Raw genomic sequence first — 288,358 nt, 5'->3', positions numbered from 1 at the left:
AGACGGAACAGAAAATAAGAAAAATATTTATAGACTCAAAATCACCAACATTGGCAATCTCAAAATACAAAATACGATGGACATTACGTTACATCAGACAATAAACAAGGTCAGGATGAATTCCACTAAAACCGATGTGGTTGTGCGTGAAAGGGTTTCCGGTTCTTGTATTCCTAACAGGTGTGCTACTTGCACGGGTATAGACATTAAGAATATTACTGGAGATTTTTCCCAACACCAAATCGTTATATTTAACTTAAGTGCTTTTTCGAATATTTTTGCAAGAGAGATAATCACCGATATGAGTATGTAATTCGATAATAATGTTTCATCTCCTTTTTTGTAGATTGGTGTGATTACGGCTTTCTTGAAACCACTCGGACTTTTGCTGGTAGCAAATATGTTATTGATAAGGTGGGTAAGAAGTGACAGAATTTCATTTGAGAGTTCTTGGATCACATTTGTGCTTATTTCATCTACTCCTGGAGTTTTTTTGGAATCTAGTTCTTGAATTATGGTTAATATTTCCTTCTTGTCTACAGGGTTACGAAAAAAAGTTTGGTGAAGCATTTTTCTATTTTGTCTTTGTGGCGTTTTTGGTATTTTATTGACGAGCGATTCTCCAACTCCACAAAAATATTTGTTGAAAGCATTTGCTTTTGATTCGACATAAATCAATAGTTCGTTGTTTTCACCAATTGTTGATGTCATCAATTTCATTTTCGGTTTTTTTTTCGTTAACTATTTGCCACAAATTTTTTGGTAAGTTCCTATTGTTACCTATTTGTGTTTTAAAATGATTATATTTTGCTAGTTTCACCAATTTAACCAATGTTGTTTCATATTCGTAATAAGTTGGCCTTCTGTCTGTATTAGTGGGATCTTTTCTGTATTCATCATATAGTTTGTTTTTTTTTTGTTCACTGATTCAATAAGACCTGGAGCGATCCAATCATTACGTTTTATTTTATTCCTATCAATTTTCTTCGCTATAGTATTTTTAGCAATGAGATGTTTGAGTATCTCCGTTAACTTAGTTGGGAGTATTTCTACAGTCTCACGCAAGTAATTGTTCCAATCGTGGAACTTCAAATCTTTTCTTAAGTTGTTGAAGTTCGTAATATATTTCATTTTCAGTTCGTTATAACATTTTTTTGTTTCCGAATATAAAGTTGGTATTCCTAGAATTGTCGCTCTGTGGTCTGAAATGTAATTTTAGTACTGTACAATTTTGGTTTGATTCAGAAAATTTCGATTTCAGAAATAAGTGGTCAATGCAACTTTCAGATGTACCTTATATTCGAGTGTTGCAGTTAATCATCGATTCAAAACCTCTCTCACTGAGTATATTCATGAAGTGATGAGCGAATATCATCACTTCATTGTTGATATTGTTGTTCATATTCATATCTCCTACTATTACTTTACTATTTACTAATGTATTTTAGTTTGTTTCCGGTAATTTCCGAAAGGTTTAACAACAAAAGTTTCTACGTTTGTTTGTAGATGGTGATCTATATATAGCTGTCAGAAGTGCGTTTTGTTGTTCATTGATTTTTATTTTCAATTGTAGAGCCAGCCCTATTCATGTCAATTAGAAATATTTTTTCTGTACAACTAAATGCTTTTTCAATACCGTCATTTTTGTTTAGGTTTCCTTTGGAATAAAACATATTATAGTTTTGGGAGTTCCGTGGTGGTCGTGGTAGTGGACGGACGTGCTGATAACGTCCGTCCACAAAGAAGGTACGCGTTGTGTTGTATTAAAATTGGAATGTATAGAGTGTCTAAAAAAGTGATGAATAAGTGGCCCCCTTTATTTACGCCGGTATCCAGGCCGGGGTGGTTTGGATAACCACGTAAAGGGGGATATATATGTGAAAAATTATCAAAAGTTCTCCCAAGCAGGAGGCGACTTCCAAAAATCAAACTGTTTTTATGTTGAAAAAAAACTAGTGTTTTTTATTATAAAAAGTTAGAAAAAAAAATGGGTGGCAGCATTGCTTTGTGCAAGACCGCTGCGCCCCCCGACGAAGCTCCTGTTAACCAACAGGAGGAGCATTGGTCGTATGCGCCTGAAGATACGAAGCAACGACCATCTAAAATAGAGAGAGAGAGAGAGAGATATCATAGTTTGGGAGTTGAAAAATACTACAGTCGTCAATAATGAATGTTTCAGTTAACACTATGCAGTCGTAATCAAAGTCCAGTTATTCGAAATAGATTATTAAATCATCTCTATTCTTGGAAAGACTACGGATATTCTGGTGAAATAATTTAAAATACTGTTTATGATTTTTTTGTGACCAGTATGCGTTATGGTCTTTTATTGCACAAAAATACTTAGTTTCTATGGGTAAGTAAGTTATGTTACGAATATACGCATCCATAACTTCGATTTGTTATCTAGAATGTTCCCAGTGTAGTAGAATATGTTGGATGTGTAAAACTTCTTACAACAAGAAAATTCGAGTTACAAGTTCAAAAGAGATATAATTGTAGACGAATGACATGCAGTGGACCGTATAAAATCCTTAAAATAAATTTGTGATTATGAGGTTGATAATTACATAACAAGCAAACAATCAAAATACACTTCAAAGTTTCGTTGCATCCTCAAAATTGATGATAAATTAAAGAGGAAAAAATTTAATTTCAAAGTAAAAAATTATGTTTTTTTAATAAGTAATGTTAAATTTCGGTAGTTGAATCTATTTCAATAAAAAATGAAAGTAACAAGATGTTATATTCTTTTTTTGTGGTGTGTTGATGGTATGACTATTGTTATATGTAGGAGTTTGTATTGTGTTTTTCGATAGGGGACTATTTTGTGTTGTTTTTGGTATTTCTAAGATATTTTTCGTATATCTCTCTAATTGTTCTACTGTGTACTTTTCTTCACTAATGTATAGATGTCCTTTATGTATTTTGCTTCGTAGTTTAAGATGCTTTGTCAGAATCTTTTGGGTTTTTCTGCCTTCGGGAGTTAGGTCCTTAACGATTCGGATGTATGTTCCTTTCAACATGCTCACTAATAATTTCCAAAAACGACATTATGATAAAAATCATCACTTGAAGAAAATTATCATAAACAGATCTTAGTTGCACCAATGAATGCAACAATTCCACCAATACTAGCACAATACGTTATGAATGATCTCTTTGATGAAATACTTTCCCAACTCAGTTCCAAAGTTTCGTTTCTCTAAAAATGTGTTGATGATGTTATTTGTGTTGTCCCGAAAGATAAATCATAAATATTATTTGAACTCCAAATTACAATTCCCTATAGAACTGAAAGATAACAATACCTTTCCTTCGAATACAGAAATAAGTCGCAGAGATTACAATTCATTAATAACAGATTGGTATATTGAACCAACAATTTCAGGGAGATATATTATTTATAAATCGTTTCATCAAAAATCAATGAAAATGAATTCAGAGAAACACCAACACAAAGGATATTGCCTGATGTAACCCAAGTAGATACAAGCAAATTCAAAAAGACATCCGGATGACAGGAGAGGGCAAATACCTGCACTAAGGCGTTGTTCTAATCGTATAAAAGAGCAATCAAGAAGATAAAACGTTCAGTTTGAGTATAACCATAAAGATGATAGTACAGCCTGCTATCGGAAGCGCTCGTATACAATAATTAGAAATTATTAAAGCTTCAAACCCTTTAAATGGTAACAAATGGTAATACAATCAAAATCAAAATAATTTATTCGCACTCGCTACATAGCAGCCAGCCTTAGAATAGATGTACACGTCAAATACTGTTACATTAAACAAAATATAATAAAACAAAATATAACAAAATATAAAATGAAATTTCACAAACACTAATAGTTCTAAAGAACAGACAAACATGTGTATCTCTCAGACAACAAGTACATCAATAATCGTCATTCAGGAATTCACTGATGGGGTAATAGGCTTTTGCACACAAAAATGTTTTCAATTCTTCTTAAAATTTTTTATGGTCCAGTTTTTTGAGATGTTGTGCAAGTTTATTAAATATCCTTATGCCTGCGTAGTGTGGAGATTTTTCAAATGTCTTCAAATTATGCTTTGTAACTGAAAGTGCATCCGCATTTCTTGTAGGATATGAATGGTAATCCGAGTTTTTTGTGAATGTATTAATATGTTGCTTCACATATACTGATAATTCATATAGATAAATACAGGGAAATGTTAAAATATTATACTTTGAAAAAGCGGCTTTATTATGTTGGATATTATTTAATATTAATGAAACATTGAAAATAAAAGAAAACTAGTTACATTTTGACGAAATTTCATTATATAGATTCAAGATCGAAGAATTCATTTCGGAAGTTGTCAAACGCAGTTTGGGTATTTTCAATAAATCACCAGATCTGGTGTTACATTCATGGTTGCGAAAGAGTGTTTCAAAATGTGGGTTATCTTACTTGTACTTTTTTCGGTGAAAGTTGCATGTAAAATTTAGCGATGCTTTTGCAATTTCAGAAATAGTGGTAGGTCAGGTTTCATTGAATGTTATTGGTGGCCCTGAGTTTCTTGCTGAGGGAATTTCCATTTCTTATAGTCTACTGAATCTTCATATATTTACTCGTGTAAACACTTCGAAACAACGGAATGTAAATTTCACCACATTACTGGTCAGAAAATCCACTTATGATCTACTTCGCAGTTTCATCAGTAGTCACCACGAACGCTAGTCTTCACAACCCTCACAACTCAAGGAAAATAGGAAGCACTTCACGTTGTGTAATTGTTGCCAAACAAGAGCTATTATTCATTGTTAATTCAGACGGAGAGTCTTGTTATACACCCGGTTGAAACACAGGCTGGAATTGTATTATATTCATTAAAGTACTTTGGTAGATGATTTCGAAATCTAGGCGACACACCTTTCACTTTGTTGATCTTTATGGAAATATATGGGCTTTGAATATGCATGCTCTCTCAGTTTGTTTCAGCCGATAAGAACGTGGTAAATTGTAAATTGCTTACTACAATAATGTTGTATATCTGAAAAAAATTATTGAATTTTCACATAGTTTTCGAGGTATATTAAGTTCTTTCAGTGTCAAAATTTCTAATTATTCCAATTTAATTTGAAAGCCACGATGGCATCTTCAAACTTTTTTTATTCTAGTAGACCTCCTCGGATCGTAAACACTAGACGTGTTGCTATAGTTGTGTTGTCAACTAGGTCGCAACATTCAACAGTGATACAGAAACTCGACGTTCTAACTATTACCTAGTTTCAACCCGTAACAATTTTTCAAATGTTCATCACTGCCAAACAATTATATAATTCAAGCAATAAGGTATGTTATACTTTCTCCCCTGACAAAACTTATAAACCGATGCATCCGTGAGAGCGTGTTTCCTGACATTCTCAAAACAGGTAAAGTCATCTCCATACATAAAAAAAAAACTATAGACAACCCATCCCATTTCCGTCCAATTACAATCTCACCTTTCCTTGGAAAAATTTTTGAAATTCTGCTGAAAGATCAATTAACCAAATATATGGAAGACAATGAATACTTTACTCAGGCACAGTTTGGTTTCCGATCCAGACTTTCCACAACACACGCCATCAATAAACTGATAGAATTTGTAACTGGAGCCTTTGAAAACAACGAGTACACTCATATCGGTCTCATAGACCTTACTAAAGCATTCAATTGCATCTCTCCTAATATTCTTTTGAAGAAATTAAACTCATATGACTTTCACCAGAATAGTATTGAAATGATTCGATCATATTTAACAAACCGAACTCAATATGTCAAGATTGAAAACACCACATCAAACTCTAGACCTACTACGTATGGTGTTCCTCAAGGCTCCATATTGGGACCTATTCTCTTTCTTATCTTTATTAATGACCTGCCACTCGCTTCACCACAATCCAAATGTGTACTCTACGCAGATGACACGACTGTGATCCATTCTGACAGAAATCCAAACAGACTTAAGCAAACAGTTGATGACTCTAATTCTATCATACATGAGTGGTTTCTAGCAAACAAACTAAAGGTAAACGACAGCAAAACTGAAAATATCATACTCTCTTTACGAAACACCGAAAATTTCTCTTGCTCAGAGTCGGTGAAATTCCTAGGAGTCTACCGGGTGTCAACGAATCTATTAGACAAGTCATAATTTCTAGACTATTAGGAGAATTGAAATGAGATTTGGTATAGTTGAATGGTATGTGGAGAGGAATGTTTTCACATATTTTTCACTTTCCGGTCACTTCCGGTTTCAGCGGAAATGGCTCCGGTTCTGAATTTTTAAATGAAACACCCTGTATATTGTAACATTTTTGGATTTCTGGGACAATTCTGGATCAGAAACTGACATTTCCGGAAGTTTTTCAGCCTACTTGATTTTTTCAGAGTCACTTTTAAAATTGCATCTAGGTGGCCATGATCGGACGTAAACTAATCTATGGACCTCAGGTGATATCAGAAAATTGCAATAGCGGAGTTTTAGTGACTAGTGTGTTGAATATGAATGAGACAAGTTTACAAAATAACATTTTCGTGTCTAACTATTATTTTTAAAATGGCGACCATTTTTTGACAAGCAATTTCCGAAAAAAGGATTTTTGACGAATCTAACGTTACTAATTTATTTGCGATTGGATCAACAAATTTAACAAATTTAACTAATAATTTCAGCGATGCACTTAGATTTTTTGCAATATCCTAAGTTCTTGAAAATTCCACTATAGTAAATTTTCAAAGTGCATCCCTCCTTGTTCAAGACACATTTCAGCTCGTTCAATTGTTTCTCTCAACACGTTTTGTAACATTTGAGGCGATATACTTCTAAATGCCTGTTGAATCCTTTCTTCTAAGATTTCGAGAGTGGCTGGGGCTGTTGCATAGTAGACCCTTTCTTTTACATATCCCCAAATGAAGAAATCTAACACAGTCAGATCCGGTGAGCGGGCAGGCCACCGTACTGGACCGTTGGTTGCAATAACTCTAGGTATTATTAAAATGCTCTATTAAAAAATCAAGTACGTCTCTGCTATTATGGGGTGGTGCTCCATCTTGCTGGAAGTAAATTTGCCGTAAAACTTCTGAAGGCATATCATTAAGATGATCCTCGATTTCATTTTGAAGAAAACCCAAGTATCTAACGCCTGTTAACTGACCTTGAAACAATATTGGACCAATTATTCTGTTTCCAACGATACCAGCCCAGACATTGACGCCAAACCTTTCTTGAAAATTGCCCTCTCTCATTGCATGTTGATTTTGTTGGGCCCAGTACCGACAATTCTGCTTATTAAACATGCCATTATTTGTAAACCGTGATTCGTCGGAAAATAGAATGAAGTTGATAAAATTTGGGTTAACTCTATGATTTTGAAGCAACCAATCACAAAATACTACTCTTCTATTGCCGTCGTCAGCATACAAATGTTGATGTAACTGATATTTAAATGCTCGATATCCGTGCTTTTTCAGTATTTTTCTTGCTGATTCGTGACTTATCTGCATTTCTCTACTAATTTCTCTTAAAGAAACCGTTTTGTCAACTTCTACCATAGTAAGAACGTTAATCTCAGTCTCCTCATTTATGACAAACCTCTGTTCTGCGTCTCGATTTCCCTCTTGCCTAAAACGACTCTCAACATAGGGAAAATACTGATGAGATGGGTGTTGCCGATTGGGATATCTCTGAGCATACAACTCAGCAGCTTTCCTTGAATTTCTGTGGCATTCTCCAAACAATAACAACATATCCACTTTTTCACTTTGAGTATACATTATTTCGACGAAAAATTAAACTGAAATTAACGAAAATCAAGAGAAACTTCTACTTTCTGCTCATAAAGCTTATGTCACTGTCATAACCTAGGTGAGCGTTTTGTTCTCCAAAGTGGACTTAATGGAAATAACCGCAAAATATTATGCATCATTCCTATCCATGGCACCCTTGACAAAAGTAAATGAATTTGTATCGAGTATTTTCCTCAGTAATATTTAATTTATGTTCTTATTTGTAATCCAATCGCAAATAAATTAGTTTCGTTAGATTTGTCAAAAAATCCTTTTTTCGGAAAGTACTTGTCAAAAAATGGTCGCCATTTGAAAAATAATAGTTAGACACGAAAATGTTATTTTGTAAACTTGTCTCATTCATATTCAACACACTAGTCACTAAAACTCCGCTATTGCAATTTTCTGATATCACCTGAGGTCCATAGATTAGTTTACGTCCGATCATGGCCACCTAGATGCAATTTTAAAAGTGACTCTGAAAAAATCAAGTACGCTGAAAAACTTCCGGAAATGTCAGTTTCTGATCCAGAATTGTCTCAGAAATCCAAAAATGTTACAATATACAGGGTGTTCCATTCAAAAATTCAGAACCGGAGCCATTTCCGCTGAAACCGGAAGTGACCGGAAAGTGAAAAATATGTGAAAACTCTCCTCTCCACATACCATTTATCTGTACCAAATCTCGTTTTGATACACCTAATAGTCTAGAAGTTATGACTTGTCTAATAGATTCGTTGACACCCGGTATATAGACACAAAATTGTCATGGCAGCATCACACAGAAAACATCTGCAAAAAACTTCTCACATCCATCTGATACGCACCCTATCTCAAACAGTGAACAACGCCACACTTCTCTCCGCTTTTCATGCATTTATCCATTCCTCTTTATCATACGCAATAATTTCTTGGGGATACTCTCCACACGCTGCAGAAGTCTTCGGCATGCGAAGAAAAGCTATAAGGGTACTGTCAGGCTTGAAGTACAGAGATGACTGTAAGGACTCCTTCAAAGTTCTTCAAATACTTACAGTTCCCAGCTCGTACATTTTCCAGTGCCTTATATATATTAAAACCAACATAAATACACAAGTCACTCTAACATACATAATCACCACACCAGAAGTTCCAAAAACATATACCTAGATTACCAGAGAGTTTCAAAAAGTCGCAATGGAATCAACTACTATGCTCCAAAATTTTTCAATGCTTTACCCGAATCGATTAAGAATGCACTTTTGAACACATTTAAGGTCCAAATTAAGCAACTGTTACTCAGGGGTGCCTTTTACGATTTTAACGAATTTTTAAATGCTGATTTTACAAAGATTTGTGAACTGTAGTATTTATAATAAGTTTTTTTTTGTACTTTGTATTACTATATATATATATATATATATATATATATATATATATATATATATATATATATATATATATATATATATGTGTGTATATAACCATTTTTATGTCTTTATCCTTTCCTGACTTGTGTAAACATTTTTAATGTCATCACACCAATAAAGAATTATTATTATTATATATATATATATATATATATATATATATATATATATATATATATATATATATATATATATATATATATATATATATAACTTTTGATTTAACGTTATCATTATTATTTCTGCTTTGATAATTATTCATTTCAAATAATGGTGGACGAGCGGGTTTGATGTCGTCGAGTAGAACTACATTTTTATCAAGACTCTTTGCTCCGATCGACTTTCCACACGAGTACTTTTATTCATAAAATTGTTCAAGTAACCTTATTTTGTTGAAAAATATCTGTCATTTCAAAGTTTTGGGGTGTGGACCATCGGGGGTAGTCCGTTCCTGACTTTGTAGCAAAACAACTGACTCCTGCATGAAAGCTCATCGACGGAATTCATTTGTTTAGTCAATTACCAAAATATGGATGATTTTGAATATTCACTTGAAAAGTTATCAAAGAAAAACATTTTTCATTTTGTAACTTCGAGGGCCCGTAACTTGGTTACGAAGACTTTTAGGAAAAAAAGTTATATGAAGTACTGGTGATATTTTGACCCCATCTATACATTCCCGAGAGAAAAAGAGGAAGTCCATGGACACCCTGTATATATATTTCGATATTAAATTCTACAAAAAGGATTTGAAGCTTTATATCTTTTATGAATTATCTGCGAGCGCTTTCGACAGTTGGTAGTACTGTCATCTTTTAGGCACCCTTCAAACTGTTTGAAGGGTGCCTAGAAGATGACAGTAGCAAACCGCGGACACGTGTTTCTGCCTACTGGCCCCATCAGCGCGGTGCAGCCAAGGGTAAAGATGGGCAACACTTGTTTGCCGAAAGCAGGAAACAACACAAACGCACGGAGTCAACAACAGGAGCCAACCGCACATTTGTGGTTCCAGTTAGAAGACCTAGAATTCCCAGGCTACATCTAACACGACCACATAGGCAGCTATAGCTACCTGCGTGACATCCGGGTCCAGGATATAAATACAAATAGAGATTTTATCGAGTGTTCATGATATAAATCAAAAATGAAAAATTCGTGGATACAACACTCCAAACAGGGGGGCAAACCGCGGACACGTGTTTCTGGCTATTGGCCTCATCAGCGCGGTGCAGCCAAGTGTAAAGATGGGCAACACTTGTTTGCCGAAAGCAGGAAACAACACAAACGCACGGAGTCAACAACAGGAGCCAACCGCACATTTGTGGTTCCAGTTAGAAGACCTAGAATTCCCAGGCTACATCTAACACGACCACGATAAAATCTCTATTTGTATTTATATCCTGGACCCGGATGTCACGCAGGTAGCTATAGCTGCCTACGTGGTCGTGTTAGATGTAGCCGGGGAATTCTAGGTCTTCTAACTGGAACTACAAATGTACGGTTGGCTCCTGTTGTTGACTCCGTGCGTTTGTGTTGTTTCCTGCTTTCGGCAAACAAGTGTAGCCCATCTTTACACCGCGCTGATGAAGCCAATAGCCAGAAACACGTGTCCGCGGTTTGCCCCTTTGTTTGGAGTGTTGTATCCACGAATTTTTCATTTTTGATTCATATATATATATATATATATATATATATATATATATATATATATATATATATATATATATATATATATATATATATATATATACATATATATATATATATATATATATATATATATATATATATATATATATATATATATATATCATTTCCATATTGATTTCAATTCAAGAGCCACCGGTAGACAGCTGTTTCAGCCTATTGGGCATCGTCAGGAGGCAGGCGGTCTTCGATTGAAGACAAAATGAGAAAAACCAAGAAAGTACTTGATAAAAATAGCTGCATAAACGCAAGCGAAACATAATTGGAACCACCTATTGGTGTGACACCCAAGTCAACTTGCCTTAAATTGCTCATTGCAAGAGAAAACCAGATTAAAACACTACCCAGCCAGAATTTGGAAATCAAACTATACGGAAACCCAATCGAACAAGTGAAAAAAATCAAATACTTGGGTAATATAGTTGACTATGGACTAACGTTTAAAGATGATGCAAACTATATATTAAAAACTATTTCTTTTGAAGTAAACTTTTTATTCAGATGTTCAAGATACCTCAATGCATGAACAAAAACGGTGATATACAATAGTATTATACCTCCCCATTTGAATTATTGCTCCACTATTTTATACCTACTGAACCAAAACCAAACCAACAGGTTCCAAAAACTACAAAACCGATCGATGCGTATCATTTTGTCATGTAGCAGATGCACTCCCTTAAAAACCATGTTAGACAGTTAAGGATGGTTAGCAATTAAAGATTATCTGTCATACCAGATACTTATTTTCATTTTTAAAATCAAAACAGGACGGGCACCTAAATACTTAATTGATAAAATAAGTTACAATTTTGAACTGCACTAGTACCCAACCAGATCAAGAAATTGCTTTCACTTACCATTAGTAAGGACAAAGACTTCTCAAAATTCTGTCTTTGTTAATGGACGCAAAGCTTTCAATGATTTAACCCCAGAATTGAAAGATATAGATTATTGAAAAAATATATAATGGAAAAACGTAATGAGACTTGACGTTTATTTTATAAACACACAGTATCTATACTTGTTGTGAGACGTAAACTTCTAGTTTAGAAACTTTTTATATATATTTCACTTTTTCTATATGATGACATTAATTTCATTTTATTTTTTATATTTTTTATGTATTCCCAAGATTTTATGCTAATATATTTGAGACGAGATGTAAATTAGTAGGTAATTAACAATTTTCTATGTATAAGTGTCAATATATTTGTGTTTATGTATGTATATATACTTTATTGCTTTATGACAATCTACAAGTGACAAAAAATCAATTTTATTTTTAGATTTTATTGATTTTTTTTTAAATTGTTACTATATACTATACTATATATATATATATATATATATATATATATATATATATATATATATATATATATATATATATATATATATATCAATATGGGAATGATCAAAAAGTACAAAAGCACCAAATTCAATAAGGGGAACAATTTCTTGAATTATTATTTTAATTACTATACTTTAGGAAGAAAACTGGGGCAGATTAAAAGACAAGCTTTTTTGTTATTCTCATATTTTTTTGACAGCACACACTTTAGTAAAAAGAAACATTGTTGCCAATTCTTTGGCACAGAACACATAAAACAAAATAACAGATTATATTAAGTTCAACACCCCCCTTCAATTCAAATACCCAAAAAAAAATTTATTGCAATGGTTTTTTTTTCGATCATCATTTCAAGTATTGTCTATGTTTGACATTTTTCTAAAATAAATGAACTCTTCTTCAGCAACAGATTTTGTAGAAATATCTGCAACATTATCATTTGTCCTGATATATGACTTAATTATCAATCCTTTTGCCACAATATCTTTCATGAAGTGAGCTTTAATATCGATATGTTTTGATCTTTTACTATTCTCAAAACTTTGGATTGAATGTAAAGCACTCTGATTAAAACAGTTTTTATGGTTTTCATCCCGAAGTCTGCACAAATACCTTGCAAAACAGTAGTTCTGAAGTAGCTGCTGCACTGGCCAAGTATTCAGCCTCATAACTTGACTGTGCCACAACATTTTGTTGTTTTGAGAACCACGATACTGAATTTTTATTATAAAGTAAAGCACAGCCGCTGATGCTTTTTCTGTCCAGTTGGTCACTTCCCCAATCTGCATCGGTATATGCCAGAATCTCCAAATATTCAGCATTGTATCTTTCATATTATGTTGAATTTATGTCGATAGTATTCTTGAGGTATCTAACTATCCTTTTCGCAGCTGTCCACTGTTGATTGGTTGGCTTGTCTAAAAATCTGCTCAGAAATATAACTGAATAGGATATGTCCGGTCTACTGATGGTTGCAATATATAGTAAAGATTCGATTAATTCTCTATATGGAACATTTATGATTTTCTGATCCTCAACTTGAAAGTCTTACATCCCTCCAAATTGAACTTTTCAATTACTTTCTGAATCAATGTGGACTGACTTATTATTTTCTTATCATTTTGTTCTGAGATTTCTATTCCCAAAAAATTCTTTAGTTCTCCAAGATTCTTCGCACTGAATTCAATCTCTAACTGTTGTTGGATGTAGGCACAGTTTTTGCCTGTCAAAATTATATCATCCACCCATAGAAGCCAAATCTCTTCTCCTACATGGGCCAACTGGCCAACTCCCGCCAAACGGTCATCTCCCACGGAACCAGTGGAGCGGAAAATGGAAAGTGGGGATAAGTGAAAGTACTCGAACGACCAATAAATAGTCATCTCTCGGAGGAATCAGTCCAGTCATCACCCGAAGACGATTGTAGATATTAACAATCGAAACGTCGTGATCTAACGTGACTTGGAATCTCTCAACTTTTTATTTCTATTTTCTTTTTTCATTTCTTCATTTTTATTTATTTTTGTTCAATTGTTCTATTTTTACTTGTATTTTATTCCACTATTATTTCATTTCAGGTTTTTTTGCTTAATATAATTGTTATTTTCAGCTATTCATTTTTAATTCTTCTTTTTTAGTTGTTTCAGGGATTTCAAATCATTTTATATAGTAGACAATGAAAGTCCGAACTAGTCAAATTCTTTCTCTTTTCATGTCATCTTTCTTGGGACAGTCTCTCAGGAAATGAGAGCCTCCACATCCATAACATCTCACACTGTCTTGGAACTTCTTACTATAGAATACCGCCTCTTGGTTGTTAGTATTCTTGCAATCTGGTTGTGGTTTTTATACTTCAATTCTGCATCTAAAAGTCTACCTTTTACAAATTTCAATGTGATATTTGCTGTAACTGTCTCAATGGCTGTGATGACAGTATCATATTTTCAGGCATGGTTAGCAGTATATAGCATACTTTGTCACTTTCATCCAATTTTGCCCCTGCCGCTTCGAATTTTCCCAATAAACTTTCTCCCTGCATAAAGTTTTCTTGTAGTTAATTGCTGGTACACTTCAGTTTTAACAACTTTTTCATAATATGAAGCTTTGACTTTTGCGTTCAAACACATTCTTCAGAGATTGTAACATTTCTCGAGATGTCTGTGCATCCTTGACATATTCTAAATGCTTATCAGTCATACATTTGTCGTGATCCGCCTTTTTAGTTGCATCTACACGAAATTTCCAATTGGAATAATTTGTACTACACAATTGGGGAAATGGTGAAATCGACGACATATTCTGTAAGAAGACTCCAACACTTTACTAATCTTTCTTGACCTCAAAGTCTGTTTATCTTTTCTTCCTTCTGGTTCAATAATTCTTCTATATTTCGGCGTGAATATATGTCTAACAGCTTAAATCAGGATCTGGAAGTCCTAGGCCCATAACCTCTTATTTGAATTATTGAATTAGTTTTCAATTACTATACTTTAGGAAGAAAACTGGGACAGATTAAAAGACATGCTTTTTTATTATTCTCATATTTTTTGACAGCACACACTTTAGTAAAAAGAAACATCTTTGGCACAGAACACAAAAAACAAAATAACAGATTATATTAAGTTCAACACAATTCAAATCCAGTTGATCATTAAACAATAATTTCGAATTTTCACATCTATTGATTTTGAAACATTCCAAAAGGTTGAGTATTAAACCTTTATCTTTCAAATACAATACGTTATAATCATAATTGAACTCATACCCCTATGTCAAAGGATGATTCGCAAATGTTGAATTGGTCTATTCATTCAAAAAACTACTTTCATGAACTTTTATACTTCTGAAATAACTCTTCCGGTTTATCCAATAAATAATTTTTGCAAGAATCACAAGTCAACTTTTATACTTCCGATCTATCCGGCACTGGACCATTATCTTCATTGTTTTATCGAATTAACTGAAATTACTATTTGTTCTGTAGGCTTCGTCCAATTCTTTGTTTTTTTTTTGAAAAAGAGCAATATCAGTAGGATGACCAAATTAAGTTAGTTACATAATGTTCAGTAGAATTCTTTGAAACTGAAAAGAATTGTGTCAATAATATCCACTTTGTAACCGTTGTTGACAGCGATACGTTTTATAAAAATCAGTTCTCTTTGACAATTGCTTCCTGAAAAATCTAATGCACAGTAGTCTGTAATTGAAATTATTGAATACTGCTACTTCATGTTGATATGGATGTGTAGATGTTTATGATTAATTTTAGTGATAGTCAGGTCTATCAAATTCATACACTTCAATCTCAGTCCTGTATTTAATCGAAGGGTGGATGGAATTAATAAATTCGATAATCTTACCCAGCTGCCAGCCTGTACCAGTAAAATATACTAAGATATCATCTACATATCTGTACGAGTACGAAAAATTGTTAATTAGCCGATTCGTATGGGTTTTATTCTCTAGGATGCCCATTAAAATTCCAGATAACAAGGAACTGAAGGAGTTTTCCAATACAATACCCTCATTACAAGAGTTAATATTGTCATTGAATTGAACATAATTTTGAGCTAGGTAAATCGTTAGCAAATCTAAAAGTTTGTGTTTAAATATTGGATCAACGTGATTTCTGTATGAAAGGCTCTGAACTAACTCAATTGTTTCTATTGGCGAAATAATAGAAAATGGATTTCGGACATCAAATAGTCAACTAATTGTTACGTATTATTCATACTGAATGATGGTTTGAAATTAGTGTAGGATTGAATTAGTTTTATGAGCATTTCTGGAATTTCCATGGATGGAAGAGAACGACGGCATAAACAATTGCCTTGCGTTTATAAAATTCACTCATTGCTACATCCATTGACTTGAGTGTTTCTTCAGTGTTCTATTGTGAAAATCCTTCATTCAAAAAATCAAGGGTTTTCCTTATGTATTCGCTGCTATATATGGCAATTACTGATCGACCTTTGTCCGCTTTTGTAAACTCTGTATATTATCATTTGCTCTTTGTTTTATTGATTTTGCAGTTGAACTGAATTCCTTAAATGGGTTCAGACTAAAAAATATTTGCGTCAATATGTTTATTCGAATTGGAAATACCTTGCAGAGCCAACTCTGTTTCAATTCTTAAAACTTAAACTTACCGAATTAATATTGAGCTTGACATTATGATCAAAGCTTTTTTTGAGTAAAGTTTCCTCCTGTCGGTGAAATTTGCAAATCTGTCAAAAAACTTATAGCTAAAATAGTTTTCCAAACTTTGGGCTATTCCGTTTATTGGAAGATATAAAATGATTTAGCTGTTCAAGCTATTTATTTTGTGTCTGGAATTTTTATGAATGATAATATTAATTTTTCTCGAATATATGTGCCCGAAATTTGGAAATATGAAGGTATTTCTTCTCTACCTTCATCCGTTTTGCTCTCCCATAGTTGATTGCTTCCTGTGCTGCTATACTTTTATTATGAGTACATCGTTTTTGATGCACTCATTAAAAATCCGTATATTTTTTAATCAATGAAGCAAAACGTAGAATTACTATATAGTACCAAAGGGCAAAAAACCCGTAAGGGATTCCTTCAAAAAGATGATACTTGATCTGACTGATACTTGATGTCAATCCATTATTACTTCAACTGAATTTACAAATTTTTCAAATGTTGGACAATGTCTGTATATCATATTGCCCAAGTTTATGAAAGAAGTATCATAAGAAAAAACATCCGAGATGTAATAAAAAGTATTCGCAAATTATTTGGATACCAAGAGAAAGTCGCAAAAGAGTTACTTTTGATTAGTAGTATTCTTCTACGTGCCTTGTGATTTTATATTACACCGAACTATTCTGTTGAGTCAGTTGAAAGAGAACTATTATTAGCAAAAACTAGGAGAATGCCAATTTGTAAAAAAATATTGTGAACTGGAATGAAAATCAATTGATATCAGTTTAAAAAATAATTAGAACATGAGGAAATGAAAATTTAAAAAAAAGTTCAAAACATTCATCTTCCTCAACATAACTACACAGTAGGTTCTACCGAAAAACAACTACTTCTCCGGCCAATACCACGCTGTGTAGATACCTTGGAAGAGACGGATGTTTAGAGATTTCATTCAATAATTTTTATTTTCTAATATGTTTGTTACTCGCCTCGATACAGTCTTCGAACGTATTTTGATTTCTGTCAGAGTAAAGAAACATGTGAAATGGAGCTGTTACTAGTTAACAGTCTTTCTTTCAGACAAATGTTTCCATCATGCATTCGAGCCGCATTGAAATTAGCCGAGTCCCAAGCACAGAGCTGTTTGGGTCAGACTTTCCTGCACTGATGAAAGGTAATACCTCGAAACCGGCCTATAGGTGATCTACTCGAGACCAACATGGTCGTACTGCTGGATGAACGAGAAACATCTACAAAACTAATTCCTGTGAGGTATCTTGCATAATTTTCTGTCGAGTATAATACAATGTTCAGCTTGGTTATAACCGGGGAAATCGTTGTTTCTTGAAAATCATTTACCAGAACCTACTATGTAGGTACGTTGGGAGAAATGAATGTTTCAAGATTTTATTATGGAATATTTATTTTCTTATATGTGTGTATCTCTCCTCGATACAGTCTTCAAAAATATTTTGGTTTCTGTCAGAGTACAGATACATGAATAGTTTCTATTCCGCTTGGAGCTTTGTTCAGGAGATAGAGCTGTTACAAAAATATAATCTTTTCCGTAGACGAATGTTTCTTACATACAGTCGAGCCGAATTGGAATTTATCGAGTCCCAAGCACACTGCTGTTTGGGTCGGATCTTTCCTGCAGTGATGAGAGATACTGGTCTGTGAGTGACCAACTCGACTGATTTCAACATGATCCTGCTGCTGGATGAACAAGAAGCCTCTGTGAGGTATCTTGCATAAATTACTTCCTGATATAATTCAATGTCTAGCATAGTATTAGCCGGTGAAGTAGTTGCTTCAAGATTATTTTCCGAAATATTTATTTCGCTATTTGTGTGTATCTCTTCTCGATTCAGACTATGAAGGTGTCTTCCAAGTATCTCAACCAGACTCGGGCCTCTTGTAGTTTTCTTTAATAGCCAGCGTTTCATTTCTGTCGCGTCATAAGTACAAACGCACTAGGACCATTTTTAGTTTGCACATCACAGCAAAATGTCTGCCGAAGTAACAGACGAAACGTCAGGAGTGAAAACCTGCAGATCTGCTAATGAATATGGAAACATCGAACAATGTATTTGACATAAGCCGTGAAATCCTACACACCATGATCAAGGCACATTTTTATCAAACTATTTGTAACCTGAGAGGCGATCGGTCTGCGACTACCATAGCTACAGAGTACTTACTGCACCAACAGCTGGAGGCTTTCTTCTGATCTTCTCAGGTATTCTCTGATTCGTTTCCAGTCTAGATACTGCTTCTTCTGTTCAAAAATTTAGTGCGAGTAAGATTGATAAAATATGCTGCTTTTTGAAAGATACAAGGCGCTCCCTGGCAGAGAAGCCCTTGCTCTTGATCCGAAGTTACAGAAAAGTCATTTGGAGTCATTCAGTAAACGACCGTCTGCTCTTGTGTAGATAGGGAAAGAAACCCCATATCACGTTCACGAAACTTTATGAGTCGAGAAGCACACGGTATTTCGGAGGTTCTGTAGTCATTAGTAGAATAACTCATTAATCCTTCCGTTAATATATAATATATACAAATCAGAATTATTCTGTCCTGGATGGAGTCCTGGAAGGATTCCTAATTCTGAGTGTGCCACCTTACCGGAGTAGAATGCTAATGCCGGTTCTGATATTCCGTTCATCACTCGACCTTGACCTTGAACACCTCAAAATACCTCGACCTGTGAGCACTTCATATGAGCTTGAAGTGCTAATAACGGTTCTGAACCTCCCCTACCACTTGATCTGGACCTTGAATGACGTCACACGACATTGAGATATGTGCACGTCATAAAAACCATAAGAAATGAGCGTTATGACCCTAAATATGAAGTTTGACCTTAATATTGGAATTCGTTTTCAATATCGAGTCGGAGTAGGGGGGAAATGCTATTCATAAAAAATTTGTTGCCAATGTTTCAGAGTGTTCTGACCGCAATAGTAGCCAGCGGTGGGGGATGCACGATGAACCCCTGAAGAACGTTTCGAAATAGAGACATTACGTCATTCACCTAGCGGTTGGAATTTTACACTTGCTCGCTGTTGTGGAGGTTGTCTGGAGCGTATATACTTGTTTATATAGATGTTCTATACTCATGGTCAATGGAACGTGAATATCTATGTACCCAAGTTCAAGTGGATTTTTTCTTACAGGTTATTCCGTATGTGTTCAATTCTTTCTTAGTGTCGCTTCTTCACTTACATACCCTTCAATATTGTCGAAAATCATAATAATAACAAGGTCTTTTTCAGGTATAGAATGTGTGCACTGAAAGTACACTGAAAATGATTTAATTACCACTGTGTTGTTATAATGGTGAAATGCAGTTGTTCTGAAGTGGATAACCTTGAATGCAAGGCGTTGAAAGTATGTTTATATGATGCTACGAGTTGAGAACTTGGATATTTCAAGCTGCAACAATATTGAGGGGGAAATAGTGAGACGGTAGGAAACATAATTGGTATGTGATGTCACATGATCCTAGGTGACACGTAGCACGGCCTTGAGTTTCATGAGTCATGAACGTGCGGTGTGGAGTTCGAAATCCCAACCACTTGACCTTAACCTTGAATGACGTCACATAGTCTTGGGCTATGTGCACGTCATATGACCTTGGAGAACCTGGACGACCTTGAGTTAAGATCACGTCATATTTTGTGCACGTAGTTTGGCACATAATTGTGCACGTAGTTTGGCACATAATTGTGCACGTAGTTTGGCCTTGACGATCGACTTTGTCCTTGAAGTTTGTACTTCCATTGTCTGAAATCATATAAATTGATTTGAAATCCCTGAAAGAATCTGAAGAAAAATTTAAAAGATCAGCTGATAAATAACAATTATGTTAGGTAAAAAAACTGAAATTACAATGAAATAAAGTACAAGCAACAACCAAGAATTTAAAAAACTGTAATATTAAAACGAGATCAACATTTAAAAAAAATATAAACAAGAAATAAAAATGAAAATTAGAAGTCATTTGTAATGATGCCTAGTTCCTTTTCGAGTTCCTTTATACTACAGAGCCCGAAAGCTCTACTAGAGTCTTGATAATTTCTCTCTTAGTCGATTGATGGTGGTTGGATTCCTGTGGGTGGGTTGTCGGTATACAGATATTTCCAGAAAAATGAAAATAACAAACTTTAAACTCGAACGTATATTAAACATGTGAACTATTTTCAAAATCAATAAGATAATCGATGAGCGGGCGATCTACATCAGGCATCAGGAATGACTGGCCGTCCGAAGGTTGCCAGAGAGTCCCTTGACTGACAGCGACTATCAGTTCCTGCGCGGAGTTGCCAACACTTCCCATTTAGTATCGGTCCTCTTCACCAATATGTCTAAGAATGGCAATTCGTTGTGGACTTCTTTCTCCATTGTGGAAGTGATGGAAGGACTTAAGTTGTTGATGTGCTTCAGGAAGTTGTCTAGTTCTGCATTTCCATGGTTTCATATTATGAAGGTGTCGTCCACGTATCTCAACCAGACTCGGGGCTTCTTGTGGGCTTCAATGGCCAGAGTTTCAAACCACTTCATATATATGCTGGCTATAACAGGTGAAAGTGGCGATCCCATTGGCAGACCCTCATCTTGTGTAAAGAATTCATCCTTCAGTTGAAAGTAACAGTTTCGTACACAGCATCCTAGTATTTCCATGATTACTTGAATCTATAAAATTGTTCTTTCTTCCAGGTCCCCATCTTCGGATAGCTTTCTCTGTTTGATTTGACAGGAACGTTGCCATTAGTGTAGAGGCTTTCTATGTTGAAACTGATCAATTGATCCTGCTCTTTGACTCTGATTGCCCGTAGTAGATCGACAAAATGCCTTGAATTTTTCACAAAAGATGATGTGATGATGTTACAGTGGTTTAATTATTGGTAGTTAAAATCTGGACAAGTTTTAAGTAGCTGAATCTCTGAAGCTATTGTTCGGTCTGAGCTGAACATCTTTCTTGTGTATTTAGTAGTCCATACAAATGAGGGGGCTTACTGTGGTGCGGTATTACCGATGATCTCTCTTTTTCTGAAAAATAGACGTAAAGATACGCAACATATAGAAACCTCTAATCAAGCGAAACACGACCTACTCAGGCCAAACTATCAGCTTCCGCTAAAACCGATAAAGCGGAAAGAGACAATAGGTGAAAGCACTCGAATGATCTATACATAGACAGATCCTGGAGGAATGAGTTCAGTTATCATTTTTTATTTTCATCTCGTGTTAATATTCCAATATTTTGATTTTTTGGTTATTGTTTGTATTTCATTTCATTTTAAATTCAGTTTTTCTGCTTAATATAATTGTTATTCTTCAGATAATCTTTTACATTTTTTTACAGATAAACAAGTCCGAACTAATGAAATGCAGGAATTGAAATGTTTTCAACCAATTCACGTACATTCAATCTTCTTTTTGGAAAATACCCATTAGCTTCACTTCATCTGATTCGGAAATCTCAATAGAAAGTAGTACTTCTATAAACTTTGCCACTGATGTGTACCTTTTTATAGTATAAAAAGTGTCAAAGTTACTATGGTACACAGTCACTGTGTCAATAAAAAATATTCATCTTCGTTACTGTGAGTTGATAAAGTTGATAACTACATACACACTTCCTTTCTGACACAGAAAAATAAACCACATTGTTTCTTTAAAATTTTTCGTAGTGGAATAAGGACACCCTTTTCTTGGAGATATGAAAATGATACATGATCATATCTTGCTACACATAATTGATGAAGTACTTCTCAATTATATCTAGTTTTCTCAATTCGAAATAAATTTCGGAATATTATTATTTCTCACACCCCACTGTGTATGTAGTTGGAAGGAATTGATATATCGAAATTCTTTTCGGAATATCAATTTCCGTTCACGTATGTATCTCCCTTCGATAGTTTTCACTTTCGATTTCTGTTAAAATATTTTATATTGTACAAGATTTCAAACCATCAATTAATTCGAATGCGTTTCGATCAAACTTCAAAACATTTCCTTCAATCGGAACAGACCTTTTACCTAAAGTATATTCACTATTTTTTATAATCAAACCATAAAACTTCGCTTCAGGTGAAATATTCATGTCAACTTCAAGAAAAACTGATTGACTCCTGACGAATTTTTTTGATATAACCACTAACTTCAACCATCCCAACCAATTAATTTTCCATCATGAATCATCATAACCACCAAGACGGACCATGTTAACCAATTAATTTTCCAACACGGATCATTGAAACTACCAACATGGACCCTATCAATGAATATGATTCAAAAAAAATTCCCCACACATCTCACAACGATAATCTAACAGCTAATCAAACAAATATTATCTTATCAGTCAGTGGGCTATGCTTGAAGCCTGGCAGTAAACAAATCTGAAGAAATGTACTTCAAATGTTTGAGCCCGTCTCGAATATACCTACACAGTAGGTTGAATGAACTGACGCCTATCAGAAAACAACTACTCCCCTGACTAATTCCACGAAGGGCGTTGGATTATATACGACAGGCGTCAATGCAGGAATCTTCACAGAAAATGTCCTGCATATGCAATTGGCAAAACAACTGAAAGAGTCGACCTTCAATTTTGCTACGGGCTTACTTGCAGACCGGATTCGGGCTCATTAGTCACTCATCAGTGCAAGATAGTGGTCATCATCGACCTAAAGTCAATGATATTCCATAATTTAAAATCGGAATTGTTTCAGAGTATTTCATTTCTCTTTCTAAGTTGGAGCGAACAACAAACTGTCATTTCATCCAGTGGACGAGGTACTAACCAAATGCATATCCGTAACTTGCCCGATTCCTCTGAATAAGAAAGAAAAACTTCTTTATTAGTCGGTGGGCTATACTTGAAGACTGGCAGTAAATAAATATAGAGATATAAACTTCAAACGTTCAAACGTTCAGTCTCGAATATACCTACACAGTAGGTTGAATGGACTGACGCCTACCAGAAAACAACTAATTCCCTGGTTAATACCACGAAGGGCGTTGGATTATATCCGACAGGCGTCAGTGCAGGAATCTTCACAGAAAATTTTCTGCATATGCAATTGGCAGGGGTGCCAGGGGAAACTTAAGCAACAGATGGTCATGAGAGATACAGTAGAACGCCTTGGACAAATCGTAAATGGTAATAATTGCATGCTACTGGATCGCAAGACCCTTGACAATGTATTCAACGATCAGTAGAGAGCCCTCATCGTTGACATGAAAATAGACCTAAAATTGTTCTCAGAATAATGCCAATTTTGAATTTCATTAGTTCGGACTCCCATTGTCTAATATTATATAAAATGATTTGAAATCCCTGAAAGAACTGATAAAATAATAAAAAAGAAGAATTGAAACAGAATCACTGGAAATGATACATACAGTGTGACCCATTTAAAATGGAACCACCCCTGTAGAATGTGCATTTTTCAATCAATCTCAATTTTTTTTTATTGAAATATTGAGCACGAAAAACTGTATCTTGACACTAACTTTCACAATTTTAGTTTCATTTCCAAGGCACTCTATGGTTTTTTTGTTTGTCAAAAACGGCAAAAGTTTATTAGGCAATTTTTGTTTTCAAATTTGACTACACCACTGGATTCGTAGTCGTTATAAATCAAAACTGTCAAATTTTCATTGAAAAATATTTGTTAACAACAAAGTTACAACAACCTCAATTTTGGAAACAAAGTATTTGTTTGTAATTTTTATTCAGATTATAGACATATTTGAGATCTGACAACACTGTCATCACCAAGTAGAACACCAGTGAATTTGTACAGTGAAAATCCGAAGTCAACAGCTCAATGCGTACTACAGTTATAACTCCTGAAAATATGGTAATGTGAGAGATTTGTGGTGCAAGCGTTTTGTAATAAAAATCTGACTTCGCCACTGGATTTGTGGATAATATTCCCTTAAAATCATTCATTTGAGTGTAGGTTACGAGAAGTGAAAATTAAAATAAAAATTGAATAATTGAATAACAGAAAATTAAAAGTTCATTTTCAAGTTACGCAGTAGTAGACCAAGTTCAGAATCTCATGTCATGGGATCTCCCAATTGCGCTTTTACCAAATCTTGATAGAATCTTGAAGTATTAATGGTCATACTTGTAAACTTTTTGGAAGTTTCCCAATAATAAATAATAGTACTTTTGTAACAGCGCACCTGGAAAATCACATTTTATGAGATTCTGAACTTACTCTACCTTCTTCTATAGCTGATGAAAACAAAATGTATACAAACAAGTTTCAAAGTATTTATTCAACAATTAATTGCCATTAAGAAAAAACTGATACTAAAATAAACATTGATTTAAAACTAAACATTCGAATTTTTGTGGCTTCTACCAAACCTCCATTAAGTTCAATACATTTATCGTATCTCTTCCGAATATTGTTTACACTATTTCTTATTTGTTGAACTGTAATTTCGGCACAAGCTTGTCGTATCCTTTGCATGAGTTCAGCTCGATTCGTTGGTCTTGTTCTGTATACTTTTTGTGTCAGAATACCCCACAGAAAAAAGTCTAATATTGTTAGATCAGGCGATCTAGGTGGCCATTCAATTAAGTCACTACCTCGTCCTATCCAATGATTTGGAAACTGGTTATTTAGCCACTCTTTAACAATCCTCGAATTGTGCACGGAACAGCCGTCGAGCTGAAAATATAAATTTACTTGTTCCGCAAGAGGCATTTCATCTATTTCGTCCGATAATTGGTTATTTAGAAATTCCAAAAAATTTTGCCCGTTTATGTTTCCATCAAAAAATATGGACCTATTATTCTATTTTGTACTATACCACACCAAACGTTAACTTTTTCGGAATATTGACTTTTACAATTTATGATCCAGTGCGGATTTTCCGTAGCCCAATACCGAGCATTTTGCGATGAAACTACCCCATTGGTGCTGAAAGAAGCTTCATCACTAAACATTATGCAGTTTAAAAAATTTCTTGTATTCAGGTACTCGCCTTGTGCCCACAAACAAAATTCCATACGTTTCACTTCATCACCTGCCTTTAAAGAGTGAAGAAATTTAGGTTTTAATGCTCTCATTTTGTTTTGTTTAAGACATCGTCGAATAGTCTCTCTCGGTAAGTTTAAATCCAAACTGGCGACTCGTAAACTTCTGTTTGGGTGGTTTCTAAAATAATCTAAAACAGCACCTTCGTTTAAATTTCTTCTTCGGTGATTATTTTTTAAAATATGTTTGCTGACTGCACCGGTTTCTTTAAATGTTTTGTTAATTTTACTGACGGTGCTTCTGTCAATGGGAAGTCGATTTGGATGTCTGTGATTAAATATCCTAGCTGCTTCTCTTTCACTATGATAATTGTCCCCAGAAATTCTCACAATTTCAATTCTTTCTTCTAATGATAATTGCAAAGCCATTATTAAATGCACGTAACTAACAACTATTATTTTATTTATGATTAACTGTCAAAATCACAGCCTACTGTTGATTTATTATAAAACCTTTGCATAATGAGTTCAGCTTCCTCAAATTATTGATATCTCCTCTAAAAGATTGTTTTAGCTGAGTTATGAAGAATTTACAGGGAACAATTTTTGTCCTGCTCTCTGTTTTATTATTGAATAAATGATTTCCATGCTTTAAATCAATTTGATTTTAGCGGCTATGCGGAAGAATGTACTAAGTACTGCATAACTTGAAAATGAATTTTTAATTTTCTGTTAATCTGGAATACACTTCTCGTAACCTACACTCAAATGAATGATTTTAAGGGAATATTATCCACAAATCCAGTGGCGTAGTCAGATTTTTATTACAAAACGCTTGCACCACAAATATTACCATATTTTCAGGAGTTATAACTGTAGAACGCATTGAGCTGTTGACTTCGGATTTTCACTGTACAAATTCACTGGTGTTCTACTTGGTGATGACAGTGTTGTCAGATCTCAAATATGTCTATAATCTGAATAAAAATTACAAACAAATACTTTGTTTCCAAAATTGAAGTTGTTGTAACTTCGTTGTTAACAAATATTTTTTAATGAAAATTTGACAGTTTTGATTTATAACGACTACGAATCCAGTGGTGTAGTCAAATTTGAAAACAAAAATTGCCTAATAAACTTTTGCCGTTTTTGACAAACAAAAAAAACCATAGAGTGCCTTGGAAATGAAACTAAAATTGTGAAAGTTAGTGTCAAGATACAGTTTTTCATGCTTAATATTTCAATAAAAAAAATTGAGATTGATTGAAAAATGCACATTCTACAGGGGTGGTTCCATTTTAAATGGGTCACACTGTATATTAAGCAAAAAAAACTGAAATGAAATACAAGTAACAATAGAATAATTGAACTAAAAATAAAAATGGAAATTACACGAAGACAATTGTGGATACTAACAATCGAAATGTCGTAAAGTAACTTGGCTTGGAATCTCTTGAATTTTTATTTTTATTTTTGTTCAATTGTTCTATTTTAACTTGTATTTCATTTCACTATTATTTCATTTCAGGTTTTTTGCTTGGTATTATTGTTATTTTCAGCTATTATTTTTAAATTTTCATTTTTTATTTGTTTTTTCAGAGATTTCAAATCATTTTATACAATATCAAACAATGGAATCCGAACTAATGAAATTCATAATAAAATATTGTCAATCAAATGCCAATTTTTTCAAACACAAACTCCATTATTGTTGTACAATACTAGTCGAGCATCCGTCAATAGATCATACCGATTCACGGTCATGTTAAACAACAAAGTTTTTGTTGAAACATCAAAATTTATCGAAAACATTGAGAACATGAGAACATTGGAATCATAGCCACCGAAACAGCGATATAACTGTCAGCCCTGAAATTAACATCCAGATGTCATTATTACTGAATCATACATTACTCTGGGACTAGTTGAGCATTATCATTCACACAATTCCAATTCATGGTTATAATCGAATTGAACAAATGAAATCAAATATTCAATCATGATTGTGACCAAGTACTATAACTTTGCGTGAAAGCCGCTACAGAAATTCGCAGGTTTCATTCGATACTATAATTATGATAGTGACTCGACTCAACCCTTTCTCTACTGAGACAACTACAACTCGATTGAATATGTAAATCAATTGAAACTATTGAACAAAAGACTCGTGATTTCATCATGATGTTTGTTCTCTTGCTAGATAACAAAGTTCTAGTTGAAGATGAAAATTCATCGGTGAAATTTTGAAATCTTGTGGTTTTACTATTCATTATCAGTCTTAGACATGTGCGAGTGCTGATCATGAGCAACGATTTATTACAATCTAGACAATCAGTAATTTCGTTTCGAAATGAGCACTGAATGGAAATACTTTTGAGTTCTCAAATCCATTTCGAAATAGGTGAACAACCGTCAATACAGTTTTTTTTCAAATGAGATCCAAATGAAACACTTGAATTAAACTTATTTCATTTCTCCCGAAACAGTAAAACTTTACATCGTCATAAAACTAATTTCAGCCATTTCCAGCTTCTTCGGAGTAATTCAAAGTTACTGCCAGAGATTTGTCTGGAGCGACAAAAAAGACCATTCTTTCCCAGACTCCAGTGTTTCAAGAAATTAAAGAAAGCACGCAGATCGCAGCAAAAAACAAACCTGGACTCAGAGGTGTTAATTTCACGTACGATTTAATTTAACAGGCGTGAAAGTCTTTCGATCCCGGTTCTTTCTCGTTGGAGATATTTCGTTTGCGTTTGCAACTACGTGTTGAAGAATAAGAGCTATTCTGAATAGTCAGACAGAAACTTCAATTCTGCGAATACTTCATGTAGAACAATTGTACTAGACATGGAAATTTAAACACGTTAACTATCAAATAACAAATCATTACATAATTAACAAATAGTACTGAATAATAATTTTTTCTACATATCCCCTCCTGAAGCTCATTTGAATATAGCCTTCAATTACAATATTTAGGAAAAAATTTGTTTGAAGGTGATTGACAATGTTTCAAGATGAATTTCACTAGTTCGGACTTCCATTGTCTACTATATAAAATGATTTGAAATCCCTGAAACAACTAAAAAAGAAGAATTGAAAATGAATAGCTGGAAATAACAATTATATTAAGCAAAAACAAAAACCTGAAATGAAATAATAGTAAGATGAAATACAAGTAAAATTTTTATCTTCCTTTATAGTTGTTTCAGGGATTTCAAATCATTTTATATAGTAGACAATGGAAGTCCGAAGTAGGAAAAAATTATTAAATGACAATATTTAATGAACTCGATTTCATATTATACCGATATTGTGGATGAATACTCTCCAATAAGCATTTTATTATATTTGAATACAGATTTTCAATTCCATGATAATTTGATAAAAATAACTTGAAATATCAAAAATTTAAAAAATAATAGAAAAGTATAACGGGTGTGAGATCTTAAAAAATATACAGTCATACAAATTTTTTCGGAAGTCCCCATTATTACGTGTTCCGGTTAGAACAGTTAAAGGTACCCTACCCTTTACAAAAAAAATCCAGAGAACATGATACGAGAAAATTCAATTACAAAAAAAATATTTCGTATAAAATCTTGTGTAGAATCAATAACTTTGAATAAAACAATACCACCTTGAAAAATTTTACCATTCATATGTCATATTGTGACTGAATTTACGGTCCTACAACCTCACACATCGGTTCAGTTTGACTCCAGAGAATTCAAAATATTAGTTCAATATTTGAGAATAGAGATGGCTCAGATCAGAAATACAACTTAAAACTCATTTGCTGACAATCACTCATAAAATATTGAAACTCAAAATGTCAAATAATAATGCCAATCCTCTCAAGAAGCATTCACTTCTCATTCCCAAACATTTTCAGTCGTAGCTTTCCATTTGATGCTGCCAAAATCTTTAATGACCTTCCAGTGAGGAAAAACACTATTCAATTTACAATTATTCAAAAAATTAAACTGCAATTCATCACCCACTGATTTTCTTATGTCGTTGTGCAATAGTTATAAATATTAATTACTACTCTTTATTATTATTATGTATTTTGTCGATAGGATTTATTATTTGCATTTTTTTCTAGTAATTCAAATCATTTTCAAATTATTTAATTTCTTATGGTACTTTGTGAGTGATACCATCATGAGGATCGTGTGGCGGTTGAGTTGAAAAACAACTTTGCTGACACTACACCTTTTTTCGGAATAAAGTCAAGTTTTCACTATAACTATAATTATTTTTGACCAAAGGTTATATTAGTCGAGCCTTATACCCCGAAGTCCCGATAATCTAATTTATGTGTGCTTACCAAGAATGACAGTCTTCTGCATTTGTCCGGTTGGAATGTCTGCATTAGTGCAGTAAGCCAGCATGATATTGAGATTCAAATAATCAGATCAACGATCTTAGCAGAGTGGTCTGGGTAGAGTCTGTGGAGCCTCTATTATATTTTTTTCACCTAAGGTTGTGCTAGTCGGCCCTATTCCCTGAAACCCCGAGACATTCAGGAGGGGTGCCATCATTATCAAGCAAAGATCACTTCCCACACTGTGGGATAAGTGATCAGTGTGATCAATGTTGTTGAAGGATACTACATGCATTGGCTCATCCGTGTGCTGCCATAGGAGTGAGGTGAGGTGAGGAGTGCGGTATTTTGCTGGATTTCAACTCGGCAACAAAGTTGTGATCACTATGTTCAGTATCGAAAACTAAACCGAGTTCATCAGCTGCCCTGAAGAGAAATGCTACAATTCCTGCTTTCTTATGATCAGGGACCATGCAGAGGAGGGGGTTTCAAACTCCTAATGACTTTACAGGCTCCATCCAGTATCATCCTGTCAAGTGGACACACTTAACTTCACGGCCCCTCTGTTGTCGAGGTAAGTATAATCGAATATAGAATAAAGGAAATACTTTCTTCAAGTAACTTTTTACTTGAAAATGGTTTAATAAACCGAAACCGGTCGTAACAAATAATAAGCTCAGTAGAAATCGGACTAATGTTATTTCCCTTATTCTATAATTAATATGAATTTTTACAAAATAACTAGGTCATCAATCGAACAAGAAAGTATAATCGTGGAACTGACGATTTGGGATGCAAACTCTTATGGAGGTGCATAATTCTTCGTGTCTTTACGTAGACTCAAAACAGCTCCTCCCGAGTCCACTTCACAACTCCCATCAAGTAGAGTAAGATGGAAATGGCAAGCATATTCGTAGCAGCAACTTTGTTGATGGCGTTGCTCGTCCTCGAGTCCTCTTAGGCATACAGATGCTGCATGATGCTTCCATCTTTGACCTGAACATCCTCTCCATAGTCCCTGCAACGTCCTCTTTGGAGATTGACTGTAACACATTTGTCTATCCCAAATTTCATACCGATAGCATGTTGTACTCTTCCATCACCCCCAAGAACTGATGGACTCTCGAGTATTTCTAAGCGCAACGGATGATGACAACAGTGAAATACGGAAGAGAAGGACTGAGGGAATCACCCTGAAATAAACACCTTCTGAAAGTGACCCACCCTGTTTGGACTCTAGCCCGGCCAGATGTTATGGTGAAGTAAGCCCTCCAGATTGGCATCAGTAGTTAAAATCATCTAATTATCTTGTTGAGTAACTCAAGGCATCTGAGCAAATGCAAAAAGAGCTCATGCGATGTTGTATCAAATGCCTTGCTGTAATTGATACAGGCCATAGACAGGTTATGCTTATACTGTATCGAATCCTGCGTTAAATATTTATTAGTGGACAGGTTCTCTTTACATCCAGCTCATATATACATTCGGCAACTCGTTAACTGTGGTGAGTACTCGTAAGTATAAGATGCTACTAAATAACGTGTTACACGAATTCATTTATTTATTTATCAATTGATGCGGGTTATCCCCGTTGCATAATATACATAGAGTGAATTAATAATACAAATACAGTTGACCGACATATAAAGCGATATAGTTAAGTACAAGAACAATAATTTGGTCCTACAATTCTGACTACAGACTATTTTTCAATTACCAGTAGGTGCTCTAATAAGCATATGTAGATGGATTTCATCTAAGTTCAATGCTATAACAAGACTATTAATTGATTTGTATATACATATAATATCACGATTTTCTCTCCTCTCACTAAGTGAACTGAGGTTGAGAACATTCGCAACAAAATTATAATAATAGTTCTCTATATAGATGTTCATTTCATATGCATGAAATCTCAAGAATTTATTCAGAACCCCTTATACGAGGATCGTATTTTTCTCAGGTCCCAAATATAAGTATAAGTACAATGACTTCATGGACAAACAAAAAAAACGTGTGAAATATAATGAAAAAAAAGTTTAATTCTATAAAATAAAAAAAAATTGAACAAAGGAAATGCCGCCAATTTGACTGTACTATTCACTATTAATTTAACCTCTTAAACAACTACAAATGCACCAACTCAGTATGAAATACTTTCAGTTTCACTGTTATTTCAAGTAGAGCGGCGTATATCATTGAATTTGCTTTCTTTTCTGATTGTAATCTGAACTCTAGCTGAAAAACCCACACTAGGAACACAGGAAGTGAACTCAGACAAAATAATATGTGAACTCTCTTTGTCAATATCAACTGGTTGGTATATGAAAAAATACTTACATAACGCCTCTTCGGCGGTTCATGGTCTATCACAGATTTCGTTGACCCGGTGTGTCTTCAACACTTATACTTTTATTTTCAACTTCCCTGTAATCCCTTAAATTTCGCACCACGCGCTTGAAAACAAAGTAACTTCGTTATTTAGGCCACTCTCCTCAGCCTGGAAGGCTGAAAGATGACACCCCCGAATTCGCCTCCACGGGATCTCGTGTCCGACCGCTTCGTGGGTCTCGCAAGACTCCCTCGAACTTTCTGTCCTTTCTGCCTGTAAAAAAACAGAAAGAATTCACGGGTGCTCCGTCCCCTTCATTTCTCAAACCGTTTCTCGTAACCGTTGTCCACGTGCTACGGAGGTCACCAGAAAATCTATTTCGCTGAATTGAAAAAACTCACGATTTCAAGGCTGGGATATTGATATGCCCAAATCTACAACCAATTTTCAGCTACATGATAAATATATTTGACTGCATCTTTCCAAAACACGCTGATGAATTTTGTTTATATAAACACTCTCTCGGTCTTGGCTTGATGTTACATTGTATGAGACCTGTGTATGAGAACCGGCGTTTAAAAAAATTCTGAATTGAAGAAATCTGTCTCTTTCCGAACTTAGAATGTTTATTAACATACATAGCTTTTACTAGGTATTACATCACTCTCCCCTACGAAAAAGTTCTGTGCATACACAATGCCATAACTTTTCCAATGAGCTTATTCAAGATAATAATAAATAAAAGGGGAAACCAACATTAAATTAGCATACATGATAAAATAGTGATGAACTGGCCAGCGTTAATCTGACTCAGTAATACAACAAAAAAATATTTGTCTGAAAAGTGTCCCATTACTTATGTACCAGGGAAGTACCAGGACTCTTCACAACTCTGCTACTCTGGAACACTGCTACTACTAGACTAGAGGGTTGACGATCATTAGCTTCGCAACCCCCAGTAAATGTTTCAAAAATTAATTTGCATCTGATTATCGGTAGAATTTCTCTAGCACACTGGCAACAAAATTCAGTCCGTCATACTGTGCCCTACTGTGACTCGCGATAGCTGGTGGAATTATACCAGCACCTCCATAGGGGGATATTTTTTCACTATGGAGGCATTACTACTACGCATCAATCAAATTAGATTGTACATCACTCCTGCTTTCTACTACAGTGTCAGCGACGCTGTTGGTTCATTACGATATGAAGGTCCCTGACCTTTCCGCTTTGGTCAGAAGGCCATATCACCAATTCCTGTATGGGTTACGTCCAATGGTAACCATTTCTCCATCCTTCAGAATGGTACATTTTGAGCTGGGTATATTACTGTGCAAATACCCTTGGTACTTATACTGCAATTTATCTGCCGCTCGCGATTCATACTACAATTCATTATAAGTCTACAGTTCATTCGCCGCGAACTATTATTTACGAAACATCAGTTCCTTTATCGCACTCCGATACTATCATGATCTTCACTTGGGTGATGAAGCCAGACATCATGGGCAAGGTTACTTCCACAATCTGCAAGGTTGGCAGCTTCCTGTTCCCTTCTCCCATGAGTAACGCGATTGCCTCAGACTGTTCGTTAATTAGTCACTACAATTGTCCATATTATCAACAAAAGTCCAAATAATATCTTCACCATCATTCAAAACAACATAGAAGAAAATAATATATGACAACCAATTAGTCAATTCTATCAAATCAATTGTCCAATGAAATATAAAAAATTAAATCGAAGTACACATGATTTTAATACACAATTCGAGTCGCTGTCTAATCCTACTCTTATACAATATTGTCTAAGCAGCTCAGGCAGACTTTGTGACCATCAAAAATATCTTTATACAAATATGATCCTACCTACCCATATCTCCGGTAGATCCTTTTCTCGCGATCTACTCTGGCGTCCTCCATTTTCGGCATTCCCTACTTCTAAATTCATGCCCTATTGACATGATATATTGATATTATGTGTCAGTTTCTAGCTGAACGTCTCCTAGCCACAATTTCATTCTATTTGGCTCTGAGGCCTATACCTCGCTGAAGCAATGGGCTATCAATCATCTGCTTCTGTGGCTCCTAGTCACAATATCATTCCATTTGGCCCTCATCCCTATACCTCGCTGTAGCAATGGGCTAGCAATCACCTGCTTCTGTGACTCTTGGCCACAATCTCTATCTATTTGGCTCTGAGGCCTATACCTCGCGGTATAGGCGATATAATATCCCCCAGAATATTCCTCTGAGATAGAAGTTATTCCCCTTGAAAAACCTTGAAGCGTTCTCAAAATTCTGCCATATGGGCAAACCCTGTCTGCCTCAGTAGATGCATACAGCCGAATTCCGGCCTCCCCCCACCACTATGACGTATTAATTGCTTTTTTTATTGTTGTTTAGTAACATCAAGGCGATGTGACCTTGAAGGGTTTGATGCATGGATCGTTTATAATTTTTTTCATATGAGATTTTGTGTGTGTGTGTGTGACGTAATGATGTAATTACATTTGATTGGTGTGTGTGTGTGTGTGTGTGTGTGTGTGTGTGAGAATGCACGATACAGGGTTTCATCATGTGCTTGTCTATGTACAAACATACGTCTGCATATTTCGAAGTTCCTCCAAGTAATGAATGTTCCATCGATGCGACCCCACCAAGTTAGTCGTGTTGTGACGTCACAGCAATAACTGTTCAACGGCTAGAGAGCGACATGTTCACTCCACGACGTGTGGCAGAGTAATGCGTATTCATCGGTCTGTCCTCACCTCTCCCGAAGCGATGAAGGTTGTGACGTAACGCATCGCTCTAGCCCCGCTATCGATGGTGACACCACGGCAGCCGAGGACCGTCTGCCTAACGTCTACCCTCTCCGAGAGTGCAACGACCACTGCTTGCTCGTACCGGCAACTGTTATCGCATCAAGTTGGGAGATGGGCTTGGCTGTGACGTCAGGCATCTCTAGTGGATAGCAACTAGCAATGTGAACCTTTCACGGTTTCATGGTGGGGGTGACTCGCACTGTTTAATATAAAAGAAATGCCTGGCACACTATGAAATCAGTAGACGAATATATCTGCAACAGTTAGCAATTGGTAGAGTGTTATTCAGTTCGTAATAGAAGGAAGACGGTGAGTGTATTTGTCTGTTGGAAATTGTTTATATTTTCATATATATTTTCATCATGTCCGTTTCAAAAGTAGACTTGAATAAAATTAATAATTTGATTGTACAGGAGGTTGAAATACTAGAGCAAAAGGCCTTATCATCATTGCCAATTGATGAAGTGTACATAATTAAAAATATGTCAACTTATTCTACACGATTTGGTAAATCAATTTTATTAACTTTGCAAGATGTGAGCAATGATAAATTATTTAAAACATGGCTACCAAAACGTATTTCGTTGCAATTCAGTGATGACGATATATCTTGTATCAACTCATCAGGTGGTAAATATACGATGATGTATTTAGGACAGAGCCAACAAAGTTTTGCTGGCATGAAAACGCGATCTCTAGTTAAATTCAATATGATTGAATAATAATAGTAATAATTTATAGTGAATTTCTTTAGGTCATAGCTTACAAAGTTTTTTTGGTGTGAAAACGCTAACTCTAGTCAAATTCAATATGATTGAATAATAATAGTAATTATAATGAATTTCTTATTGTTTTATTAATATTCATTTATTAGATGATAATTATATGGAAATATAAACATTACTAACTCAGTTGAATACACTCATTTTGTAACTACAAGTAAAATGTGTTACGTTTCAATTTAGCACTAGATCAAACTGCTCTTATGTGACCTTTCAAAACACTATGTTACCTTTTAAGATCTTTATTCAAAGGATATTAACAATGTACTTCAGTTACAAGTTGATTTTATTCATTTAACATCATAGTAATAGGAATCTTCCGTTCCATAGAAAACCATACCTGAAATGTACAAGAATAAATGTATGCTCCCTGACTAACTGCTTTGACCAGTACTTACGCATTCTCCTATTGCCAATCGACGTTGGAGATCCGAAATTCTTCGCTAGGTTGAAATAGTTGTTATTGTTTGTTTCTCAGTTTACTTCGATTATCATTTTTCAGCCGTTGTCTGCCTTATTCTCTATACCTTTCCAAGAATATTTCTTGCAGAGATTGTTATTCATCACTTCCAGAAGGATTACTTACATATTAGAGCCATATCGCCTGAAAAACAATACTAGTTAGCTCTGGTTTCTGAATACTGTTTGATATTTTGGTAAATATTCTGCATAAGATGAATGTTCAAATATTCGTACTGAAAGGGAAGGATGTGGCGACTTACCTTATATGTTTCTATTCCATCGCATGAATAAGGATTGGTAAATAGTTGAAAATAGGTTGGAGTGCATATTTTTGTAAACATTCTATTTATTACAAGGTTAAGAGACAGCTGTTGGTTGACATCCGCCGAACTTTCGTAGTGTCGTTCCGACGAACTACACCGAACTAGTTCTACAGTTGTTCACGGGTGGAGGATTTATCGGCTACTCAAGTTGTCAAGGGTTGTTTTAGGGTTGCATTGCTTTGAGAAGGAGTTTTGATGGGTCATGGACTTGTTGATATTGACTCAAGTGGCTGTGGAGGAATTGATAGATTTATGATGTTGTGCACAGCGCCCCCTTGGTGCTTGTAGTGTAGATTGGACGCACTGTGGCAACAACTGGTTAGCTTTCAGATGTGGTAGTCTCTTAGTATTCGGAAGTTGGCCTTCGATGAGCTTGGTTCGGAGTTCAAAGCGTACCATCAGACTGATTGTAGGATATATTTGGTTGTATTTGTGCCATCCTTCACGGGGATTATTTCTACAAGTCAGGATTGTATAGTGGAAGACTGATTGGTCATTTTGGTGTGAATATTTGCAGTCTGAAACTTAAGCTCTTTTGAGGATTTGTGGTGGTTACCGAACTCGTGCCAGGTGGAAGGATTTCCGAAATTAGGTATGTCTGAATCACTGTCGCATCTCTCATGTGGTCTTAGCTATGATATCACCTCGTCAATTCTACAACCTTCGTTTCTCGTCTCTAGATTCATAAGAAACAGAAGGCCCTTAGTCACTCATCAAGTCCCATTAGGACTTCCGTGCAGAGCACCGCACACGAAGAAACGTATAGAAAACCCCTTGGCCAGGGTAAGAATTTTACCATTAAATGTGTTTTGATGAGTTTAGTAATTTCTGATTCCATCGTTATATCTCAAATGAATATTAGTATTGAAGAGAGGTTTCAACACTCATTCAATTTTCTTGATTTTTACGGGTCATATGGTTATACAGGGCACCCAATATACCAGGGGTATTGATTAGTCAAATAGTCCTATTGAATGGGGGTTGAATCTCACCTTGTTTTTATCTGATTCTGATTGAGAATTTTCTTCCGTAGGGTTTTTCTTCTCCTTTCCTTTTTTTCTTCTTCTTTCCTTTTTTTTCCTGTTCTCCTGTTTTCCTGTCTTCCTGTTTTCCTTTTTTTTTCTTCTTCAAGGGTTTTTTTCCCTATTTTCTTTTTGGGTCTTATTTGGTGATCCATTACTGGTCCAGCTTGTCGTGCCCTACAGGGTGATCTATCTTGGTGGTGCTACAGGGTGATCAATCTCCGCCGTACTACAGGGTGATCCATCTCAGCAGTACTACAGGGTGATCCGCTTCCGTCGAACCACGGGGTAGCCTAACACCATATACCTGGTGGCCCAAAAGGAGCACGCAAGTTATAATTGATTTATTTGAATATATGTGCTATACTGAGTTATTTTAATGATTGTTTGCCCTTATGTTTATTGATACCTGTTGATATAATATTTGTTATCGTTTATTGATAAAGAGTTTGTTTATTGATACCAGATTGATATAGATATTTGTGAAACGGAAATTGAGGTATATTCTTCCTTTCACGATTGCTGATTGACACCGATGCGCCTACGCCTGAGCTCACGCGACGCAAACGAGTTTGTCTTACCTACCGATACTAGTATTTACGATTTCACCTACTCAATTTTCGTGGTAGTTTTACTCGACGTATTGTAGTTTTTTTTGAGCGTCGTTACTACCGTAATTTATGGCTGATTGAATCCGTGGTTATATACACCGCGCTCGTGTATTGACATTTGAACATCGCGTAGTAGTGTGAATATTGCATTGTTGTCTTAGAAGCGTTTTTGGTTAATCCATGTGAGTTAGGATTACTGAATAAATCATATTGGGGATCTTTATCTTTTATTTCCAATATTAATTGGTAAGTTATTGATATTGTGAGTTACTTAGGGTATCTGGAGGATTAAATTTACCTGGCGCCCATTAAGATATATTTGAAATTTGCTAAGTTATTTAACCCACTCCCGTCTCCACTGTTTAGCTCAGCCGCGGATACCCATCTGTCTTATTTGTTACCGACAGATGATTTAGTCTCCTCTTGTGGTTTGTGAGGTGGCAAATGGGAATGTGAGTATTATATCACTGAAAAATTGGAGGTTGCTTATTGTTTTTTTTTATTCGATTTCAGTTCCACCATTTAAAGATGTGGATGCAGTACGCAAGTCAAGATTGGGTCTATATTCTCTAAATCTCAAATCATCGGTTCAACATTTGTCGTCTAAATTGAAGGTGTTGGGTGATGGAGCCGAACATCCAAGCGTTTATGATATGAGTGTATGCTATGATGAAAAACAAATCGAATTATGCCTTCGTGATGCTGAGAACTATTGGAGTGGTGCAGAAGTTTGTAACAAATTTTTGGATAATAAATTGGAATTGTGGCAACTTTGTGAGGTTATGATTGAATTGAACCTGAGAAGATTCCTGTATAGCCTCCAACCATACTTGCCAGAATGGATTATTCATCACTTTGAATTGAATGATGAAAATCGAGAGGAAATTGAAGATGGTCGCGAAAATGATGATTATGAGGAAGAAGTTATTTTAGATAGTCTGTATGTTCCTGTAAATCATAAATAATGTCAAATAAAAATCTTTGTATTATTTTCATGTTTTATTTATTTAAACCCCATTAAATACAATAGAAACTGATTACAAAACAATGAATATGATATATATATATATATATATATATATATATATATATATATATATATAAAACTGATTACAAAACAATAAATATGATATATATATATATATATATATATATATATATATATATATATATATATATATATTCCTTTTTGGCAGTATATAGGGACCGATTTATTGGTAGCTGGGCGTTTTTCAAATCGCATGAATAACGGACCTTTTTCTCAAAGAGTGGGGAGAATGAGGGGAGGCTCGTGTAAATTTCCAAAACTGCATGAAAAGTGGCCCACAACCATTCATTAATATAGTTGTGTGAGTTAAGGCTTAGATCTTGTTGCCAACTCCCTGTGCCTACTAAAGGTTGCGTTGACTTTTTCAGTTTTATATAATTGTGGTTAGCAATTTTATGAATATAAATGTTGGCTACGAACTTATAACATTTAGTTATACTATAAAATGCATTGGAAAATATCATATAGCATCATATAGCACATATTGGTACCAGGCGTTAGACTTCGTAATATGCTAGAAGAAGAAAAACCATAGTCAGTACATCCATCTTTGTTGTGAAAGTTAAGCACACAAAATGTCACAGAATACAGAATGACTCGGAACAGAAATAAACAGAATAGCACGATTCTGAGATATGTCATCACACATCGCCACTAACTTTTCAAAAGTTTCTCCGCCTTAGAACAAAACGACTTCGAGCTTTGCATTATTGAACCGGTCTAGTACCACTGATGAGACCTCTGGCGGGTCGAAACTGCGCTGTCTGGAATTGGAGTGACAAGTTGGAGATTTTTTATTCATAACCGAAAATATACCATATTCGATTCTTAGAATGTAATTCTGTTTTTTTTTGCCGGAAATATCGAGTTAGAAACGAAAAAATCTATTTCTAGTGACAAAGAAATGTTTAATTCATAACCAAAGAAATAATGAACTAGATTGCTACTTGAAGTGACAACTAGGAAATTTTTGAAGCATAAGCGAAAAAATACTGAATTCGATGGCTAGTATGTAATTCTGGGTTTTTTGCCGGAAAATCAGAGTTAGATACGTCACAATTTCTTGTGACAAATTGTAATTCTTTCATTCATATACGAAAAACTTCTAAATTCGATTGTGAGAATGCATTTTGGGTGTTTTGCCGAAAAAATTGAGTTAGAAACGGCAAAATTCAATTTCTAGTGACAAGTTGGGAATTTTTGAAGCATAACTGAAAAAACACTGAATTCGATTGCTAGGATATATTTCTGGGTTTTTTGCTGGAGAAATCGAGTTAGAAACAACAACATTCAATTTCTAGTGACGAATTGAAAATTTTTGAAGCATAACAGAAAAAATACCGAATTAGATTGCTAAAATCGAGTTAGAAATGACAAAAATCAACTTCTAGTGACAAATTGAAAACTTTTGAAGCATAATCGAAAAAATTCCGAGTTCGATTCCTAGAATGTAATTCTGTCTTTTTTGCCGGAAAATTCGAGTTAGAAACGACTTAAATCAATTTCTTGTGACAAATTGAAATTTTTTTATTCATATCCGAAAAACTACTAAATTCGATTGCCAGAATATATTCTGGGTGTTTTGCCGAAAAAATTGAGTTAGAAACGACAAAATTTAATTTCTAGTGACAAGTTGGAAGATTTCGAAGCATAACCAAAAAACACTGAATTCGATTGCTATAATGTAATTCTGGGTTTTTTGCCGGGAAATTCGGCTTAGAAACGACTTAAATCAATTTCTTGTGACAAATTGGAAATTTTTTATTCACATCCGAAAAACTACTAAATTTGATTGCCAGAATATATTCTAGGTGAAAAAATTGAGTTAGACGACAAAATTCAATTTCTAGTGACGAGTAGGGAGATTTCGAAGCATAACCAAAAAATACTGAATTCGATTCCTAGAATGTAATTATGGGTTTTTTGCCGGAAAAATCGAGTAAGAAACGACAAAAATTAATTTCTAGTGACAAGTTGGAAGATTTTGGAGCATTACCGAAAAAATACTGAATTCGATTGCTAGAATGTAATTCTGGGTTTTTTTGCCGGAAAAATTGAATCAAAAACGACAAAAATTAACTTCCAGTGGCAAGTTGGAAATTTTTTATTCACAACCTAAAAATACTAGAAATATTTGATTCATAACCGAAAAAAACTTAATTCGATTGCCAGAATGTAATTCTGGGTTTTTTGCCGAAAAAATCAAGTTAGAAACGACAAAATTCAATTTCTTGTGACAAGTTGGAAGATTTTGAAGCATAACCAGAAAAATACTGAATTCGATTGCTAGAATGTAATTCTGGGTTTTTTGCCGATAAAATTGAGTTAGAAACGACAAAAATCAACTTCTAGTGACATATTGGAAATATTTGATTCATAACCGAAAAAAACTTAATTCGTTTGCCAGAATGTATTTCTGGGTTTTTTGCCGAAAAAATTGAGTAAGAAACGACAAAATTCAATTTCTAGTGATGAATTGGAAATTTTTGAAGCACAACCAAAAAAAGACCGAATTTGATTGCTAAAATCGAGTTAGAAACGACAAAAATCAACTTCTAGTGACAAATTGAAAATATTTGATTCATAACCGAAATAAACTCAATTCGATTGCCAGAATGTAATTCTGGGTTTTTTGCCGATAAAATTGAGTTAGACGACAAAATTCAATTTCTAGTGACGAGTAGGGAGATTTCGAAGCATAACCAAAAAATACTGAATTCGATTCCTAGAATGTAATTATGGGTTTTTTGCCGGAAAAATCGAGTAAGAAACGACAAAAATTAATTTCTAGTGACAAGTTGGAAGATTTTGGAGCATTACCGAAAAAATACTGAATTCGATTGCTAGAATGTAATTCTGGGTTTTTTTGCCGGAAAAATTGAATCAAAAACGACAAAAATTAACTTCCAGTGGCAAGTTGGAAATTTTTTATTCACAACCTAAAAATACTAGAAATATTTGATTCATAACCGAAAAAAACTTAATTCGATTGCCAGAATGTAATTCTGGGTTTTTTGCCGAAAAAATCAAGTTAGAAACGACAAAATTCAATTTCTTGTGACAAGTTGGAAGATTTTGAAGCATAACCAGAAAAATACTGAATTCGATTGCTAGAATGTAATTCTGGGTTTTTTGCCGATAAAATTGAGTTAGAAACGACAAAAATCAACTTCTAGTGACATATTGGAAATATTTGATTCATAACCGAAAAAAACTTAATTCGTTTGCCAGAATGTATTTCTGGGTTTTTTGCCGAAAAAATTGAGTAAGAAACGACAAAATTCAATTTCTAGTGATGAATTGGAAATTTTTGAAGCACAACCAAAAAAAGACCGAATTTGATTGCTAAAATCGAGTTAGAAACGACAAAAATCAACTTCTAGTGACAAATTGAAAATATTTGATTCATAACCGAAATAAACTTAATTCGATTGCCAGAATGTAATTCTGGGTTTTTTGCCGATAAAATTGAGTTAGAAACGACAAAAATCAACTTCTAGTGACAAATTGAAAATATTTGATTCATAACCGAAATAAACTTAATTCGATTGCCAAAATGTGATTCTGGGTTTTTGGCCGAAAAAATCGAGTAAGAAACGACAAAATTCAATTTCTAGTGATGAATTGGAAATTTTTGAAGCACAACCGAAAAAAGACCGAATTTGATTGCAAAAATCGAGTTAGAAACGACAAAAATCAACTTCTAGTGACAAATTGAAAATATTTGATTCATAACCGAAATAAACTAAATTCGATTGCCAGAATGTGATTCTGGGTTTTTGACCGAAAAATCGAGTTAGAAACGACAAAAATTAATTTCTTGTGATAAGTTCGAAGATTTTGAAGCATAACCAGAAAAATACTGAATTCGATTGCTAGAATGAAATTCTGGGTTTTTTGTCGGTAAAATTGAGTTAGAAACGACAAAAATCAACTTCTAGTGACATATTGGAAATATTTGATTCATAACCGAAAAAAACTTAATTCGTTTGCCAGAATGTATTTCTGAGTTTTTTGCCGAAAAAATCGAGTGAGAAACGACAAAATTCAATTTCTAGTGATGAATTGGAAATTTTTGAAGCACAACCGAAAAAAGACCGAATTTGATTGCTAAAATCAAGTTAGAAACGACAAAATTCAATTTCTTGTGACAAGTTGGAAGATTTTGAAGCATAACCAGAAAAATACTGAATTCGATTGCCAGTATGTGATTCTGGGTTTTTGACCGAAAAAATCGAGTAAGAAACGACAAAATTCAATTTCTAGTGATGAATTGGAAATTTTTGAAGCACAACCGAAAAAAGACCGAATTTGATTGCTAAAATCAAGTTAGAAACGACAAAATTTAGTTTCTTGTGACAAGTTGGAAGATTTTGAAGCATAACAAGAAAAATACTGAATTCGATTGCTAGAATGTAATTCTGAGTTTTTTGCCGATAAAATTGAGTTAGAAACGACAAAAATCAACTTATAGTGACATATTGGAAATATTTGATTCATAACCGAAAAAAACTTAATTCGTTTGCCAGAATGTATTTCTGGGTTTTTTGCCGAAAAAATCGAGTAAGAAACGACAAAATTCAATTTCTAGTGATGAATTGGAAATTTTTGAAGCACAACCGAAAAAAGACCGAATTTGATTGCTAAAATCGAGTTAGAAACGACAAAAATCAACCTCTAGTGACAAATTGAAAATATTTGATTCATAACCGAAATAAACTAAATTCGATTGCCAGAATGTGATTCTGGGTTTTTGGCCGGAAAAATCGAGTAAGAAACGACAAAATCAATTTCTAGTGATGAATTGGAAATTTTTGAAGCACAACCGAAAAAAGACCGAATTTGATTGCAAAAATCAAGTTAGAAACGACAAAATTCAATTTCTTGTGACAAGTTGGAAGATTTTGAAGCATAACCAGAAAAATACTGAATTCGATTGCCAGAATGTGATTCTGGGTTTTTGGCCGAAAAAAATCGAGTAAGAAACGACAAAATTCAATTTCTAGTGATGAATTGGAAATTTTTGAAGCACAACCGAAAAAAGACCGGATTTGATTGCTAAAATCGAGTTAGAAACGACAAAAATTAATTTCTTGTGATAAGTTCGAAGATTTTGAAGCATAACCAGAAAAATACTGAATTCGATTGCTAGAATGTAATTCTGGGTTTTTTGTCGGTAAAATTGAGTTAGAAACGACAAAAATCAACTTCTAGTGACATATTGGAAATATTTGATTCATAACCGAAAAAAACTTAATTCGTTTGCCAGAATGTATTTCTGGGTTTTTTGTCGAAAAATCGAGTTAGAAACGACAAAATTCAATTTCTTGTGACAAGTTGGAAGATTTTGAAGCATATTCAGAAAAATACTGAATTCGATTGCCAGAATGTGATTCTGGGTTTTTGACCGAAAAAATCGAGTAAGAAACGACAAAATTCAATTTCTAGTGATGAATTGGAAATTTTTGAAGCACAACCAAAAAAAGACCGAATTTGATTGCTGAAATCGAGTTAGAAACGACAAAAATCAACTTCTAGTGACAAATTGAAAATATTTGATTCATAACCGAAATAAACTAAATTCGATTGCCAGAATGTGATTCTGGGTTTTTGGCCGAAAAAATCGAGTAAGAAACGACAAAATTCAATTTCAGTGATGAATTGGAAATTTTTGAAGCACAACCGAAAAAAGACCGGATTTGATTGCTAAAATCGAGTTAGAAACGACAAAAATCAACCTCTAGTGACAAATTGAAAATATTTGATTCATAACCGAAATAAACTAAATTCGATTGCCAGAATGTGATTCTGGGTTTTTGACCGAAAAAATCGAGTAAGAAACGACAAAATTCAATTTCTAGTGATGAATTGGAATATTTTGAAGCACAACCGAAAAAAGACCGAATTTGATTGCTAAAATCGAGTTAGAAACGACAAAAATCAACTTCTAGTGACAAATTGAGAATATTTGATTCATAACCGAAATAAACTAAATTCGATTGCCAGAATGTGATTCTGTGTTTTCGGCCGAAAAAATCGAGTAAGAAACGACAAAATTCAATTTCTAGTGATGAATTGGAAATTTTTGAAGCACAACCGAAAAAAGACCGAATTTGATTGCTAAAATCGAGTTAGAAACGACAAAAATCAACTTCTAGTGACACATTGAAAATATTTGATTCATAACCGAAATAAACTAAATTCGATTGCCAGAATGTAATTCTGGGTTTTTTGCCGAAAAAATCAAATTAGAAACGACAAAATTCAATTTCTTGTGACAAGTTGGAAGATTTTGAAGCATAACCAGAAAAATACTGAATTCGATTGCTGGAATGTAATTCTGGGTTTTTTGCCGGTAAAATTGAGTCAGAAACGACAAAAATCAACTTCTAGTGACATATTGGAAATATTTGATTCATAACCGAAAAAAACTCAATTCGTTTGCCAGAATGTATTTCTGGGTTTTTTGCCGAAAAAATCGAGTAAGAAACGACAAAATTCAATTTCTAGTGATGAATTGGAAATTTTTGAAGCACAACCGAAAAAAGACCGAATTTGATTGCTAAAATCGAGTTAGAAACGACAAAAATCAACTTCTAGTGACAAATTGAGACTAGGTTGCAGCCCCTGGAGAAAACCCTGTTATTCCGGTTGTCCAGGGAGAACTTTGACCTATCTTTGAACCAGAATCAAATCAACAAACTTTGTAATTTTTTTCTGTTATTCAATTTTTATTTTCGTTTTTGTGAATGCTGAATATTAGAGGCCGGAATCAATGATTAGAAATATAGCCTGAAAATTGTTCAATTACCAGTAAACATTTGTAGAAATTTTACTGGATTTCCTAAGAAACGGTGAAACGTTGACTCGCTAACATTGATATTCGAATACTAGACCTTATAACATTTAGAAAATGAGACTTTTAATGACATTTCGATCATGGTCCTTATTTCCAGCAATTTGGAATAATCAACTCCCCCTCAAATTAAGCTTCACCCCTTTTCCACCTCTCCAAATGCAAGAAATGAGTACCGGTCTACATAACCTTCATTCATATTTTCAGCCTGGTCTTTATTTCATGCTCAGTGGTCTGCTTTTCATGCAGTGGTCTGCACTTCATGCTTTTCGCATATATTTTGGTCTTTATTTCCTGCCAATCAGGAATATATATATATATATATATATATAATATATATATATATATATATATATATATATATATATGAATTATGAAGAAAAAATACAATACATGATATAAGTCAGTTACAAATAAAAAAAAGTGTCAATATCTGCTATGAACTGAACCATCCAATGCATTGTATGTTAAAACTGTATCATGCAAAATTAACACAAATTAACACAACACTTTAGTGTTGTTTGGAAACTTGGTCTTCCTCCTCTCAAACTCAATCTGTATATCAATGGTTGATGATTTTGTTGCATTCGGTTGATGGGAACAATCGATGACGAATAGTGGATTCTCTCTAAATTGTCCAATATCCATCAGAGGTTCACTCATATCTTTATCATAATAACTTCGCTGGAAACTCTCAAAAGCATAATAAGCAGGAGCATCAAGTTTTTTATCGAAATTCAAATTCCAACGCTCATATGGATAAACTTCAGAATTCAAGTATACTCGAATACTATTGATATCAGCAGTTGTGAATTTTGTAATATCCTGTGTTCTATCTTCAGATGTGGTAGTACTTTGGAATGCGATGATGACAAAACGAGGAGTTTCCAATGCATTAGTTGTTTTGATGGCCCATATGTCTGAAGAAGTCCCACGTAATGATGGTAGTTCATAGAGGTCCCACATACGATACGCCAACTTGATTTTGGCATTCAGACCGCTTTTGTTTATTCTACTCAAAAGTTTGAGCTTGTGTTTATCATCTGGTACAATATGTCTTATTTTCCATTCGATTTTATTTATTTCCAAATCAGCATCAACCTCACCTATATACAAGTTTTTGAATGATCGAGCGATAATCAAAATCAATTCCTGTTTGGCATTCAAGATACTTTTGTTGTAATCTTCAGCAAAACCCATCAAATATTTCAGTGGTAGTTTTCCACTAAAAACATGACTGTTTGTATCCAAGATATCTTGCTTCAATTGTGAAAGTCCCCAACCAGATGTCAATAATGTGTTAGCATGAGATTGTCCAAATGATATCATGGTTTTCATTGTAGATGTTATCCCAGGTTTTCCAACAACAGCCACTTGTTCACCACCCATTTCATAACGAATTTCGTCAAAGAGAAATGCAATTGCATTATTCGAGAGATAGCATGTTTTCGCTACATCTTTGGGGGTGAATTTACCTTCTATGTAAATGAAGCTGTCGGCAATATCTAGTATAACATCTTGATTATTGATTGCAATTCTGATTTCATCCGAATTCCTGAATAGCGGTGATCCATAGGGCTTATATGTGTGCTCATGTAAACTTATGAGAGAATGATCGAGCACTGGTTCATTGAATATATTCAACTTTTCACTGTTTGTTTCGAGCACCATTGTTATTTTCTCACTTTCAATCCAATCGATTTCAAAAATTTAAGATCACTCACAGACAGAGCGTTATGTGTTAACTGTTGAGCATACACTTGTGGAATGAGCTTCTTTTTATGCACACTTTTCTTTTTATGAACACCTTTCTTTTTGATAGTGCAACTCGTTTGGGATTGTTCAATGCGATTTTGTCTATTATAGATGAAACCCATAACAACAGTTAATCGATTTTCTTCAATTCCAAAATAATGAAAATCTCTTCTTCACTTCCAAAATCGATAAGGTTATTTTTTTCATCCAAAATACGCACTGTAATGTTGTGAATCAATTGACGACCATCTGGACTGACAGGCATATATATAATACTGTGTGGTTCTTTAGTAAGATTGTAGCCAGGTTCAACATCAATATCGAAAGAGAAAAGAATGTGAGATTCTTCACCATTTATATATGAACCAGATATTATATTGCAATCTAAGCGGATAAGTCTCACAGTTGTAATGTTTATTGGTAATGATGATTCATGTATCTGATTTGGTGGAAATATACCATGAGCGAATCCCATCATTTCTGTTATAGAATTTGGATGTGTCAGATCAATTTCATATTTGGATATCATATTACATTTGAATGTATTATTATTGGCGTGTAGATAGAAAATATAATCTGCAACGACATTATTTGGTTTTTTATCATGAATCAATCTAAACATGATACGTTTCTGTATGACGGCATTGATCTCTTCTATTTCGTAAGCACCACATGGAATTTCAATTGTCAACTTTTGGGGTATCGATGAGTTGTCATTACTGATTCTAAAACTAACTAAATTATTAGCTTCAGTTATATTATTGATTGTATTGCATCCATAGAATCCCAAAAGTCCTAATCCATAACGACTGTTCCTATCCAATTCAATTGGTGGAAAAAAATCTGCACTCAAGACACTTGTCCCGACAGCTTGTAGCTCGAACTTTCGTGACATGACTGATGAATATTTTGAAACACATTTCAATTTATTATTGTACACAGCAACAGCACATTTGAGACAATTTACACTTTTTGGAAGGTGTTGTATTGCAATAAGTATCATTTTTATTGATACCAATATTCACATCCTCTATATTACAATAACATCACATAGATTTTTGAGGTATGGGACCATCATTAACATCCGAATCTGAATTTTGATCGGGGTGGTGCTCATAACAATATCTATGTTTCATTATATCGATGTCATCTTGTAGATGCTTAGGTAACTTTTCCCAAACATATGCAATCTCATGTGCAACACATGCAAGTATCACTTCCTTGGGCATATTTGCAAGCATCACTTCATCCATTTTTTTTCAAGGTACCATATTTTGAAAACATTCTAAGTGAAAACCCCATTCCCTTGATAGCCTCCCGATCCAGTTTTGGTGTTGAATCCATTTTTATTTGGAAAATTATTCAGAGAGAAACTGTAAGCACAAGTGACCACAGAGAACTGTATTAAATTTCTGTTGACGATCATAGTTATATTTGATTTTTACATTCGAACATTTTCGAAAGAATCGAGTCAATTCCAATGGTGGGGGTAGATCTCCAAAACTATCGAAATATGTGACTTCTTTTCCACATTTTTTATATGCCACCCAATGTGTTCCTGGTCCATTTATTCCATCTAAATTAACAATAGCTGTCTCGTTTTGTTTTGGACCTGAAGATGGTAATCTGTCACGCATAAAAACACCACGAAAATGTGGAATTTTCATTTTTTGTGCATAATAACTGAGATCGAGATCAGTAAGAGGCCTCTGAGGTAGGGGTTCAATTAGTTTTTTGTTTTGTTTGTGGCTTTGTATGGTTTTAAATATAGTCCTAAACCTTTACGGTATGGTTTGAGATATATTCCACTTCCGCGTTTGCCTAATGCTACAGCCTCCATGGTTTTATTGTGATGATTGGCTTTTTATTGTGATGATTGGCTTCCATTAAAACCGCTCTGCTGGCTTTTGCCGAATTTACGGCCTTGGAAATACCAGCAGCGGCTCCTGCCAAACTTCCTAGTGCGGATAATAAAGCAAAAATTGGTATCAATGGTAAAAGTCCACCGATCTTGGGAACAGGAATTATGCGTGGTGTGCGGATTTTCTTCTTTCCACCGGCAGCTTTGAGGTATTTACGTGCTGCCTGCAATGCCACAGTGATCGCTTTTTTGCTATGATTCGTCACAAATTGATTCCCACCAGCTTTCTTCAATACATTTCGCACTTTATGGACTATCCCAGCACCAAATGCAACTTTTCTTATTTTATTTTTCTTCGTTTGTTTCCTCTTACATTTTTTCTTATTGGTACTACAACTCATGCCCATATGTCTTTTCGCTTTCATAATGTTGGTGACAAGTAATGCAGCTGCTCTTTCCCCAATACTCGCGTTCTTCGATTTAACCCTATCCCAAGCGCTGTATTCAAGTTCTTTGTCGGCTAAATGTCTTGCTGCAAGATCGGATGGATGCTTAGAATATTGAATATCGTGTTTTTTGCATTCAATATCTAATTTATTGATACCAGGATCGTTGCGAGCTAAACGTTGTTTCAATTTTGTACCGGGTCCACAGTATTGATAACCTCCGGGTAGATGTAATTCGAAAGGAAGTTTGTTTATTAAATCATTAACAAAACCACAACCTCTTTTAATTTTACGATCACTTTCAATACGTCCGTATCGTTTGATGGTACACATTGAAATGAATAAGCTAATAACATTTATATAGTCTCCAACCACGGCACGATGCGCATTGTAGAACAGAAAGAAAAGTTTGCTGTAGATAATCTAGATGAGAAATTTGGGTGTGGATTGAATGGACAAAGAGTATTCAGACATGGTCCACTACTTCCATCATCAGTTCGAGGACTCATTATAGGACCTTCAAATTGTGGAAAGACGAATGCAATGATATCACTATTAACACATCCACAAGGATTGAGATTTAGAAATGTGTATCTCTATTCGAAATCACTCAATCAACCTAAATATCAGTACTTGCGAAGTGTTTTGGAACCTATAAAAGGATTAGGTTTTTATACATTCAGCAATAATGCAGAAATAGTGGAACCCTCCGACGCTAAGCCTAATTCTGTTTTCATTTTCGATGATGTAATATGTGAAAAGCAAGATATTATTAGATCATATTTCTGTACGGGACGTCATACAGCACAGACATATTCACGGGTACCCAAACAGTTAGTGCGTGACAATACCAATTTCATTATAATGTTCAAACAAGATGAGACGAATTTACATCACATTTATTCAGATCATGTTTCACCCGATGTAACATTCAAACAATTCCAATTGATGTGTGTTAAATGCTGGGAGAATTAATATGGATTTCTAGTAATTGATAAGGATAGAAAAATAGATGAAGGTAGATATCGCAAAGGATTCGATAGTTTTATATACCCATGATCTTGTTTTTGAAACTTATTCGATCACTGAATATTGTAGAGGTCACTTCATCAACGAATTGAGCTATAATTTAAAAAGGGCATTATGAATACAAAAAACGATTCTGAACATAAAAACAATGAAATGAATTTGAAACGTCAACTAGTAGAGACAACAGAAGCTGTCAGACAGAAATTCAACTCTATCAAGAATGATAATATTGAAAATCATACGACACGTGAAAGATTGTATGAGCCCATAATGAAACCATTGAATGTTTTATCATCAAACGCTACTTCTAAATCAGCAGTGTTATCACCAAATCGTGGAACTGTTCAATCTACTTCAAATTATCCCATGAGTACTTCAATAGGAAGAAAACAATCTTTTGATGGTGTATCATCTGTGAATAGTGACACGAGCACACTTCAAGACGATATGAGAACAACTCTATTCGAAACACCATCATCGTCCCACATCGATTCCTCGGATCCTGACATCTCACCTGTTATGAGTGAAAGTGGTGAAGATGTTTTGATGAAACATTTGAATAATGTAAAATCTAGAAATCCAGCATATGATGGAACATTTGGCGTACGTATGGATCCAATTACACAAAAGCTGAAAATGGGAAGTCTAGTGGTACATTTCAAAGATGGAAACATTTCATTTTGGGATTCTAATAAAGTGAAAAAATATGAATGCGCAGGTAGTCCAGAATTGTATGATATGATCTTTTTGAAGAATCCACAAGATGTTGATAATGAAGAAACTCGTCAAGTATATTCCAAAATAATGAAAATAACGAATGCTCCATATAAACAATATCATCTGAAGAATGGTTTTAAAAATACAAATTCTAAAAAATTTCGTGAAGTTATCAAACCACTATTAGACTCACGACAATATCCAATAAGGAGTAGAAGTAAAATTGGTGAAGCACTCAAACGAGTGAAAATGGAGAAAACATATAATTCTAAACCTGCAAATTATGTGTACTGGAATTCACCGAAAGAGTTAGTTGCTCGCCTACGACTATTGGTAGCTTCAAAGTCAGCTGGACATACCGGACATGATAATGAAATAATTTCAATAATTGAAGAATTACGTTAAGAAGGTATAATATATTAATATATATCCACAAGTAATGATCACTGTCACATCATCATTCAATGCAGTAACATTATCACTTTTTTCTCTTTAATCATATTGAAATAAAATGATTAATGAAGTAAGTGATATCAAACGACAAGTTGTTAATGAATTACATAGACCTGCAAGACGTAATTTTCGTAGAAGAATAACTACCATCAAAGGTTTTGCAGATCTATGGCAAATAGATCTAGCTAAACTACAACCTTATGCAAAAAGTAATAAAGGATACCGATATATACTTGTAGTAATTGATTGTTACTCAAAATATCTATGGACTGTGCCAGTTAAAGATAAAACAGGTAGTACAATAACTAATGCAATGAAATATGTACTGAAGGAAGCCAAATTTTCCCCTAAACATATACAAAGCGATCAAGGGAAAGAATTTTTTAATAGAAACTTCTCATCTCTCATGCGAGAATATAATATCAATCATTATTCAACATTCAGCACAAAGAAGGCAGCTATAGCAGAAAGAGTAATTAGTACAATAAAGGCATTAATGAATCGAAGAGGTTTTGTAAGGGATGGCTCTACAAGGAATTTTCGATGAGAGGTCACCACAAATGGCTTGATATTCTTCCAATTATAACTAGTAGATATAATAATAAAGTTCATCGTACAATAGGTATGGCACCCATCAATGTTGATTCAACAACAAAATTGAAATTCAAGGGTATCAATGGAATTGGAGGAAGACAAAGTAAACCCAAATTCCAATTGAATGATATTGTACGTATAAGTAAATACAAAAATATTTTTGAAAAGTCTTGCACTGCGAATTTTACCACGGAGCTATTCAAGATTGTAAACATTAATAAAACCATCCCAACGACTTATAATCTTGAAGATATGAATGAACAGCCGATTAGAGGATGTTTTTACGAAGAAGAGTTATTACGAACCGAGAATCCTGACGTATATCTGATTGAGAAGGTGTTGAAGAGAAGAAAAAATAAAGTATATGTAAAGTGGATAGGCCTTCCTAGCGAACAAAATTCTTGGATTGATGAATCAAATATGGTTTAAATGTATCTAATAGTGACTTTTATGAATAAAGTAATATTGAAGTTCATTATTGTTTTCATTTCAATTATAAGTATGTGAATTGAAAAATATTGCAGCGGTAAACATTGCCCCAGCCATCCGCAATGTTCTGTGTATACCAAACCAAATTAATTGTATACTCCATTCTCGCTTATATACTTCAACTCACGATATTGAAAACACATTATCATTCCCAAAACTAATCGCCATCACTTTGAAATGCAGTATCCAACTCTTTTTGCCAATTATCTCTCACTGATAATGCCGTCTCATAAAGCTTAGTCGACTCCTCAAGCTCAGCCTGAGCTTGCATTCTCGAACGTTGATGGAATTGCTTATCTTTACCAATTTTTGAACGGAGTTCATCAGCATCTTTAGACATTCTAGCCAATTCAACCTTCGCTAATGCAATCTTGGCATCTAATGCTTCAAGAGTTTCATTATTAGTATTAATAGCTCGCTCACTCTTTTCAAGTTCAGCAATAGTCATCTGTGCCTTTACAAGACGGCATTTTGCTTTCCTTTTCATTTCCCCAAACCGATGGAGGGGACTGAAAGAAGATAGCGGTTCAGCTTTCAAATCACTCTTCATTTCTTTAGGAGTACCTTTTGGCTTCCTCTTCGATCTGTCACTTTTCGTAAACGGGTTTTTTCTGTCGCACAACACTTTTGGATTCTTTCTTTTCTTTAAAGTCAGTGACAATCGATGAAGATGCCTTAGTAACCTTCCTCTTGATTGTTCTAGATTTCTTAGCAACACCAAGAGGAAGGGTAGATGAAGAGTGTTTGAGTGATGATTATTGCGAAACGATCGGATTTTCAATAATAATTTGCTCATTTGGTTCTGGCACATCTGCATAGTTAACGAAGTCGTTAATATCAAAATCATTTATCAAATCTTGACTCGATAAATGTAATACTGGAATATTTTCAAAATCAGTCTGATCGATATCAACAAGTGGTGAACCATCTTCAGCAATCAATAGCGGCATAGAACTCATGATTATTAAGGTCTGAGGAATGATATGTGATAGCAATAGAATGTGGATAGGAAAGGTGATGATGTTACTGAGACCTCACCATTTATAGAAGAAAATAAACTAGCGCATGCGCTCTTTCATCAATTGGCACATGCGCTCTCTCACTAAACTATTCACGCATGTAACAATCTTTGTCATTTAAGAGGAAAACTTTGTGTTGCATGCATGTATTTTTAAATGTTAGAAAATAATACAAATAAATTCAAAATATATATATTTATTAATAATAGAGGACAATAACGATAATAAAAAATATAAAATGAAAAATGTTAATATGTCTCTGTGGATGTGGAACGTTCTTTGACTCTATTCCTCAATAGTTGTTGCTCGTGCGTCAAACACCAACATTAAAAAAAATGGATTCTCCTATTGGGGTAGAGTTGACCAACCTTCTCACACAGATCCCAAGTACTTCTACATGCATTGCATACATGATTCCAACAATTCATGGAATATGTATCATAACGCAAACAACGTTGCAGTGGAGCTGGAACGGCAGCACAGGTACCACAAATATTTCTACAGATACCTATATTGTTAAATATTATAGGTTCGGAACACTTCAGACACTGTAACTGTTGTTGACGATAATTCGATTTTGTTCGCTTCGGTGGATGAGAAGGAGGCGATAGTTGAATCCGCAACACACAATCACTACACATACCAGTACATGGATTGATTGAATCCTTAGGTCTACTTATTTGACAAAAGTAGCACACAATAGCCCCTGCAATCATCATTGGGTAGACACACACTTTTGGTTTTTCATTCCAGTATTTTGGAAACGGCATTTTACTAATTCGATTAGAAATATTAAGAAATGACTTACAGAAACTATGAATGCTCTCTCCTATACCTACGATCTCTATTTATACAAATCAACATCATGTGAAAGTATAGTGGGATAACTTCTCCTACTCTTCCACTCTAAACGAGTCAAGTGGGAGTCGCATCACTACCTATATAAGTCGACTTGCAAACCTAGAGTTCATTCATTCACTCTTCAACTGTGAGAAAACGTTAAGATGAGTGTACGAATCCTTCCTGAATAGATGCATAGTAAGGCATCTGAGGCTGCGGGACACTATAGGGCTCAGTAGTTGAATCAGGTTCCATCTCGATGCTAGCTGATCAACTGGATGTTTCATCAGATGATTCCTACTTTTATACTTTTGAGAGGGAGTGGGAGAGGAGTGGGACATTGAGTAGGGGTAAATTGCAAAGTGACATAAGACATATTCAATGAGTAGAGGTAAATTGCAAAGTGACATAAGACATATTCAATGAAAGAGATACTTGAATGGATAAAATACAAATGAAATATACTTGTCGATTTCATTATGAAACATGTCTATTTTTTTATTTTTTGAATTTTCTTCACATGAAATTATTTACAAGTGATTAGAGAACACAAAAATTGATGTGAGGTATTTGTCTAGAAGAACTTGGAATTGAAATAAAAAAAAATTAATAATAATAAGAGGAAGTGAAGAAAAATGCTCCAACCATCGCATTGTTCAATGTGTACCAAACCAAAAAAAAACAATGTACACACTTTATTTCACTTCCTTTTCCTTTATTCAATATAAACTTAACAAATATAAACTTAAAACTACCATAATTAAATTTTCCTAACTAACCTAAAACTAATCTTATATTTACACTCAATCTATGGATAAGTGTCCATAAAAGTCACTAATCTTTCATAAGTCTCTATCGAAGAGGTCTCCGCTTCACACCTTTCCTCCAGAGATGCAATATCACGATCAAGTTCAGCCATTTCTTTTTCCAATTCACTACGTCGCTTAACCTTGTCACCCTTTATGCGGTTCATGTTAGCCAACGCGGCCTTACTTAATCGGGCAGCGTGTTCTGCTTCCTTACATCTCTGCAGAAAACCACTCAACTTTTCACTAACCTCTCCGATAGGCTGTCGCACTACTTGTGGCACCAACACCTCAGGATCCGATGGTGTCGCTGGCAGCGGTGGTAGTCGCGTCACCAACGGAGACAATATCACTAACTCCGGAGAAGGAATCCTCGGAGTTTCCACTGCTGCTGCTGGTGGTGGTGTGGAGGCCCTCTTACTAGAGGTCGACCAACTACCTGGATAAGTCCTATTGCAAGTAGCTCGGTACTTAGAAATAGGACCAACCCTCGCTGCAGGTCGTTGGCAAACCTTCTTCACAGGCCTGACTTCCTCCTCCTCCTCGAATAAGTCAGGGCTAGTAGATCTGCACCTAACTCGCGAACGCGAAGTGGTTGCCTGGTCACCCGGCACCGCTCCCGAAGATGCTGCCTCCTCCTGGTCAGCGGACACCGGCAGAATAGACGCCACAGCATTATTCACCTCCTGTGTATTGGTTGCCATTCTGAAAAAGAAAAAATATTACAAAGTTAGTTGATATTAAAAAAGTAACATTCTTAATTTACTTACTCAAATGTCAAGGTGGTCGTTGGAAGCTACTGCGTTGTAGTGGAGTGGACTGCTCTCGATGAGATGACTTGTCGAACTAAATGCTGTGGAGTGCTCTCCGGAGGGTATCGACTTCGATGCGTGAGTAGTGGGAAAATGGTGGGAGCGCGCATGCGCGTTGAGAGTAGGGGTGTACATGCGCAAATGTTGGGAGTTGGGGGGGGCGGGGCTTCGGGGAGGGGAGGGGCGGAGCTTCGGGAAGGGGCGGGGTCTCTGAAAAGAGGGTGACGACGGGGGGGGGGGGGAGGGGGCGTGGCCCTTACGGGCCACGCCCACCGCCTGGGCTCAGCCCAGGTGGGCTGAACCTAACCTAACGAGGGAATACATTCACCATGTTGGTTCCATTAATACATCATCAGTTGGTTTTGATTTTGGCTGTTTTATTCTAACATTTGGATTCATGTTCAGTCCTGGATATCCCAGTCCACCTGATGATGATGGCCTGACTTTATAGTTTCTCTCCAAAACTTCTTTATGGTTTTTCTCCAATACTTCAACTCTCTGTTCCAGTACATCATACTTTTTCATTGTAGTCCCTGTTATGTTTGACATAGCATCAAATTTTTTATTTGTAGACGCTGTTATGTCAGACATTTTTATGTCTACATCACTTGTAAGTTTGTCAAATTTCAAGTGAAAGTTATCCGATCCTCTGCAATTTTATCGTCAAATGCTTGCCGGGCGTCCCGAGCAATATTGCCTAGTGTGGATTGTATTGCAGCTTGTAGGGCTAGAAGTATAACTTCCTTTGCTCCATTAATTTCCCCCTCAAGATATGATACAGTTACACAATCACTCTTGTCAATTGGTTCACTTGTATTTTTCAATATTTTCCTTTGCATGTCATAATGACCATCTTTTGTTGATTTAAAACCATTCCCGGTAGGACCTCGAATGACATTACCACCCCATTTTCTTTTTCTACCAAACTTATCGATTGTTTTAGACATTGTGCACTCTACGATGATTCTCTTCAAACTGATATTTCTTTCATTTACATTATGCTATATACTTTGCAGTAATTGGTTAGGAAAATTGAAATAAAACAAATAAAATTTCTATCATTTTTATATTTATTAAAGTAATACATATACATTAATATCACATTACAGTTTTATTTATGAATACCTACATAAACATCAATATTGGATTTTCCGGTTTTGAAGACATTAAATGATATTTCAGTCATTGATCTCGGCAGACAATAAATTAATCAATTGATCCAATGGACTCTCCTGAGATTGTGATTGTTGAATAATATTTGTTAGCCAACGAATGTTATCATTCGGATCGTTTTGATAAAATTCAATATCATTATGACCCCAAGGAAGCGTGTGGGTAGTATTAGGAATGATAAATCGTTTATCATCGTGGTATGATAATGCAACTTTATTCTTCAATTCAGTATACATATCATGCAACACGTTTCTAAATGAATTCATCTTTCTGAATATCATGCCACCTTGTTCGACGATTTGTTGGTAATCTTCACATGTCAATTCATTCTTTATAACCGATCGTTTCACCCCTTTAGCTTTTTTAAATTCACCATCAACAGATTTCACATAATACGCTTTTGCACCTGTACCATAAAAGCTCATGCTTGGATCATTCGGAAATTCGTCTTTGAAGTTACCCAAGATTGATCTCGTTACTGGAATATTGAATTGGTTAACTATACTGTAATTGGATGTATCAAACCTAATTATGTTAGTTTTCATGAATTCATAAAAATTTTCTGTATTTACTTTCAGAATGAGCGAGTCGGTATCTGTGTAAAGTAAAGAGACATTTTCACCAAAGCATTGTTTGATGCATCCATAGAAAAAGTCATACATGACTGTTTTAGATAATTCTAATATAGAAAATCCCAAATATAACGGTTTATCATAGTATACTTTAACTTTACCCATTTGAATGGCAACGAAATTATCTGTGAAAATTGAACATTTTTTGAAATTTGGTCTGGCTATAAGAGTGCTGGCACCTATATTTTTCTTTATATTTTCCCAATGTGTAACGAGTCTAACATCAATTCGATTATCGACATTTTCCATTGTCTTTCCATATACCGCATTATTCATTAGTTTATAGAAATCTTTAACAGATTTGTTGTTAGACATATTACGCATTTCAGTATTAAGATCTATATAGGGTTTCATCCAACGTGATTGTTTGAATTTCAATACTCTATGTGTATTCATTACAATTAACCCATTTTTGATGGCTTGCTGTAAATTTCTATAATGAACAATATATTTTCTTTTATCATTCAAATTTGGAATTAATTTAGGAATTTTCGATTGTGTACGAGGTGGTATCATTTTTTCAACTAAAAATGGAAGATCAGAATGTTTATCGTGCAACTCTTGTGGATAATGAATGTCCACTTCAAACACATACCCATACGGACTATCAACACTCACATTCATCACATCAAGATTAAGAATTTCATTAGGTGTCAACCATGTAAATTCACTTGTTGGTAGAGGCTGTGACATACTATGACCGTATAGATTTGTTGCATCTAAATATGTAATGAATGTGGAAGGTTCATTGGGATTATAATTTGGTAAAAATTTATTATTTGCTACATGTTTTCTCTCGCTACACTGACTAATTCCACCTCGTATACCTTTTTGAAAAAAGTGAATCATATCAATGTCAGTTAGTAATTCCAATTCAATATTCGTATACTTCAACATGGCATCCCAAGATAATCCAGGTGCAGTGTAATATTGTGCTGGATCTAAGTTATATATCTCTAAGCTAGTGGTGCGAAAGTTTCCAAAAATATCACATAATAGCAATACATCCGACTTCAAATACAAATCAGAGTATTTACCTAAATTCTGGCACTCGAATGAATTCCACACATTTCTAGCCCTATCATAATCAGTTTCAGATATATGTTCACAATTGAGTGTGTCGTAAAACTGATTTTTTGTTGGAAGTGATGGATAATTCAATTTCTCGATGTCATCAACGAAACTATATGGAAATACACCTTTCTGTCTCATCAAATTGAATTTCTCAATTTGTGGGAAATGTTTATGCATCTCCAAACATTGATCAGAGGTCAAGTTAGCACCCAACTTCTCCAACAAATTAGTCATAAATTTATAACTATCAATAAATCTCATTTTGAGATAATTCTTCTTAACCTTACCATCTTAATCGGTAAAGGTGTGTGTAAAGAGATGCTTCGTGAAAGATATGTATTTCTCTTTAGTTTGCGGGATAACATCAACTTTCTCTTTATTCCTATACAATTCTTTTATGAATAAATAACAATCATAACCACTTAAATTATGAAAAATAATAGGTATAAAATTAGGTATTTTGAAATTCAAATTACATTTTGAATGAGCGGCATGTGATCTTTTCTTCCCTGTGACATGACAATGATCTCTAACTTTGACTTCACCATCAATAAATGGTTTATTACACATACCACAAGTTATGGCTGCAACAAACTGTTCTTCTTCTTCGACAGTTTGTGCATCCATTGGTTTAGGGTATCTCAGATGATTTTCATGTATCTCTTTCAAATAATCTTCAATGCTACTCACAAATTTCTGAGCAGCATCTACACCCCTATATGTAACAAATTTTGACAAATCATCATTATATGAACATTTTATCAAATGAGCAAATGAATATGGGCTATGTTTGAATGTTTTAATCGTGTATGAACTTCCGGGATTCGGCTCATTCATGTGAATCGGTTCAAGCACTGATTCAAAATCAGCATACACCACAAATGGCACCCTCATTTGTCTCTCAAAGTTTTCAATTATTAATTTATTTTCCGCAACCATCCTACCATATTTATTGACCTTAAAATTGGTAGTTGGTGTTGTGGTACTAATGTGATTACAATCATTCATCTTATGACGTAAAAGCAATCTCTCGTTAGAAAAATATATCAAACATTCATCACAAAAATATTTTTTGTGTTCATGTGCTGATAGTTGACTAGAAACTAATCTTGAAAGATCTTTGACCCAACAATAGTGACCATTACCGGTGTCATCAGTTATAAGTAACAAATTGACATGTCTCCGGAGTCTTCTCTGTGAGTATCGCAATGGACCAATCACTTCATACTTTATTTTCCCCTTCTCAAATTTACTCTCTAAACCGTAAACATTAATTGAAATATCATTCCTATCTTCGAATCTTTCAATATTCTTGCTATTAACTTTAACCGGAAAATCCATACCTGTGACATCTAAAACATTGGAAAAATGTGGATATGATGTAAGTTCGGACACTCTACCATCTGCAGGATATAATGCTGATGTTATAGCCCAAGCAAAACAGTGTTGATCTTCGTTACGGACATTCACAACAGCTTTCTTCCATTGAATGCATTCAGGCAGCTTCACAAATGAACGTCCTTCCAGAGGACTGTATTTATTAATGTTAACCTCGAGAAACATTATTTTTTCACAAGTCCATCCTAAATTATAAAAAAAAACATTACTATTCAATCTCGTTGAAATTTATAAAAATAAATGCCTGAGTCACGTTCCTGGAATTCTATCGTTTGAGCCACAATTACATCACGGAATCCATCAAAAACAGCATTCAAATCTGAAGATTGGTCCACTATTTTATTTTGGGAATTGAACGACTTCATGTCGTTCGAATCTTGAGTCTGAAGAATATAATTCCCAAAAACTTCCATATTCACCTTGATGCTTTTATGGATCCTAATGGCCGATTCCAGTAATTCGATGACCTTCTGCCTAATCTCATTGAAAAATGACATGTAGTCAGTGGATACAACCGAACTCTCCACCCAATATGTTGCAATGCGGCAATTGAATGCATTCGTTATAATTTGAACACCATCAGACACTTGAACACATGCATTATTTTTATGACTTATGCTTCTTCGGTGAGAATTCACTTGCGTCATAGGAATTGTCACATTACAGCAATTGCAGGTATACATAGGTGCTGCATTGTCCACTCTCATCCGTTTCACTGCAGGTCCTCCTTGGCAACTCTGGAGCTGATGCCGACGAAGATTATCACTACGTGTGAAAGATTTACCACAGTCACAGAAATACATTTTGTATGATACGTTCTCACTAACTCACTTGATGTAAACTGTCATAACCAACACTCGTCCGCTTCTTAAATACAGTCTGATAGGACTCGTCAAGACGTCATAGCCAATCCCACCTCTCAACTCCATGCGCTAAGCTCACCTCCCAACTAGATACGATAACATTTGTCGGTACGAGCAAGCAGTGGACGTTGCGTTCTCGCAGAGGGCAGACGTTAGCACAGTCCTCGACTGCCTGCGTGTCACCATCGATGGCAAGCCTAGGGCGGTGTGTTACGTCACAGCCTTCACTACATCGAGAGGAAGGTGAGGGCGCACCGATTAATACCCATTACTCTGCCACACGTCGTGAAGTGAACATGTCGCTCTCTAGCCGTTGAACAGTTATTGCTGTGACGTCACAACACGACTAACTTGGTGGGGTCGCATCGATGGAACATTCATTACTTGGAGGAACTTCAAAATATGCAGACGTATCTTTGTACATAGACAAGCACATGATGAAACCCTGTACCGTGCATTCTCACACACACACACACACACACACACACACACACACACACACACACACCAATCAAATGTAAGTACATCATTACGTCACATACACACACACACAAAATCTCATATGAAAAAAAATCTAAACGATCCATGCATCAAACCCTTCAAGGTTACATCGCCTTGATGTTACTAAACAACAATAAAAAAAGCAATTGATACGTCATAGTGGTGGGGGGAGGCCGGAATTCGGCTGTATGCATCTACTTGCCTCCATATTTTCCTCTAGAGTTGCCCCTCTCTGCAGAGCGTCAATCTTACAGAGCTCCAACAACCTTTACTACCGTATCGTGGGAGGGATAGTATCAGCTTAGTACTCCTTCTCCCACCGTCGATACTCACCGCCTTTAGTATTCGAGCGCCCCTATCTGCAGAGCGTTTAAGCGCCACCTCAAAATTCCTTTCTATATACCAAAAGAATATACTTTCCTCCGGTATATAAGTTACCCTAATATACTATTAGGCTTCCAACCAAAACAAACTCGAAGTAGGTATTCAATACCGATACGCGTAGCAAAAAGAAATAATCCACTTTTCTCGTTACTTCAAATTTAAAATATTTCAAACTTTTGGTCAACGCACCTTCCGTCTAATTACGTGTCTATCCACCTTTTCTTTCTCACCTTTTTTCTTGAAAGCCCTCTTATATAGCACTAGTATCCCTAGTGGATACGTCACTGGTGCCGACACATTACGGTGGCATTTCTAGTGTCACATTCGTGCCACCTTTTAGTCACTCGTCCTTTTCATCACTTGTAGCGTTAGTAAGTATATTGGAGAGAGTTCAACATTTTGCAAAGCATTACGAAAAAATGCCATGAAAAACAAACAAAAATAATAAATTCTACCTTTATTGGCTCGAGAGGATCCGTCGAGAGCCGAATACCTAGTTTTGAGTAATCAAATGAATATCTCGAGAACAATTCATTTTTGGTGTAGGGTGCTTTACATAAACTCACATTAGAATTATGCCAGGTATTCAAAAATATGGAAATATTCATTGTTATATTTGAATTAAGCAAGTTGGTATAACTGGAAGTATTTGTAAAACGCCATTTTCTTTCGATAATGCAAAATAAAAAACCTATGTTTGCCAATTTTCCAGAAGTAATGGAGGGAACACCAAATAGTCGTTTTACCTCACAAACTGAACAGTTATATTTCGTTCCACTCTATGGATAATCAGCTAATAATCGCATCTAGTAGAACACTCACAAAATGAAGCATTGACTGTATCAGCTGTGATTTTCATCAACTAAAATCACTGCAATATGTTTGGAGGTTGAATGATGACTGTCAACGACAGGCGAAGGTGATAGACGACATATGTATAACGATTTCTGTGTTAACTTTGAATACACAGACGGAACAATTTTTTATATATATATTATCATCATAACACAAATTTTGTGACAACGTTGATCATAGAAAATACTTTGTAATATAACTGTTATGTTTCGTGCTCTATGGAAATATATTATATGTATGTATGTAATAGAAATAGAAAATTAATCTCTTCTAAAAATATATTCCTTTCAATTTGAACCAAATTCCTATTCAACTTATTCGTGACATCAAGTCGTAATTTTATGAATGAATTGAGTGGTCTATTTTATGATGTTATCCAAATTGGTGCTGACAAGTTTTTCATTACGAAACATTGATGTCCATGTGAGTGTAGCCATCCTGTGAATGATATCTAATTCATTTCCATAAAAATGTTTGAAGTACATACTGAATAGGAAAAAGTGTTATGTTTATATGAAAGTAGTTGTTTTGAGAGGACTTTTTCTTCAAAGTTTGTCTCTGAAAATTACTTCTTTGTATGATCTACAAGCCTATGTTAAGAGTTTATTTTGAAATTATTTGCTTTCTTTCCCAAAAAAATTTTAATCTCTCCTAAAAATATATCGCTTTCAATTTACATTTTAAAAAACATAAAGGCTCCTTCTATAAGAGAATCAATAATATAATGAGTCAATTTTCATTCCCAGTGATGTGATACAAAATACTCAGCACTTCTGAAAATGTATTCACTGAAATGTAAAGGTGAAGGTACAGATAATTAGAAGCAAGATAGGAATATCAATGACATTAAAAAAATGAGTAGCCAATTATAAAGATAAGGTGGTAAAATGCAAATATTCTGGAGTAAACAAGACATGAAAAATTTCAATAAATGAAATTAGTTCAACCAATAGAAAAGTAACCAAATTTTCTCTTTGTGTTCCAATATAAACATTTATAAATTTTTTAGTATGTTTTTAGTTCATGTTATGGGAATATGAATGAATAAACAGTTTTACCGTACCCTGCTACACATATTCTATCGACAGTTCACTCCTAACAGGTTTCCATCTGTTGAAATAAACTATCGGAACATTGAGCTTGATGAATCTATTTCCTTTTTGACTAATTTCCTTTCTGATGATCCTCTCAAAAATAATTGACATGCTAATAAGTAAATGTAGATTTTTGGAAGTTTCATAAAATTTTATCAGGGTGATATTTTAGGTTCTAAAACCACAGGGACACTGATGCATATTGAACAACACTTCACTATGAAATTTTCACAAAACAGTTTACAAAATCACAAGACATTTTACTGTAAACAAGCTTCTTCAGATGTGTCTAGTTTAGAGAAAATTCTACAATTTGGTTTTCAATATGCTCATCAAAGATTCTCATCAGATATCAGTCGATTCTATCAGCATTCTATCAGCATTCTATAGAGTTCCATAAGGTTCCATTTTTCGACTTGTTTATATGGTTTGTTTATTATAAAACCATCATGGAGCAATCTGACGACTGATACCTTGACAATTTGTTTTATTAATGAGTTGGTAATAGAAAGTTCAACTTATTCTTACCTGCACTTGAATTGTGGGCCAAAGCCTGTCTCTGGGCACTAAGCAGTCCCTGAACGGCAGTAGCGAAAGCACTTGGTTCTTGCAACATTAGATTACAGTCCAAATGGAAGGCCGTTGGCAAATGTCCTGCATTATAATGCTCTATAGGCCGAAAATCGACCGAAAAAAACCTTACAGCATCAATATTTGTTGTCTCATGTGCAATGTTCTCTACCAACTCATGCACAGATACTGGAAAACACAAAGCTTGCGAAACCGATATCGAACTGTCTCATTTCATGCTGTACGCAGCTATACGAAAGTAATGCTCCATAAACAAGCAACTCGTTATTGTTACATACAGTGGTAGGTAACCAAGCACAAATTAGAACTCAATTTGAAAGATAATCTGTACTGTTTCTCGAAATAAACATCACAACATGTTTCGCGAAACTTTTTATTTGTTATTTTTCCCCTATAAACAATATATTTCTTGGTATCAACAAACGTTATTGTTATTATTATACTGTTATTATTATAATTTTAGATGCATCCATACTTATTCAATTTATCTTTTGAGTTTTGTTAAATCACTAATAGTTATCTGAATTTCTAAATTCAAAATTTTCATCCTCATATCAAAGTTGAAATTATTTACTCGTTGTCCTATTCTTCCTTGTTGATGATCCATCAGATAAATGATGTTATGTATTCCACTTGTCATATGTTTAGGAAATAAGTTCATTTTCCTGCATTATAATAAAAATATGTTTCCGGACAAAGGACTTTGTTTTCAATAATGAATTCTATGAACTGATATTTGGAACACCAATGGGTTCGAATACTCTATCGATTTATGCAATTTATATTTTGGATGAGTTATTGAATGAATGTGTTTGACGAATAAATTTTAATATACCAGTTATCAAACGACTTGTAGATGATTTGATTTTGCTAGTACCGTCTCATAATATTGATATACTTTTGGTCAGTTTTCAATTCATATGATGAGAATGTTCAGTTGAAGAGAAAACTAATAACAGAATCCTGTTTATCGATACTAGAGTCATAAGAACTGTACAGAATACGTTAATAACCAAATGGTACAAAATCCATATGCAGTAATGAAATCATCTATTTCCATCCTTATCACCCCACTGAAATGAAGATCCACTCAATGGAGTCAATGAAGAGCAGGATAGAATAAATCACTCATGAATGTTTTCTCCAAGAATGTTTATTCGATTTCACATATTCAACGAACTTGCCCAATTGCCTATCTGTACCAGTAAAACACACTAAGATATTATCTATGTATCTCTACCAGTACAAGAAACTGTTAGTTAACTGATCATTATGGATATCATTTTCTATGTTATCCATGAAACTTTCAGCCAACAAAGGACTCAAAAGGTTCCCCATTATTAGTCCTTCACTGCACGAATAAAATTTTTCTTCAAACTGAAAATAGTTTTGGATAAGCAAATAGTAAGTGAATCTAAAATTTTCTGTTTTATTAGTGGATTCACGTGGTTTTTGTCTAAGAGACACTCAACCAGTTCCATTGTTTCTACTGGAAAGTACATTTTAGACATCAAAAGATATTATATTTGCGTTATCAGGAAGAATTACTTTTTTACTACAGTAATTAATAGGTATCATTTATACTAAGTCTCGGCTTGAAATTAGTATAGGTTTGGTTTATGTGATTTTTACGGTAGGCACCGTTACAAACGACACCCCTTGTCTCATCGAGAAATTGGTTTTGTGTAATTTAATAAAAGAATAAAAGAGATTCTGAGGAATGACCCTACAAGTATGTACCAAAAAGGTTAAGATAACCTTTAAAACAGTAGAGTTGGTTATGAATGGAAAGAATAAATGTAGAGCATTGATCATGAATTCACAACCACCAAATTAATAAATTACACAAAATCAATTTCCCGAATAGGCCTGTGATGTCGTTTGTAACGGCACCTACCATAAATATCTCAGAAATCCTTATGAAATTGATTCAAACCTACATCAATTTCAAGCCGAGATTTAGTATAAATAATTTTCATCAATTAGTGATTGATATCAAAAACGTAATTTTTTTTGATAACGCAAAATTGATATAGTTTGATGTCCAAAATGTATTTTCCAGTATTCTACCAATTAAAACAATTGGACTGGTTAAGCGTCTTTTGGACAAAAATCACGTGAATCCACAGGAAATTTAAGATTCACTTAGTATTTGTCTATCTCAAAATTATTTCCATTTTGACGGAAATTTGTATTCATGCAGTGAAGGATTAATAGTGGGGAACCCTTTGATCCTTTCCCTGGCTAAAATTTTCTTGGATAACATAGAGTATGAAATCCATTATAACCAGTTAACTAACAGTTTTTTGTACTGGTATAGACATGTAGATGATATCTCAGTTTGTTTTACTGGTACAAAAGCCAATTAGGCAAGTTTGTTGAATATGTCAGTTCCATCCACCCCTCTATAAAATTCACCACTGAAAAGAAGGTGAATAATTTAATAAATTACCTTGACTATTACGAGAATAACAATAAACACAAACCATCTCACACACGGACATTATCATAAGTAATTCCTCCACACACCCCCATCAGCATTAAGTTACTGCATTTAATAGTATGTTTCACAGACCATTGAATATTCCACTGTCTGAGAGTAATTTTCAATGAGAGCTGAGTTTGATAAAACAAATTGCGGTAAACAACGGTTTTAACGTAGATATTATAGAGTCCATTCTTTCCAAAATCTACAAAAGCAAAGCAAAGCCAAACTTCAGTTATAGAACATTGTCGTATTTGGGTCAACTCACCAATAATATTGCCAATTTTTTGAAGAAAGGGTGCGTAAACGTGGCTTACAGAATGAATTTTATTTAAAACAATAAAGAGAAAACTTTGGTGTCGGATAGATCAGGAGTATATAAGCTGATAGCTTTGTATATAAGTATGATTAGTTTGATCTTCCTCTTGAAAATGATCACTTGGTGATCGAAACACGTGTCGAGGTGTTAAAATAACGGTTTGGTGTTGGTAAAAAACTCTAGAAACATGAAAGGTTATTTGAGAAATTCTTCAATAACAAGAAATGCCTATGCCAACTGAAGAAAATTGGATGGTGATATTCAATGTGTTTTATGAAGAATGTTACTTCCTATACTAATTTTACAAAAAAGCTTTGGAAGCAACGCATTCTTAACGCTTTAACGCATAACATTTTTTTAATAATAGAATCAACTTTCGTAAATTTACTATACGACTCATTTCAACTCTATTCAGGTGTAGGTAAACTTACACCTGACGTTTGTATGGTTATATTGCAATACAAGCTATGTATTTTTGTGAAGCAAATTTGGTAGAAAATGATTTTCAATTTTAAGATGCTGCATTGTAAATTTACTACCGAAGTCAGTTCAACTTTCTTTTAGAAAATTGTTTTTGTTTTTGTAAACATTTGGTGGACTTTTGTATTAATATAACACAATCTTTGTAAATTTGTTAAACAAATTTGGAAAAAGTTGATTTGTAATTTCTAGAAACTGCATTGCAAATTTACTACGCATTTAGTCCAACATAGTTTTAGAAAATTACAAATAATTTTTTGCTTTTTTTTGTAAACATCTGATGTGCGTTTGTTTTCTATTATTACAACATAATATTTCTGAATTTGTTGAGCAAATTCAGTGAAAATTTATTTGTAAGTTTGAAATACTGCATCCCAAATTTACTACGCATTCAATTCAACATAGTGTTGAAAAATTATAAAACATTGGTTGCATTTTTAGTAAATATCTATTGAACGTTTGTTTTGTAATATCAAAATACAAACTTTGTAATTTTGTTAAACAAATTCATTGGAAAATTTGTAATTTTAAAATGTTGAATTGCGAATTCACTAAATATGAACACTGTAATTTTCTAAAACAAGTTTTTTAAAATTCTTTATTGATTTACAAATAAAGCATGTCAGTGTACTGCAGGACATTTAATTGGAGATGTTTATTAATGATGGATACATCCAAAGTTATAAAATACCAATATAATATTGCAAATAATTTAGTTGTTGAATGAAAGTGAGGAGGCTTCTTATCAAGATACCAAACAAAATTTATCATTTTCTTGATTAACAGAATAGTTTAATTAATAAAATCATTTCAAAATCAACAAACGGAATTTTATTCAATGTAGAATAATTAGTCTGCATTATATAAATATAACTTATACTTGATTATATTGTATTATAATTCAAACTTAACGTAATATACATCAGGTACAAAGTAGAAATTAAGGTTAACAAGTAATGCAGTCGAATAGTAATGATAAATTTAGTAAAAAATAAAAGATTATAACAAGTATTATACAAAATACATCGTAGTAATGTATGATAATTATGTAGTATGTATGTATAATATAAAATGTACATCATATTGAAATGATTTATTGCGATTCATCAGCAATATATGGATCGATTGCTTTTATCAGCTTGCTGACTTCAAGATGGATATTGGTGGCTTTTTGGTTTTTCCGTCTCGCTTTGTACCTTTGAGATAACAAATTTCCAGAAACAATCTTGAATTCGAAGTCAATTACAAATTACAAAGAGAAAAAAAATGAATAATATAAATTGTCCTGAGACAAAATTAACATGATTCAATTGAAGTTTTTTAATCAGTGCAGATTGAAAACTTCATTTATTCAGATAGTGAAAATGAATTATCTTCAAAATCAATTGTCAACAGTAAGAACATTCAAACTGTGGAGTTGAATTAATCGAATAATGAAAAATAAAACTGATTTCAAACTTTTGAAGGTGTTTACAAACGAGAGTATTGAAATTATCAAAAATCTAGAGAATAGCACAGTTTCTAACACTCACCGTCGAATTGCTTCAAGTGTTCCCTCAATTTCTGGGGGATATGCTAAGCCAAAGACGTAATAGCACAGGAATGTAGCCAATATTTCATCAAGAAATTACGAGGCATGTATCTTTATTTATTTATCAATTATCACGTGATATATATTTCTAATGTCATATAAATATTTTTCTGAATAAAAAAAAAAGATATATATATATATATATATATATAAATATATATATATATATATATATATATATATATATATATATATTATATATTATATTGCTACATCATCATTGTTATTTATTATTTTCAATGAAATGAGTTCAACTTTTTCATTTACAAAGTATTTCTGGAAATAGCTAAAATATCAAGTACATTAATTTTGAATTTCATTAGTTCATACTTCATTGTCTAATATAATATAAAATGATTTGAAATTCTTGAAAGAACACATAAAAATGAAAAGTAAAATGAATAGCTGAAAATAACAATCATATTAAGCAAAAAATGAAATGAGATAACAATAAAATAAAAATTTAGCAAAAAATTCAAAATTGTTAGTATCAACAATCGTCTTTGGGTGATGACTCACCCGAAAACGATTGTGGATACTGACAATCGAAACGTCGTGAAGTAACTTGGCTTGAAATATTTAAAATTTTCATTCCATTTCAATCGTTCAATTTTCAATTGTTGCTTGTATTTTATTTTATTGTAATTCCATTCCAGTGTTTTTTTACTTAATATAATTGTTATTTTCAGCTATTTATTTTAATTTCCATTTTTATTTGTTCTTTCAGTGATTTCAAATAATTTTATATCATATTGGACAATGGAAGTCCGAACTGATGAAATTCACCATGAAGCATTGTGAAACACCTTCAAACACACATTAATTTCGATAAAACTTACTCGATAGTTAAAAGGAACTAACTTTAAGAGAAATTTGGAATTCTTACGCACCTCTCACCATCAATACGGGACTTGAAACATATACCTTCTCGAGAAACTCATCATCAGTTAATTTCTCCCGCCGAGAAAATTTAATATTTTTTTAGAAAATTAAATTTCTATCAATTCATCAATACCAAAGCTGCATGTATCTCATATAATTATGTTAAAAGAAGAGAGGTTTATGATTTCAACAATACTTTGATCGACTCAATGAAAGATATAGCAGGTGACAGGTGACAGTCCGTCAGAAACAGTTCCATGGCAATATAATAGAATTTGATATCATTTTTGAGTAATATTTGAATTATTGAATAATTACGTCACTTACCTAATCTGTTTTGTTATTTGCCTCTTAATTCCTCTCAGTTTTCATAAACTTCATTGCCAATTTCATTCCACAGTTTTCTGGTCTCAGGAATAATCTTCCAAAGACTGATCATAAAGTGCTGGTCTTTTCTACACCTCTACGAAAAATTTCTCAGTGTCAAACATATTAGTGGCTAGGAATACAGAAGTGTAAATAACGTGAACACTACCGCCTGCTTTTCGAGATGATATGACGAAGGTCTGGCATGAAACTGTAACTGAATCCGCATAAAATATCTGCTCATGTAGGAGCGTGCTCAACGTTTGTGTATCAATTCAAATATGAACTATACATTTCAGCAGAGGACACGCGGCGTTCTGCACGCAGCATATTAAACGCTCGTCTTCTATAGGCCAAAGGTAATCAGAACACCAGATAATATTCTACTCATAGATTGATATCGTAAGCCTATTAGTTCTGGTAGGTTCTGTAAATATTGGTTATAGAATAAGCAGTCAACGAAAACTAACTTGTTCAAGCAAATGAAGAACCGCATCCTACAGATTCCTGATCCTTCTTTTCATTCAAAAAACTTGAATATACTTCTCCAGATATTCACAAATAACGCTTACTGAGATCCTCTACTCAAAAAGATCTTATTTAGCACGTCAATTATGGACGATCGAACTAATAATAATCACCAGTTGGATAGAAATCCTTTACAATCGAATAATATCTCAATTTGGACTGACTAATTTTCTCTTCTTCACCATACATCAATGATATGATATCTAAGTTATCCAGAATCTTCAAAAATTCAAAGATAAAAATAACTTTCAGAATAATTCTATCCATAAATAAATTGTTTCCAAAAATTAGCGACGAAACTCCTACGAATTTCCAATCTCAATAAGCCTATTCCATACCATGTTTAAACTGATATAATGAAATATTGATCAAATGTCAAGACTGCTCAAAAAATAGAATAAGTTCACATGAAAGTGAGAGTAGATTACATCTTGAAAAATATGTTCTCGACAATCATGTTTTCAGAGAATGTCATAAGATGGACTATAACTCAACTGAAATTTTAGCAATTGAAATAAATGTCATTTAAATTACAATCAAATAATTGCCTCATCAGAAGATCACCTCAGTGAAATCTATGCCTTTCTACTAGATGTTGATAAAAATTCACGAGATTTTCAAATCAACAATGATTCTGAATACTCATCAGTTTTACACAACAATTTTGAGAAACTTGCAACAAATTTCTAACCTTCCTATGGCAGGCTTTTACTTTCCATTAATAATACATTTTATATTGGGTTTTCTCATTGATCATATCATAAAACAGGACTCTGATCACACTTGCACCATAATGTTCCCTTTTGTTCCATAGTTTCAACATAGACAAACAATAACACCTTTTCAAACTAAATCACATGAGAGCTGTCAGTATCAATTGTTTTGTAATCTCTCTCTTTGATCTTCAACCACATGGTTTCTAGTGGTAGTTTATAAAATTTTAAAACAGATAACGATGTTCAATATATGATTCAAATTATATTCCTTATATGAGTGAAGAGTCAAAATCTTTTTTATTCAGTGACAATAACTTGTGTTACAAAAGTACACTTCCGTTCTGCTGATCACCCAAAGATAGTGTAGGTATTTATTCCCTGCACTAAGGTGTTCTAACCGTATAAAAAAACAAACAAAGAAGATAAAATGTTCAGTTTGAGTAGAGCCATGAAGATGATAGTACAGCCTGCTATCGAAAGTGCTCGCATATAATAAGTAGAAGATATTAAAGCTTCAAATCCTTTTTGCAAACGAATGTTGATATTGAAATACTGAAAATGAAGAAAAACTAGTTGCATCAATCGAAATATATATACAGAAGATGATAGTCGAACATAGCACTCATGAAATTGTGTTATAAGAGTACACTTCCGTTCTGCTGATCACCCAAATATATTTTCCAAGTTTTGTTGTTCTTAACTATATAAATATACAGGGTGTAACTGAATGAGTTCAAAACGTTTAAGGATGTGATTCCTCATCAAAAAAAAGATAGGATCTTTCATATAAAGAAACTCCATTGGAGCATCCCTTGTTAAGATACAGCCCCTTAAAGGGGGTACATAAAATTTGTATAACAATTTTTTTCACAAGCACTGAAAAAGTTACAATATTGAAATTAACCTGACGTTTTTGTACTACCAAAAAGACACTTAGCCAGTAATTTATTTGGTTTACCCCATGGTTGTAAGGGGTGGAAAACGCAACCCCTAAACTTTATTTTGTCTTATTATTTATTCACCATTTAAAAATGAATTTTCGATAACCATGTTTCATTCCAAACAAAAAATGTCTCTTGGGTTTTTTGCCCAAGCAAAAAAAATTTTACGAACAACTACAGAGATACATCGGCATAAATGCGAACTGGATTTATTGTTATTTTGTAGTTAGTATCTGCATTAAACGATTAAAGGGTAATAAACAAAACTAATTTATTGATAACAAAACACAACAACATGTAGAAATCATATGTTCAATATGTCTACCTTCAGACATTACGCATGCGTCTAGAAGTCGGCGCATTGAGCCACGTATTTGCTCAAATATTCCTAGAGTCTGTCTGATTACCCTGCACGCATCGCGAACAGGAGTACGATGCACCAAATGCTGTGAATGGCCCCAAATAGAAAAACCGAAAGGGATCGGGCGGGCCAGTTCTGTGGTCCTCTTCGACCTCTCCACTGATTTGCAAATGTTTCAGTTGAATGCTGACATGCTACTTGACTAAAATGGGCGGGAGCCCCATCATGCATAAAAACATATCCTCCAGCAGTACTGGATGCATTTCTCTTAAAAATTTAACGTATGGCTCACCATTTAATCGAGGAGGTAGAAAATGAGGCTCAATTATATCATCCCCATATAACTCCGAGCCACACGTTAAGAGAAAACTTTTCTTGATGGTCAGTTTTGACAATAGCGTGAGGGTTTTCATCAGCCCATATGTGGTAATTATGGAAATTGATAATCTTGTCCCGAGAAAACTACCTTCGTCTGTGAATTATAACGTCTTCAGAAAATCACAATTTCTTCTAATCATTTACAGCATCCAATTGCAAAATTCAAGACGGTTCGAAAAGTTCCGCGGTAACAGTGCCTGTACTCGTTGCAGATGGTAAGGGTATGAGAGTTGTTCTTTTAAAATTCGAAATACCGTCATATGATCAACATTTAGCTGGAAAGCAATCTTTCTAGTACTGGTAATAGGTTGTTCTTCAATCAAATTAAGTACTGCTTCCTCAAGCTGTGATGTTCGTACTTCTCGATGGCGACCACAATCCTGCATTATTTTATCGAATGAACCATATTCTCGTAATCGTTGATGAAGTCGAGCAAATATTCTATGTAAAGGATGCTGCCGTTGAGGTTACTTTTCAGCATATCTTCTAGAAGCTTCTAACCCATTCCCCTGCGACAGACCGTAAACGTAATGCATATCAGCCATTTCCTCATTTGTGTATGCCATTTTAATAACAAGTGAATTATTAAAGTAACAAATCAAGAACAGAACAACAACACACAATTAGTATTAATTCAATTTCGAAAATTCACAAACTCACAGCGTCATACCAATTTAATTGTCATTATCGCTAATAGCGACCTACTAAATAGAATAGTTTCATATTTTCGCATTTATGCCGATGTATCTCTGTAGTTGTTCGTAAAATAATTTTTGCTGTGAACTGGTTTATTTTGGGCAAAAAACCCAAGACATTTTTTTGTTTAGAATGAAACAGGCAATCGGAAATGAATTTTCAACTGGTGAACAAATGATAAGACAAAAAGTTACATTGGAAATAAATTTTAGGGGTTGCGTTTCCACCCCTTACAATCATGGGGTAAGCCAAATAAATGACTGGCTAAGTGTCTTTTTGGTAGTACAAAACGTTAGGTTAATTTCAATATTGTAACTTTTTTAGTGCTTGTGAAATAGATTGTTATACAAATTTTATGTACCCCCTTTAAGGGGCTGTATGATATATATATATATATATATATATAATATATATATATATATATATATATATATATATATAATATATATGTAGAAAGGATGCAGTCAAGCTGCTGGAAAATAATTCCACAGAAAATGATAAAATAAATAGATAAGTACTTTTTGATCATTCCCATATTGATTTCAATTTGAGTGCCACTGGTAGACAGCTGTTTCAGCCTATTGGGCAGGCGGTCCTCGATTGAAGACAAAATGAGAAAAACCAAGAAAGTACTTGATAAAAATAGCTGCGTAAACGCAAGCGGAACATAAGTGGAACCACCTATTAATTAGTGTGACACCCAAGTCAACTTGCCAAATTTTTATGTCAGTGTTGGTGGTTTGACCAATCAACCGACAACAGAAACACTTGTCCCCGTTTTCCCTCCTTTTTGAGTGTTATGTCCACTAATGGTTTAATTTTTGATAAAATAGATAAGTACTATTTTGATCATTCCCTCATTGATTTCAATTTATTTATCTTTTGATTTTCATGAAATTATTTTCCAGCAGCTTGACTGCATTAACCTTTGCATATATTAACTTATGCATATACAGCGTGACTCACGGTCGATGGTAGGTTAGACGTTTCTGGAAAACGCAGAGCATGATTTTTCTGAAATTCCACCTCCCACATTTCCTCACCTGTTCTATCGATCTAAAATATTTTCAGCATTGCGGCGTTGCCACTACCATCAAAAAGTCCTAGCAACTTTATTTATGGAACACCCCATATATTAATACATTTTTGGAATCGCTCTGGTATTCAATATTTTTTTGTTGATAATGTCCTATACCTATCTCTATCTATTTTCGAGATAAAAAATAAATTGTGCTAAATATGGTCCAAAACATAGCCTTAATTGAAATTAAGTACATCAGTACTCTCAATTCATGAAAAGTTGATATTTTGATGGTAGTTTGGACAAACTCGAAATATTCAAATAACACCAAGAAATCGACTCATATCATACAGGGCGTGCTAAAATTACTATTATTTCCATTGTGCATAAAAGTATTCATAAGTTCATTTTTCAAAATAAAACACCCTGTATATTACTCGGTAAATTGAAAGATGGTGGAAAATGCTTCAAGATGATATATCATGTCCCTATACCTAAATCGTCAAGTTTTCTCTCTAGAAACATTATTTTTTTAGAATTTGGATTTAGGTAGCAGTGGAATTATCAAGCTTATAGCAGTTCGATTACTTTTATAAGTAACTAGTGCTATGTTGCTATATCGCTGCTGTTCCAATGTTTTGAATCAGCATTATCAATCAGAATCAACGAACTTAGGTGTGCGCAACGTTATAGAACAGTGCTTTCAAAAAATTGTTCTACAGCACCATCTAGTGGCGAGTTACAGGAAAATTGATAGCCTAAAAACTTTCTCTATGAAAAATCACCTATAAATGTCAAGTTTCATCATGATCGGTTGAGCGATGTAGAAGTTTATCGCTTACCAACCAAACCAACAAACATCCATTTTTATATATATATATATAAATATATATATATATATATATATATATTTATGTATATATACATATATATATATATATATATATATATATATATATATATATATATATATATATATATATATATATATATGTATATATACATATATATATATATATATATATATATATATATATATATATATATATATATATATAATTGATAGTGTAACGACCGTATGTATGTATAGAATAATAGTAGTTTTTCGGGGATTCGGTCTGATTAGAATAAATATTTACTCTTTTTAGCTGCCCGAGCTTTCGCTAAAATTGAAATTTCCAAATTGAATATTCTCACATAGCACAGGTATTCTGTTTTATCCGTTATTATGTTTTATATATATATATATATATATATATATATATATATTATATATATATATATATATATATATTTATTATGTCCTTTTTATATTACAGCCCTCGATAAAGCTAATAAACATTAGCGAAAGCTCGGGCAGCTAAAAAGAGTAAATATTTATTCTAATCAGACCGAATCCCCGAAAAACTACTATTCTATATATATATATATATATATATATAATATATATATATATATATATATATATATATTATATATGATTCACAAACAGTTATCGACGGTGTTTCGAATCATCTTCCAAAATGAATGCAAATATCGATTATTCAAACGAAGTTCTTATGAAATTATTTATTTTACACATGAACAAAATGATCAAATCAGTGTCAGAACGTGTAGAAAATTCAACCAAATGTATTCTCAATTAACACCAATGAACTAGAGGAAGTTTGTAAGGTTACAAAATAATTTCCTTAACTATGGATCAAAGTTTTCAGGGAACAACTGTACCAAAAATCAGTCATTTCTAGATAAAAAGTAAGATTTTGTGGACTAAAACATGTGAAAGTACAGACAATAACAGAATAGGATGTTTCAACAATAACAAAATTATAAACAAAATATCACATTTTCACAATAAATGCTGAAAATGTTGTCCATTACATTCTAAACACTTCAAATGTTTTTTTTTTTTTGTGTACGCGACTTGTGGTTGCTTTTTCAATTTCCTATGGATCCAGATCTTCAATACTCCGCACTATTCGCCGTCGCAATTCTTCTTTGGTAGGCACTGTAGTACTGTATAGCTTTTCTTTCAAAACACCTTATGAAAAGAGTCAAGTGGAGTGATATCGGGTGATCTCGGTGGCCAATCCCACGGCCCTAAACGCCTAAACCAACGATCGTCGAAGAGTTCGTCAAGTTTCCTGGAAACTTCCTGGGAGGAATGAGCTGGCGCTCCGTCCAGTTGAAACCACGAATTCCTGTATTCCTCTAAAGGCAAATTTTTGAAAAAATCGGTTACAGTCGTCCTTTATATTTGGAGATATCTCTCTGCATTCAGTGTGTCTTCATAAATAAAAAAGCTAATTTCATTGTTCTTCAAAATACAGAAAACATTCAGGTTAATTTTTCTTGAAAACCCATTTTTTTGTAACATGAGGATTAGGATCAGCCCAGAAATGTTTATTCCTTCTATTGAAAATACCATCCCTCGTAAATTTTGATTCGTCCCTCCAAATTATTTTTGACGAAAAGTCCCGATCTTCCTGTGTATGAATCAAGGGATTCACAAAAATGCATTCTACGTTCGAAGTCTTCTGCTTTTGAATCTTGAACTTTGGTAAATTTATACGGATGCATTTCGTGATTTTTCAAAATTCGTTGTACTGATGCATATGATACACCTAAATATTTTTCTGCACTGCGAATGGAAGCTTCTGGATATGCATATAAATATGCCAAAACGTTAACAGTATTGTCTTCATTTGAAGTAACAGGGTTTGGTAATCTTGAAGGCGCTTTTAACATGGAGCCATAGTTTAAGAAATTGTTTTGTAATCTTACAAACTTCCTCTCGTTCATTGGTGTTAATTCAGGATACATTTGGTTGAATTTTCTACAAGTTCTGGCAATGATTTGATCACACTGTCCGTGTATAATAAATAATTTAATAAGAACTTCGTTTGAATAATCAATATTTGCATTCATTTTTGGCGAATTTTTGAAACACCGTCAATAACCATTTATCAATTACTTATAAAAGTCACCAAACTGTCATAAGCTCGATATTTCCACGGCTACCTAGAAATCAAATTCTTTAAAAATTATTTTTTGTATAACTTTTATTGAAAATCTCTTTGATAGAAACACTTCAAACAGAACACCTACCAAAAAATCATTTCGAAAAGTTCACACATGCAGTTCGTGCTATTGGTAATATTAAATACCTGTGAAGTTACTGACGATGACGAAGTAGTATTCAGTCCAACTGTAGAAAGTCCTTCATGACTAACCAATAATCCTCCTCAAAATAACGTGAGTTGGCGTATGTAGTTGTAACATACGCCTTGTAATCCAAATATCGTGTGTTCAAATCCCATGTACCCTATAATTTTTTTTATTATCAGCAGTAACGTTATACAAAAAAATTTGTATGATACATTTGTTAAAAGTGATTTTATTTTGCTCGTGAGTTTGCTCCACTTGCTGACGCTCGTTAATAACTATTTTTCCACAAAAACGGCTTTATTAAGAAAACTTGATGATTTAGTTATAGGGACATGTATATCATCTTGAAGCATTTTTCACCATCTTTCAATTTATCGAGTAATATACAGGGGGTTTCATTTGAAAAAATGAACTTTCGACTACTTTTATGCACAATTACAAATAATAGTAATTGTAGCACGCCCTGTATGATATGGAGTCGATTTCTTGGTGTTATTTGAATATTTCGAGTTTGTCCAAACTACCATCAAAATATCAACTTTCATGAATTGAGAGTACTGATGTACTTAATTTCAATTGAGGCTATGTTTTGGACCATATTTAGCACAATTTATTTTTTATCCCGAAAACAGATAGAGATAGGTATAGGACATTATCAACAAAAAAGTATTGAAATACTAGAGCGATTCCAAAAATGTATTAATCTACGGGGTGTTCCATTTAGCTAGGACTTTTTGATAGAAGTGGCAACGCCGCAATGCTGAAAATATTTTCGATCGATAGAACAGGTAAGGAAATGTGGGAGGTGAAATTTTCAGAAAAATCATGCTCTGCGTTTTCCAGAGACGTCTAACCTACCATCGACCGTGAGTTACGCTGTATATAAGCTAAGTCACATTTGCCATCTTCTGGTGATCTCTGGAGAACTGCCGTGGATGTCTGCCGAAACTTTGACCAATTCACTTGTACTCTATTTTTTTTATTCATAGGAATGGATTTTATCATTAACCTAGGTGGTTGCCACTATCTGTGTTATCTCGACTACCTGTTTTGGTCTAATCAACAGCTTTGAAATGAATGGAATTCACTTCTTTTTCTCAAACCTGATATATAAATCATGATAAAATTTCAGTTTCATAAAAAACTACGAAGAAACATTTTTCCCTCTGAAGTTTATTACTATCGCGTACAATATTTATGTGCTGAAGAGTACCAATCGCTGTATGTGAACCGATGGCTCAAAAATTTCATATTCATGTTCATTAGCTTTTCAAGCTAATGGTAAAACTAATTTTCACAAAATATCACACTGTCTATGGTTTTGAAAGCAGCCTACATATTCACTTCAAACAATAAATACACTTCTAGGAATTCTGGTTAATTATTCCAGCTCTTTGCAATATCATAAGTTATAATGATATTTCAATCACTTTCAACATCAAAGGGTTGGGAACTCTGTCAATCTCGAGGAATTTATGATTTAATTGATCCAGCAACGAATAACCAAACTTCGAAGAGAAATAACCTGGTTATCTGCAGTAGCTGTTCAGATCGTGAATTTGAATTATTCAGAAAGTTTCCAAGTGTTTGGAAAGTAATAACAGGACCACTCACACCACAACAAAGTTGTTGGTTGAGTTAAATGATTGATGATGAGTGATCGTATCAAGAAGGTAGAGACTGTTAGTTGGGTATAGAGCATTCACAGAAAATGAAATACGAGAATAATGATATGAATTAATTTTCAAAAGGAATATGATATGCATGTTTTTTTTTTCATTCAGAAGGCAGGAGTCCTAATTTTTATACATTACAAATCAGAAAAGTTAAAGTCTACCTAGTATGAAGTCACGTTCGACAAAAATGATATTCAATTAAAAATTTTATATTTTTTCAGATAGATAGATGTTTATAAAAAATATCTATATGTAATATAAAAAATTACATTTGTAGCAGGCCATGAGGTGTGGACAATGTGTATGTATGTATAAAATAGTAGAACACAGTATGTACTTAAAGACAAAAAATCACATAGGCATAAAACAGTATAAGTATAGATAAAAGTTGCCAATCAGGCAATCAGACAGGTAAATTATTAGCGGAGTATATTAGCGAAATATATTGAGAGACAGATCTGTGAATATGTTTCTTAATTGTGTGACAGAAAATAGGACAAAACTTTATATACACTGTATCCAAGATGAGAATGAACAGCACGGGGATATCGGAAACGGTAAGTGATACGAGGTCGATTGAATCAGAGAAAAGTAGCGCATTTATGTGCCTAATAATATGCCATTCAGAAAGTTTTAATATTCGTAGATACTGAAACTGAAATTTCAGAATTTGGTTTCAATTTTCTCCTAGCTTTATTTTCAAATATGGCTATTTTGTATAACACAAATAGCACTTTGTAATAGCCACTTTTTAAGGACTACACGATTACGTTAGCAGAATTTTTCTGCGACGTTTCGTCTTTTAGAATACATTATCAACTTTGTTTTTTAATATAGTCGAAACTGAAGAATACCCTGTATACGACTTCATTTTTATTGTGAATACAGCAACGTATCGGACAATATGATTTCACAGCCATTTTTTGCGCAAAATGAAAATCGATTACTTAACCTGCTTTTCTTCAATTTTAGATAGTAGGCACTAAAAAAAATGTCATATTTTGATACATGAAGTAAATTGATTACTCTTATTCGTAATAAATTTTTACTTATCACTTGTCGGAATTTTTGCGTTGTTGAATACAAAGAGTCGCAATATCAAAAGCTTAGTTTATAAAATGTAATTTTAATGTAATAACAAGGAACTGATATGTATTATAGGAAATAAAACAGAATCTTATAACAAATGTTCAAATAACTCGCCGTTATTTTCTACGCACAAGTACGCTCGTCTCACAGACGAATTTGAAACTTGAGTTAACATATTCGGAACAATATTGTTAAAGAATGCATGCATTAACCAATGTTAACAAATCTTCTTCATTTTGAAAATTATGAGAGTACACTTGATTCTTGATATATCCCCAAAGGAAAAAGTCTGGTGGGTTAGATCGGGGACACCTTTCAGGCCCAGGATGTATCACTATGAGTACCAATCCACTGTCCTGTGAAACGACGGTTCAAATAATCATAAACAAGTCTATCAATATGTGCTGGAGCACCATCTTGTTGAAATCAGCAGCTGTGAGTAACCGCTGAAGGCGAATTATCTAGAGCGTCTTCCAAATCATTTACTTACAAATTAATGTACTGCTCTTTTGTTCATTTGTTTTGGTAGATGAAAGGCCCACTTACATTCGTACCGAGAATCCCAACCCACATGTTAAAATCGAAACAATGTTGATGTTTGGACAGTTTGTGTACACGCAGATTTTGTTGTGACCAATAATGAATATCATGCCTATTAAAAATGCCATTGCTGGAGATTGATGAGTGAGCGGTGGATTTGGCTACTCCAATATTATGTTTAATGGTGCTAGTGGATATCTCAGGATTTTCAACAACGGTCATAACAAATCACGCTAACTTTCTTTTGTAAAAAAACCACAAGCTTTTTAAATGATCCGTATTCTTTTAAATCAAGAACTAAGTGTCTAAATATTTATTTACCAGGTTGTCGCCTTTCTGGATACTAATTAGAGTACGCACGTTCAGTATCAACACAGTTTTTTTGGCACAAAATGAAACATGACAACATATAAAATTTTTCAGTATTCGAAAAGCTGCCGTTTTCCATTTTTAACACAAATTGATATGTAACGAAATGTAAAATTGGAAACAGCAATACGTCAAAAATTCTACCAACACTATATGCCTTGACTTGACTTCATAACATTAGGCTCATAATGATCGAGATAATCATTTAGTGAGTTAAATCTAAAGAAAAGAACTTTAAACGTTCAAGCCAATCTCGGATATACCAACACAGTAGGTTGTAACGCCAATCATAGAACAACTATTCCCCTGGCTAATACCACGAAGGGTGTTCTATATGTCCGACAGGCGTCAGTGCAGGAATCTTCACAGAAAATTTCCTGCATATGCAATCGGCAATACAACTGAAAGAGTCGGAACGGGCACACTTGCAAACCGGTTTCGGGCTCATTAGCCAATCGTCAGTGCAAGATAGTGGCCATCATCGACTTTGTTCACTCACTCGAGTTGACTGCCGTGTTGGTCGGTGGTTCAAACCCTAGTCTGAACGATAGATTTTTCACTTTTTCTCGTTCAACCCGTGTTAGGAATCACACGTTAAAAGGTAAGACCTCGTTTATCTTTAGCTCACACAAGTTTCGACTTCTGAGGGTTGTCATTCGTTGTGGTATGACTGATAGATAGAGAGAATTTTGAGGTTTTTCGTCAATCGCATACCATGGATCTGATTCGATAGCAATTCATAAATTGTATGCGGAGGTGTATCTCTGTCGAAGGCTTCCCGAATAATACTGTAATCAGAGTATATGGTCGATACTATCATAATCTCCTAATAGGTGAATCTGAAGAATGGACTTGAACTGATTCAAACAATCTCAGAGAAATAACCTATATGGTACCGATAGTGTTGAGTTCGTTGAAATAGATGGCACGGTGCTTGCTGAAGGTTCCACACTTGTGAGTATCATTATTGAGTTGGAGTGAGAATTTTGATGCAGGATCAGCGGATTTTCTTAGTACAAAAGCTACAAATTCGATAACATTTTACTTGTGAGCATCGCCATAGTGGAGTTTTGTTCCAGTTTCGCTGTTCAGGATATAGTATGATAGGAGTGACATGATCTGAGTGCCAATTAATTTTTTTTTTCGGATCCAAGACAATAGGCGTTTGTGGTCAAAATGAAATACCTGATTGGTACTGTTAACTTCCAAATTCATTAAATGATTTCCTCCATATTATGGAGGTGTTTCCTCAGTTGACTTTAGGGATTGAGCATGGGTCTACCATTTGGCTGATTCCATAATAGGCGAAGTCATCAGGCCGTAGGTGCCACTGGGTCCTAAAATTCTTAGTCTAGCCGCTTCCTTGGCAAAAGAGTCGGCAACGCGATTACCTTTACTCCTGTCGTGCCCTTCAACCCACCTCAGGATAATATTATTATCTACCAAGGCTTTGGCTAAAGCTTGGTGACACTCTAGTACTGGCCCTGAGGTTACACTTTGTTCAAGTCTAATAGGGCTTGTCTGCTGTCAGTTCAGATTTTAATGTTTTTTCCAGAAATCATTTTCCTGGTTATTTCTTTTGTGGCGATTGAGATACCAGTCAATTCTGTTTGGAACACGCTGGTATTTTTTCCCATTCCCCACTTAATCCTTAGGCTTAGTGATCTGAAGAACACTCCACATCCTAAGCCTTTTTTGGTTTTCGAGTCGTCTTTATATGCTACAAATATGCTACATATGCTACAAATGTAATACGCTACAAATGCGTATTGCATTTGTAGCATCTGATTCTGTGATCTGTTTTATTTGTATTCTGTAGGGTTCATTGAACGCAAACCTGGGTTCAATTGTATCACTGGTTGCCTGCAACAGAGGTTGCATAGTAAGCGCTTCTCGCCATAGGCCCAGCCTCAATTGACCCATTCCTACTTCGAAAATTACACCAGCCATGCGAAATCGTACCATGGCCATTAACGCAACCTCTTTAAAGTACAGGTCTAGAGGGGTCATACCAGTAATTAATTCCATTGCCGCGGTTGGTGTTTTTCTCGTGGCTCCTACTATGTTTGAACAAGCCAATCGCTGTATTTGATATAATTTTTGGATGGCCGTTGCCTGTAGAACTTTCGGTCCCCATGCAATGGCTCCGTACGTTAACGAAGGTCTTATTATCGCAATGTAAATCCACCACGGGGTGAAAGACCCCATGCGCGTCCCACTGTCCTCCGACATTGCTCATAAGCCACATATGCTCTTTTTGCTCTATTCTGTAAGTGAGAGTTCCATGTTAGCTTTCAGTCGAGGATAGTACCGAGGTATTTCACCACTTCAGAGAAGTTTAGTTTGCTTTTGAAAATTTCGGGAGGTTTTAAGCCCGATAAACTCCTTTTCCTGGTGAAAAGGACCATCTCAGTCTTATTGGGATTGATGGGCAGTGAGTGTTCATTACATCATGTTTCTATTAATTTGAGCCAATCCGGCGCTCTATCGCACATTGTGTTCACAAATTTGCCGGTCTTACTTATTGCTCTACTAGAGAGCATCTTGAGTATCCATTCTCCTACTACCGTATTGGGAGAATTTCAGAAAAAGACGACGTGAAACCAACATTTGGGCCAACGAAAACCATCAGAAAGAGTCTAAGGTCAGATATAGACCCCAGAGAGCCTTTAGCACCACCCGGGTAAACCGAAGCACTTGTAGCTACTGGTCGGTCTACATTGGAAACACGAAAAGAAGTGTAGGTTCCATATTTTCTGAACATAAAAGAGAGCCGACAAATCAGCTGTAGCCAAACATGCTCTCAAAGGAAGCACCCAAATTATTCATTAAAATTTTCTAGAAAACTGAAAATTACTATTCAAGAATATACAGTGTCACACATAAAGTCCGCATCAAATGGAATTTTTTTTAGTTCATCTCTTCAAGCAACTTTTGATATCTCCATTAGGTTGTGCTTTAAAAATGATGCCAATGACATGCATATGACCGATCAAGTGATTTTTCTTCCCTGTCAAATTTGACATTTTTTCCAAAAAATGTTCAGAAAAGCAGTTATTGCTCAAAATTTCGAAAATAGGTAGAGAGAAAATGATGATTGTTTTTCCATTTTCTACCCTCTAGTAAAAATTTAGTTTTTTTACAGTTTTTCGAAAATTTGACATTTGCCGATTTATCAAATTTAGCCAAACCTCAACAAAGTTAGTGCTTTATGCCTAACTCATCTTTCCAACGCATTTTAATTACCAATTGCAATTCTAAATACAACTTATTTCGCAAAAATTTAAAACACCAGAAAAAATTATGCCAAAAATGATGCAAAGTAGATACACTTTTCAAAAACAGATAAATATTTCACTTTATTTCTACTTTTTGCGAAATAGCTTGATACATAAGCATAATTAAAATACAATATCAATGAAAAGTCAATAATTTATTCTTTACTGCACTTTTCAAACAGTTAAACTTTGATTTACTAATTACGAAAAATTACAACGCAATTAAACTAGGGAAGGAATTATACGAAAGTAATTTCACATTTACTAAATATCTGTTATGAGGTATGAATGAACAAAATTACTTCAGAAATCAATTTAGATTTTGTTGCCTAGAAAACTAAACCGTAAAAAATTCTAACAAATATCTGTTAAAATAAAGTTATAATTTAAATTAAGAACACTAAATCAAATCGAAACATATGCCTAAACCATGTAAATACCAATAGAAGTACAAAATAAAAAGTCACATTTCGGTGTGCCTTCCACCACGTTCAATGCAATCGATTGTCCTTTTTAAAACACCTTTAACTGCATTCTTTATACTACGGATTTCGTACTTATTCTCGAATAACTGCCTCTAAATGGTTTATATCTCGAAAAAGTATTTCTTTTGTTTTAAGTAACCCCACAAGAAGAAATCTTGTGTGGTTATATCAGGAGATCTAGGTGGCCAAAAGTGTTTCATATTGCGACTGATTACTTTGCCCCTAAATATTTCCAAAAGACGCTCCTTAACCACCCTTGTAGTATGAATAGGTACACCATCACACTGATACCACACAACATTTCTTACTTGAAGGGGCATATTATCCAAAACTTCAGATAGTTCGGTATTCACAAAGTGTAGGTAGTCCGCAGAATTTAAATCATGTCTAAAAAAGTATGGTCTTATAATTTGATCGTTCAATATGCCACACCATACATTCGTCTTAAACGAATATTGATCTCGAATGTGAGTTTTCTTTTGCCCACCACCTGCCGTTTTGCGAGCTCACAACGCCATTTGAAGAGAAGGTCGCTTCATGTGTCCATAAAATTTGATAAGGAAAATGATAATTTTCTTCTTTTTTCCCTTGAAACCAAAAAGAAAAATACAAGCGCATATTGAAGTCCCTTTTTTTTAATGTATTGATAAATTTCGGTTTATAAGGCGTATATTTATTTTTGTGTAAAATACGTCGTACACTCTCTCGGTTGACATCTGTTCTATCTGCAATATCTTGAATACTTATTTTTTTATGTTCTACGACATCCAAACATATTTAAAATTCCACTTCTTCAGTATGTCTAGGAGGCTGATGTACTTTTCTAAAATTACTCTCAACCGAGCCAGTAGATTTAAACTTAGCTATTATCCTACTAACTGTTGACTGATGAATATTTCTTGCAGGATGTCTGGCATTGAAAATATCAGCTACTTGTCGGTGACCGGTATTCTCGCCGCATATTAAAACGATTTCAATTTTCTCTTGAAGATTCAGCATTTTTAACAACACACTAGACAACGAATAAACTATTTTAAATCTAAAACTGATAAACATTATTTTGAGTTATTCAACAAATGTCATATGACAATAAAATATTTGCTTATTCAGTTCAGTTCAATTGTTTCCACAGTACCCTTAGTTTAATTTCGTTGTAATTTTTCGTAATTAGTAAATCAAAGCTTAACTGTTTGAAAAGTGCAGTAAAGAATAAATTATTGACTTTTCATTGATATTGTTTTTTAATTATGCTTATGTATCAAGCTATTTCGCAAAGAGTAGAAATGAAGTGAAATATTTATCTGTTTTTAAAAAATGTATCAACTTTGCATCATTTTTGGCATAATTTTTTCTGGTGTTTTAAATTTTTGCGAAATAAGTTGTATTTAGAATTGCAATTGGTAATAAAAATGCATTGGAAAGATAAGTTAGGCATAAAGCACTAACTTTGTTGAAGTTTGGCTAAATTTGAGAAATCGGCAAATATCAAATTTTCGTAAAACTGTAAAAAAACTAAATTTGTACTAGTATATGGGTAAAAAATGAAAAAACAATCATCTTTTCTCTTTACCGATTTTCGAAATTTGGAGCAATAACTGCTTTTCTGAACATTTTTTGGAAAAAATGTCAAATTTGACAGGGAAGAAAAATCACTTGATCGGTCATATATGCATGTCATTTGGCATCATTTTTAAAGCACAACCTAATGGAGATATCAAAAGTTGCTTGAAGAGATGAACAAAAAAATCCCATTTGATGCGGACTTTATGTGTGACACTGTATACATAGAGGTAAATGAGGCAACATAAATCCAGAAACACAGGGATAATTTCAATATAATGGAAGAGTCAACTGAAATTAGTAAAATCTGGTTACCTGTTTTTGATTGTACATGAACGAAATGATTCCATCCAATTGAGAGAAACGAGGCCACGCCCACCAATGATGACATGAAACCAGAGACAAATTCCAACAATGTAGTTTCTGCCTTGAAAGCAACTCGATCACTTCGACCGTTACCGTATCGTCTTTGATAATATCCACAGTAGTAGGTATATGTAGTAGTTAACGAAACGTCAGGTATAAAAACCTGGATACCATGCTCGAACAACCTGGAAAATATCTTCGACACATGAATATGGTATGTTATAATGGAACTACGGAATCGTATGAAATGACCGTGGTATCAAGTACTGTTTATTATCGTAAGGATTTGAAGACATTTTCATTTACTTTATACTGAATACGATCAAATACATCTTTGGTGGCACTTCGAATTTTGTATTATTTTCAATATTTCTGGAAAAATCATTTATTTCAAACAATATAATATTTTCAAACACTTGTTATTTTTCAATATACCTACATTTTGAATATCACAGTCGATTCTACCTTTGTTCAGTTGATTCGATTTTGAACGGTTTTTTTTCCTGTCCTCTTCATCCAATTTAATTTTAGAAGTATATATTTTATATCACGAACCCACAAAAATTGAATGCAAGCTGTCGCCTTCAAAAATCTCGCCTACCGACAGTGGGGCAAAAATTCCAGTGTCGAAAACCGAACTAGATTTGTTGATGCTCGCAACAGCTGCAAACTTAGGATAAATGAAAGCAAGGAACTTCACAATCAGAGAATTAGGGATAAACTGCTTGCCAATTCCAACGGGTCTAGATCGGTAGCTAAAGCTGTCAATCAGAACTTTACAAAATCCACAATTCCAGCACTAACACCAGAGTATAGTTCAATTGCAACAACAGCCATAGAAAAAGAAAATCTACTAGTTGAAAATTTGCGTCCCACTCCACAGGCGATTTTCTGGGAACGGCATCACCCACTATTCCCACGAATCCACAATGCCGAAAATTACTTTTCGAGAGCGTTCAGTTAGGCAAATTTTGAAACAGCTCGATATCAACAAGGCGTCTGGCCCTGAAGAAGCGCCCGTCATTGTACCCAAAAAGTGCTCAAATGAAATCGCACCAGTATTTTGCAAACTTTTCAACCTGTCTTATAAGAAAGATTGCTCGCGTTCAGACTATTTCAAAAACGGCAAGAAGAATCTTTCAAATAACTATAGACCAGTCGATTTGCTATCAGTGAAATCAAAAATCATGTAGAAAGTCGTAAATCACCATATCCTGAAATATTTGAAAGGCTTCAATATCTTGAGCGATCATCAATGTGGCTTTCGGAAACAAAAATCAACAGGCGACCTTCCATCGTATGTCACCCATATTTAGAACAACGCAATCGAGAAACATGAAGAATTAAGAGCTGTTGCGCTTGATATTTCTAAGGCCTCTGACCGTGTTTGGCAAGAGGATTTGCTGGCCAAACTTCGATGCTATGGCTTGTCGAATCATTTTTGTGAATGGCTCTTCAGCAACGATCCCTGCAAGTGGCCGTCGATGGATATCTTTCGAATATTTTCACCATCAACGGTAGTGTTCCCCAGGGATCCATATTGTCTCCAACTCTCTTTTTATTATATATTAACGACTTATCGAAAAAAGTCAAGAATCCAAAGTATTGCTTCACTGACGATAGCACACTCGTGTCGTCATTCCATTTGGATTCCAGGACAGGCTACGGAGGCACATCTTCACCGGCAGCATCTCCTATCTGCTGCGTTTCTTCTACATTTTCTTCTGTTGTTTGTTCAGGCTGTTGACTCTTCTTAGTTCTTTTTGTATCCATTTTTTTATATTTACAGAGAATCTGTTTGAACATTAGATTATTTGAATATTTCAATTTTGTTGAACGAATGAGCTGTACAATTGAGCTTCGCGTTGGGCGATAATTCATTATGATGGATGTAATGAGTGAGTTATAATTATTATTGTTATTATAGTTATTATTATTCAATGAAATAAAAAAAAAATCAGAATTTTTTATTTAATTATTGAATTTAATTTTTTTCCTTCCCTTCCCTTCCCTTTCCTTCCCTTCCCTTCCCTTCCCTTCCCTTCCCTTCCCTTCCCTTCCCTTCCCTTCCCTTCCCTTCCCTTCCCTTCCCTTCCCTTCCCTTCCCTTCCCTTCCCTTCCCTTCCTTCCCTTCCCTTCCCTTCCCTTCCCTTCCCTTCCTTTCCCTTCCCTTCCCTTCTTCCCTTCCTTCCTTCCCTTCCCTTCCCTTCCCTTCCCTTCCTTCCCTTCCCTTCCCTTCCCTTCCTTCCCTTCCCTTCCTTCCCTTCCTTCCTTCCCTTCCCTTTCCTTCCCTTCCCTTCCCTTCCCTTCCCTTCCCTTCCCTTCCCTTCCCTTCCCTTCCCTTCCCTTCCCTTCCCTTCCCTTCCCTTCCCTTCCCTTCCCTTCCCTTCCCTCCCTTCCCTTCCCTTCCCTTCCCTTCCTTCCCTTCCCTTCCCTTCCCTTCCCTCCCTTCCCTTCCCTTCCCTCCCTTCCCTTCCCTTCCCTTCCCTTCCTTCCCTTCCCTTCCCTTCCTTCCCTTCCCTTCCCTTCCCTTCCCTTCCCTTCCCTTCCCTTCCCTTCCCTTCCCTTCCCTTCCCTTCCCTTCCCTTCCCTTCCCTTCCCTTCCTTCCCTTCCCTTCCCTTCCCTTCCCTTCCCTTCCCTTCCTTCCCTTCCTTCCCTTCCCTTCCCTCCCTTCCCTTCCCTTCCCTTCCCTTCCCTTCCCTTCCCTCCCTCCCTTCCCTTCCCTTCCCTTCCCTTCCCTTCCCTTCCCTTCCCTTCCCTTCCTTCCCTTCCCTTCCCTTCCCTTCCCTTCCCTTCCCTTCCCTCCCCTCCCCTCCCCTCCCCTCCCCTCTCCCCTTCCCTTGAGTTGAAATCCCTATAACTCAATGTATAGAGATTTTTGTCAATACCTCAGGTGGATTCAGGCTCAAACACAAATATTACCTATTTTGAATTCTAAATATAAATCAACTAGGCGAACAGCAAATTACGTTAGATAATGTTCTAGGCTAAACCAAATTATGCAATATGAATTTTGGAACGTAGTCTGTTCATGAAATATCAGTTAATCTGTCTTGGACACTTTGAGGTTTTATGTTCGATGGAAATTCATGTATTTTATTTTTGTACGACTGACCAGTGTATCTTTCCTCTTGGACAAATTATTCATATATACATTTTTTTTATATGGAAAGAGGTAAACATCTGGTTTTGCTTTTATGTGTGTTGAGTACAGTGAAAATTGTGTCTCCAACTGAATTCTCATCTTGTCTGCTGGAATTTCTCCAAGTAGTAAATTTCTTGATAAATTCCTTGGTTGGAATTGGCTTATTCAGGTTAGTATTATTTTTAATATAATTATACAATATCTGCTAACTCTGTTGGTTTCTGTTTTTCCGTTAACCAGCTGTCGCACCCCTACGATCGACAACTCTCAGTAGTCGAAACTTGTGCGAGCTAGAGGTTAACGAGGTCTTAACTTTTAACGTGTGAACTTTTCTATTGATTTTAATCAAATCCTGCGAGCAAAGATTTGGCGTGGCTTTAGGTTTCGTCGCCTTGAGTTCTTTGTTGACAGAAAAGTTGAAAATCGTTAGCTACCAACCATCAATTTCTGTAACTTCAAATTTCTAACTTTGATATCTTGAAAACTATTTCCTCTACAAGTTTGCTACTTATTCCCAAATTTAGATAGATTTTTCCCTAATATTTGTGTAAATACATATTCAACCCCACTTATGTCTGAACATATAAATTTTTCGTTACCATCATTTCATACCCATGACTGGGGAAACGGTTCATAACAATAATTTTAAAACTTTTCATTATTTCTGAATATTGTAACGAATCTGAAGCCAGCCCTGACCGATATCTCAGCCAGCAAACATGTGACTCACCGCGAAAGGAATGCGATCGACAAGCCGCCACGAAAAGTCTAGGCCAGTGCCGAAACAACTAGAGAAATCTAGCATGGTCATTACCGTTTATAATTAGGAGTTAGTTGCTAAGTGTTGTATATAAATTAGTTGTGATAGTGGAATATTGTTAAAAATAAATTTGTTCAAGACAGTTACTTCTTTAATTCGTTACAATTGGTGATCGGAAGTGGATTTTTTAAATAAATTTGTGAGCGATTGGTTGTAAATATTTGGATTACGGTGGTATTGACTATAAAATTTTCGCATAGAGACTAGTGATTCATTGTGTTTCGCGAAGTGGACAGTACCGGACTACGGAAACATAAACTGATAGACCTTTCTCGCGAAAAATACACTCGTGAAAAAAAATAAGTGTTTCGGACTCGATTAAAATAAGTGGACGTATTTAGTTTTGTAGAAAATAGACAATAGAAAAGAAAATGTGTTCGAGGAAAGTGTGCCTAGTGGACCTGAAAGTCGCCGAATTGAAGCAAGAATTGAAGGAGAGAGAGAGCTAGATTCTTCCGAAAAGAAATCAGTACTTCAGAAGAGACTATGGGATAACTTGATTGAATCAGGAGAAGATCCCGAAGCATATTTATTCGAAGTCTCTGGGGGTGATTTGAGTTCAATAATGAGCAAACTCGATGGAATTCAACAAAATTCGGTAAACCTTGAAGAGAAGCTTCTGGAAAATGCGAAAAGCTTGAAAGATGAATTTCTAAAAAAATTCAAAGAGTTTGGAAGACAAGCTTTGCGAAAATTCGGTGAGTTTAAAAGATGAACTTCAACAAAATTCGAAGTGCCTGGAGGAGAAGCTTTTAGAAAATGCAGAAGGCAAAGAAATGACTTTGTGGTATGGCGAGTCTACTCAAAGAAAGAATAGGTACCATCGAAACAGAGATAAACAAAATCAGAGAAGAAATCAAGGGGAGATCAAAGATGAAATTGGGCCAGAAATGAAGAAAATGAAAGGAAAACTAGGCGATGAAATCAAAGACGGATTTGAGGCAGAAATCAGCAAGATGAAGAAAACAATTAGCAAGTTGCAAAACCAAATCGTTCATTCTGCCCACACCACAGAAAATGTTTCCCAAAACTACATTTCGGAACTGAAAGATGCCAGTTCTGAACCAGGAAAGCTCTCCATGAAGCCACCTCAGTTCGACAAAAAAACTTCTTGGGCAAATTACCGCTGACAATTCGAAGCTGTGGCCAGAGCGAATGGATGGAATGCAGGAGAGAAGGCGGTAGCATCAACACTGGCGTTGCGTGGAGAAGCAACGAATATTTTGCAAATCCTCACGGCCCAAGAACAGGAAGACTATGACCAACTTATAAAACATATTGAGCTACGATATGGACAGGCACACCCAGAGCACGTTAACCATTCACAGCTGAAGAACCGCTGTCAGAAATCAGGAGAATCCCTACAGGAGTTTGAAGCCGACATTGCTCGATTGGTTCGTCTGGCATATCCTGCTACACCGGAAAATGTAATGGAGCTGTTAGCAGTTCAGGCATTCTTGGACGGACTTCGCGACCAAGAAACGAGGCAGGTCTTGACACTAGCTTATCCCAAACATATCGTGAATGCACTGGCAAGCGCTCTGGAGTTTGAGGCTGCAAAACAATCCTGCAAGAGCCAGAGCAAAGTTCAAGCTATCGAGAAAGATGAACAAGTGCCTGCTGATATTGAGGCCACCATCAGAAAAGTAATGAAAAAAGTGTTGCCTGAGAGTAAACAAATAAGATGCTGGACATGTGTGTAGCAAATGCCTTGCTTTCAAAGAATAGACACCAAATCAGGAAAACTAGAGGGGGTCGATGAGAAGGGGCAATCGTCGGCCTGTACCCAGCAAGCCCCTGTAAAAAAAACGCATATGTTGCCGTTTTCCAACGACAAGACAAAGGTGTTTTCGTAGACGGCCTCATGAACAACGAGCCTTGCACCATGCTGCTAGGTACAGGTGCGACGAGAACCATTCTTTGGTGTTGGGCAGCATTAAATTGAAACATCGTGCATCGTGCATGATCGCATCATTGAGGATGATGCGATCATGCATCGCATCATCGAGGATGATGCGATCATTGGAATGAACATAATGAATTCCAGAGTGTTCGAGCTGAATTTTCAAGACGGCGTCCTACGTGTCGGCAGAGAGGAGCTGGTGCTTCATGGAAGAAGCGGAGAGACGATCAGGGTCCTGTTGGCTGAAGACGTGTGCATACTTGAAAGGGCTGAAACCATCCTGGAGGCACGCTTGGACGGAAGTGCGAGCAGCGGCAAGATGGTAATGTTCGAGCCCAAATTTCACGATGAGAAACTTGGACGAGGAATCGCACTGGGGAAGACCCTGTTGCGTGTTGATGAAGTTGTGCCGGTCAGGGTCATGAATGTCAACTACTTTCCCGTGACCTTGAAGGAAGGAACAATGCTGGGGCACTGTTCATCCATTTTCTCGGTGATACGGAGTGTACGCAGTTCGGTTAGCCAAGTCAACAACTTGCCTAAGGAGTTGGAGAAGTTTGATTGACATTTCCTCCAAGGACATACCACCAACTCACCTGTTATGTATTAGAATGAAATAAAACGCTTTCGGCTCACAACTATACATATATTCCTAATTCCAAAACCAAACCACAACTGAACTCCGTTTCCCACGAGTCGATAGCTCATGTAAAAAAATGTACAATAAAAACCTTTGTTTTTATACATGATCCGATATCCCAAAACTGAGGGAGTTACTCAAGAAATACCAGGAAATCTTCGACATTGGGGAAGGAAAAGGCGGCAGAACGAATGTGGTTCAGCATAGAATCGACAGTGGGAATGCTCGATCAATCCGGCAATCGGCTAGAAGACTCCTTCTTGCCAAGAGAGAAGAGGCAGACAAGATAGACAGCGATATAGGAAATGAAGGAGTCATCGAACCTTCTGACAGTGTTAGTGAAGAAGAAGGACGGCTCAATAAGGTTCTGCGTGTATTATCGCCAACTAAATCACGAAACGAAGAAAGACAGCTACCCTCTTCCAAGAATCGACGACATCTTAGACACGCTAGCCGGCTCCACAATTTTCTCGACTTTGGATTTGAAGAGTGGATATTGGCAAGTTGAATTGGCCCCAGAAGATCGAGAAAAGACTGCTTCCACCATTGCTCAGGATTGTGGCAGTTCACGGTTATGCCATTCGGGCTTTGTAATGCTCCAACGACCTTCGAGAGATTGATGGAGACGGTTCTCAAGGGGCTCTCATGGAAGACGTGTCTAGTATATCTCGACGATATAATCGTGGTCGAAAAGAGTTCAGAATTGAAGCTTAGTCCCAAGAAATGCTATCTGTTCCAGAAAGAAGTCCGTTACCTTGGCTACGTTGTCTCTGGGGAAGGAGTGGCGGTAGACGAACAAAAGATCAAAGCAGTTAATGTCCAAAAGACATAAATCAGCTTCAGAGCTTCCTTGGTTTATGCACCTATTACTGCCGATATGTGCTGGGATTTGCCGACATCGCCAAACCATTGACCCGACTCACAGAAGGGCAGATCCAGTTCCAATGGTCTGAGAAATGCCAAGACTAATTCAAGAAGTTGAAAAGATCAACGCTCCTATTTTGAGCTATCCCCTACCGGACGAAAAGTTCATTTTAGATACGGACGCAAGCAACGTGGGACTTAGAGCAGTCCTTTCTCAGATCCAGGATGGACAGGAGAAAGTTATTGGCTACTTTAGCGAAGAGCTCAGTAAACCAGAGCGCAATTATTGTGTCACCAGGCGTTGTCGGGCGTTGTGGCCGTTGTCGAAGGTGTAGAGCATTTCTACAAATACGTGTATGGAAGAAGATTTCTGTTGAGAAAGGACCATGCAGCTTTCAAATGGCTTCTGCAGTTCAAAAATCCCGAGGGCCAAGTAGCGCGCTGGATTGAGAGACTACAAGAATTTGACTTAGAAATAGAACATCGAGCTGGGACTAGCTATAAAAACGCAGATGCCCTGTCATGGAGACCATGCCCCGATGACTGCTCACATTGCCGATGAGCAGAAGAGAAGGTAGCAGCTATTTGTAGAACTACAGCTGTAGACAACTGGAAGGACAATAAGATCAAGGAAGACCAAGAGAAAGGCTCAGATCTTGGTTCAGTCATCGGATGGAAGAAAAGTAATCAAAGACCATCATGGCAGGAGGTTAGTAAAGGTACTAGGCCGGTTCTGGCCCATTCCTTATGGAGATTAACATGGAAAATGGCTAAGGTCCATTCTGGCGTTTTTGGTTCCTTTCCAGGTCACGCGTACGGCAGAGAATCGAGCAGCGTTATCGCGGTTTGGAAGATAACGATTCGAGCGCGTTTGGAATGAGAACAAAATACAGGGTATTGAAGAAAAAAAAATGGTTGCCAGCGTTAGAGAAAAAAACATGGCGGCAATGTAACGAGCGTTGAGTGGAGTATACAGGGGTGCGTCAATATATATAATTGAAGGAACATGACAGTTTAAACGGGAATGTTATACTTCAACGCGCGATCCCTCGATGTGTGTACAGGGTGTCTCAAAATACATCATTTAAGAAAAAAACATGGTGGCGGACATTGAGCGGAATATAGAGGATGTGTCAAAATACATAATTTAAGAAACATGGCAGTTTAACGGGGCTCTATCGTTTTAACGTATGATTCTTCAATGTATACAGAATGTCTCATTCAAGAAAGGAACATGTCAGGGGGGGATTATCCCAATGAGAAACGTTGAGAAAGGTGGAGTGGGGGGGGGTAAAGAAAACACGCGGAGGGTAATATTTGTCAACGTAATAGAAAAAAATATGGTTGCTATATAGGACGTCTCATCGTTTAAGAAAAAAAAACATGTACATATACAAATACGTCAGCGTGGAAAATAACGGTATAATAGTAATAATGAATGAAAAAATTGGATTGAAGGAAAAACATGACCACGGGCCTGGAAGAAAAAAAACATGTCTGTCATTAAAATATATAGGGTGTCTCAAATTAAGTCATTCAAGAAAGTTTGACGAAGCTCTATCGTTTTAACGTATGATTCTTCAATGTATACAGGGTGTCTCATTCGAAAAAGAAACATGCCAGGGGGCGATCTCAATGAGAAACGTTGGAAAATGGGACAATGGGGGTATTCTGCAATGACATTTCAAAATACGTCACAAGCGTTTTTTCGTGTTAGATGGGAAAGGGGGGGGGGGAGTGAGGGTGAAGAAAACACGCGGGAGGGCAATATTTGTCATCGTAATCGAAAAAAACATGGCTGCCATACAGGATGTCTCATCGTTCAAGAAAAAAAAAACATGTACAGGTGTCTCAAATACCTCAGCGTGGAAAATAACGGTATAATAGTAATGATGAATGGAAGAATTGGATCAAAGGAAAAACATGGTTACGGGCGTTGAAGAAAAAAAGACATGGATGCCATCGAAATATGTACAGGATGTCTCATTTGAGAAAAAACATGATAGTTCAACGGGGCTCTATTGTTTTAGCATACGATTCTTCAATGTATACAGTGTGTCTCAAAATACGTCATTTAAGGAACAGAACAGTTTAACGGGGCTCTATCGTTTTTATGTGTGATTCTTTAATGTGTACAGGGTGTCATATTCAAGAAAAAACATGACAGTTCAACGGGGCTCTATTGTTTCAGCATGCGATTCTTCAATGTATACAGGGTGTCTCATTCAAGAAGAAGCATGACAGTTTAACGGGGCTCTATCGTTTTGACGTGTGATTCTTTAATGTGTATAGGGTGTCTCATTCAAGAAAAAGCATGACAGTTCAACGGGGCTCTATCGTTTTAGCATGCGATTCTTCAATGTGTACAGGGTGTCTCAAATACGTCACTTGAGGAACATGACAGTTTAACTGGAATGTTATACTTCAACGCGCGATCCCTCGATGTGTGTACAGGGTGTCTTAAAATATATCATTTAAAGAAAAAAACATGTCGATTTGAAATATGACATTATGTGTATACATGGCGTTTCAAAATACATCATTTGAGAAAAAAACATGTCGATTCAAAAGAAGTCTATCGTTCCAACATGTCGGAAGTCTTGTATCTTTGTTAACCAAGTTAGCATCATCAGGAGAAAGAGGAGATCCAAAAGTGTCGAGAGGTTAAGCTTTGTGGAGTCAACGTGAGGGCAATGGGAGAGCGAAGTATTCGACAATGACATTTCAAAATACGTGGTTTTCCGTGCGTTTTCGATCGTTTTTCGTGCGTTTACGGTCGTTTTTCGTGCGTTTACGATCGTTTTTCGTGCGTTTTCGATCGTTTTTCGTGCGTTTTCGACCGTTTTCCGTGCGTTCATTCGTTATCGTTTCATCGTTATTGTCGTAACGGTTTTTCGTGTTTCAATATGACAGTCATTTATCATTTAACGCGTTTCGCTAACCTAGTTAGCATCATTAGGAAGTGACTAAAGTCCATGCTTTGTCATATGAAGATTCATTTTGCGAATTTCCAGACTCTTGAACGGAACCTTGTGGAACACCCAACCTAACTTCTGTTACAGAGTGGTGTCGGTCAGCCAATCAGAATGGTGAAATCAAATATCGCTCGATTGATTGTGCTAGATGAAATTGAACTGGAGAATGAGGGTCGAATAATAATAATAATAATAGTGATAAAACATTAAAAGCTTGAAAGTGACGTAGTCAGCGTGATAGGTGGTGGCGTGTGTGATAATGAATGAGTTATTACAAAGAATAATAGCGCAACTGTCAGAAGGGCACTGAGTTGTATATTCACTAATAATGATCGGATCGTCGCATACAGCACGTCAAATGAAAGGATAAGAAATGGAGGAAGAATTGCAAATTCAACAAACTTGTAATTAAAAAATGTTGGGTTATGTACAACTATAAGTTTATTCCAATTGCAGAAGCTTGATTCAAAACGCAGAATTTATTGACAAAGAAAATGAAAAAAATCATTGGATACTGAAACATATGATATATTTGGATTCCTTAGGGTGAGAAGATTTCGAATCCATCAAAAAACGACCACTTCCGGTTTCCACTTCCGGTCCTCCGATTTCGATAACTTCAACATCAATGGATTCGTTTAGATGTCATGAAACATAACTAATCATTTGTCGAAGCCAAAAGGGCCTTATAACCTATTTTCATTATACTAGCAGCAACAGACCGATGTGGGTACTCATTTCAAATGATTTCATTTGTAGATTATGAAAAGTATGATATACAGTGCCCAATGTGAAACACCATAGAAAAAATTACACATTTAAAGAAAATCATTGAACATATTTGAAATTAAAAGTTGTTGGGTTATGAACAACTACGAGTGTAATGTAATTGCAAAAGTTTCATTCAAAACACATAATTTGTTGACAAAAAAATGAAATAATCATCGTATACTGAAACATATGGTATTTTTGGATTCCTTAGGGTGAGAAAATTTCGAATCCGTCAAAAACAGGTCACTTCCGGTTTTCACTTCCAGTCGTCCGATTCCGATGATTTTGACATCAATGGATTCCTTTAGATGTCAAAAAACATAGTTAATCATTTTACGAAGCCAAAAGGACCTCATAACCTATTTTCGCTATACTAGTCGCAACAGGTCGATGTGGGTACTCATTTCAAATGATTTAATGTGTAGACAATGAAAAATATGATATCGAGCGCCTAATGTGAAACAGCATAGGAAGAATTGCAAAGAGAATCATTGAAAAAACTTCGGATAGCTACGTACATCATGTCAAATGAAAGAAGAAAAATTGCAGAATTCATCTATGAAGAAAAAACAAATATGGTGCAACATGTCAGAAGGGCACTAACCCACATCTTCATTGATGATAACTGAATCTCAACGTGCAGCAAATCGAATGAAAGGAAAACGAATGCAGAATTCATCAACAGAACAAAAAACCGAGACGATGCCAAGAGGGCACAAAGTTGTATCTTCACTAATAATAGTCGCATCATCACATGTAGTACTTAAAATAAAATGGGGAAAAAAAGCAGAATTCATGTGTTTGTTGCGCTATTCAAATCCAAGGTGACATGGATCAATGTCAACGCTGAATATGCATATAACAAAGACTCTTTGATTTTCTTTTGTTTCATTTCAGAATATGTCATCACTAATTTTTATATTCGAACCCAAAGTGACATTGATCACTGTCAATGTCGAATCTACATCCGGAGATACGCAGTTCTCAAAGCGACGAAACAAAGGCTCTTTGTTTCATTTTAAAATATGTCATCACTTATTTTACTATAAATACGTCATGCATGGCGAAATGAGTTAGTTGCATCCGTTGAAAGTGATACCAGTGACAAGTGCACCAATTCTATTTGAAAGTAAGTGTTTTAGGTTTGACTTTTTCCTCAGATGAATTTATTCAAATGTAATTTAATTGAAAATTGGTGAGAATTGTTGAATCCTTTGATTTTCAAAATTTTTCTCGATATATATGTTGGATGATTTCAGTCAAATGTTTTACATGTCGTGGTTTGTTTGAGATAGTATTCGCATATATTGTGAATCAAAACATAAAGCTTTCATTTTTTATTTTTCGCAGATGAATTACAAAAGTTGAATGCAAGTTCGATCGTGAAGAGAAAGCCAAGTATCAAAGAAGCAGATTTGCCTGTGGAGATGCCGCAGAGGATATTCACTGCCAAAATCGTGAAAGGAAAATTTGGTGAGGCGGTCTTGTTAGATTTGGGAGATAAAGTATCATTTCTGCCCCACCGAGTGACGGAGGCGTATCGTCCTCACTTAGAAGAATTTTCATCAGGAAAATACGCTATTTTGTTCAAAGGGTTAATAGACATTGGGGAACCGAATCTTGTCGTTTCATTTGAGATTGTACAAAATTAAGGTTAGTACAGTTTCCAATTTTTTCTTTGTTTTATAGGCAAAGAGTTTTTGGGTGTATACAATATTTTTCATTCGGATCAAAAATTCTCACTGACAGATATGATCCGCATAAAGTAGTGTTTTCATACAATATTTTTCCTTCACTAAGTACGTGCAGAATATGTGTTTTGAATTCTTTATTTTGGATGACACTTGATTTTTTATTTTCATTATAAGTGTAGCAATTACTTCATGAAAGACATTACCCTCTCTGTTGCCAAAAAATTTTTTTAGTGTATGTTTTTATTGAAAAATCGAATTTATTTCAGTGTATTTTTTTACTGAAAAATCGAATTTATTTCAGGATAATACATCAACGTGTGCAGTATCAGTCAAAGTCATCTCAACAACAACATTCAAAACCGTCATAGCAACCTTTCCAGAACGAGTTTGAAATCTCAGCAGTTTCCATTTTTGTCAGTCTATAGTTGCACATTATGAGGCTAGAATTTGTCGATATTCAGTGATTTGTTGGACAAACTGCACCTATTCAATATATATAAAACCGTAGTGAATTTGGAAGACTTTGAAGATTCATCGTGGTGTGTTCCAAAATTCAAGAAAAACACGCCGTTCTGTATGGGTCATTCCAAAGGAAATTTGTTCAGCTGCAGTCTCAATAACGTTGATGTTTTATATAAATGGCTTTATAATATACTACCAAAATAAATAAAATACATATCACACACATCTTTTTTTGAAAATGAAAACTTATCTCATACAGGGAAAGTTGTCAAAAATATGCAATAACAAAAAATTATATACCAGATTTTATAGAGATGAAGTAACATCATATCGAAAGATACTAGGTTGACAAAAACAGGACATTTTAGAAATAAAGAAAATGAGTTTGTCTGCCATTTTAAATTCTGATTCGTTGGGTTGATATAACAAAAAGTGGCATTTTATATCTTGAATTTTATTCAGGACATTATTATAGATGATTGACATTTGTCATTAAATTTCAAGTGTGATATTTGGAAATTCATTTCGTATTGTAGTTTTTTCGAAATTCCCATTCAAAATAGCATCCTTTGATATAGATACCGGACGAGTCTATTATGTGTAGATATGTAGAATTGAAAGATATTTTATTCTCAACTTCGATATTCTGAAACAAAAACACACAGTATTCACAATTCCATCTTTCGTTATTCCAAGTTCATATTCATCAAAATTGATACGATTATAATATATATAGGAATATAAAACTATCTTCAAATACAGTTGCATGAATGCACATCAAACATTTTGTCGTAGTGAGGTGACCGGGGCAAAGTTACAACTTCAGCATAATATGAATGTTTATAAATATTAGGGAAGATCAAGATCATCAACAGGTATTAAGAAATTCATTCGGTGTCCAAAGCTTTCGGAATACAATGCAAATAATTTTCTTTATGACTATTCGTTCGATAATAAATATTATTACCACAAAATATATCGAAATCATAACACGTTTACGATTCATTTTTTCAGTTACATTTGAAAAGTGAGTTTCATTTTGCAGAAATAATAGCCCACACATGTTGGAAATTTTGCCATAGTGTGGTGAAAATCGTATTGCAAATTCTACGAAATATAAGGCATACATACAGAGGGGCGGAGTTCCACGCTTAAATCGCTACGATACTCGTTCCATCCAGCGTGCCTTCTTGGTACTCCACCTAACCTATCGGCCACCTTGGTACTCCACCTAACCTATCAGCTCCCTTCAATCCCGATAATATTGAATGTTTGGTGGTCATACAATCGGGATAATAATGAAAATATGAGTCAAGGTGTTGATCATAGAGCATCAAACACGTCTACAAAGCGTTAAAACGTTGTTTCTTTCTATTTCCAAACCCCTTGTATTCAACGGATTCGAAATGATAAACAATAAATATTGTCATGTATGGTGTATCGCAACAAACATCCTCCAGAGGGCGCAACCAGTGAATTTAATGGAAACCTTCGTTACACACTACCGACACATACTTAACTTCAGTAGATAGAAGCGTTCCGCAGCTGAGTTTTGTCTTTCTTTTACAGATATTTGGAAAATTTGAAGAAATTCAAACATTTTTCGGAAGAAAAATGCCGCTCTTCACTGACTTGGTGTACTATATCTCCTATTTTTTGGGGTTCCACCTTCTGCTTCGATAAGTTTTTTGAGGTTCAAATGGACACCAATATGTCTTGGAATAATCATGTCGTTGGAATTAACGAAATTGCACGCATCATTCGATACCTAACAAAGCATACCAGAACTTATATTCACCGTGAGATCTCCTTTGGTATCTTCTAAATATTTCAGTTTTGAGTGAATGAATCATGTCAAATGCGACGATCCGACTATTATTGACGAAAATATGGTTCAGTGCCCTTTTGGTTGCCTCTTTTGTTTTTTCTTTGATATGCTGCACGTGACGAGGCGACTTTTATTAACGAAGAAGCAGGTTAGTGCACTTCTGACATGTTGCACCATCTTTGTTTTTTCTCTGTCGATGAATTCTGCATTCGTTTCCATTTCATTTGATGTGCTGTACGTTGAGAACAAATCATTATTAACGAAAATACGGCTCATTGCCCTTCTGACATGTTACGTTGTCTTTGTTTTTTTTTCTCTGTCGATGAATTCTGCATTTTTTTTTCACTCAATGTACTGCACGTTGAGATTCAATTGTCATTAACGGATATGTGGCTTCGTTCCTTTCTGACATGTTGCGTCATCTTTGTTTTTCCTTTGTCGATAACATTCTGCATTCGTTTCTCTTTCATTTGATGTGCTGCACGTTAAGATCCAAATATCATGAGTGAAATTGTGACTTAATGTCTTTCTGACATGTTGCGTCATCTTTGTATTCTCTCGTCAATGAATTCTGGATTTTTTGTCCTTTCATTTGACGTGCTGTAAGCGAAGATTCGATTATTATCAGCGAATATACAACTTAGTGCCCTTCTGACAGTTGCTCCATTTTTTTTCTAATAACTCATTCATTTCCACAAATCCTCACACATTTTCTACCACGCCACCACCTCCTACGCTGACTACGTCACTTTCAAAGTTTTAATATTTTATCATTATTATTATTATTTTTCGACCCACATTCCCCAGTTCAATATCATCTAACACAATCATTAGAACGATATTTGATTCCTCCATTCTGATTGGCTGACCGACACCACTCTGTAACACAAGTTGAGTTTTAATGTTTTATCACTATTATTATTATTATTCGACCCACATTCTTCAGTTCAATTTCATCTAAAACCATCATTCTACTGATATTTGATTTCTCCAGTCTGATTGGTTTACGACACCACTCTGTACCAGAAGTTTGGCTGATTGTTCCTCAAGGTTCGGTTCAGGAGTCTGAAAATTCGCAAAACGAACCTTCATACGACAAAGCGTGGACTTTAGTCATCTCCTGATGATGCTTACTTGTTAAGCGAAACGCGTTAAGTGTTAAATGACTGAAATAGGAAAAAAAACGACAATAACGACGAAACGATAACGAATAAATGCACGTAAACTGTTCGAAAACGCACGCAAAACCGTCGCTCGCAAAACTGTTGAATACTTCACTTTCCCTAATTTCGAACGTTAACTCTACAATACGACTCAGCATTATTTCTGCCAAAATTCGATAAAGAAGGTTTATGGGGGTTCCAAACGACGTATTTCAAATATTGATTCACTCTGTATGTATGCGCTTATATTTCGTAGAATTTTCAATACGATTTTCACCACACTATGGCAAAATTTCCAACATGTGTGGGCTAATATTTCTGCAAACTGAAACTCACTTTTCAAATGTAACTGAAAAAATGAATCGCAAATGTGTTATGATTTCGATATATTTTGAGGTAATAATATTTAATATCGAACGAATAGTCATAAAGAAAATTATTTGCATTGTATTCCGAAAGCTTTGGACACCGAATGAATTTCCTAATACCTGTTGATGATCTTGACCTTCCCTAATATTTATAAACAGTCATATTAGGCTGAAGTTGTAACTTTGCCCCGGTCACCGTACTACGACAAAATGCCTGATGTGCATTCATGCAACTGTATTTGAAGATAGTTTTATATTCCTATATATATTATAATCGTATCAATTTTGATGACTATGAACTTGGAATAACGAAAGATGGAATTGTGAATACTGTGTGTTTTTGTTTCAGAATATCGAAGTTGAGAATAAAATATCTTTCAATTCATGTATTCACTTGAATGAATTTGAATTATTTTATGACGATTTTTCATATTTGTCTGTATCGTTACTTTGTTATGTTTATATGTACAAGAACTCAGAACTCCGAACAATTGAAACTCAGGTTATCTACACATAATAGACTCGTCCGGTATCTATATCAAAGGATGCTATTTTGAATGGGAATTTCGAAAAAACTACAATACGAAATGAATTTCCAAATATCACACTTGAAATTTAATGACAAATGTCAATCATCTATAATAATGTCCTGAATAAAATTCAAGATATAAAATGCCACTTTTTCTTATATCGACCCAACGAATCAGAATTTAAAATGACAGACAAACTTATTTCCTTTATTTCTAAAATGTCCAGTTTTTGTCAACTTAGTATCTTTCCATATGATGTTTCTTCATCTCTATAAAATCTGGTATATAATTTTTTGTTATTGCATATTTTTGACAACTTTCCTTGTATAAGATAAGTTTTCATTTTCAAAAAAAGATGTGTGTGATATGTATTTTATTTATTTTGGTAGTATATTATAAAGCCATTTATATAAAATATCAACGTTATTGAGACTGCAGCTGAACAAATTTCCTTTGAAATGACCCATACAGAACGGCATGTTTTTCTTGAATTTTGGAACACACCACGATGAATTTCACTAGTTCGGACTTCCATTGTCTACTATATAAAATGATTTGAAATCCCTGAAACAAGTAAAAAAGAATAATTAAAAAAGAATAGTTGAAAATAACAATTATATTAAGCAACAATAAACCTGAAATGAAAGACTCTATTAGACCGTGCTTTTGGGCTCTGTAATACAAAGGAAGGTCTCGAGAAGGAACTAGACATCATCAAAAATGATCTTCAGCGGAATGGATACTCCAAAGCGATGGTAGAAAAGACTTTGGCTAAAAAGACAGCAGGAGCCTCGCAAGGAAGAGAAGCCGTCACAACCAGTGCTTGCACTTCCCTACATCAGAGGATTATCGGAGAGGATAAGAAGAATTGGTTCCAAGTACAACATTAGAACCTGTTTCAGATCCGGTAACACTATCCGTAGCAGCCTCACGAAAACCAGGCCCCCAAACGCGGACTGCGATTCCAAGAATTGTATTTACCGGATACCCTGTGAGTGCGGAAAATCCTATATTGGTGAAACTAAGAGGCCATTGAATGTTCGCATTGCCGAGCACAAGAAGCACACACAGCGAGGAGAAACCAGCAAATCAGGAATAGCAGACCATGTTTGGACCCATCAACACAACATCGAGTGGTCCCAAGCTGAGATCTTGCACAGAGAGGAACATTGGTTCAGGAGAAAATTTAAGGAAGCCGCATACATGTTGTCCAACAACGTATTCAGCCAGGCCAGCGTAGATATACGAAACATATGGAAACCCATCATCAAACGAAAAATGACCAACTCCCGCCAAAACGGTCATCTCTCACGGAATCAGTGGAGCGGAAAATGGAAAGTGGAGAAAGTGAAAGTATTTCAACGACCTATAAAATAGTCATCTCTCGGAGGAATCAGTCCAGTCATCACCCGAAGACGATTGTATATACCAACAATCGAAACGTCGTGAACTAACGTGACTTGGAATCTCTACACTTTTTTATTTTTTTATTATTTTCTTTTTGCATTCCTTTAATTTTTATTTATTCAATTATTATATTTTTACTTGTAGGTTATTTCACTTTCATTTCAGGTATATTGTTGCTTAATATAATTGTTATTTTCAACTATTCTTTTTTGATTATTCTTTTTTACTTGTTTCAGGGATTTCAAATCATTTTATATAGTAGACAATGGAAGTCCGAACTAGTGAAATTCATCACGAAACATTGTCAATCACCTTCAAACAAACACCACGATGAATCTTCAAAGCCTTCCAAATTCATTACGGTTGTGTATATATTGAATAGACCCAGTTTGTCCAACAAATCACTGAATATCGACAAATTATAGCCTCATAATGTGCAACTATAGACTGAAAGAAATGGAAACTGCTGAGATTTGAAACTTGTTCTGGAAAGGTTGCTATGACGGTTTTGAATGTTGTTGTTGAGATGACTCTGATGGATACTGCACACGTTGATGTATTATTCTGAAATAAATTCGATTTTCAATAAAAAAATACACTGAAATAAATTCGATTTTTCAATAAAAACATATACTAAAAAAAATTTTTTGGCAACAGAGAGGGTAATGTCTTTCATGAAGTAATTGCTACACTTATAATGAAAATAAAAAATCAAGTGTCATTCAAAATAAAGAATTCAAAACATATATTCTGCACGTACTGAGTGAAGGAAAAATATTGTATGAAAACACCACTTTATGCGGATCATATCTGTGAGTGAGAATTTTTGACCTGAATGAAAAATATTGTATACACCCAAAAACTCTTTGTCTATAAAACAAAGAAAAAATTGGAAACAGTACTAACCTTTATTTTGTACATGTAAGTTAGGACGATACGCCTCCGTCACTCGGTGGGGCAGAAATGATACTTTATCTCCCAAATCTAACAAGACCGCCTCACCAAATTTTCCTTTCACGATTTTGGCAGTGAATATCCTCTGCGGCATCTCCACAGGCAAATCTGCTACTTTGATACTTGGCTTTCTCTTCACGATCGAACTTGCATTCAACTTTTGTAAATCCATCTGTGAAAAATAAAAAATGAAAGCTTTATGTTTTGATTCACAATGTATGCGAATACTATCTCAAACAAACCACGACATGTAAAACATTTGACTGAAATCATCCAACATATATATATATATATATATATATATATATATATATATATATATATATATATATATATATATCGAGAAAAATTTTGGAAATCAAATGATTCAACAATTCTCACCAATTTTCAATTAAATTACATTTGAATAAATTCATCTGAGAAAAAAGTCAAACCATAACACTTACTTTCAAATAGAATCGATGCACTTGTCACTGGTATCACTTTCAACGGATGCAACTAACTCCTTTCGCCATGCATGACGTATTTATAGTAAAATAAGTGATGACATATTTCAAAATGAAACAAAGAGCCTTTGTTTCGTCGCTTTCAGAACTGCATATCTCCGGATGTAGATTCGACATTAACAGTGATCAATGTCACTTTGGGTTTGAATATAAAAATTAGTGATGACATATTCTGAAATGAAACAAAAGAAAATCAAAGAGTCTTTATTAGATGCATATTCAGCGTTGACATCGATCCATGTCACCTTGGATTTGAATAGCGCAACAAACACATGAATTCTGCTTTTTTTCCATTTTATTTGAAGTGCTACATGTGATGATGCGACTATTATTAGTGAAGACTTTGTGCCTTCTTGGCATCGTCTCCGTTTTTTTTCTCTGTCGATGAATTCTGCATTCGTTTCCCTTTCATTTGATGTGCTGCACGTTAAAATCCAACCTTTATTAACAAAGATGTTGCTTGGTGTCACTCTGATATACTGCGCCATATTTGTTTTTTCTCTGTCGATGAATTTTGCATTTCTTTTCCTTTCATTTGACGTGCTGTACGTGACGATTCGACAATTATTAACGAAAATGTTGCTTTGTGCCCTTCTGACATGTTGCGTCAGATTTTCTTTTTCTCTGTCGATGAATTCTGCATTCGTTTCCCTTTCATTTGATGTGCTGCACGTTGAGATTCAGTTATCATTAATAAAGATGTGGGTTAGTGCCCTTCTGACATGATGCACCATATTTGTTTTTTCGTTGTTGATGAATTCTGCAATTTTTCTTCTTTCATTTGACATGATGTACGTAACGATCCGAAGTTTTTTCAATGATTCTCTTTGCAATTCTTCCTATGCTGTTTCACATTAGGCGCTCGATATTATATTTTTTATAGTCTACAAATTAAATCATTTGAAATGAGTACCCACACCGACCTGTTGCGACTAGTATAGCGAAAATAGGTTATGAGGTCCTTTTGGCTTCGTAAAATGAATAACTATGTTTTTTGACATCTAAACGAATCCATTGATGTCAAAATCATCGGAATCGGACGACCGGAAGTGAAAACCGGAAGTGACCTGTTTTTGACAGATTCGAAACCTTCTCACCTTAAGGAATCCAAAAATACCATATGTTTCAGTATACGATGATTATTTCATTTTTTTGTCAACAAATTATGTGTTTTGAATCAAACTTTTGCAATTACATTACACTCGTAGTTGTTCATAACCCAACAACTTTTAATTTCAAATATGTTCAATGATTTTCTTCAAATGTGCAATTTTTTCTATGCTATTTCACATTAGATGCTCGATATTATACTTTTCACAATCTACAAATGAAATCATTTGAAATGAGTACCCACATCGGTCCGTTGCTGCTAGTATAATGAAAATAGGTTATAAGGCCCTTTTGGCTTCGACAAATGATCAATTATGTTTCATGACATCTAAACGAATCCATTGATGTTGAAATCATCGAAATCGGAGGACCGGAAGTGAAAACCGGAAGTGGTCGTTTTTTGATTGATTCGAATCCTTCTCACCCTAAGGAATCCAAATATATCATATGTTTCAGTATCCAATGATTTTTTTCATTTTCTTTGTCAATAAATTCTGCGTTCTGAATCAAGCTTCTGCAATTGGAATAAACTTATAGTTGTTCATAACCCAACATTTTTTAATTACAAGTTTGTTGAATTTGCAATTCTTTCTATGTTATTTCACATTAGGCGTTGGATATTATATTCATTACGCCATATTTGTTTTTTCTCTGTTGGTACACTCTGTATTCGTTTCCCTTCCATTTGATGTACTGCACGTTGAGATTCAACTATCATTAACAAAGATTTGGCTTAGTGCCTTTATGACATGTTGCGCCATCTTCGATTTTTCTTCGACGATGAATTCTGCATTTCTTATCCTTTCATTTGACGTGCTGTACGCGACGATCCGATCATTATTATCGAATATACTACTTAGAGCCCTTCTGACAGTTGTGCTATCATTTCTTGTGATAACTCATTAATTATCACACACGAAACCACCTCCCACGCTGACTACGTCACTTCCATGGTTTTAATGTTTTATCACTATTATTATTATTATTCGACCCTCATTCTCCAGTTCAATTTCATCTAGCACAATCAATTGAGCGATATTTGATTTCTCCATTCTGATTGGCTGACCGACACTACTCTGTAACAGAAGTTAGGTGGGTGTTCCACAAGGTTCCGTTCAAGAGTCCGAAAATTCGCAAAATGAATCTTCATATGACAAAGCATGGATATTAGTCATTTCCTGATGATGCTAACTTGGTTAGCGAAACGCGTTAAATGATAAATGACTGTCATATTGAAAACACGAAAAACCGTTACGACAATAACGATGAAACGATAACGAATAAACGCACGGAAAACGGTCGAAAGCGCACGAAAAACGATCGAAAGCGCACGAAAAACGATCGAAAACGCACGAAAAACGATCGTAAACGCACGAAAAACGATCGAAAACGCACGGAAAACCACGTATTTTGAAATGTCATTGTCGAATACTTCGCTCCCCCATTGCCCTCACGTTGAGTCCACAAAGCTTAACCTCTCAACACTTTTGGATCTCCTCTTTCTCCTGATGATGCTAACTTGGTTAACAAAGATACGAGACTTCCGACATGTTGGAACGCTAGACTTCTGTTGAATCGATATGTTTTTTCTTAAATATATTTTGACGTACCCTGTACACTTCGACGTCATGTTTGTTTTCAATGATGTATTTTGAGACACCCCATATACAATGACGGATCGCAGGTTATCATATTTTTTCTTAAATCTGATTCATTATTATAAAATATATCATTTTCGCGCTTCCAATTTTCGTCGAGTAGTTCACGATTAATTCCAAAACCGGCAACGCTACATTACTCCATACACATTGATTTATTGTACAACTGGCAACGCCGATCCTGCCATGCTGGCATGTATTGACATTTGACAGATGCAGTCTTATGAGTCTAGTGTTTACAGTGTCCTTCTTCAACCAATAGATAGTTCAGCTAGTGACTCATAGATGGCTCTGTGTGTTCTATAACTTAATTTCCAAACCGGCGACGCTATATTACTCCATAAATATTGATTTATTGTACAACTGGCAACACCTTCTTGCACTAGCAACCGGTGAAACCTCGATCTCCATCTCTCTTTGCATCGATTCCGTCACACGCGTCTCTCGCTCTTACACACACATACACATCTTTACATGAAATATTAATTATTTCCCAAATCTAAGTATATTTTCCTATCTTCAATATGATAATGACGATTACATTCTATGGAAATAAAAGTAAAAATGCTGTCAAGTATAATGAATGAGTCAATTTCGGTCCCGACAAAACTAACGCTATAAATACCCAACATTCGCAGTTAACTTCAATATCTTACGATGGTGTAGAGGCTAAGGACAATGTCTACGGCGCGGACGATCCAGGTTCGAATCTCATAACTATAAACTTTTTTTTAATTAAAATCACGTGACAAGGATGTCTGAGCGCTGATGCGGAGTCTCAAGAGGGCCTGAGCGGTGATGTGGAGTACTAAGGGGGGCGAGGACAAGGGGGTCGAGTTCCATGCTTGAATCGCTACGATACTCGTTCCATCCTGCGTCGATGACGTCACACGTTTCCCCCACTCCTGTTTGAACCAAAAATTGCAGAAAGTTTAGCTCCATAAGAAAATACATTGGATTTTGTGCCAGAACCCGCCTTGTTCATCTACTCAGGACCTGTCAATAAATTATCATTGAGGCTCACACCGTGACTTCTGACTGAAGCATCAAAGACAATTCTTAATTTATTTGGTTTGTTCACATTTTTTACCCCGAAATGTGGCAAATGCCATGTTTTCTCATTCACATTATTTGCTTCTTTTTTTGTCAACTTCTTGATATAAATTTTCTTCTCCATGTCTTGAATTTTTTCGCAATATATTTCACGGTACTTCTCATCTCTATCCATTTTTCGTTCAATATAGTTCAGTCTTTTTAGCGCATTTGTTCTGCTTTCAGGAAGAACAATGTTATCTTTTTTCCATAGAAGTCCTGTTTCAAATCTCTCTCCACTTCATTTCATTGTTGTGTCCAAAATATGCTGTGCTCTCTTATCTTCAATCGACAAAACTTTATCAGACATACTTTGAACAGTTTCCAATAACCATTTCGTGTAGAATATCCAAATCATTCTTCTCATTTCGGAGATCGTGGGTACTGATATGACAGACGATATATTCATTTCTACTGGAGACATCCAAATTTCCATGAATTACCCAACCCAATAAGGTTTTGCTCAGGGCGGGTCCATTCCATGGTCCAGAAATGAGTTTTCTGTTAACTAGAAGTGGCCAATTATTTTGTCCGATGAGTATCGTGGGTTGAGCATCTTTCAACGGTGAAATCTTGTCCTGGATGTATGGATACTTCATCCTGATTTTATCGAAATCTACTGTTTGCGAGGGAAGAGAAAGTTTCGTTGTTCGTACATGGCGCATCTGAAAATTGGGACCATTGTCTTTGGAACTAATAGTAAATGAAACAACTTTAGAATCATTTTGTTGATGAAACAAATCGTCATTAGTCCATTGTAGAGAAAGACTTTGTATGGGACCGTCAAGACCAAGATAATTAGCAAATTCTTCATCTATTAAAGAAATTGTTGATGCGTCATCCAAAAGTGCATAAGTTTCGACTGTTTTGTTTCGACAAGTGACAACTACCGGTAAAATTTTCAGTAGAACGGATTCATTATTGAAAACGTGAGAATTTGTTCCAACAATGGTAGAGTCATCAACATTATTGCCTTCATTAATAGTCTGAGGAACGTCTTTATGTAATAACTTATGATGAAACTTTGGACATTGTTGGACTCCACATACCTTTCGTTTTCTGCATTGATTCAGATTATGATAAAAACTCAAACAAGAAAAGCATATCTTATTTTCCGTTATTATTGACCACCTACCATCTACTGGCATTGACTTGAATTCAGAACACTCTTTAAGATGATGCACATTTTTTTTACAGCAAATACAAGATTTTTTGCTCGTTGCTAAAGTAACTCCTTTTTTGACATATTTTGAGTTTGACGTATTTTCCTGAATGTCATATTTTGGAATTTGAATTTGACTAGCCGCATTTGCCTTTTCATCAAGCCACTTTCCTAATTCTACTGGTTTGAATCGTGGGTTTACCATGATAGCTGATATGAGGTTGGTAATTTACTCATTATTTCATTCACTAGAATTGAATTATGTAAATGTTCTTCTTCATTGAGGAAATTTCTTTATTTTCTCTAACAACATCATTAATATATGATCTGGCCGACCAAAACGATTTTTCAGTAAATCAATAACTTTGTCAACATTTTGTGGCATTATTAAAAGGGATTGAACAATTTTTTTGGCATTTCCTTTCAGGCACTCCTGTAGTCTAGATTGAATTTCCTCGTTTTAAAATCCACAAATAGCGTTAGAATTATTATAATGATAAATAAAATTGGGCCATTCACTTGGATTTCCGTCAAAAATGGGAAGTTCTCGTGGCAGAGATTGCCTTGTTAATATTTTTGTCATCTGAGGAAGAGTCATTTGATACATATTGTTATGAAAGAAAGGGGTAGAATACTTTTCCGGACTATTTGTTACCATAAATATCGAATGCTTATCCTCATCGTCATGCCCGTTTGTCCATGGAGTTTTACCGTCGATCCAATCTTCCACGTTAGGCTGTTGGGACTGATGAATTGACATTGACTCACTTGCATCACTATTCTCTTCAATTTCTGCTACTTTCACGGCTAGTTATAGATCTATAAGCTCTTTTTCTAATGTTTTCTTCTTTATTGCCGTTTCGATTTCCAATTTCGTCAGTCTTGAAGCTTGACTACTCTTACTACTTCCTTTTAGTTTGGAAGGATATTTTCTGATTGCTGCTTGACCTTCAACTGCTGTCACGACTACTTCAGATTTAGCCTCTAGCTTCTCTTTCTTTTCCTTCAATCTTTGACTGTACCTCAGGTTTTGAACAGATTTGCTTGCATTCATGCTATCCATGGTGTTGTTTTTTTGCATATCTCGAAGGACCATATGTTTTTGAATTACCTGCAAATGATTATTTATTCCGGGTCGAAGAACGAAACTTTATATTCTTTTAGAAAAGTCAGACGTCTTTCAAAAACTTTACTTTTTTTTAACAACAAAACTTATATTTTCACATCAACCTTGATCACTACTAACAAATGTCAACTGAACTGAACTGAACACGGTGTAATCAGATAACAATGATAAATCTATAACATTATATTTCATGAACAATGGTTGGCAGTGGTCGAATGCTGGAGCATTTGCAATGATTCTTAATGCTTTTTTTGTAAACGGAAAACATGTATTGCTGAACTGGAATCACCCCATGAAATAATGCTGTAAGAAATTCTACTATGAATCAGAGAATAGTAGATGTTAAGTATAGCATCTTCATTACAAATCCGTTTCATCTGCCTCAGTAGGAATATATGGGACGATATCTTTTTACATATTATATTCTCGTTATGAGTGGACCAATTCAACGAGTCGTCTAATCGGATTCCCAAAAGATTTACAGAACTTCCAGTTCGTATATTATTTTGACTGGAGACGATAATAGCTTGAGTTTTCATTCTATTTAGTTCAAGGTTATTATAATTGTACCCGATTTCAGCTTTGTCTTCAATTTGGTTGATAGTGGTATGGAGACTATCAATATTTTTTTGTGATGAGAAATAAGTAGCATCATCCGCATATGACACCATATCATGAGGGTAGGTATATGTAAAATAAAAGGTCATTAGTATATATGATGAATTAGAGTGGTACCAAGACAGATCCCTGTGGCACACCATGTGGATTTTCCTGCTCTTTGAAGAAACATATTGTTTTCTACCGGTCAAAAATGAACGAATAAAAAAAAGTGCAGGACCTCTTATCCCATGAAATTCCAGTTTTTCGAGGAGGAAGTTATGAGAGACACAATCGAAAGCTTTCATGAGGTCACACTGAATTAAAACAGTATGAAATTCATTTGATCTTGCAATCATGTCTAACAGTTATAATTTGTGACGAGTAAATAGATATTTGATCCATTATTATTATAATATGAAACTATTGAGCTATAGGTGTTAATTTCAAAAATGATTCTGAATGTATTATCAGTGTATTCCATGTACAGAAGGAAAAGTATCCAATAAGTCATTCGAACCTGGTGCAACCGCATATGAAATCCCATTCTAAGAAGTTCAAGAATAAAAAACAACATGACAACAGGTAGAAAAGGGTCGACGAATGTTATTGACAATGACAATGACAATGGTCGGTCGGTAGCCAAGCGGTTCGGCGTGGGTGATTTGTTCACTCACTCGAATTGACTGCCGTGTTGGTCGGTGGTTCAAGCCCTAGTCTGAACGATCGATCTTCACTTGCTATCGTCCAACCCGTGTTAGGAATCACACGTTAAAAGGTAAGACCTCGTTAATCCTTAGCCCGCACAAGATTCGACTTCTGAGGGTTGTCGTTCGTAGGGGTGCGACAACTGGTTAACGGAAAAACATATTTTTTAAACAGATATACCTGATTCAGGTACAGTTATTATCAACCAGACTATCTGAATCAACATAAACACGCTTTATGCAATTTACCTAATCCAGGTACAGATATCAGGACACCCAATCACCTTAGTCAACATAAATACGCTTTACGAGGCCGTATTATCCAGTCATCGGATATGAACTCAGAATGTATAAACCTCTTGAGAAACTAGCCACTTGCGCCAGCTAAACGTCAGGAACAAATTTCAAAAAGCGACGGCTTTCAAACCCGAAAAATAGTGAAAGTTTGTCGAACGTTTGTTCAGCACTTATCTGATATCCCAAATAATCATACATCAAACAGCAATCATCTACAACCCTCAGCAAATTGAAGTTGCAGAAAGAATTAACAAAAGCATTCAGGGACTCTTTACTTTTATATAATATGATTCAACGATTCGAAATCTATGAAAAAACGAATGAAATATCAGAATGAATAGCTAGAATATCAATTATATTGAGAAATAAAACGTGAAATGAAAATACAATAAACCGAATAAAATAATCAAGATACGGAATGCAAATCACTACAGAGTAGAAAGAAATAAAACAGAATGAAAATTAGCCGGTTCAGCAGAAGTTAATTGCTTCTCAGGAGTTCACTTTTCCGCTTGATTACAGGTTTCCATTTGTTGCATATCTCTACGCTAGCTTGGCTGAATGTGTCGTTGGACAACATGCATGCAGCTTCTTTGAACTTCCTCTCAAATTAGTGTTCCTTCCTGTGAATGATTTCAGCTTGGGACCACTTGATGTTATGTTGAGGAGCCCAAACATGCTCTGCTATTCCCGATTTGCTGTTTTTTTCTCGCTGTAATGTGCTTGTGCTCGGTAATGTGGACTCACAATGGCCTCTTAGTATATTACTCGGTAAATTGAAAGATGGTGAAAAATGCGTCAAGATGATACATCATGTCCCTATACCTAAATCGTCAAGTTTTCTCAATAAAGTCGCTTCTTCTAGAAACATTATTTTTTTTTTAGAATTTGGATTTAGGTAGCAGTGGAATTATCAAGCTTATAGCAGTTCGGTTACTTTTATAAGTAATTCACAAAGAGTTATCGACGGTATTTCGAATCATCTTCCAAAATGAATGCAAATATCGATTATTCAAACGAAGTTCTTATGAAATTATTTATTATACACATGAACAAAGTGATCAAATCATTGTCAGAACGTGTAAAAAATTCAACCAAATGTATCCTGAATTAACAGCAATGAACGAGAGGAAGTTTGTAAGGTTACAAAATAATTTCCTCAACTATAACTCAAAGTTTCCAGGGAACAAGTGTATCAAAAATCAATCATTTTTAGGTGAAAAGTAAGATTTTGTGAGCTGAAACGTGAGAAAGTACAGACAATAACAGAATAGGATGATTCAAAGTAACAAAATTGTAAACAAAATATCACATTTTCATAATAAATGCTGAAAATATTGTCCATTACATTCTAAACACTTCAAAATGTTTTTTGTACGCGACTTGTGGTTGCTTTTTCAATTTCCTGGGGATCCAGATCTTCAATACTCCGCACTATTCGCCGTCGCAATTCTTCTTTGGTAGGCACTGGAATACTGTATACCTTTCTTTCAAAACACTCCATAAAAAAGTCAAGTGGCATGAGATCGGGTGATCTCGGTGGCCAATCCTACTGCCCTAAACGCCTAAACCAACGATTGTCGAAGAGTTCGTCAAGTTTCCTGGAAACTTCCTGGGTGGAATTGTAACCTCAATACTTGAAGTTGCGATTGGTGGGCTGTCACGATGACAGTCAAGGCATACCGGTTCACTACAGAGGAGACGGGAGTGAGTTTACAGATGTTGTATATTATATTTTTTTTATTTGGGCGCCAGGTAAGTTGAAATGCCAATAGATTTCACTAATATCTTTACCAATTCTCCAACTTACCAAGAGAAAAGAAATAAAATTGACCAGCCACCATTCCAATAGATCAGTATATTGATAACGTGAATATAAAAGTAGCACAGGTTAAAAAAACTTTTAGCATTCATGGATTTAATCGATGTGTTTTAAACAAATTCTAATCAATACTTAAAGCCAAACGGAGTTGATAACTTTCTAAGTTTCCTTACTAGTTACCTTAAACTTCTCAATAAAAAAAATAGAGCCAGCTACGTATAAATCAAAATTAAATACACAAAGAGCAGGAAGTGAAGCCGCAGGTAAGTCACCTTCAAGAATATTTCACAAGGATTCCTAAATCATTTGCTGTGGGCCCAGAGCGCAGACGCAGTATCACAAAAAAAATAATTAACTGGATCATAACACGACTTAATTTCCGCTTTACATAATTAACAGTAAGTTATTAATCACGATAATGTAAATAATATATAAAAAAAATATAGTCAATTTTTTTATTGTTTCAGGTACTTGCGCGTCTTCTCCGCCCCCAAGTCCAAACAACAATCTTGAATCTAAAGAATCCGCCAAGATAGGTAGTCAAAATGTTCCAGAGTGGTTGTTGATCTGGCGTGAATTCTTCCTACAGGAAAACGGTACCCCAAAAAAAACCCTTTAAAGAAAAAAAAATCCTCATTGATTTCTATTGAAATCATCCTAAGTACATAATAAAAAAGTAGCATCCTTAATGACTTTAAATTAATGGGACAACACCGTAAAACAGTGATCGATATGAAAAGTAATATTTTATTTTCTTTACCTTCAATAAAAAACCAAGAGTTTTCTAATATATATGATAACATGGCAAGAATCTACTGAAATTATCGAAAGTAAAAATTAATGCGCTGATTTCCAGCGGAAGAATCAATAACAAAAATAAAATAAATTATGATAGAACGTTACTATGATATTATATATTTTATTGGCAAATGTCTAGTAACCGTATACTAAAAAAATCAAATGAAAACAACAAATATTTTACACAAGACACTTTAGGTACACTCCGTCTGAATTAGAGCAACTTACCTTCCAGTTCAGAAGGGTTTCATTTTCAATAAAATCCGGAGAAATACTGAAGACAAGTATTTCTTTTTCGGTTTCCACAAAATAGATTTCAGTATTTTTCCAAAATACTGATTTGAGTAGTTCTCAACTCGTAATGGTTCAACAAAATCGTCTATGAACTAATCACACGTAGATCGCCCTATAATAGGAGAAAATGAAAATGAGAAAACGTCTCAAAAAAGCACAAATGGACGGAAAAGGTTGACAAAAATGGCGTACTCACGTGAGGTTCTCTGATCCCTGAACAGGGTGAAAGGGCCACAACCAAACAATAGCAATACTCTATAAGTACGAAACTAACAGGCACCTTTTCACTTGAAATGAAACCTTATGGAAATTAATCCTCTATGAGGTGTCTAATAGACAGATTTTCCAAAATGGTTCTTTCTGAACACACACGGAGCGAAAAGAAAAATGACCAAATCAGGTCGATCTATTTCTCCTTCCCGTCCTGAGTAGCCGGAAATTGAGATTTGGAGTCTAGTGGGAAATTATATCCGTTAGAGCCTATTTTGAAAAACGTTTTCTTATTGAAGCGCATGCCTATACGTCATGAGCAGCGTTGGGTGAACCAAGCGTTGGGTGAACCAGCGTTGGGTGAACCAAGTCGGTAAGTTAAATCACTGAATTATCGGAAAAGGTGTGTGAAACAGAAAGGGCAATAAGTTGAAACCTATCGACATCTAAAATTTTCAGGTATATTTACAATTACAAAACCTCTAAGTCCCTCTGACCCATAGATGGCGAAAGATAATTGATAATGTTTGTTCACTATTGTTTAATTTAAACAAGCTGTCAATTATTCACCTACACTTAGTCCGAATTCAATTTGATATAATAATAAAAAAAACAGTAAAAATAATTTCCTTTTCGACACGTCTTGACATGAATTTTTATAAATAATCGTGAAACGGTACCTCTCGCGCCCTCCATCAGCGAACAGAGAAACGTTGTCTTACGAGCCCTATGATGACAACTGTTTCACAGATCGCGACTAATAATCTAACTTGATGAATCTTTTCTGAAACTGGGTCAACAGAACCACTAATAAGCTAACCTAAATGGTACAACGAAAACAATCTGAAGGATTATGGAACTAAACTACAACTGGACGGTCAGCTAACAGGTGGGTACAATAATATAGTTATTTTCAATTAGAAGGAAAATTATTTCCGTAAGAGTTAGTTATTTAGGCTTGGTAAGACATGTATTTTGAAGTGTTATTTACTATCAAGTATCCATATCGAAAACCGAGGACAATCTAGCTCAAATTTTGTCAACTGCTCCCTGTATCCTTACAACCTCAAATTTATCCTGTAACGAAAGGCTATACGAAACGAAAGAATATATTCCAAACAAATAATGGGCTCACCTAATTTTTAACATTCATCCAGTGGCGCGGAAAATCATGATGTCCGGGGGATATGTCCAATAATGTTGTAATTGTTGAATGTAAAATGTTTATTTTATATGAATACGGAATAATATATTTTTTTTCCTCATGAAGTTGATTTCATTATCAATATTTTGAACTTTATATTTTTAAGTAGATAATTATCCCGTTACAGAATGAGCTGGCGCTCCGTCCAGTTGAAACCACGAATTCTTATATTCCTCTAAAGGCAAATTTTAAAGAAAATCCGTTACAGTCGTCCTTGATATTTGGAGATATCTCTCTGCATTCAGTGCGTCTTCATAAATAAAAAAGCTAATTTCATTGTTCTTCAGAATACAGAAAACATTAACGTTAAATTTTTCTTGAAAACCCATTTCTTTTGTAACATGAGGATTGTGATCAGCCCAAAAATGTTTATTCCTTCTATTGAAAATACCATCCCTCGTAAATTTTGATTCGTCGCTCCAAATTATTTTTTACAAAAATTCCGATCTTCCTGTGTATGAATCAAAAGGGATTCACAAAAATGCAATCTACGTTCGAAGTCTTCTGCTTCTAGAGCTTGAACTTTGGTAAATTTATACGGATGCATTCCGTGATTTTTCAAAATTTGTTGTACTGAAGCATGTGATACACCTAAATCTTTTTCTGCACTGCGAATGGAAGCTTCTGGATATGCATAAAAATATGCCAAAACGTTAACAGTATTGTCCTCATTTGAAGTAACAGGTTTTGGTAATGTTGAAGGCGCTTTTAACATGGAGCCATAGTTAAGAAAATCATTTTGTAATCTAACAAACTTTCTTTCGTTCATTGGTGGTAATTCAGGATACATTTGGTTGAATTTTCTACAAGTTCTGGCAATAATTTGGTCACACTGTCCGTGTATAATAAATAATTTCATAAGAACTTCGTTTGAATAATCAATATTTGCATTCATTTCTGGCGATTTTTTGAAACACCGTCAATAACCATTTATCAATTACTTATAAAAGTCACCAAGCTGTCATAATCTTGATATTTCCACGGCTACCTAGAAATCAAATTCTTTAAAAATTATTTTTTGTACGACTGTTAGATCTCTTTGATAGAAACACTTCAATCAGAACACCCACCAAAAAATCATTTAGAAAAGTTCACACATGCAGTTCGTGCTATTGGTAATATTAAATCCCCGTGAAGTTACTGACGATGACGAAGTAGTATTCAGTCCAACTGTAGAAAGTCCTTCATGACTAACCAACAATCCTCCTTAAAATAACGTGAGTTGGCATATGTAGTTGTAACATATGCCTTGTAATCCAAAGATCGTGTGTTCAAATCCCATGGACCCTATAATTTTTTTTATTATCAGTAGTAACGTTGTACAAAAAAATTTGTATGATACATTTGTTAAAAGTGATTTCATTTTGCTCGTGAGTTTGCTCCACTTGCTGACCCTCGTTTTGCAATAATCCCCACTCACAAAATAAAATGTCACTTTCAACACGTGAATAACTATTTTTCCACAAAAACGGCTATAGTGAGAAAACTTGACGATTTAGGTATAGGGACATGTATTTCATCTTGAAGCATTTTTCACCATCTTTCAATTTATCGAGTAATATACAGGGGGTTTCATTTGAAAAAATGAACTTTCGACTACTTTTATGCACAATGGAAATAATAGTAATTTTAGCACGCCCTGTATGATATGGAATCGAGATCTTGGTGTTATTTGAATATTTCGAGTTTGTTCAAACTATCATCAAAATATCAACTTTCCATGAATTGAGAGTACTGATGTACTTAATTTCAATAAAGGCTATGTTTTGGACCATATTTAGCACAATTTATTTTTTATCTCGAAAACAGATAGAGATAGGTATAGGACATTATCAACAAAAAAGTATTAAAATACTAGAGCAATTCCAAAAATGTATTAATATACGCGGTTTTCCATTTAAAACAATATAATTGCTAGGACTTTTTGATAGAAGTGGCAACGCCGCAATGCTGAAAATATTTTAGTTCGATAGAACAGGTAAGGAAATGTGAGAGGTGAAATTTTCTGAAAAATGATGCTTTGCGTTTTCTAGAAACGTCTAACTTACCATCGACCTTGAGTCACGCTGTATAAACACTCTCTTAGTCTTGCCATAATGTTACATTGTATGAGAAACAGATCCGGCCTTTAAAAAATTTCTGATTTGAAGAAATCTGTCTCTTTTCCCAAGTTAGAATATATATTACCATACATTGCTTTCGCTAGGTATCACACAGTCATCATCCGAAGACGATTGTGGATACTAACAATCGAAACGTCGTGGAGTAACTTGATTTGAGATCTTTTTCGATTTTTAATTTTTATATAATTGCATTTTCATTATTTTATTTTTCTACTCTATTATCATTTTCATTTTATATCTTGAATAATTTTATTCGTTTTACTGTACTTCCATTTCACATTCAATTGCATAATATAATTAATATTTTGACTATTCTATTTTTTTTATTTGTTCTATATTGTTGAAATACTTGTGCATCTTCTTGAAGAAATGAATAGGTTTCAAACTTTCCCATATCCATTACATGTCATCAAAAATCCGTTGAGCTTTCCCACAAGCGTATCCCAATTCGGAGTAATGAGACTAAAGTTTCCTTAAACTGTAGACTAATCACGAAATTTGTGAGAGGAGAATCAACTGTAAGCGTACCAGCTCTATATCTAAAAATAGGAAGTCTTTCGAGTCACATTATTCAATTCATGAAAATCAGTTAGGTACATGTGCGTGCTTAGGAGTACGCGTACGATTACCCCGTTTATTGATCCCTCCATATAGTAAAATGGAAGAAACCACAAAGTTTTTCCTCAATTCCTTCAAAAAAAAAACAACAGCAGCATCAATTTACGAACAAGTGATTATTTCAATTATGTCAAGTGAACCCAAAAGTGAACAGTGTTTTAGTAGATAGTGCGATGTGAGTATCACTTCCCGCGTTTGCTTTGGATTTGTTGACGATCAGTTAGTGATTGGAAATATTCTGAGACCACTCCTTTGTGTTGAGAAAGCATCAGTGTTGCGGAAAAATTATTTTAGGTAAGTATCTCATACACAATATGATATGCATATCTATTCCAGTGTTAAACAATGATTACTGCTATTAATAAGTTCGTAAATTAGGTGGCGTACAGGGACTCTGAATATACGAATGAGAGATGCGTATTTGTTTCATCATTGACAATAATTATAGAATTGCCTGTAAGAGTGAGTTGTCAATTGTAATGAAGTAACATTAGGTCGGTCGGTAGCCGGTCGGTGGGTGCTTTGTTCACTCACTCAAATTGACCGCCGTGTTGGTCGGTGGTTCAAGCCCCTGGTTGAACGATCGATTTTCACTTGCTATCGTCCAACCCGTGTTAGGAATCACACGTTAAATATTTGAAATATGCAATGCTCGTTTCATCACAATCTACAAAAAAGATTTATTTTCCGGGAATATAAAATTTACATTTGATGAATTGAGACTTGGATAAATCAGATTTTCATTACCGAAACGTAACAAATATTCAATGGACACATTTTTTTTGTTTTCGATTTATCCATTGTCATCAATGACATATGACGAACTATTAATAATGGCAAACTTGTTCCTTTTCCAGTACTGATGTGATGAAATAGAGGTAATATTTTAGGCAGTGAAAACAAGTATGAATAAACATCATTCTGTTGTAACCAAATTCTATGATTCGATGTATCATAATTTACGTATTCTAAAAATACTTCATTCTGAGATTTTCACTTAACAATTTTACAAAAACGCAACATGTGTTTCACCATACAGTGGCTTCTTCGGGCGTCTTCAGTAGCAAATTCTACGCATTCATTGCTATATATACCTTATTCTACAATTTGAAGTACCTACATGTTGTACCTGGTTTTTACCTAAGTTTGTAATGAATTTAATTACCTGAGCTTATGTCCCATTTTCCACATTTGAAAAAATATTCAGTAATGGAGGTTTATTCAATTCTAATTGATCATTCAGTAAATTACCCGAATACCTGAATCTATTGATTTCTAAATATTCTAGAAGATTGAATTTCAAACTCTTCTCTTCTGAATGTAATATATACATTCTATTCATGATTGAACTCATGTCCTTCTGCTAAAAGGTGGTTTGCAAATGTGGAATTGGTCTTTCCATTTATCAACCTACTTCTATTCTCTTTAATTTTTTGGGAAAATTCTCTCCCTGTTTGGCCACTATACAGTTTTGGACAAGAGCCACAAGTCAGCTCATATACTCGTGATCATATATCATAATCATAATCATAATTATCTGTATTAGAAAACAATACCCAGTTCACCATCATTTCACTGAGAAAGTAAGGCCTACTACTAGTATACAGTAAAATTCAAATGAAATATATCTTCATCAGGAACGACAATATGTCTAATCCAATCCGAATTTACATTGGAGAATTCCATGCAATCGTCATAGGACAATTATTGTACCAACTTCATTTCATACGGATAAAATGTATGCTCAAGATATCTCGATACTTTTTGTGACTTATCGATATGAGAAACTTCACGCTGACACATAAAATGTAATTATTCATTTTCATTTAATGCAAGTTGACGTCCAATCCTAGGTTCACTACCTTTTACACTTTGGTTTGTAATATTGGAGGGAGATTTGGAAAGAGTTTCGATAAATATAATATGAACTTCTTCATATATCTGATTGTTGTTTCCAAATCCAATCATTAATATAATTTTGATGCCTAGCTTTCAGTAGATCTGATTTTTTAGTTTTGTTCAGAATCATGAAAAAAAACAGGCCAAATACACTAAATTGTGTTTGGCGTGAGTACTAAGTATTTTGCAATTGTTTCTACGACATTACTAAGGCAGTTTTAAAACACGCAGTCGAATATTAGCACTCTCATTTGAAAACATTTTCGTGCTGATTTCAACATTTTTTGTTGTATGAAAAATATTTGAATCCACTAAGAACAGTTTGCTTGGTAAATTATTGGAGTAAGTGTTGTCACCCATTGAGGATGGAGAAATGAAGATTTGAAAATTGCATGCGCAAATAGCGATTCATTGACAAAAATCAACATGCCCGAGCATTTTTATGAAATGTGGTTGTTAATGAATTTATAGAATATAGGTACGCGTTACTTTTGAAAAACCCTATATAGTTTAATTCAATACATTCAAAGAGTATCCTTCTAAATAAACAAGAGATAATCAAATGATAAAGCAGTCGGGTTTAGAGACAATCGCATACACGTGTTTTGGGCTTGTTGGCCCTCGCCTTGAACTGAGAATATGGAATAGCGAGGCTATATTATGTTCATGATAATGAGTTACACGATTTTGATTCTGATTTCAATCTTGTGTATAGTTTTTGTGAGTAACTGAAGTTGCAGGTATGTTGAAAAATGGAAAATGTCGAAATAGTATAGAATAGAAAAGATTTTTATTGGTGACTATAGTAAAGTGAAGTACTACAAATTGAAAACAAAATTTCTATCGCATGTATGGAAAATATGGTAAAAAATATTTATCATCTTCATTAGTTTCCTTGAAACTTCTATATAAGGACTAAAGGTGTAGTCAATGGTGTGATGTAAGGTGAGAATTTCATATTTTGAAACATTATTTGAAAACTTCTCTTGGGAAAATATACATATTGAATTCATTATCCATTTAGAATATTGGTTCAGCCTATTAAAAATTATAAATATAAAGTTTTCATTTTCTACCAAAGTTATCCACTCCCAATAGAAATATTCAGTTCGTATACTGCAAAACAGTTACCGTTATTCATATTGAGTTATTCGGATCTACAAAAAAAACTGGTTACATTTTTTTCGTGACCATGCTTCATCAGAGCTCAGTTCAATTCAACGATATATTTATCATGCAGTCAGACATACAGTCAGTGATTTCATTCAGATATTGGCAGTTGTGTATGTGTTCTGTTAGGAAAAACGTAAGCTAGTGAAAACAAAATTGATAATAGTAATCACCTTCATTAGTCTTCGTTTTCCATTTGTTGTTTTTTTACTCAGGCGTCATCACTAAAACTATTCGGATTCTATCCAGAAAAGACCTATCCGCCTAATTGGAGACGCGAACATCACTTGCAACTTTGATAGTCTGGAACATCGAAGGAAAGTATTTGGAGAACGGCGTTTATGAGGAATAAACTTCCTGAGAACGTTTTTCCAAATCGATTTAATTCCAATATGAGAGACTACTTTCGCATAGGTACCGCTCTAAGAGCGCCTTAAGGATTTTCCTGTAGTGCTTGTGTGTTGTCCTAAAAAAATATTTTTTTTTTAATTTTTGTAATTTACTCTTTGAATGTATTGTTTGGGAGATGAAGAATTTGAACCAATAAATAAGAGTTCTGAGAAAAGTTCTAGAAAAGATTTGTGTAAATGTGGTTGACGACTTGTTGAATGATAGAGGTATGCACGTCCGTTGTTTGAGTAGAAAGGTTACAAGATCCCAAATCTATGAATATGTGAATTATTAAAATTTAATGAAATCATGAACTCAATAAAATCTTTAGTAACTCAATTGAAAATTATATTTGATGTTTTCCATTTCACATATTTATTATTTCAATAATGTCCAACAGGACCTCAACTTTCCAGATGAACTTCGACTTTTTCTTTTTTTTTTCATAATTTCTAGTAGGTATGTTGAATTTTCTGATAACAACACCATCTTGTTAAACTGAAACTTTCTCTATAGACGCTATTTCTGACTTAAACAAAATTTTTCTCAAATATATGGGAGTTTGAACCAATCATTTGAATTAGTAATTGAAATTTACAATTTCAATCAAAACTAAATCGGATACTAAGGACATTATTTTTACAAGAACATACAAAGATGAAACAGTCACTTGAATGGATAGGAAAGAATGCGTGGAAAATTTCTAGGTTTCATAAATTTAGAATCTGCGATATTTTAAGAAAAAAACGGTGATCATGAAAATGAAAAAGAAATGAAAAATAAACTTGATTTCGACTAAGAGCTACCGGTAGACAGCTGTTTAGGCATTTGGGCATCATCAATATCGAATATGCAAAGGCAAGCAACACACAAGTGGAACCACTTGCGTTATCGAAAATTTAGTGAATTATCATGGAATGCCATCGAAAAAAAAATTATCATGTTTCCAGATGTGATATAATATCAAGAAAGATTCATGTAGTCGAGCTGCTACAAAATAATCAAATGGAAATTTAAAAAAAAGGTTTTTCACAGTTTGTCTTCAATCGAGAACCGCCTGCCCAATACTGATGATGCCCAACAAGTTGAAACAGCTGTGTACCGGTGGCTCTCAAATTGAAGTCAAATTGTGAATGATCGGAATAATACTTATTCATTCATCTTAACGAACTTCAATTTAAATTAATATAATTTCACCTATTACCCCTAACCTCCATCGGAGTTGTTTTACACTACATCACCGAAAAACAATAATACAGGCATGCTAGAAACGATTTCTCTCCTAAAAGAATGATTTTCATTTCCATTATCACAGAAAACATCCATATTTAAACTAGACATGATATTTAATGATAGCCACCACCAAAAACATGTTCATAGAAGAGAAAAACACCATGATTCTCGAATTTCAGGTATGTTCCAATATTGACCTCTATTTCGAAAACGATGAATGTCACCAAAAAAATTGTTCAGATTATGAATATAATATAGAAAAAAAAATTGAGAATGCTCCTGGTCAGGAGCGAAACGTCTTTTAATCCAATTTTTGCTTGATGTATTCATTAAAGAATCGAATACCAAATATGTAAGTGAAATATTGATTGAATCAATTGAATTGAAGAATTTATTGTGTTGAATATGCATTGAATCTCTGGTATTTAAACACATTATTTTGCCAACTTCTTCCGACGCGACAAATGAGATTGTACAGATGTTGATAGATGGAACAAGAATCGTTTCCAAATGTAAAAATTGGTGTGCGCTTGGTTCCTCCTTGAATGGATTGCCAAAGTACGTTGGTTCTCTTCATTTCATGAAGAATCAAGTGTGCCGTTAGTCAAATATTTTCGTCAAAATATTTTCCATTGGAAGGACTCCAAATGATTACATCATGCTATTTCCATCCGTCTTGGTAGAATTTATCAATTCTATGTGACCTTCGTTCAAGTTCACCACGAATGTAAATTCGTGGTGAACTTGATCGGTTATGTGAGCAATTGATTTTCATGATGTAAATGGCACCCAAGTTCTTTCATTTATGCTCTTCAATTCCATATAATTCGTGGTGAACTTGATCGGTTATGTGAACAATTGATGTTCATGATGTAAATGGCACCCAAGTTCTTTCATTTGTGCTCTTTAATTCCATATAATATGCTGAAAATGTCACCACAGTCCTTCTAAATATTCATTCCAACATAAAGTAAGTCACATTTAGTGTATTGTTCACAGACTCTTAAATATTTTCGTTTTCCATGATAATTCTGAAGAAAATTTCAAATTACCAAAACAACTTGCAGTTATCATCAATGGCTACAATATTGAAATTACTACACCTCATTACTGAAACTTAGCAAATTCAGCTCATCCTACTAAATTTGATTCCGAAAACAGAATTAGTATTCGTATATAAAACGTATAATTATATGAGTAAATTCATTGAAATGATTTAAGGCAATTCAACGCCTTCTTCTTATAGAGAATGGAGTTTTATCAACAGTTCACACAGCCCGCAAATCAAATAATCAATGGAAAAAGTGAAATTTCCATAAGCTCTCTTTAGAAGGTCAACATTTTGGTTTCCAAAACGCCTCAGTCGAAATCATGTATATTTCTTTTAACAAACAAAAAAATAACAGTGTGGTAGGTTCTTCAATTCTCTAACCAGCACTAGTTTACTTTCAGAAATTGGACCAAATGTTCCTGAGTGATTATCACCTTTGTTTTCGTTTTTTAAAATCTGCAAACAAATGATAAATGTCATAATCTCAATAGGAAATTTCTTCAGAACTCAGTTTGGCTCATCCCAATAATTTTTCGAAACATTTACATTTATTTCTCATATTGTGAAATATTTCTGGGGTCATTTCGTTACAAGCACCTCTAATTCAATCCGCTGGTTCTGGAAAAAACTACAATTGTATTATATACGCTTCATATTTCTGGTAATCCCTCGATAAAAACTAAAGGTGTCATCAGGTGACCTTAGCTAGCCATTCCAAAGGAAGTCTGTCTGTCTCCTGGTTTGGATGATTGAAAATCCAAATGAGTTTGCAACTGATGTAACATCATTACAACAAGCTAGTTCGAGTGTGGCTAGAAGACAATTATGCAAAAAAGGCTCGCTAGATTACCCGTAGACTTTTTGTGCAGATTCGTGAGCTCTAAAGTATACTTTTCACTATCGTAGTTCCAGATCTCTCCTCACAGCTAATTAACTCATGAGTTGATTGACTGTTAATTGACTGTAACTTTTCATGGTAACTTTTTGTGGTGAACTTCTCAGTTAACCCTCTATTACACTTGAGCAGATTCTCTGTTGTTCTGTATGTAGCCATATAGTTTTTCAGTATCAAAATTATGACTGAATAGACTTTTTGAAAGAGTTGTGAAAGAAAGTTTACTCAATTTTTCATGAGTTGTGAATTTCAACAGATATAGTTCAACCCTTCCAAACTATTACCATTCTCCCAAATCTTTGACTACTAGTACAGGTTTTCTAATTTCCTTGATCAATTTTATCTTCATTTTCATAGAAAATGTCGGTTGGAAACCTAATCAAAATTTCGATATTTTCTGAATAATAACATGTCTTTTCTGTTTTGCTAGTGCTTACTTTGTGGCAATTCCATCTGATCTTTCTTATTTTCATGGAGGCACACATCCTATGCGAAAATTTCGGTTTTTGTTGTACTCAAATTTCTGCAGATTACTTTATTCATTGAAATGGTATAGTATGAAAGTGTATTAATTCGCGGCTGAAACCCATTGCTGCCTTCACACTAGAGATAAATATTGATTCTACAGTTTCGGAAAGTATAACTTTTCTTTGAATTCCTGCACTTCTTTCAATTTTGAATATCTGCAAAAGTTTTTGAGATATTCTCAAAAAATAAGCTGTCTGTTTTTGTTTAGCCAAACTTCATAAATATTAAACTAACTGTATGCACAACTTGTCACAAATCGTAAAATACTATGGGTGAAATTACTACGATACGAAGGTAAACTCAAGGCGAACTCAAAATTTGCGAAATGAATAAGACTTAGAAACAAGATCTTTTTCAATCGTTTTTGATATACTCAGATAAGTAAAAACTTCACAATAACCATTACGGTTTTGTATTCAGCGTTGTATAATTCCAGTAATCAAATTGGTAGGTGGTACTCAGTGAATAATGCGATTACCAAATTTTTAGATAATAGGCTGTTTACGTACTATAAAATATATCTTTGGTCGCCCAACCCTCATTAGACTGAGTTCAAGAAAGAGAAAGGAAGTGACCAGTTGATAATTAGTATTACTATACACTGTTTGACTTGTGCAGCATCAAAACATTGAATATTGTAATAATTTTCAGTTTTTCAAGGTATGTATATCATAGATAATTGTGTTTGAAGTATTTATTATCCATATCATATTTTTGTTCATCATTTAGATCGTTGATGATTGGATTACCTCTTTAAAATGTTCATAAATTCACAATAATGATTTGATACATACAAAAAGTTCATAAATTCACAATAATGATTTGATACATACAAAAAGTTGAAAGAATATTCGCACAATGAAATTCACAGAAGGTTATTAGAATATTGTTATACATATTTGTTGAATATTCATTCAAAATACCTTTCGGCGTTTTCTTCCTTGAATTAATGAGTAAAGGCTATGTTGAACCTCAAAAATGACTGTTTATTTAAAGTAGATCTTTCTGAAATTTTGTGTAGTCATAATTTCTCATCCTTGGTAATATTTTTCTCAGTTACATTTTGACATATAAAAGATATTAGTTGAAAGAACATGATTTTCGCTTCACCGGCAGGCACAACTGTTTTTCAAAATATGGAAATTATACCTGAAATTGTCCTTGGGACACACTGTATACAGCTGCATGACATACAGCTGCATGATATTATCAAATGAAACAATATCATTCGGCGTATCCTGCAACATCTATATAATCCTCTATTTTTTTCGGATAATTACACCCCCCACAACCCTCCATATCATTTCTATTGTGTAAAATATATATTTCGAAGAAATAGCATTGCTAGATATATTTTCACATGAAACAATAGTGTTTGGTATGTTCTACAATACCTATATAATACCTTTCTTCATCTCGATAAAAAAAAATAGATAAAATAGTTTCTGGAATAATTTTCGAATGAAACAGTACAATTCAGCGTGTTCTATAACATTCATATGATCCTCGATTTTACCGAATGAAACCCCCTACAACATTGGGATTATTTTTTTCATCAAACAACAGTATTTGACGTGTTCTGAAACAAATATGTGATCCTCGATTTTGTCACGGAAAATTACACCGCCTCATTTCGATTGAAAAAAATCTTTTTAAAGAAAAATTTGCGTTGATATATTCACATGAATCAATAGAATTCAATCTACCCTATAACACCTACATGGTCTTCTATTTTGTCTTGGAAAATTATGTTTCCTACATTTCGATTGAGAAAAATCATATATGCTTAAGAAATAACGTTGCTGGAGTTATTTTAAATTCTTGTATATTATTTCTGATAAAACATTTTGAAATCCTAAAAATGAACCTGCTGAGAATATTTTCACATGAAAACATAGTACCTATTCTTCAGTCTCTATAATACCCCAATTTTTGTTTTGGATTCCCTACTACTCTTTATTATTACTAAGTTCGGCTACTAAAACATGGTAGCCGAACCAACTGATATTTCTGAAATTTTTAGGAGTTATTCAAATGAATCCATCTCTGATACATTTTTTTGAACAATATGTCTTTTCAGCAAAGTAGCCTTATACGATGGTTACACTTCCCACTCATTGTTAACTCACTGCTTCTAAATATATCTTTCTTCTTCAGATCGCCCCTCAATCAACCTTTATGTGAACTTTGGTTTGATCCCAATTTGTGGGAAAATCGATGTTCACTACATATTGTACGACTCGTGCTAGCAAACGTACAGTGTCACCATTAAAGTGCGCACCATATCGGAAACTTTTTTTCGAAAAGTTTCAATGAAGTTTAACTTCGGCAATTGTTTGTGTTTTAAATTTAACTTAAAATGATGCGGCCAACTGCGACCCACTGACGTTCAGTGTTTGTCAAATTCAACTTTTTTCAAAAAAAAATGAAAAAGTGCATTTCTGGATAGAATTTAACAAAAAGTTACTTGAAAAAGTTGTGTCTACGGCAATTTTATATCCATAAGTCAAACTTTATGCAACTAGAATAAAGTTAACGTTTTGTTAATTTTTGACAGATATCCCCTTTATTTTGAAAAACAAGTTCGGTTAATTGCCATCAATTCATGTATACATAACAAACTCATCGTGGAGTTCAACTTTTCTGATACATTTTTAGTCATACGGACATTTTTAGAGAGAAATTAAAAATTTGCTATAAAAATTTTAACATGAGTGGTGCAAAGTTTCAATCACTTGACTATTTTCTTAAACAAACCTTTGATTTCGAAAAAGCAGAGGCAACTAAATAAAATGCAAACAATCTCAATAAAACTATTATTATTATTATAAATTTTAAACAACAATAATATTATAGAAAATACAAATGGGTACAAAAAATTACTTGGTTGTCAAACACTTATAGCCTACATTTCAGTATGTTGTTCTCCACGTTCAAAACAAATTATGGTTCTTCTACTGACATCTGTAACTGCATTTTTAATAAATCGGGGATTTATATTTGCACAGCACTCGCGAATGGTATTTTCCAGATGGTGTATGTCACTAAATGGTCTATTTCGGTACACTTTTTGTTTCAGGTAACCCCACAATAAAAAGTCTAAAGGCGTCAAGTCGGGTGATCTAGGTGGCCAATAATGTTCCCAGTTACGTTCAATAACTTTGCCTCTGAACATTTGTTGGAGGGACTGTTTTACAGCTACCGTATGATGTATTGGTGCGCTATCAAGCTGAAACCATAGGTCGTATTCAATATTTAAAGGCATATTATCTAAAACTTCACTAACCTCATTATTCGAAAGGTTGAGATAACCGACAGATGATAGATTTTCCCTAATGAAAAATGGCCCAATTATTTGGTCCTTGAGTATCCCACACCATACATTAGTTTTAAAGGAATACTGATCACCACATTCAACTGTGAAATTGGGATTTTCTTGGGCCCACCATCGGCAATTTTGAGAACTTACCGTTCCATTTGAAGAGAACGTTGCTTCATCTGTCTATAAAATTTTATACGGAACCAGAATGAAAACCCCAAACGGGCATCAAAATCTCGTTCTTTTAATGTGTTAATAAATTTTGGCTTGTAAGGCCAAAATTTATTCTTCAATAGAAATGTTCTAACACTTTCTCTCTTGTAATCGGTATTTTTTGTGATATCGGTTATGCTCGTTGCCCGTGTTCAATAACTTTTAAACAAATGTTAAGTTGGGCATTCTCATCATATTTACTTGGAGTGTGCTTTTTCTTAAATTGATTTACTACGGTTCCTGTTTCTCTGAATTTCGACATTATCCTTGACACAATAGTATGTTGAACATATTTTCCTGGATGCCGTTCATTAAAATTGTTAGCTACTTGCCGGTATGGTGTATTCTCACCACATATTAAAACTATTTCTATTCTTTCCTGAAGAGACAACATTATTGCAACAATAAGTGTTAAAAATTTGTCAAGTAAATCATACCATAGCATGTATTTTGTTTGTCAAGACCTACTTAAAAATTGTATTCAACGTGATTAAGCATCCTTACCGCCCTAGTTAGTGTTTATAAATAATCTGTAAATACTGAATATTGAAATTTCATTGTAATTTCAACTCTAGTAATTTTATTAATACTTATTGCAGTTTTTCAGTTGTGTCTGCTTTTTCAAAATTGAAGGTACTGACGTTTGTTTAAGAAAATAGCCAAGTGATTGAAACTTTGCACCAGTCATGTTGAAATTTTTATAGCACATTTTCACTTTCTCTCTAAAAATGTCCGTATGAGTAAAAATGTATCAGAAAAGTTAAAACTACATGATGAGTTTGTTATGTATACATGAATTGATGACAATTAACCGAACTTGTTTTTTAAAATAAAGGGGATATCTGTCAAAAATAAGCAAAACGTTAACTTTATCCTAGTTGCATAAAATTTGACATATGGATATAAAATTGCCGTAGACACAACTTTTTCAAGTAACTTTTTGTTAAATTCGATCTAGAAATGCACTTTTTCAATTAAGAAAAAAAGAAAGTTGAATTTGACAAACACTAAACGTCAGTGGATCGCAGTTGGCCGCATCATTCTGAGTTGAATTTAAAGCACAAACAAGTGCCGAAGTTGAACTTCATTGAAACTTTTCGAAAAAAAAGTTTCCCATATGGTGCGCACTTTAATGGTGATACTCTATGTTAAAACGTGAAACTCCATTGATCCCTAGCTTACTCCTTAGTCTAGATTTTTGAGGGTTGCCATTCGTGAGTGACCGACAGCTGTTTAACGAAAAAACACATTCTACACCGAAATATCGCTGAAGCTTAATAACTAAGTATGTAGAGCACAGTTTTTCACAACTCAGATATTTGTCTTTTTGAGCAATAATTAACCGTCATTCGTTTTTTAAAATCTGGTTTCAAATAATCATTCCAGGATCATATGTGTATTTTTTTTTAAATTCGAAAACATTTACATTGTGAACTTTTCTGTAACACTAACGAGAAATGTAGAACTAATAATCTGAAATAGGTTTCATTTACTATAATTTTGACCATCAAATATTTGGACAATACAATTATTTTTTCCAGCGAAATACGTGCTGGACTTTTAATCAACAGTTTATGAAACTGCGATATGTGTTTCACTATACAGTATAGACGTAAATAGTCCCCTCCTATTTTTACTTTCAAACGGAACTAGATATCAAGGTCGGACAAAATTTACATGAAAAATTATCATTTTTGGTAGATAATTTCATATCGGAGAGACGATAGTGTTGTTGACATTTTCATTTTCTCAGTTAGATTTTCTTTATTCTGAATAATATCTGATATATTCAATAAGCTTTCTCAAATGTTTTTTTATACGCTTTCATTTGTAGTATCGCATGATGCATCGCTACATAGCTAAAAAGGTACACTCTAAATAAAAAATTATCTGGGATAGATTTATTTTGGAAATATCAGTTTCAAAACACCAAGAAGCAGTAGGGAGTCCAAAACAATAATTGGGGTGTTATAGGGAGTGAAGAATAGGTACTAAAGTTTCATGTGAAAATATTCTCAGCAGACTAATTTTTAGGATTCCGTGATTTTTCATTTGGAACAATATACAACAATCCAAAAATACTTTCAACACTATTTGTTAGGCATGTATGATTTTTTCAATCAAAATGGTCTATAGGGCTGTAGTGGGTATAATTTTTCGCGATCAAATAGAGGACTATATGGTTCATGTTAATGTATTCTCATCAACGCTAATAGTTTAAAAGATATGTAATTTTCATTAATAGTATGGGAACGCTTGAAAAAGCTATTGTATAGAGACTTGTTACGGTTTTGTGAACTGTCTAGTGAAAATCCCAGAATAAAATGTTATTTGAAAACGTTATGGATTTGAATGAAGTATCGGCCAATTCCATCACTTCATAATATCTGATCTACTTAGTTCACAATTGTACATATGTAAACTTTTAGTTCCTTGAAATATCGTCTTTCTAATCAGCCAAACTAGCTGAGAAAGAGTAGAATGAAAGAAATAGACATTACCATACAACGAATGACAAACATATAATGAAATTACTATATACAAACAATATTTTCTAGAAAAAGTGGAGTTTAGAGTATAACGTCCAGTTTTATTTAAAGGAAGAAAAAGAATCGTTTTCCGCTCTTTCATTAGCGTTATATCTGTTTGATAACGTAAAATGATCTACATCAAAAAGACTACTTTAACATGAGGACGATTGGAGGGGTTTGAATCATTTCATGGCAATATGTTTTTTGTAAATCTTTCGTTTTGTTCGTTTTCAAAGTGAAGTGGAAATCTTCTGTTTTGTCAGTTTTCAAAGTGAAGTCATAATATAAGTTAATATTGCAAGCGTTATGTGTCTTTTTCAGAAAAATCTCAATACTGGTGATACTAAGTCTGAAAATAATTTTAGGTGAAAACAGGGTCAACGGCTTTTGCGATAAAATAAATTATTTTGATTACGCATTATTTTATCTCAATATTTGTTCAGTTAATCTCTCCTCTTTATTATTGCTTTGGGTAGATATGGTATTTTCCAATCAGCGACTGAAGGAATGTCTGTTGAGCGTCTGTTGGCAAATCAACCTATTTGAATTCTGATTACAATCAATATGTAAACAATAAATAAATGTAAAATGAACGTGGTTTGCGATGGTTTGCGACCTGGCATTCGCAACAGAACCATATCCAACATACGAGTCATTTAAATATTATCTATTAGTTTGTCATTGTAAAGTAATATTTCAGAATGTTCCACATGTACTATTTGAAACTTGGTCTGAATTATATACTCCAAGGTTTGTCTATCAAAAATTAAGGTATCGTTCCTAATATTTTTTTGATTTTTCAACCAGTGACCCATCCAAATACTAGACACACCAGTAACACTACTTGTTAATGTATCGAGAATATTGTTGATAACTCAAGAATACTCATGATTGAAAAATAATATCAGTAAATTTTTTTTAGGTATGTTGCTTGTAAGTATACTTCATGTTTCCTATCATAGTTTCATAGTCTTCGGAATGTCCACACGAGAAAACTTTTCCTGCAATGCTTGGATCACAACTTTCATAGTCGTGAGATTCGTGAATGCAGCCTCCAAATGCCGGGAATAATAGTCAATTTCTAGCAGCAGATGTTCACGATGTGGTTAACCCGACATGGGTCATTGGGTCTAATCTTGTTTGGTTGTGCTACAGTCATGGCAATTTTTCACGTGCTTCTCGGCCTCTCTTTGTATCTTGGGTTACCAAACTTTTGAATGCAGTCTTTGGTTCATTCAATGAATATCTGCATATTCAAAAGACAATTGAAAAAATATCTCATTGAAAGAAATTGCTACACCATTGACGAGTTTTGATAGTCGCTCTCGATAAAAAAAATTGTTAATAACCTTTATATGTCCAGTTGAGTATTTGTCATGTTTTGTTGTTATATATATATATATATATATATATATATATATATATATATATATATATATATATATATATATATATATATATATATAATACGAACACATGATTTGCATTGAAATTTGGAACTGAATGCTATCATGTGACATACCAAATTTCATTAAGAGAAGTTGAGCTGTTATGGAGTCAATCTGAAAAAATATATTTTTTGTCGCTTTCAACACCCAGTAACTCGGTTATTATTCATCTTAGGGTATATGTTTATTGGAACTTTTATCCCTAAAATCCCTACCATCAAAGTTTGTCCCCTTTATTGTGGGACACTCTGTATATGGGCATACAAATTTTACCAACGAATAATATATTCTGATACACTGAACAAAAATTCTGTCAATTGCACAAAAAAATCATATCGATAATTCAATAAAAAATCCACAGGAACATAGACAGAATTTCTCATAAGAGGTGACCGACATTCAACAACTTTTTTGGCCAACCCTGTAGACACACGAACGAAATAAATTTTTTGAAGGTGATTGACAATGTTTCATGATGAATTTCACTAGTTCGGACTTCCATTGTCTACTATATGAAATGATTTGAAATCCCTGAAACAACTAAAAAAGGAGAATTGAAAATGAATAGCTGAAAATAACAATTATATTAACCAAAATAAACCTGATTCCTCCAAGAGATGACTATTTATAGGTCGTTCGAGTACTTTCACTTATCCACGCTTTCCATTTTCTGCTTCACTGGTTCCGTGGGAGATGACCGTTTTGGCGGGAGTTGGCCATTTTTCGCTTGATGATGGGTTTCCATATGTTGCGTATTTCTACTCTGGCTTGAATACGTTGTTGGACAACGTATTCAATTCAACGTATTGAATTTTCTCCTTAACCAATGTTCCTCTCTGTGCAAGATCTCAGCTTAGGACCACTCGATGTTGTGTTGATGGGTCCAAACATGGTCTGCTATTCCTGATTTGCTATTCCGTTGAAGATCATTTTTGATGATGTCTAGTTCCTTCTCGAGACCTTCCTTCGTATTACAAAGCCCAAAAGCACGAAGGAAGGTCTCGAGAAGGAACTAGACATTATAAAAAATGATCTTCAACGGGATGGCTACTCCAAAGCGATGGTAGAAAAGACTTTGGCTAGAAGACAGCAGGAGCCTCGCAAGGAAGAGAAGCCGTCACAACCAGTGCTTGCACTTCCCTACATCAGAGGATTATCGGAGAGGATAAGAAGAATTGGTTCCAAGTACAACATCAGAACCTGCTTCAGATCCGGTAACGCTATCCGTAGCAGCCTCACGAAAACCAGGCCACCAAACGCGGACTGCGATTCCAAGAATTGCATTTATCGGATACCCTGTGAGTGTGGAAAATCCTATATTGGTGAAACTAAGAGGCCATTGAATGTTCGCATTGCCGAGCACAAGAAACACACACAGCGAGGGGAAACCAGCAAATCAGGAATAGCAGACCATGTTTGGATCCATCAACACAACATCGAGTGGTCCCAAGCTGAGATCTTGCACAGAGAGGAACATTGGTTTAGGAGAAAATTCAAGAAAGCCGTATACATGTTGTCCAACAACGTATTCAGCCAAGCCAGCGTAGAAATACGCAACATATGGAAACCCATCATCAAGCGAAAAATGGCCATCTCCCGCCAAAACGGTCATCTCCCACGGAACCAGTGAAGCGGAAAATGGAAAGTGGGGATAAGTGAAAGTACTCGAACGACCTATAAATAGTCATCTCTCGGAGGAATCAGTCCAGTCATCACCCGAAGACGATTGTAGATACTAACAATCGAAACGTCGTGAACTAACGTGACTTGGAATCTCTCCACTTTTTATTTTTATTTTCTTTTTTCATTTCTTTATTTTCATTTTATTCATTCAATTGTTCTATTTTTACTTATATTTTATTTCACTATTATTTCATTTCAGGTTTATTTTGGTTAATATAATTGTTATTTTCAGTTATTCATTTTCAATTCTCCTTTTTTAGTTGTTTCAGGGAAAAAGGATCTCGATTTGTTCGGAAATATATATATATATATATATATATATATATATATATATATATATATATATATATATATATATATATATATATATATATATATATATATATATATATATATATATATATATATATATGAATGATCAAAGAGTACTTATCTATTAATTTTTTGATTTTCATGGAATTATTTTCCAGCAGCTTGACTGCATTAGCCTTTCTAGATTTCATATCATTCCTAGAAACATGTGGATTCGTTTTCCGATGGCATTTCAGGTTAGCTTCCCAAATTTCTGCTACCGCCGTGGTCGGTTGATTGGTCAAACCACCAACACTGACATAAAAATCTTGGCAAGTTGACTTGGGTGTCACACCAATAGGTGGTTCCACTTATGTTTCGCTTGCGTTTACGCAGCTATTTTTATCAAGTACTTTCTTGGTTTTTTTCTCATTTTGTCTTCAATCGAGGACCGCCTGCCCGGTACTGACGATGCCCAATAGGCTGAAACAGCTGTATACCGGTGGCTCTTAAATTGAAATCAATTCCCGAGTACTTATCTATTAATTTTTTGATTTTCATTGAATTATTTTCCAGCAGCTTGACTGCATTGGCCTTTCTAGATTAATTATACATAGACGTCTTCTTTGTTACTGTATGTTTATTATAATGCTTTCATACTGTTCAACAAGTGAAATAAATATTATTATCATTATATTTTAATATCACGTAGCAGTATTGATCCCATTGAGGTAGAGGTGAGTTCTAGATAAAATGTATGAAATGGGATGTTGTCATGTGATATCTATGGTTCGTCTGCAATTTTCTTTACAACATTTTTTCATCATATTTGCCCCCCGTTATTATGTCGGATATGGATGAGGCTTCAGGAATCGTTTTCTAAAGGATAACTGTCAGTTGGTGTTCATCAGGTTCGTCAAAATTCGATAACGTTTGACTATCCAAATTTGTAAACTACGTCAAGTTTGAACCGCTGCAGTCGTAATAACATCTTTTTATCTCAGCAGGAGGTTTAACTGTTGGCTTGAATACTGCTTCTAGAAGCTCTAGAGGCTAGTTCGAATTATTTTCCGACCAAATAGAAATAAAATCTTTTTATAGTCCAGACCAATCCTGAGCTCAATTATTCGATTTCTGAGTACTTGCTTTCTATTGTTGAAAAATGATCACTAAATAATGATATAATGTGAGGCTGATTTTCTTTATCATACTTCAACAGCATTGCACCTAAAATAACAGGTAGTTGCTTTCTATTGCTGAAAAATGTTCACTAGATAATGATATGATGTGAAGCTGATTTTTTTTATCATACTGTAACAGCATTGCACCTAACATAACAGGTGCAATGCTGTCTGCAATTAATTGGGTACGCAGCCTCAAGTCGAAACATACGCCGAAAATACGCTGTTTATATCGGAATAAACTCATGTGTGATGGATATGGTGATAAGTTTACTTCCATGATCCAATTCCCACCGATGGTAGGCGCGAGCTGATTCTAGGCGGGATAAATATTTGGCCCACCTCAGTTTAGTCATGAAGCTATCAAAAGTTGGAAGATATCAAATTCTCCCCAATATCGCTTCATTGGCTCGTCGTATATTTATGCAGATGCGAATATCACTGACAGGTTTGAAAATAATTACCATGGGAGAGATTCACTAACTAACTTATTCCACCTTTTCAGTGATGTCTTTGGTGAGGGCTTCATTTAATTTCTCGTCCACCTCAGTTTCGACTTCTGATTGGTTGTTGTAGTGATTCATCATCGGATTGATAGTTAGTTTCACCTTCATACTGGAAAAGGAGGGATTTGTAATATAATAGGGAAACAGGATTTGAGATATTAGCCATTTTGATGTTCAAACATTTTTTTTGCATTTAGTCAATAGATACTATGAGTATTCATATCATTCTCATTTCACTAGAATTGAACCCACCCTTATTAGGCTGCAGGTGTCTCATGAGGTCCTGGGCGGAATTTAATCCCCCCACTTTTCTTGTAGAATTGAATGCACTCAATGTAACAGTGGAATTGAATCATCCCTTATACAACAAAATTATGTATGTAATTACTTATACTTTTTTCAATATTAAATTTTACAAAAAGGATTTGAAGAATAATAAATGCTTTTATTGAAAGGTTACTCAGTACAAGGGATACTAATCTAACCTAACAAATGGCAGAATTCAACGTGTGCGCATGACGAATCAAGGCAGAAATTGCTCTTCCATCCAACCATCCAACCATTCCATCCATCCAATTATCGGCGAGCGCTTTCGACAGTTGGTAGTACTGTCATCTTCTAGGCACTCCTCAAACTGAACTTTTTATCCTGTCGTCTGCCTTTTTATACGGTCAGAGCGTCTCAACTCAGGTATTTCAGGTACTTTAGGTAAATTTGCCTGTATTTGTACTGCATCAGGTACTCTTCTTTGTGTTAGATCTTCTCTAGGAATGTATATGGTTTTGTTTAATATATTGAATGTGAGGTCTTGTTGTGTTTTGATTTGTACTTGTTTCTCGATGGATGATTTATGACTGTTGAATTTATGGATGTTCAAGTTTTCCCAAAGGTCTATGCGGTTTCCCTTGTTGACTTGTTTTATGAGTTTTATGTTCTCTAGTGGGGCGAAATTATGTTTGTTTTGTATGGCGTGTGTTGCGAGGTTTGATTTATATACTATTGGATTTATGTATGCCTTTTTGTGCTCATTGTACCTTTGCATCAGTTTTTTCTTGGTTTTGCCGATATAGAATTTGTTGCAGTCCGAGCATTGTATGCTGTATATCCCGTTTTGGTCTTTGTCTTCTTCTTTTTCATAGTTGTTTATTTTTTGTGTTATCTTCGTGTTCGGCTTGTATGTGATGTTGATGTTCAGTGGTTTGAAGATGTTTGTTAGTTTTTTGGTTTGGTGTCCTACGTACGTAAATGCTGTCCATCGTTGTGTTGTTTTGTCTGTTGGGGTGGCTTGATCCTTGTTCTGTATTTTTTGTTTGATTCTGTTTTCTAGTTTATCTATTGTCTTTTGGGCGTATCCGTTTTCGTTAGCTATTTGGTATATGACTTTCCGTTCTTTATTTCGGGCTTCATTGCTGTGTGGTATCCTTAACATTCTATATATGAATGCGTTATAGGCAGCCATTTTGTGTGATGGTGGATGGTTTGAACTCACGGGTATAGTGGAGCTTGTTTGTGTAGGTTTCCTATATATTGCCATTTGAAATTGTGTTTTGTTGTGGTTATATCCTATGGTTATGTCCAGGTAGTTAAGTTTTGAGTTGTGTTCTTCCTCAATGCTGAAACATAGTTTTTGATTTATTTCGTTAATTTCTTTTTTTATTTGTTCTATTCTTATTCCATTGTTTTGTGATATGTACAGTCTATCGTCAACGTATCTGAACCATTCTCCTTTTTCATCATGTGTTTTTATTATCGTTAATCCTTTTTGTAAAATTTAATATTGAAATACTGAAAATAAAGGAAAATTAGTTGCATCATTCAAAAAAAAATTACTTATACATATTCATCTCTTCAGATACAAAATTGAATGTTTACGTCGTAACCAATTTGTGGTAACCCACTGTATTGTATAGCACTGAAACACGGTTCACAAAATAATACGTTCATTTATATAATGATTATTATATTATTAACGGGAATAAGCTATGTGTAACGTATTTCTCGAATCCCAGTCGTTACTCTGCGTGTCTGCTGCTGGTCTCCACAATGAGCTTCGTTTCATATAATCTGACATATTTGAGTATCGCTTCATTGTGAGATTTTCAATGAATAGCTCATAAAACCGCGATATTATTCTATGTTATAGTTTCGTCAGGCGTGTTCAATACCAAACATTTTTTGTATTGAAGGCTTCTGAAGACTATATTGTTCAGTGAAACATCTGTAGTGGTTTAAAAAACTCTCAAATGAAGATCCCACAATAGGAAATTCCATCACATGTTATATATTCTAATATGCTCCACATTTTCAAACTACTGAATATATACAAATGTCAATTTTGTGTCTACCCCAATTTTTGGCAGCCCATTTACTATTGTTTTTGAAGATCACTAGAAAGTCTATAATTCCATTTTAGTAGTTTGTTGGTTTCACAATTAGAATGAAAAATATCTATCACTATAATATGATAATGAACAATTCTTAACAACAGCAGAAATGTAAATAGATACCTACATAGAAATAGAAATAGGTATCAGACTTCCATTCATTTTCAGACATTCAAAATGAAATTGACAGAAAATAATTTATTATAAAGAATTGAACATCTGAAGGGATTGTTAAAGAGATATCAGCTGAAAAAGATAATAATGAAATTTAAAAAAATTATTTGCGGAGTCAATTCTACTTTCTGTGAGAGGAACAATTACGTTTCAATGAGAAAATATTCCGACTCATACAACGAAGAAAATGCCTGATGAACTATATTCAATTACCATATTTTTACTTCGTTAGAAAAAGATAAATTGTTCGCTTAGATCTTTGAAAATTACATCAGTGCCTAACGATTCAGTTTCCGGAGAGAGCATAATTCATTCTAGGAATGAATATCTGGAAGCTAACCTATATAACTGAATTCGCTTTCACGTGTTTCCTGTAATATTCCAATTAATTCAAACAGTAATTGCTATCGTAATATATATAAATTTTAAAATTTCCATCATGATTTCAGGTAAATAATAATTTCAGATAAAGTATAAGTATTTCAGGATGTGATAATAATGAAATTTAACAGAATTAGAAAGAATCGGAAATTATTATTCCAAGAAAACGATACAACTCAGTGAGTTAGCATACAGAAGATGAGCTGAGGTCGGTCCGGTAAACAACAACCTTTTCGTATATTATCATACCGTGTTATTCTTGCTTTGATGGACTACAAAAAGTCACCACAAATGGGAAGAACGGAGAATTCTAAAAATATCCTGAACAACACAATTCATATACTTCTGTAGACAAGTCCATCAACTCAACATGATAATTCCCAAACAAATTCGGAAATCCATACTTTATGTTGGAAGAAAGTATCTCATATCTATCACGACCAGCTTGTTATCATAGAAACTACTCCTTTCCTACTCTCACGTAGCTACAAGCCAAATCCGATATAATTCTTCGTCTCAAAATTAAAGCACTCTAAGAGCGGTGCCTGTGCGAAAGAAGTGATTCACATTGGATTTGGAAATTAAATCCATTTGGAAAAATGTTCTCAGGAAGTTCATTTCACATAAACGCAGTTCTACAAATGAAAGAGTTCTTGAACATTGAAGGTAGAGGTGTACTGAGTTGAACCTCAAAACGATGAGCAGCCATCGTCCGTCGCGTATTTCTGATATGTACTTGCACACTTCTCGTGAAAGTATCTGTAGAAGAGAGACAAATCTCCAACCTTCCTTCGATATTCCAGACTATCAAGGTTGCAAGTAAGACTCGCGTCTTCAATCAGGCGAATAGCTCTTTTTTGGATGGAATCCAGCAGTTTCAGGGTATGCTTAGGGGTGAAGCTTCATACATGAGAACAATAATACAGGAAATGTCCGATCTGAGCTTTATGAAGCATCAAAAGTTACTGAGGTGTGTACAGTTTTCTGGTTCGGAACAGTGTTCCAAGCTTTTGAGAAGCGAATTTTGCAATTCAAGCGACCGGATTGTGCCAATACATATTGGTGTCAATTTTAACCCCCAACATAAGCAGAAAGTGGAACTGTCTGACCTGACATCATTATATCCGGTTAGGAGACAGTTATCTTTTTGGTAAAAACCGATGCCTGGGTTTTGGTGGCATTAAATTGAACATGTTCACTGCCACGCCAATTCGAAATCACTTCTAGATCCTCATCAAGATATGCAGCATCTTGCTGCCGGTGAAGATGTGCATCCACCGCCGATGTCTTGGAATCCAAATGGAATGACTAAACAAGTGTGCTGTCGTCAGCAGAGCAATATATTAGATTCTTGGTTTTTTCCAATAAGTCGTTGATATACAATAAAAAGAGGGTTGGAGATAATATAGATCCCTGGGAAACACCAGCGTTGATAGTGAAAGTATTCGGAGATATTCCTCGACGGCCACTTGCAGGAAACGTTCTTTCAGAAAGCTGAAGAGCCATACACAAAAATGATCCGACAAGCCATAACTTCGAAGTTTGGCTAGCAAACCCTCATGCCATACACGGTCAAAGGCCTTAGAAATATCAAGCGCTACAGCTCAGGACTCTCCATATTTCTCGATTGTGTTATTCCAAATAGAAATTCGCCTGTTGATCTTTGTTTCCGAAAGCCATATTGATAATCGCTGAAGATATTAAAGTCTTCCAAATATTTGAGGATATTGTGGTTTATGGCCTTCTCCATGGTTTATCATATCACTGATAGCAAAGCGACTGGTCTATAGTTGTTTCGAAGATTTTTCTTGCCCTTTTTGAAAATAGTGTGAACGCGAGCAATATTTCAATCAGCAGGAAAAACCCCTTTCTTGTAAGACAGGAGAATAGGCTGAACCCGAATAATCTTCCAACTAGCAGGAAAATTTCCCTCCATCATAGTCAATGAATTGAAGATCTGAATAAAATACTAGCGAAAAATGTCAATTCTTACTCTATCTATCTACAAAGTTGGCTCAATCTCATTTCTCGCATCGAAGGTTTTTGACAGAATAAAAGCGAATCTATTTGAACACCAGGGTTTCTTTGCATCTTCATTCATCTAGTTGGAGTCCAAACTGTCAACTTTGTTCAAATTGTATTGAATTAGTTTTTTATCTTCAACAGATCAAAAATGTGCTGATAGTGAGTTAAAGACTAGTAACAGGTCGTAGTATTTATAATTCGACTAGAAAAAAGTGCATATGTTTGTATTGTTCAAGATAGAGGAGTAGAAAGCCAGAACACATTGTTCCTCTAGATATTCCAGTTTTGAAAAATAAATGGATAATTATTGACTTTCATAATACTACATAATTTCTCAGAATTTTTCCCAAACATTATAGAGGTGTATTGTTAGATCAAACTCCTTTCATAATTATGTCCTACTTGGAATAACGAACCTCCCACAATTTATCGAAGAGATTTGCCTTGCCACCTAGTCGACTCGACCGTATAACTAGTCAGCAACGTAATCAAGTACTAATTCAATTAGATTCCGCCCCGTACGGTTCGGTCCAATAATTAAACGCAGACTGAGTTACAAGGTAAAACGCTTATTACCTTTTCCAGACGAATACTGTTATAAGACGAGCTGCAGCGTCTAGACTTCCTCCTGAGTTATGATTCCTTAAGATGACGGTCTTAAAAATATATTACAGTGCCGCATGCATTCATTGGTCTTTTATTAAAAGTGGTAACGATATGAAATTTTGATCTGGCAATATTTTGGAAACGGCACGTTTATGATACCAGGGACTGACTCAGCAGCAGTAACGCATCTCTACTGGACTTTCACTTTCCTTCCAAGCAATTCATACGTTTTTCATAATAATGAATTAAAGCTACTCACACTTTCGAAAATAGTTTCTTTGCAGAGTAGTTACTGTTTCACGATGTTTTTTGTGTTTTAAACTTTTCACCCGTAGTACATGAACTCATAAATATTCTCGTATAGTCCTTGAGAAAAACAATTTCCAGAAAAGTATTGAAAAGTTTATATTGTTTTCCCTCAAAGAATCAACAAGGAGAGTGTGAAATGGGATAGTTCCCCATCGGGCGCGGTGTCTTTGAATAAATCGAGATTTGTACACCAAAAATATAAATTTTTCATTCGAAAAAATTTCAAAATAACTCTTCTACTTTTTGATCAATAGGTATACATCTCTTTCAACTTGTCTGGCACTCCTGTTGGTTTTATAAAAATTCTGGTGAGAAGTTATATAAATGCTTTTTCAAATATGTACTGAAATTAGCCGATACTTGAATTAAATCTATGATGAATTATTTGACTTACACTTCATTGTGAGATTTTCACGAAACTTCATACTGAAAGTAATTATTTATCCTTGTAAGTAAATGAACTGCTTGCTGTGACACGCCTTAAAACCCCTGAATATTTCAGTATCAGTCTAAGAATAAAGGATTTCACTGCCAGTGTCACGTGGTCGTATGAAAAATTTTGGCGAATAATGGATAAGTGATAAGTTAAATACACAAATGATAAAAATGAAAAAAAAATCAAGTGAAATGATGGAAAAATGCAAAAAAAAGTAAAACTTTCGATTTTCAAACCAAATTACTTCATGACGGTGCAAGTGGTAGTATACATAACGAAGTCAAGTCAAAATATGCTTTATTGTCTAAAGATTCATATCTTATTAACAAAGCTTGGTTAAAATAATTAAAAAAACAAACTTACACATATTAGCTATCGCTACTTAGTCATATAAAACTATAAACTATAAAATAATAGACATTTTCAAGTAGATACTGAATATATGTATATGTAACAAAATAGGACAGAAAAAGGAAACAGAAACAGTTTGTATTTACTTAGCAGAATACAACACTCAAGGGAAATAGCCAGTAATAATGTAGTTTGATAATTTTCAATATTGATTACATGAAATGCATTGAGAGTCATACACAAGTCAATCAATCAATCATGCTTTATTGTCCAAGAAATGCTTATTGTAAAACTATATGAAGTCAACAATTTTGAAGTTTTTAAAAAATATTAAAATTATGATATACAATGAACAATCATTATAGGGTTAAATAATGTACGTATACGAATACACATAGAACAATATATAAACCATTACAGATAATAAATACATAAATCATTACAGATATGTAAGCATATGTAACCACTATTAAGAGTTAAAATACATGGTCGTGATATTCCTTTAAATCATAGTAGGTTTTTTGCAGAAGTACTCCTTTAACTAATTTTCTGATTTTTTTGAAATTGGCCAATGCCCTTTAGCACATTGGAAGGTGGTTTTATATTTTGATGCTCTCATATAAAAAAAATATATAAAATTGCTGATTTTGGGATTAGCAAGGGTAAATTCCAACTTCATCTCGTTTAATAACGTCTGTCATTATTTGCTGCTGAGCATTCTCGTTACCTTTATCTGCTAACAGTATACCTAGGGAAATTAAAATAATTACTCAGATAGACCACAATAATGGTTTCAGCGCAGACACAATCCAGAAGTTAGTTAGAAAACAAAGCCGCAAATTAATACCCCCAGATCAAACAATAAAAAATCAAGAAATGGGTAAATGAACAGAGATAATTGCGGGTTTCTTCAGAAAAAGCAAGCAAGGGTTAGAAACTCAATCATTTGGAATCCTTTTGAATTCATAAGCATGAACATTGCAAATGTAATCTGCTAAATGATCAAATCGGTCTAGTTTATTCACCAGTTTTCAAATTAGCGTATCCACATCTCTACTAAAAAAAAAATCCGTTAACCAGCTCTCGCCCTTCTTTGAACGACAATTCTCAAAAGTCAAAACTTGTGCCAGCTAAGAACTAACGAGGTCCCACCTTTTAATGTGTGATTCCTATCATTGTCATAGGTAAACAAATTACAGATAGGTACTCAATTGAGTTAAGGACCTCTATTATTTCCTACAATAGATATATAAGGGCTTCCAGTTCATTGTAATTGTTTGAAAATGTCCTTATAGTACGAAACTGCAGTAACATTAGTTACAAATGAAAGTAGTGAAAAAACATAGAAAATTTCGTTTCTCATTTTTCATTAGAATATCTCTCATTTGTGAGTGGCCAGAAAAGTAACAAACTTTTTCCCCGAACAGTAATTTTCCAAAGGGAATTATACCAAGCTACGATGCATAAAATTAAAACGGTTGCCACTTCCGTTCATTACAGCATAATCGACACTGAAGGCTATGTTATTATATGATATCAGCATAAAGAAAACTCAGTTAATAAGCTTTCCCCAGATTATTAAGATTTTGTCATTCTCACTAAATGTTGAAAATATTATAGAGAAAAACTTTGTATGTCACTTTTCTGGGCGTTAATCGAATATTGAGATTGGAGAAATGTCGGGATAATTTATAATGAAGTGTACATAATTTACAGTTCATAATTGAAAATTCAGTTCATAACTGAAATTTTATTCGAAAATGCTGGACAATGACAACAAATGGTTGGTGAATGTTACTAGTTTGGACTTCCATGTTCTTGAATTCGAAATATATTGAAGAACAAATGAAATGAAAATCAATTAACAGCCAAAATTATTGAAAATACTGAAAATAAAAATTATCGAACCAAAATATTCGGTTGAGTTAGCTGAATCGAAAGTAATGTCAAAAAGTTGAAGCAAAAATGAAGAGCGAAAATCATGGGAATATTAATTCGTAGAAAAGTATTGTAACCATATTTTCGATTATTAGTATCCACAATCGTCTTGGGGTCATGACTGGACTATTCCTGATAGTCAAGATTATTTATTGGTCGCTTTGGTGATTTTACCTATCCCTACTCTTCCATCTATCATCTCGTTTCTCGTTTTCTGGTTGAGAGCAACGTAATCTGCTTTTCCACTTAATTAGTGGTTTCCATATGTTGCGTATCTCCAGGCTAATTCCACTTAAACCAGTATTTTTCCTTCGGACCACTCGATGTTATGTTGACGAGTGCAAACATTGTTAGCTATTTCCAATTTGATGGTTTTTCATGGTTGCCGCTTTTCTTATACTCGACAACGGTCACTTGGTTTCACCGATATAGGATTTGTCGCACTCATGTGGTATTCGATAAATGCAATTCTTGATATCGTGATTCACAGTTGTTGGCTTGGTTTTTGTGAGGCCGAATTTGAAGCAGATTCTGATGTTGTACTTGGACCTAATTCGTATCACACTCTCCGACAGTTTCGTCTTGAAGAAGTAATACTAATGGTTGTACCAGCCCCTCTTCTTCACGGTACCCGGTACTGTTCTACAAGCTCTTCAAACTGACCATTCTTATTGTGTTACAGACCCTGGAAGTACAATCAATCAATTTTGACATCTGTGCTCCATGGTTCCACATTATGAAGGAGTCGCCAATGAATTTTAACTACACTCTAGACTTCTTGTAGGCGCCTTCAATAACCAGCATTCCATAATACTTCATATATAGGTTCAACCTAATAAAAGTGGATCGTCAACACCTAAATATATCGTGCATTCAGGCTCAATAACACGAAGGAAAGAAACTAGGCCAGATAAGGAAAGATCAGGAGAATTGTTGAGCTGGTGGAACAGAATTCGGCTAACAATTGATAACAAGATAACAAGAACTGAGTCTGAGTGCAGTATCAGAATTTTTCTCAGATCAGAGAACAGTATCAGTAACAGCTTCACAAAAACCAAGACACCAAAGGCAGACTGAGATACCAGGTAATTGCGGCAAATCCTATATCGGTGACGAGGCTAAGCAATGTGGATTTTTTTAAAAATTGTTCATATTTTTTATGTGTCTTTTATATAAATCATTTTTTTGTTGATGGAAGTGATCAATCCTGAACTAATCTATAGTTTCCGTGGCCTCAAACATCTTTTGATGTATTTTACTTTGGAATGTTATTCAATATAATCTGTTAAGGTATATCTACAAAATATATAGCTGAATGGTTAACATCTACCATATTATAAAATTCAGCCCAAAAATGACGTTCTAAATCCTGTTTTGAGTTTGAATAATTTATGTATTTGATTTGTTTTTGGTGATCAACTTTTTTCTCTTGTATACTTTTATGGGGTAGTGCTATTAAAATTCCAAAATGATCAGTGATACCGGTCTCTATTACTGCATGATCAATGAAGTCTTCAATATTTTCATTTTTACTACTCAAAAATATGTGATCTAAACACGTTTTTGAATGGCCATATACCCCTGTGGGCTTATTAATAACTGAAATGAAATAAAATTCTACCAGAACATCTAAGTATCCTAGAATAATGTTTCTTTCTTTTTTCCATATATTCAAGTCAATATATCCTGTAATGATGTGTAAATCCCCTTTCAACTTTCGGTTTATGTCGAGATGATGTTTGAGGTCCAAGATCGTTAACTCTTCAAAATTTTCATCATTACTCCTTATATTTTGGTGAAATAAGGTGAAGTTTTTATTAACTTCATTCTTATGAAGGAATAAGTTGAAATCCATTATATTTTTTATTTTGTGAGTTTCAATAGGTACATAATTAATATATCTTATATATACTGATCCATTTTTAAGATATTCCCAATTTTGAAGACGTTATTCAGATAAAATAGATACAATACGGTCAGTCGGTAGCCAAGCGGTTCAGCGTGGGTGCTTTGTTCACTCACTCGAATTGACTGCCGTGTTGGTCGGTGGTTCAAGCCCTAGCCTGAACGATCGATCCGTGTTAGGAATCACACGTTAAAAGGTAAGACCTCGTTAATCCTTAGCTCGCACAAGTTTCGACTTCTGAGGGTTGTCGTTCGTAGGGGTGCGACAGCTGGTTAACGGAAAAACAGATTTTAAACAGATTTTTTAAACAATACGGGTAGTTTAGAATGTAATAAGACTAAAGATATAAAATTCAACATATAATATTTGAGTCAAATTTGAAATATATGGGTAAATTGAAAATCGATATTTTTTAACACTTTTGTCTGGTCGCATATACTTTTCGGGTATATCACTCGATGTAGATATGTAACGCGTTTCGTAGCGACGATTTTTTTGCAGTTTCTCTTCAGTCTTCCTGATTTTTTTTTCTTGGTTAATTGTAATTAGCGGATTAGTATTAGAATTGTCGTTTTAATCATCTTCTACTCCCTCTCCAGGAATAGGTGTGGAAGGAGCACTATATGACTTTCTTGCAGGTGGTGAAGAAAATAGATCACGTTCCCCTTGAGAAGTGAGATCTTCAGCAGCATATTCTAGAACACCTACAATATATTCAGTGGGCAGTCTGGACGTTCCTACACTGTAGGTTATTGGACTGACACCTATCAGAAAACAACTATTCCCCTGGCTAATACCACGAACGGCTTTGGATTATATCCAACAGGTATCAGTGCGTGAATCTTCACAGAAGTTATTTTCTGCATCTGCTGTTGGCGATACAACTGCTGAAATCGGTGTTCAATTATAGGAACGGGCACAGTTGCAGACCGGTTTCGGGCTATTTCGCCTCTCGTCAGTGCAAGGTAGTAGCTACCTGGTAAACCAGGTACTAACCAACCGCATATCCAATTCGACTAATTCTTCGTACAAGGAAAGAAACATTCACATATATTTAGTGGGCATACTTGAAGACTGGCTGTGAATCAAATTAAGCAAAAGAACAATTTGTTCATGCCAGGTGTCAGTGCAGAAATCTTCACGAAAGTATCTGGAATGATACTCTGAAAGGAATTGTGAAATATCATCAACTTGAGGTTGATGATGGCCACTTCCTCGAAAGGCCAAATAGCCCGAAACCGGTCTGCAAGTTTGCCCGTTTCTATAACTGAAAATCGATTTCAGCAGTTTTATCGCCAATAGCATATGCGGGATATACTTCTGTGAAGATTTCTGCACTGACACCTGTTGGATATAATCCAACGCGCTTCGTGGTATTAGCCAGGGGACTAGTTGTTTTCTGATAGGTGTCAGTCTATTAACCTACAGTGTGGGTAAGTCGAGATTGTTCTTTTGGATAATTTCATCTAGAATAAGTTTGTTTTCTTGCTATTTTGCAGTTTGGTATATGATCTTCACTTATGAATATTCCGATATTTTCAAGTTTCGAGCAGTTGCTTATAATTTCTTTTCTGTTCAGTTGTGAATGGAACGTCACCCAAATTAACCCTGATTTACTTCGTGATTTCCACAGCCTAATAGCGTCAGTTATATCAAAAGTTTGGATTTTGATTTTAAGAATATCTTTGATTGTTTTTCCAATAACATTTACAAGGTCTTCGTTTCCACCGGAGTTCTTTTCTATATCGTAAAAAAACAAATTGTAGCATCGCAATTTCCTTTCAATACTTTTCTGCTCGATTCTCAATTGATTATTTTCATTCTCTAGAACTTCAATTCTTTCATTGAGTATTCCACATCTTTCATCTATTATTTTTATGAATGATTTCAGTTCACGGTTCCCGCTGTCTATGTTTTTCGAGAGATTATTATTAACTCTTTCTAAGAGGCTGTACAAATCTTTATTTGTTATGATTTTTTCATTCTCTCATAATATTTTATCAGCGCCACTGGAATATTCATTTCGGTTTTATTTTAAGTGGTCCTTTTTACAGTTGAAGAATTCCAAGGTTTTTATTGTTTCAATTTTATTAATCACTCGTGACTGTACACCTAATTTGAGTTTGTCAAGTTAGGTTGGGTTAGGTCCGAAGTGAGTGGGTCTATTCGACCCTCCTCCGCAACCTGCAAAGGTTTATTGTGGCTCATACATATTCACACTCGACCAAATAAACCCAGCTTTTTAACGAAGCCGATTAGTTTGTATGGTGAGTGGTCTTTCAGGTTTTAGGTTTGGCTCTGCCAAACTCTAAAACCTGATTCAGTCCCCAGTGGGGCAGGCACAAAGTATATGATCTGTTTCATCGTTAATGAGGTGGTCGGATAGTCAAGGTGCAAGATTTCCACCTTGATACCCGCGACAACCTTCCCATATGAGGTTTTATGCACGTCAGCTACACCTGACGATGCCTTAAATCAACTGTGCAGGGCTTTTTCGCCTCTGGTTTTGGTGAATCATCACTTGAGCGCAAACGTTTGCTAATCTGCTCATGGGGGGCTTTGTTCCTCCACCTGAGAGAGATTCTGCGTACACCGCTCAAGAATTTGGTGCTAGGCGGTTTTATAAGGTACCCCGCTCTTGAGGAGGCGACTCACTCGTTTTCTGGCTGCACTACCAACCTTTTTTTTAGGTACAGTTTTTGGATCAGGAGTTGAGAAGTTGAAAAGCTCTCGCTTCTGAACTAAATTTACAGGGAGGTCAGTTGGAGTCGTAAACTCGACATCCATCTCCTCTGTAGACTCAGCGTCAGAAAGAACTTTCAAGTTTACTCTGTTCATAAAAGTCCCACGAGTAGCTAGGGGAAGAAGGTAAATCACGGCAGAGTCCCGCATTACCGTGACAAGGCGATGCTACGACGAGAGGGCGTCCGGTATCTCGAAGGTTCCGTAGAGACAGCGTAGCACAGGCTCAGTGTCATTCATCCTCTCGGCACGGATACACACACCTTAGGAGTAAGCCATCGTTGTGATGCCATTCAGTTAGAGAATAACAGAACCACAAGTGATTCTGTCTTTCCCGTATCCAGCGGGGCTACGTGGAAGCAGGCATCCGATGGCCGGTTTCCTCAACCCACACATCCCAAGCCAATGCACTTGCCAAAAACAGCATGCACAGTGGTGCAGGCAGTGGAAAATGAGCAAGGATAGCCAACCCGTCAAAGTACTACGGTTTTCAAAGCTCATATACTCATTTGAGATTTGTAGAGATCTGATTTTTAGATGCACTCATGTAAAATTCCACTTTTATCAACCACTTTTTACCATAAGATTCAGACATTATTCCGGATACACATTTTCATAACACCAGTTGTATGAAGTATTATCAAATAATAATCAAAATATATACAGGGTGGGCCATAAAAAACTTGACATGGAGATTTTGGGTACTAATCTTGCAAATCCAAAAAATGCTGTTTCTATTTCTCATTTTTACGTTAAAAGTGATATCTACATTATTACTAGTAGTGAGCGCCGTAAAGTGTTGCTGAAGAAACAATGGTTTACACAACTGCAGAGAGGATTGAGTTGATACTGTACTATGGAAAAAGACGTTGTTCTGCGAGAGCCGATGAAGCCGATGAAGATGATTTCGAACGACGCTTGCAATTTTGCGAGTTAGTTAGTGAACGAGCAGTGAAAAATCCACATTTTGTTTTCAGCATTTGCTTCAGTGGTGAATGTTCTTTTTTTATGAATGGCACAGTTAATCACCGCAATTGTCGCTATTGGGTTGATCTAGTTCCCTGATATGGTAATGGTTAATCTTTACAAAAACCAGTTATACCTATTCAAAAAATATAGTGATTTGAAATCTGAAAATTCAGGACAAGAGAGGATTGATAACAATCTTTTAAATATTTTTTTCTCACTACCACTTTCAGTTACACCAAGTGTTGGCAACATATTTTTCATTTCAAATTGAACACCTTGTATGACTGATGATTTTCAAACTTTTTTTCAAATTATATACTTTTGATGCACTGTTTGGAACCTTCGGTGTAGTTACCAAACCAGACCGTTATTTCAACACCTCGACTCCTGTTTCGAACACCAAGTGATCATCTTCAAGAGAAAGATCAAACTGAACATACTCACAAAGTAATCCTCATTTATACCATAGATACCTCTTTCAAGTACCTGTCTTAGTCTTTAACTAATTTTACAATATGTCCTCATATAATAGTCAGGTAAATCTAATAATTAAAATATTATTTCAACAAGGTTTATAAAATTAATTTCACCATTACTACTAATCTTCAATCAATATTACAAGGTATTGGTCCACCATCGTTATTTATAATATTATTATGTTTATTCATTTCAAAACTCTCATAGGCATCTAGATGCCTGTTGTTATTAACTTTGTTCTAGGTTAATAAATACCATTTCTCTCTGAACCTGAAAAAATGGCAATTCGTTAGATCATACAACACATTATTTTTTTGCAGCAAACAAAAACGGTCTGAAACATTTTTATTTTTTTCAGAACAATTGAAGTAAAACAATGGCACCCCCGGGTATTGGTAGTTCAGTGGAAAATCGTTCCGAGGCAGCAGTCAAAGAAAAGAACACTCCTGGACGTAACAAGGATATCGTCATACTGGATGGCGGTTTTGCTACACAATTAAGTTGCCACGTACAACAACCGATAGACGGTGATGTTTTGTGGAGCGCCAGATTTCTAGCCACCGATCAAGAAGCCATCATCGATAGTCATCTAGATTTCCTTAGAGGTCAGTGTCTAGGTTAAAATAGTGACCGGTGTGGCTCCAGAATTTTTGAATAGTTTGACATTATCGTCAATAATTTTCGTTAATAGAGAGTTTTCCAAAGACAGCTGTGGTGTGGACTGACCATAATTTTCCAACAATGAAAATGTCTAATAACTTTTATTCAACTGTAGAATACTTCATGATTAATTTATATTTTCTAATAAACATATTAAATCCGTTTTGAAAGTGTACATCAACATTTTTTGTACGAATCGACTTCATAAGATCTACTTTCCACGACCGTTTTCGGAAAATATTTTTTGTAATGGTTAATTTCCGACTAGGATATTTTCATATAAGTTGGAGCTATCAGAGAAATTGTTTGAGTGAATTGAAAATTACGAAAGAGTTTCAAACACTGGTGGAATTACTATATTTCAAAATAATCTGCAGAGGAATCTCCTTCAATCCTAAATTAAAAATGTATTTATCTCCGTGGAATGAATATTTTTTCATGAGTTGTATCAAAAGGGACTCTACCTTTTGTGATTGGACTGCATATATTTTCTTTTTTATTCCTGAATGTTCAATACTTTCACAATTTCAAATGTTTCGCCAAACATATTTCTGGAGTAAGCTATCAGCCTTAATGTGAAATCATAAGGATTAGGATAAAAATTAATGTAATTGAAATTACAAAGTTGAAATCTAATTGACGGGGCCCGTATATCCGAAAGTTAACCAAAGTAAGTTGACAGGAAAATTTAAATTGTGTAGAAAATTCGACAAGCTCATTTTAATCGGAAAATAATTGGCAAAGTTTAATACCGCAACTTAATCACTCAGAACTTAATTCAAGAGTCGATCCTGAATTTTCCAGGAGACTAATGGTAGGGGTTGAACCTTCGATATTTCAATTGTGATTCTTTAATTGAGATGTTGAGTGAATCTGTATTTCTAGTTAACGACTAGGAAATTGGAAGCATCTGGATAATTGGTATAGAAAAGTTTTCTTTGCCTAACTCGATACCATGTATTCTCGAAACGTCTCAGTAGTCAGTTTTTTTGAAAACTAATGTGCGTTTTCTATGACTTTTTTTTCAATTTGCAGATTTTCTTAGTTGAGAACATTCTGTATATTTTATAATCGTCAATAGGCCATAAAAAATTACCTCAAAAAATACCGGTAACAAAATGTTATCAGAAATTTAAAAGATCAGTTTTGAATGAACCGTAAAATGTATCACAGGTTCGTGGAGTGAATACATTATTTTTCAAATTTAGAGTGGATCAAATTTGAAAAAATCGCATCTTATCAAATAAAAATATTTTTTCAATTCACTGTGGCAGTGTATGGTTCAAGTGGTTTCTATAATATCTGAGTCACTAAATATTGCCTCAGAGTCAGCGAAATTGACAATAATAATAATATAAGTTTTTTCAAGACATTTTATACATATACATAAGAAATAATGAACAAACTTCTGAATAAACTGATGATAACCTTGAAAAGTGAAACGTCATAAAAGTCATAAAAAAGTACATCTTCATAAATACAATCCCACATATATTCATATACAAAATATATGAACATATGAGAAGAAAAATTAAAAAACAAATGAATACATTGGTATCTGCGTTCCATTTCTTTTACGTCTTGATGGAACCGTTCTCCTTGTTCCTCACTTACAGCCCCTAGATTTTCGGAAAAGTAGTCCAGATGTGAGTGAAGGAAATGGACTTTGGCACTCATATTGCAGCCCAACATTTTGTAGTTTTGTATCAATTCAGCAACCAAAGTTTTGTAGTTTGGGTTTTTTGTTTCCAAGAAAGCCTGTTATAACAAATTCAGATGAATTCCAGGCATTTTTTTTCCATTTCCATTTTAGTAACAAAGCTCTCATCTTTCAAAAGTTTTCTTATGTCAGGCCCAACGAAGACTCATTCTTTCAGTTTAGCATCGGATAGACCAGGAAACTTGAAACAATCTCCTTCTTTGTCTAATGCTTTCACAAACTGTTCCATTAGCCCCAATTTGATATGGAGTGGTGGAAATGAGATTTTTTTAGGATCCACTAAACTTTGTTTTTCAACATTTTCAACTCCAGGAATAAGACCCTTCCTTATTGGCCACACCTGCTTGACATAGTGTTGTTTCCTGTCACGGCTATCCCATTCACATAGAAAACATGGAAACTTAGTGTAACCACTTTGTTGACCTAGTAACATTGATATAACTTTCAAGTCTCCACAAATGGTCCATTTGTGATCAGAGTAGCTGAGCTTATTGAGAACAAATTCAAGATTTTTCAAATGGACTGGGTCTTCAACAGGCACAGAAGCATATTGGTTTCCATTGTGGAGAAGTACAGCTTTCAAACTTTTTTTTGATGAGTCGATGAAAAGTCTTTCTTCATACGTTATATTGAACATTTCCATGACGCCGGGTACATTGTTGCAGAAAATCGTTCAAGTCTGATTGAGAGAAAAGTTCAGGGTCATTAGTACCTGGATCGTAGCTGTCATCACTGTCGCTACTGCTACTATGTGTTTTTGTGTCTAAATCGTCTAAAATGTTGTCCAAGGTATCCGAAGGTGAAGGAATAGGCAAGTTAGGTCCACGAGGAACAGGGCGAACAGCTGAACGCATGTTGTTGGGTTATGAAATTTCCTTTCTGTTTTTTAAATTAAAATCTTGCACTGAACAAGAACAAAAATAACAGTCATCACTGTGATTTTAAGGCTCTCTCCAAACCATGGGTAAGTACTCCAAAACGAAATGATTTTTTCTTACCTTGAAACTATTGTCTAAGTTCTTCAACACACACAGAACACACTATATAGGGAGCCCAAGATTTATCTTTGTACCCTAATTTATTACCAAAGTATGCAAAATACACCTACTAAACAAAATCAGAAATATTCCTTTGTTGCTTCTTCATCGAACCCATATCGAACCTAAAAACCCATTTATAAGTAAATTTCAGGTGAAATTCGTGACTTATCTATAGGTAAATATCACTAGAGTTTTTTCCCAACACCTCAACACGTATCGAGGTTTTAAAAATAACGATTTGGTTTCGGGAAAAAACTCCAGTAATATTCATCACTACAGCAACGTTTCCAAACCATAATTATCTATGGGTGATAATTTTTTTTTACTATTTTTTCAGTAATCTGCACACAAAATACTGTTAAAATTACTAGTTGAATATCCTACATTTTTTTCATTGCAGACCTGTGTAATCAATCTTAATAATCATTTACAGACAAATTTCAATAATAATAATAATATGTCACAAAAATTATATCTTTCCATGTTTTTCGTCATTCAGTATCTGTCATCATTCATATTGATATGTACTACATTTTTCATATTTCATTTATTTAGTTGTGACATTTCACCACTTGCCCTACCTATTCTATAACCAAGGAACCCATTCGTTTTCCACTTGATTTTATCTTTCCATTTGATCTTCCATTCTCTCCAGCCCACTCTTCCCCCATCCAGATATCTATCTATTACAGGATCAGCCGTTTCAGGCTCACCCCATCCACATTAGCATGGTTCTTCGAGTCTTAGCCAAACTTCGAAAAGTAGTCACCAAAATTTCCAAGCCTCAGGACTAGATGAGCGGCCTTCCGCGCCAGGATCACAATATCATTTTCGATTGCCTTATAGAATATGTAGCACATCCGTCTAGTCATTCCTACATCCCGCTCACTCTGCCTGATCCTGTCTTTAGTTCTCTGTTTTTTTTCCTCTGTCACACCAATCTTTCTCTATTTCTGTCTCTCTATCTCTGTCTATCTTTATCTATGTGAAATTAAAATCTATGTTTGTTCTAGTAGTCAATCTACCTAGTATTTTAGTATTTTCTGTGTTAAGTAATTAACTTTTGAATCGACTGACAATAAACCAGGCGACTATATTTCAATGAATTTGATCAAATATCGTATTTATTTATTCTCTTCGACTTTGGTTAAATGAATATATTCTCAATATTATCATTTATCTGGCTTTATAGAGTAATTGAATTCAACTTTTTCACGAATTATAAAAGCAGACTGTTTGTTGTTTCCACACAACATGATACGCTTTTGCATTTTTACAACATGCTGCACTGCAAATCCGATATGGTTGACGCATTCTGATGGCTTTTTTATTTCATACTGGGCTTTTTATGATATCTAAAGAATTCATTATTTCATTTCGTTTGAACAGTTGACACTATTTCCAGTCTAGTTTGCTTTGTTATCAAATAGAATTCGTTGAAATGTTGACATTAAATTCTGCACAAGAAGGGTTTCATGGTCTTTCATATGAAATTATTGAGTATTTTTTCACTGTTTCCTTCTTCATCACCAATTCTGTATTGGTATTTTTCCAGTGCTTGTTATTTTTATGAGAGAATCATCAACTAATCGTCAAATTCAGAAGGGGTCACGCTTCCTCAGTATTTTCAAAATATTTGTTGGCGCATTTTTCCAAACAAGATTACTGATACAAAAAGTACATAATGTGATTGTACATTTCTGATCTTCAATTTACAGTAATATAATTTCGATTAGACAAAGAAGATAAACTTGAAAAAAGCATCATATTTCATGAAATAATCTTGTGACAAATATTCGCTCAGTTCGATGTTCACTAGTCTAGATAATATATTTTCAAATTACACAATCTAATAGCATGCACACTCAGTTTCATCCGAGGGATGAACGCAGCTGCAATGCTGCAGGACAGTTCGCTCGGAACTTTCTCGTTCATCTTTCCTAAAATCAAATTTTCACTTTTTGAAGCTTGCCAACCGTCATTCAGTTATTGCTAGTATCTACTTGCCTGTTTATACTTGCCAACTCAATGGTTACATGGGGAAAATTATTCTATAGCTTTCATACTTTCGATTGATACTCGTATAAAATTTGTTCACTGAACTTATCATCAGAATCATAAGACACTCTCAATCACCATAGTCTCATTTTGAACATTCTGAAGGATACATCAGGTTGAGCCATAGAAAATGAACCGCAGAACATAACTGACAGGAAATGAACTTCACATACATTTAAAACAACATGAAGTTTATTTGTAGAAGCCACAGTTTTGATTCATAAACCTTTGCAAAACCTTCAACTTTTCTTCAAATCTTCAAATAAAAATGAGGGTGTGATACCTTATTACAAATGAGCTATCGATTTCCTATTTATTGCTGCTTTGATTTTGAAAATAGGTCCGCTGGTTTGAAAGAATGGAGCTTTGAAATGGCAACAAACCCCCCATTTCTACTCAACAAAAATGGGTGGAAACACTCAGAGAGTTGAAGGTTCAGCAACGGTTTATAGTTACAAACGAATTTAACGTGTTTTTAGAATTTTGCTTGAATATCTTTTCTGGTTCATTATGATAAATTGCTGCGTTAATTCAATTTTATTTTCGCAAAGGAAAAATCGGTATTTTTCATTAACTTGTCGTATATTATGATTTTACCTATGAAAAAATTGCACAAATAGTTGATCTCAACTGAAAATCTCAACTATAACTTGCATTTTCTCTTTGGTTTGGAGTGTAAAATATATCGATGTTTTCGATTGAGTTTTTGAACATTCGATTCAATGCAATTTTGCCACTTTCCATATCATATCCATTTCTAAACAGCTGTTTGTATACATTTTGTCTCCAGAATGTACACTGTTAGTGTAATCCCTTTGTGAAATACTAAAATGATTTACAGTGTAATGAACACATTTCTGCACGTGCGATTTTTCCGTATAATCAATTGGAGATGATCATATTTATCTTTATTGATGGAAAGTTGAAGAAAAAGTATAAAAAAATATTATTCTGCACAGTAAGAATAACGAAGATGAAATGTTAGTGTCAGAAAAATTGGAAGTCTATAAATTATCATGTGGGTTAAGTCCAATGTTTTATATAAGTCAAACTGGAAGAACATTCAAAGCACGCATAAAGGAACACAGTTCCTTTTCCTTAGTATATATAGTATATATATATATATATATATATATATATATATATATATATATATATATATATATATATAGTGTGTCTCACCTCTCATGGAAACACCCCGTATCTTCCGTAATATTCGAGGTAAAACGGTAAAACATATTAGGGGGCAAAATAGGCTCAAATGTCCTTCAGATTCGTGATCAGGACTACCAACTTACTATGAATACACTTTTTTCCTGAAAAAATTTCAGGAAATTTTAGTTCTGAAAAATCCGAATTTGTCTCACTTCTTATGGAAACACCCCCGTATCTTCCGTAATATTCGAGGTGGAACGATGAAACTCTCAGGACTGATGGAAATGCTCAAAATACCCCTACCACCTGAATGGGTTGGCCAAAGTGATATACACTGTCCGTCCGCCACTCGCGATGGAACACCTCATTTTTACGGTAAAACATATTAGGGGGCAAAAAGGCTCAAAATTCCTTCAGATTCGTGATCAGGACCACCAACTTACTATATATATATATATATATATATATATATATATATATATATATATATATATATATATATATATATATATATATATATATATATATAGGTATATATATATATATATATATATATATATATATATATAGGTATATATATATATATATATATATATATATATATATATATTGAATGATGCAACTAATTTTCCTTTATTTTCAGTATTTCATTATTAAATTTTACAAAAAGGATATGAAGCTTTATATCTTCTATCTGTATCTGTATCTGTAGAGTAGGGAGGGTGAGTGTAAGCCCACGCACTTAGGCCACATGTGACCCATTCAAGGAGTTGTCCTCCTAGGTCGTCGTCCATCCTGTCCTTTCCAGGAAGGTGGACAGGTCGCTGGGAGACATCTCCTTTATATCGGCAGGTGTAGGCCAAGACTCGCCGAACACACACTCTCTTATTGACGATAACTCCGGGCACTCACACAGGACATGCCTGACAGTCTCATCTTCCTGTTCACACATCCTGCATAGAGGTGTGTCCACTAGCCCCATATTATGTAGGTGTTTCCTTAGCTGACAGTGGCCAGTCAGAAATCCTACTGTAAGGCGTAGATTTTTCCTGGTCATCGCCAGATATTTCTTCGGCGCCAGCTTCCCAGGGTCGCCCAAGGTGATCCTGGCAAGATTACATCCTTTGATTTCATCCCATCTCTTTAAAGATTGAGCATGGGTGTAACATTTGACTAGTTCCGCAATTGTCGAAGTCATCAGGCATATCTTCTATTAATTATCTGCGAGCGCTTTCGACAGTTGGTAGTACTGTCATCTTCTAGGCACTCCTCAAACTGAACTTGTCATCCTGTCGTCTGCCTCTTTATACGGTCAGAGCGTCTCAACTCAGGTATTTCAGGTACTTTAGGTAAATTTGCCTGTATTTGTACTGCATCAAGTACTCTTCTTTGTGTCAGATCTTCTTTAGGAATGTGTATGGTTTTGTTCAATATATTGAATGTGAGGTCTTGTTGTGTTTTGATTTGTACTTGTTCCTCAATAAGTGATTCATGACTGTTAAATTTATGGATGTTCAAGTTTTCCCAAATGTCCATGCGGTTTCCCTTGTTGACTTGTTTTATGAGTTTTATGTTCTCTGGTGGGGGGAAATTATGTTTGTCTTATATGGCGTATGTTGCGAGGTTTGAGTTATATACTATTGGATTTATGTATGCCTTTTTGTGCTCATTTCACCTTCGGATTAGTTTTTTTTAGTTTGGCCGATATAGAATTTGTTTCAGTCCGAGCATTGTATACTGTATATTCCGTTTTGGTCTTTGTCTTCTTCTTTTTCATAGTTGTTTATTTTTTGTGTTATCTTCGTGTTCGGCTTGTATGTGATGTTGATGTTCAGTGGTTTGAAGATGTTTGTTAGTTTTTTGGTTTGGTGTCCTACGTACGTAAATGCTGTCCATCGTTGTGTTGTTTTGTCTGTTAGGGTGGCTTGATCCTTGTTCTGTATTTTTTGTTTGATTCTGTTTTCTAGTTTAAGTATTGTCTTTTGGGTGTATCCGTTTTCGTTCGCTATTTGGTATATGACTTTCCGTTTTTTGTTTCGGGCTTCATTGCTGAGTGGTATCCTTAACATTCTATATATAAATGCGTTATAGGCAGCCATTTTGTGTGATGGTGGATGGTTTGAACTTGCGGGTATGGTGGAGCTTGTTTGTGTAGGTTTCCTGTATATTGCCATTTGAAATTGTGTTTTGTTGTGGTTATATCCTATGGTTATGTCCAGGTAGTTGATTTTTGAGTTGTGTTCTTCCTCAATGTTGAAACATAGTTTTTGATTTATTTCGTTAATTTCTTTTTTTATTTGTTCTATTCTTATTCCATTGTTTTGTGATATGTACAGTCCATCGTCAACGTATCTGAACCATTCTCCTTTTTCATCATGTGTTTTTATTATTGTTAAGATTTTTTCATCTATGGTTTGCAGGTATATTTCGGTATATATATATATATATATATATATATATATATATATATATATATATATATATATATATATATATATATATATATATATATATATATGGAAAATGGAAAACTCATTTAACGATCCTTATTGTCGAAGAAAATGGTTCGTCAGATATACAGTGCATTTCTTCAATGTCCCCCCCCCTTTTAATTTTTGAACGAGTCAACTCGAAAAATTGAAATTTGGTATAATGAAATTAATGCATGAATACTTCATTTTGAAGTGAAATTGACAGAAAAAGCTTTCAAGATGGCGACTGGGCGCCATCTGGGAAGAAAAAAATTAAATAGAAAAGGGGGTCTTGTGACACATCATTTTGAAGCTCCTGACGAATACTTCACAACCCTAGAATAGGAACTCAATATTTTCACATACTACAAATAAGGGACAAGCAAGAATTAGAATTTTGAATTTTTCAAAATTTTTCTCCGTAACTAAAAAAGCTAGAGTTGATTTCTCGGTATCATTCGACAATGAGTATCTGTGTATCCGAAAAAGGCAACTTCGCCACAATTCAAACGACTCACTATTTCTTACATACATGATATCTATACATAGCCTTGTGTATAAGAAGCAGTGTGTAAAATTTGATTCAGTTTTGAACGAGCCTGAATAAACTATTATAAATATCGCGGTTTGGTAAACATATCGTAATAAAGTGTTACCATAATACGGATTTTCATCAAGTATCGAACAATTTTGCCACATACCTAGAAATATCAATCGAATTCCTTATGAGTTGACAGTGAATTGAAATTGTTGATATTTACAAACAACAAAAATTAACAAATCTGTCTTTTATATTCTGCCTTCTGCATTAAATCGTTCAATAAAGTAAATATTTTCCATCCTTCATTTAATGTTGAATAAATTTCAACTCAGTATATTGTTTTGAATTTTTTTCGTAAGATTTCGAGTTTTATTTTCAGTTCTATGAAAATGAATCAATATAGGTGGCTTCTCATAAAAGAAATACATATTTTTGGCCTAATAAAAATGTTGTTTTCCAGAAGATCACTATGAATACTCATATTCACAATTAGTACTATTTTTGAGACTGGTACAAGTTAAGGGTTAGTTTTCAAAAAATAAGCGTTTATTTCATTCAAAAACACGTTTCACAAATGAAAGGTATTGAATCAGATAATATAAAAATGAAAATTATCATTAGAATAAAAAACGACAGTTCAAGAGTTTGCTTTTCGTCGGCGGTGTCGGGTGACCATCATCATGACCATTATGAATGTCATCGATTCTCCGTGGATTAAATTGTAACTCAACAGGCCGCAATTAGAGAAATCAAAAATAATTGCAGTTGCTATTCATTGAATTGAAACATTCAATCTAAGTAATATATTTTTTATTTTTTAGCTGGTGCAGAGGTCATAATAACGAATACTTATCAAGCTGACGTACAGTTATTCATGAAACACTTAAACATGACTGAGGGTGATGCTTACAATCTCATAAAACAAGCTGTTCAATTAGCACAAACAGCAGTTGAGAGGTTTTTGGAAGAATATCCAACAGCACGTAAGTACTGAATTCTGTATATTATACTATTTTACTGATATCTGACTAATCTGTATCTGTATCTGTAGAGTAGGGAGGGTGAATGTAAGCCCACGCACTTAGGCCACATGTGACCCATTGTACATCCTCCTGAGGAGTTGTCCTCCTAGGTCATCGTCCATCCTGTCCTTTCCAGGAAGGTGGACAGGTCGCTGGGAGACATCTCCTTTATATCGGCAGGTGTAGGCCAAGACTCACCGAACACATACTCTCTTATTGACAATAACTTCGGGCAATCGCACAGGACATGCCTGACAGTCTCATCTTCCTGTTCACACATCCTGCATAGAGGTGTGTCCACTAGCCCCATATTATGGAGGTGTTTCCTTAGTTGACAGTGGTCAGTCAGAAATCCTACTGTAAGGCGTAGATTTTTCCTGGTCATCGCTAGATATTTCTTCGGCGCCAGCTTTCCAGGGTCGCCCAAGGTGATCCTGGCAAGATTACATCCTTTGATTTCATCCCATCTCTTTAAGGATTGAGCGTGGGTGTAACATTTGACTAGTTCCACAATTGTCGATGATATCTGACTAATCAGTTAGATGTAACAATTTAAGAGCCTTTGACTAGTCAGGCCCTTTATATAATCGCTCCAATACTACAAAGTACAAGGCTGTACCCGAATTAGTCCACCCACTCAGTTCAAAAATAGCAGTTCTAGAACTATAGAAAGAGAAATTCCCACTCTCTTTCTGTAAAAAAACTGGTCTCCACTGGCCTAGATTATCGTTACCAAACGGTGGGCTTACGTTGTTTTCTTTTAATTTCTCATTCAATCAGCTGAGTTGTCACTTTATTAATTTCAATTACCATTTCCTCTTGGAAACTGAGAAAAATTATCACTCAAAATAATCTGTATTCAAAAAACTGTAAAAAAATCGAAAAATGAAAGCAAATTATAAGTAAAAAGGAATGAATACCATTTATTTTCTCATTTTATATAATGATCTACCGCACAATAACGACTACATCCATCAATTTATTCAAAGAAGATAATATTAAACAAGGTTTTGCCCCTTGTATGCGTATGTATGTATGTATGTATAGCATTGTGTTATCGTATGAATCAAAACAAAAGGAGTTTTTTCTCTGACGAAGAGAAAGCCTTCATGAATGAAAATGACTATGTGCTATTGCCTGACCTTACTTCAGAATATTATATTGGAATCTATTGGGTCAACTACAGGGTTTCAACTTCATTAAAACAGGATGCAATAAATAATACGAAACACCAAGATATCAAAACGTATTGTGACCGTTCAGCAACGGTAGGTTTGACTACTTTTCCGTAAAAATAAACTTCAAATTGGGAGTACCTATAGATTTTCTTCAAATTCAAAACACAATAAACTTGTTTGATATAAAAATGCGAACTCTCTCTTACTTCAATGGAGTCAGTTAAATCAAAACTAACTCACGGAAATCCTATATTATTTTTTTTTATTCCCTATTCTCATTAGTGTTTTGTGTGAATTGCTTGAAATATGACGATGCTATCCATAAAAGTCTGAGCGAGGTTGCTACCTGTGCGAAGCCAAGAAGGTTCATTATTCTATAGTAGATAAAAAAAAGAGACTTAAATTTAAAAAAAGGCAGGTACAGTGATACCTCATTAACTGTTTAATATTATAATTTTTTTTAAATACTATTAGTAGGAATATTGGTATATTCGAATAGCGTAATGAATAGCATATGAATAAGGATGAATTATATTGTTATTAGGTGAACTAATATTCTTTCAGGTAAACCAATCATAGCAGGCTCTGTCGGTCCATACGGCGCATCTCTCCATGATGGTTCAGAATATACTGGCACCTACGCCAAATATACGACATGTGATACCATGAGAAAATGGCATATACCCAGAATGAAAGCACTCATCGAAGGAGGCTGTGATCTTCTTGCCATTGAGACGATTCCGTGCAAAGTTGAGGCGGAAATGTTGATGAATTTATTGAAAGAAGAGTTTCCCCAAGTGAGAGCATGGTTATCTTTCAGTGTTCGAGTAAGTGTAGTGGTGAAAAAAATCACATTAAATTGAATTTCAACCAATTCTCATTGATATTTCAATGGCTCGATACGGTAATGGAAATGATTACTGTTTTAATAAATTGATGGATGTAGCCGTTACTACGTGGTAGGAGATCATAATGAAGAAAAGAGAATTGAAACTTCCTATGTTTTTTACCACTTTTATTTGTAACTAACGACGAAAATGTCCTATTTTCAAACTTATACATTATACTAACAATGGTTGATTACATTAGCCCTTATATAGCACCCCTGTAGGTGAGAATAGAGGTACTTGGCTTGATTGAGTACCTGAATTTTGTTTACTAGTTACAATGCGGATATGCTAATTTGAAAACCGGTGGGTAAACTAAATCGATTTGATGATTTAACAGGTTGCACCCGCAATGTTTATACTCACCGGTTTTTAAATAAGCATATCAAGCCAATCACCTCTATTACTACCTACTGGGGTGCTATATGAGGGCTAATGTAATCAACCATTGTTAGTTTAATGTATAAGTTTGAAAATGTCCTTATAGGACGAAACTGTAGTAACGTTAGTTAAAAATAAAAGTGATAAAAAACATAAAATTTCAATTTTCTTTTCTTGATTACTGTTTTTCCTAAAACAAATTAAGCTATGTTTCCATATACTAACGTGGCTTGAGAGTAGCATGTCAGAAATGATGTCAAAGCTACACTCAAAAAATTGGCTTTTCCAGTCGAGCAAGAAATCATTTTTGCCTGTTACCATCATCTGCATTTCCCAAAGTGAGGCATTGATTTTTTTTCAAATACTAATACAAAAATATTTACAACTATGAGAAGAAGAATAATTTGTTGTGAAATTTGATTTTTTCACCTTTTCAAATAATATTGAAGTATATGTCACTTCGATATGTGAACATCATTTTGAATTTGTCTCTTGTTGGCAGTAAAGAATAGTGTTCAGTTGTGGAATAGTATATTATGAAACAAGTGAGAAAAACGACACATTTCTCACGAGCGCAGAAGTTTGTTGGAACGAGCCGAGGGCGAGTGCCGCAAATCAGGCGAGTGAGAAATATGTCATTTTCTCACGTATTGTACACTGTACTTTTTCTACGGTTGCGTTGTTTTCAAGTATTGAAAATTAAAATAAATATATAAAATTAAAATACGCTAATTGAAATATTAGCTGCGGTCGAAGTTGAAGTTGATGGGGAAACGTACTGAGCTTCCACAGCATCGTTGTGTTCAGGTTCTAATGGCGCTGAAAGCTGAATGGATTCTACTATACTTTTTGAAATTTTCATTTTGTTAGCTATGGAGTTGTCGATATAAGATTCAGCAACATTTCTGAATTTCCAACCCCCATGGCGTTTCAAAGTTAAAAGATCTGCCCCTGCATTAACTAAAATAGTCGCAGATTGCCTTCGGAAACAGTGGCCAGTATATAATTAAGGTTCGGTAATTGCAAAAATTTCGCTATTTCTTTCGCCATGGTGCCAAAGTTATTTATCCTCACAGGCTGTTTCATACATTTGCTATTTTGTAATTAAAAAAAACGTGTTTCATTTGTGCATGGTCGAAGCTTCACATATTTTTTGTAAATTTGTTAGAATTCTCCTGTGACTGTGAAGTTTCTAGGAACCTTGGTTTTAGTATTGAGTGATTTTATTAAAAGGGCCGAATGAAGATATTCCATGTCATCAATTTTTTATTTTCGAAATTCATCACAACGGCATGTCCCTGTAAGGCCAATAGCTAAAGCAGCCTGAAATCAAAACGAAACATTCATTTTTCGATATCAATTTAAAAATTTTCAACTCATACCTTTATCAGAAAATACTTTTCATCAGGTGTACTTTTCATAAATTGTTGAATTTCTTCATAATTTATTGTTTTTGACTGTTTTGGAGCATACATGTTTTGAAAATGCACGTAGTTTTACGTATTTTGATATATCAACACAGTTTTTAATAATTAAAGTACTCCTCAGCATCGAGTACTGAGACCATAACCATAAGTTAATATTGATGGTTTCAAACTTCTTAACAACTCTTCAAAATAAACTAACAAGGTATGTTCAGAACAAGAATTCACCTTGGCTTTCATTTTCCAGTCCATAAAGTTTCTGTAAGCGATTTCATATTTTTCTCTTGATGTGCTTGGTAGCAAATTATTGCAAACATCTATTGTTTTCTGAACAATTTCTGGAGGTGTATTTTCCAACTCTGAATCTTTGTATTCCATTATATTCAATATTTAATAAATCTGAAATGTTTATACTATAACAATCAACGATAAAACTATTTTTGTTGGGTAAGTTGAAAATTATTTCCAATACTCTGCATATCAACATGGAACATACTCACCGAAAAACCCTCCTTCAACATAATAATAAAAGCTGTAACAGAATGAGCAATAGGTATCAGGAGTCTATACATTCGATTTCTAGTCGTTCAGTTCATGAAAATTTGACTTCACAGCTACCCATTTTGACCAAATTACCAAGTAGTAAACCTTCTCCAGATGTTCGAAAGATAACGAAACGTTGAATGAAGAAGCGTATTCCGTTTCATAATATTAATCATGAGTAAAAGATATATAGTTGGTGCTGTATTTCTCAACATCCCTTATAGATGATCAGCACTCATTCAAGTATCAATTCTAGAAACATAAACATAACCAATTTTGGATAGGGTTTGGAAGTTTCATATTTCATTGGAACTGAATATTGTCTTGTACTTTTGGTTCCCACGACGCGACGGGGCTGCTCACTTTTGTCCGCAGTGATATTGAAATGCAACTATTGTTTTTCCACTAATCACACTTTCTTTGACTGATTTTGATTCATCTGTTTGTCTTCCCTGAAAATGTTTTCTCGTATCGAATAATAAAGAAAAAATTTGCAAAAAAAATCATCAAAATTGAAGCTGTTACTCCGACGAATATCTGATATACGTATTCATTGGTGCTACTATATTTCATACTTCCAAATCTTGAATTAGAATAATCGAAAGAATAACAGAAATAATAATTTCATGAGATTTGGAAGAAATTGTCGTGACAGGTCCTAGAAAAAAAAAGCCTATTCATTTATTTTCATCATTTTCACAAAATTTAACTCTTAAGATTTCTCACCATAACACAATTCGTTTATTTTAGCCAGACGGTGAATCCACTGCCTTTGGAGAAAACTTCAAAGAAGTCGTTAGGTACTGTTACGATCTGAATCCCGATCAACTTGTTGCTGTAGGAGTAAACTGCGTTGCCCCAAAACTGGTTAAATCGTTCATATCTGAAATCAACAACGACAGGAAAGAAAATCCTGTACCTCTCATCGTATATCCAAATAGTGGGGAAAGCTATGATATCGAAAAGGGGTAAGTTTTATATGAAAGTATCGTTTAACATATAGAAAGTAACCTTACAATACATTAATACAATATTTTATTTTTCCTGAGACTTTTACACAATCATGGAAATCGTCACATACACAGTAAAAATTGGAGTTGAAAAATATCAAGTGATAAAATATGGAATATACATAAAAAAACAGTCGGCATGTTTCTGTTAAATGGGTAGTAACAATTGGATACAAATTTCATTGAAAATATTATTGCCTTCGTGAAAAATTTTATGATAAAAGTTCTGATACACAGAAACCCCATTTCATTCATCATTATTTGATTACCTTTTGCAATACATCTAAATGTTTTTGTGATGCACTGTTTGGAACAATCGGTGTAGTAATGAATATTACTGGAGTTTTTTCCCAACAACAAACCATTATTTCAACATCTTGACACGTGTTTCGATCACCAAGTGATTATCTTCAAAAGAAAGATCAAACTAGTTATACTTACCAGGTTATCCTTATTTATACCATAGATACCTCTTTTAGGTACCTGTGTCTCAAGTGTCTTTAATTCATTTCATGATATTGTTATATCTATTAGTCTTAAATTAATTTCACAATGTGTCCTTGTGTAATAGTCAGGTGAATATAATAATCAAAATATTATTTTAACAAGCTATATAAAATTAATTTCACAATATTGCCTCATTCACTAGTCTTAAATTATTTTACAATGTGTCCTTATGTAAAAGTCAGGAGAGTCTAATTATTGAAATATTATTTTAACAAGCTTTATAGTGTACTATTAGGTATTGGTCTACCATCGTTATTCATAATATTATTATGTTTACTTCTTTCTACACTCTCATAGGCATCTAGATGCCTATTGTTGTTAACTTGTCTAACTAATCTTAATGAACTGAAGTCAATGGAATGGTTTCGTTGCAAAATATGATGGGCGACTGCTGATTTTTCAAGTCTTCCATATTTTAAGTGTTCCTTATATCTTATTTTGATAGATCTTTTTGTCTATCCCTAATATTTCGCATCGCAGTCCTTATATTTAATTTTGTAAATTCCAGACTTTTCGAATTTCTCGACTTTATCTTTTGGGTTTCTTAAAAGGCTCTGTAGTGTATGACTTGTTTTAAAAACCACCTTCACACCTAGTTCCTTGAAAATCTTTCCAAAGTTCTTCGTGTATTGGTGATATGGTATATGATATATTGATATATGATGGTATATGATATATTTATCTTACGTTTTTAAAACTCGAGATTTCGTTCGTTCTTAACCTAATCTTTTTCTTCCTTATTATATCATCTACAATACCACTCGTCAAGCCGTTAGTGCCTGCTATTTTCTGTATTGTACATTTTTCTTTTGTGGACCTCTTATATATGAGAGGAAAATTTTTAGAAAATAAACCAGCTCGAACAGGTATATTTCTGACAGTTCACATCACTGTGGACAGCACAAACGTGCTGGGCTGGATTTTCTAGTGCATCGTCTTTTGACTTTTCCTCTCATACATGAAAGGTTCACAAAAGAGAAATGTATAATACAGGAAACGGTTTATCGAGGGGTATTGTAGATGATATAAAAAGGAATAAAAAGTTTAGGTTAAAAGTGAACGAAATCTCGACTTTTGAAAACGACAAAAACCAAGATAAATATATCTCAGTTCCATACCATCAATACACGAAGAACTTTGAAAAGATTTTCAAGGAACTAGGTATAAAGTTGGTTTCAAAAACAAGTCGTACACTACAGAGCCTTTCAGGAAATCTAAAAGACAAAGTGGAGAATTCGGAATCGGAAAAGCCTGGAATTTACGAAATAAATCAAATGTAAGGACTGCGAGACAAAATATTATGGACAGACAAAAAGATCTATTAAAATAAGATATAAGGAACACTCATACTCAAAATATGGAAGACCTGAAAAATCAGAAGTTGCCCATCATATTTTGCAACAAAACCATTCCATAGACTTCAGGCATCTGAATTCCTATAAGAGTGTAGAAATAAGTAAACATAATATTATGAATAACGATGGTGTACCAATACCTAATTGTCAGCGGAAAACTTTAGAGTACTAAATAGCAGAGTGAACGAAAATGTCCGTACACGTGCAGAAGGAAAAATTGGGGGACAACCGGCTCTCTTTGCTGTTGAAAAACGCAAGCTAGCGGACGCTCCTCTTCTGGGGATTTCCATTAAAAGCTACGATGTGATGTTCATGGTAATACAATACTCAACTAGGGCTAGAAGAACCGAGAAACGCTTCGAAAACAACTTTCCAGGAGTCTACTGGTTCAAATCATTTATGGACAGACATTTGACCATAAAGTAGGCAGAAAATACAGAGAGTGTCAGAGCAGCGGTAACATATGATGTATTTCAAAAGTATTTTACCGTATCTACCACCGATGGCGTTTCTCCTGCTAATATCATAAACTATGACGAGACAAACTTTTGTGATGATCCAGGCCAAGATTTGGTCGTTGTCAATAAAGGCAAAAACATGTCCACAGAATGATTGATGTCTCTAAGTCAAGCACGTTTGTAATATGACAGAGGATAGAAAATTATTACCGCCCTATATTGTATACAAAGCCAAGCACATATATGAAGGCTGGACGGAAGGCGGCTTTCTGAATGCCCGGTATAATAGAACCACAAGCGGCTGGTTGTTTTGGTGCCGAAACATTCGAGAATTGGTTCATGTCCATTGCGCTTCCATATTCCAACAGACTCTAGATGTTGCCCACTTGCGCCCCCTCAAATATGCATGGAAAGAGACCTTAGAAGATTGGAAACTTGAAAATAGGAAAGCCATGCCAAAACCGTTTTTCCCAGACTTCAAAAATCAACTATTGATAAAGTTGGTCTGAGAAGTGGGGAAAACACAAAGGCAGGCTTCAAGGCATGTGGGATACTCCCCTTCAATCCAGACCAAACTCTGGAAAAAATAAGACACGCAAACATGAAGATGACACAATTGTTTCTCACCTGAGAAAATTGAGAACAGGAGGAGAAAGCACTCCAAAACGAGGCAAAAGGCTAAATCTGGAGTGTTTCTGTTGGAGACTCAATAAATACTTTTATGGACTAATAACCTCCTGACCAAGAGGAAAGAATGATTGAGGACCAATCCCCTCGAATATCCCAAAATTTATCAGATCTGTCTGGCGTAGAGTAGGACCAGAATAATTTCGATCTAAACGGAAGGAAAATAATGAAAACAGAATATTTGACCATGGAGACTTTGTAATAGTAAAGTTTTCCACCAATAAGCGAGACAGATTTTTTGTTGATAAAATTGAGCCAATTAATGAGACGGGCAATAACTTTACTGTCAACTGTTTACGAAAAAAAAACACAAATAATAAAACATTTTTTATATATTCGAATGTGCAAGACAAATGTGAAGTTAGAGAGGACCAATGAGAAAAAATTGTGGAAAACTATAATCTTGATTAGAATAGTTAGTTATTGTTTCATATTCGTGCACTTGTTTTTAATTATGAGCCTGTTCATTTTCGAAATAATAGACAGTTTAGATCATTCTAGAAATAAGTTAAAGATAAATATGTATCTTTCTGATAATAAACAAAGGTTTTTCAACTTTTTTTTTATTTCGAAATGGAAATGTTTATTTCTAAATGGGATAAATGATCGATTTCACCAACGGAATTGCTGAAGTAAAAAAAACGTGAAATAAAAGGGGCGATCGGTTTCGCCCCTTAGTACGGGGTGAAACCGATCAACCTTTCAAAATGAAAAATATAACAAATATAACAATATATATTGAAATTTATACAGGGTGTAACTGAATAAGTGTAAAACATTAAAGGAGGTGATTCCTCATCGAAAAAAAGGATCTTTAATATAAAGAAACTTCATTGGAGCATCCCTTGTTAAGATACAGCCCCTTAAAAGGGGTACATAAAATTTGTATAACAATTTTTTTCACAAGCACTGAAAAAGTTACAATATTGAAATTAACCTGACGTTTTGTACTACCAGAAAGACACTTAGCCAGTAATTTATTTGTTTTACCCCATGGTTGTAAGGGGTGGAAAACCCAACCCCTAAAATTTATTTCCAATGTAACTTTTTGTCTTATTATTTGTTTACCATTTAAAAATGTATTTCCGATAGCCTGTTTCATTCTAAACAAAAAATGTCTCTTGGGTTTTTTGCCCAAAATAAACCAGTTTGCAGCAAAAAATTATTTTACGAACAACTACAGAGATACATCGTCATAAATTCGAACTGGATTTATTGTTATTTTGTAGTTAGTACCTGCATTAAACGATTAAAGGGTAATAAACAAAACTGATTTATTAATAACAAAACACACATGTAGAAATCATAGTAAATGTTCAATATGTCTACCTTCAGACATTTCGCATGCGTCTAGACGTCGGCGCATTGAGCCACGTATTCGCTTAAATATTCCTGGAGTCTCTCTGATTACCCTGCACGCATCGATGATGTGGTTTCCCAAGTCCTCTACATCGCGAACAGGAGTACGATAAACCAAATGCTGTAAATGGCCCCAAATAGAGAAATCGAGAGGATTTAGATCCGGAGATCGAGCAGGCCAGTTCTGTGGTCCTCCTCGATCTATCCACTGATTTGCATATGTTTCAGTTAAATGCTGACGTGCTACTTGACTGAAATGGGCGGGAGCCCCATCATGAATAAAAAACATATCCCTTCTGAAGCCCAAAGGAACTTCCTCCAGCAGTACTGGATGCACTTCTTTTGAAAATGGAACGTTTGCCTCACCATTTAATCGAGGAGGTAGAAAATGAGGCCCAATTAAATCATCCCCAATAACTCCAAGCCACACGTTAAGAGAAAACTGTTGGTTAGTTTAGACAATAGCGTGAGGATTTTCATCAGCCCATATATGGTAATTATGAAAATCAATAATCTTGTCCCGAGAAAAACTACATTCGTCTGTGAATTCTATCATCTTCAGAAAGTCACAATTTCTTCTAATCATTTCCAGCATCCAATTGCAAAATTCATGACAATTCGGATAGTCTCGCGGTAACAGTGCCTGTACTCGTTGCAGATGGTAAGGGTATAAGAGTTGTTCCTTTGAAATTCGAAATACCGTCATATGATCAACATTTAGCTGGAAAGCAATCTTTCTAGTACTGGTAGTAGGTTGCTCTTCAATCATATTAAGTACTGCTTCCTCAAGCTGTGGTATTCGTATTTCTCGATGGCGACCACAATTCTGCGTTCTTTTGTCGAATGAACCATATTCTCGTAATCGTTGATGAAGTCGGGATAATATTATATGTGAAGGATGCTGCCGTTGAGGATATATTTCAGCATATTTTCTAGAAGCTTCTAGCCCATTCCCCTGCGACAGACCGTAAACGTAATGCCATTTTGTAATGTCATTTCCTCATTTGTGTATGCCATTTTAATAACAAGTGAATTATTAAAGTAACAAATCAAGAACAGAACAACAACACACAATTAGTAATAATTCAATTTCGAAAATTCACAAACTGACAGCGTCATACCAATTATACCAATTTAATTGTCACTATCGCTAATAGCGACCTACTAGATAGATTAGTTTCGTATTTTCGCATTTATGACGATGTATCTCTGTAGTTGTTCCTAAAATAATTTTTTGCTGCGAACTGGTTTATTTTGGGCAACAAACCCAAGGGACATTTTTTGTTTAGAATGAAACAGGCTATCGGAAATACATCTTTAAATGGTAAACAAATAATAAGACAATAAGTTACATTGGAAATAAATTTTAGGTGTTGCGGTTTCCACCCCTTACAACCATGGAGTAAAACAAATAAATTTCTGGCTAAGTGTCTTTTTGGTAGTACGAAACGTCAAGTTAATTTCAATATTGTAACTTTTTTAGTGCTTGTGAAAAAAATTGTTATAAAAATTTTATGTATCCCCTTTAAGGGGCTGTATCTTAATAAGGGATGCTCCAACGAAATTTCTTTATATGAAAGATCCTATCTTATTTTCAATGAGGAATCACCTCCTTAAATGTTTTACACTTATTTAGTTACATCCTGTATATAAAAAACTACTGACAGTTATAAATGCTTCAAACTTTAACTTATGGTATTTTAGATTTCCATTTTGAATCAAACTGAAAACATTTGCACAGAGTTACCCGATTAGACAAGTAGTTTCCTTTGTCACTGCACTATCAGTGAAATTATCACAAAGATCAATCACCATAGTAAATTTCAACCTAAGTTCACGTAAACATGCGTAATTCGCATGACTTGATAAATAAAATGAAGAACATAACTCTACCAGACAACGCAAAAATAATATTCTTCGACATGCAGAATCTATTTCCCAGCATACCTCCTGATGATACTATTACTTTAGTTATAGAATTATCGTTTGAGTATTTCTTGTATTGATATAGATATGTGGATGACGTTTTAGTATTTTCCACAGGTACCTATTAAGAGACAATTAGATATTTTTCATATGGGATATTAACAAAATTCATGAAAAATAAATTCACTATTGAAGTAGAAGCAGACAATTCAAACTCAATAAATTTCTTGGACTTGACAATTAGTAGAATGAACAACAAACATGATTTTTCAATTTATCACAAACCTTTCCATATGGATATTAGTATTCATTACCATTCTACTCATCCGTACCACTACAAAATAGCATAAATTAAAAGGGTTATATCTTTAGCATCTTATTATAGCATGATTCGTAGATTAAGTAAAGTGCAGTAAACAACGTATTTGAATCTGAATTAATAAACAAAATACTTTCCAGAATAGTTTACGCAAAAGCAATACGGAAGTTTTCCCTACTGATGCCAGATAATCAAAATTATAAAACTTCAACATATTTTAGACAAATGAAAAAATAAAAAAAATAATAAAATTGAATATAGAACAGGTTTTCATCCAAATTTGAGAAATCATAAGTATATTAATCAAATTGTGGAACATTTCTGGAAGTATATTTTGGTCAAACTGGCAGAACATTTAGGAATCGCATTCAAGAACATCATATGAGCTATGCGAATGAGAAACGAATATTCTGAAAATAAGATTAAAATAAGATTATGGAGTTCGATTATTTGGAAGCAGTGGAAAGCAATAATACATTGAATTGAAAAACATCGGCCTCGAGTGGAGAAGAACAACAACGTTTCATTACCATCGTCTATAAAAGAACTTGGAATCATCCCGAAAGTCATCCTAGATTCGCATCTCCTATTTTATGGTTTATTTTTGAATCTCCAAATAAAATCTTCAGTTTGGTCAATTGAATCACTTATGAAGTACTCAGGGAACTAACATTGGGGGTGGAGCGGCGACGGGACAACTGTACTGAAAAAAGATAATTAAAACGGATTCAGTGGTGACTAGCAATACACTGGAACTAGAATGAAAAAGAAAAGAATGATGAAAAATAACAGAAATTAAAAAAAAAATACGAAACGATTCAAACAATGGAAAATGGAACGTAACAACAAAAGGGGAGAAGAAGTGTGAATATGCATATTTTGCAAGTGAGAGCACAAAGGAGGCACATAAGATAGGTACAAGAGAAACAGATGAAACAGACTGAAAAATAGAGGTAGAACATACGGGAGAAAAAATTCCACATGCAGTCAATAAAATTAAATATCAGGTTCTGACGTTCAGCGGCCGAATCGAAATCTAATTGAGGCAGATCAATAAATGGATCAAGGAAGAGTTGAATAAACTGAAGGGTCAACTTAAACATGCTAGTCAACTGACCCTCTTGAGCAGACACAAATGGTATCAACGGGAAGAATTTTATTAAAAATAGCAAGACTATCTAAGTTAGAATCCTGCAGGCTCGAACTTTCATTAAACAGTAGTCGTAGACCATATATCTTCAACAATCTTCAGGTAGCATCCAACTCCAACAACTAATAGTCTTGTTATATCACTATCTGTTTTTCCGTTAATCAGCTGTCGCCCGTTACGAACGACAACTCTCAGAAGTTGAGAAACTTGTGCGAGCTGAAGACTAACGAGATCTTACCTTTAAACGTGTGATTCCTAACACGATCGTCAAACTTAATCCATCTCTGCCCTCCGGGAGCAGAATTTCGGAAGCGCGAGGAAAAAATGTACTAGCCTAGTCAAAGAATATTAAAGTATTGTTAAACAAATTAAAGTGCATTTACCTTGAATATCACCGAGACGCAGCAGCGTCTGAGGCTATCGACTTCTTGCGATAAACATTGTATTGATGGTTGACATATAATTTGAGGTTGCGAAAAGCACCTCAAAAAAAATCAAAATGAAGTTGAGAAGAAATACCTTGTCCGCCTGTAATGCCAAGGAATGGAGGAGCCTTCTAGACTATCAAGGATGCTTGTTCAGACTATTTTTTCGATATGGCATAGCAGCTTAGAACTGAGGGGTGGCTCCATTCATGAGAAAGTTCAATTTGAGTTTTTTGAAGCATTGAAACTTGCCGAGTTATGTATAATTCACTATCTGATTTAACCGACTCTCTGTCTCTTGTCCACGAGATTCATTTTGAAGAGAGCTGTATAAAAATGTGATTTGATTCATTTGATTCACACACATTTTTTTTAAATGATAGAAAAGTGGAAAGCCAAAATTTTCCTTTTCTCAAAATCATTCTCTCCTAAAACTATACCTCTCTCGATTTAAACAAGATTCCAATGGCTGGGTTTGAATCAAATAAACGAATGAATGTCATTACGTACTGTCATCAATGACATGAGTAGATTTTACTCACTGGTGACATGAAGTCGTAATTTTATGAATGAATTGAGTGCTTCATCTCATAATGTTATCTAGATTGGGGCTGAAGACGCAAAAATGCAAGTGTCTTATTCCGAAACATCTAATGTCCGCCATTGAGGATAACAGTGTGTTTAGATTACAAACTGTGAATAGGTGAAAGGGGTTTTTTATTCCAGTTTGTGTCTGAAAGTTACTTCTCTGCATGATCTACACATCTTTGTAAAAAGTTTATTTTCAAATTAATTGCTTTATTTCTTCCTTTGGAAGATTCACACATTTTTTTTATAACGATGGAGAAGTAGAAAGCCAAAATCTTTTTATCCCAAAAATATAGGTATATAATGTTTTTGCATACATCTCTCCCAAAATGAATTTGGCCCCCAAATAAGGTTCTATTTACGCTACTGATTTTTGACACTGAAGGAACATTTTCCAGAAGATTTTATAAACTTTTGTTGGGGTCCCTAATGCAGTTTTTATTTGTGGATTGAAAGAGCGAGGGTCTTTTCTATAAAAAATTATTTTCATTACTAGGTACTGCTATTACGATTTCCAAGTTTTACTTTCAAAATAAAAAAAAAGTTACACATGAATGCTGAATCATTGTCGTACGAAACGAATTTCTTTCTTTGTTTTTTTTTTCAAGTCCATTTTCAGTCCATTCAACCTACTGTGTAGGTATATTCAAGACTGGCTTGAACGTTTAAAGTTCATTTCTTTATACTGCCAGTCTGCAAGCATAGCCCACTGACTAACAAGAAAGTTTTTCTTCCTTATTCAGAGGAATCGGGCAAATTACGGATATGCAGCTGGTTAGTACCTCGTCCACTAGATGGAGTGACATTTTGTTGTTCGCTCCAACTTAGGAAGAGGAATGAAATACTCTGAAAGAATTACGATTTTCAATTATGGAATAACATTGACTTTAGTTCGATGATGGCTACTATCTTGAACTGATCAGTGGCTAATGAGCCCGAAACCGGTCTGCAAGTGTGCCCGTTCCAAAATTGAAAGTCGATTCTTTCAGTTGTATTGCCAATTGCATATGAAGGAAATTTTCTGTGAAGATTCCTGTACTGACGCCTGTCGGATATAATCCAACGCCCTTCGTGTTATTAGCCAGGGGAGTAGTTGTTTGCAAGTATTTTTTTTCACCACCTTAATATGATTTCGATGCATCCGTTTTCTATATAGAGTAGGTATTTGCAAATGTATTCCTACAACGTTGAACATAAAAGAAATAATAATATTTCTCGTAACGCTATATATCCCAATTTTAGTTATGTTGTTTCTAAAATATGCAATTGCCTTATGTGTCTTTGAAAAAATCAACAATATCTACTTGAACTATATAAGAAGAAACCTATGATATTCGAAAATAAAATGGAATACAATGTTAGAAAATATACTTAATAACAAATTCTTACATTATTATTCATATCGCAGATGCAATTAGCCATAATGAAACTTCCCTCCACAACTACAAATTGAAAACACCACCAATCAGTATACCTATCTCGATCATAAAAATTGTAGATCGGACTTGATCATAGAGTCAATGGCACTACCTAGTAATTTGAAAATAAGTTAACGATAAATCTCTGAGAAACAGCATGAGCAGTGAAGTGGAAGCTTTTCGTTTCACTATGATATGACGTATTGATGACCTTGTGTTAATCATACAGTTTTGCTACTGGGTATTTGAATCCAGTTGCACAGCTTCATCGAAGAATATTCTTGTATTTGACAATGTTTCTTCAACACTTTTGGCACTACTAATGCGGATCTGTAAAGAAATATTATTATGAACTGAATGATTGAAATAAATTAGAAAAATAATTCAAATGATTGTTGAGAATCAATTAGATATAAGTATATAAACATATTTTTAGCTTTCTGTTAATAATTGCTTATGGTGTATCTATCAGTTTCAATCATATGAATGTTTTCTTTTTCAGTTGGATAAACAGAGATAGATGTGAACCTGTAGCAATCTATGTCCAAGAGTGGCTAGACTTGGGAGTTACGTGGGTAGGTGGTTGTTGCCGCACATACGCTACCGAAATAACAAGTATACGAAAGGAAGTGGAGTTATGGAAAAAAAATCAAATCAGCAAAGATAAATGAAATGTTATTTCATTAATGTTCAGTCCAAATTGAATAATAAATAGTCTCACTTGAAAGAATATTAGTTACTATTTTCCAAACAATTTACATTGTAGTCTCTGTTTGTCACACGTCTACATTATGCTGTTGAAATCAAAAGAAAAATATAAAAATACTCTTCACGTTATATATCGTCCGCATATTGGAAATTGCTTTAGAAAATCACTGAAAAATGGTGTAAGAAACTTGAAATTTATTTCAAAAATCAGGATCTACTAAAATAGGTGAGGCTAGTCTGTTATTATAAATGGCAAGTTTGAAATATTAAAAAACTTCTCTTCAGATATGTCAATCAATCATTGTACTCCAAAAATTCGTACAAACTGAATAGGAAAAAGTTTTTTTGTATAATTCAATGTTCATATAAAAGTATTTCTTTCTTTAGTGCAATACAATGTTTATATGAAAGTAGTTGTTTCGAGAAGGCCTTTTCTTCCAGTTTCTGTCTGAAAGTTACTTCTTTGCATAGTCTACACATCTTTGTGAAAAGTTAAATTTGAAATTTTCTTTTCTTTTAAGGATTCCCACATGTTTTTGCTTGAAGATGGAAAAGTAGAAAGCCAAAACTTTTCTTTCGCAAAAATCAATTTCTCTTTAAATATTTCCCTTTTTCAACTAAACATATAGAAAAGTCATCAACTTGGTATCATGAAGAGGTGAATTCACTTTATTTTGCGGGTTGATTACATAATATCACGATATAACAGATACAATATTCTTGAAAAAATATAAAGAAGAAATAGAAAGATACAGAAATTATCCTACTGAAACTTCAAAAACAGAATTTATTCTGAAGAAAGGTTGGTTGGTGACAGGATCAAGTTTTTCTCAAAAAACAATTGTTTTCTTGCCGACGTTTCGAATTCAATTAAGGTCTTCTTCAGATCTCTATAATAATGACTTCTCATAAACATACCTTCCACAAAACTTATACGATTATTATCGTTTCAATTTCACAAGAAATAATGAGTTCTTAATTAAATTACTTATCTAAATTTCAGGAAATCAAGAAAGAACATCTCAAAAAATAGGTGTATTTGAAATTCATTCACTAGTCGGTTTCTTACTCCCCCTATTGCTATATTTAACTGACAAAAGTTCATTGAAATTATTTCTAAATATTTTTTTCATTATTTACTAGTGAATTAATGAAACCCACTTCAGAGAAAAGGTGTCAAAGCCCTAGGTTAGATTCCATAAAATAATAGTCAACGCAATAGTAGCTATTTTACATTTTAATCTAACAGATATTTGTTACAATAATCTGAACCTGAGTTGAATCATGTTAGGAATCGTTAAAAGGTAAGACCACTATATTTTTTATTATGCACTAGTTTGCACTTTTTGGGTCGTTGATGTGCTTCAGGAAGGTGAAGTTCTGCACCTTCATGAAGCACATCAACAACGTAAGTCCTTCCATCACTTTCACAATGGAGAAGAAAGTCCACAACGAATTGCCATTCTTAGACTTATTGGTGAAAAGGACCAACACTAAATGAGAAACATCTGTATATCGAAAACCCACTCAAACAGGATAGTATCTGAATACAAAGGAAGGTCTCGAAAAGGAACTAGGCATCATCAAAAATGACCTTCAACGGAATGGTTACTCCAAAGTGATGGTGGAACAGGCTTTAGCTAGAAGACATCAAGAACTCCACAAACAGTACTTGTTCTTCCCTACAGCATAGGATAAGAAGGAATGGATCCAAGTATAACATCAGAACCTGTTTCAAATCCGGGAACACTATCCATAGAAGCCTCACGAAAACTAGGCCAATAAACGCGGACTGCGATTCGAGGAATTGCATTTACCGGATACCCTGCGAGTGCGGAGAATCATATATCGGTGAAATTAAGAGGCCCTTGAAAGTTCACTCATCAACATAACATCAAGTGGGCTGAAGCTGAAATCATCCACAAGGAGAAACACTGGTTTAGGAGAAAAATCAGAGAAGCCACATATATGTTGCCCAACAACGCATTTAGCCAAGCTAGCGTAGAGATACGCAACATATGGAAACCTATAATCAAGCGGAACAAGACCAACTACCGCCAAACGGTCAGCTAAACCGATGAAGCAGAGAGACGCAAGAGGGGATAAGTGAAACCACTCGATTGACCTATAAATAGTCAGATCTTGGAGGAATAAGTCCAATTATCACTCGAAGACGATTGTGGATACTAACAATCGAAACATCGTAAGTTGGTTTGGAATCTGCAACAGGATGTCAGAATATGTTGCAGGATGCCACGGAACGATTTGAAGAGATAAGAAGAGAGATCTTGGTTTGGAATCTTTTAATTTTTAATTTTCATGCGTTGCTCGCATCTATCGGAAAGTGTTTGAATACGCGCCAGTTGAAGACAGTTAACGTTGATGTGTAGGCGTTTTTTTTTTAGTTTTACTTGGTGTACGTGGTTTTGTCACCCGTAAGTAAATATTTATGAGTTTGAAATATTAGTAATATCAGTTGTATTGCTTTTTCGATAACAACAGAGTATATATATTAAGAAAATTTGTACTTTAGTCAATACTTACCAAATATAAAACTTTGATTTATAATGTTTAAAAATTTAGTTTTGACATTTTTAATGTAAAAAAAATGCATCGGGGATGGTTGGTACAAACTGCAAGGGGCTGGTTGGTACAGTGTACCAAGCAACCCCAGGGGCTAGCTTTACGTTTTTTTTTGTTTTGCTACTAGCTGGCTTTTTTAGGAAACCTTCATTTGAATGCGCACGTTTAAAAGAAAATCGGAAAGAAGCAAAACACCCCCGAATATTATGCTAAGGGCGGTAAGAGCCGTAAAATTGGAGGGCAATCTCTAAGATCTGCTGCCAGAGACTTCGAAATTCCATTCAACACAAAGTAGATATTGCTTCAAGTTTACACTAGAGGAACTGCAATTAGAAAGAGAAATGCCTTCAACAGTTGTTGGATACTTTAAAAATAGACAGGTAGGTTTTTAAAAAAATATACTTGATTATCTTGTTTCTAGTAAAATGTTTGGTTTTAGATTTTCACCGAGCTTCAAGAGTCCAATCTCACAGATTACATAAAAAAAGTTGCCGATATTTACTATGGTCTTACGCCCAAAGAAGTGAAAAGATTAGCTTATTTATATGCAACTTCTTTGCACCTGACGGTTCCAAATAGCTGGAAGAAAATTGAGATGGCAGGCCCCGACTGGTTTACATCATTTTTTAAGCGAAATGCTGGATTGGCTATAAGGACACCTGAAGCCACCAGTTTGTCCAGAGCCACGAGCTTCAATAAAAAAAATGTATACAGACATCTGGAATATGGACGAAATAGAGATTACTACAGTTCAGGGACCTGACCGAATTGTGGATAGACGTGGTGTTAAACAAGTGGGAAGAGTTAGGTACTTTGGCAGAACGCGGTACGCTTGTAACTTTGGCGTGTGCTGTTTCTGCTGCTGGAAATACTGTTCCACCTTTCTTCATATTGCCAATCTATCAGGCTGGATGAAAGAAGTTCATTTTATACAATATATCCAGCATTTTATTCAATACTCCAAGGCGTCTAAAAAAACCCTCTCTTGCTTTTGATAGACAACCACGATTCGCATTTATCTCCCGAAGCACTAAACATCTGCAGAGATCACGGCGTAATAGTGTTAGTGTTACCCAATAAATAAGTTTCCCATATGGTGCGTCCTTTTGGGGAATGACACTGTATATAAACAAATAGTGATTTTATCGAGTGTGCATGATACAAATCAAAAAATGAAACAATTCGTGGACACAACACTCCAAAAAGGGGGGGGCAAACCGCGGACACGTGTTTCTGGCTATTGGCCTCATCAGCGGGGTGCAGCGAAGTGTAAAGATGGGCAACACTTGTTTTCCGAAAGCAGAAAACAACACATACGCACGGAGTCAACACCAGAAGCCAACCGCACATTTATACTTCCAGTTAGAAGACCTAGAATTTCCAAGCTACATCTAACATGACCACGTAGACAGCTATAATAGCTACCTGCGTGACATCCGGGTCCAGTATATAAATACAAATAGAGATTTTATCGAGTGTGCAGATACAAATTGAAAATTAAACAATTCGTGGACACAACACTCCAAAAAGGGAGGGGGAGCAAACGCCTACTGGCTGAGAGCCGCTTATGTGACAGCATCTACTCGAAGTGTACGTGGACTTTTCAAAAAATAAGGTGAATGTTCAAATTTCGCAGGCTACGTACATTCGATTAGCGACTTTTTAATTTTTTATGTTGGTACACTCGTCTCGAATATATGTTCACAGTTTCAGCTGTTTAGCATGTTTAGCTTGTTGATGAGAGGCATAAAAGTTAGAAGTGTTTTGCGGGTTCGACGATTTTATGCTATCGGAAAAAAGGATCAAAGAATTTGCATCAAATGTTGTGTAAAAAATGGAATTCTGTGCTCAAAAACACTTGAAATGTCGATTGTGATAAGCACGCTAAGTTCGATTAAGCGTCTAGATTTTCTTCGATTACCATGACGTAGTGCATCAGGAGTTCGTGCCACATGGTCGTACGGTAAATGAGTATTATCTTGCAGTTATGTGCCGGTTGCGAGTAGCAATACGAAGAAAACGTCCAGTATTGTGGAAAAAACAATTCATAGATTTTGCATCACGATAATGCACCTCGTCATTGCTTTCAAAAGGAACTGGGTATGAAGGTGGTATTTAATACAAGTCTTTCACTACAGAGCCTTTTAGGAAATCCAAAGGACAAAGTCGATGATTCGGAAAAGTTTGGAAATTTCAAAATTAAATGTAAGGACTGCGATGCAAAATATTATGGACGGACTAAAATATCTGTTGAAATTAGATATAAGGAACTCTTAGCACACCCAAAATATGGAAGACCAGAAAAATCAATAGTCGCCCATCATATTTTGCAACAAAACCATTCCAAAGAAAGATTAGTTAGACAAGTTAACAACAACATGCATCTAGATGCCTACGGGAGTGTAGAATTTAAGTAAACATAATAATATTATAAATAACGATGGGGGACCATTAACTTAATAGTATACTATACGGCCACCAAATTTGGCACCCTGCAACTTTTTCCTGTTCACAAGACTGAAGAGACTCATGAAAAGACGGCGTTTTGCAAAGATTGAGGAGATAAAAATCCAACCGCTGAGAGAGCTAAAGGATATACCATAAAGTGCATAAATATAAGAACTAAGAACTGCTTCGAGGTTTGAAAACAACGCTGGCACAAGTGTATTATCTCTGAGAGGGTCCATTTTGAAGGCGAAAAATATAAATTAATGAAGAAATAAATATTTTTTGAGAAAAATGAAAATTCATCGTATTTTTTTAACAGACAGCTGAGATCATTTCAGTTATATCGAATCACCCTTGGAACATTTGAATGCTATAGGAATTGTCAACAAACTTAACATTCAATTATTGAGCAGGTGAATTTATAATTGAAATCTATTTTTCTCGACGAAATTAAATTTTCTATCGAAGAAATGATAAATATGATCTACATTTTGGGTGAATCTAACATAAATTGTTTATCAGCCAGTAGAATGTATGCTGTTCGATATCCTAACTCAAGGTCTATAGGATCAGAGAGGTTTTGAGGGGGTTAAAGAAAGATTTCAGGAAACGGGCAGTGTCAAGCATAATCAACACCAGAAGACATGAACAAGAGGATTAAAGAAGTTTTTCGGTCTATTACAAGACCAACTTTAATTAAAGTTCGAGGGGAAATTGGTGATGGACTACACTTATACATAGCTCAAAATGGAAGATTCAGTACAAGAATTGACTACTTCAAAACTAAAAAACATAATCACATATTTCAGAACAATAAAATTTGAGTTTGGAAAGAGTATAAAAATGTTTCCATTTGAGAAAAAATCGAATCGGATTTCCTGGGACAACTGCGTATTTATTTCTCTGAATACATAACATTATTAATACCAATGTTGAAATGAGTATTCTTATCATTACAAAAAGTATTTCCTTAAGTATCTGACAGCTATAATGCCAAATTAACAAACAGTTAGTTATAATGCGTTGTGTTGGCAACAATAATAATTTGGAACAGGTTTTATAAAACTGAAGGAATATTGTTTGAATTGAAAGGGGTATATTTTCAGGAGAGATTAGTTTTTGGGAAAGAAAAGTTTTGGCTTTCTATTTCTCCACCTTAAAACAAAAAATTATTCATGTTTTATAACGCCAATCCGTTTTACAAAAGGTTCACCATTAATGGAAACTTGTAGCTGTTGTAACAAAGCGGTGCAACCTCATTTGTTACTGAAATGTTGTGTTTGTCACAAATTGTTTCACACGTGCGCTAATATCACTTCATCAGAAACTAGAAAATCGGTAACTTGGACATGCCAAAAATGCGACCAGATTGGTAATGATATAACTCTTAAAAGGCGGCTATAGTTGCACTTAATAATACTCAATTCGAAGAAGTCATCCAAGAGGTTTTCGAAAGACAAAACCGACAACTCAATTTGATTATTTTTGACATGAAAGAACAATCAATCTCCAAAGAAGAAAGACCTTTGAAAAAAAGCTCGACTATGCCCAATTTTTAAAAAGGGTGATATTTCATCAATAAAAAACTATAGAGCCATTTCAATACTGAGCAATTTCTTCAAATTATTTGAAATAATATTATACTCCAATATTTACAGTCCAATACGAAATATCATACCAGATGATCAGCATGGGTTTGTAGAAAAAAAGTCGTGCATAACCAATCTTGCATGTCTTTCGCAATGCTTCTGATCAAATAGAGTAGAGTACTTTATTTGACCATTTTACATACAGTTGTACATTTAGGGCAAGTCACAAATATCAATTTCAATTTCAATTCTTTATTTATCCATTCGAGCAAATACAGCTATAGGACAAGTCAAAAAACATATAGACATACAACAAAGTGCAGTGAGTAAAATGATAAAATAAAATAAATTATGTACATGCATAACAAGGATTGCAGACAAAATACAATTAACATAGGATAGTGAAATAATACATGTTTACAGGTTGTTCTTTAAAAAATTAATTCATAATAATCTTCTAGGGAGTAGGGACACAGATCAATTAGTATCTTTTTCACTTCAATAAGAAATTTCCGGTTTGAAAAGGATCTATATCTTTGTGGAAGTCGATTATAGAGTCTTGAGCCAAGTACAGTAGGTGAATTTAAGCTAATATTTAAGCGTTTGAAGGGAACGCAATATTTGCCTTTCTGTCTAGTATCATAATTGTGTAGTTCATCTACACGCATATGGTCGTCACGAGCTTTGTGTATATTCTTCAAAAGTTCTAAAATGAAAATACCACTAACTGTTAAAATCCTCATGTTTTTGAAAAGGTCACGACAACTATGGTTAAATGAGACTCTAGCAATACATCTAACAATGCGCTTTTGAGCCAGAAAAACATTTTGTGCATATGCTGATCCACCCCAGACTGCAATACCATAGTTTATTCTTGATTGAACTTCTGCAAAATAGAATGAACGGAGATGATTCAAGTTCAATGTATATCTAAGATTTCTGATTTGGTAACACTTTGAGTTCAGTGTCTTAGAAAGCTGTAGACAGTGAGTTCGAAATGATAAGTCTTCGTCCAAAAAAATTCCAAGAAATTTAACACTTTCAGTACTATAAATGCATGTGTTATTAATGTTGATATTGAATGGCGGTACGTTTTTGTTTTGATGAGTATGAAAAGTTACACAATTTGTTTTGTTTGTATTAAAAAGAAGAGACATATCAGAAGACCAGACTGAAAAGTTGAGCATTGTGGTGTTAATTTTTGTTTTCAGAATTTCAGAGTTTTCTCCTGTAAAAAGTAACGTTGAGTCATCTGCATACAATGTAGTGAATGCATCAGTTAAGATCAGAGGTAGCTCATTAATATATAAGACGAATAGTATTGGCCCCAGAATGGAGCCTTGAGGTACCCCAATGTCATTTCTTTGAGGAGATGACCGAGATGTTTTACCACAATGAGATCTGTCAATTTGTTTCCGTCCTTTCAAATACGAGCTAAACCAGTCATGAATTTTACCTCTTATACCAAATTTATATAACTTATCAAGCAGAGTTTCGTGTTGAACACAATCAAAAGCTCGACTTAAATCACAAAATATTCCTGTTGGATTTTCACCCTTCTCAGTAGCTATTAATACTTTCTCATAGAAGGAGATAATTGCTGTTGTAGTAGAGTATTGGCTACGAAAACCATGATGATTATCCATAATAACTTTGTTCCTCTCTAAAAACGATACCAGTTGATTTAGAACCACATATTCAATTACTTTTGATATTACTGATGGAATAGTGATTGATCTATAATTAGATATGTCAGATGGATTACCTTTCTTTAAAATAGGAGACACTAATGAAGTTTTCAATTTTGTTGGGAATATCCCGTCCTCAAGAGACTTATTAGTCACGTGAGTTAGAGGTTTAACTATGTATTCTGCAATTTTTTTTAATATTACAGCTGAAATTCCATCATAACCACAGGAGGGCTTATTTTTAATTTTATATTTTGTAACATTGAGAACATCTATCTCAGAAACATATTGAACAAACATACTCTCTGTTTGAAAATTATTTTGTGGATATTTAATTCGATGATTTAGGTGTTTTATATTTCCTATTGTTTCCTTAGGTATGTTTACAAAATAATCATTAAATATATTTGATAAAATACAGAAATCCTTGATCAGAGATAAAATTCGTCTACTATAAAATATAAGTAAAGAATATAAGTATAAATAAAATCATAAATATAAAATATTTGAATTATGTCGCTAAAATTAAAATGTAGGTATGTTGATTCAATGAGGCTTTTCAATATATTCCTCTATATTATAGAAACAGTGTTGAAGGAGAAAGCTTTTGATAAAAAAATCTAAATTTAGTGAGGTTGAGTGACTTCACAGAAGAATGAAGATGATTATAAAGATTTAATTTCAGTGAATTTCTTTGACTGATAGTCAGATTATGTCTAGACAGGTTCAATAAACTTGCGGACCTCGTTTCATATGCATGATTTTCACCGTGTCTTTCAAATTTGTCAACATTTTCATGAATCTTCAATGACACTTTATAGACATCCAGTGTTGGAAGTGGCATAATGCCGAGTTGAATAAAAAGATGACGACAATGATCTTTGTAACCTGCTTTAGCTAGAATTCTTATGGCCTCTTTCTGGCACCTAAACACACTTATCGAGTTACTTGAATGACCCCAAATGAGTATACCATAAGAAATAACTGAGAGAAATAATCCGTAGTAGGCTCTTTTCAGCGTCATCAAGGTGACCACATCATTCACTCGCCTCAAAACGAACAAAACAATAGAAAGTTTGCTGAACAAAACTTTGATATGATCAGACCAGCTCAATCCATGATCAATAGTGAATCCTAAAAACTTGACACTTTTAGATTGGAGAATATTGCGATTTGAAGTTATGATTATATTTTGAGTTTTATCTTTTTCGTGGTAAGTTTGTTAGCAGCAAACCAATTGTAAGCTAATGTTTTGCTATCTTCCATCATTAGTTGTAAGCTAGTTAAGTCTTTACTAGAGCACATTAAAGTTGTATCATCTGCAAACAAGATACATCCTGCTGATTTCATGAGACTGCATAGGTCATAGTGGACCTAAAACGGATCCCTGAGGAACACCATGCTTCATTTTTTTGAGGTCTGACTTTACGTTGTTCACTCCAACAAATTGGCACCGATTTGTTAAATAAGATTGGACGAGCTTGAGAGCAGTGCCCCGGACACCATAGTAGCTCATTTTGTCAATCAAAAAACTATGCGATACACAATCAAATGTCGACTATGTTCGACACTAGTTTGAAAGCCGCTTGGATAGTTAATCTATTTCTTTTTTTTTAACTGGACCTTATAATCTTTCTTCATGGCCCTGAATGCAGTCGTATAGTATGGATTTCGTGACATATATCGAACCATGGTAATTCCAGGTTATTTTTTGAAATTTCATGTTTTTTTTAGAGGAAATGATAGTTGATATTGAATTTTCAAAAATATTTATAAGGTTTTCTGAAAACCCTGTCACACCAAGTTGGTCGATATCCAGATAACTAAAATTTACCCCAAGTAGATGATTTCTGAAATCTGTTAGTCCTTTTTGTGTAACACAAAAAGTGTCAATTCTCTCTGTACGAATTTCTGGAAACTCGTTGGTGATTGCAAATTGCCCTTTGTGATAGACAGGTAATTACAGATTGGTAATTATTTGAATTGAAGGGGTATATTTTTAGGAGTGATTAATTTTTGGGAAAAAAAGTTTTTGGCTTTCTACTACTCCATCTTGATACAAAAAAAAGGATTAGGGAATCTTCCAAAGAAAGAAATTATTCAATTTGAAAATAAGTCTCTATGTAGATCATGCAAAGAAGTAATTTTCAGACACAAACTGAAAGAAATTCCTCCTGAAATGTAATTCATGAATGAAGTGTGTGTATTTTCTATGTTGTACAATTTGGTACTGAAGAGCCTCAGGGCAAGTGTCTTAAGGCGAAACATCAATGTATACCAGTGAGGATGACAGTGTTCCATGTAAGTGCAATTTGTTACCATTCATTTAAAGTAGAACTCATGTGAATGATATCTGATTTTTATTCCACAAAGAATGTTTGAAATACAAACTGAGTAGAGAAAAGTATCTTCTGAATAATTCAGTGTTCATATAAAAGTATTTGTTTCGAAAAAAAAAAATTCTTTCGTGTAATTCAATGTTTATATGGAAGTAGCTGTTTCAGGAGGACTTTCTTTCAGTTTGTGTTTGAAAATAACTTATTTGCATGATCTACACATCCATGTATAGAGTTACTTATTTTCAAATTGATTTCTTCCTTCCTTTCTTTGGAAGATTCCCTCATCCTTTTTTTGTATCAAGATAGAGTAGTAGAAAGCCAAAAACTTTCTTTCCCAAAAATTGTTAATTATATTATCTATGCATGATGATGATGATTGTGCAGTGACTCGTGTGAAGCTATTGATAGTTATTTTAAGACCATAAGAATCTAATAAGCATTGAAGTTGGAAATGTGAAATTGTGTTAGACATGAAATCTATATTAAAATCTCCCAGTAATAATATTTTCATGTTACTATTCAGTAACTGTGATAGAAGAGCATCTAGGTTTGATAAAAAGACATTGACGTCTTATGTACATGATCTGTAGACACAAATAATTAGCATATTTTGCATTCCTGTTCTTATTATTTTTTTATATGTATATATGTATGTGTATATATACTTTTTTTTGTTTTGTCATCCCTTCTGAAATATTTTTATGTTTATATTGAACCATTTAATTGAATGCAAATAAAAATTATTATTATATTGATTGATTTAATAAAAATGCCACAGAATTCAGAGTCGAGTTCAACAATGTAAGAATTCAAGTCTAATATTTTTGAATTCAAGTTATTTTTACAATACATGGCAACTCCACCATGTTTCAAATTTTTTCTGCAGAAGTAAGTAGCTAAAAAGTGAGTAGGTGAGTTTACATTTTTATTTTTTCTTCTGTAAGCCAATGTTCTGACAAACAAAAAATATCTTAATTAGAATCATCTAAAAATACACGTAACTCATTGACTTTATTGGATAGACATTGTATATTTATGTGAAATACAGGCGAGTTGGTAGTGTTTAGTTTCTTAACATGGGAGTCACCAACTGACCCTGAGTTGATGGTACAGTCGTCTTCATAAAAGAAATAGATTTCTTCATTCTCAAGCGTCTATCAGAATTTGGTTTTTCAGCAAAATTGGTAAAACTCATGTCACATTGTCTACTCGATGGAAAACACTATGAAGAGTAAGAAAGCTTCAAATCTGCTTTATATACTCCCAGTTCTGGAGTGCCCCAAGGCTCGAATTTAAGATCTCTTTTGTTCTTGATTTTAATTAATGATTTAACTAAAATAATGAACAATTCAAAACTGCTCTACGTCGATGCCCTTAAAATATTCAAGGTGATAGAAAATTATGGAGACTGCTTATACTTACAGTATGAATTAGATATGATACATGGTTGGTGTTTCAATAATCGTTTGAATCTTAACATTGCTAAATGTCATGTAGGTATTGTCTTTATCCAGAAAGGAGAGTCTAATTTACTTACGAAATTTAAAACAGCACCATAAGTCAAGTTAATAAAATGAAAGACCTTGGTATTAATTTTGATCAGAAATTCACTTTTGTTTCACATATAGACCAAGCTGTTTTGTCCGCTAGTCGAATGTTGGGCTTCATAATGGGGAACACCAGAGAATTCAGAGATACAAAGGTGATAATCAAGCTATTCTATGCTTATGCGAGGTGCAAACTAGAATATGGGGTGATGATCTGGTATCCCATTTATAATTCACACATACAGCAAATTGAAGCTGTTCAAAGAAAGTTCTTGAAATTCTTGTCTTTTCCCACTACAGGTATTTACCCCCAAAGGGAATTTGACTAATCCTTTTGAACCAATTTAATATTATATCACTGAATACACATAGACAAGAAATAAATTTTTATATACCACTCTTCAACTCAAGATACGAGAAAACATTTCATTGTCAGAGTAGTAGAACAAATGTGAATCTCAAAGCACCAGTAAATTTAATGTGTTATAATTTTAATTTAATATGTAACATGTGTGACATTAATGGAAACTCTTTAAACTTTATCAAGGATTGTATCTTACATAGAACCTTACAAAATTTTAAACTAAAAATTACACCTGCAGTCAAATTTAAGTCGATGAACCAGGAGGAATATTAGAACCACCCACATTGACCATTTGAGAACCTCCTGGCTGTACTTGTAAACTTCTTTGGGCAGTTCTTCCTTGGACATGTTTGATTTTGTACCTTTCTAACTCATTCACCCTAGATCTTGCATGCTCTAGTCTATGCCAGGCCATTTGAAGCACCTTCTGAGAAGCATAGCCTGACCCCTCATGTGGTTGTCCAGTAGATACTTGTGTAAGATAATTTATTTGATCTGTGAGTTTATTTTCCACTGTACTGAGTGTTTTCAAAAACATTTGAGTATGGTTTTCAGCTTGTTTGAGGCTTGATTTCTCTTTACTCAGCTCTACAAAGACTTGACCTATAACAAAAGTTAAGTTATGAACAGTTTTCATTTCTTTATTGTGAAACTTACCAGCACTATGTAAGCAAGTTATTATATCTTTTTCTATAGAATCGAGAACTTGAATGCGTTCCATTGGAGCGGCCATCTTATTTTTTATCGCTCGCACTAATTGGAAAAATAATATCTGAAAACAGAACAAATACAAAAATCAACAATAACAATAACAACTCTAACTAAAACCACAGATTACTAAAACTGAAACTAAAAAACTCCCCCTCCTAAATTTTCTAATTTCTATGGCCTTGCCATTCGATCGCATTCGGCCAAGTTCCTCCTGTCTACAGTGAACAGAAGCCTCGTCCGGGGGCTTAGCGGTAGGCAATGCTGCCACCCTAACTTTTTTCATTCGCGTCTTTAAAAAATGATATGCAATGATATGCAATGATAAATAATAATTTCAAACTAATGTTGTGAGATATAATTTTATTCATTTTCCAAATATCACTTCTTTACTTCTTTTTTTCTATAAACTCACTTTGATGTGCAGTACTTTCCATTTGTATTTTCAATACCTTGTTCATTTCTGTAATCTCAGACTCTACATTTATTATTAATAATTGAAATCCAAATCTCGAACATATACGACAAAAAACATTGTCAACCATGATCATTCAATAATATCACAGAACATTTTTCATGTAGATTTACAAAAAACAGTATAATTGAAATATGTATAAGGACTCGAATTATAATGCAAAAATACAAAAAAATACTGGTATGGTGCTAATATACAAGTGTTCAGGTGATATAATTTTCAGTTGATTAGTTGATTGTAATGAAAAACACCCGCATGAAATTATCAAAATATATGAAATATCAATACGAAAATAAAATATGTAAAAAACTAACCAACAAACATTGACGAAAAGATAAAAATATTTGAAAAAAATGGTACATAACATAAGTTTTATTGGAACATGCAAAGCAGTCATTTTTCTCATGAAAAAAGGAATGGGTATTTTGTTCATTTGGTTCGGTATGGCCGCAAATAAATGAAAATTTCTATAGATCCTTTTCTCTGTTAGTGAAGGTGGTGACAGTCTCCCACAGTTTCAGTAATTTCATTTTGATACCATTTCCTGAATATAGTTGATCTATCAACTTTCTCAGTTAATATACTCAGTTAATAGCATGTCCTTATCCGTAAGAGCCCCTGCTTTAAAAATTCCAACCGAGTTTTGCAAGAAAATACCTAATATACAAGCATTTATAAGTGAATATGATCCATTGTCGAAAATAATCAATGTAAAGAATATTTTCACTTGGGACATCTTTATTTCCCTCTTGAAACTGATATTCAATTACGTACTTGATGAGAGAAAAGTCCGAACCTCGGTGAACATTAATGATTCCCAATTAGAACCTGTATATCTAAACTTTGAAATAATACCACGATGCATTAATTCATTGTAATTCCTTTACCCAAATGCAAAAGTCAACTCTCGTGATGTCGACTGAATGCAAGTAGTAGTAGTATAGTAGCCAGCGTGATTACCTTTTTATCAGAAACTTCAACTTTACAAAATATCCGAAAATTAAAAAGCAATGAAAAAATAAATAGTTATTTATTATACAAGGAAAAAAAGTATTAGATTTTAGGTCGAGGTTGTCTCCCGACGCGAAGCGGAGGGAGACAATAGACCGTGGTGATTTTGATAGTTTTCTTGTAAACACAAGATCTATTAACTGAAACCACAAATGTGCGGCTGGCTCCTGCTGGTGGCTCCGTGCATTTGTATTTCTTACTTCTGGTAACCAAGTGTTGCCATCCTCACACTTGGCTGCACCATACTGATGATGGGCCAAAATCCCGAAACACGTGTCTATGGTTTGCCAATTCCTTGAGTGCTATGTCCGATCAATAACTTATTTATCTATACCAAGACACTCGATAACCTTCGTTTTTGTATCATTTCCTGGACCCGGATGTCACCCAGGTAGCTATAGCTGCCTCCCGTGGTGATTTTGATAGTTTTCTTAAGACACTCGATAACCTTCTTCGTATTTGTATATATATCCGTGAAAAAAGTACTCACATTTCATAAAAAGTGACTTTTTGTTACCTGTCATCAGAGATAAAATGTCAAACTTTTTTTCAAACTTTTTCCCGTCACAGAAAAAACACTTTCTTTCTGAATATGATTTTTAGGTGTAATGACCAGCAAATTCATGTGGGTTAGTAAACACTTCAAAAGAAAAGATATTACTCTTCGAGAAATAAAATTCCCTATAATTATCCAATCTATTGATTTCTAGAAAGCAGAGATTCGACTGAAAATATGAGTTTTATCTGAGAAAACTACGGAATCCACAGTAATTACCATTGTAATTACAAACGAGATATAAGGCGTAGCCATGCTTGTCCAAATTTCGCGAACAAAATGACTAAACTTGCGAAAGTGTTCATAGAAAATAACAGGTTTAGTAATCGTAAACTTTTTATAAATCATAGAATAAAAAGACTACGATACCCCCTTTATGGAGATGTGGTTATATCATCATAACAAATATAATAAAAAATAATAATAATAGATGGTCTTTCTGTAATATGGCTTAATGTGGTATATTTCAACGCAAAAACCTTAATAGTAGATTAATAGTAAAATCAATGTAAACTTATATTTGTTGCTCGAGCAGTTCCATTTGAGGTTACACTTCAACTATTCTCTTGTATCTTCCTCTCAACTTGACGGATCGCTGTTGATGGTGTGTCCGGGTTTAATAGAGTCGTTCAATGTTACAGAACTCATACCTTTATCAAAAAAGCTAGCGGTAACTCTAGGATAGACATGCTGAATCATTTTTTTATTTTATCAAACTTGTCTACAACCCCTTTTTATTCGATATATGTTTTTCATCGTTAACAAATCACAAAACCAGTTTTGAGTTGTGATTTTTTATTATTGAAAGAAATTGACAGCTGACAACAAAATATTCGCAAGAGAATGAAGCTGTAAAAGTATGAACGCTCGATGCAATGATTATTTTGCGATTTGGAAGTAAAATGCAAATATTGGGATAAGCATGAACGAGCCTGTATCGTATTGTTTTTTCTATACAAAATTGAAATTTATGTAATCCCTGAGTTTTGCATCGCCACCTTGCGAAAACCGTGTCTGTGATCATTGTTTATTTATTGTCCCATTTATAGGTTATATTTTTATTAATCTATTTTTGATATGATCAACATTTTAGATCACCGTATCTTATCATAATTACCTTCAATTCAATAGTACGAAGTGAATACTTTACTTATTTCAAATATGGTAATTTCATAAAATTATTAATGTGAGTATTTAGTCATAAAAATTATAAACTTCAGAATTTTTTTATGATAAATAAACGTAAATAGCTAGTATAATCTAGCATATTTACACAATTTTCAATAGATCTGAGCCATGTAAGAATGACACATCAAAGAATTTGTTATTTATTCTCAAATTTCATCATTTTTGAAACACTTATAGAAAATTCATAAGTAGGTCTAGAAATTGTAAAGAATCGCTCAATAAGTTGATGGCTAAACGAAGAATCCAATAACGAGGAAATATATTTTTGAATTTCAGCGAGAGCTATATTAATTCAGTTATAATGCATTATATTTCTGGCTTGCTGCCAGAATTAACAGTTGCCCAGCATTTGCCAAGAATGTGAATGTGACAGTAGTCAAAAGTTATTTCTCAAGCATATCATGGTCTTATTGAGTGAACTTCAAATAAGTTTTTCAATACATCATCAAGAGTATTCAATTTTCATCAATTAAAGTACTCATTTGGACTAGTTACAAGTTTTGTGGTTTAATTGCAGTTATTAATGGAATCAGCATGGCCAATGAACCCTTGGTAGTACAGGCTATTTATTCTTATAAGAGGAGTAATAATGATGAGGTAAGACATTTTTCATTATTTCCATTGTTTTTGTTATTGATTGTAAAATAAAACTTCCTAAATCTCATTTTCTAAAAATCTTTGATCTTTTAACTCTGGGCAGGATTTTTGTATATCTTCTTTAATTAAACTCACTTTTTTTGATATGTTGTTATATTGAAAGACACAAAAGTTCATTACTCAACTATTCATCACAATACCTAGTGTCTCTTGAATATGAATTTTTGGATTTTACATATAAAAGATTTCTGGAGACACGAAGATTGGGATAAGGGTCAATTCATGAACCCAGTCACAAGTCATGAGAAATGAGACATGGTGAACAGTTGAACATATATTTTCAGTGGAAACATTCATGCAGAAGCATAGATATTTCTTATACACACTTATAATATCTTTTGAACGTGTAAGTTTTCAGTACCAATGAATGAAAAATATTAATTCTTAAAACCTAAAATTCACAGCATATGACTTAAAACTGGATGCATGATTTTACCCTCAGTATTTAGAATTATATCTGTTTAAATTGTGATGATCTGATGATCCACTAACAGATTTTCATCCATATCTACTATTTATTTTCAACAAAACATTTCCAACCAAGTTGGCGTCTTCAGGAGATAAAGACGTCAATATGCCAACTTATTTGGTGAAACATTCGTTGAGAAGAGTATTGCTTGAGGAGATGCCTACTCGTTAAATAACGAACTTATGATTTCGGGGGATTTCCAAGGATTTCGTAAAAATCCCATATGATTTTAACAGATTACTGAAGTTTTTACAGAAATGTTATGTAATTTCGAGAGATTTCGAATAAATCATAGGGATTTTCAGAAGTTTAGTACAGAACGAATTGAAACTGTTTATGATGGAATTAGCCAATACTTGATGAAAATCCATAACTAACGTATTCAAAAAACACTTTATTGTAAGATTCTCACTAAACGCTTTTAAATACATACATACGTGAGTAAAGACACAATGGCTTCTTCGGGCCATTGTATGGCGAAACACGTGTTGTGTTTTGGTAAAACTGTTTAGTGAAAATCTCACAAAGTGTTCTTTGAATATGTTTGAAATTAATAAGTATTTTCTAAAGATTTCCTCTCTATTGCAAAGCAACTAAAAATTAAAACCCTTCTGTTCTGGATAGGATTTTCTAGGTGAACTGGTCAGCAAATTTATGAGTGTAGTTTCTATTAGTAATCATCCAATTATTGATTTCTAGAAACCAGAGATTCAACTGTAAAGGGGAGTTTTATCTGAGAAAACTACACAATCCACAGGAATCGCCAATGCAAATGCATATACGAGATATAAGGCAAAGCCATGCTTGTCCAAATTTCGCGAATAGAATGACTAACAAATTCCAGTAAAATCTTTTTTCATATTGGCTCTTGATATAGAAGCCTGGAATAATTTTTTTCAACTTTTTCAAATATTTTATAGTTCGTACTGTAACCTCTGGCGTAAAATTAATCTATTGAAAATACTTTCCCAACACCAGAACAAAAATTATGGTCTCTCGAAGCGTGTTTCGCTAACCAAGTTAGCGTCCTCAGGAGATCATTATGACTGGCAAATCTCAAAAGGAGATAATATAATTTGAACTTTACGATTGCAGTTCAATACTTGTAATACAGAAATATACTATACTGTTCATCTGTCTGTGTAATTGAAAAGGGGAAAGTTTTTCATTATGATTTAATAACTACATACTTACTTTTCAGTTAGAAAAGAAAAATTAACCACATAGTATATTTGAGGTGTGATTCAATTTTGAGGTTTAAAAACTACCACTGTCTATTAAGATTTTCGAGATAAATGATGTAAAAAATAGCATTTTGAAAAATAATGATAAGTACCTATGTGAATTGGTGAAAAATTTTAAATTTCAACTTTTGTTTCTCACTACATCATGTTGTTTGAAAATATTTACATACATGACGTCATAGTGACTGCTTTATTGAATTTGGAGTAATTGTATCTATGCCGCCATTTTAAACAGAAATTATCTCATGTGTTATATTGTTGAAAGGGGAAGTTCATATTGTATCAAATGGCCTAAAAATATTTAGGATTATATATGAATTACCGTCTCCAGTGAACTAAATCTTCATTCTGAATTTCTTATCCCACAAACAACTGAATGGCGTCACATACAATGAAATCTTTGTCACCTGCGAACCGTCGAGTATGCTCAGCTCGAAGTTGGGTAAATGTAGACATTGTACAAAAAATGAATTTGCAAAAGAATGAAAGAACTAGTACACAAATGTGGATAATAGCTGTATCACAAAAACTAGAGCTGTTGGGAAAAGAGCAGGGCAGATTTGAAATCATCGACTTCGAATTAGTAAAAAGATATGAAATTCCACGCAACAAAAAAGCAATTGAATTTTCTTCCCTTGTGTAATCGATACCAGTTTCATTTAGCGTTTGTTTCGTCTGGCTATCTTCAGTTTTTTCCTAATTTTTTGGATACGACTTTTAGAGAGTATTTTTTTGGCGCTCAATAATAGCTTTTTACAAAAATAATTGAAGTTAACAAAAACGTACTTTTTGGTAATTTCTCTTCTTTCCGAGGTGTTTAAACGATTTTTTATTTTCTGCGATGGACATAGAATTATATTCGACAGACATTTATACAAGACACATCAAGGAAGTGACAAAGGCCTCTGTCCTTTATGCATGAATTCGAGCTTGAGCTACATCATATGACCCTTGAATGTATAGAAGGTGTAACTTTGAACTCCCCCCCTTCTTGATAATTCCCAAATAAGCTCGTAGTTTCATGATGTCCTTTGTGCATGTCCTTGAGATTAGGCCACATCATATAACCTTGAATGTATAGAAAGTGTAACCTTGTGCTCCACCCTTCTCGATTATTCCTAAATAAGCTCGCAGTTTCATACTTTCACATTCAGTTTAGGTGATAGCAAAAAGTATCTACCAAACCAAGAAGTAAACTTTGCATCACCATCGTCATAGAGGTGAACATATTTTATATTTTTAAACCATAATTTCATTATTTTTTGTAAATGGATATTTTGAAATTTGACAATGAAAAGATTAGTTTCGCGATAAGTCAACAAAGTAAAGTTTTAGGGAAGAGACCAATAACATCATTGGTTATTGATAAAGGGTATAAAATTGAAAATTTGTTTATACTTCCCACACGATATGGTAAATCCATCCAAGTAGTTTAATTGGATGGGGAAAGTAATACTTCTTTCAAATCAGGGTATCGAAAACGTGTCACAGAGCAATTCACATAAGACATTATTCGTGAAGTGGATTTAACCAAAGCCAAATTCATTTTTACATTTTTGGGTCAAAGTTATCAGGATTATCCTGGTGCCAAGACCCGCTGGTTGTTAAATTTCAATACTTTGGATTGAAGGCATTGAGCATAACTTCAGTCTCTTTGTTAATTGCCATGGCGGCAATTGTAACACATTATATTTTGCTCAATTTTGATGGGAAAGCTACATACTTTCGGCTTTGAACCCCATTCTTTTGGAAAATGTATATTTGTATAATCACTGTTAGATGTAGAAATATTTAACAGATGAATTTGACTGTGTTGTCATATCCTCGATTTCCTCTTATGAATACCTAGAGTGAGGAATTTCACTTAGTATCTATAGTAGTATCTACACGAATATATCAAAAATAAACGCTGAAAAATACGACGCCGTATTATCAAGACTAACACTTGGTGATGTTGAAAATTGGTCCGATGATGAGGGAGAAGAGGTTCCTGAAGTTGCTAATGAGATCATCTCGGTGAAGAAGTGAAAGTTGGAGCCATGGTGGGTGTGGAAGCTGATGACTGGAGAAGATGAGAAGCTGGTGCAGGATGAAGGAATTGAGGGTGATTCTTCAAAAGACAGCGGCACCATGATAATAGGCCTTCGGTGGTTGAACGTTATCGATACGTTGGAACATCGGTTGAATCTATACTGTGTATTAGATTCACACGTTCAGATTCGAACTATTGACGGTCACACCCACATGCTACGTTGTTGTTATTTCCGTTTTTATTCCCATCGGAATAATAATGGAGGATGGTATGAACATGTCGACCTCTAATATACCGTTTCGATTATGGAAATAAGCCAAAGATGGTCTACGTAAGGTGTGCGATAGACCTCTGACGAGCTTCCGCCGATTTGATGCATGCATTATACGCAACCATATCCAACCTTTTTCACCAGAGTAACGCTTTTATTTTACGTAGTTGATTCAAATGATAATAAACATTATAGTTCTCATTATTGTTTTCGTTACTATAACATCATTCCTCACGATCACACTTATAGAAATTCTGAAATGTTTCGGTATACCATGGTATACTTCCGTGTTAGGAATCACACGTTAAAAGGTAAGACCTCGTTAGTCCTCAGCTCGCACAAGTTTCTCAACTTCTGAAAGTTGTCGTTCGTATGGGGGCCACAGCTGATTAACCGAAAAACAGATTTTAAACAGACAACCTCCTTCAACCAAAAAATACAACTACTTCAAAATTCGCGCATTCGAATAATTTCAACTTATACTCTGACTGATGACTGAAAATGATTTAAAATTAATTCTATATATAAGATATTACAAGAAAATGATTGGATCGAAGGAATAAATACTGCTTGCTCCAACCACGCAGTATTCCGTGTTCAAATACACATGCACACCGATATTCCTGTTTTTCATTTTATATTTTCAAATTAGAAAAATATTCATAGAAAAATATTTATTAGAAACCTTGAAATTAACATGCACATTTTTATTATATATGCAACTTAAATATAACTCAAAATTATTAAGCTCTCCTGAATGTGACTCAGAATTAACAGGTAAAAACAAATCAAAATATTTACAATTCACAAGGAGTTGTGGACCGAAGAATCCTTCTAAAAAGTCGTTTCATTCCTGAAGACGGGGCTCATGTTTTTCAAGCCGAGCCAATCTTTCTCGTTGTAGCTTACATTCTTGCTGAAAGTCCCCTTCAAAGAGAGATATTCGCTTTTCCAATTACAGCTTTTGAACCCGCAATTTGCAATTTCTACCATCCTTGCCCACTGCTTGGATTCGGAATCATCATAGAGCTCTCGCGTCTTGAACAATTCCTTTTTCACACAATGCACATATGACATGAGCTCTGCAAATTCTTGTCCTGAAGCACAGTCTGTGAGAAATGATTTTCTACAACATCCTCGTGGTCGTGATGGACCACTTGTACTCGGGGGGTGAATGGTGGAGGTGATAGACCAGCATCCCGATTTACTTGAGCCTCGACGACCTCCTTGCGATATCCGGCCATGACTTCCACCTCTGAGACCGGAAGATGAAGGATAGCTGCCGGCCAAGCACCAGTCGGGTAGTTCTTTTCACATTTCTCACGAAAAGCCCCCGCTTGTCTCCCTTCGTGTATGAAGGTTTTGATGTTTTCAGAGACCCGGATTTCTTCGCCTTTTTCACTGGCTTCTTAACCTCTTCGCTGCCCTTTTTCCCCGGGGCTCTCGAACTCATCCGAACTTATTTGCGTTAATATACTTGGTGGAGGTGCCATATCCTTCGGGTATGCATTCTCTGAGTCCGACAGACCCATCAAAGAATGACGAGACAGTGCGAGGTCCGGCAGCGACTCGTCGAGGTGCGGGTTGTAGACCCCTAGCAAATCCGCCAAGGTGGTGGACGCCGACAAAGTTGGTGGTCCCAATAGAACTGACCGATACTTGATGAAAATCCATTATAACGTATTCAAGAAACACACTTCAATGTGAGATTTCTACTTGAAAGTTCACAAACTTTCAAGTGAAAATCTCATATTAAAGTGGGTTTTTTGAATACGCCATGGTGGAGAGTAGCAGCAGTTTGTCCACCTGCTTTTTTCAGCCTGGGTTTGGGCCCCTGAAAAGGAACTTCATGTCATGAGCCGCGATCTTCCGAGTGGAATTCATTGACGGTGGTGATGAGACAAAAACACCATTCAATGTGAAATTTCTATTTGAAAGTTTACAGACCCGCGACACGTATTTCGCTGTACGATAGCATCCTCGGGCGTTGTGTCGCGTGTGTTTTGTGTGTTTTTTCAATACGTCATGAAGAGCAGTAGCAGTTCGTCCACCTGCTTCTTTCAGTCTGGGTTGAAGTCCTTGAAAATAGATTTCACGTTATGAGCTGCCATCTTCCTAGTGGAATTCATCGCCGTTGTTGATGGGATGAATTCTTCTTGGAGGATGACGTGCTGAGGATGACGCCACATCATTTTTTCCAACTGCGCCTGGTACAGAGGGGTTACTGGGGTTAATAGTGCATTTCCTAGCAAAGACATGGCTCTGAAAATGAGTGAAAAAATATTGGACTATGTAAAATAAATAGTATGGTAGTGTGTACTTACATAGTGCTGCTCAAAACAAAATGATGGATTGGTCGTCACTTGACTTGGCTGCGTCACTGCAATTTATTGCGATGATTACTCCAATCGAATGATAAGTTGTTACCTTTTCGTGCTTTAAAGCCATACCCCGCCCTCTTTTGGAAGAGTTGGAAGAGGGGTAGGATAATCCATTCGACAATTATGAATGAGGAGATATATTTTTCATCAGGGATATTGTTCCCATCTATCAATATTCTCAAAATAATTCTCAATATTTTGTTGGGAACTTGTTTGATAGAATTCAATATCGTTATGGTCCCAAGGTAATGTTTTGGTGGTATTAGGAATTATAAATCGTTTACCATCTTTATGTGACATAGTGACTTTTATGCACAGCAGTGTAAAAATATTATGTGAATCACTTCTAAATACATTCATCTTTCGCACTATCATACCACCTGTTCCGAAAATTCTTATGTAATCGTATTGTTTCATACCTTAACTTTCTTTATTTCATCTGACACACTTTGAAGATGATATGCTTCGGCACTGGTGTCATGGAAACTGATTATGGAATCATTCGGGAGTTCCTCCTTCATGTTTCCAATCACCGATTTGCTAACTGGGACATTGAATTCATTACGCAACGCTCAGTTGGAAGTATTAAGATTATCAACATTCTCATTAAAGTGGTCTGTCATTATTTTCGGTACCAAACAATCCATGTCGGTTTAAAGAAGAGAAAGCAAAGGTCCGTAATGTTTTTTGATGATATAAAACAAGTAGTAAATGATTATTTTCCGATATATCCTATATACTAATCCTCAAATACAATGGTTTGTTATGATAAACCTTAACTTTACCGATATGTATAAGTATGACAACGAAGTCTTCCGCAAATATGGATATTGTTTTGAAATTTGGGTGAGCTATCAACGCATTGACACCTATACCTCTTTGTATAGATTTCCAATTTGTAACAATTTGAATGTATCTTCTATTGTTAACGTTTTCCATTGGCTTACCATATATGGAATTGATATTCAATTTTAAGTAATTCTTCTCAAACTGATTGGTAGCCTCATTTATCAGGTTTGTATTCAAATCGATATACTTTTTCAACTATGATAATTGATTGATTGGACCGCATGGTTGGAGTTTTAATGATGAAGTTTTTTTTTTTTAATTGAAAGGGAAATATTTTTAGGAGAGAATAATTTTTGGGAAAGAAAGGTTTTGGCTTTTTTCACCACAGCACACTTCTTATAAGAGTAGTACAACCCCTTCCACTCAAACTTAAGGTAAATCTATGAAGTTTAATTCAAGGTCATATGATGTGATCCAAGCTCAAGGTCACGTATCAAAGGCTAAGGCGATCGTCAAGGTCAAAATCTGTGCTCTAGGCCATATGGCTTGCACATAACTCAATATACAGGTCGTATTTTTTAGCTGATACCACTATTGCTATCTCGGAAACGGTAGATCCTACAAGGACGGTTAAATGGAACAAAAGTTGCCTATTTAGGGATGCAACACACTGGTATTTTCAGATCTATAAAATCATCAACGGTTTCTGAGATATTTGCAAAAAACAACTGAAAATGACAGATTTAATTTTTTTGCTCTGCCGCCTCCATTTTCAATAATATCAAAAAATGACAAAGAAACTTTTTGCATTATTTCATGTGCTTTATCTTCTGGGTGAACTCATGTTTCAATGCAACGTTTCGTGCATTGAATTCCATCATTAATATATATATATATATATATATATATATATATATATATATATATATATATATATATATATATTTTCAAATACTGACCTGTATATTTTTTATATATTTTCGTAGTCATTATAATTACAAATTCGTTGACATATCATATCATATGTATTTCTCGACGTTTCTTCCCGAAACCACATTATTAATATTCTATCATTCAACTTTTTTTATTCAATGATAAATCAAATATCAAACTATTGTTGTAACACATCGTTAATACATCACATTGAAAAAAAGACAGTTGCGAAAGAAAATGTGACGAAATAATAAATGATAGAAAATGAACACCATAACGGAATGTCTCACGTTACATTTTTTAAGTTACCGTCTCACGCGATATCGCATCAAATGTTCAAATTGTCTTCCATCATTTCTTAAACAAATACTTGCTCTAGAAATAGTGTGCTTGTGGCAGTTCTCTAACATCTGTGGAGTGATAGCGATGCAGGCATTCCTTATTGAATCTTCCAATTCTTCAATCTTTTCAAAATTTGTTCTGAATACTTGATCTTTTATGACGCCCCACAACGAAAAATCTAGAAGAGAAAGGTCCGGTGAACGTGGTGGCCATTCAATAGGACCATTATTTCCTATCCGCCTTCCTGGCATAGTTGTATGGAGGAAATCTCTGCAGATTCTCCTGCGATGTGGTGGAGCTCCGTCGTGTTGGAAATACTCATATTTTCTAAGTGGCTAAGTGGCAAATCTTCCAATAACTCAATTAGACTCCCTGATAAGAAATCCAAGTATAATTATCTGGTCAGAGATGTTTAAAAAAAGTGTGGGCCAATAATTTTATTATCAAGAACACCAAGCCATACGTTATATCTCTCTTGAAAATTGGTAACTCTATGTAAATATTCATTTTCTTGTCGCCAATGATAATGTATATTCCTGTTGAACCATCCGTTATTGGTAAATGTACTTTCATCACACCACATTTTTTTTACAAATTTCATTATCTTGGCGAAATTTTCTAATGAGCCATCTACAAAAAGCTTTCTCCTGTTGAAGTCCGTTAAACGCAAATCATGAACTTTCCTGACTCGATAAGGCTTGCATTTGTTTTTCTTCAAAATTTTCCGTACAGACGTAGTGGATATGGCTGAATTGTCAGCAGTCTCCCTCAGAGATACTTCCTTATTCTCATTTTTTTATTTTCCATAAATCCTAAATCAAATTAATGTCACTCTATCATTATTGTGAATCTTCTTTCAACCCACCTAAAACGCCGATTTCATTATCGCCACCACATTCAGTAACCGTACAGTTTCTTTCAGAGGGTTTTTCAAAAGATCCATAATTCCGTAAAGTATTTTAGATTCGTTGAAAATATCTATGATCAGCTTGTCGTCGTTCAGGATATAACTCCTGATACATTGCCAGAGATTTGGTAGCATTCCTCAAACATCTCGAATATACAAAAAGCATATCCACTTTTTCATCATTGGAAAAATTCATGTTTCTCCCTTAAAATCGCTCAACGATATGAATAACTTTTATTTTGTTTGTGACAATTAACTTGGCATTCAAATTCATGTATTTCATGGCTTATTAAAAAAAAAAAGAAATTATCGCTTATCATGTTTCTCGTGAAAATCATCTGACAATACAGTATTTTTATAAGTTAATTCTTGTTGATATCCTCATTTTCTGAACAGAAATTTTTGGGTAGCTACAAATTTTCAAAAGACATTTGGAAATTATGAATGGCTTGGTATTGATACAAAGATTATTGGTCTCTCCTGACAGAAATTTAGTTGGATTTCAGTGAATACAAATATTTATAATCTCTATGAACAACATTATCGACAGGAGAACTCTAGATTTCAGTAACATTCGGAAATTCGAGCTCTTAATAAAAAATGGTAGTGATGATGTGGTTTCGGGAAGAAACGTCGGGAAATATGGATGTTGTGATATATCAACGAATTATAATGACTACGAAAATGTATAAAACAATATACAGGTCCGTATTTAAAAATATATATTGATGACGGAATTCAAAGAACGAAACGTTGCATTAAAAATGAGTTCACCCAGATTATAAAGCACATGAAATAAAGCAAAAAGTTTCGTTACAGATTCTGCTTCTGCTGCTCAATAATTTGATATAAGACAGGTTCATAAGATATCCTGTTCTTAAGTTGCTTCCTGGCTGCCTCATATAGTTTTTTTTAACAGAATCTAGAGTTAAAGAACTGACATGATATTGCTTTTGATCCGATATTACAGGGAGGATTATTGATTACTTCAGGGTCCGTTAAAGGTTTCACGAGTAGTAGAAAAAAAGAGGTCCAGCATGGCAGGGCTCCGCATGGCCGTGACAAGGCTTTCTACATTGAGAGGGGCCCAGGGATTTCGAAGATTCCGTTAGTGAGAGTGCATGAATGAGGTGAAACTTGTTATACATCATAGGGATTGAGTGAGAAATAAATTCCATGATACAGTAGTGAAGTACACTATTCTCAATTTTAAACTATTCTATTTTCAATTTTTTTTTGCTTAGGAAATCAGTATGTGTCAATCGGCTCTGAATATTAATTTTTTATCGGAAACTAATGGATATTTGTTTGAAACTGTTTTGAATTGAATTCAGCTCGCATTCATTCAAATCTATATCGATCGAATTCAATGCAATGTTATTAGTTGATGTTTTTTGATATAAATCGAATTTTCTGCATCACTGTCAAAAATCTTTCTGAACGTAAAAATATTTATTAGTGTGATTCAATATTCATCCAAATGGTTTTATTGATAGTTTCGGATAAAAATGAGCCATACTTTGAGGAATGTTAGGATTGTTGTGAGTCATACTTCAAATTCAAATCGGGAAGTAGCAAAGAGCCTAATAAAAAAAAATAATTGAATCTCTACCTACTGTGAGGTTGAATCACTTCCATAATTCGGGAGACCATAATCTACTGCAATTTACCTAGTCGTACATTATCCTTTACTTATGGCAATGTTGAACTGTCAAAAAATCGATGTAATTTTTCAACTTCTGATATGCAATAATATTCAAGTTGCTCTAATGTTCCATAAAATTATTTGCCGCTAATATATATTGAAATTTGTGAGCAGGAAAGAAATTTTAAATAATTTAGTTTTTTATTATTGGTGGGACAGTAGCCGGTTGGGTTGGCGTCATATGAAATGGTGGTTCAAGCCCTACGGCCGTACCATCGATTCATACTGCTTATCGTCCAACCTGTGTTAGGAATGGCACGTTAAAGGGTAAAACCTCGTTAATCTTCACCTCGCACAACTTTCGATTTTTGAGAGTTGTCATTTGTAGGGGGGCGGAAAAACAGAGTTTTTAAAATAATTTACTAAAATCAACTGTTCTGATCCCATTGTACTCTACCTCGGCCATGTACACCAGAAGTTTGTTATCCCTTTAGATATAACTCCATTTTAGTATTAGTCAAGTAATACAGAAGTTTTATCTAATGAGAATTTTTAAATTTCTTCAAAAAATATTTTCAAGAAATAACCGAAACTGAAAAAATATTCCTAGAAATGAATATAAATGTTATAGTACAGAAGTGACGTTTTTCTTAATCAAATTTTGTATTTTTTAAATTTCTCTAGGTCAAAAAATAACGAAGTAAAGCTATTGTATTGTATAGTGAAACACGTGTTGCAGTTTTGTGAATTAATCAGTGATATAATAATGTCAAGACATATAATTTCGATTTCTGCTTCGTAAGTTTGTTGGGGGTTAAAATGGATAAAAATATGTCTTGGCACAATCATGTCGCTGGAATTGCAAAGGCTGCTCCTCAAAAGCTCGGAATACTATTCCGAACCAGAAAATTAAATACACCTCAGCAACTTTTGGTGCTTTATAAAGCTCAGATTAGACCTTTTTTTGAGTATTGTTCTCATGTATGGAGCTCCCCCCTAAGCATACCCTAAAGCTGCTGGATTCCATCCAGAAAAGAGCTATCCGGTTGGGGATTTGTCTCTCTTCTATAGATACTTTCACGGGAAGTGTTCAAGTGACTTGGCACATTTGATTCCACCAAGGGCGGTACATATCAGAAATACGCGACGGACTGTGGCTGCTCATCGTTTTGAGGTTCAACTCAGTACACCTCGAACTTCACTGTTTAAGATGTCTTTCATTTAGAGAACTACTTTATGTGCAATAAACTTCCTGAGAACATTTTTCCAAATGGATTTGATCTCCAGCGATTCAAATCCAATGTGAATCGCTACTTTCGCATAGGCACCGCTCATAGAGTGCCTTAAGGATTTTCCTGTATCACTTGTGTTTTGTTCTTTAAAAAAAAGTAAATCACCCAATAAAGTGTTACTTGAATGCTTCATGGATTTTCATCAAGTATCGACCAATTCCATCACATTATGTTATGATTGATATTTTTCCCGCAAATTTGACCCATATTCAACGAAAAACTATTCATAGAAGTAGTATTAGTAATGAATGAATAAGCTAGTGTTCAACAGAATTACCTATTAGTGAACTGCTTATGTAAACATATCAAAATAAAGTGTTTTCTTTAGGATTGTGACAATTTACTTTGTTTTAGCTATGTTTCAAGAAAGGCGATATCATTACCGTTACTCAAAAAGATGATGGTTGGTGGGAAGGCACCCTAAATGGAGAAACAGGATGGTTTCCCAGTAATTATGTCAAGGAGTGCAAAGGTATTTCAACAACTTTTTCATTCAATATTTTCGAACGGGTAAACAAAACGCTAATGTCAGGGATTTCGTGTGTATTTTTAGAAAAATTCCAATTGCCCTGAGTCGACTCTCCAGCTGGTGTAAGATATTTTCTTTCAGTGGTTTGAAGATTTTTTCCAGCTGTGATGCAACATTATGCTGGCCATTTCTAAATATAAACTGAATCTGGTTGTTATGTTTCTGAAATACAGGAGATTTCATTAGTTTCTTTTTTTTTACATTTTCAAAGGAAAATATACAGTTTCGTGATTTTTCATTTTTTTTTAATGTATAAGTAGGAAAATTGTATTTATAGAATGGTACTATTAAATTGTTGCTATTTCGGCCGGTAGCCGGTCTGTTCGACGTGGGTGCTTTGTTCACTCACTCAAATCGACCGCCGTGTTGGTCGCTAGTTCAAGCCCCAGGCTGAACGATCGATTTTCACTTGCTATCGTCCAACTCGTGTTAGGAATCACACGTTAAAAGGTAAGACCTCGTTAGTCCTTAGCTCGCACAAGTTTCTACTTCTGAGGGTTGTCGTTCGTAAAGGTGCGACAACTGGTTAACGGAAAAACAGATTTTAAACAGATTTTCAAGCAGATTATAGTGATTTATATTTAAAAATATGCAATGGAGAAATGAATAAAATATGAAATGGACAAGTTTCCCTTCAATGATTAATGGAAATTCTCATGTTCTACTGTTAAGAACAATGGGGAATGTTCCTCAATTTGGGTTATTACAGCAAATGCAAGTTTGAACAAAATAAAGTTAAGTTTAATTCATGAGTTTTTCAAATTCACTTCGAAAAGTATTCAAATTGATGTTTCAAATGTTGGGTTTTGATTTTTAAAGGGATTTGTTTCTAATTCACATATTGGCAGCAGCGCCTATATCAAGTTGAAATAATTTATACGTACATAGATATTCTACTTTAAAAAAGGAAAAGTATCTTTATAAATCAACAATTGAGGCAAAATATAAATTATAGTTCAATACCACCTCCACAAGTCACATAAACAACAGTTGTTTTGTTATTTATTTATACAGGGTGTTCCTCAAACACATGCTAATATTTAAGGAGGTAATTCTTAGACCAATTTTAAGGAAAAAACGTCCTATGGACGTATGTCCTAAACGCCTTAACTTTTGAGATACAGGGTGGCAAAGTTTTCAAAAATAATCAGTTTTTTAATAATAACTGAGATAATTTTGTAGACATCTTTGGCATATTTAGTACATATGTTCCATGCCTCAAGGCGCATTTTCTGATGTACAATTTTTTTAATTTTCTCTGCCAGTGGCGTACGTACGAGTTTTGAAATGTATATTTTTGGCGAAAAAAACACTACGCCACTGCTTTATCCTGAATTTAAAATTATTTTTGAAATCTTCATACATTTTTGAGCACATTTGATTTGCTGGGTTTTCTTTGTCCGACGCATGGTTTTTGCTCAAAAAATTAAAAATCGCTTTACTTAAGGATAAATTCCTTAAAAATCTGATGCGGTATCGTGCATCGACTGAAAGCAAACTCAGCAAGAGATCAGATTTGTTGCATAATAATAAAAGGTATTTGTTTGTTGTCAGATGCACTGTTCTCAATTAAAATTACGTTATAACGCAGCACCGCTTAATAATTTTTGAAAACATAAATTTAGTTATCCTGGAATAAATGACGTGTAGCAGAATTTATTTACTGCACCTCTTGGAAATATGGAGACGAGTACGAGGAAGATCGTTAGAACTCTGGATATTTGTCATCAAATTGTTTGGCGTATTTTGGTTGATTTTTGTTATACCCATACCATATTTCAAGAGTGCAGGCATTACTCCCCAGAGATTTTCCACAGCGTGTGAACTTCAGTCAGTGGTATCTACAAAGTATTGCACTGAATCCGCAGTTTGAGACACAAATTTTGTTCACAGACGAAGCAAATTTTTCTCGGAATGCCATTCAAAATTTCCATAACAATCATGTATGGGCTGAAGAAAATCCCCATGCAATAACCGAAACCCATTTTCAACACCAATTTTCGGTTAATGTATGGGCAGGAATTATAGGTGATCATCTAATAGGCCCATTTTTTCTACCAGGACGCCTTGATGGTCGTTCTTATTTACACTTTCTCGAAGAAGACTTACCTGGGTTATTGGAAGATGTGCCACTTGCGTTAAGGAATCGAATATGGTACATGCACGATGGCGCCCCTGCTCATTTCAGTGTAATTGTCCGAAACCATTTAAATACAGTTTATCCTAATCGTTGGATAGGTCGCGGAGGACCTCAGCAAAGGCCAGCAAGATCCCCCGATCTCAACAGTTTAGATTTTTTTTTATGGGGTCACCTTAAAACTCTTGTGTATAAAACTCCCGTTAATACTTTAGAAGATTTAAGAGAGCGAATAGTTGCCTCGTGTGAAACTATACGAAATACGCCGGGAATATTTGAACGAGTGCGTAATTCCATGCGTAGAAGGGCGGAAGCATGCATACTAAGTGCAGGTGGCCACTTCTAACAATTTTTATAATCAGTTTTGGTATTATTACTAAATAACAAATTTGTGCTATTCGTTTAGACTTACTGTCACAAAATAAAATAAAACTCGTTTTTGTGAAAAATTTATTTTTTTGCAGATTATGTTTTCAAATATTATTAGGGAATTGGTAATGCGTTATGAAGCAATTTTCAGATTCTCATTCATTTTAGAATTGATCTAATTTCTCAATTTGCTTTCTGTCGATTTTTATTTTTTTGAGTGAAAATCATGCGTCGGACAAAGAAATACCAGGAGATCAAATTTTCTCAAAAATAAATGAGAATTTTAAAAATGATTTTATTTTGAAAAGAAAGCATTGGCGTAGTACTTTTTCCCAAAAATATTCAATGCGAAACCCGTAGGGATGCCACTGTTTGAAAAAATACAAATTTGTGTACATCAGAAAATGCGCCTTGAGGCATGGAATATATGTACCAGATATGCCAAAGATGTCCAACAAATTATCTCAGTTATTATTAAAAAACTGATTATTTTTGAAAACTTTGCCACCCTGTATCTCAAAAGTTAAGGCGTTTAAGACATACGTCTATAGGAAGTTTTTTTCTTAAAATGGGTCTGAGAATTACCTCCTTAAATATTAGCGTGTGTTTAAGGAACACAGAGGAAGATAGGTTAGGTGCACAAAATGTCATATGTCACAGAATGTCTCGGAACTCGGAACATAAGTAAACAGAACAGCACGCCTCTGAAATATGTCATCTTTGTTTGTCTCAAACAGGTAACAGATTCATTGTTCTTTATTAGCTATAACCGATGTTGCCAAATGGTGAAATAGAAACGAATCCCTTTAAATGTTGAATACATTATTTCATTACTCTTTTTTAAGTATTAAAATAATTTTTCTAAGAAAAAGGTTGAAATGATAAGTTTAAAATGCGTTGTTTCAGAGCTCTTTTATGAAAACTACTTGATTTTCGTCAGGAGGAACATTCTCCATTCAAACCATTCAAATTATCATGATTTTTCAATGAATTATTTCGTTTTTGTGCATTAAACATCCCATAAGTTGATGGCATACTATTCAGAACAGTACATTTTGGAGATATTTAGTTTCAAGATTGACAAACTTGAACGTCAGTGTTATTTCAGTTTTCTGTCACTCTTCGGGCACTCTTCATGTTGTATAAGTTGATTTGAATCTAAGTTTAATTCCATATGTTATTTCTATGTATAACATAATATTACAAAATTGAATGTATAGAAAGAAAAAAATTGTAGAGGAAATTACAATGAAAAAAAATAAAAATTTGTCCTGTGTCGAGAAAAAAATTAAGTATTGAGTTGAGAGAAATTTTATTAAAAATAAATAAAATATTAAGAACATACAGATTGAAAGAATAATTAAATCAGTTTCTATTCACGAGGTTTTTATGCTAGAATGTACAATCGTCATCGGTTATTCCCTCATAGAATGGATTCGACACTATGCTACAAAATCCTTAGAATATAGATCACAAATTTTTCCCTTTGCAACTTTGAATACCTCGAAACTACAGACCAGTTTCGAGTTATTACCTCTCGTCAGTGCTGGACAGATTTGATCCAAGTCGAGTCCCAGTGTGCCTGGGACTCAATTAATTTCAACGCGGCTCGACTGCATGTATGACAGCTTTGTCTAAGAGAAAGATTGTTAACTAGTAACAGCTGCATCTTAGAACAAAGGCCCAAGCGGAAAAAACATCCGATGTACCAATACTCTGACTGTGTAAGTACGTTGGGAGAGATAAATGTTTTGAAATATCATTTTGAAATATTTTTTCTTGTATGTATGTATGTATATCTCCTTGATACAGTCTTCAGAATTGAAGGGGTTATATTTTTTAGGAGTGATTAATTTTTGGGAAAGAAAGTTTTTGGCTTTCTACTACACCATCTTGATACAAAAAAAGAAGGATGAGGGAGTCTTCCAAAGAAAGGAAGGAAGTAACTCTATACATGGATGTGTAGATCATGCAAAGAAGTAACTTTCAGACACAAACTGAAAGAAAGTCCTCCTGAAACAGCTACTTTCATATAAACATTGAATTACACGAAAGGAAGAAATTATTTCGAAACAAATACTTCTATATGAACACTGCATTATACAGAAGATACTTTTCTGTACTCAATTTGTATTTTAAACATTCGTTGTGGAATAAAAATCAGATATCATTCACATGAGTTCTACTTTAAATGAATGGTAACAAATTGCACTTACATGGAACACTGTCATCACCACTGGTATACATCGATGTTTCGCCTGAAGACACTTGCTCTAAGGCTCTTCAGTACCAAATTGGATAACATTATAGAAAATACACACACTTCATTCATGAATTACGATTTTTAATGTCACGGAATAAGAACTATTTTGATTTGAATTGAAAGTTAGATTAAGGACTTGAACTTTCTCAAATATCCAAATTACAGTTTTAGTTAGAGTATCTCTTAATTTTCAGATGCTCCTAAGCCCATTATAAATCAACAAAATCAGTACAAAAGTGTTGTGTTAAAAGATCTTATAGATTCAGAAAAAGCACATGTTACTGAACTAGAGGGACTTGTGACTAACTTCCTACAACCTCTAGAAAAAAGTTCAATGTAAGTTATCATATATTATCATAAATTACTTGTTATCTAAAATCAGATTTGTATCTATAAATTACAGTTTGACATGTGACGAATATAAACAATTGACGGGAAATATAACAGAGGTATTGGAAACCCATCAGCAGCTGTTGAATCTGATAGAAATAGAATCTAATAAACCTGGATACGAACAAAAGGTTGGCAAGTTATTTCTCACATGGGCTCCAAGAATTAAAAATGTTCATCAGACGTATTGCTCCTTGCATCCAAGGGCAGTGTGTATTCTCGATAAATATCGGTAAGTTGAACTTCAGACTGCTTTTACATTTTCATATTTTTGTATAGATAACGTAGTCAAAACCTCATTCTTGATAGCTAGAATTTGAACCTTAATTGTAAAATGAATCTAATGATAAATTTCTCCACACTGGAACTCAAGCACTGTTTCTCGACGTTAACTTGGTTAGCTGGCATCGTCAGGAGGATCTGCATTATTTGAAATAATATATATTTATGAGAAATGTAGATATAAAATATTTCCTTTTATTTTGCATATGAAATATTTTGAAAAAATATTTTTGTTAATGTAGAATAGCTTCTTTAAAATATTTAATTCATATTCAAATTTGGCTATAACAAATAACAACAATAATGACAACAGTGAAACTCAAACTCAAATTATTTCCATGTGTTTCACAATGTCAAACAAAATGACCAATCACAAAATTATAATTGTTTGGGCCCAGTCGACCAGAGTCAATTGATTGTTTATGATTTTGTTCTTTTTTTCTTTTCTTTCTTGTTCATTATGGGGGAACTAAATTATGGAAGGCAGAGAAAACTCTATGCCTGGGCCTTTTATGGTATTAAACTTTCTCGGAGATTGACGGAAATGCTCTCTTATTTCAATCTACAAATTTTAAATGGTGGACAAAAACCGGATATATGCATCCACTATTTACTATTTCAACCATTGACAATGCTGAACATAGTACTATAAGGATATTCGACAACTTTATCTCCAATCTTCAGTTGATTTTATATAGTTTTATTATATTCAATGAAGATAATTTGATTATACTGTTTCCTAATAGTTCCCAAACGAGTTAAATGGGAAAAAGTTAGCAATGTTAAAGGGACAGAAGGAGTATAATAATTATATTTCGTTTCTGTGAAAATTTGTCGACTACTGTTCCATAAAACGAGCTTTATTTGAACATAATATGGACAATATTTTTTTTAACCATACTTTTATCAAATGGTATGTTTTTTCATCACTCAATGATATCTGCGTTATATCATGTATTACTTGGTATTCTTTCAACTTTTCTGCATTATCCATCACAATCACAGATTGAGGTGGTATAACGTCTAACATTTGTTAAAAAATTCTTCAAACACATCGTCATTCATGTCTTCATGCTGATCGCCAGAATGCTTCGACTCAAACATCCATAAACACCTCTCAACAAAACCACAGTTCAGCTATACTGTGACAAAATCATCAACACTTCGAATATCAGTCGCTTTTCTTTTCCAGTGGATGACAGGCTTCTAAAAATGTTTGACGTGAATTTGTAATGTTTTTGTCCTGCCATATGTCTCCTACGGTATATTCTTTGTTAAGACAAGTTCCGTTTAGATAATAAATCTTTCTGTTCTCAAGTCGAAATCTATATCTGTCTTAGGTAATGTCTCCTTCAGCAAATAATTTCATAATTTTCGATTAAGAGCGATTTTTTGTTTTGTTTTTTTCATATGAAAATTATTTCCTTTGAAGTTTCCACAATTTCTGTCTGCCTATCATTGGATTGGAGACATAATTTGACCTTCTTTCAACGCTCCCATTATTATGTCGAGGGTCGGTATTTCTTTCTTAAAATCAAATAAAATAAGTGTTTTTTTTTATTACAAGTTTTCACAACTTCATTCATATATCGATGATTTTGAAACTCCCGTCATTTGCGAACACATTTCCACAAGAGTATCAACGGTATACGAAGTATTTTGGTGGATGCGAGCGTTATACACTTCAAGAATAATAATCTTTTCGTTAACAGAAGAAGCACATTTGCTGATTTGTTTTACTGAAAAGAGAACAAATATCCATTTTAATTCAAACACTAAGTAATAATGATAATAATAATGTTTATTTTATAAAATGCCACAATTATTTGTATAAAAAATAATTACAACATGTAATAAAATGACGCCACACACAATTATATTTTAAAACCGATGTTTTAAAAAATCCTCAACACAATAGGGTTCTAGATCTACAAGTATCTTTTTGATGTTTTTTTTTAATTGATTGCTACTATTGCTACTAGCAGAATGTCTAAAAAATACTGGCAACTTGTTGTAAAATCAAATTGCCATATAATAGGGAGATTTTTCAGTAAGTCTCAATGTATGATATGGATAAATGAGGTCATGCCTCCTAGTGTTGTATTCGTGTTCTGTAGCATTTAGATTAAAAAGTTCTCTATTTTTAAACAAATACATCAAACATTCAAAAATATACAGAGCATATACAGTCATGACGTTATTATTCTTAGAAACTGTTCGACAAGAGTCCTTATAATGTTTGTAATTGATTATTCTCATTACTCTTTTTTGTATAACAAATATTTCATTTGTATTCTTGTTGGATCCCCAAAAAATTATTCCCTATCTCATGAAAAATTAAAAATTTGCAAAGTAAAGAGATAAATCTGCTCGCTTTTCTAGATGTTTACTGATTATTCTTAGTCCATAGAACACTTTTCCAAGTATAACTTACTACTAACAGTGATTAAGACACAAGGGCTTTATCATTAATTCATATTCTGGAGGTAATAAAGTACCTAATTAAACCATTGTTGAATTGGATGGAAGCATTTTAGAGCAAAATATCTCATATATGTCATGTAAGCTGTTCATGTATGTGATACGTTGAAATATGCTTTTCATAGAAAGTATTAAAAATTTTAATAGAAATTCAAAAATGAAAAGAATTTTGGGTGTTTAATTTAAAAAATATATCAGTTAATAATGCTAGTTTGTGAAATTTTTGTTACTCACCGTATACATGCAACTATAAAAAGTCTTTTGAAATTTGTTATATCAAATCGTAGAACAACATTGAATGTTTAAAAAATACACTTTTAACCGACTCAATTATGTACGCCTATGAAACAGGTACTTTAACATGATTTATTACTCAGCTGCCTAAGGAAATAGACTAAGTTTTCGTATATGGATAGAAATTTCCACCCAGCTGTTTCTAATTCTGTGTAAGTTCTTCTAAGTAAAGAGGAGAGAGAGTCCTTTTTAACTTATGCGATTTGAATCAGCCAATTTCTATTTTTGCTGAATTTGCAACTACTCTCCTGAAATGAATTTTACATACAATAAGTGATGAAGATTTGAAACCATGTCTTCTAGCTCTAAACTGAGAAATTTGCATGGCATTTCTCATAGGATACCTGAACTTAGAAATGTTTATTGGGAATAAAAAAGAGTTCCATGACAATCTTATAGAAACAACGTAAAAAAAAATCAAAATGAAATATTCAATTTTTTTAATGTGAATAGAACATGTTGACTGATGGATGGTGTCAAAGTTATCATAAAAAAAATCTATACCAGTCATTCCAACAGGGTGACTTTCCTGAATTTTTGAAAACTTCAATTATAATACCACTACACAAAGGAAGCGATCCTGCTGACACATTAAATTATCGTCCAATATCTCTCATACGTACTTTGGCTAAATAATTGGAAAATTAGTTTAAAATAATATCTTGAGCGAGAACCAGTTTAGATTCCAAAGGTAAAAGAGCACCAATGGCAATATTTTCCTTTCTTACAAAAGTTTACAATGAAAATAATGAAGGAAAGGCAATCGCAGCAGTGTTCTGTGACTTATCCAAGGCATTTGACTGTGTACGTCACAGAACTCTGCTGGGCAGGCTCGAATACTATGGTTTTAGGGTAATCAGCCAGCAGCGGTTCAAATCATACCTAGAAAATCACTCACAAACATGTTAAAGGACTGCTATTCACTCATCCATTCTACAATATGGAGGAATTTTTTATTAGTGAACCTTTTTGTTGTCATGAAAATACGCTTGTCTCCTCAGTAGGATTGATTTTAATATGTTTTCATCGTGTGGCTGTACCTACTTATTCATTTTACTAGCTAGCACTTGGCTTGTATATTTTATTATTATTAAGTTTGTATCAGTACCATTTTATTGTTTTTAACGTTTCAACTTGTTTTACCTATACAATGATTTAGTCGATAAGAACTGTGTCTTATGACATTAAAGCATATTTTATTGATTGATTCACGAATTGGGCCAGAAATGGGCCTCATCGCTGAAGATGATTTTCCAATGAAAATTATGGTTGAGTGCCTCTGATTTTCCTGCACATTCTCACAGACAGCGGCGATATTTTCGCAGATCTTGCGTTTCGTCGACGAATAGTCCTCTCTCGCTCGGCGGATGGCTAACTGAAGCTTCAGTTAGCCATCCGCCTAACTGGAGACACGAACATCACTTGCAACCTTGATAGTCTGGAACATCGAAGAAGGGTTGGAGATTTGTCCCTCTTTCATAAATACTTTCATGGGAGGTGTTCTAGTAACTTGGCACATTTGATTCCACCAAGAAGGATACATATAAAAAATACGCGACGGATTGGGGCTGCTTGTCGTTTTGAGGTTCAACTCAGTACACCTCGAACTTCATTTTTAGGAACTGTTTCATTTGAAGAACTGCGGTCATGGGGAGTAAACTTCCTGAGAACGTTTTTCCAAATGAATTTAATCTCCAGCGATTAAAATAAAACGTGAATCGCTACTTTCGCACAGGCATCGCTCTTAGAGCGCCTTAAGGATTTTCCTTTAGTGCTTATGTTTTGTCCCTAAAAAAAAACAATTCTATTATTTGCACGTGTTATTGAATGCTATATCGGTCCATTGTGATTTGGCAAAGCAGTCTAAATAAATGTCAACTAATTTGACAGCTTCAACAAGAAAGTTATTATCAATTGTCAAAGTTCGAAAGTCCCTGTTGGAATATCATATACTTTGCTGAAAATCAAACTGAAAAATGTAAAACTGGAACCTCTGGCGGAGAATAAATCCATAACAAGCATATTTACTTGACACCAGAACTGCAATTCTTCTCGACACGAGGTTCACCAACTAAGTTGGCGACTCCTGGAGATGTAGAAAACGCATGATGATTTTTTTTCATAACCTCTTCCACATAACCCTTCCTGATCTGTGGCCTTATAAATTGTTAATAGTGATGTTATCAATTCATATGCAGTAGACAACATTTTCTCCACCTGAACCAGACCTGCAATTCTTCTCAACGCGCGGTTCACCAACCAAGTTGGCGACTCCTAGAGATGTAGAAAACTCATGATGATTTTTTTTCATGACATCTTCCACATAACCCTTCCTGATCTATGGCCTTATAAATTGTTAATAGTGATGTTATCAATTCATATGCAGTAGACAACATTTTCCCCATCTGAACCAGGCCTGCAATTCTTCTCGACGCGCGGTTCACCAACCAAGTTGGCAACTCCTGGAGATATAGAAAACTCATGATGATTTTTTTTTTCATAACCTCTTTTACATAACCCTTCCTGATCTGTGGTCTCATGAATTGTTGACAGTGATTTTACCAATGCAGTAGACAACATTTTCCCCACCTGAACCTGAATGTTTCGCAAAATGAATTACAGTCTAATCAATGTCTAATCAATATCTAATAAAGGCAATACGAGCCCCTGCTTGAATGTTTGTTTCATTCCCTGTTTGAATCTTTGTTTCATTCTTCAAGTTTGTATTGTTTTAAGGAAATGTTTTTTTTTAATCTGATTACTTTGTTTGAATACAGTGTACAGATTTCAGAAATGATGCTTTTACTATTTACAGAGAAGATCTCACCAAATATATGGAATCCAAGGGCGCAACAAGTCCTGGTGTTCTAGTATTAACTACAATGTTGAGTAAACCTTTCAGAAGGTTGGATAAATACTCTGGAATGATGCAGGAATTAGAAAGACATGTGGAAGAATGTCATCCAGATAGGGGTGATACTCAGAGATCTGTCAGTATATATAAAGATATTGCGGTAAGTATCAAAACATGTCACTATTGTTAAATTTAAATATCAAGTGGCAGATCATCTTGCTGTAATCAGTAATTCAATATTATTTTCTGAATGTATCAAATTTTGACACATAGACCTGTCAAATACACATAAAATAAGACTTACAATTACTTTTTTGTGATACACCTTTGGTGTAGTAATGAATATTACTTGAGCCTAATCCCAACACCAAACCGTTAATGGTTTGATGTTGGAATTGAACTCCAGTGATATTTACAATTACGTGAAAAATCAGTTCAATCTGTCTCTGCATAGTGCAAAAGAAAAGTAAAAACGTATATAGTATTCAATGTATTACGAGTGCATACTTTTCAGTTGAATATAGGATTCAAATATTTTCTCAAACTGAATATATGAAAGTGTAAAACCAAAAGAATAAAACAATAATCATCTTATACTTATGACATTCTGATCTGTTATTTAATTCTTGATTGTTATCTCAATACCACCTCTCAATAAAAAAAACATTCATGCCTATTAATCTTGAGCATAATTTTTAGTATTTTTCTCAGTGGCTTAGTCATATCAGCAATCTGGTTTTCAGAAGAAATATCAAACTCTCCTGCTGATATTTTTTCACATATGTATAAAAAGTTTGGTATCTGTGTTTTCTTCTGAAATGATTTTCGGAATTTTTAACCACTTTGATGGCTGACTATTCTCAAATATGACAACTGGTTGGTCGCTATTTTGTTTCATAGCTTGAAGCACATTTTTATCCAGCAAGCTTCATTTTTACTCAGGCTCAAAACTACATACTCAGTATCTGTTGATGACAAAAGCGGCTGATTGTGCCTTAACCAACTAACCAAAACACACTTGAACCAAATACCTTGAACACATAATCGGAACTTTGTCAAAGCTATTTTCTGGAGTTGTTGGCTGTGATTTTCAAGTTTTTATGACTATCGTTTCGTCTATGACTGTAGTATACATCAAAGGTGATGAAGCAACAGACGAAGTGTTGTGCAAAACAGATAATACAGAATTGTTCTGGGTCTTTGAATCTATTCCATTGGTGGTGAGTGTGGCATCGTTCCTATTGGTTGAATTTAATTACCTGATACGAGGCTTAAGTGCCGGTTCTCTCTTCATTTCAATTGAAATTTATTCTGTGTCTTTAGTAACGCCCTTGGTGTTTCAATTTGGTTGGTAACACTCTTCACACATGGCAGGATATTTTTTCCATTGACAGGTCTATTGGAGTAGTCTTGGGCTTTTATTTTCTGGGACCTACTGCCTACTAGAAATCAGTTTCACTATGCCTATTGCCTTTGAAAGCGTTTTTCAAATGATTGAGTTCCTTGGGGAGACTTTCAGGAGGCTTTCAGTTCACAAATCACACTGGACACTCGATGTCCAGAAAAAAAAAGTTTTATGATGAGAAAAATCATCTTTCAGCAGTAAAATATATATAGAAGCACCAATACTTTCTTCTTTTATTGGACCACATACATCATTATGGATGCACCTGGTTCGGAAGTATTCAATAAACTACTTCAAAAATATAGTCGGTGTTGTTTCCCTTTGAGAATTACAAAATAAATGTGATATTTGATTGCACATTCGATAGCAATATTTTTACAATGTGATCTTGTGGGTGATACAATGTGATATAACTTGTAATATTTTTATGTCACAGTTTTCATGTATTTTCGTTAATAAAGTATTATAGTAGTTTATTGAGAATATATGAAACTTGTTGCTGTTTTTTAATGTACATAACAAAATTTAAGACAAACAGGGATGTCTCAGTTGAAATCTTGAACTATTTGAATAATTCTCTACATTTTCCATACTTTTTTAAACACATAATTCTGAGTATCATCTTATAAATAATTAGTATATCCTTTATTCTACTACAGTTACCATTGCAAACTGTACAATAATTGAACTTATGCATAATAATAGGTATTCATCAAAATATCCAAAGTGACAAAATTACATGAATTTCAGGTGACAAAACAGTGCCTGGATAGTTTATTTAAAAAAAAAATCAATATGGTCAAGTCCAACAATTTTGTACACCTCTTTTGTCAAATCGACTTCACTAGAATACTACATTTCATATCTGTAAAAGAAAATATGACAGTATTCGTTTTCAACTTGTTTAGAATTAATCCATTTCTGGAACAGTAATCTTGCATATTGGAAATTGTTATGTTAACTTATGATGAATGAAAAGTGTTGGCTTGTGCACAACAAATTTGATCGAAAAATCAGTATTTATCATAATGAATGATAGACCAAAATTACTTACTATAGGATTGATGTTATGAATTTTTTCTCATTCGAAATTAGGTTAATTGTTCAGTTATGTATGTAGATCGCAAATTATACCAAAATGCTAAGTATAATTTGGGAGTAGGTTGACATGCCCAAGTTTTCAAGAATACAACTTTTAAAAAAGGGGCACACTAGTCACTTCACCTGCTTCCTCTTGATCAGAAGGCAGCAAGATAATTTCAAGTATATAATAGCACGTTTGTCAGAGGAAACACATACACCAAGGGCTATTTTATTTCATTTGAAATGAGAATTCGCACAGGGTCAATCAATCGATTCGCTGGTGTCCCTCACTCACGACTGACTTATTCGCGGAGTGTGCGGAAGCAAATTAATACTGCTAAATCATTCGGATTCGAGCTAACGGGGCATAATGGGTGTGAATTAGGAACAAATTCAATATGTCTTAACACAGTTGAGAACTCTTTAAAAGTAGTTAATATTTGATTTCCTATGATACGAATCAGTTGTGACTTGATATATTTTATATTTATTCAAATTCCACCCATATGACTGGCGGCAGTAGAATTGAATTTCCATTCTATTGGTATTTACTAGTACCAACAAAATTACTTCCACAGTCTAAAATAATTTTAGATCTACTTTTTATTGTTACTTCTGGTAACAAAATGACAAAATGCTGCAAGAAAAGTTTCAGTTGGAAGATTTGATGCAACCTCTAAATGATGAGCTTTTATATATATATATATATATATATATATATATATATATATATATATATATATATATATATATATATATACATATACATATGTGTATATATATATATATATATACATACATATATATATATATATATATATATATATATATATATATACATATGTGTATATATACATATGTGTATATATATATATATATATATATATATATATATATCAGCGTGCCTTTTGCAACTGGCTTTCAAACTCCAAGGGACAATGCCGAATCATTGATTAAGGCCAAGTCCAAATGATTATGCAAGAGGAGAAAGTCCCCCCTCTCAGAAAGGGCGTATCCTCCAGCGAAGAGGAGGAATAAACTCCTCCTGAGAGGAAAAGGAGGAGGGTCAGGAAGAAGTCTGACCCCCCAACTCTAGACCCACAGTAGAGGATTTAAACCCTAGCCTTGGCAACGTCGTGATCAAGGACCTATAGGACCTACAAGCCAAGATATACCTCATCAAAAAGAAAACCGTAGAGAAAATTAACGAAAAAGTCAGCCCGTTTTGTAACACTAAAAGATAGGTTAACCCTGCCCTTGAAGATTTTCTTTTACTTGCGATGAGACAAAGCCAGATTAACACCGTCAGGAATCACTACCGGAAACTGTTCATCCTCAAGGCAGAAAAGGAAATCAGAAGATTACAGGAGTTGGCAGGGATTTTGAGGACGCCACAAAAGACCATATGACCAAGGACTACAGGACGGATAGAAGACTGTCCTTCCCTTTCTACCCCACCCTCGTAAGTAAAGATGATTTATTGTTCCCAGAAAGACACCCCGGTAGATTCCAAATAAAGCAAGAGGAAACTAAATGCAAGGCTGAAAGGCAGGAGTCTTTCTCTGATTGTTGTCAATGGCATAATACCCGTAAACAAAGAGCCCATGGAAAAGCTAAAAAGCAAGTTGGAGGAAAATTTCTTGGTGAAATATACCGGGAAGTCAACCCTCATATACACCAAATCCCGTAAGTACCAGCACTCGATAGTAAACACTATTAAAGATGAAATATGGAGTTCCATACACACTTTCGGAGGACAAAATACATGCGTTTGTCCTTCGGGGGTTGGACTCAGACCCAAAAACTGAGGACTCAGAACGGATCGTCGTCCGCTATACATGGTTATCACAAACAAGGAGCTCTCGCTGAGCTTCCTCAAACGCAATGTAAGGTATGTCTTACATACCAGAATTTCTTGGGAGCTATGAAACAATAGCAGAACCCTGCTGCAGTGCCACCAGTGTCAACGTTGTGGTCACGCCCCGAAAGAGCAATTCGGGTTCCGGCGTGGCCGAAACACGACCTCGTAATTGATCCGATTTGTTCACGGGATAAAGGAATCTTTCCATCAGGGAAACAATACAGTTATGATCCTGCTGGGCATTCAGAAAACCTTTCACAAGGTAACGACGGAAGGGTTTGTCGCCAAAATGTAATCGGCAGGCATGCCTTTATTCGAGATTAGGATTCTTGAATCCTACCTGAGCAACCGAACTTTCCGTGTTAGAGTCAACCAAACCACATCTGCACATTACACCTGCCTATTACCCACTTGCCTATTACCCACCATTACCCACTTGCCTATTACCCACCTGCCTATCACAGCATCTGTACTCATTGTACACGCATGACTTTCCCATGTTTTCGCAAACGAATGTGAGTGCCTTCGCAGACGATACCGCAATTTACGCACATTTGTTCTTGAGCGAGGTAGCTAAGCAGCAAATACAGATCCACCTCGACAGGATGGTGGTGCCGTATTTTGACAGAAATAAAATTGAGATTAACACATCGAAAACTGAGCTCATCAACTTCACGAAGAAATGTTCGAAAACTGAGCTCATCAACTTCACGAAGAAATGTACCAACATAAAGAGCTTCGGAGAGTTGCGAATCAAACGCAAAATCGTCATTGAGCAGAGAAGCGTGCGATATTTGGGAGTTATCCTGAATAGACGTCTAAATTTTCAGGAACACTTCAGGCTGGCAATGCAACGAGCGGCTGACGCGATAAAACGCACGTGTCCGCTCATTGCACGAAACTCCGAGCTCAGTATTGACGACAACAAATGGCTTATTTACAAACATGTAATAAGACCAGCTATGTTGTACGCCTGTCCCATATTGAATAAGATAATTCACGCCTTAGCGTGATCGCCGCTCTTACCAGGTTCTTTCATGAACTTTTAGCAAGAGATTCCGTCTATGCAGGACATTAGCTTTTTAAGTGAAAAAAATCATGAAATGACAAAATTGTTTGTTGATGAAAAATGGTTGTCAATATTGGCGTATCTAGCCGACATTTTTGACAAACTCAAACTTGGGACTTCAGGGACCAAACACAACAGCCTTCACAGCCAGTAACAAAATAAACTCCTTCAAATACAGGAGAATTTATCTGCATTTCCCACTCCATCATCATTTTTTGAAGAAAATGAAATATCTCCAATGCCAGATGTGTGTCATTGTTCACATGGAAGGCCTTCAAAAAAGCTTCAAGAAGTATTTCTCTGAAGATTATTCAACAGTGTACTGGATCAGAAATCCTTTTTCAGAAACCTCACTAAAATATAAATTTCACTAGTTCGGACTTCCATTGTCTAATATGTAAAATGATTTGAAATCCCGAAACAACTGAAAAAGAAGAATTAGAAATAAATAGCTGAAAATAAAAATTATACTAAGCAAAAATAACCTGAAATGAAATAATAGTGAAATAAAATACAAGTAAAATTAAAAACGATTGAACAAAAATAAAGAAATACAAATAAATATAAATAAAAAATAAAAAAGTTAAGAGATTCCAAGCCACGTTAGTTCACGACGTTTCGATTGTTAATATCTAATAACGTCTTCGAGTGATGACACGACAGTTGTTTCAGGGATTTCAAATCATTTTACATATTAGACAATGGAAGTCCGAACTAGTGAAATTCACCATGAAACATTGTCAATCACCTTCAAACAATCACTAAAAGATAGTTTTATCGATCTTACAGAAGATAGTTCCATGAAAGATTAGTTTGAAAAGAAATCTTCAATTAACATCTGGATCGGATTTAAAACCGAGTACCCTTTTTTGTAGAAATAATCCAAAAATTCTGTAGTAACAAAAAAAAGTGTGGTTTGTATACTTGCATGAAAATGAATTTTACGTTTCTCTTCTTCAAAAAAGACGAGTAAAAATCAAATTACTTGGCAGTCGTATGAGATATTTTTCATCATAATCAAGTTGGGAGTGTTATGAACGCCCTTTACCCCAAAAACTTTCTCATTCAAAAACGGATTGAGTTTGTGAAAGGGTTTCTGTTTTGTAGAAACTAGTTAGGAATTATTTATTTCCATTGAAAGGGTATATTTTTTGGAGAGATTAATTTTTGTCAAAGAAAGGTTTTGGCTTTCTACTTTGAAATTGCTTGCTTCCTTTCTTTCTTTGGAAGACTACCACATTTTTTGTATTTATTTCAGTTACGGTAATTTGAGGTACGTGAACCATTTATTTATTTATCCTGTATATATACAGAGATATCTGAACTACTTTCCAGACACACAAACACACTCAGATTAGGGTTGCAAATACCTAAATCATAAAAGTTTTTCAGAAGCACGTCATGATTAATGGTATCAAAGCCTCTAGGATGATCAAAAACAGATCCCAGAGTTTTCATTTGAAAAAAGAAATATATTATTTTTCGTCATAAGTGTATGCCTATAATAAAATACCAGAGTGTTTTCAAGTCAAAACTAAATTAAAAGAATTTCTGATATCCAAAGCCTTGAAGACATGCATAACTTTGAATATATCCACTCAGCATTTTCACTCGATTGCATATTGTAGTTTTTTTATTCTTGTCTTAAAATAGGTTATGTTTTCTTGATTTTCCTATCCTTTTCCTTGATTTTCCTTGATTTTCCATCGAGATTTATAATATCATTCTATTTCATAATACGTTATTGTCATTTTATTGACATGTTCTAAACTGGGAATAGGTTTTTTTTTTATAAAGGATGAAATCAGAAAATAACTAACCGTTAGAAAAAAGAGTATCATATCGTGAAACAGTGGAAAGCCTAATATATGTTATGATAGCTAAGTGGCCAGACATTCGTTCGAGTTGAAATTAGAACTCGAAATAAGTTAAGAAGAACTTTACCTATTATTTAGTAAGACATGTCCTAATATTAAAAAAAAGCTATACAAACTTGTTTCTAGACTAATGGTTATATAATAAAAAGAAACACAAATACTAAAAAATGAAATAATACACTTGAAGTATATAAATTCGTGTGAACAAGATTGATTATGTTGTAATACATTCTGGTGATTTATAGTGACTGGATATGTTTACTGATCCTCGTTTTAAATACATAAATGGTATTAGATTGCTTGATGTCTTGTGGTAGGTTATAGAACTCATCGAGTCCTTTATAGAATAGTAATTTCATTGAATTTGCCATTTTCCAATTAGGGAGATGAAACGTATTATTTCCTCTAGTAGTATAGTTATGTACTTGGGAGTTAATCATAGTAAATTAACTTAGATAATCTGGAAGTAGTTTATGTAATATCTTATGAATAAAAATCATTGTTAATTTATAAAATTTGTTTTTCACCGATACCCACTGCAAACAATCTAACATCGCTGCAATGCTGGTAAACCGATTACACTTCAGTATTATGCTCATACCGCGATTTTGCAGCTTTTGTAGTTGTTAGATTTTATTGGAATCAAGGGAGTATAGTAAGCTACCACAATAATCAAAGTGGGGCTGGATAAAGATGTTATATACTGTAATTTTGGAATATGTTGAAAGGCATAAGAAAATTCTATTTTTTTTACTTATGTAGGAAAAATGTTCATGCAATAATAGGCTATTATCAAGTATGAATTTAGATATTTAAACTGGTTTATGAATTCAATTTCATTGTAATTTATTTCCAGATTGAGTTGTTTTGAGTTGATGTTTTTGTATTTAAAGTTTAGGATCATCGCCTTACATTTTGTCACATTGAGTTTCATTTTGTTAATATTAAAATATACTTGTAGTTTTGATAGGGAATCGTTCATCTTGTTGATAGTACCATACAGATCAATGCCTGAGATTGACAGTAACGTATCATCTGCAAATAAATTGAGAAAATCACAGTCATGATAGTATTGTATATCATTGATATAGCATAGGAATTATAAAGGACCCAAGACACTTCCCTGTGGTACACCGAAGTTATTGGTGATGGGAGCCGAGAATACATTCACTTTGGTGATCTGTTTGCGATCCGTTAGGTAGTCCTTGATCTATTTCAATACAGTACCTTGTATGCCTTTCTTATATGACATTATGTTAACATGGATACTCAGATGAAACATAATATGCTATTCAGCTATTTCATTATCGTCTCAATACTTTCACTGGTAAACGAATGATGGCCATAATTGAAATCGTTATATCAGCGTTTCACAGTGGCAAAGGATATGATGTTGCCCTCAAAAGTAAAAGTTGATTAATGGAGTGCTGATAATCCATGTTAGAAGATATAATAAATCATTGCACCAAAATATCACGAGTTTATTCAGTTTTTCCATTCAAACACAATTTTCAAGGCAGTGTAATCTACACAAATCGAGTTCCACGATCAAATGACATGTCATTTTTCTGATGTAAATTGTAGTTAACTTTCTAGTATAAACATCATATGGAAAGACTGAAAATATAATTGCTCTTCTTGTATAGAAGATAACCTTTTGTAATTTCAAGGAAAGAAGTGTTTCTCACTTCAGTGACAAAACTTTAATAAATCAGTTCATAATTCATTCATTTCAAATTTTCTTTCTACTACCAACCAGTCAAATATACTTCATACATAAATTTTTCCATCGTTTATAGTCGTCTTGCTCAGCTACCAGGAGACAGAAAGAATTGGAGCTACAAGTTTTAACAGGACCTGTAAGGGGTTGGGAAGGTCCTAGCCTAACCACACTTGGAGATATCATATACATGGGATCAGTCGCTGTGGGTCCTCAACATCATGATAGATACTTTGTATTATTTCCATCCACTTTGGTCATACTATCTGTCAGTCACAGGTTGAGTGCTTTCATTTATGAGGTATTCTATACAATAGTTATAAAAATACTATATAATAACATTGAATTTTATTCAAGGGAAAATTATTTTTATCTGGCTTGATGATTAATAGACTTGAAGACACCGATCAGTATAAAAACGCCTTCGAAATCAGCGCACCCATGATAGATAAAAGAGTTGCCGTTTGTCAGAGTAAGGAAGAAGCTGATCATTGGGTAGAGTTACTATGTAAACACATGCCGAGAAGTTCAACTGCTTCAAATATTAGTCAGAAAGTATCACCATCTCAGGCACAGTTTGTTCCACAGCCACCACCTCATGTGAGTATTCAGTATTTCACTACTTTTATTAAAAATTGCATTTTTATCTGTCTGTTATAAAAACAATAGAGTAATCAGTTATTATCAGGCATTTATTTTCAATACCCTTTAAATCACTAACTATTTTCTATCTACAATAAATAAAGTGATTTTAAATGCAATAAATTCCATTCTTTGAATTATCAATTAGACATACCTGGAAGTGATTTTTCAGTATAAGATGTCTATGAAATACATGATGAGGTTTTTTTATTGACGCCTAGGTTTCGATATCATCTATGTATCTATGGCCTGCGAGTGTGAATTACAGATTTTAAAGCTATAATTCAATTATGAAAATGCAATATAAACTTTCAGCGTTTGTTACATAATAATAATAAATTTTATTGATCCCAAGAAACATTATATGTTTATAGTAAAGACAGTGTAACATACAAATAAAAAAAACTATAAAAATAATACAACAAATAAAAAAATCAAAAGGTGTACCATATCGTGAAACAGCAGGAAGCCTAATTCAAGTTATGATAAAATTGTATACCTATTTCAAGATATATTTTTTTTAGTTGTGTTTTGAATCTCGTATAATTATTTTTTTTTATTGTTAGGTATTTTGTTATATTGCTGTTACATGTTATTACATCATCTTCACTCACAAAATACTTTACTATATCCGTGAAAATAATTTATTCTTTATATATCTACTTTGTGAATAAATTTTTCATATTCCTACAGATTCCCCAGATGAATCAAAGGGGTTACTGTAACCGAACATCGATACTAGGCTTTAAGACCAATCTCTACTATAGGCCTACCTATCCTCCTGATCACTATCCTTCTGCAGCTCCTTACGCTGCTCTGAACAAGTACTATCAGAGGCTCATCAAAGCGAGAATGATAACGAGAAAACTTTTGAAACAGTTACTGTATTCGGAATATTTAAACAAAATGAACTTGAGTTTGGTGAGGATTCGACACCATAAGACTGAAATAAGTATATTTACTAAAGATATTCACTGTAGAGATAGTATTATTAATTGCGATAGTGATTGTGATAGTGATAGTTCTGATTCTGATTCCAGTGATAGTGAGTTCAAATTCAAGAAACAAATAACAAATCGATCAGGAACGTCTAGTAGTACGAGTAATCCTTTTGGATACATAAGATATTATAACCCTCAAACAGGTATAGAGCAGCATGAAACAAAATATGAAAGCTTTATAGACTATGGTGTTCCATCATCTGAAGAAATAAATACGACTAAAAGCTCCAGAAATCCCAGTGTGTTAGTTTCTACTGCTATGATACAATTGAGGAAGCAAAGATCTGAGGAATCAGAAGCGAGTTCATGTTATCCTGAACGAATACCTTTTATGGCTTGTGAAAATTTACCGAATCTCAAAGACAGCTTGGAATTGAACAATCTCACCTTACCAGATGAATATGTTCCTGTAACTAGACAGAGCTGTCCAACTAAATTAGTTGGAAATAAATTCAATCAAAGTAGCCTAACTACTATCTATATTCCTACTTGGTCCAATAGTGATAATAACATAACTAGGAAGAAAGATGTGCAGGAAGAAAATAGGTTGTCCAATGATTCGAACACAGCAACTCATTCAAGTAATCTAGAACTTCCAATTAATACATTACCCTTACCAGATAAAATGGTGGCAGAACTGTTATACAACTTTGATGGAGAATTTGACAAAACCGATTCTATCGGAAGTACTATCGAGGAATTATCTTCTGATAACGTTCTGAAACCACCTACAATGTTCCTCAAGAATGACGTGCAAGTAATACCACAAACTGTTAGTCTCAATCTCGAAAATGTAGGATTTCGTAAACACAGTATTAACTCTGATAAACCGAGACGTCGAAGCAGTCTTCATATTAACCCAAGCAGAAATCCCAAAAAAAGTATGTGTGTTAGCTCACAGTACATAAAAATGTCAAATCAAACCACATCACAACAATCGTTTTGTCGATGCTGCATGGACTACTGTCACAGTCCTAGATCATCAGACTCTGGTATGGCTGGAAGTTGTACCCTAAACTCTCCAGATTCTGCCAATGTCAATGATGATCCATCACTAGGTTCCTCACAAATTCGAGTCAGTATGGACATGGCAAAATTATTCCATAAATTCGGGGATTTACCACGTGATAACCGTGAAATGATATCTTTGAGTGATATTGAGGCCAGAGACTTCGAATTCGAGTGCCCATGCACTTCCCCCTTTGGATCAACCCCAAGAACTTCAGGGCAGGATTTTACTCCAGAAAATGTTATGGCAGGATCTTTTAATCACTCCAAAACATCGGTTACTTCCAGCATTGATATTAATCCTAAAAAGTGGGGCTCCCAACGTAAACTCCATTCCAAATTGTATATTGCGCCCTTGATGTCACAAGATAGTGGACCTCAAAAGTCCCAGTCTGCAGGTTGTCTCTTGGATGAATCAACTGAGGAAAGAGCAGAGGTGGAAGAAAATCCTGCTATGTACAAATCTGGCCTGTATGCACATTGGTGGTTGAAAGCCAAAATCCCAGCCAGTGTTGTTAAGGGGATTTATATGGACACTAGGTCACCCCCTACAGGCAAGGGCATGTGTTATTGCAGTGATTTAAGTATTTTCTTCGTTGTTTGTTATTCTCACAAGTTAACCACTTAATTACCTAACAGTGTGTTGCTTGTGTGTGTGTTGGCCCTTGCCTGTACATCCATTAACTATGCCATTTCAAGTTATCATCTGTTATCATCTTCACCAATTTGCTAAACTAATTTGCATACTTCAAGCTTACTTCTTCTGCACTAAATGATTAAATTATTATTGAATATTGAATTCTCACTGCTCCAAACATTAATTCAATTACTTCACAACTGTTGTAATACTGAAAAAGTTGTTGTGACATCGCAGACAGGGTTGGTTATGTGGAAAAGATCAAAGTTATCGGTACTGTTTTTTTATCTATCTCTTGACATCAATAAGAAAATATATAGATACAAACACAAAAAGGAGAATAAATTTATCTATAAAATCATTTCCACGATTATTCCTCTAGATGATTGGGTTACACAGAAGTGAATTTTTCTTCCTCGTTTTCTAAACGAAACATAACACAAGTAATATTCGTTATTTAATCCCAATGAGTAGCCCTATATTTGTTCTAATTGTTCGATTCTCTTCTCGGATGGAAGTGAAAGGCTTAGTACTTGCGCCGTTGGCATCCACTACAAAGTCTGTCACTCTGCCATCAACACAATGTCGAGGCAAGCTTCCTACACAAACACTATAGATAGTTTTTTGTTACTCAATGGATATAGATAGACTCATTGAGATTTTCAACAAAGTACTGCTAGTACAAAAGTGACGAATATGTACCTTGGCCATCACAATCGGCATATATTGATAGTATCAGAGAGAATTGAATGTGAAATGATTGACAATAAGGGCTTAAGCTTGTTAACGTCATGTTCCTCCTCATTTTCGCTAAGCGCTAAGCTAGTAAGCGAGTATTTAAGCTTGTATGCCAATATGCGTCCGTCTTGGTTCTAGTACTTTGGTACTCTAAAGAAATGTTTATCATTGTAATTATTTTCAGGGGTGTAATGCTCGAATCTGATTACAGTCTGATTTGTGTTCTTCGGAAGAGAGCTTTGAAATTTCTCTACAAGGTTAGGCTTTGTTAATGAGACATTTCATATTGTTATTTCTATCGTAAACTCTGTATTTATTTATTTTATATTTACTTAGCTTAATTACATTATTTTTTTATGTATTTCAAAATATGCATTATGTAACTATGTTTTTTTATGCAAAACATCATCATTTCTCATAACTTTGTAGATAAGTTTGAATCTTTGGACAATAAAGCATATTTATTATCAAAGATTAATTAATGAAGAATGAGTTTTTTGCAGCAGATTATGTTAGAGGAATATTCGGTAGCATACAAAAATGCTTGATAGGTAGAATTGTAACCTCTGCCATAGAATGAATCTTAATCACTTTTCCCATACCAGGACTAAAATAATGTCTCTTGGCGCTAAAACTAGCCTTCTCCTGATGATGTTAACTTTTTTAGAAAAACGCACGATGACAGTCAGTGCTTAAGAAAAGTGTTTTCATTAGATATGAATATTTGTCTGGGTTCAGAATAATGTAACCGAGTTACAAGGTTACAAGGAAGCAGAAAAAACAGGCTGAATCTCCTTTTTGTCTTCGAAATAATCATTTGTACAGAATGGACACATTTCTCTGAAGAATGGATGATTTCATCAATTTGTTGCCAAAATAGTTTTTGGGCTAAGACAACATTTTCTGGAATTGTTTTTTGGAGACATTTCAATATAAAACAGTTTAATTTTTTTTACTTCAAGTTTTTTGAGATTGTAGTGAAAATATATTCTGAAATAAAAACTTCAGTAATTTCACTTCTTTAAGTTTCACATCATGCGTCAAGTGTTATTAGTGTAATCTCTATTACAAGTAAAATCATGGACGTGAAAAAGTGTCTAAATGAAATCAGCAAACCAATATCTACAACACATATTGTATTGAAATCAGCAAACCAATATCTACAACACATATTGTATTGAAGTCGCTAACTAGGTTCGTGGGCGCGGATTATGGTGAAACAGGGAACCTGCGATAGAATATGACTTCCTCTCCACCGACAGTGGCTTGATGATAAAAAAACAAAAATATGTGAAATTTCATATATTTATGTTGGTTAGAACAATTGAATTGCTTTTAAACCCAACAGTAAAGCACTATATATAATCCAAACACAACTAGAAAGTCACTATTTCAGCAAATATAATGCACGAACAACAATGTCAACATAAACTAGTGAAATTTTTAAACAGTAAGGTAGGATCTAACAACAAAGCAACCCATTCCAGTAGGTAGGTAGATACATCATAGAAATTCCTTAAACAGTCTTGCCACTCATAGAGTTGAAACGAATTGTGTAGAATTATTTCTCTATAATAATCTAGTTAACAGGGCAAATACTATTTGACCTACAAAAAGGAAATCATTGACGTTTATTTCATATGTATATTTACTACTACCCTCTCAAAACAATTGAAAATGAAACCGTTTCATATTGAAATTTACTCCATTCAGAATAAGAAGTTAAAAGACAGAAAGTTGTATATCTCGAATCAGTCAATTCTAATTCCAGATAATGCATGCATTTTTTTATTATGTCATTCAGCAATATAGATTGGATCATTAATAAAAAACAACTCGATCTCGATAAGCCAACTTCCTTAAAATAAATGAAAGGTCATGTAATAGCTTCAAATTTTATGGTCAGTTCACAGTTGATGAATCTGGTATAATTTCCTTCATTCGTTCCAGGATTTAATTTTCTGAGTCTGCCCCCAGTTTAGGATCTCACAAAAATTTCAGCTTGCCTTTTTTAACATTAATGTGTCGTGAGTTGCATTAAGGAATGTTACATTTAAGCAATGTTTTCTATTGTCCACAGACGTCTCCACTAGTAGCCGGAGGCGTGACAAACCACCACAGTAACCGCCAAGGAGGAATCAATACCCGCTCATCCACTCCAACCCCACAACTTCACCATGGTACCACCGTCTCTTCACGCGGTTGGTCATCGATCTGCTTGAGACCCACCCCGCCTCTACGCCCCTGCCTCGCCCTTGGTACTTCTCCGAATGGACCCTATTCGAGGTACAGCCGTAAACCTATGAGCTACAAGGAAGATGGTTTGATCCTTGATGTCATTGAAGCATATTGTTCAGTTACCAAACTCAGAAGCACTGTTAATTCAGGTAGGGTAATTGGATTGTCCGTTATAATTTATGAAAACTCTGCCATCAGCTGTCTCTCTTCAACCTACTGTGAATGGTTAAAAGTAATTTCATTCTTTCAATGTCTACTTCTTAAAAAACCAAAGACATTGAATTTTATATACTGCAGATAGTAAATTGAATTGAAAGCGCAAGATTTCACAGTGGTAGGAATACAATTGTTCTAATGTAAGTAATGTCAGTGAGGATTTTATACAATCCTTGTAGTTCAAACAGTCAATAGGCTTGTTTCATGATTTTTGGTTTACAGTCCACTTGATAGAAATTTCAAATTGAAAAACAGTGCAATTTGTTTCAGCTCTCTAAGTACCGTAGTTTTCCCTTAATTAATGATTAAAAATCAAATTTGGTAGGGCGGTGACGTCACGGACCTATTCCCGCTTCTTGTTCGATTGACCAATAGGAACAATAGAAATAATCAACATTGCCAAATCGTAAAATTTACGAAGCCTATAATTATCAATTTAATTATGGAAGTGTATATGAACCCATTAATGTTTCAATAAATGAAAATTTTTCCATATGGAATAAAATGTACACGAAAAATCATGTTTGGAAATAAGTTCTATATCTGAAATCAGTACACAAACTCGGAAGATCACAAGTAGGTATAGGTGAATTCAAAAGAAAACTAAATTTCACAAAATTTTCTGACATTCACAATTACAACACTCGTAACAAGGACACTTTCTTGATACCATCATTCAATTATGAAGTATATCGAGAAGGGTCAATATACATGGGAGTCAAAACTCTAATAAATTACCTAATTCGTTCGGAAACATAACTTCAGTTAACAAATTCAAATGTTGAGAAAACTTCTACAGGCTATCTCAATGAATTTTTTGACGACTATCTTCGATAGATTCTACCATCAAGTAAAGAAATGGAAACAGAAATAGATATTTTTTAGAATATTACTCAGTTCCAATATGATGTTCTTGTAAATGTTCGTATGACCAACAACATTATCAAACTTTTTTCCTGTATGCTCTTCGAGCGAAATTTGTTATTTTCAACTGAATTATGAATGTAGTTTCTTGGGAAAACACATTCAAATACGCAACACATTCTAAATTTGTTCATTTACAAGTTCGACCTTGAGCTGTGCTGTACTTGACAGGAAGAAGATAATATACAAAATTACCCAAGCATCTTCATTTATGTTCCGAAAGAGATATATAATGAAACACAGTTCTGCCATCAGTGCCATCTATTGAAGAGAGATGAAGATATACTGAATGTAATGAAACACAGTTCTGCCATCGGTGCCATCTATTGAAGAGAGATGAAGATGTTGGTTATTTTCATACACGGATCCGGTGGAGCTGTAGAGAACTGTAAAAGTATTTTCATCATAGAACCAGATAGAACCATAGACTGACAATGATAGAATCATTCAACATATTAAGACGATAATAGAATATAGAACCATTGTCTTATTATTAATAGTCAGTGAAAAGCATTTGATGCAATACTGAGAGGCATCTATCAGATCTTCGTGGAACATAATGAAAAACGTAGGCGTAAAGTGGCACCACCCCTACCAGAGAACAATGGAATTATATAGTCATCTCATTTTACTTTCATTGATTGACTACTGGTGATTTTGAGTGGACTCACTTGATTTTCAATACACAAAATGTATTGTAAAAATTTAGTTTCAATACATTTCTATCGAAACATTGTTAAATTTGAAAGGTACATTTTTGAAACTGTGTAAAAGTATTTCAAGTTCTTCACAAAAAATCGAGGATGCAATTTGCACTTGAGTTTTCTAAAAATGGTCATTGTCAATTCATTAGAGCATTTGAGCAACACAATTGAAGTTGTTGCAGTTTCATGTATATTTTTTATCACAGAATAATTTCAAATCAGTGTATTTACCCTAGCACACTAATTGTTGTGTTGGTACTGTTGATGAATTTGTATCTTGATATCGCCATTTAGGTATACCTTATTATCTTGATGAAATTACTCTAACCATTCACAAATTCGGTCGCCTGCTAGTTCTAAACTTTACTATGTTTCATTTATGGCGATTGGGGTATGCAGTGGAACTTTTGACTGGTGGTAACGTACAAATGCATGATAAAATAGCACGTTCACATAGATCTAGTTTGGATCTGATCCGTTCTTCATCTACCATAATTACTCAGCCTTTGCAGCCTCATAACTATCGTCCACACGCACAAAGAGCATCCACCTGGTGTTGCGGATCATTTGTAATACGTCAGTTGCGGAAAACCCAACATCTGGAATAGTCATACCACTTTCAGTTGAATGCACTCTGCAATATTTTTTGTGGAGAAAAAGTTTTTGATAAGTAAAGAATCATCAAAACAATGAATATAAATGTTGTATATTTATAATTAATTTGTTTATTTATTTTTTCTAAGAATTAACATACTCAACATACCTTATGTTTTAAAAACCATTGCAAGATATGAATAAATTATCTATCTATCTTTGAATATATATTTTCATTGCTGCAAGGAACATTTCTGAAATAGTAATGAAAACTTTCGTGGGTTCTTATGTAGATTTTGATTTAACATTTGATGCTTTTTGGTCATTTGTATTTCCGTCATTAATAACTTTTAGCACAAACATCATTCAAAGACTGTTATTCAATATATTCAATATAATTATATGGGTATATATGTTAGCAATGCAATGTCACAACTTTTATTCTTTATTTAAACTTTTGAGAATGTTGAGATATGTCAACTCTTAATAATGATTGTTTCCGGAAAAATATATTAATCCAATTTGGTGCACCTAATCACTTTTTTCGAAAACGATCACTCCTACCGGAAATCATCTTTCTGAAGAATTCCAAATATCATGAAAAAGTTGATTTATGATCCAATGACTTCATATTGCCAACACCTATTCCCATGAAATCAACCATATTATTTGGTATAACCACCCAAGATATTAAGTAATCATTTTCAGTATCTTGGAAGTTTCCCACATTTTTGGCATAAAGATGAAGAAGTAGAAAGCCAAAAGTTTTATTTCCCATTCACCCAGACTTTCAAACACCCCATATTTCTGAAACTAAGGAGATTTAACCATTTGTTCATAGGAACTTTTCAAAACAACATCACATGGAATCACTCCTTGAAATTATGGCACTATGTAAGAAGCACTTTTTATAATGGTCCCAGTCACATGATGGGCATCCATTCCTGAAAATAAGAGATATCTTATGGATGTCTAATAGATGTTCTGACTAAACCAATAAGATATATTTGGGGATATACAATAAATAACTTTCAGAGGCATCTTATACCCCATTCCTACAAAGTTATCATACACAATTTTGGATTGGTAAAAGAGAGAGGTTAATTACAGTATCACCATGCGGAATATCCTTGAATAATTTTTTTTCAATGTCAATAAATAACGAAAAAGTGGAAAAAATCAAATTATAATATCTATGAAGTCAGAAACACTGTAAAGATGAACAAAACACACACTATTCACATCATGTTTAATAAAGTATTGAAGTCATGAAAGGACAAAAACAATAATTGACAATAGGAGAGAACATAAATGGCCGGTTGTTTTGGAAGTATTTGGCCAACTCAAATACACTAACTGAATACCATCCTCATCAATCCTTTTCTTGAGAAATGAAATACAATTTAAATGGAAGTATTCAAAATATTCAAATTTTGAAACTTATTCATATTATCTTCAGGTATCTTATGGGATGTCCATGACATTTCTTCCAAAGGATATAAATAAGAAGTTTTTTAAAAATATCTCAAAAATAGAGTTTTCATAGGAAATTGAGTATTGTTGTATTTTCAGAAAAATAAAAATTATGTTAAGCAAAAAAAAACTGAAATTACAAAGGAATAAAATACAAGCAACAACCAAAAAAAAATGGAACTATTAACAGGAGATAAAATTAAAAAATTATTAAGTGTCTTTAGCCTTTAGTTACGAAAACGTATACCGCCAGATGGCAGTGCGATTTCGCCCGATGAAATAAATACAAACTCCTCCCTAATTCTAACTTGACCAGGCCGGGGCATTCCAGGGCCGAACTTTATTCGCCGACGTGTTCGTTCTTCCAAATTACATTTTAGATAAAAACATGTTCGTTTTCGTGTTGATCTCAAAGTTTGCACGAAAATTGCAGATTATTTGAAAATTATGAATCTTTTATCAAAATTGATAAATTCAAGATGCGGACGAGATTTGTGATTAGGGCCCGATTTGACTTGCTATAAGGAAGTTTTCGGGGTCAGAGATTATGAATCTTTTGTCAAACTTAACGAATTCAAGATGACGGTTCCAAGATATCGAACGAGATATGTGATTATGGTCCGAATCGATTTGAAATTAGTATGTGGATTTTTTTGGGCTCGTAGAGTATAAATGTATTGTCAAAATTAATGAATTCAAGGTGACGGACAAGTTGTGTTATCCGATTCATATTTGGTACAATGGGGTTTTCGTGGTCGCACATTATGAATCTTTAGTTAAAATTAATGAATTCAAGATGGCGGCTTCAAGATGTCTGACGAGTATTGTGATTATGGACCGATTCGATTTAAAATTGGTATTTTGTAGTCTCTAGGCGTGATTTTTTTCTATTGAATTTCGGGAATTCAAGAGGGCGGACTAGTTTTGTGATATCTGGTTGGGCCCTATGGAAGACTGGCTTTAAGGTTCGAAGATAGTTATTTTTCTGTTGGAATTCAGAAATTCGAGATGGCAAACGAGATTTGTTATTAATTGTCAAATTATACAGGGTGTTCCTTAAACACATGCTAATATTTAAGGAGGTAATTCTTAGACCCATTTTAAGAAAAAAACTTCCTATGGACGTATGTCCTAAACGCCTTAACTTTTGAGATACAGGGTGGCAAAGTTTTCAAAAATAATCAGTTTTTTAATAATAACTGAGATAATTTTGTAGACATCTTTGGCATATTTGGTACATATGTTCCATGCCTCAAGGCGCATTTTCTGATGTACACAAATTTGTATTTTTTCAAATAGTGGCTTCCCTACGGGTTTCGCATTGAATATTTTTGGGAAAAAAGTACTACGCCAATGCTTTCTTTTCAAAATAAAATCATTTTTAAAATCCTCATTTATTTTTGAGAAAATTTGATCTCTTGGTATTTCTTTGTTCGACGCATGATTTTCACTCAAAAAAATAAAAATCGACAGAAAGCAAATTAAGAAATTAGATCAATTCCAAAATGAATGAGAATCTGAAAATTGCTTCATAACGCATTACCAATTCCCTAATAATATTTGAAAACATAATCTGCAAAAAAATAAATTTTTCACAAAAACGAGTTTTATTTTATTTTATGACAGTAAGTCTAAACGAATAGCACAAATTTGTTAATTAATAATAATACCAAAACTGATTATAAAAATTTTTGGAAGTGGCCGTCTGCACGTAGTATGCATGCTTCCGCCCTTCTACGCATGGAATTACGCACCCGTTCAAATATTCCCGGCGTATTTCGTATATTTTCACACGAGGCAACTATTCGCTCTCTTAAATCTTCTAAAGTATTAACGGGAGTTTTATACACAAGAGTTTTAAGGTGACCCCATAAAAAAAATCTAAACTGTTGAGATCGGGGGATCTTGCTGGCCATTGCTGAGGTCCTCCGCGACCTATCCAACGATTAGGATAAACTGTGTTTGAATGGTTTCGGACAATTACACTGAAATGAGCAGGGGCGCCATCGTGCATGTACCATATTCGATTCCTCAACGCAAGTGGCACATCTTCCAATAACCCAGGTAAGCCTTCTTCGAGAAAGTGTAAATAAAAACGACCATCAAGGCGTCCTGGTAGAAAAAATGGGCCTATTAGATGATCACCTATAATTCCTGCCCATACATTAACCGAAAATTGGTGTTGGAAATGGGTTTCGGTTATTGCATGGAGATTTTCTTCAACCCACACATGATTGTTATGGAAATTTTGAATGGCATTCCGAGAAAAATTTACTTCGTCTGTGAACAAAATTTGTGTCTCAAACTGCGGATTTAGATACCACTTTGTAGATACCACTGACTGAAGTTCACACGCTGTGGAAAATCTCTGGGGAGTAATGTCTGCACTCTTGAAATATGGTATGGGTATAACAAAAAATCAACCAAAATACGCCAAACAATTTGATGACAAATATCCAGAGTTCTAGCGATCTTTCTCGTACTCGTCTCAGGATGTTCCTCAATTCCTTGCAGCACCGCTTCCTCAATTTCAGGAGTTCTTACTACACGAGGTCTACCTTCCGAAGTCCCTTTCTTGAAACTACCAGTTTCCCCAAGTCGACGATGAATATTTGAAAAGGTTCGGCTATCTGGTAAGGCACGATTAGGATATCTTTCCTGATAAATGCGCCTGGCTTCTGTTGCATTACCATCGGCAAGGCCATATACGTAATGCATTTGCGCCATTTCCGCATTCGTATAATTTACCATATTTACTGATATTCAGAAAAACAGCGGACTACCAAAATAACTTCAATAACACTTCAAAATTAATCAAAACGCGCTGTGACAATTTTTAACACCAACACCTTACTTTAAATCAACATCAATATTAGCTAATGACGTTTGTACATACAGATAATTCGTTTTTTATTGCTATGGTGGGTACGCTGTTTTTTTCTGCTTTTAATCTTTGAAAGAAATCACATATCGACAAACTCCATATTTCCAAGAGATGCAGTAAATAAATTCTGCTACACGTCATTTATTCCAGGATAACTAAATTTTTATTTTCAAAAATTATTAAGCGGTGTTGCGATATGACGTAATTTTAATTGAGAACAGTGCATCTGACAACAAACAAATACCTTTTAGATCCTCAATTATTTTGCAACAAATCTGATCTCTTGGTTTGCTTTCAGTCGATGCACGATACCGCATCAGATTTTTAAGGAATTTATCCTTAAGTAAAGCGATTTTTAATTTTTTGAGCGAAAACCATGCGTCGGACAAAGAAAACCCAACAAATTGAATGTGCTCAAAAATGTATGGAGATTTTAAAAATAATTTTTAATTGAAGATAAAGCAGTGGCGTAGTATTTTTTTCGCCAAAAATATACATTTCAAAACTCGTACGTACGCCACTGGCAGATAAAATTAAGAAAATTGTACATCAGAAAATGCGCCTTGAGGCATGGAACATATGTACCAAATATGCCAAAGATGTCTACAAAATTATCTCAGTTATTATTGAAAAACTGATTATTTTTGAAAACTTTGCCACCCTGTATCTCAAAAGTTAAGGCGTTTAGGACATACGTCCATAGGATGTTTTTTCCTTAAAATGGGTCTAAGAATTACCTCCTTAAATATTAGCATGTGTTTAAGGAACACCCTGTATATAACACTGGTATTTTGAGATTGAAGATAATGAGTTTTTCATCAAATTTCAAGAATTCAAAATAGCAGCATAAAGATAGCTATGGGTTATTTTGTAATTTATAGTCATGTTCTGTTCAAAATTTATTTTTTCGAAAACATGAGCAGGGTGTATTTTTATGAATAAAAAATTGAGAAATCAGGTATCAGATTTTGTCTTTCAAGTAAGGGTCCTTTCACAATATCAATTTTCGGCATTAGTTCGAAATGACGAAAAGATTTTATGATTCATAGTCGGATCCTCAAAAATAATTCATCAAGGGCTCTCCGGGGTAAATTACTCATATTTTTCCTCAAAATTAATTCATACTGCCAGATATATTCCGCTGATGTGTATGCAACTGTTGAAAATAAATGAAATCCAACAATGTTTTTGCTACCAATTTTGATTGTAATCAAATCAAAAATAACGAAATTCGTCCAACATTCTAGAGCCTCCATCTAAGTATTTCCTAATATGAAAATATCATGAAGTTTTGTCCCTAGTAATGAATATCTGTAAAATTTCAAGCCAATCGGAAGATATTAGACTTGCAAGATTTGATACAAACGTGTACACACGCAAACATACAGATAGGTAAGTTGAAAACTATCTGGTTATTGTAGAAATTTTAATATTTCAATCTTTCGTTCGGTCAGAATAACTTTTATCTTTTCCTATTCCCAATCCGACCCTGTGCTACATTTTACAATGGCTCTATGATACTCTCTCTCTCCCTCACCAGACGTGTGGGAGGAGCTACCTGACGGGCGTGTCATTTAAAAGAAATTCATCTACTATTCTGACTCCAGATTCAAAAGTAATAATTAGTTTTCACTAGTCGACGGCTGAAACAAAACTTTATTAGTTGACTTTGATAAAATTTGATATTTCCCATTTCGAAAGGCATAATGCAAGGAAATCAAATTCGTATAAATAACACATTCTCATTAAATTAATAACAAAATAAAGGAAACATTAAAAAGAAAAATGAGAAAGTCGTTTAACTGAGAAAATGATAGGCTTCAATACCGAAATGGAATAACACCAAAATATTCGTTAGTTTTGGTGGTGGAATTGAAGAAAAATGCCCAAAAATGAGAGAGAAAATACTTTTTATTCATCTAATATTCAAAAAATATTTTTTTTATTATTTTTCCTTTATACACTCATACAATCTTTCCTCAATCAGAATAAGAAAAATCGTTTCTGACTCCTTTTTTTTCAGGGATGAAGACCTTTAACAAGATTCCAAACCAAGTTACTTCACGACGTTTCGATTGTGGAAGTGGAGAGAGAAAGAGGGGATAGGTGAAAGCATTCAAATGACCTATAGTCAGATCTCGGAGGAATAAGTCCAGTTATCACCCGAAGAAGATTGTGGGTACTAACAATCGAAACATCGTGAAGTAACTTGGTTTGGAATCTTTTAATTTTTACTTTTCATTTCTTGTTAATAATTTTTTAATTTTCATCTCGTGTTAATAGTTCAATTTTTTTGATTTTTTTTTGGTTGTTGCTTGTATTTTATTCCATTGTAATTTCAGTTTTTTTTTGCTTAATATAATTGTTATTTTTCAGCTAATCTTTTTTAATATATTACAGATTCTTTCATATATTTCAAATCAATTTATTTTATATTAGACAATGAAAGTCCAAACTAATGAAATACTTCTCAATTCGTTCTTCGGGATATTCTTCAGCTCTTTCCACAATGCTCTTTTAATGTCATGTATGCTTGTGAAACGATGGCCCTTCAAAGTCACTCGAAGTCATGTCTGGCAAATATAGATGCTGGAGCCTCAATTGATCTGGGTCAAAATTAAACGAACAAGACATGAAGTATGCATTATCGTTGTGCGAAAGCTAAAATTATTTTTCCACAAATTCGGGCGTTTTTCGGATTGTCGCACGCAAACGACGTTAAACTTGTAGGTATTACTCCTTATTGACCTTTTGACTTTGTGGCAAGATGCACTATGCCATCAAAATAGAAAAACACAGTGAGCGTAACCTTCACGTTGAACACATTTGTCGAGCATTTTTAGGTTCTGGCAAGCCAGAATGCCTCCACTGAGTTGATTGAGCTTAAATTTCGAAGTCATATCTGTAAACCCATGTTTCGTCACCTGTTAGAGCACGTTTAAGTAATTGTGCATCTTCATTAACTAACATTTTTATCATACTTCAAGGGCATATATACTAACATAATGAAATAAATTGACAACCTGACTCTCCAAACCCGTAAAATTTAAAAATTTCCCGTTATTTTCTGAATATACCTCGTATATCTGAGAGACGATATTTAGATTCCCTTCAATACATCCAAAGCATTGTTAGAATAACAGATCGGGTAACCATCTGATTTGTTCCTTGAAGGAACTTGTTGATTAAATGACATTTAAAATTTATCTTCCGAGTTTGCAATGTTAGGGTTGTACTTCAACAAGTACATTATAGAAATAGGTAATTTTTGTTAGCATGTTTCTGAATTCAAATTGGCTCACTAATAAAAAAGTTATAAGAGTCTGAAAAGTTGTGAAATGAAAAAGTTATTGTAATCATAAGATTGACCAGAGGAATTACATTAGTTATCAAATAAATAAATGTTGAGCAGGTTTTATTTTATATCATGTATGTATATACAGTGAGGTCCCAAAGTAAAGGATAAATTCATTTTCTACGTGATTATGAATGCAAATGAAATATCTTGAAACGGGTCAATTTTTATATATGAAAATACACTTTGTTGATAAAATTATTTGCCCCTTCGACCTGTAAAAATTTCAAATAAAAACGGATAATGTGATATCGTGTTCAAACGAGTTTTCAATTGTCTATTCAACAGTATAGCATTTTTTAATTTTTGAATGTTGGTAACAAAAAACAATTTTCAATTGTTCAATTTGTACAATAATTAATGATGCCATGGAACGAAATAAATTTGACGTTAATAAAAATATTTGTAATTATTATAGTTTAGTCCGTGTTAGGAATCACACGTTAAAAGGTAAGACCTCGTTAGTCCTTAGCTCGCACAAGTTTCATTTTGTTTTAATCCAAGTAACGTCCCAGTTACTGTCCCCTCAAAAAAATGTGGTGCAATTATTCTATTATTTATTTAGTATGCCAGCCCAAACGTTCACTTCAATTCCTACCTAACCTAACCAACTTTAATTCCTATTCAAGTGAACTCTTGAGCAGTATTTTTACTGACTTACCTTCTCTCATCCATTGCTGATTTTGCGTATTCTAATAACTACAATTTTGCTTGTTAACCGTTCCATGTAGGGTAATCGAGGAAAAGAATATTTTGGGAAATATCGGATTTCGTTGGCATCTATTCGTAAGTATTTAACAAAATTCTAATATACGATTAGGATCATCTTTATTTAGTTTCTGATGTAGTTGAATTGTATATGGATGGTATTTATGTATTTTCAAAATTCTCAATACAGATATTTACTTGCATTATCATCACCAGCTACTTTCTATCTGTATCTGTAGAGTAGGGAGGGTGAGTGTAAGCCCACGCACTTAGGCCACATGTGACCCATTGTACATCCTCCCAAGGAGTTGTCCTCCTAGGTCGTCGTCCATCCTGTCCTTTCCAGGAAGGTGGACAGGTCGCTGGGAGACATCTCCTTTATATCGGCAGGTGTAGGCCAAGACTCGCCGAACACACATTCTCTTATTGACGATAACTCCGGGCACTCGCACAGGACATGCCTGACAGTCTCATCTTCCTGTTCACACATCCTGCATAGAGGTGTGTCCACTAGCCCCATATTATGTAGGTGTTTCCTTAGCTGACAGTGGCCAGTCAGAAATCCTACTGTAAGGCGTAGATTTTTCCTGGTCATCGCCAGATATTTCTTCGGCGCCAGCTTCCCAGGGTCGCCCAAGGTGATCCTGGCAAGATTACATCCTTTGATTTCATCCCATCTCTTTAAAGATTGAGCATGGGTGTAACATTTGACTAGTTCCGCAATTGTCGAAGTCATCAGGCCGTGGGTGCCACTTGGTCCTAAAATTCTTAGTCCAGCCGCTTCCTTGGCTAAAGAGTCGGCAATGCGATTACCTTTACTCCTTTCGTGCCCTTTAATCCACCTCAGGATAATGTTACTATCTACCGAGGCTTTGGCTAAATCTTGGTGGCACTCTAGTGCTAGCCCTGAAGTAACACGGTGTCTGTTCAAGGCTAATAGTGCTTGTCTGCTATCAGTGCAGATTGTTATATTTTTGCCCGAAATTCTTTTCTTGGTTATTTCTTTTGTGGCGATTGAGATACCAGCCAGTTCTGTTTGGACCACGCTGGTATTTCTTCCCATTCCCCATTTGATCCTTAGGCTTAGTGATCTGGAGTACACTCCACATCCTGAACCTTCTTTGGTTTTTGAGCCATCTGTATAAATCCGTATTGCATTTGTAGCATCTGACTCTGTGTTCTGCTTAATTTGTATTTTGTAGGGTTTATTAAACACAAACCTGGGTTCAATTGCATCACTTGTTGCCTGCAGCAGAGGTTGCGCAGTAAGCGCTTCCCGCCACAGGCCCAGCCTCAATCGACCCATTCCTACTTCTAGGTTTACACCAGCCGTGTGCAATCGTAACATGGCCATTAACGCAACCTCCTTAACGAACAGATCCAGAGGGGTCAGACCCGTGATTACTTCCATTGCCGCGGTTGGTGTTGTTCTCATGGCTCCTGTGATGTTTAAACAAGCCAGTCGCTGTATTTGATATAATTTTTGGATGGCCGTTGCTTGTAGAACTTTCGGTCCCCATGCAATGGCTCCATACGTTAACATAGGTCTTATTATTGCAGTGTAGATCCAGGCGACTACACGGGGTGAAAGACCCCATGCGCGTCCCACTGTCCTCCGACATTGCTCATAAGCCACGTATGCTCTTTTTGCTCTACTCTGTAGATGAGAGTTCCATGTTAGCTTCTTGTCGAGGATAATACCAAGGTATTTCACCTCTTCAGAGAAGTTTAGTTGGCTTTTGAAGATTTCGGGAGGTTTTAAGCCCGTTAAACTTCTTTTCCTGGTGAAAAGGACCATCTCAGTCTTCTTGGGATTGATCGACAGTGAGTGTTCCTTACACCATGTTTCTATCAATTTGAGCCCATCCTGCGCTCTATCGCACAGTGTGTTTACAAATTTGCCGGTCTGCAAGATAACTATGTCATCTGCGTATGCAATTGTGTAGAATCCATTTTTGTTAAGGTGATTAATTAGGGTATCCAGAACTATGTTCCAGAGAAGGGGTGATAAGACCCCTCCCTGTGGACATCCCCTCATGACCAGTCCTTTAACTGTGATGTCTTCTACATTAATACTTATTGCTCTGCTAGAGAGCATCTGGAGTATCCATTCTCCTACTACCAGGGGTACATTCCTGGAGTGTAGTTGCTGGGTAATTGTTGGAAAGGTTGTTTTATCAAACGCTCCCTCAATATCTATGAATATACCTAGGGTGGATTCTTTGTTGTCCAATGATCTCTCGATTCTGCCAACCACATGGTGAAGGGCCGAATCAGTAGACCTTCCCGGGGTATATGCATGCTGATTCGGATGAAGTGGGTTGTTAACAAGTACTTCATCTCTTATGTACCGCTCACATAGCCTCTCCATGGTTTTTAAGAAAAACGATGTGAGACTAATTGGTCGGAATGCTTTTGGTAGGGTGTAGTCCATCCTACCTGGTTTGGGTATAAATACTACTCTTACTTCTCTCCACTTACTGGGAATATACCTCAGAGCTAGAGAGGCTCTGAATATTCCAACCAGGTGTGGCATAAGAGTGTCCAGTCCCCACTGAAGTAGGGCTGGTCTTATACCGTCAGGCCCTGGTGACTTGAAGGGGGAAAAGCTCGATATAGCCCATCTTATTTTGTCCTCATCAATTACTGTACTAGCATATTGCCAGTCATATTGTGAGGGTGTTATTGATACATCCGTCCAGTTCGCCGTTCCAGGAAAGACAGAACCTGGGAAGTGAGTTTCCATAAGAATCTCAGCACTCTCCTGGAGGTTGGCGGCTTTGTCGCCATTTTCCCTCGTCAGGATGCCAATAGTCTTATGGTGGTCATTTGAGAGTGCCTTCTGTAGCCTAGAAGCTAGTGGAAAATCTTCGACTGCCTCCACCTACTTCGACTGTCACCAGCTACTTTTCTTGTAGGGTTTTTCTCAAAAATTAACGATATGTCCACCATTCGATTTTGATCTCCCAGTTTTGGGAAGACCATAAATAATAATTCTCACCTACACTCATTTGGAAACAATTTACATTATTGTTTAGAAATTCCTGAAAAAACAATTAATAACTACAAATTAACGTCTAGCGAATGAACGTATATTTCAAATATGTCTGATCTTTTTGTGACAAATTTTACTTTACTTTTGTACTTTTGACTGTACCGTTGTACTTTTTTGACAACATAACTAATAGACTTGTTAATCATGACAGTTTTTTGACTTTTTTCTTGAGTATCCAGTTCCAAGAATCAAAAAATGCTATATTGCTAAATAGATATTTGAAAACCCTTTTTGCCAGGATAGGGGGTTGAAGGGGCAGTCGAATAATTTTATTGAGAAAGTGTATTTTCATACATAAAAATTGACCTGTTGCAGGATTTTTCATTTGCATTCATATTCACGTAGAAAATGAATTTATCCCTTATTTTAGAGCCTTATTGAATAATAATATTTGGAAAAATATCTGAAAGAAACACTACTACCACACCAGAAAACTCTTCTAGATGCACGTTTCACCTACAAGATGACGTTATCAGAAAGTAACCTTATGCTAAAGTTGAGTCACAATAAATCCCCGCGGGTTGCAGTGGAGGGTAGAATAGATCCACTTAATTTGGACCTACCTACATATACCGTTGTTTTGTATCTTGCCCACTGCGTGTATAGATTCTCCATTCTTCATTTTGTAATTTGGGAACATAGTTTCCCAAGAAAACATTTAAATACATTGTCTATAATTTTAAAACAGAGTGCATTCAGATCTGAACGGTGGTCAGTGTATTTCATTTTTTTTTTCCTCATTTTTTCACACATTAATACTTGTTTGTAAATAATATTCTCTTGAATTAACACTCTTCAGACATTTTCTGACTTACTTGCATGGTATATCTAACTAAAACAAATCCTGTGATAAAATTATATTATATAATTCAAATAAGGGCAATATGTTATTTAATAAATGTATTATAATGCTCATGGTGTCTTATAAATAAAATAAAACATATGATGGTCTTAAATGGGGGAGTGTCTGATGAGCGCATTTGTCGAAATTCATTTAGATAAATAGTTCTTGTGATGCACTGTTTGGAACCTTTGGTGTAGTAAAGAATATTACTGGAGATTTTTTCCTACACCAAACCGTTATTTTAACACCTCTACACATATTTCGATCACCAAGTGATCATCTTCAAGAGGAAGATCAAACTAATCATACTCACAAAGCTATTCCTATTTATACTATAGATACCTGTTTCAGGTTCTTGCGACTTGAGTGTCTTAAATTAACTTTATAATTTGCCTTATCTACTAGTCTTACATAAATTTTACAATGTGTCCTCATGTAATAGTAAGGTGAATCTAATAATTGAAATATTATAAGCTATATAAAATTATTTCACAAATTGCCTTATCTACTTAAATCAATTTTACAATGTGTCCTTATATAATCTCATAAATGAAATATTATTTCAACAAGCTATATAGGTATTGGTCCACCATCATTATTCATAATATTATTATGTTTACTTATTTCTACACTCTCATAGGCATCTAGATGCCTGTTGCTATTAACTTATTCAACTAATCTCAATGAATGAAGTCTATGGAATGGTTTTGTTGCAAAATATGATGGGCGACTGCTGATTTTTCAACACACTTAAAATATGGAAGACCTGAAAAATCAGCAGTTGCCCATTTAATTTTGCAACAAAACCATTCCATAGACTTCAGTTCATTAAGATTTGTTAGACAAGTTAGTAACAACAGGCATCTAGATGCCTATGAGAGTGTAGAAACATAATAATATGAATAACACAATATTATGAATAACGATGGTGGACCAATACCTAATAGTATACTATATAGCTCGTTAAAATAATATTTCATTTATGACATTACATAAGGATACATTGTAAAACTAATTTAAGACAAGTAGATAGAGCAATATTGTGAAATTGAATTTTATATAGGTTATAATATTTTAATAATTAGATTTACCTAACTATTGCATAAGGACACATTGTATAATTTATTTAAGTAGATGAGGCAATTTGTGAAATAATTTTATATAGCATATAATATTTTAATTATTAGATTTACCTTACTAGTACATAGAACACATTGTAAAATTTATATAAGACTAGTAGGTATATAAGGCAACATGTGAAATTAATTGTATATTTCAATTAATAGATTTACCTGACTACTACATGAGGACAAATTGTAAAATCAATTCAAGACAAGTAGATAAGGCAAATTGAAAAATGAATTTAAGACGCAGGTACCTGAAACAGGTATCTATATCTATTGTATAAATAGGTATAGCTTTGTGGGTATGATTAATTCCATCTCTCTTTTGAAGATCACTTGGTGATTGAAACACGTGTCGAGGTGTTAAAATAACGGTTTGGTGTTGAGGAAAAACTCCAGTAATATTAGATAAATAGTTCTTAAAAGTGAGCCGAGAAAATATATAAGTCTGAAAGATTGAGTCAATTTCAGAGCTGAAGAAAATGTTATTAGCAGTATAAAATTATCTAACTTATATCAAAGAAAAGCAATGAAAGATAATTCCAACCATGTTATTCACGATATTTCAATTAAATCTTCAGAATGTTCTGATTTGATAGCTTTGTGTTCAAATCTCTTAATAATATTAGACAATGAAAGTAAAAATCTGAAAACCATACATTTTTGAAATTGGTATTTATATTTGTGAGACACATGTGGCTTGATAACTTGATTATTTTTGAAAGTGGATTTATGTGTGTTGTTTTATTAGATCTCATCAAAACTCATGAATATTTTTATAGAATACTTCAATAAACCTATATTTTTAAACTGTATTACGTTTTATTTACTCATCTTACAGTGAATGTGATGGAGGGTTCAAAATCTGAATTCAACAAAGCCATCCCAGAAGCTATTCAGCAGCTTCAATCAAAGCTGAGTATCCTGGAGTACAAAGTAGCTGCCCTGACGTCCCAATTGGGTGACGAGAAAGATGCAAGATGCACTTTGCAAAATATCGTTAGGACTTTTTTAACTTCTAGCTCAAAGGAATATGACAGTATTGAATGGCCCACAATGGAGACTAATATTTAGTAAATATAAAATTATGTAACACCAACTGATTCATTTGCATGAAATTGTATAGTATTTTATTATATCTATAATTTTCCAATAAAGAATTGAATGAAAATGCTAGTTGTCAACCTTGAATTCCTTGTTACAATGTTGTTTGTGAATAATTCAAGAGTTGTCTTTTTTTGTTACTTTGTTACTTTCCTCATATTTGCGTCACCTGGTATAAGCCTGTCCTCCACATATCTTCGAAGGAACTAACCGAAAAATGCTCACCTTGATGGAAGGACCCGAAGTTTTAGTTCGCATGACAGTGATATATACGAAGGTGTGAGCCGACGGTGCTAATGAATAGACCACGTGTATAATTTACATGTGCTTCTTTATATCCATATCGCTATCAACCAACCCCCTTATAGAGTCCACGATTCTCTGATGATTGGGTGGATGCATCCCATTTAACAGAAAGCTGCAAAATAAAAGCAGGTAAGGAGAAAACCTTTGACAATTTTATCTGACATTTGAGGATACATATTAAACTTAATCAATTTCAAACAAATGATTTGATGTGCTGTTTGGGAGGTGGCATTAGTTTATGGAGAATGTTAGGTTGGTAAAATCCATAATTTGGTGAGTGATATTTTGAATATTGATCATGAAATGTCCCAGGAAACAGTGTTCGGGACCGTTATTTCTAACCTATATTGATGACCTATAGTATGACTGGGAAAGAAAAACTTTTAATATATATATATATATATATATATATATATATATATATATATATATATATATATTATATATATATATATATATTATATATATATATATATTATATATATATATATATATATATATATATATATATATATATATATATACCCAACGGAAAAACAACAACTAACCCAGCAAATGCCGCGCAGAGAGTTGAAGTAAAACCATCAGGCACCTGTGCAACGTCTTCGACTTGGAAGATTTGTCGCAAGTTATTTCCCACTATGAAAAGCAGAAATTAATTTCGTTTGGTCGATCCGATCAACCGATAGACCGGTTTCGGAGTGATTGCCCCGTTATCAGTACCGAGCATGGTCTCTTCAGAACGGTGTGAACCGTCTGAGTATCACGACCAAACAAATATAATTCCAGCTAGTCATAGAATCTCTCTGAAGTTGATTTAGTGGGATAGTAGGAATACTATGTTCGTTCTGCGTCATTCACTTCCGGTGTAGTCGGATGGCGATGGTCAGTTGGATGGAGGGTCGGTAGTGGTAGGAAGAGCAAGAACAACCCCAGCGAGGTTTATTAGGGTGCGGCGGTGCAAAGAGCAACCCTTGCGTGTGTATGGAGGGTTGTTGGTCTTTGTTGGTGGTGTAGGTGTGGAAAAGAATGACAAGTGACAGGTGTTTGGTTGGGGTGCAGGTTTTCGGTATGGGTCCTTGATTTGGAGGTGGGTCCTTGATTTGAGCCCTCGATTTGGGCCCTCGATTGAGGCATAAGAACAATAATATTTGGGTATAAAAGGTGTTGTTTCAAAACACATCAAATATAGGGTGTGTACAGCGTTAAAGAAAAAACATGGCGGTTAAGCGAAAAAACATGACGGCTGGTATTCAGTGCAGCGTGAGGAAAAAACAAGGTCACGGACGTTGAAGAAAAAAAACATGGATGCCAACGTAATAGAAGGAAAAGATATGAAATACAGAATGTGTAAGCGTTAAATGAAAAAAACGTTGCTGATATCAAAATATACAGCGTGCAGCGTTAAAGAAAAAAACATGACGTCTTGGTAAATACGACGAATTCATTTTACACGAGGTGTGGTGACATCAAAAAACTTACAACAAATCAGTTGGGGGGGATCATTTGGAATTGAAAAAACTCACGTTTCATTGGATGTTGAAGGCTGTGTGGCTGCATGGATCTCGATTTGACATGCACACACACATACATTTTCGTTTTATTTCAACTCAGTGAAAATATATTTTATTCGCATATTATCATTGTTATCACGTATTAATGATAAAGCCGTAGTAAACAGGAAATGCGATAATCGACACTGAAATACATCATTCAACAACATAAGACTGTAATATATTTTCGATGGTTTGGTTAGTCATATGAGTGAGAGAGATAGCATCGAAATGATCAATTTCAAAGATAGCAGTAGCGTAAACAGTTCGGTGTTGTCGGTTGTAAAGCTAAAGCATTGGCGATGTGACTTATGAGACGTTGCCGGTTTTTGAAATTAAGCAAACATGAAAGGTTAGGAAGGTATAACGTTTCAACGTGCGATCCCCAACATGTCAGAAGCGTTGAAGGGATTTTGTGCATCATCAGATGTGGTGAAGAGTTGAATAAACGAAAGGAACAAAACATTTTAAATATTTATTATACATTTTCATTTTGGTAATATATTATAAAGCCATGTGTATAAAATGTCTGCGTTTCGGAGGCTGCAGTTATATTTCGTTCGACTGTGAATGTGGTGCATACAGGGTGAGACACCTTCGTTGCCGAATGTGGGAACCATCCACGATGTATTGTCATACTCCTCTAAATTCACAGCGTGTGAAGGTATATCCAACTCGTGAAATTTCGCAATTAGATAGTCACGTTTTTGATGTCCTCGCACATAAACGATATCGACATTTCGTAGATTTTCCATGAAGATGGCATCCAATTGATTATATTCCACATAGCCGGAGAAATACCTCAATCCATGAACGTTTCGCTCCAGGTAACAGGCGGTACGACGATCTTCTTTACTCAAACAGGAAAATGGTTTGTTTGGCAGCAATAAAAAGTTACTACACTGATTTCCAATCCTAATGGCTATCTCCTCAGGATGGAATTGTTGCTCAATGATGAAACCTTGAATATCTTCATTTGCATTTCTTGATAATTTCGCTGAGTGGGAGGTGCTCGATGATAGTGTCGTGCACAATGATGCAATAGGCTCGTGTATTTTGTGGAAATCCCTCAGATGATTCGATTTCAAGTTTTACATCAACACTGGTACTTTTGATGCTCTCGTCCCTTCTGGAACAATCGATGACGAAGAGAGTTTTTTGTATAAAGTCGGCGGTATTGATGAGAGGGTCATGTTGATTAGTTTGTAGCTCAGACCAAATTATGCATAGTTGAAATAGGCTTGCAAAAAATTCATTTTCCCAAAATTCAGATGCATATTTTCTTTGGGGTAATTTTCACCGTTCAGAGTCAACGTTATATTTGTGATATTTATATGGTTGAATTGCGTTGGATCATTGTTGACTTTGGTGTAATCACGATCTTTTTGGAAACATACAATCACATAGCAAGGACTTTCGAGAAACGAAGAAGTCTTGACGGCCCATATTTCATTTTTTGCACCTTGTGTGAGAGCAGGCAGCATATGGAGTTCCCATTTTCTGAACGGTATGAAAATAGGAGTGTCGGCTTGGATAGCTTTACAATTTGATTTGATCATGAGGGAAGATTCGTTTAACTTTCAGTTCAATATTTTCAATTTTCAGCTTAACTTCAGTCTTTCATGCTACTGTACCAGCAGTCTCTTCTATTGAAACAGTTGCTATCATCTCCAGCTCGTAGTAATCGGATAGCGTGTTTACCATAGGAAACACATTGATAATCATTGAAAATATTCAAGAAATGCTTGATAGGTATAAGTATGTTGAACGTTAAAGATGTATTTTGAATGATGCCGAAGCTCTTGGGATATGTCCATCCTGAGATTTCCAAGTGCTTGATGTCTTCATAGGCGTAGGTTAGGAAGCCTCTGACAGTACTAACAATTCCAACTTCACGAACTGCTTCCAATTCTTTACCATTCTGCTCATAGGTGGCAGACTGGAACATGAAACCATCAGCATTGTTCACGAAGGTCACATGACCATAGCCCTTGGTCCTCTCAACTTTTCCGCTGATGAATAGCAGGCTATCGTACAAAGCATCATAGGCATCGGATTGATTAATGTTGATTTCAGTGACGTCATTATTGCGAAAAGATTTGACATATGGATAGTAGGTCTGCCATTTTACCTTTTGTATGGACTCATCGTTTTGCGGTTTTCGGAAAATGTTGAACACTTGATTGGACAACATTATAGCCAAGAGATTCCAAGAATAATTTATTCTCCGTTGACAGTTGATCATGTTTGAAGGTCTTGGTGAAGACAGACGTGGCGGTTGGTGATGAGTTATTCTTATAGATAGCCACTACCATACTTTCTCTTCAATTCCAAGCGAATTATTATTTCTTCGTTTAGAAAATCAATGAGTCTGATGAGTCGATTGCGTAACCAGGATCAACAGCAAATTCGTATATCGTATGAGACGGTGTGTCGTTGTAGAAGGCTCCAAACGTAATGTTGCTATCTATGTGTATGATACGTACTTTGATGATATCCACAGGTAGATCGGATGAGTAATGCAAGTTGGGCTTAAGAAGGGTGTACGAAAAACCCAAAATGTGAGCCAAGCTCACACTTACACTTACACACTCTTTAGCGTATTATTGTTCGGTTTGAGATTTTTCTTGTACGTTTTAGGTACAATATATTTGCTGACTAAAGCTTCAATATCACCAATTTCGTGAGATCCAGCAGGAATATCGATACTTTTACGTTTAGTTCTGTCACCATTTTCGTAATAATAGAATTTCGTGTCTTCTTCAATGTTCGGTGTACTGTTGTACGAATGGAAACTGAGCAAAGCTAAACTGTATTCTGAATCGGAATCCAATCGAATGGGTGGATTGAAATCGATGGAAAGTGTCGAAGAACGACTCGTTAGAGTTAATGTCATAGACATGACTGATGTACACACCTTAAATAATGATCGAAACAAAAAAATTTTAAATCATTTATTTCTACAATAATAACATTCTCTTTGTTAGCTAACAGGACCATTAATACATTGCATTTTGTAATGATGATGATGACGCAGCTTCATGTCGATAATGGATGAAACATGGTAAACAAATCTGCAAAGCGAATCGATGTTGGTAGTCCTTTGGTAGTTTATGCCAGACATCCAATAATTCCCAAGGTTCGGCATTCTCAATCAAAAAGTCAATCGATAGAGTTTTCAGTTCAGCATCGGTTAAATCCCGCAAAGATTTATGTCTTGGCATTATGAAGTAGAAATTATAGGCACAAATGTCCGCAATTACTCTGATCAAAGTTTTGATGTCGATCATTGTTATATGTAATCGTTGTACCCCCTCCAAAATATCGTATCAATTCCATTGGGGGTTTCAGATTACCCAAACTATCAAAATATTGTACAGCATTGCCGTTTTTAATGTAAGCTACCCAATGAGTGCCTGCATTCAATTGATAATCCAAGTTCAAAACAGCACATTCTCGCAGCCGAGGACCACAAGTTGGCAACGTATCACACATAAAGACTCCACGAAAATGCGGTATTTTCCATTGATGGGCACATTTTTCAATTTCCGAAACATATGATGCTCTATGGAGTAGCTTCAACAGAAGTTTTTTTGCTTTTTCAAGTAAAGACCTCGTCCTTTGCGTTGATGTTGTTTTTTTAGGAACAAACGATATCCTCGCGGTTTTTTGCGCAGGTACAAACCGGAACCCAAATGTTCCATAGCTTTATTGTGACGTTGATTTTCTTCGAGTTTCTTTTTGGCATTTTTTGCATCTAACACGGTTTTTGCGATGGCGCTTGCTCCCCCTACCAATGAACCCAAAGCTGACAGACCTGCAAATATGGATATGAGTGGTAAAATTACTCCAGATTTTGCTTCGAATGGAATTATCCTAGGTATACGTATCTTCTTACGTCCTCCAACTTCATGAACAGCCATTTTTGCCGCCTTTAGAGCCGATGCCTCGGATTTCTTCACTTCATTCGTCGTAGGCTTCTAGTTTTTGATTATATTTTGCAAAATGCTGCGTTGAAATGATTTCATACTTTCCATTCCTAATTAACGTTTGAACTTCATGACTCCAGTGACGAAGAGAGCGCTCGCTTTCTCGCCAAGTGATGCGTCCTTAGATTTCACTCGTTGCCACGCCTTTTCTTCCAGATCTTTATCGGCTCGATGTCGAGCTTCAAGAGACGTATCTTGCAAATATGCCAAGTCGTGCTGTTTACAAGCCGAATCTAACGGATTGATACCAGGATCACCTCGTGCAAGACGTTCTTGTAGTTTCGTACCAGGACCACAATACTGATAACCAGCTAAGTGTAATTCGAATGGCAGCTTATTGATTAGCGTATTGACGACATCTTCTCCGCGATGAGTCAACATTAGGAATGATAGATGACATCATTGTGCACGCTACATATTGAAGTGAAACTCTGAAACACCAATCAGAACATGGAAGTCGTTCCACAAGACAATACGTTACCCATAGACAACTTGGACTATTTGCATGATGGTGTCGAATATCGAAATAAACATGGCAAGTTGTTGCCCAATTGGTTTCGCGCCATCATATGTGGTCCATCAGGGTGTGGAAAAACCAACACAGCATTATCGATATTATTTCATCCGAATGGAGCCAAATTCGAGAATATCTACGTGTACTCAAAGTCGCTTTATCAAACCAAGTATCAGCTGCTTAGAGAGATATTGGAAAAAACCAAGGGAGTCGGTTATTTCCCATTTCAAGACAACGAAGAAATTATGAGTCCAGAGGCGGCCAAACGAAATTCCATATTCATATTCGATGATGTAGCCTGCGATGGTCAGCAGAAAATTCGTGAATATTAGTCCATGGGCCGCCATAAGGACATTTATGCCATCTATTTGTGTCAGACGATTTCCAAGATACCCAAACAACTTATACGTGACAATTGCAATATGATTGTATTGTTCAAGCAAGACGAAAAGAATTTGAAACATGTATTCGATGAACACGTCTCCCCTGACATGTCTTTCGATGGATTCAAGAGAATGTGTGCCGAATGTTGGCGTGACAAGTATAGAACTTTTATCATTGTCAAGGAATGTGATTTGAATAAGGGGCGATATCGAAAAGGCTTCGACAAGTACATAAGTGTGTGTGAATAGAAATGGAAACGTTATTCGTCAATATGAAATCACTCACTAAAGAAGTCGATGTTGTGCGCAAGAACAAAATTAATGAAATTTCAAAAAGTATAAGAAAAAAAGTATCTAGCTCTGAAATTGGGAAAGTCTGAAAAGGTTGAATCTTTACAAAAGTTTTTTTAACCTATATAGCTATAGGATATAGCTGAAACACAATACTCGAAGATGTTGCAGAGACGACGGAAAAGGATGATGAGGTATTCCAGGAGTCGCCACCACCACCATCAATGGAAAATATTTCAGAGGAGACTATGATGGAGTATCTGGAGCAATATCCACCCATATCACACAAATATGTCATGAAACAATGGGATAAAGATGATTCAATCGATAAAATATACGGGCCAGTTTATGACGAGTCCTCTTCGAAATGGATTCTCGGTAGAAACTACATTGACTTTGATAAACGTGGTAATATTACAACTGAAGGACTCGCATTCAAAGGAACTCCAGGGCTATATAATCTGATCTTTCTCAATGAACCTGAAGACTTCAATAAGGAGGATCAAGCATCGTATAAACGTTTGTTGGAAGTAACACAAGCCCACCTGAATGCCAGAGGATCCATGAAGGGAACTCAAAAATGGAAATGGTCCGGCATAATAAGGCCCCTGTTTCGAACTCAAAAACTTAGTAAAGGTTACGATAGCAATGATGTTGTTAGTTCCAGCATTCTACAAACGAACGCCATCGATATTCATCGTTGGATATATAATGAGAATCCCTTCGAGTATGTGTATTGGGACAATCCGAATGAGTTATGCAATAGATTAAAACTGCTTATAGCTTCGAAAGATGCTGGAAATACGTCACATGAAAACGAAATTACAGCTATATTCAAAATGACATGTATTTCATTCCAAAAATGCGATGTGATAATGCAAAATTAACATGAAAATCGCAACGAAAAAATGTCAAAAATTCGATGCGATAAAACGAACATTTCTGCCACTTTAATCGCAACAAAAAAAACGTATTTTTTAAACCATCATTTCATGCAAAAACCCATATGCTTTACATTATAACATGCTACGAAAAATAATGCAAAAACGACGTGAAAATCGTGTCAAAAAATGCCAAAAATTTGATGCGATAAAACGTTTATTTTCGACACAAAAAACGTATAAAAAAAATGCTAAAAATTCAATGCGTTGAAACAACCATTTTTTGAACACCTTAATCGCGTTGAAAAAACGCATATTGACTATCGACAAGTTTGGACGCAGCTCCAATAGAAAGCGAAAGTATTCTGCAACATCAGCAGTAGGCAGTGGTGGAGGTTTGCTACATACACCCGAGGGCAACATCGGTTTCGATAATTTGAAATTGTGTAATGTGAAAAGACCTACGAACGCATCAGATGCAGTCAACAAAGAGTACATGGATGAAGTTGAGAAAAACCTCACTACTTCCATAAGAAAAAATATGACTGACTTTGATGGAAAAATGATTGAGTTTACGATGAAAGTATGCAATGATATGAAAAATTTGAAAAATGATGTAAACGCACTAATCAAGAATGAGGTTAATAAGTTAGATATTGAATTTGATAAAAAAATCAAACAGTTAACACCGACCTCTTTCAAACGACTCAACATGCTACGGAACAGCTCTAAAAATTGCAAGAAAAATTCAAACTTCAATATGAAATCGATATCGAACGTATCGGCAACGATTTGTCAAAGGGGTTGAAAGAACTCACCGATTTGGTTCATGAAAAGAATGGCAAAACTTTGCAATATATGCAGCAAACTGATATTTTGATCAAGAAAATAGATGGAGAGTTGAAAAAATTTCGATCTAACGTTGAATCGCAAATATCTACATTAGGTGTGAATGTTAAAAATTTGGAGCTCGTAATCAACAAAAAAATCTTCAGAACCTTCCTACAATGTGGTAAATTGAATGTTTTCACAACATAATGCACAGTTATGTCTTCCAAAGACAAGATTCAACTTGTCCGTGAACTGCATAAACCAGTTAGAAAACATTTTTCTCGACGTCGTACCATCATCAAAAGACTGGATGATTTATGGCAGATGGACTTGGCTGAGATGAGATCTTAGGCTCACCAAAATCGAAATTTCAAACTCATTCTCGTCGTCATCGATTGTTTTTCGAAATTCGTGTGGACACGACCGTTGAAATCGAAAACGGGAGAAAAAATCACCAAAACATTTTCAGAAATTTTGGAACATACGAAACGATGCCCAAAAAATTTACAAACCGATCAAGGGACCGAGTTTTACAACAATAAGTTTCAAACTTTAATGAAAAAACATGGAATAAATCACTACAATACATACAGCATCATGAAGGCTTCAATGGCTGAACGTGTCATAAAAACGTTGAAAGAAAGACTTTTCAAATATTTCAGTTTGAATGGCACCTACAAATGGTTGAATGTCTTGCCTGAAATCACAAAATCCTACAATGATACGAGACATTCAAAGACGGGCATAGAACCATCGAAAATCAACAAAGCTAACGAAAAACAAATCCTCAAATCGACATACAACCATCTGAAAATAGCTGGACCGAGAAAATTCAAGGTCGGCGATGTTGTGCGAATCAGTAAGGCAAAACACGTTTTTGAAAAAGGTTACACGCCCAATTGGACTACGGAATTATTCAAAATTATCAAAGTCAACATTATCAACCCCGCTACCTTTATGCTAGAAGATATGCAGGGTGCACCTATCAAGGGTGCTTTCTATGGGGAAGAATTTCAAAAAACTGCAAATCCAGATATATATATATCTCGTGGAAAAAGTGCTGAGGAAAAAAAGCAAAAAAAAATGTACGTTAAATGGCTGGGTTTGGATAACAAACACAACAGTAGGATAGAAAATGCTGATTTTGTATAGAATTTTATGGAAAACAAGCACACTGACATTGTATTTTGTGAAGAAATGGTGTTCAACAAACACCACATGTGAATTTAATCACGTGATCTGAAGGTATAAGAGCACATGCAAATACAGAAGGATATTCAGTTTGAAAAATGTCTCTCGATAGTGGTTATGGTAGTGAAGTCGAAGTAATGTGTGATACTGATGGGGAAGATTATAACGAAACTCTGGGTGCAATAGACAGAGCATTGATGCAGTACGAAATGGCTGCTCGAAACGAACACCAATTGCTTCCATTTCCAAGGATTCAACAAACGTGGAGTTGTTTCAACAAGATGTAAAAACGATGTTCTGAACATTCATATGGGAATGCTGTCTGATCGTATCGCTTTGCTGGATGCCATAAACTTTTGTGATTATTATCGAGGTGTTTTCCATATTATTCAATCATGGTTACGTGAAAATAAAACTAATTTAAATTTGGAAGAAATTATAGAAGGTTTTTGTCAGGCCTCATCTTTAGATAGTCTGTCTGATCGTATCGCTTTGCTGGATGTCATAAACTTTTGTGATTATTATCGAGGTGTTTTTTTCCATATTGTTCAATCATGGTTACGTGAAAATAAAACTAATTTGAATTTGGAAGAAATTATAGAAGGTTTTTGTCAGGCCTCATCTTTAGATAGTCTGTATGCTAATGCTTTACGTGAATATTCATTTTATTATAAACAAAACCCAGTGTGTGATTTATGTAAGAGATGAGAAAATATTTATTTTTCTTGTCGCTCAACAATCCTTGCCGCAGCAATCCTCAATTGTACGCATACAATTACATACTTTATAATTAAATAAATAAATATATATATATCTATATATATATATATATATATATATATATATATATATATATATATATATATACAGGGTCCTGCAACAGTGGCGCGGTGTTCCATATCTCTATATAGGAAGCAGATAGGAATCTAATTTTCTATAATATTACCTTATTGCTCGAGCTCGACAAAATAAAAATATTGGCGGTCACACAGGGTGTTCGATTTTTTCTGGGCGGATCCCAACTGTGTCTTTTTAAATGGCAACCTATATTTTTTATCGCTTTTTCGGTTTCTTCATAGAAAATAAAATAAACTTTATGTATATCTGCACTTCGAAAATATTGACGGTTTTCGAGATATCTAGCATGACAGGTTTTTTTTTCCAATATTCGTCACTCAGAATATTTGAAATTATAAAGTGGTGCCAAGTCCAGTTGAAATTTTTTTTTGGTCGAATATTCTACATTGGTAACTCTCTCAAACGATATATCTGAAATCGACATGTGATATACAGGGTATGAAAAACCGCTTGCCAAATATTGTAAATGAAAATTTGCAAAATCTTCCTTATATTAAATGGAACACCCTGTATATTATTGATCCATAAGAAGCACCAACGAAACCTCTACAAATTTCATTAAGTATTCCCTATGGCTAAGTTCAATAGTTTTTCTTAAATGAGCATTTCTTTCGAAAAATGGTCATTTTTTCAAAGCGAAATCCATTTGACGACTGATAAAAATATACGAAAGATATCTTGTTTCAATTTTGTACATTAGAAGGTGTCCAAACAAATATTTTTTAACGAAATGAATGTATGTACCTATAACTTTTTGCTAAATGGAAAATTATTTTTTCATTGGATGCAGAATTTCACTCATAAATCGTGCAATATCAAACCAAACAAGTTAAAAGAAAGAAACATTATAAATAACTATTTTTTTCATGTTATTATATTCATTCAGAGCTTGAGTTCTAGATATTCAAATTTGTCAACTGGCAAATTACAAAACTACAAAAGGGAGAGTTTAATTAAGGTTGATAATGAAACTTTTATAAAATATGTTCAACATGTCTTCCATTTTCTTGAATGCAGAGCTGAAGTCTATGTTTGAAAGACTGTTCTACCCTGCGCAAGACAGCTGGTGTAATGCTGCGAAAAGCATTCGTTATTCTAAGTCGCATATTTTCGGGAGAAGTTGGTGGCTCAACGTAAACCATATTTTTTATGTATCCCCATAAGAAAAAATCTAGTTTCGTCAAATCTGGTGATATAGCGGGCCACCGTACAGGCCCATTCCGTCCTATCCATTTATTGGGAAATACTTCATTTAGATGATCTCTCACTTCTGCCGAATAGTAAGCAGGTGCACCATCATGTTGTAACCACATTCTATTGCGGAGGTCAAGAGGAATATCATCTAACAAACCTGGTAAATCATTTCGTAAGAAATTGAGATACATTGCACCATTCATATGTCCCTCAAAAAAGTATGGACCAATTACATATTCTCCAATGATGCCTCCCCAGACATTTATCGACCACCTATGTTGATAATCCACCTGTCTCAATAAGTGAGGATTTTCTGTCGCATAATAATGGTAATTATGTCGATTTACAAATCCATTTTTATGGAATGTCGATTCATCCGACCATAAAATATTATTGAAAAAATATTCGTTTCGACGAATTTTGTTCATGGCCCAATTGCAAAATCTCACTCTTTTCTCGAAATCAGCATACAGTAGTTCTTGATGTAACTGAACGTGGTATGGATGCAAGCGATGTTTCTTCAATACTCGTTGCACTGATCTCTCACTTATATCCACTATTTCCCCAATTTGTCGTTGACTCCTACTAGGATCTTCTTCAACAGCAAGAAGAACTTGCAATTCATTATCTTCATTAGTAGCTGGCTTGATGCGCTCATGTTTGGAATAATTAATAGATCCAGTTTCAACGAATCGTCCCAAGACCTTTCGGAAAGATCTTTCATCTGGATGTCTTCTATCTGGATACCGTTGAGAATAAATTCTACTTGCCAATAAACAATTCCTGTCTGATTCACCTAATATGAAAATCATATCAATCAAATCACTTTTTGATAACAACATTCTGATGAAATTATACCGACAGTTCAACTTCACGATTGACTAAAAATTTCAATATTCATTTGCAGCCAAATATTTTGTTCTGTCATTTGCCAGACTACTTAATTTCCAATAAATATTTCATTCGCTGAAAGGTTGTTTTAGACCGAAAGAATATGGCACAAATTCCGAGATTTTTGAAATTATTGTAACTATTCAAGAACGTCCATTTTGTGGTGTAATTCGCAACTTGTTTATCTAGCAACAGGTAATTTTAGGAATGGGCGATATTTTAAGGAAAGGGTATTTTTTGTATATTCTTATCAGTCGTCAAATGGATTTCGCTTTGAAAAAATGACCATTTTTCGAAAGAAATGCTCATTTAAGAAAAACTATTGAACTTAGCCATAGGGAATACTTAATGAAATTTGTAGAGGTTTCGTTGGCGCTTCTCATGGATCAATAATATACAGGGTGTTCCATTTAATATAAGGAAGATTTTGCAAATTTTCATTTACAATATTTGGCAAGCGGTTTTTCATACCCTGTATATCACAGGTCGATTTCAGATATATCGTTTGAGAGAGTTACCAATGTAGAATATTCGACCAAAAAAAATTTCAACTGGACTTGGCACCACTTTATAATTTCAAATATTCTGAGTGACGAATATTGGAAAAAAAAACCTGTCATGCTAGATATCTCGAAAACCATCAATATTTTCGAAGTGCAGATATACATAAAGTTTATTTTATTTTCTATGAAGAAACCGAAAAAGCGATAAAAAATATAGGTTGCCATTTAAAAAGACACAGTTGGGATCCGCCCAGAAAAAATCGAACACCCTGTGTGACCGCGAATATTTTTATTTTGTCGAGCTCGAGCAATAAGGTAATATTATAGAAAATTAGATTTCTATCTGCTTCCTATATAGAGATATGGAACACCGCGCCACTGTTGCAGGACCCTGTATATATATATATATATATATATATATATATATATATATATATATATATATATATATATATATATATATATATTTATATATATATATATATATATATATATATATATATTTTATATATTTATATATATATATATATATATATATATATATATATATATATATATATATATATATATATATATATATATCAGTATACATCAAGTAAGTTGTAATTGTTTTTCAAGTGATATTTGACTCTCCCAGGGGACTATAGTGCCCCCAAGGTAATGTGTCATTTGAGTCTCTCTATAAAAACGTTTGTCATCGAATGGACTCAAAGCAATTTTGCTTTGTTCAATTGAATATAAATGAATAATCCTTTGAGTTGATGTCTTTTGAATTCGTTCGAATAAACAATTTAAATGGTCCTGGAAAGTTATTTTTTGTTTTACTACATTATATTTGATACCCTTCGCCTTTTAGAACATTTTTCCCCTTCAACCAAAAAAGAATACATTTTCGAGCTAAGACCAATAAATTCGGTCATTATAAGCCCATTATTTTCCTCTTTCATCAACCCCACCACCTTTTTGTTTCTTTGAGGAATATTATATATATATTATCTGTTATAATCTGTTATAATCACTCGTGTCAAATTTATGCCAATCTTCTTTGAGAGTGACATATACATCATCACAAATGAGTTCATAAATTAGACTATCAGTATAAAAGCAATTTACAATTGTCGATACCAAATTTAGGTAACATATATTGATAATGGAAATCATACATCACAGTTTTTGATAGGTCCAAAATAGGCATTCCAATATATAATGGTTTATCAAAAATTATCTCAGTTTTTCTCATTTCAATTGCCATCAAGTCTTTCTCTATAATAGTTCTATCAACAAATTTTGGACTTGCAATCAAATGTTTTGCCCCATACTTCCCATCCCATGTTCTAACCAGTTTTATAATTCTGTGGTTCCTTTTGTTTTCCTTTGTTTTGCCAAAACAGGTATTCATTAGTTTATAAAAGTTTTTCTCAAAATTATTTTTTGAGGTAGCCCTCAGTTTGGTGTTGAAGTCAATGTATGGCTTCAACCAAGCAGCTTGTTTGAATTTCAGAACACGATGTATTTTATTGAGAATCATTCCATTTGCTAGATATTGTTTCAAATTTCTATAATGTAAAACATACTTTGGTTTTGCAAAAAGAGTTGTCATCAATTTGGGTATTTTTGAATTTGGAGGTTTGCGATGTTCCGGAGCTAACGTTACCTCTTTGTGTAAATCATGTAAATGTTCTGGATATGACAAGTCTACTTCTAAAATATAACCCTCAGATGATTCATCTGATATTTTGGTTACATCAAAATTTTAAAAATTCTCCATCCATTGAAATTCTTTATAGGGGAGATACTGACACATTGCACGACCATACAGATTATTCACATCATAGTACATAATGTATTTGGACTGTTGTGAAGAATCATAGTCAAGCATATATTTATTATTAGCTTTAGACGATTAGACGCCTGAGAAACACCCCCGCGAATACCCTTTTCCAAAAATAATAAAATGTCAACATCTTGTATGGTTTCCTTTATATTTTGTGTATTTCATCATACAGCTCCAAGTATAGCCAGGTAATGTATAAAAATGAGCAGGATCCAATTTATAAGTTATGTGACATTTATCACGAAGATCACTGTACTCCCCCAAATTTTTTATTTTGAATGAACTCCAAACATGTTGTGCATGTTCGTAGTCTTCCTCACTTATATGTACATCATTCAATTTACTATAAAACTTCTCGATACTTGGTAGCTGTTTCTCATCCAATTTTTCTACGTTGGTGATGTAATCATAGGGAAATACTCCTTCTCGAGTACTTCAGGGTGTAAGAGATGGAATTCATTTTCCAAAATATGGAACTCGTCTTCAGTTAGAGTGGAAACGAGTGAATCCAAAGAGGCTCCTAGGAAACGGAATGAATCAATGAATCTGAATTTGATGTATGTATTTTCATCATACTTGGTGACTGAAATATATTTTTCTTTATTCATTGGCAATAGACTCATTCGTCCATTCTTTGCTAAAGCCCTGATTATTAAATGATAATCATACCCAGAAAAATTGTGAAACACCACCGGAACCACAAAATTTTTTTGTACAATAAGTTGCACTGCGCATGCGCAAAACTCCGAAAATCCCCATTGAAATGATTATGATCTCTTGTGATCTTATCATTGTCTTTAAAAGGTTTTTCACAAATATGACAATTTATTTTCGGTGGCATCATTCAAATTAATTTTTTCATTCATGGGATTTTTGATTTTTGACTGAATGAGTAAAGCTTCATCCTCTTTTGAAATGAGATAGAGAGTCATCATAGGAACATTTTACATAATAACCTGCACTATAAGCAACGTGTTTTTGACGAGATGAATTCAAGTCTTTTTTCTCTTGGAATGGCAAAAGTAATGATTCAAAATAATGATTAAACTGTATGAATTTTTCTTTTGAAAAAGAAATTTTACATTCATTTCCCATTTTCACACATTTCAACACTTTTTACATTCAATTCTTCTTGACTAGTGAAATAATTCAAACAACGATCGCAAAAAAATAGCTTGTTGTGGTTTTTTGATAGTTGAGATGACAATAATCTAGAGAGATATTTTATCCAACAGTAATGATATGTAATTTCATTTTCATCCTCATCAGTTTCCAAAAACTCATATTTTTTTGGTTTCACATGATACTCATTTTGAATTAATAGTAAATTGACATGCCTATCCATTTTATCATTAGTCAAACGAGTTGGTACTACATCAGATTGTGAATTTTTTCTCATTTCCAAAGTGTACACATTAATAGAGATATTGTTGAGCTTTTCAAATCTCGACATTTTGTTCGACTCCATAGGCATCTCAATATCCTTCAAATTCAAAACTTGTGAGAAATGTGGGTATGAAGAAGTCCTATTTGTATTGTTTCCAGAATGAATTGGATACAAAGCACTGACAACTGACCATGCGAAACAGGCATTGTCATTATTTTTGATATTGACACATGTCTTTTTTTGGCAATTTGATGTGGAAGTTCAATGAAAGATGAACCATTTCCCATTTCAAATTTATTGATATTAATTTCCAAATTGACTATACCACATAAAGCCCAACCACTATCTCGTTCCTGAAATTCAGATAATTTATTGAAGATTATAGCTTTGATATGTTGTTGAAACCAGTTGTTCAATTCAGTCCCATGGTCAATAACAACATTTTTTGAATGAAAATATTTGAATTCGCTTTTGGACTGATCACTATTATTTTTGATATATTCCCCACAAAAAACAGTATTTACTTTCACAGGTCCTTTTTTTTTATAATACGAGTAATTCTATTTTTGAAAAGAAAATATGCATCTTCAAAAAATTATTCAACATCTATGTGTTTCAAAATTTATAATAACTCCGGTTCGTATGCGTCTTGCAAAAGAGGATTGAACATTCTCCCATTTTACCCTTTCACTTCTTTTCTCTTTTAATGATCCACCACCACCCACATGTCCATTAAACATTTTTTTAACTAATATTCGAAAGCGTTTTAAGTGAGATAAATTTGTTTGCAATTTCACATAAATGCTATGAGTCACATCTGAATTCAAAATGATCAATCTAATATGTTTATCGGCTAATTTAATCCAATGTTCACATTCTGAAATTGTGGAGGATTTTGAAATTTCAGAAAAAGCCTTTTGAAAAATCTCAATTATACCATCACTAACCACACCCATATCCTCAGCCATGGTCACAAATATCACTTGAACTTGAAGCAATTACTAACTTTACAATTCAACTATTTCGAAAAGATTTTTCATTCCATTATGTCCACGAAAAACCAGCCCATATTTTTGAGGAATGAAGCTTTTCAAATTTTAATGAATCACCTGCAGACATCTCTTAGGTAGGAAGTCACTTTTTTCTTCTAGCTCAACCAATGGAGTTTCATCATATTTTGTCTGTATAATTTAGATATTGTAAATCGTTTGTGGTGGGTCCTTGGGCAAATCTGACAATTTGATGGTTTCTCTCAATTCTGCAAGGATTGTTTCATTAATTTCATTGATATTCATCTGTAAAATGAAACTGTTTGGATACGATCTCCTAAATAATTCAAAATGAACTTACGTTTTTGTTTATTTGTTTTAAATAGCAGACGACGATGCTTGAAAACTTCACACAACCTTTCTAGTTGACGAACTTTATCAGAATGATATGACTACCTAATTTGCGTTCACTCAAATAATACAATTATCTGAAACCACATTTCTGTTTATTGATTCTTATCACAGGAAGAAACTTCCTCTGGGAAAAAAAAATCAATTAATATCTCAAACCACATTTCCGTTAACTTTTCTTATCTCAGGATACAACTTCCTGTTTTGAAAGCTACAAAATTCCTACATTCGGTTTCACATCCATTTTGATAAATCTTATCAAAAACACAATTTCCTTTTGTAAACTTGTTATCAAAACCGCTATGATCCAAATAAATTTTCTTGTTCGGTCATTACCACAAAATCTCATTTTATTTATCAACCACGAACCAAGATTTTGAATAATATTTGTAATGTGTTTCATTTTTTTCATTCCAAATTTTGTTCGAGGCTCAAATCGAGGTCCAAATCAAGGACCCAAATCGAGGTCCAAATTGAGGGCCTAAATCGAGGCCCAAATCGAGGGCCCAAATCGAGGTCCAAATCGAGGGCCCAAATCGAGGTTCAAATCGAGGGCCCAAATCGAGGTCCAAATCAAGGACCCACCTCCAAATCAAGGAACCATACCGAAAACCTGCACCCCAACTAAACACCTGTCACAGCGCCCCTGTCACTTTGTTGTTCTTTGCACCGCCACACCCTAATAAACCTCGCTGGGGTTGTTCTTGCTCTTCCTACCATCACCGACCCTCCACCCAACTGATCATCGCCATCCGACTCACCATCCGCACTGGAAGTGAATGACGCAGAACGAACATATTATTTCTACTTGGGATGTTCACTGCGCCATCAGCGAGCGTTTTCGATAGCAGACTGTGCCTATCATCTTCATGGCAATACTCAAACTGAACGTTTTATCTTCTTGTTTGTTATTTTATATGGTTAGATAGCCTTGGTGAATTTGTTGATGCTTCATTAATTAGGGTTTGGGCAGGTATTTGTTCTCTTAAATTTGCCTGTACTTGGGTTTCATCAGGTAATATTCTTTGTGTTGGTGCCGCTCCAGGTTCATTGCTTCTAGGAATGTGTATTGTTTTGTGGAGTATATTGAATGTTAGGTCTTGTTGTATTTTGATTTGCATTTATTCTTCGATAAGTGAATTATGGCTTTTGAATTTATGGATGTTAAGGTTTTCCCAGATGTTCATACGGTTTCCTTTATTGACTTGTTTTATGAGTTTGATGTTTTCTGGTGGGGGAAAGTTATGTTTGTTTTGTATGGCGTGTGTAGCGAGGTTTGATTTATATGTTAATGGGTTTATGTATGCTTTTTTGTGCTCGTCGTATCTATGAAAAAGAAGAAGACAAAAACCTAAACGGAGTGTACAGCATACAATGCTCGGTCTGCAACAAATTCTGTATCGGCCAAAGCAAGAAAAAACTGATCCAAAGATACGACCATTTGGTTGGGTAAAGCCATTTGGAGAAATAATCCATCACAACCATAAGGTACTTGGTCGCAGAAGGTCAACTGTGATTCTCTCGAAAGGGCTCCGTTCCTCTTTGCCTTCTCTTCGGACCCTTTCTCAAAGAGCACAGGTAACAGCGCTTTCACTATAGTGCTATAGTGGAAGCAAAACTAAAATTTGCAACTGTAAAGGATAACAATGTTGTAACATCAAAACGTTGGCTTGCATGACGTAATTTAAAAGCAACTGGAAAAAAAGTTAATTAATAGACAGGTTAGTATACAGACTCTAGTGAAAGACTAGCAGTAGATTCAAGCTGTAATAAAAGAAATTTAAAATAATTATGAATTTCAGATTTATTTCCGAGTGAAATATGAATCGAATATAGATGGTAATGAAATAAATCTAATTAAATATAATAAATGAATATAGTTTAATAAACGATTGAGGTTATATCTCATTTTAATCAGTGGAAATTAACTATGAAAAGTTTACTATTCATTTCATGTTTAGAGCATACATATGAATATTTATTTATTTTTTGCCATGTTAAATCCACTCTTCTCGAAGCATGTATCCATTTCTTATATTTAACCTCATTAATATGAGGTTTTATAAATGATATAAAAAACACGTTTTCTTCCGGATATCGATTATCCGACGTACAATTCGCAAAACAACAATGCTTTGTTGGCATTATATTAGCACAAAATAATTTTTTATATCAGATTTATATTTTTAAATGGCTGCACTTTAGTATTTGGGATAACGCCCACCAGGGGGAGTGGCATATCAATCGAAAGGGGACGATGAGAAGAACACAATGGTATGGGTTATATCGCGAGGAAATAAGAGGAAAAAAATTTGAAAAATGTCAAAATTTTCTGACATGAACTAACCTAACCTAACCTAACTTAACCCAACCCAACCCAACCCAACCCAACCTAACCTAACCTAACCTAACTGAAAATTCAAATACAAGTTTTAATTTTTGTCTGTCACCTCAGTCTCATTAGCGCAGTGGTAGCGCTCTTGCTTGGGAAGTCCGTCACAATAAGTTGGATCCCTTCTTAGAACTCATTAAATGTATAAAAAGTCAGTTCAAACCAAAATGTATGTAATAGAATAATATGAATAAAAAATATTTTTTGTCATTTCCTCGCGATGAAACCCATACCATTGTGTTCTTGTCATCGTCCCCTTTCGATTGATATGCCTCTCCCCCTGGTGGGTGTTATCCCAAATACTAAAGTCCTGCCTTTTGAATAATAAATTAATATTACGTAAATAACACTGTTTTATATGTGAATAGTTTATGTTTGTCCCTACTACTAGTGCTGCCTCTCGTGACACGTTCGCTGTACTATTCTCAGGAAAAAGTCTCATTGAAAATGATACATTAATTGATTCTGCCAGGGCAAATTGGGCATGATCTGGCAGTTTTTCTAATAAATTAACTGATATTTCAACGATCCCATGTGTTTTTTCATTTATCTAAATGTTTTCGTAAGTTCTTCAATATTTACATGTTCTAAAATGAATACTTCTGAAATTTTTATGTTACTCAGGTAGTTTAAAGGGTATTTTGTATGGTTATGTTGAGTTTAAGTTTTTTTGCTATTGTACAATAATACACATAGAGGTTATCTGGGTTGATGTCAATTTGCACTGGAAGCTTGTTTATTTTTCCTCTCAGATCATTGAACATAGCCCAGTTCTCTTTAGGTTTATTGGACGCCTTGGAAAGTCTCTCGTTATAATATTTTTCTTTTGCACATCTAATAATTCTTCTATAGATTTTTCGATACTCATTGAAATGGCTGTGAAAGAAATCAATTGTAGTGTATTTCCTAATAATGTTCAAGTCTCTCATATTACTTGAAGAGGTTCTGGTTCCTTTGGTTATCTAAGGCTTTTTTATAGTAAAGGTAAAGCTACTACTTCAAGCCATTTGGAGAAATAATCCATCACTACCATAAGGTACTTGTTACCAAATGTGATCATAGGAAATGGTCATAGAAGGTCAACTGTGATTCTTTCGAAAGGCCACCGTTCCTCTTTGCCTTGTCTTCGGACTCTTTCTCAAAGAGCACAGGTCATAGCGCTTTCACCACTCCTTTACGTCTCGGCGGCAATTGACCCAATAGTACTTTCACGCACTCTCGCTAGAGTGGTATTTTCTCCGAAATGCCCTCCAGTCGACCATCATGGAGCTGTTCGAGTATATTCGGGATTATTTGAAATTTGTGAGTTTTTTTTCCGGGCTTCCGAGTTTCTCGAATGCACATAGAGTCCCATTGGAGCCAGTAAATCCTCTTCCTGCTGACTGTGCTTGGAAATCTCTTGCCATTCCGGCCTAACTCCTTTGGCAAAAAAAATCAGTTACTTGGGCTTAGAGGAACAACAGCAAATAACTAAGGAGGATCGTAAAAGTGCAGAAAAAATGGATGCCCTGAAAATATTTACTTTCCTTTCTCCTCAGTCAACGTCAATCACAAATATCAGGGTTTTGGGAAAATTTTATAAGGATAGACCACGACCTAGACCACTAAAAGTCATCTTGGTAAATAGTGATCAGGCTCTAGAAATACTCAATTTTCAGTTAATGTTGAAGTTGGTTTTGGCAGAGATATATTGGCATTTTGCCAGGTATTATATATTCTTTCGAAAGGAAAGTCATTTTTTCTTATTTAAATTAGACATACTGATTCTAGAATGAAGATGCAGAAGATTATTAGTATTCTACTCTTCATGAACAATGGTCCAAAAGCTTGGCTCTACATATATAATTTATCACCCTTCTTTGTAGAACAAACACTGATTGCATCGGCTGCTTGCTACAGAAACCCCAGAAAGCGAGACTCAACTAAAGAAAAAATTATGTTTTTCTGCTACTATTCCCAACTCCTTGGTAATGACCCTGATAGCTAAGCAACCAGATGCAAGTTTTTTGTTGAGATATATTACGTGTTCATCAAACTTCAGGGTATCATCAATCCATAATCCCAAAAATTTGGTACATGTCTTGTTTTCGATGACATGATTCTGGAGGCTTAGGTTTCCAAAAACGATTTTAAACGAAATCATGTTAATTTTATTCAAATTGAAACATAAAGTGTTGAAATCACACCAAGATTTGATTTTCTCTTAATCAGCCTCAGTTATATTTTTCAGATAGTCTATATCATTTCCATTCCGTAGTAAGGTTGTATCGTCTGCAAACATTGTAAACTTCCCTTGTATATCGATATTAGATAAGTCATTCACATAGATAAAAAACAAAATAGGGCCGAGTACTAATACTTGGAGAGGTTATTTTCGAGAGACTAGAATTTCGGTTCTGTAATTTTACCATTTGAATTCAGTCCTAAAGATGAAATGGGAACCAATTTGGGGTTGTTCCTTTGAACCCATAAAAGAACAATTTTTCCAACAGCACTCCGTGATCAACGCTATCAAAACCCTTAGAAAAATCACAGAATACTGCAGAATTAAAATTCTTGCTATATAAAAAGAGTATCATATTTCGAAACATTTTCTATAACAAATGTTCTGCAAAATTTTCATTTGTTAGGATCATAGTACTTCCATGATTTGATTTGCTTCTGCAGAATTTTGCAACTATAATATAAACATCCAAATAACAGTTTTCATTATAGTTGGGCCAATGCTCTGTTGGGATATTTCACACGCCAATAACAATAATTGATTATTCAATAAAATCATAGATAACTTGTTTTCATCATGGGTCAGTTCGATATGCTTAGTGTTAAGTCACTCTCCAAAAAAGACCGCTCTTCTTCAAAGCATACCTTTTTTTTTGGAGAGCCAGTTTCTCCGCCGTTGGCAAAGCAATTTACTTGTTGGTCAACGTCAATACTAGTGATGGTCTTAAGGGTTATATGTCTTTTGGGTTTTGACATAAAGTTATTCACCATTTCCAATAGGTATACTAAATTTATTACCCTTTTTTCGTCCATTAAAAATTCAAGAAGATTTGTGAATTTGCTTACCGGTAATATTTAGTGAAGTGCATTATTCAAATATTTATTATTACTAATATTGTTTTTGTTTTGAACAATATGATTACAAAATCCTGCGTTCTGTATTGCGAGGTGTCTGAGAAAATATTTTTTGTCAGATCAGATGGCTCTTAGTCCGTTTTCACAATTTCTATTATCCGTTAGTGATTTTTTAATTAATTCATTTGAAAATCCTTTTGCGTATTCGTCCACTAAAATACTACACTGAATAAGAACCATTTTTCAACTCAATATTTGAAGGTTGAGATGCACCTCGCAATTTTTACTGGAGAAAATGAAAAGCATTTTATTAAGTTTGGTAGTATATTTTAAAACCATTTATACAAAATATCAACATTATTGAGACTGCAGCTGAACGGACGTCTTTGGAATTATGCATCCAGGGCGTGCAGCGTTGTCAAATGTTAGATGGGGGTGGGGGATGTCAAATAAAATACGCGGCATTGGGGAGGTCTGTAACATTATTGTTCGAAAGTATGTTAATGGTATTGAGCAGATGAAATAGTCATTAATAAATGTCAACTGAACGATACAGTTGGAAAGTTGAAGAGTTCCGTGAAAGTGTTCAACTATTAAAGAAACATATTCAGGACAGAGTGCTCAATCGAAAAGTACCTCAAATAAGATATCCACTGCGAAGAATTCAACCTCACAGCGTAGATAATGCCACCGCCAATGCTAAAAATTAATTTTGTACTTGTAACTGCAATAATAAATACATTTTGTATGTAAACGTACCAAAGGGTATGCAATTCGTGGCAATGTGTGCAAAGATCAATAGTTTCGATCATGAATGCAATAGAACACAATGGATATTAATGAGTTCAACATTTGTCGATGACAACCAGTTGGCAGTTTTTTATGGACAAAAAACAAGCACTACAGAAAAATCATCAAAGCGCTCTAAGAGCGCAAGTAGTGATTCACATTGGATTTAAATCGTTGGAGATTGAATCTAATTGGAAAAACGTTCCCAGGAAGTTTATTCCACATAAACGCGGTTCTCCAGATGAAAGAGTTCTCAAACAGTGAAGTTCGAGGTGTACTGAGTGGAACCTCAAAACGATGAGCAGCCACAGTCCGTCGCGTATTTCTGATATGCACCCCTCTCTTGGTGGAATCAAATATGCCAAGTACACGTAGGATTGTATGTTGAAATATATGAGGTGTGAATTACAAATTTCAAAAGACGTCAATATGTTTGCTTGTGGAAAAGGGTATAAGGGGTCAGCTCCCGCTAAAAACCAATGAAACGGAGAGAGGGAAGAAGGGATAGATGAAAGCAGTCGAATGACCTATAAATAGTCAGATCTCGAAGGAATGAAAAAAATTGTTCAATGTCTAAACAGGAGTAAATCCTAATAACAAAACATATTAATATCATTACCAACCACGTTACAATTTTATATCTGCCTATATATACACACATATACATATATACATACATATATACATACATAAATATACATGAATACAATACTAATTTATCAACTAGAAACACCTGAAGCGAGTAAAAAAAAAACAAAATAAAAGAAACATTTAGGAGAGTTAAGCAAAAAATTAGGTGAAAAACTTGTGTGCACAAGCTAGGAGAATAATTGAAAAAAAAACCTTAAGTCAGATGTAGAGCTAGCTAACAAGTAAAACCATAGTTCAGGTGTATTACAAAAAAAACATAATTCGGCAGTAATACAGTAGTAGCAATAAGCTCACATGGTAGAATAACTTTCAATTTGGGCTCATAATATATACCTTTTCATCGGTGGGCGAAGCAGCTATGCCTATATTTTTAAATATGTAAAAAAATACTGTGCATGGACATACTCAAGCGCGTCAGATATTGATAGCATCAATGTCCTACGTATTTTTAATAATGTTAGTATGTTAATCTGATCGGTTTCATGATGTGGGTGGTTTTACGTAAGACTTAAAAGTGATAAGAAAAAAAATTCAATCCAGCGCGTCAGATTTTCTAACGGGGTGTTAAGTGCAACAAAAAAAGCACCCATTCAATAATCTGACGATTTCGATCTGAAGCAAACTCGCGGTCATTATTATAATGTGCAAAAAAAATTCGCCATTTTAAAATACTCAAGCGCGTCAGATTAAGATATGTATGGTTCATCTTTATGTTTTAGACGTGTTGTCTCATAATCTGACGATTATCTAGAGAGATTCGCTTAATCTGACAAAAACAATAATTTTTTTTAATTTTTTTTAATTCATTGAACTTAATTATTTGAAAAGCTCAGGAAATAGCATGCAAATAAATAAGTGTATGTTTTTTAAGTAAAATACTTGTATTTATAAGAAAATAATTTTAAGAAAATGCTCAAAAAAATTTAATTTTTTGTAATCAATTGATTAATTAATGAAGAAAAGAGAAATGAAACTTTCTATTTGTAACTACCACTTTTATTTGTAACTAACGTTACTGCAGTTTCGTCCTATAAGGACATTTTCAAACTTATATATTGTATAAGTTTGAAAATGTCCTTATAGGACATAGAATATAGAAAGTTTAATTTCTCTTTTCTTCATTATGATTTCCTACAACGTAGTAACGGCTACATCCATCAATCTGTCTGTTTTTTCGTTAATCAATCAATTCATTAATCAAGTAATCAATCAATTAATCAATTAATTGATCAATTAATCATCATCTTCATCATGAACGAGTCTCTGTGATCAGCTGTGATACCATCATGGCAACAGAATTCAGAGTGGGGACGGAGTGAGAGAGTAATAGATGGAGAAAAAGTGAATAGAGAATAGAATATAATAGAATAGAATAGAATAGAAACTCGGAGAGGAAAATATTGGTATCACACTGCTGATGAATGCATTGAACTTTATCTACGAATTTTTGTTATTTCGACTCGCGGAAATCGTCAGATTATATATTTTTCGTTATCCTCGAATTATTTCCTTCAAAATGAAAAAAATTAGCTACGCTCGAGACTGTCGAAATGACGTTATTTTTTTACAAGTTTGCTGCCCTCCCCTTTCTTTACGTCACTCTCAAAATGTCAGATTGATGGAATATACACTTTTTAGCAGGTAATTAACTCACCTTACCTTAATCTGGCGCGCTCGAGAATTTCTGATGATCAATTTTTTTTTTATTAATCTGATCCTTTATCCCTCACAGGCGACCTTATATATGGGGCTCATATTTAGTGGAGGTACTTAACCGGGTACAATACAGGGGGATAGTGTATATTAGTCTGCCGCGCTTTAGTAAATCCCAAAATTCCCGCTTGGGCTCCCCTATTACGAACATTCGTGGATAGAATTAAAAAAAATTAATTCACAAATGTTTTTTGGAAATGAATGAAAACAGGGATGGAGGTTGATTTTTTGCCCGACAAAGTAATTTGACTTTCGGTTTAGTAATATAATATATGTTAATGAGAGAGTTACGAAATAATAAAAACAAGAGTGTGGGTTAATTTTCTTCCCTACAAAAAGTCTGACATATGAGCTTTGATCAAATACATAGCTTACATAAAATTCTCCAGATTAAGTTTTCATCCACGAAAATTTTATTGAAATTGAATCGTGGTTGTTATTCAGGTGTTCTATTTTTTGAAAAAATGTTGGTTTCTGCTGGCTTAACCGTCAAGCTAGCAGCACCAAATCTAAACCCATAATTTTTTAGAAATTTTGAATATGCAATATGCTTCATTAACACATTGAAATATTGTTGAGAATCTGAAAATAAAATGTTCATCCAGAAATACTAAGACTTGACATTATATGACTACTAACCAAAAAAAATTTGGGTGTTCACGAACCTCTCCTGAATTCGGCTTTAAATTGATTGATTGAGTAATTGATTTGTATTTCGAAGAATCTGCTATGAAATATTAAATCAGCCTGATTTAACATACACAAAAATCAATTATTTTTCTACCATGATCCCAAACATTAACCGATCAATTTTAATAAATCAAGCAATATATTAGAGAGCTGTTTCGGCACTTCGGGGTCGTCCAATAATCAAGTGATATTTTTAGTAACTTTTTAACCCCCCTCTTAACCCCTCTCTTAACCCCCCTCTTAACCCCCCTCTTAACCCCCCTCCTCCCCCTCTAGTGATGTTGTGAACTATCCCCCCTTTAGTCAAAATCACATATTTTTTGATAAAAATATTCAAAATGTCTTCAAGTGCATAAAACAAAGAATACATTCAATATTGTAGAATAGAGTAGAGTATTTTATTTGACCATTTCACATACAACATAATACATTTATGGCAAATGACAAGTACATTGTCCTCAGGCCACGAAGTATCCAGACTTTCTTCAAAACTAATAAATGGTTAAGGCAGTATAGGGTACAGGTCATAACGCAATTTGTCAATAACTTTTATTTGTAAATACACGTGATTATGTTGCTACATCCCCCCTCACCCGTAGTGATATTTCGAGAGTTTTTTCGATTTCGTGTCCTGCCTCAAGGTAGATTCTGTATAGAGCTGATATTGTTGGTTTGTTCCGGAATGAGAGTTTGTGGTATCCTAATCTGACCGACAATTAGACTGTCAAAATTGCAGGAAAAGCAAATGTGTGTTCAAAATAAGGAAAAGGAAATAGTTTGGTTGAAGTTCTCAAAAATGCAATAATAAAAAATTGATGTCCAGTTAGCGAGACTATGAATTTCTTAAAACAGAAGGTAAATCAAATATTTTCTTCCGCAACTAATTAGCGAATAAATCAAACCAATCACACTAATATTATAGTCCAAGTTCTGGAAAACTTAATAATAAAAAAGTCGTATCGCCTACTTGACGTCAAGTTAGCTACTCTGCCTCACCCCTCGGCCCCCTTGTCACGTTCCAGTCACGTGATTCTAATAAAAAAAAAGTTTATAGTTATGAGATTGGAACCCAGGACGTCCGCGTGGTAGACATTGTTCTTAGCCTCTACACCAACGTAAGATATTGAAAGTAACTGCCAATGATGGGTATTTACAGCCTAAGTTTTGTCGGGTCCGAAATTGACTCATTTTATATACTTGACCGCATGTTTTTTTGATTTCCGTAGAATGTAATCATCATTATCATGTTGAAGATAGGAAAATATACGTAGATTTGGGAAATAATTAATATTTCTTGTAAAGATGTCTATGTGTGTGTGTAAGAGCGAGAGACGCATATGACGTAATCGATGCAAAGAGAGATGGAGACGGTATCGATGTTATACGCTGCCAATGCCAGCATGGCAGGTTCGGCGTTGCCGGTTGTACAATAAATCATTGTTTATGGGGCTGCTCTAGCGTTGCCGGTTTGAAAATGAAGGGTTAGGAATACGACTGTGTACGGGATGTCTCAAAATACATCATTAAAAGAAAAAACATGGCATCGAAGTGTACAGGGTACGTCAAAATATATCTAAGAAAAAACATGACAGTTTAACAGAAGTCTAGCATTCCCACATGCCAAAAGGGCACTAAGTCTCGTATCTTCGTTAACCAAGTTAGCATCATCAGGAGAAAGATGACACCCAAAAGTGTTGAGGGGTTACGCGTTATGGATTCAACGTAAGGGCAATGGAAGATCGAAGTATTCGACAATGACATTTTGCGTGCGTTTTCGACCGTTTTTCGTGCGTTTTCGACCGTTTTCGATCGTTTTGCGTGCGATCGTTTTTCGTGCGTTTTCGACCGTTTTGCATACGTTTTCTATTTTTGTTGAAGGTATATCATCATAAGGCGGTGAGATTAGATAAAAAATAAGAAATGATTTTGAATAGAAATTTATTATACATTTTTATTTTGGTAATATATCACAAAGCCATTTGTATAAAATATCTACGTTTCGGAGACTGCAATTGTAGTTGGTTCAGTTGCGAATGTGATGCATACAGGGTGAGACACCTTCGTTGTTGTCGAATGTACGAACCATCCATGTCGTATTGTCATAGCCCTCCACATTCACAACGCGTGTAGGTATATTCAACTCGAGAAATTTTTCAGTTAGAAAGTCATGTTTTTGATGTCCTCGCACATAAATGACACCGACACCTTGTAGATTTTTCGTGAGGATGGCATCCAATTGATTATATTCCACAAAGCCAGAGGAATACCTCAATCCGTGAATGTTTCGTTCCAAGTAACAGTCGGTACGGCGATCTTCTTTACTCAAACAGGAAAATGGTGTGTTTGGCAGCAGTAAAAAGTTACTTCACTGAATTCCAATCCTAATGGCTATTTCTTTAGGATGGAATTTTTCCTCGACGGTGAAGTCTTGAATATCTACAACTGATATTCTCGTGTTAACTCTTCGATTGATACTGAAGAAGCAAAGTCACATGTTCAGTTCCATTTTTTAATAATTTCGCTGAGTGGGAGGTGTTCTATGACAGTGTCGTGCACAGTGATGCAATAGGCTCTAGTATTTTGAGGAAATCCCTCGGATGCTTCGATTTTAAGTTTTACATCAACACTGGAACTTTTGATGCTCTCATCCCTTCTGGAACAATCGATGACAGAGAGAGCTTTGTCCGTAAAGACGATGGAATTGAGAAGAGGATTATGTCGATTAGTCATTTTGTAGCTGAGACCAATGTGTGAGTAGTTGAAATAAGCTTGCGAAAAATTCCCCTTTGCAAAATTCAAATGCATTTTTCCTTGAGGTAACTGTCACCGTTATATTGGTGATATTCAAATGATTGAATATTGTTGGATCATTGTTGACTTTAGGGTAGTCACGATTTTTTTGGAAACATACAATTACATAGCGAATGCTTTCGAAAAACGAGGAAGTCTTGACGGCCCATATTTCATGTTTTGCACCTTGTGTGAGAGCAGGCAGCATATGAAGTTCCCATTTTCTGAACGGTATGAGAATAGGAGTGTCTGCTTGAATAGCTTTCAAAAGTTGCAATTTAATTTGATCATGCGGAAAGATTCGTTTAACTTTCAATTCGATATTTCCAATTCGATATTTCCAATTTAACTTCCGTTTTCGGTGTTAGTGCAGCAGGAGTCTCTTCTATTTTGAAACAGTTGCTATCATCTCCAGCTCGCACTAATCGAATGGTATGTTTACCGTAGGAAACACACTGATAATCGTTGAAGATATTCAAAAAATGCTTGATGAGTTTGAGCATGTTGAATGACGTGTTGATGACGCCTGTGTTGTTGGGAAAAGTCCAACCGGAGGTGGCCAAGTGTTTGATATCTTCGTCGGTGTAGATGAGAAATCCTCTAACAGTACATACAATTCCAAGATCACGAACTGCTTCCAATTCCTCACCACTCTGCTCATAACTAGCAGATTGAAACATGAAAGCACCAGCATTGTTTACGAATGACACCTTACCCTTTGGTCTTCTCAACTTTTCCACTAATGAACAGCAGACTATCGTACAAAGCATAGTAGGCATAAGAGTGATTGATGTTGATTTCAATAACATAGTTATATGATGGAATCGGCCGATACTTGATGAAAATCCATAACTAACGTATTCCAAAAACACTTTATTGTGAGATTTTCACTAAATTGTTTTACAAAAATGCAACACGTGTTTCGCCATACAATGGCTTCATCTGGCGTGTCTTTCAACTGTTGAAAGTTGAAAGACACGCCAGATGAAGCCATTGTATGGCGAAACACGTGTTGCGTTTTTGTAAAACAATTTAGTGAAAATCTCACAATAAAGTGTTTTTGGAATACGTTAATAACATAGTTGTTACGAAAAGACTTGACATAAGGATAGTAGGTACGCCACTCTACCTTTTGTATGGATTCATCGATTTGCGGTTTTCGAAAAATGTTGAATACTTGATTGTACAACATGATAACCAAGAGATTTCAGAAACAATTTATTTTCCGTTGTCAATAGTTGTCGACTAGTGAAGGTCTTGGTGAAGACTGACTTGGGGTATGGGGGTGAATTATTTTTATAGATAGTCAGCACCATACTTCCGCTTCAATTCCAA

At 34.5% G+C, this 288,358-nt stretch overlaps 5 protein-coding genes and 1 long non-coding RNA gene across 12 annotated transcripts; 4 read left to right on the top strand and 2 right to left on the bottom strand.

Annotated features, from left to right (window-relative positions):
- Positions 1-120,377: 120,377 nt before the first annotated feature.
- Positions 120,378-183,615, top strand: LOC111512638 (betaine-homocysteine S-methyltransferase). Of its 6 annotated transcripts, none has more exons than XM_074170550.1 (6): positions 120,378-120,511; positions 156,962-157,208; positions 167,070-167,231; positions 169,013-169,275; positions 172,434-172,651; positions 183,388-183,615. In XM_074170550.1, the coding sequence occupies exons 2-6, from the start codon at positions 156,980-156,982 to the stop codon at positions 183,554-183,556; spliced, it is 1,041 nt and encodes a 346-aa protein (XP_074026651.1). In that variant the 5' UTR covers positions 120,378-120,511; positions 156,962-156,979; the 3' UTR covers positions 183,557-183,615. The 6 variants fall into 6 exon arrangements, with proteins under 6 accessions (XP_074026651.1, XP_074026650.1, XP_074026649.1 ...); XM_074170549.1 differs by lacking the exon at positions 120,378-120,511 and adding an exon at positions 123,546-123,861; XM_074170548.1 differs by lacking the exon at positions 120,378-120,511 and adding an exon at positions 126,048-126,206.
- A 137-nt stretch (positions 183,616-183,752) lies between these two features.
- On the top strand, positions 183,753-192,252 carry LOC141480507 (uncharacterized). The gene is made up of 2 exons (XM_074170554.1): positions 183,753-186,556; positions 186,616-192,252. The coding sequence occupies exons 1-2, from the start codon at positions 186,518-186,520 to the stop codon at positions 186,937-186,939; spliced, it is 363 nt and encodes a 120-aa protein (XP_074026655.1). The 5' UTR covers positions 183,753-186,517; the 3' UTR covers positions 186,940-192,252.
- Positions 192,253-196,239: 3,987 nt separating this feature from the next.
- MED11 (Mediator complex subunit 11) lies at positions 196,240-197,056 on the bottom strand. The gene is made up of 2 exons (XM_023167278.2): positions 196,809-197,056; positions 196,240-196,754 (listed from the first exon to the last, which is right to left on the bottom strand). Exons 1-2 carry the CDS (start codon positions 196,882-196,884, stop codon positions 196,396-196,398), a joined length of 435 nt encoding a protein of 144 aa, XP_023023046.2. The 5' UTR covers positions 196,885-197,056; the 3' UTR covers positions 196,240-196,395.
- Positions 197,057-199,809: 2,753 nt separating this feature from the next.
- LOC111511266 (Rho-type guanine nucleotide exchange factor) lies at positions 199,810-256,981 on the top strand. 2 transcript variants are annotated; one of them, XM_023167281.2, is made up of 10 exons: positions 199,810-200,087; positions 200,607-200,686; positions 213,406-213,523; positions 218,544-218,685; positions 218,753-218,971; positions 224,612-224,810; positions 233,745-233,966; positions 234,023-234,265; positions 239,772-240,078; positions 242,173-256,621. In XM_023167281.2, exons 2-10 carry the CDS (start codon positions 200,624-200,626, stop codon positions 242,379-242,381), a joined length of 1,722 nt encoding a protein of 573 aa, XP_023023049.1. In that variant the 5' UTR covers positions 199,810-200,087; positions 200,607-200,623; the 3' UTR covers positions 242,382-256,621. The 2 variants fall into 2 exon arrangements, with proteins under 2 accessions (XP_023023049.1, XP_023023047.1); XM_023167279.2 differs by lacking the exon at positions 242,173-256,621 and adding an exon at positions 256,652-256,981 and having other exon boundaries at positions 199,820-200,087.
- On the top strand, positions 234,285-238,832 carry LOC141480505 (uncharacterized). Its single transcript, XM_074170547.1, has one exon. The coding sequence runs from the start codon at positions 235,010-235,012 to the stop codon at positions 236,942-236,944; it is 1,935 nt and encodes a 644-aa protein (XP_074026648.1). The 5' UTR covers positions 234,285-235,009; the 3' UTR covers positions 236,945-238,832.
- Positions 256,837-258,987, bottom strand: LOC141480506 (uncharacterized). The gene is made up of 2 exons (XR_012464390.1): positions 258,747-258,987; positions 256,837-257,332 (listed from the first exon to the last, which is right to left on the bottom strand). It is a non-coding gene; the product is annotated as an uncharacterized lncRNA (long non-coding RNA).
- Between the last annotated feature and the right edge of the window lie 29,371 nt (positions 258,988-288,358).

This window comes from Leptinotarsa decemlineata, unplaced genomic scaffold, assembly GCF_025532065.1.
Source record: "Leptinotarsa decemlineata unplaced genomic scaffold, Ldec_3_MD MMD2_P_RNA_scaffold_9, whole genome shotgun sequence".
NCBI classification, from domain to species: domain Eukaryota; kingdom Metazoa; phylum Arthropoda; class Insecta; order Coleoptera; family Chrysomelidae; genus Leptinotarsa; species Leptinotarsa decemlineata.
The sequence above is the reverse complement of the archived record's forward strand: the minus strand, read 5'-3'. Positions and strand labels throughout refer to the sequence as shown.

Excerpts from the sequence above, each read along its gene's own strand:
- LOC141480505 (XM_074170547.1), top strand. The coding sequence starts at position 235,010 with ATGAATCAAAGGGGTTACTGTAACCGAACATCGATACTAGGCTTTAAG.
- LOC141480507 (XM_074170554.1), top strand. The coding sequence starts at position 186,518 with ATGCCTTCAACAGTTGTTGGATACTTTAAAAATAGACAG. Across the intron at positions 186,557-186,615 it reads GATACTTTAAAAATAGACAG|ATTTTCACCGAGCTTCAAGA; the intron begins GTAGGTTTTTAA and ends GTTTGGTTTTAG.
- LOC111512638 (XM_074170550.1), top strand. The coding sequence starts at position 156,980 with ATGGCACCCCCGGGTATTGGTAGTTCAGTGGAAAATCGTTCCGAGGCA. Across the intron at positions 157,209-167,069 it reads TCATCTAGATTTCCTTAGAG|CTGGTGCAGAGGTCATAATA; the intron begins GTCAGTGTCTAG and ends TTTATTTTTTAG. Across the intron at positions 169,276-172,433 it reads GGTTATCTTTCAGTGTTCGA|CCAGACGGTGAATCCACTGC; the intron begins GTAAGTGTAGTG and ends CGTTTATTTTAG.
- MED11 (XM_023167278.2), bottom strand. The coding sequence starts at position 196,884 with ATGGCCGCTCCAATGGAACGCATTCAAGTTCTCGATTCTATAGAAAAA. Across the intron at positions 196,755-196,808 it reads AACTTGCTTACATAGTGCTG|GTCAAGTCTTTGTAGAGCTG; the intron begins GTAAGTTTCACA and ends CTTTTGTTATAG.
- LOC111511266 (XM_023167279.2), top strand. The coding sequence starts at position 200,624 with ATGGCCAATGAACCCTTGGTAGTACAGGCTATTTATTCTTATAAGAGG. Across the intron at positions 224,811-233,744 it reads GTATATATAAAGATATTGCG|TCGTCTTGCTCAGCTACCAG; the intron begins GTAAGTATCAAA and ends CATCGTTTATAG. Across the intron at positions 234,266-239,771 it reads TTCCACAGCCACCACCTCAT|ACGTCTCCACTAGTAGCCGG; the intron begins GTGAGTATTCAG and ends TATTGTCCACAG.